At 39.7% G+C, this 288,358-nt stretch overlaps 7 protein-coding genes and 1 pseudogene across 16 annotated transcripts in view; 3 read left to right on the top strand and 5 right to left on the bottom strand.

Annotated features, from left to right (window-relative positions):
* SORD (sorbitol dehydrogenase) overlaps positions 1 to 24,073 on the bottom strand; it is a 98,665-nt gene extending 74,592 nt beyond the window's left edge. Inside the window, exon 1 of the mRNA XM_021009292.2 lies at positions 23,934 to 24,073. The gene's annotated coding sequence lies outside the window, so the exon portion shown is untranslated. The remainder of the gene's footprint in view (positions 1 to 23,933) is intronic.
* A 34,237-nt stretch (positions 24,074 to 58,310) lies between these two features.
* On the bottom strand, positions 58,311 to 77,466 carry TERB2 (telomere repeat binding bouquet formation protein 2). The gene is made up of 7 exons (XM_021009293.2): positions 77,351 to 77,466; positions 77,129 to 77,210; positions 73,453 to 73,592; positions 71,542 to 71,603; positions 66,281 to 66,366; positions 63,769 to 63,857; positions 58,311 to 59,077 (listed from the first exon to the last, which is right to left on the bottom strand). Exons 1-7 carry the CDS (start codon positions 77,412 to 77,414, stop codon positions 58,932 to 58,934), a joined length of 669 nt encoding a protein of 222 aa, XP_020864952.1. The 5' UTR covers positions 77,415 to 77,466; the 3' UTR covers positions 58,311 to 58,931.
* Positions 77,467 to 90,034: 12,568 nt separating this feature from the next.
* Positions 90,035 to 134,903, bottom strand: TRIM69 (tripartite motif containing 69). Of its 3 annotated transcripts, XM_021009349.2 has the most exons (8): positions 130,794 to 134,903; positions 125,786 to 125,975; positions 116,077 to 116,562; positions 115,466 to 115,561; positions 113,005 to 113,238; positions 110,070 to 110,092; positions 109,861 to 109,985; positions 90,035 to 90,651 (listed from the first exon to the last, which is right to left on the bottom strand). In XM_021009349.2, exons 2-8 carry the CDS (start codon positions 125,870 to 125,872, stop codon positions 90,089 to 90,091), a joined length of 1,614 nt encoding a protein of 537 aa, XP_020865008.1. In that variant the 5' UTR covers positions 125,873 to 125,975; positions 130,794 to 134,903; the 3' UTR covers positions 90,035 to 90,088. The 3 variants fall into 3 exon arrangements, with proteins under 3 accessions (XP_020865008.1, XP_078007511.1, XP_020865009.1); XM_078151385.1 differs by lacking the exon at positions 113,005 to 113,238; XM_021009350.2 differs by lacking the exon at positions 125,786 to 125,975.
* On the top strand, positions 119,345 to 124,301 carry LOC144456225 (DNA endonuclease RBBP8 pseudogene; annotated as a pseudogene).
* A 101-nt stretch (positions 134,904 to 135,004) lies between the features above and the next one.
* B2M (beta-2-microglobulin) lies at positions 135,005 to 145,436 on the bottom strand. 2 transcript variants are annotated; one of them, XM_021009225.2, is made up of 4 exons: positions 145,304 to 145,436; positions 138,925 to 139,203; positions 137,909 to 137,968; positions 135,005 to 135,692 (listed from the first exon to the last, which is right to left on the bottom strand). In XM_021009225.2, exons 1-3 carry the CDS (start codon positions 145,371 to 145,373, stop codon positions 137,952 to 137,954), a joined length of 366 nt encoding a protein of 121 aa, XP_020864884.1. In that variant the 5' UTR covers positions 145,374 to 145,436; the 3' UTR covers positions 135,005 to 135,692; positions 137,909 to 137,951. The 2 variants fall into 2 exon arrangements, with proteins under 2 accessions (XP_020864884.1, XP_020864883.1); XM_021009224.2 differs by having other exon boundaries at positions 137,937 to 137,968; positions 145,304 to 145,435.
* On the top strand, positions 144,449 to 163,836 carry PATL2 (PAT1 homolog 2). Of its 3 annotated transcripts, XM_021009221.2 has the most exons (15): positions 144,449 to 144,678; positions 154,810 to 154,985; positions 155,580 to 155,660; positions 156,722 to 156,864; positions 157,643 to 157,735; positions 157,958 to 158,099; positions 159,436 to 159,556; positions 159,657 to 159,754; positions 159,961 to 160,011; positions 160,327 to 160,460; positions 160,990 to 161,149; positions 161,847 to 161,987; positions 162,503 to 162,603; positions 162,973 to 163,122; positions 163,559 to 163,836. In XM_021009221.2, the coding sequence occupies exons 2-15, from the start codon at positions 154,821 to 154,823 to the stop codon at positions 163,659 to 163,661; spliced, it is 1,683 nt and encodes a 560-aa protein (XP_020864880.1). In that variant the 5' UTR covers positions 144,449 to 144,678; positions 154,810 to 154,820; the 3' UTR covers positions 163,662 to 163,836. The 3 variants fall into 3 exon arrangements, with proteins under 3 accessions (XP_020864880.1, XP_078007509.1, XP_078007510.1); XM_078151383.1 differs by lacking the exon at positions 161,847 to 161,987; XM_078151384.1 differs by lacking the exon at positions 162,973 to 163,122.
* A 3,234-nt stretch (positions 163,837 to 167,070) lies between these two features.
* On the top strand, positions 167,071 to 246,106 carry SPG11 (SPG11 vesicle trafficking associated, spatacsin). 5 transcript variants are annotated; one of them, XM_078151380.1, is made up of 40 exons: positions 167,072 to 167,369; positions 169,228 to 169,412; positions 170,872 to 171,099; positions 171,582 to 171,789; positions 176,047 to 176,184; positions 177,711 to 178,159; positions 186,054 to 186,199; positions 188,248 to 188,380; positions 189,241 to 189,396; positions 189,782 to 189,954; positions 190,809 to 190,985; positions 194,403 to 194,474; positions 194,965 to 195,089; positions 195,476 to 195,654; positions 196,228 to 196,441; positions 198,606 to 198,809; positions 201,038 to 201,144; positions 203,217 to 203,362; positions 204,462 to 204,623; positions 205,759 to 205,825; positions 211,376 to 211,541; positions 212,987 to 213,192; positions 215,266 to 215,374; positions 216,544 to 216,703; positions 218,073 to 218,177; positions 218,988 to 219,188; positions 219,703 to 219,810; positions 226,106 to 226,265; positions 231,495 to 231,709; positions 232,473 to 233,244; positions 233,677 to 233,816; positions 234,982 to 235,180; positions 235,861 to 235,998; positions 237,100 to 237,233; positions 240,361 to 240,468; positions 241,976 to 242,144; positions 242,930 to 243,018; positions 243,226 to 243,381; positions 244,840 to 244,991; positions 245,564 to 246,106. In XM_078151380.1, exons 1-40 carry the CDS (start codon positions 167,116 to 167,118, stop codon positions 245,742 to 245,744), a joined length of 7,191 nt encoding a protein of 2,396 aa, XP_078007506.1. In that variant the 5' UTR covers positions 167,072 to 167,115; the 3' UTR covers positions 245,745 to 246,106. The 5 variants fall into 5 exon arrangements, with proteins under 5 accessions (XP_078007507.1, XP_078007506.1, XP_020864875.1 ...); XM_021009216.2 differs by having other exon boundaries at positions 217,902 to 218,177; XM_078151381.1 differs by lacking the exon at positions 245,564 to 246,106 and having other exon boundaries at positions 167,071 to 167,369; positions 217,902 to 218,177; positions 244,877 to 244,991.
* An 891-nt stretch (positions 246,107 to 246,997) lies between these two features.
* Positions 246,998 to 264,334, bottom strand: EIF3J (eukaryotic translation initiation factor 3 subunit J). Its single transcript, XM_021009277.2, has 8 exons — positions 264,043 to 264,334; positions 263,838 to 263,935; positions 253,966 to 254,020; positions 253,472 to 253,563; positions 252,324 to 252,438; positions 249,378 to 249,539; positions 248,702 to 248,775; positions 246,998 to 248,077 (listed from the first exon to the last, which is right to left on the bottom strand). The coding sequence occupies exons 1-8, from the start codon at positions 264,074 to 264,076 to the stop codon at positions 247,946 to 247,948; spliced, it is 762 nt and encodes a 253-aa protein (XP_020864936.2). The 5' UTR covers positions 264,077 to 264,334; the 3' UTR covers positions 246,998 to 247,945.
* Positions 264,335 to 288,358: the final 24,024 nt, after the last annotated feature.

Below are 288,358 nucleotides of genomic sequence, written 5' to 3'. Positions count from 1 at the left end.
CCACCATAAAAAGAGCTGCTATGAATATTTTTGTACATTTGGTCCTTTTCCCATTTGTATGGTCTCTTTGGGATATAGTCCTAGAAGTGCTATTGCTGGGTCAAAAGGTATGCACATTTTTATAGCCCTTTGGGCATAGTTCCAAATTGTTCTCCAAAATGGTTGGATCACTCCACAACTCCACCAACAATGCATTAGTGTTCCAATTTTCCCACATCTCCTCCAACATTTATCATTTTCCTGTTTTGTCATGTTGGCCAATCTGATAGGTGTGATATGGTACCTCAGAGTTGTTTTGATTTGCATTTCTCTAATCAATAATGATTTAGAGCATTTTTTCATATGACTATAGATGGCTTTAATTTCTTCATCTGAGAATTGCCTGTTCATATCCTTTGACCATTTATCAGTTGGGGAATGACTTGTATTCTTATAAATTTGACTTAATTCTCTATATATTTTAGAGATGAGGCCCTTATCAGAGAGACTGGTTGTAAAAATTCTTTCCCAATTTTCTACCTTCCTTCTAATTTTAGTTATATTGGTTTTGTTTGTGCAAAAACCTTTCAATTTAATGTAATCAAAAGTATCCATTTTGCTTTTCATAATGTTCTCTATCTCTTGTTTGGTCATGAATTGTTTTGTTCTCCATAGATCCGATAAGTAAAATATTCCTTGCTCTCCCAGTTTGTTTATAGTATCAGTCTTTATATCTAAATCATGAACCCATTTTGACTTTATTTTAGTATATGGTGTGAGATTTGGGTCTATGCCTAGCTTCTACCATACTCTTTTCCAGTAACTCAAAACTTTTTAAAAAAATGTTAAAAATTGTTTTTGAGGAAAATTGAGTAATTGAGGAAAAAATAAAATGTTATTTAAAAATAAATAAATAAAATGAACCTAATTCTTCCTTTAAAAAAAGAGAGAGAGAGAAAGAGAGAGAGAGAGAGGGCATGTTGTCACCAAGTAGGGATTCCATAAAATCTGAGAATCCCTGACTCCTGATGGGGCAGGGCTTTTTATGCTGTAGACCACCAAGAAACTTTGTCAGTAATTGCAGCCTTAGTGCCCTGGACCAAGTAAGTTTTCAGGGCAGGTTACTTGTGTTTTAGGGGAAAAACAAACCTACCTCACATGGCAGGGATCTCAGTAAGTGTTGCTCTTACTACTGCACTGAAACGAAGTTGGCCCTTCAAGGAAGAGAATGACTTCAACAGACCTAATTGAAGAGGGAGTGAATTCCAGGTACAACAACTGACTTACACAAATAAGTGGAGGAAATACAAGAGAAGACAAAATCAGGCTAGTAGTTCAGTTTGGCTAGAATGAAGAATGGGCAAAGGGGTATATTATGAAATAAGGCTAGAAAGGCAGATTGGAATTTCACTGTAAAGAGCTTTAAATGCCAGAATCACTAAGGAGTTTGTAGTTTATCCTAAGGTAACTACTCAAGGTTTTTGAGGAAAGTAACACGATCAGACATCTGAATGAAGAACATAGTATCTGAAAGCTGCTTTGAGGAAGGTCTCTAGAGGTTGGAGACCTCTCTTTAGGATCTCTTAATTGCCAAATCTTGTGACCTTTCCATAGTCCTCAGAATCTATTGGCCTTTTTGAAGGTCTCGCCCTTGATCTCTCTTCAGCCTTTCACAATGTCAATGACCGCCTTCTTCTTGAAGAAACTCTTCTCCCTAGGTTTTTGTGCCATTGCTCTCTCCAGGTTCTCCCATGTCTATGTATGATCAAGATATGTAGAAGATAAATTGGAGGTCATCTCAGAATGAAGGCGCTACAATTAAGGGGAACTGAGAAAAGCTGCTTCTTTTTTTTTTTGATATATTAGCCACTTTATTTGTATAATTACAAACTGCTTTATGGAATGGTTCTATTAATTCACAGCTCTGCTGATAATCTTAGTGTGCCTGTCTTTTCTTAAAATTAATTTATTTTTAATTATCAACAATCACTTCTATAAACTTTTGAGTTTTAAATTTTCTCCCCTCCCTCCCCATATCCCTCCCTAAGACAGCACAAAATCTGATATAGGCTCTACATATACATTCCTATTAAACATATTTTCACATTATTGATATTGTAAGTAAGAATTAGAACCAATAGGAGGAAAGAGGAAACAAAACACAACAGAAGAAAAAAAAATAGCAAATACTATGCTTCAATCTGCATTCAAAGTCCATAGTTCTTTCTTTGGATGTGGATAGCATGTTCCATCACGAGGCCTTTGGAGATGTCTTAGATCCTTGTATTGCTGAGAAGGGTTAAGTCTATCAATACTAGTCATCTGACAATGTGACTGTTACTGTGTGCAATGTTCTCCTGGTTCTGCTCACTTCACTCAGCATCAGACTATACAACTCTTTCCAAGTTTGAGAAAAGCTTCTTGCAGAAGGTTGTACTTAGCTGATACTTGAAGGAAGCCAGGGAAGCCAGGAGGGAGAGTATTCCAGGCATGGGGGACAGCCAATAAAAGACAAGTGTCTGACCACTTCTTTGTCTCCTTTGCTGGATCTTATCTGTACATCCTTCAATAATGGTGGGGTTTTCCCTAAGGTTCTGTACTGGGCCATCTTCTCTTTTCCCTCTATTTCACTTGGGGATCTCATCAGCTCCCATGGTTTCAATTATCATCTCTATGCAGATATACCAACTACACCAGGGGCAAATAGGTGGTACAATGGATAGAGCACCTGGCCTGTAGTCAGAAAGACCTGAGTTCAAATCTGGCCTCAGACACTTACTAGCTATGTGATCCTTGGCAAGTCACTTAATGCTGTTGGCCTCAGTTTCTTCACCCATAAAATGAGCTGGAGAAGGAAATGGCAAACCACTCCAGTATCTTTGCCAAGAAAACCCCAAACGGGATCACAAAGACTGGAGCACAGCTGAACAACAACATGAAGATGACTCTCAGATCTACTTGTCCAGCCCTATCCTCTTTCATTACCTCCATTCTCATATCTCCAACTGCCATTTAGACATCGAAAATTGAATGTGCCACAGTCATCTTAAATTCAACATGTCCAAAACAGAACTTATTATATTCCCCCCAAACCCTCCCCTCTTCTAGCTTCTAGCATGGTCAAGGGTGTTACCATCATCCCAGTCCCCAAGGCCCACAACCTAGGTGTCCCCTCCAGTCTGATCAGCGGCCAATAACTGTACGTTTTTACCTTTTTAACACTTTTACTATATGACTCCTTCATTCTTCTAACACTGGTGAAGATCCAGGCAGACTGATTGAACTCTACCTCAGGTCTCTCTGCATTCTAATTCATCCTCCAATCGACTGTCAAATTGACTTTTCTAAAATACAGATTTGACCATATCACTCCTCTATTCATTAATCTCCAGTGGGCTCCTATTGCCCCAAGGATCAAATATAAAATCCCCTGTTTGGCTTTCAAATCCTTTTATAACCTGGACTCTTTTTCCCTTTCTAGTCTTGTTATACCTTACCCTACCCTACTATCCCCCATTACTCTTCACCATTCAGTGACCCTGGCCTCCTTGCTGCTCCTAGAATAAGACATTCCATCTCCAGACTCCAGAAATTTTTACTGGCTGTGCCCGGTGCCTGGAATACTCTCCCTCCTGGCTTTCGCTGGCTTCCTTCAAGTATCAGCTAAGTACAACCTTCTGCAGGAAGCTTTTCTCAGTCCTCCTTAATCTAGTGCCTTCATTCTGAGATGACCTTCAATGTATCTTCTTTGTATCTTGATTTGTACGTAGTGATTTGCATGTTGTCTCCCCCATGAGACTGTGAACTCCTTGAGAGCAGGAACTTTTTTTTGCCCCTCTTTGTATCCTTAGCACTTAGCACAGTACCTGGTAGCTACTTATTTGAGTATGACACCAATGTTCTAAAGGACCTTCTATCACTTAAATGGCCTTAGAGGCATTCCTAAACAACCCTTATCCCAGGGACTAAAGAACCTTGGCATAGGCACAATTGGAAGAGAAAAACTAAAACAGAAAGTTAGCAAGAAAGATTACACACAAGATGATGGCTCCTTTCAGAAGTAACAGAAAACTCTAAATTCTAGGCTTTGCTTCCCCAGAAGAAGCCAGGTCAAGGATCTTTTCTTTTTCTTTTTTTTGGTGAGGCAGTTGGGGTTAAGTGACTTGCCCAGGGTCATGTGTCTGAGACTGGATTTTAACTCATATCCTCCTGACTTCAAGGCCAGAGCTCTATCCACTGTGCCACCTAGCTGTCTCCTGGATCTTAATGATCTTTTCCATATAGAAAATTCATGGAATCCATGGAAATCAATTTGATGCCAAATCTTTGCAGTCTATAGTGTGTCTCCAGACATAAAGCAATGAGAATGAGCAGTAGCAGCATCAGGAACACTGTGGTCCCAGTTAGCCTGTCCCAGTGCAGGGCCAATAACAGAATGTAGCCTGGATCACCTCTACTCCAATATTCTTCATTTTTCCAGCCTACTTCTTGACATTGAACTTTATGGTAAAGTTGGGCTCTGCTCACCTGGGAGGGCATGGCATTGTTCCAAGCTTTAGACTTTTTCTTGCTGCTATTTTCACAGCTAGTTCTGGGGATATGTTAGTGGTAGGTGCTTCCAATGTGGTGTGATCTTGTGAGAGGTGTGGTCACTGTTCTCCTGCCTCCTACTCTTGTTCTTACCTTGGAAGGGCTTGTGCATCCCTGTAGCTGAAAACTCTAGCACTCCTCTCAGCCCAGGGACTCTGACCTGGAACTGGGTATGTGCAATGGTATTGCTAAACAGCACCTGGTCCCATACCCAGTGTTAGCACAAGGGTCACTTGTAATCTCTTTCTGACCAGTTGACTAATTCCCTTACTGTCTCTGGTCTGAGAACTCTGAAACGGCTGCTGCTATCTCAGGGATGCACACTAGTGTCATAGATCTTTCCTGCTGACCTCCTCAGTTGTCTTGAGTTAGAAAGATGTCTCATCCTAACCTTTTGTTGGCTCCTACACTCCAGAATTTGATTTGAGGAGGTTTTTTTAAAAAGTTGTTTGGAGGGGAATGTTGGGAGAACTCAGCTGTAGTGCTTCCTGTATCCTGCCATTTTGGCTCTCAATTCAGGTTTTCATCTTCGGTACAAAGACCTCAGTTAGAAAGGATGTCAGAGAATATGATTACAACGATCCTCAGTAGCTACATGGCTCGATGGATAGAATGCTGGTCGTGGAGTCAGAAAGACCTGAGTTCAAATCTGGCCTCCGACTTTTATAAGCTGTGTGACCCTGGGCAAGTCACTTAACCTATGGTTTCCTTTTCCCAGTTTTCCTTCTACCTCTCTTATTTGCCTTTTAAAATCCTTCTTGAGCTCTTCCAAGAAGGCTTTTTGGGCTTGAGACCACTTCATATTCCCTTTTGAGACTTTAGATGTGGGTATATTGACAGTGTTGTCCTCTTCTGAATTTCTGCCTTGATCTTCCCTGTCCCCGTAATAAGAATCTGTGGTCACTGTACGTTTCTTTTTGCTCATGGTGTTTGCATATTTCCTGACTTTAAAAAAAAAAATTGAGCTCCCTGCTGGAGCGCAGGGGGCACTTACCCATGCTTCTTGTGCTGGGAGCCCAGGGCCTGGTCACTGGCTTTGTGTGCTGGGGCCTCAGGTGCTGGCAGTTGGAGGCTGTAGGGTTTTGGCAGATTACTTGGTGTTGGACTGGAATCAGCAGCACTGGAGCTCTAGGGGTAGGGGTAAGGGTATCTCGCCCCTGGGGGATGCCTGCTCACCTGGGCCTTGCACAGGGATGTTTTGATGCTGCAGGGTGTTCCAGGAAAGCCTGGAGCTTTCTCTCTTGGAGTTGTGCTTCCCAGAGTTTTGCTGAGGCATCGGGAGACTTGGCTGCCAGAGTACACCATGGCACCTGGTGGTTTTCAAAGCTAGTTTCCACCAGTTCCCCTGCTCGTACTGAGACACTCAGGGGGTCATGGTGTTGGTGCTTGCCTCCTCCTGGTATGCTGAGGTGGGGCTTTCCCCTAGCTTGCTGGGACGCCTCCTGCTCTGTACAGAGTGAGAGGAGCCTTTCCCATTAATCCCACAAGTTTCTTGGGCTACAAGACTGCTGCACTCCATCTTTCTGCTGGTTCAGCTGCTTCAGGGTTTTTCCTGGGTGACATTTTCTGGGCTTTCAGAGGTCAATAAGGGAAGGGGAGAGAGACTTAACTTCTTACTCCACCATCTTGGCTCCCAGAAGCGAACTTACCTAACATGGTTTCCTTAATCCACTAGAGAAAGAAATGGCAAACCACTCCAGTATTTTTGCCAAGAAAACCCCATGGACAGTATTGGCATGCTATGATCCACATGGTTACGAAGAGTAGTACACAACTGAATGACTGAACAACAACAACAACAGTATTATTCAGCCTTCTGAGAGAAGGACAATGTGGAAGACTTATGGGAAGGTGAGAAGCATGGTGGAAAACACTGAAACAAGCCATCAGAGCCTCTTCCTATACAGACCCACCAACACAGCAGAGGATAAAGGAACAGAAGATTCCTAGTTCCCTTAGGCAGCAAAGTAAGGGCTAAACAATTTTTTCTCTGGAGCACAAAGGAGAGACAGGGTCATCCTGCTGCCCAGGAAGAAGAGGAGGAAGACAGAACTTGGAGAGAGAGGATACTATTAGGAAAACACTGCAGAATAGCAAGATAAATATAGGTTTAACCACCAGATAACACTGCTAGTCACCCACTTGATCCTATTCACTGAGTCTCTGTCTCTGCAAAGTCCCCTTGCTTAGCTTCCTACTTATGAGCTCCTTCCTGATCCAGAAGGAGCTTGGGGAAGTACCAAGGTAATAATTGACAAATCTGCACTTCTATAGGGAGATTCAATAAAAGTTCCAAAGTCTCACCTCCTATAACTTCCCCAGGTAAAAACCCTGTATTAAAGTAAACATCTTAAGTATCTAAACAACTTACTGCCACTGGTCTACATAATTCTCTAGAAACAAACACCTCTCCTGTCTTCTGAGCTTTTTGTTAAGTAAACTCTAGGGTCCTTAATTTGCTTTACTGGTCTTCCAATTTCTATTTGCAATATCCCTAATGTTTCCTAAAACTGCACATGTCCTTTCAATACCCTCTGCTCCCTAAAAAATTTCTCTGAATAAATTTTGTTTAGGCATTGGTAAATATCTGAAAAAGAAAATTTCTTTCTTTGAAAAATTAAGGGGCAGCTAGGTGGCGCAGTGGAAAGAGCACGGGCCCTGAAGTCAGGAGGACCTGAGTTCAAATCCAGCCTAAGACCAAATACTTGACACTAGTTGTGTGACTCTGGGCAAGTCACTTAACCCCAATTGCCTAAAAAAAAAAAAAGTTAAATCAGGGCAGATATTTCATCTTAGAAAATGGGTTGCTGGGGGGGCGGAGCCAAGATGGCAGAGTGAAAGCAGTGACTTGCTTGAGCTCTCCTCCAAACCCCTCCAAATACTCATAAAAAATGGCTCTAAACAAATTTTGAAGCAGCAGAACCCACAAAAAGACAGAGTGAAACAAATTTCCAGCCTAAGACAACGTGGATGATTGATCAGAAAGGTGTGTCGCAGCGCAGCTCAGCGTGGGTGCACAGGCTGCAGCAAACCTGGAGCAGGCCTCAGAGGACTGAATCTCGGGCAGCTGTGGAGGTTTCCAGATTCCTCAATCCACCAATGCCAAAAACAAATTAGAAGGTCAGTGGGAAAAGTCTGCTTCTGTCGGTGACTGAGAAAGGAAGGTGGGGTTTCAGCTCCATTCCTCAAGAGCATGGCCCTGTGGGGGGTGGGGCAGCTGCTTCCCAAGCTTCCGGCCCACAGACCGAGGGGGAATCCAGTGGCTGATCAGAGAGGGATTGCAGGGATCTCTTTGCCAGTGCTGAGGCAGGAATCTCTTCCTTTGCCCATGTTTGGATCTGGGCCACAGTTCTGGGCAGCGGTGCTGGGGTGAGGAGGAGCACTGGCTTGGTGGAGCTTGTAGTGATTGCAGAGAGAAGCCCCTCTTCACAGTCACAGGACAGAAAGGAGTACTTGTAGTCACAGGCCAGGAAAGGAGTAAACACCTTGCCCCTTATCATACCAACTTGGAAGAACTGAAAATTTACAGGTCCCTACAAGTATCTCTGAAAACAGCTGTACAAACCCCGAAGCTTGGGACAGTACATTCTCCACATTGGAAGCAGATTCGTACCTTAACAAAGAGTTTAAAACTCAAGTAATTGGCCGGGATCATGAGCAAGCAGGCAAAAAGAGTCAGACTATATTATCTTACTTTGGTGAAAAAGAAGACCAAAATATACAACCAGAAGAAGACAACAAAGTCAAAGCCCCTACATCCAAAGCCTCCAAGAAAAATATGAATTGGTCCCAGGCCATGGAAGAGCTCAAAAACGATTTTGAGAAGCAAGTAAGAGAAGTAGAGGAAAAACTGAGAGTGATGGTAAAGGAGACCCAAAAAAATACTGAAGAAAATAACACCTTAAAAAATAGCCTAACCCAAATGGCAAAAGAGGTCCAAAAAGCCAATGAGGAGAAAAATGCCCTAAAAAGCAAAATTGGCCAGATGGAAAAGGAAGTCCAAAAGCTTACTGAAGAAAATACTTCCTTAAAAATTAGAATAGAGCAATTGGAAGATAGTGACTTTATGAGAAATCATGACACAGTAGAACAAATCCAAAAGAATGAAAAATTAGAAAACAATGTGAAATATCTCATTGGAAAAACAACTGACCTGGAAAATAGATCCAGGAGAGAGAATTTAAAAATTATTGGACTATCTGAAAGCCATGATCAAAAAAGAGCCTAGACATCATCTTTCAAGAAATTATCAAGGAAAACTGCCCTGATATAGTAGAACCAGAGGGCAAAATAGAAATTGAAAGAATCCACAGATCTCCTCCTGAAAGAGATCCCCAAAGGAAAACTCCTAGGAATATTGTAGCCAAATTCCAGAGTTCCCAGGTCAAGGAGAAAATATTACAAGCTGCCAGAAGGAAACAGTTCAAGTACTGTGGGAACACAATCAGGATAACACAAGATTTAGCAGCTTCTACATTAAAGGACCAGGGCATGGAATATAATATTCCAGAGGGCAAAGGAGATAGGATTACAACCAAGAATCACCTACCCAGCAAAACTGAGTATAATCCTTCAGGGGAAAAAATGGTCATTCAGTGAAATAGAGGACTTTCAAGCATTCTGATGAAAAGACCAGAGCTGAATAGAAAATTTGACTTTCAAATACAGGACTCAAGTGGAACATGAAGAGGTAAACAGGAAAGAGAAATCATAAGAGACTTATTAAGATTGAACTGTTTACATTCCTGCATGGAAAGATGATATTTATAACTCATGAGACCTTTGTCAGTATCAGGGTAGTTGGAGGAAAAAAATTATATGTATGTATATGTAGATAGATAGATAGAGGGCACAGGGTGAGTTGAAGATTAAGGGGTCATATCTGGAGAATAAAATTAAGGGATGAGAGAGGATTATATTTGGAGAAGAAGAAAGGGAGAGGTAGAATGGGGTAAATTATCTCACAAAAAAAAACAGAAAAGTCTCTTACAGTGGAAGGGGAAACAGGGGAAGGTGAGAGGGAATGAGTGAATCTTATTCTCATAGGATTTGGCTTAAGGAGGGAATAACATACACATTCAATTGGGTATGGAAATCTGTCTTACCCTACAGGAAAATAGGGGGGAAAGGGGACAAGAGAGCAGGGGGATGATAGAGAGGAGGGCAGATTGGGAAAGGGGTTAATCAGAAGTAAATACTTCTGAGGAGGGACAGGGTCAAAAGAAAGAATAGAATAAATGGGAGGGCAGGATAGGATTAAGGGAAATAGAGTTAGTTTTTCACAACATGTCTACTATGGACGTGTTTTGCATAACTGCACATGTACAACTTATATTGAGTTGCTTGCCTTTTCAATGAGGGTGGGTGGGGAGGGAGGAAGAGAGAAAATTTGAAACCTAAAGTTTTAAAAACATGTTTAAAAAAATGTTTTCACATGCTACTGGGAAATAAATATAGGAAATGGGGTACAGAAGTCTATCCTGCCCTACAGGAAAATAGAAGGGGAAGGGGATAAGAGAAGGGGAGAGAGATAGAAGAGAGGACAGAGTAGGGGAAGGGATATTCAGAATGCATGACATCTTGGGGTGGGGAGAGGGGGGAGATGGGGTGAAAATTTGGAACTCAAAAACTTGTGGAAGGGAATGTTGAAAACTAAAAATAAATAAATTTATATTAAGGTAAAAAAAAAGAAAAAGAAAATGGGTTGCTAGGAGAGTAGTCATTTTTAATTAAGGCTATATACCCTAGCTTCCATTAAAGTCTACTCTGATACCTCATCATGGCATAGAGGTGACTCTGGAGCCAAAGTGGGTATAGTGGAAATGATCCCAACCCCATCAGAAAGATCTGGAGTCAAAAATCCTAGGTTTTGAGTCCTGGCTCTGGCACTTACTATCTGTGTGAGTTTAGACAAGACAAGACACTTAACTTTCTTGAGTCTCAATACCTTCAACCGTAAAATTACAAAGTTGGTTGAGATAATCTCTAAGGCTTCTTCTGGAGTTTTGGCTCTTGAAGATTATTTCAGCAGAGCACAAGCTCTGGAAATTAAACTCAAGCTGAAAAAAACTAAGATTATGAGATCATAGATTTAGAGTTGGAAGCGACCTTAGAGGTCATTTAGTACCACCTTCCCTCCTGCCCGCTCTCACATTTTAACTATAGCCCTAAAAAGTAAAGTGATTTGCCCAAGAGGGTCTCTCGGGTAATAGGGACAAGAGCTATATTCAAATCCAGCTCTGATTACAAAATCAATGCTGTTTTCCTTGGACCATACTGATATAGGCTGATACAGGCCGCCCGTCCTAAGTTTAGAAAGGCTCATCCCCCAGAAGTTGGCCAGCTGGTAATGAATGTTTTTGACCATAGCAACTCACCAAGACATATTACAGGTTGTGTTCTGAGTCATGGAGTACCCACAATAATAATCTCCCACATCCATTATACGAGGCTACAAACATTTATAGCTCTTTCACTTTACAGTACTGCCTGCCACGAGGGCCTAATTTTGTACAGCTAACAAAATTACCATACTATGAATGATGCGCCAGTCACTACCCTCATAAGCTGCCTTTTTTTTTAAACTCTCTTGATCATACGTGCTTGCTCTCTAGAGAGTTAAATCAGACCTAGCTTTACAATTATTGTCTCATTTGATCCTCACAAGAACCTTTGGAGATTGGTGCTATTATTATTTCCATTTTACAGATGAGGAAATCGAAGCAAATAGAGGTTAAATGATAGTTCATCAGTGTCTTGAGGCAAAATTTGAACTCAATCTTTTGTTGTTCAGTCAGACTCTTCATGACCCCCCCTTGGAGTTTTCTTGGCAAAGATACTGGAATGGTTTGCCATTTCCTTCTCCAGATCATTTTACAGACAAGGAAACTAAGGCAAACAGGGTTAAGTGACTTGCCCAAGGTCACGCAGCTTGTAAGTGGCTGAGGCCAGATTTGAACTCAGGAATATAAATCTTCCTGCCTTTCAGGCCTAGCATTCTGAGCACCATGGCACCACCTAGCTGTGCAGGGCTCTATTTATTTACTTCAACATGTAGCTGCCACTTATGGATCTAATTAATGAGAGAAGGCCTCTTCCTGCAGCACAGACTTCATCAGATGTCACAAATTTCATACTGTACATGAAGATCAGAAAATGGATTGAATTTTTCTTTGAAATCCTAAAGTTTCTCATGGCTCCCCTAAAATATTCCATGGCATTCCTTTGCCATAACTTCTTTAGCCATTCCCCAGTTTATTGGTACTTGTTTTGTCTCAAGATGTTAGCTGGCACAAAAAGTCCTAGTATAAATATTTTATTATCTATTGGACATTCATTTTTATAGAATTTTTTTTTTGGTGAGGCAACTGGGGTTCAGTGACTTGCCCAGGGTCACACAGCTAGTGAGTGTTATGTGTCTGAGGCTGGATTTGAACTCAGGTCCTCCTGACTCCAGGGCTGGTGCTCTATCCACTGTGCCACCTAGCTGCCCTGGACATTCATTTTTGTAATGATGTTTTAGGCTGCTGGGTGGCACAATGGAGAGAGGACTGTCCCTAAGTCCAGAAGACTGCAGTTCAAATTCAGTCTCTGATACTTACTAGCTGTGAAACCCTGGGCAAGTCACTTAACCTATTCCTGCCTTAGTTTCCCCATCTGTAGAATGGAGATAATAATAGCCCCTACCTGCCAGGGTAGATGAGAGGATCAAATGAGACAGTATTTGTTAAGTGCTTTGGAAACACACATTGTATAAGGTGAGCTATCTGTGAGCTCGCTACTGTTATGATTTTCCCCTGGGATCATAAGTCTCATTGTAGTGTCAGTGACCTAAAAGGTATGGATAGCTTAGTCACTTCTTCTTTTTACTCAAACTGACATTAAGAAAAAGATAGGTGGGGGCAGCTAGGTGGTGCAGTGGATAGAGCACCAGCCCTGAAGTCAGGAGGAGCTGAATTCAAATCCAGCCTCAGACCAAACACTTGACACTTACTAGCTGTGTGACCCTGGGCAAGTCACTTAACCCCGATTTCCTCACCAAAAAAAAAAAGAAGAAGATAGGTGAAAGTAGTATGTTGTAAAAGATAGTGAAAAGGGTTTAGAGTTGGGAAGACTTGTCTTCTAATCTTGTCTCAGATGCTCTTTCACTGTGTAACTCTGGTGAGGAACAACCTCTCTGTGCCTCCATTTACTCATCTCTAAAATGGGGAGGTTGAACTCAGTGGCTTCTACGATCCATCCAAATTCTAAATCTTGGTTCTCATGAAAAGTACATTCATATGTGGATAATTTTGATTACATTAAATTGAAAAGTTTTTGCACAAACAAAGCCAATGCAACTAAGATTAGAAGGAAAGTAGAAAGTTGGGAAAGAATTTTTACAACCAGTCTCTCTGATAAAGGCCTCATTTCTAAAATATTAGAGAATTAAGACAAATTTATAAGAACACAAGCCATTCCCCAATTGAAATGGTCAAAGGATATGAACAGCAGTTCTCAGATGAAGAAATTAAAGCCATCTATAGTCATATGAAAAAATGCTCTAAATCATTATTGATTAGAGAAATGCAAATCAAAACAACTCTGAGGTACCACATCACACCTATCAGATTGGCCAACATGACAAAACAGGAAAATGATGATAAATGTTGGAGAGGATGTGGGAAAATTGGAATGCTAATACATTGTTGGTGGAGTTGTGAAATGATCCAACCATTTTGGAGAACAATTTGGAACTATGCCCAAAGGGCTACAAAAATGTGCATACCCTTTGATCCAGCAATAGCACTTCTAGGGCTATATCCCAAAGAGATCAAACAAATGGGAAAAGGACCCACATGTACAAAAATATTCATAGCAGCTCTTTTTGTGGTGGCAAAGAATTGGAAATTGAGAGGATGCCCATCAATTGGGGAATGGCTGAGCAAGTTGTGGTATATGAATGTAATGGAATACTATTGTTCTGTAAGAAATGATGAACAGGCAGACTTCAGAAAAACCTGGAAAGGCTTGTATGGTCTGATGCTGAGTGAAGTGAGCAGAACCAAGAGGACTTTGTATACAATAGCAGCCACGTTATGCAATGACTAAGAATGTTAAACTGAACCCTTCTCAGCATTACAAGGATCTAAGACATCTCCAGAGGCCTCGGATGGAAAATGCTGTCCACATCCAAAGAAAGAACTATGGAAGTCGAATCGCTCTCACTTATTTTTACCTTCAGTTGAGTTTTGTTTCATCTTTCTGATAGTTCCTCCTATTGGTTTTAATTTTTACTTATGTAATAGGTATATAAATGTAAAGCCTATGTCAGATTGTGCGCCATCTTGGGGAGGGTGGGGGGGGAGAAAAAGGGAGAAAAAAATTTTCAACTCAAAAGCATATGGAAAAAAAAATAAAAATAAAAATAAAAAAAAAAAGAGAAGAAAAAAAAAAGTACATTCATATGTCTCTTTCCAAAGCCTCCTCCAGCATTCAGGGAGGAGGCCTAGCAAGACCCAGTCTGATACTATAGTAGAAAGGGGTAGTCACTGAAACTGTCCTGTGCTATTTACAAATAGGGATCTTGTACAAATTAGATGTGTAATATACAAGAGAAAATAACGCTGTGTTCAAGAAATCCCAAGACCTCACCTGTTAGGATTGGATTTACTAACCATTACAAAATACTAGGAAAACTGGCAAGTCTGACAGAAACTAGGAATAAACCAACAGCTGATAGTGTAGACCAGGATTAGCTCCAAATGGATACATGCCTGAGACATGAAGGGTCATGATGAAGATTCATTTTGTAATTATGAAGGGGGGGAAAACTGCATTCCCCAAAGAAGGGATGGAGAAGATCATACAGGATAAGATAAGGGATTTTTATCACATGAAAAAGCTAAAATGTATCTAAAATGTAAAAGGTAAGCAACTAAATGGGGAAATGATTTGTAGCAAGTCACACACACACACAAGAGTAAAGGAACAAGAGGTAGCCATGGCATGGTGGAGAGAAAGCTGACTTCAGAGCCAGGAAGAACTGGGTTTAAATTCTGCCTCTGCTATATACTGGCTATACGACCCTGGTCAGGTCACAACCTTTTAAGTGCTCTAGGCAATTATATAAGACCATGTATAGGGGTTGAGGGTAGGGAAGGAGTCTGGATTCCTTGAGCACCTGCCCTCTTGGCCTATAAAAGCAAGCTAGACACATTCTAGGGAATATCCTAGAACTCTTAAGGAATTTCTCTTTTTGACCATGTAGTTAAAGTTAGGGAAAGAGGATTTCTCACCCTTTTCCCTCCACACCCTGCCCCCAAACCAGGAGCAAAAAATGACAGATTGCCTCAGAATCTCATGGTATGTACAACTCAGTGAAGATGCCAACTTCTCCAGGAAACCTTCCCCAGTCTTCCTTGATTCTAGTTCTCAGGAGTTATTTCAATGAAACTGATGAGGTCTAGAGGTTAGGGGTCCTGGAATCCCAAAATCACAACACGTGGGTCCTTCCCAAAAGAATTCGACCCAAGCCTTCCTTCAGCCAAAAATAAGGTTTATTGAAGATTTCGCCATATTAGCTAGACTCTTAAGGAATCTGAGCATCTGTGGGCTATTGGCTAGATTGTGAAAATCTGTGCAGTGGCTAGATTATAAGAATCAGAGCATCTTAATGGAGACAAGATGGACCTTATATACAGAAAGACTGTGGGAAGGATCTAGGAGAACGGAACCTAGATAGGATTAAGGGTGTGAAGTGGCCAGGGGACATAGGGAGGTCTAGGCTAGGTTAAGGGTAACAGATTGGGCATAGCTACAATGAAAGGCCAGTTGGTGGGATTATAGCCTCAGGGGAATGCCAGAGATTTGGCCATGTGGGAAAATCCAGGGGTTTTTTTTGGGGGGTCTAGATCCCATCCTCATCAAAACCATGGGTCCAACCTCTATCTCTACCCCTAAGTGAAGATCATACAAATAACAGTTCTCAGAGATGGGATTTGAAGTGCCTTGTTTGCTAAATGATTCCCCTGAAACCCTGAAGTCCAAAAGTCATCTGCAGCAGTCTCAAAGTCTACCTTTCTTTTCAGGCTGGTTGATAACTGTTCAGTTACTGAGAACAGGTTGTTTACGAAGAGGGAAAAGAAATGGCCAAGCTTGCTTTCTTACTCACCTGGAGACAACAATCTGATTATTTCTTTCAAAGCCAACACCAACAAATGATGACTCTATAGCCCCAATCTCCTAGTTTGAAACGATATGTTCCAGTTGGGCAGCACCCTGCATTGGCCTCCAGAAGACCTGGGATTTCATCATGCCTCAGCTCCTTACTTAACTACAGGTGGGACATTGGGAAACTCTTTTCACTTCCCTCAGGGGTCAGTTTCCACATCAGCAAAATGGGCAGGATGTCTGCAGCACGAGTTTATATGGCTGTTGTGACAGAATGTGTGTCAAGGGTTGTAAAAATGTCAGTTGTTGGCCTAAAGCACCAGATATTTTCCCATAAACAAATGATCGCATCAGGTTTGGGCACAGGATATTCCTTGACTAGGAACAAGTCTCATTGTCTCTGAAAAACAAATCAATCTACTGAGAAAAAAAAATTCTCTACATTGTTCCCTGAATGAAATACTCTTCTCAGGTAATAGTGAATGGCACTCAACCTGGCGTTCACCATAATTGGTACTGTGGGGAAATGGAGCTATCTATAGGTGGCACAGCTTTCTTCCTACTTTCTGTTCTACTTCCTGATGAGGTCTAGAGGTTTAGGGGTGCTGGAACCCCAAAACCACAACACATGGGTCCTTTCCAAAAGGATTCAACCCAAGCCCTCTTTCAGCCAAAAACAAGATTTATTAAAGATCAGCTATATTAACCTATATTAGGTTCTTAAAAAATCTAAGAGTCTGTGAGGTATTGGCTAGATTGTAAAAATCTGAGCAGTGGCTAGATTATAAGAATCAGAGCATCTTCTTTCTTTCTTTTTTTTTTTTTTGCTGGGCAGTGAGGTTAAGTGACTTGCCCTGGGTCACACAGCTAGTAAGTGTTATGTGCCTGAGGCTGGATTTGAACTCAGGTCCTCCTGACTTCAAGGCTGGGTCACCTAGCTGCCCCAGAATCAGAGCATCTTAATGGAGACAAGATGGGAAACACTTATATACAGAAAGATTGTGTGAGGGATCTAGGAGTAGAGTTTAGCTAGGAATAAGGAAATGGGTAGGGGCCATAGGGAGGTAAAACAATAGAGGGCTAGACTAAATTAAGGGTAACAGAATTTGGAGATTGGGTGTAGCCACAATGAAAGATCAGTTGATGGGATTATAGCCTCAGGCAAAATCCAGAGGTTTTTTCCTTGTGGGAAAGTCTAGGGATTTTCCTTTTTGGGGTCTAGATCCTATCCTCATCACTTCCTACTTTGGAGCTGGATTTTGCAGCCTTGTTCATGGTTTTATACAGATGAGATTAGGTACATTAGTGTGGAACATGTTATAATTAGTTGATGATTACCCAACCCCCAAAGTGCAATGAAAAGAGCACAGGATTTTGAGTTAGAGGTTTTTGTTGTTAAGTCATTTTTCAGTCATATCAGACTCTTTGTGACCTGGGTTCAAATACCAACTTTGTCCCTTATCTCTCTGTGTGACCTTGTGCAATCATTAGATTGTGAGTTCCTTAAGGGCAAGGCCTGTCTTTTAGCCTCTTTTTGTACCCCCAGTTCCTGGCACATAGTAGGTACTTAATAAATGTTTATTGACTTACTGACTTAATTCCTACACACACACACACACACACACACACACACACACACACACACACACACACACACCCCCTTGGCTTCCTTATTTGTAAAAGGAGGAGGTTGCATTCTGTGATCACCAAAAGTGCCTCCTAGATCACGAGTTCTTGACAAGTATGTGATGCAACAGAGTCTGGTGAAACCTATGGACCCCTTGTCAGAATAATGTTTTTAAATGCATAAAATAAAGTACATAGGATTAGAAAGGAAACTAATAATGTTGAAATGGTCTCAGGTATTATTTCTGGGGATGCCACCTTCTTGGTCAGTCAGTCAATAAGCATTTCTTAAATACTTATTATGTCAGACACAGTACTAAGTTCCGGAAATACAAGTACAAGTAAAAAGATAGACAGTCCCTTCCCTCAAGAAACTCACATTCTAATGAGAGGAAACAACGTGTAAAAGAAAGCTATGGGGGGAGGGGACAGGGAGACATAAAATAAAATAAAATGATTACAAAGGAAACCAACTGTATTGAAATAGTTATCAAAAGTTTTTAAATATATATTTTAGGCAATTGGGGTTAAGTGACTTGCCTAGGGTCACAAAGTTAGTGTCAAGTGTCTGAGGCTGAATTTGAACTCAGCTCTTTCTGACTCCAGGGCCAGTGCTCTATCTCCTACACCACCTAGATGCCCCTAAAATTTTTTTTAAAGTAACTGACCTCAATTAAAAACTTCTGATTTAGCTCTACATCCTCAAGATGCTAGTTGCTTAGTTCAGTTGTTTTCGGTTATGTCCAACTCTTCATGCTCCATCTGGGATTATCTTGGCAAGGACAGTAAAGAGGTTTACCATTTCCTTCTCCAGCTCATTCCACAGATGAGGAAACTGAGGCAAACAGGGTCAAGTGATTTGCTCAGGGTCACACAGCTAGTAAGTGTCTAAAGCCAGATTTGAACTCAGGAAGAGAAGTCTTCCTGATTCCAGTATCCATTGAGCCATGCACCCTGCCCATTAGGATTCCAGGCCAGCTTCAAACTTCCACATTCACAAATGGCAACTTCCCTGTAGCTATCTGTCCAGGTGGGGAGTGGCTGTATGGACAAATTAAAGCTGCTTTGCATATCATCTAGGAATCTTCAGAGTGGGGGACCTGAGGTCCAGAAACTTTTTTTCCCACATTTTGATAATGGTATTGCCATATAATTGGTTTCCTTCATAATCCTGAATATTTTATTTTATGCATTTAAAAGCATTAGTTTGAGAAAGGGTCCATAGGTTTTACCAATCTACCAAAGAGGTCTGTGACACAAAAAAAGGTTAGAAGCCCTGCTCTAAAGGATTCAAATCTTAGTTATCTCAGACAAAGACACTCATGGCAGAGATGTTTGGCTAGGCTTTGATTAGGGATAAGACAAGTTGCATTTGGCCAACTTTTCTCTAGGTGGATAGATTTTATTTCAGTGGATAGATTGCTGATTCTGGGTTTTTTTTTTCTTTTTTGGCAAGGCAGTTGGAGTTAAGTGACTTGCCCAGGGTCACACAGCTAGTGAGTATCATGTTAGATTGCTGATTCTGGAGTCAAAAGATCAATCAATTGGTAAACATTTATTAAGCATCCACCATGTGCCAGACACTGTGCTGAGCACTAGAAATACAAAAAAAGAGGTAAAAGATGGTCCCTGCCCTCAGGGAGCTTACCTTCTAATGGAGGAGCCAACATGCAAACAAACATTATACAAAACAAGCTCTATAAAGCACAAATGAGAAATAATTAACAGAGGGAAGGCACTAGAATAAGAGGAGTTTGAGAAGGTTTCCAATAAAAGATGGGGATTTTAGTTGAGACTTAAAGAAAGCCAGGGAAGTCAGTGGTTGGAGTGGAGGAGGAAGAGAATTCCAAGTATGAGAGACAGTTATGGAAAATGCCCAGATCCAAGAGATGGGGTGTCTTGTTCATGGAACAGCCTGGCAGCCCATGTCATAGGATCAAAGATTATGTGGTAGAGAGTATGGTATAACAAGTCTGGAAAGATAGGAAGAGGCTAGATTATGAAAGGCTTTGAAGACCAAACAGAGCATTTTGCATTTAATTCTGGAGGCACTGATGTGCTAGACATGATCAGATCTGCATTTTAGGAAAATCACTTTAGTAGATAACTAGAGAATAGATTGAAATGTGGAGAGACAAGACAGACAGACCCACCAGCAGGCCATTGCTGTAATCAAGGTGATAAAAGCCTGCCTTAGAGTGGTGGCAGTGTCAGAGGAGAAAAGGACGTGGATTTGAAATGAGTTCAAATCTTGCCTCAGACACCTCTAACTGTGTGACACTGGATGAGTCACTTACCCTCTCTCAGACTTAGTTTCCTTCTGTTAGGACCCTTCCAGCTTTAAATTCTCCCCCATTAGATTGTAAACTCCTTGAGAGCAGGGAGTGTCTTTTGACTCCTTTTGTATGCCCAGCACTTAGCACAGTGCCTGGCATATAGTAGGTGCTTAATAAATGTTTATTAAATTGAGTTGAAAAATTGATGGTCCTAGGAGCCTATGCTCTTGTTGTAAGTACATCTGGATGACTCTCAGGAGACCAATAGCGCTTTTCTTCCATTCTCCTGATGTGGTCCAGGCCTAGGGGTAAGAATAAATCCCAAATTAGGCCTAAAGTCCCTTCAAGTTCACAGCAGGCTTGGAAGGTTTGACTTAAGGGGACCTAGATTGAATGACATCCAAGGTTGGGTTGGAACAGCTTATATTTACTTTCTGTGGGTTGAGAGCAGAGCTGAGAAACAATAGAGTGGAAGGGATGAGGAAAACACTACTCACCTGGACTTTGTCCTGCTTTCTCTTAGTCATTCCTGGCTGGGAGATTATGATTTTTGTCCAGATCAGAAATTTTATCAGTGAATTTAGGAAATTCACAGTGAGAGAACTCCCTCTACCACAGTTTTTTAATTTATGTTAGAGAGTTGTCTGGAGGCACTAAGAGATTGTGATTTGTTCAGGGTCTCTTAGTATGTGTAAGATACAGGGATGGAAACTAAGAAAGCTCCTCCATCTACTCATCCCATTCTTTTCATACTGTCTCGTTCCCTCCGGTCTAGTTAGATTAGGCAAGGTCTCAGGCACAAGACCAATCCTGCCTTCCTTCTCCCCCATTTATGGTTCCTTCAAGTTTTTTTCAAAACTTTTCTGAAATGGTTTTCTGAAGGTTTCTGAAATGGCTGCTACATCTCACTAGAGAGGACCCTGGGTTCCATGAAGGCCACAAAACCAGTTTGGTCAGAAAGCCAAAAAGAAGTGGGCTATGTACCGTTCAGACTGAATTTTTGCTATAGGCCCAGGATGCCTCTCACCTTAGTCAGTCGGGCAAAAAACATTTATTAAGACATTACACCTCCATCTCCAGGGAACGTACGACATGATGAGAATGAAGAGAAAGGCAAAAGAGAAGCCCTTGGTCTCAAGTTCAGTCTAAAGGGGGAGATAATGTGTAAGTAACTGTGTGCAAACAAGATATTTATAGGATAAATCTGAAATAGTCAACAGAGGGAAGACACTAGAATTAAGGGGGATGTGCAAAGGCATCCTGTAGAAGGTAGGGATGTTAGCTGTGATCTGCAGGAAGCCAGGGAAGCCAGGAGGTGGAGATAAGGAGGAAAAGCATTCCTGGCTCAGGGGCAGTCAGTGAAAAGACCCAGAGTCAGGGGATGGAGTGTCTTATTTGAGGCACAGCCCAGAGGCAAGTGTCACTGGATGGAAGACTATGTGTGCTGGGGAGGAGAGGTGTAAGAGGGATGGAGGGGGATGGGAGTGGAGCAAATCAAGAAGGGCTTTGAAGGCCAGAAAGAGCATTTTTCGATTTGGTCCTGGATGTGACAGGGAGCCTCTGGAGTCGATTGAGTAGGATGGGAATGACATGGTCAGACTTGCACTTTAGAAAGATCACTTTGACAGCTGAGTGGAGGATAGAGTGGACCAGGGGGAGTTGAGGCAGGAAGACTAACCATCAGACTAGTGCAACAGGGCAGGTGTGAGGTGATGAAGGTCTGCACCAAGCTGGTGTTAGTGTTACAGTGTAAGAGGTGTTACAGAGGTAAAATTGACAGCCCTTGGCAAACAGATTGGATGGGGGGCAGGAGGGAAGAGTAGAGGATGACACCTACGTTGCTGGTGTACTTAACAGTACTATAGAAGTTAAGAAGAACATTGGACTTGGGGGGAAAGTAATGAGTTCAGCTTTGGACATGCTGAATTTAAGAAAAACAGTCTGTGCTGCAGATCCCTTAGAATAAATTGCATTTATATAGCACTTTACAAAGAGCATATAATTTGAGTCTCACAACAACCCCATTAGGTAGGTGGTATTAATTGCATTTTACAGTTGAGGAAACTGAGTCTGAGAGAAGTTAAGTGATTTATGAAGGGTCACATAGCTAGTGTGTATCTGAGGCAGAATGAGAACTCAGGTCTTCTTGACTCTATGTCCAGTGCTCTATCTCCTGAGCCACTGAGTGAGCTCATTTCCTTCTCTAGAGAAGCTAGTCCCAGGCCCAGGTCAGGGGAAAAGTCACTTCTATCCATTTTCATCCTCTCCTTCCTTTTCCTTCTTTGGGGGAAAAAACCACCATGAATCAAGGCCTAGTTTTGTTTCTCTTGCCCCATCCCACTGCTTCTCTTTTCCTTCCCTTTTCTGGCTCTGTCTCATTCTCCCTCTGGGAATTGTAGTGACTTCTCTTTCTTTCCTCTTCCTTCACCTTCTCTTCCTTCACCCTTCAAACAGTCAACCCTTTGCTCAGATTCTGCTGGAAAAGGTCAGATCTTTCCTTTTATTTCAGCTCTTCCTCCTCACCCCCTTTTCTATGGCAAAATTCCTTCTCCCACCATGCTTTTTTCTGTAGGAATGCAGGCTGGTCTGGGTGCCTACTACTCTTACTGATGCGCCCAGGAACAATACCCTTGACCAAGGGTTCTGGAGGAGATTTCTTTTTATTTTCTTTTTGACCAAGAGTTCTTTTCTTTTGTTGTTTGTTTGTTTGTTTTGGTGAGGCAATTGGGGTTAAGTGACTTGCCCAGAGTCCCACAGCTAGGGAGCACTTATGTGTCTGAGGCCATTGACCAAGAGTTCTTAACCTGGAGTCTGGGAAGCTTATTTTTTTTTATGTATTTTGATGATGACCATTCACTGTAATGAGTTTCCTTTATAATTCTGTGTATTTTATTTTATGCATTTAAAAATATGATTCTGAGAAGAGGTCAATCTGATGACTGAGAAGGCAGTTACCAGATTGCCAGGAGGGGTCCGTGACACAGAAAAGGTTAAGAACTGCCACTCTAGACTTATATTTCAAATTGCTGATGGAGAGTTACCTTCCGCAGGGGTTACATTTTATTATGTTTTTGTTTTTTCAAAATACGGTTCTACCTACCTCACCTTGCTAGAGGCTTGATCATTGATTCTCAGGACATGATACTAAAGCCCTCCTTTTAATGAGGTCAGCCCCTGAGGGGTGGCAAGATAACGATGCTCTTTTGACTTTGATGTGCAGTCAATGCGGCAGCTTCTGTTTTCTTATTCTCTGTACCTTGTGCTTTTCAGGGAAGTCAGCTGATCACTCAGTCAACATTTATTTAGCTTCCATTGTGTGCTCAGCATTATATTCCAAGGTACATCTGGAAAGTAGGAGACATAGTCCCTGACCCTAAAGAAATTCCAGTCTTTTGGGGGACATGAGATAAGCACAAATGCCAATAAAACATATTAAACCACATAAACAGCGGATGGAAATCAGCATGACATTTATGTTGACATAACCCCCTCTCTCTAAAACAAATTGGGACATAGCAGAGTCTGAACTAACCTGCCAATTTGTTGTCCTGGGAGACTGTAGGGGTCCCCAGCCCAAGATATAGGGGGTACTCTCATGCTTCTGGAGCCCTTGGGTTCCCTCTCTTTTCATGGGTTTTCTTCAGGTCAGGATGACAGATCAATGTCTGAACTAGCCCATGTTCCTGTGGGGTCTTTCAAGCCTTCCAATTCAGCCCAAGGAGAGAGTTGACTCTCTACAGTGGCTTCAGGTCAGAATGGGTCTGTTGGGTCCAGAGCTCTTAACTAGAGTAGGGTGACTTTGCCTAACAACAACAACAACATTTATATAGCACCTATTATGTGTTAAGCACAGTGCTAAGTGCTTTACTAATATGATCTCATTTGATCCTCACAATAACCCTGGGAGGTAGGTATTATTATCCCCATTTTACAAATGAAAAATTGAGGCAGAGGTTAAGTGACTTGCCCAGGGTTTTACAGCTGGTAGTTGCCTGAGGCTGGATTTGAACTCAGTGCTTCCTGACTCCAGGGCATCTAGCTATGCAAGTGTGCTGAAATTCAGAAGGCACAAGCAGAAGTTTTACTTCATGGTATAGGTATGCAGAGAGGGCCGGTATAGTTACACTCTGTGTTTGCCAGTGCACCAGCAAGTAGAAACAACTGACCTTAGTTAGCCAGAAAAATTAGTTAAATGACCCACTTTCCCCTCCTCCCCCCCATAGTGGGCCAGGTGAGCTCCTCCTTACCAGAAGGAGGCATGGGCCTGGGAGAGGAAGTAACCATCTGATAGCTTCGTATTCTGGTACTCACTTGGTTCTGTCTTGTTCTCTCAACACCAGCAGCCTTCAGAGTGCCTTTGTGAGGCCCAGGGCCTGATTCCAGCTACAGCTGTCTTGTTCCTATGGTCTCTGTCTTCCCTCCATGAGACAAGGTCCCTCAGCTGATGAACTCACCATCTCCTCCCCTCTAGTCTCTTTCTCTCTTTGTCCTGGCTCTACGGTATGTTTCCTGTTACTTTTGTCCTGGTGGTACAAACTGTTAATTCATGTTCTTCCTATTTCTGTCTCTTCCCCCTCACCAACCTGACATCACCTCTGAGATTACATAGGTTGTCTAGGAATGTCCAGTGACCTATATGACCTATGTGCAAAGGCATCCTAAGTCTACCAGGAAAAAAGAATATTTGCCTCATAAACTGGGAGTTTTTGATTTGTGCTCTTCGAACTTTAAAAAAAATCTTGGATAGAGCACCAGCCCTGAAGTTAGAAGGACCTGAGTTCAAATCCAACCTCAGACCAAACACTTGACATTTACTAGCTGTGTGACCCTGGTCAAGTCACTTAACCCCAATTGCCTTAAAAAAACCCAACAAACTTGATAGCTCTGTTTCAATATAATTGGTTCCCTTTGTTTTATTTTTATGCATTTAAAAATACTCTGAGACAGGGTCCCTATTTTTTACCAAGTTGTGGAAGGGGTCCATGACCCAAAGCAGGTTAAGAATTCCTATCCTAACCTGTACTCACCCATTCCAGTGCTCTTATCTTCCCTTCTGGCATCAAAGATCTGTTTCCCCAGTGTCTTACAAGGCTGATAACTGACAACTGTGAGATGTCAAGCTGGGGGACCTTCAGCTTGATCTCTTTGATGTCTCCATACAACCATCCAGTGTATGGGGCATATATGAACAACTTCAAGAAAAAAGGAGTCAGGTACAGAACTGAGCCTCCAAGGGAGACAAACAGTGTAGGCCAAAAAAGGCATGATTTAATGAAAGGACTAATTAGCAAGGAGGAGGTAAAGGAGGGAATGCTTTCCTGAGAGAGTAGTTAATGAGGTGAGAGTGTGAATGCAGTTCTAGTGGGGGCTGTCTGTTTTTGCCTGTCTACCTGTCATAGTGAAAAGGATTTAACTAAACCTGAAATTACACGAGATGAGGCCACTTGTGTGACATACATATCACAGCAGAGGGAAGGGCCAGAGGAATGAGAAACCCCTCTGATCAAGAGAGAGGGAATCTGGTAAAGAATGTAACTCAACAAGATTTAAGCAAAAGTCCAGAGCAACAGAGAAGGGATAGGAAGTGATCGGATAAGGGGAGAAAGAAATCATAGAAGCATACAGGTAGGCAGGTCAGGTGAGGCTGCAAGTCTCTAAACTGCCAGCTAGATTCTTTCTGCAGGTGCCTGAGGTGGCAGAAGCAGTTAGAACAGGAAGTGAAATACCAGCCTGGGAAAACACCCTAAAAGGGTGGGAAGGAGAAAAGAGTGATGATTCTGACAGTGATTGCCTGAGTCAGAATGTAAATTGCAAACATTACTGTTAAGTTCAGAGGCACCAAAGCCAGTACGTGGGCCTACAGGCCCACAACAAGTGTGCAGGTGGTCTCACAGGTAACCATCAAATACAGCTGCCCCACAACAATGAGAAAAATTTCACAAAAGAAATATTTTTTCAAAATTTAATTTTATATTTTAATGAACAAAAATTGATTAATAGATAACATATAGATGATATTTATAAGCTTAGCATAGTGACTGGCATACAGTAGGCACTTAATAAATGCTCTTTTCTTTCCCTCCCTTTTCTTTTTCCCCCTAGGAAGAAAAAGAAAACCCTTATAACAAATATTCAGTCAAGCAAAACAAATTTGTTCATTGGTCATATTCAAAAAGGTATGTCTCAATCTGTACCCTAAATCCATCACCTCTGGAATCTGATCAGTTAGGACTTTAATGGAGGGACGTGTATTTTGGATTTTAAAAAATGTATTATTGAATATCTTTAAATATATCTTTATATAGTGTTTGTTATATATTATGCTGATGTAATGTATATTGTATTTACTATAGATTATATATTTATATAGCATATTATATTTAATGTATATTTTGTGTTATATATCTATGTAGTTCCAATGACAGACATATAATGGCCATTTATGGAATGTAAATGGGGTGGTAAAAGACCTGGTCAGATGAACCAAGATAGAAGCAGCCCTAGCATGGAATGAACTGGGCTCTGTATCTGGGTTAAAAATGTAAGACTCCAAAAAGTGGAAAAGATACAATCCAGGGAGGAAAGCAGTACTTAACAGAACCGTGAACAGGAGCAGGTATCATCCAGCACCACAGACAGAAGTGTGTGAAGGCTGTGACCAAATGTGGTTATGTTTTCCCTATGCTTCTGTTGAGGTCCACATTCTTAACTCTGCTTTTCTTGTAAAAAGAGGAAAAGCACCTCATAGGAACATAGAATCTGAAAGTTGGAGGCAAATTACAGCATTTTACAACCAGAAGGATGAAGGTCACAGATCAGTTGACTTTATGTAAAGAAAGGTGATACACACACACACACACACACACACACACACACACACACATACGTATACATTTAGCCACTTCATGTGACACACTGCACCACTTGTAAAAACTAAAAATGAGCTAAACAAGATGGAGAAAAGCATTAAAAACACCTAATCTTAAATTAAATTAAAAACACCTTTATCTTAAAGATGAAAGACATCAGAATTTATGCACAGGCTGCAACCAACCAGCTGAAAATAAGTCAAAAGGCAGACATAGGAAGACTACCAAATTTTTCTCCAATTTCAGAATGATTCAGAACAATGATTATGCTACTACTCATTCAATTTTCTACAATAAACTTCAGTCCACCTCAGAATAGTATACACATGGATGCTGTATGTACTGGTGGGAGAGGGTAATCTAGGGTTTTGAGTGGAGAGTTATATTTTCATTATTCATCTCCTATCTTATACTGAATAAGTGGTATAATTATTTTTGTTTTTGTCTTACCATTCAACAAAAGCTTCATGTTTAAGAGTCAACGATGTCACTGCAACTGATTTTTTTTTTTATGGGAAACATACCAGTTGATGCTCAGTACCTAGAGTGGTTAAGTAGTAGGCGTATAGTCCCCTCCCTCATCACCTCATCTCCCCGAGTAGCATAGGCAGCGAGGTGGCATGATGGATAAAGCTCTGGGTCCAGAGTCAGCCTCAGTCACTTACTAGTTGTGTGACCCTGGGCAAGTCACTTAACCTCTGTTTGCCTCAGTTTTCTCCCCTGTAAAATGGAGATAACTAAAGCACCTACCCCTCAGGGTTGTTGTGAGGATAAATGAATAATATTTGTAAAAGCACTTAGTACAGTGCCTGGCACATAGCAGATGCTCTATAAATGTTTATTCCCTTCCCGCCCTGCCCCTCCTAACCCCACACTCCAGGGTTGTTTTTAGCACCCTAAAAGACAGTGTGACTATGTGGTTTTTGCCATGGCAGCCCCTCTCCTCCCCCTATCTGGTGAAACTTTCCAGACTTGCCATGATGAGTGTGGTTTGGAGGTCAATGAACTAGCCTAGAGAAAGAAGAGGGGATGGGGTCTCACACAGTGGATTCCAGCCCTAGCTAAGGTCATGGCCACACCTGTGCTACAGATCTCATTGATCTTGAGCTCAGCTGCCTTTCAGTATTGTCTTTAATTATACTGTTGAAGTAATTGCGCAAATTTTTTTCTTGGTTCCATTTCACTTCATCATTCATTCCTGTTTCTCTTAATTCCTCTTATTCATTTGTTTCTTAAAGACAGCTGTAATTGTCAAGTGTTCTCCTCATAGTAAGCTGAAATTTGTCTCTCTGAAACTTCCACTTGCAAATAGTTTTACCCTCTGGGTCTGAAATAAGACTCATCCCTTTCCCCTTGAAATACTAGAAGGCAGCTATCATCCTCTCTGTTCTCCCTTCTTCACTTCAATCAACCTTTTCTCTAGCACAAGCATCTCTAATCCTTTCAAATAATCCTTGCATGGCATGGTTTCTAATCCCCTTATCATCCTAGTCACACTCCTCTAGATGTACTCTAGCTTGTCAGTGTCCTTCCTAAAATCTGTCCCCCAAATGGAAGACAGTACCTTAGATGTATTCTGATAAGAACAGAAGGCTAACAGAAGAACTACTAACAAACAAGTATTTATTGTGTTTACAACGTCTGCCAGAATTTTACTAAGCACTGGGGATATGAAAAAAAAAAAAAGCAAAAACAGTCCCTGTGCTCAAGGAGCACATATTCTAATGGGGGATACAACATTACATAAGCAGGAGAGGAACTGGAGGCATTGAATGTAGATGGCATTTTCCAAGGAGTTTAGCCAGGAAAGGAAAGAAAAATGTAGGAAAAAAAATGTAGGGTGATAACTAGCAAGATGTTAAGATCTCTTGAAGTTTTTTAATGTTGGGGGGGGCGGGAACTATGCATCTTTGTAGGCAGTGGGGAAAGAACAAATAGAGAAAGATAAATTGAAGAAATTATACACATGGATGCATGTATACATAGGCATATATTTGTATATATATACATATATATATATGAGATAATATGGGCAATCTGATGGAGAGGACTGGAGAGGATGGAATTAAAAATCAAGGATACATGTGGGGGGGTGGGCCTTAGTAAGGTGAAGAGTTGTCTCTTCATCAAATTGAGGAGAAGAAACTGGGGGGTTGTGGGGGGTGGGCAAGGCATGTGATGTCAGAAGAATGTGAAATGAAGAAAAGGACAGAAAAGAAAGCTTTGGGCAAATGACTTCAAAACCTTGGGGTGGCACGGTATGAGTCAAGGCCTTCAACTGAGAAGGCTGGGGTGGGGCATTATGGGAGGCTTGAAAAGATAAGAGCGAGTTTGGAATAGCCACAGTGGAGAAAGGGACAGAGAATTGATTGGGGAGGAATAGAAGGATTTTCTGGCTGCAATAACTGGGCAATTGAGATTAGATAACACAAATTGGTAGTGGAACCATTAAGCATAGTTTCATGATTTTTTCTTACCCTGTTCAGGAGCCAATGAGCAAAGGAGGTAAATGTGGGGAGGTAACCCCAGCTTGGAGTTTGGCAAGGTATGACTAGCAGAAGGACAAGGGAACAAAGGATTCAAATGGAGAGGATTGTGTAGAATTGAACTGGTTCACCAAGGGGTTGAGATTGGGAAGTAAGGAGAATGCAGCGATGGTGAGAGTGAGGGCTTAGGAAAATGCTGAAAGAAAGGAGGGAATTTTAAAAAAAAATTTTTTTTAATTTTTAAATTTTAAAAAAAATATTTATTTATTTTTAGTTTTCGACATTCACTTTTATAAGATTTGAATTGGAATAACTATTTATTAAGACCCAACTATGTGCCAAGGCATTGTGCTAAGTGCTTTATAAGTATTATTTCATTTGAGCCTCACACAACAACCCTGGGAGGTAGGTGCTATTATTATCCCTTTTTCACCATTGAGGAAACTGAGGCAAACAGTTAAGTGACTTGCTCAGGGTCACACAGCCAGTAAGTATCTGAGGCTGGGTTTAAACTCAAGTCTTCTTAACCTATGCCTAGTCCTCTATCCATTGTGTCATCTAGCTGTCCTTACTAACGAGTGGAGATGTTGGAGATCCCAGTGAAGACAAAATAGAGGATGAGAGGTAGTAAAGCATAGAGAGAGATAAAATGATAAAAGATTGTGGCTAGATGAAGAAAGACGGTCAAATGTTTGGGATTTCTTGTTGTTCAGTCAGGTCTGACTCTTCGTGACCCCAAATGGCAAAGATATTGGAGTGGTTTTCCCTGGAGTACTCCCCTAGAGACCTTCCTCCAAGCTGACACCAACACATTGACTGCTCTTCTTTGGGTCTGATTGTTCAACTGGTTCCAAACTACCTAATTATTCTAGCAGCTAGACTACATCTGGGGGCTAAAGCCAGCTTAGACTGGCTCTTGGGAGAGCAGGTTGTTAAATTTCCAGTGTGAGCATTTATACCTTAGAAATCAGAAAATGCTATAAATCAGGACTTGAGGTATTGGTTTTTTTGATTGTAAACTTAACAAAGTGATGGAGAAAATGTTAATAGAGCAGATTAAAAAGTGTGACTTGTATCTATTTTTTCCTTGAGAGTCAGTTGTTAAACACTCACCATCATACTTCTGATACATCTCTTTATGTAGTACACAAAAATAGCATACAAGACATTGTCAAGCGCTTTGCTAAAATCCAGGTAACCTATGTTTATGTCACTCTCTTGAATGCTACCAACATAATGCTGAAGACATCCCTTCACTTAAAGCTGATATATTGATCGGGAACACTGAGTGTGAGGTGATGGACAAAGAGAGTGGTTGGAGCTGACAAAACTCATTCTAGCATGGTCTCAGCATATCTGCTCATTTGTGGGTCATTAAGAATAAAAGAGAGGTCAACTCTGATCAACCAGATCTCAATGAAGAAGCCAGAGCCAAGCCAGCTGACAGGTGGAAAAGCGTGCCAACCCATTCCTCGCAAAGAAGAACAAAGGCTGGTCCTCTCTGCATCCTCTCTGCATGAGTGGGTCGTGTGATTTGCCTATGCAGCAAAGTATGCAACAATCTACCTCAATAACGCCAGACCTTTGAGCTAATCAGTCAATCAATGAGCGTTTACTAAGTACGTGCCAGGCAAGGATAATACGAAGGCAAAAAATAAAACAATCCCTACTCTCAAGAGTCTTATATGCCATGTGTATGTTGTCTCCCCCACTAGACTGTGAGCTCCTCGAAGATAGGAACTCTCTGTTGCCTTTCTTTGTATCACCAGTGCTTAGCACAGTGCCTGGCACATAGTAGATGTTTAATAATGTTTACTGATTGACCAACAAAAAGTACATATATAAATACATATGAAATAGGTTCAAGGACTGGACCTGTGATTTAATGAGTAAGGAAAATCCCTTGACTAGTGCAGATCAGCACTTACTCTGAATTTTAGGCTTAGAAAGTTGTCAGGGGCATTAAGTGAGCTGCCTAGCCTCGCACAGCTAGTATGTGTCATAGGTGGAACCTGAACCCAGGTCTTCCTGGCTCTAAGACCAGTTCTCTATCCACATGCCATAATGCTTCTGTTGTTCAAATGTATCCAACTCTTTGTGACCTTGTGGACCACACTGTCCATGGGGTTTTCTTGGCAAAGATACTGGAGTGGTTTACCATTTCCTTCTCCAGTGGATTAAGGCAAACAGAGTTTAAGTGACTTACCCAGGATCACCCAGCTAGTGTCTGAGGCCAGATTTGAACTCAGGTCCTCCTAACTCCAAGCCCAGAGCTCTATCCACTGAGCTGCCCCAGTACAAGGTTTTCAAATTCAAACAGAAACCGATCCCTGTAGGCTTCATATTGATTTAGAAAACCACAAGTTAACATTATTTATTGCTCCCATGCTGCAAGTTTGATACCTCTGGTGTAGTGCTCTGGATTAGGAGTCAGGAAGATCTGGGTTCAAATCTTGCCTCACATACTTAACTAGTTGTGTGACCCTGGATAAATTCCTTAACCTCTCTTGGCTTCAGTTCCTCATCTGTAAAACAAGAGGGTTGGACTCAATAGCACATAAGGTCCTTTCCAGCTCTAAATCCATGAGAGACCACTGACAGGAGAATGACTAGTGTTACAGATTCTCTGTCAAGCATGTCTTTCACATAGAATCTCAGTAAGGAGTGAGTACTGTGATGCTGAAAAGATGCTAAAAAGAAACATGTCCACATCCAAAACATTACAGCAAGGTGAAGAAAAGAAAGTGCAATGACTACCATTAGATATTTGTGAAGCATTATCTCATCATCTCAAAGCACCTCCACAATCCCCTGTTGAAGATTGTTGAGTGTGCTGGTAAATGTTCAAGAACCTTCTCTCCAGAGGGAAAACGTATGAAAGACACTCTTTTAAGCTAAATCTGCATGATTAACACTTTAAGTCTAGAAATCAACAAAACAATAAATCAAACTCTGATTAGTAGTGTTTGCTGATTTTTGAGGGTACAAAAGATCATTCTGAAAATTTAACAATCAGCTCTTTGCAAGGCTTGTGGCCTTGGCTCCAAAACATGCCTGCCTGCAGGCACTCAAGAACTGTAAGCAGTTGGATGAAATGGAACAGTCTGGTCTACATACTCTGACAGTCTTAAGAGAAATGCAAAGAGTCCTTTAGGAATGGCTAGCTGCTTCACAAATACACCTGTGTTGGCTTTTAAAGGTTTAATAAGCAAGCCCTTCCTGTAACACACTGATACCATCTTAGAGAGCTTGGAAATATTTTTATACAAACAGCAGACATAATATATTACAATGACCTGATGCCCACAGAGAAGTTAGTTGGACTTCCTAGAATGTAAGAGGACAGAAGTGGAGAGTTGAAGAAGCAGGCTCTAAGACTACCTTGTGAACTTGGATATCATTAAAGCTTTCTGGGCTTCAGTTTCCTCATTTGTAAAATGGTGGGATTCAACTAGATGACTTGTAAGATCTCTTCCAGCTCCAGATCTATGATTCTATAATCCCTACGTTGTTTACTAAATAGTGGTTTACAAATGCCCGCCACCCAGGTCCCAGCTACCAGTAGTGTATGGACAGTTGGTACCAGATTTGGCCCCAAACTTCCCAGTTCTTCATTCCACTCTATTTTCATGACCTACTCCTCCTCCCAGCCTCAGTTCCCATATAGAGATGGTTGTACCCTTGATCTTGCCGTTACACACATTCTATTTTCATGTTCATGAACTCCCAAATTCTTTTATTTGATCATAATCTTTTAACTTTCTGTCTTTCCCTATGCTTCATGAACCCTAATCATATTCTTTACCTCCACTATGACTGACATCTCTTCCATTCCCTCAGTTCTTTCCCAGACCATAACCTCTGCACTGGCTACATTGACTCTTCCTTCCCTCAATTCAACTCTATCTACACAATTGTTTGTGGTTGAATCCCTTGCCCTTTTGTCCTAATACTAATCACACTTTGCCACCCCCGGCCCTGGATTAAAGTTGGCTTTAAAGTTGGCACCATGCATATCATACATATTATTTTAGCTTCCCAACAACCTTCTTAGGCAGGTATTATGTTTATTTGTTTTTCTATTTTATAGATGAAAAAACTGAGGCCTAAAGAAGTCAAATGTCTTATCCATGTTCATATAACCAGTGTCAGAAGTGGGATCTGAACCTGTCTTCCTGACTCCCAATCCAGTGCTATGCCATAGACTTGATATCCAATCCAATCCAATGTGCATTTATTAAGCATCTATTGTATGTAAAGCACTGTAGTAGACAAACCATAGCCAGTGCTTTTTTAATTCTTGTTGAATTGAATTATTCTTGAATTGAACTTGGATGGAGGTCTCCAAGGGAGTGGCAGTGGATTCTATCTTTGGCCTCATTTTGGTCGACATTTTTCATCAGTGACTGGAAGGAAAGTAGAGATGATACATTCATCAGATATGTGGATTACTTAAAGTTGGAAGACATAGCTAGTATATTAGATTATAGAGTTTGAATCCAAAAAGTTCTCAACAGGCTAACATGGTAGACTGGACTCAACAAATGAAATGTAATAGGGATAAATGAAGGTGTGTGCTGGAGCCAGCTCCTACTTACTCAGGAAAAGTTGTTAAGCGTTCGGTGTGAGCATTTACCCTTCTGAAATCAGCGAACGCTACAAATCAGGCCTTGACTGTTTTGCTGATTGTCTAGACTCAATAAAGTGATGGAGAGAATGTTAAATAAGCAGATTAAACTAACATTCTTATAGGACTGTTTTATTCTTCTGTAATCATCTTCCAATGTTTTCCCTTGCTTACACCTCATATCTTTTAAAAATCTAACTTATTTTCCAAAGTTGCTCAGCAATCACGTATACCAGTTGTAACCTAGGACCAGCAGTAGGGAAAACAAGAAGAGAGCACCTGGTTAACCACCCTTGATGAATTCAAGTGGCTAGGCCTAGACAAAGTTCATTCTCTGGTCAGTGTGTTATTTTTCGTCTCAGGACCCCCTTACACTCTAAACTCTAAATATGATAGAGGCTCTCCCCCCCCCGAAAAGAGTTTTTGTTTACAGGGATTATATCTATCAATATTTTTCTACAGTTATATCAATATTTACGATATTAAAAATGACAATATCTTGGTGTTATCATGAAATTAGTTTTGACCTCATGGACCCCCAAAAGGGTCCCAGATTATGCTTTGAGAACTGCTATTTTAGAACACTAAAAAAAAAGCTGGCACTGGCCTGATTGCAGAGCCATTGACAGTGACCTTTGAGTGATCATGGAGAAAGGGAGTGGTGACACATGACTAGAGAGGAGTGGATGTCACAATGTTCAAAGATGGGAAGGAAGTGGAACCTGAAAACTCTGGCTCAGTAAACTTGACCTTGATTCTTGGGAAAGTCCTAGGACATTATAAAAAGAATAGTCAGAACACCTAAAAAAGGAAGAAGAAAAAAAACCCCTAAGTTGATGGATTATTTCCTTGTTTATATACATCAATGTCTTTAGAGAAATCCCCCTTTTCATCTTCAGCAGAATCCTTTGCATATAGAAGGTTCAAATCTGATTTTTGAGAGCTTCACTTCCCTCTTGCACCAATTTGCCAGAGAGAGCTTTAAACTGTAATTTAATTTATCCTTTTTTTTCTGGATTCTTTGAAAGCTGCTTCCCCACAAATTTAAGATTCTATCAGACTTTCTTTTTTGCCAGCTTTTCTGGCCATGTTTATTGACAACTTTAAGATGTAAAGCGCACTTCTCAATATTCCAATCATAAGATTACAGATTTAGAGCCAGAAGGGATCTTATAAGCCATCCCACCTTTATTGTACAGATGAGGAACTGAGATTCAGGGAGGTTAATTTACTTGTCCAAGGTGGGATTTAAACCCTGTTCTTCCTCTCCTCAAGTACTGGCACTTGATCCACTAGACAGCCAGGTCCTCCTCGGAATCCTATACAAAATGGCAGACTCCTTTGTAAAATTATGGAAAGCTAATAATTTATTCACTTTTTCTGCTTTTGTTCAGAACGAGCGCTCCAGCAAATAGTTGTCATTATTGTAACTCTTTTCCATTGGTGTAGGTTTTTGTTGTTGTTGTTGTTGCTGTTGTTGTTGTTATTGTTCGGTCATTTCAGTTGTGTCTAATTCTTTGTGACCCCATGTGGGGTTTTCTTAGCAAAGATACTGTAGTGGTTTGTCATTTCTTCTCCAGCCCATTTTACAGATGAGGAAACAGAGTTTCTTAACAGGGTTAAGTAACTTGTCCAGGGTCACATAGCTAGAAAGTATCTGAAGCCAGATTTGAACTCAGGAAGATGAGTTATCTTGACTCCAGGCCCAGCAATCTCTCCACTTGCCACCTAGCAGCCCCACTGGTATGGGACTATCTCCTTATTGGTAGAGATGAATACCATGCCCTGCATGATGGGCAAGGTGAACAGTATGTCACCTAGGCAGGTTTGTGATGCTCTCTGACCTTGTTTATTTTTTCCTTACTAGGTGGTAATCTGGGCACCCTGGTGATTTCAGAATCCTTCTATGTGTCAAGGGCACATATTATTGTCAGCCAGTCAGTCAAACAAGCATTTGTTAAAGGCCTACTATGTGCCAGGCACTGTGCTAAGCACTAGAGATACAAAGAATGGGGGGAAAAATGGCAACATGGTGCCAGCCCTCCAGGACTCACAATCTAATGGGAGAGACAACATGCAAACAATTATGTACAAATAAGCTGTGGACAATATAAATGGGAGATAATCAACAGAGAGAAGACACTAGCAACAAGCGGAATGAGAAAAGAGAGGAAAAGCTCTGGACTAGCAACCAGGAGATACAGTTTCTGGCTTTGGTACTAACCAGTTATATAACCACAGAGAAGTCAATAAACCACTCTTCTCATCTTCCTCATCCATAAAAAGAGGCAGCAGAACAAGATGATTGTGAAAGTTCATTCCAACTCTAATGTTCTATGATTTTAAGGCTGACAGTACAAATTCCTCCATGGCTATTATCCATTGCATCCCATTCCTAGACTATGGACTGTTTCTTTTGGCAGATGGAAATCATTTGATTTCTTCCATTGCATTCCATTCCTAGACTATGGACTGTTTCTTTTGGCAGATGGAAATCATCTGATTCCCTCCATTGCATCCTGTTCCTAGACTATGGACTGTTTCTTTTGGCAGATGGAAATCATCTGATTTCTTTTCAACCACCCAATCAACAAATCTTAAGTAAATGCCTATTCTGTACCCCGTTCTTACTTCAGCCTCATCGTATGAGTTAAATGATGATGGCGTAGGCCAGTGGTTTCCAAAAGGATCTGTATTCCTTGCTTTCTTTGGCAATCAGCTAACCCTATCAGTAACCACTGATGGGATGAAATGTCAGACTTCGAGTTCAAGGAAAGTCCACTTACTAGATAATTTAGCATTGAAATGCGGTTTTGATGATTTGTGGGTTGAGGAGGTAACATTCATATAAATGACATCTCTGAATCCTAGTTATTCCACATCATCAGTGAGCTACAGTTCTGCCATCACAGGATTAGGATTAAGAAATAGAAGGGACCTTAGAGATCACTACTAGGGGTATACTTATAAATGTTTAACACTAGCTCTTGGGGGTTGGGGTGAAGAATGTATGTAGGACATACTTTTAAGTTTAACATGCATTATTAACATTTTCTTTATAACTTTCTTAAATTGGACAATCACAAACCACTAAATTGAGCCCTGATTTGCAGCGTTTGCTGATTTCCAAGTTCATGTTGAAAATTTAACAATCGGCTCTCACAAGCTCGTGTGAGCTGAATCCAGCATTCTACTGAAATCCAACCCCTTCACTTTATACATGAGAGAGATGATGCTCAGAGAAGAGAAGTGGACTTGTCCATAGTCACACAAGTAGTAAACAGCAGTACCAGGAGTCAAACTTGGGCTATATCAAACAGTGGATATAGCACTGGGCCCAGAGTCAGGAAGTTCTGAGTTCAAATCCAGTTTCAAATATTTACTGGATATTTGACTTTTGGGCAAGTCACTTCACATCTGTCTGTCTCAGTTTCCTCAATGGTAAAAAGAGGATAATAATTGCATCTACCTCTTAGGGTTGTCATGAGGATCAAATGAACTAAGATTAAAGTGCTTTGCAGACCTAAAAGCATCACATAATACTATTTATTATTATCATCACTATTCAGATTCAGTGCTTTTCTCCATCACACCATACATACTGCTACTTTATCACAAATGGCTAACAGCCAATGCAGGAAACAGCACTGGATTAGGAGGCACTGATTCTCACTTTCAACTCCTGGACGTTCAGAACTCTGCCCTTGCCCCTGTAACTACAACATGCAAATACTCCTAAGAAGTTTCCTCAAATTGTGGATAATCCTGAGTATCCAATAAGTAAGTTTTAATTGCAACTACAGCTCTGGGTTAGGGTTTAACTTCAGTAGAGAAAAATTAAGGGGAGGAGTTGGTACTTGGCAGCAAATTTTATTTGATTTCAAGGGTTTTTTTTTCATTATAAACCGAATAACAATCAACAAAACAATCTAATAAACATATAAAACAGTGAACAATAGTGCTTCAAAGTTTGCAAAGCACTTAACAAATATATTAGTGCCCTTGATCCTAATAACAACACTGTGAGATAAGGACTGTTATTATCCCCATTTTACAGATAAGGAAACTGAGGCTGAGAAAGGTTAAGTGCCTTGCCCACGGTCACCCAGCTTGTAAGTGACTAAGATTTGAGCTCAGGTCTTCGTGTGTGTGTGTTGTGTGTGTGTGTGTGTGTGTGTGTGTGTGTGTGTGTGTGAGAGAGAGAGAGAGAGAGAGAGAGAGAGAAGCATTTATTAAGCATCTACTACATGCCAGGTATTGTATTAAGCTCTTTACAAATCTCTTTTGATCTAAGACCAGCAATCTATCCACTTCTCTGCCAAAACTCATAGAAAAAACCCTTAACATTTTGTACTATCCTTTTAAAAAAGTGGAATCAAAGAAATAAACAAAGGACCAAACAATTTGTTTCCTTAGTGCCCCTTTTTGAAGTTCTGCTACCTTTGATTTTATTCTCTGTCATTCTGTCCAACAAGCTTTTATTTGTTTAGAACGTAATATATACAAGGTAAGATGCTATGTGGTAGGAATTCAAAATGATACATTGAATGGAGCTTTAAAGGAAGCTAAAGATTCTAAGAGGCAGAAGGGAGAAGAGACTATATTTCAGCTATGTACGTAGAACACGTAAGGCATAGACAGTATGTATACTGCTCTGGTGCTGGTGATTTCACATTTCCTTGTATTCGTATTATTTTTTATGGAACCATAACAGGAGTAGGAGGTAGGGATAGGACCTGTGATTTCCTTGGTATAGGGAACTTCTAGATAGGAAACTGTTTTTCACCAAAGCAAATTGTTGCCATCTCTTTCCTTATCGTCTTAGAGCTGCCTAGAGCACCAAGAAGATGAATGACTTGCCCAGGATCATATAGCCAATATGTGTCAGAGGCAAGACTCAAACCCAGATCTTTCTAGCTCCAAGGCTAGCTCTCTATCCACTATACCCACACTGCCTCTCAGAACTAAAATATCCTATTATATTAATATGCATAATTTATTCAAGGGGTGAGTTGTAAGGGAAATAGAGAGATAGGAGAAAAAGAAGACTATTTTATGCATGAAGAATAAATGGTCTGGATCAGGGGTGGGGAACCTGCAGCCTTGAGGCCACATGTGGCCCTCTGGGTCCTCAAGTGTAGCCCTTTGACTGAATCTAAGCTTCACTGAACAAATAAATCCCCTTAATAAAAGGATTTGTTCTATGAAATTTGGATTCCATCAAAGGGTCGTACTTGAGGACCTACAAGGTCACATGTGGCCTCAAGACCATAGATTTCCCCACCTCTGGACTGTGGGCAAAGGTACAAAGTCTATAAAAGGAGTGCTTCTGTGGAATTAAACAGCAGATGAAAACTGGGGTGTACCTTGTGAAATGTTTTGTGCCTCGGTTAAATGTTAACACATAAAACAGTCAAAGGAAGGAGAAAGCAGGGGCCAAAAAAAATAAATAAGTAAACAAGGTACAGGAGAGGCAGCTGAACTAGTAGAGAGAGTGCTGAGCTTGGGAGTCGAATGGGTCCAAGCTCTGTGTGACCCACGGCAAGTCTTCATCCCTCTTTTAGACTCATTTTCCTTATCTAAAAAAGAAGGAAATTGGACTAGATAATCTCCAACATCTTCTCTAGCTCTAGTTCTACATCCAATGAAAATCCCATTACAAAGAATACATTATAAAGAATGGTTTTCTTTAATAGTTATTTTTATGTCATAGTAGATGAGCCAGATCCAGTTCTTTGTGTTACAATCAATCCTTTATAACATAGTGATTAATTCTGTATGACCAAGGAAACATGATTTCCTTCAAAGAAAATACTTGACTATTAATGGTAGGTAGTTTGAGCTCTTCAAATGGTTTTGATTTTTTTCTTATCATTAAACAGCCCTAATCCTCAATTCTTTTTGTTTCCATACTTCAAATAATTCAATTCAACAAGTACTTAACTATGTAGGAGGTACTCTGCTAGGGAAAGAGGACACAAAGACTAAAACCAAAAGTCTCTACCCTCAAGGAATGTAAGTTCTACTGAGAGAACACAATATACATACACAGAAGGAAACTGAAGCAGGACTTGGGACATCATAGGAGTTGACACCTGAGTTGAATCTTGAAGGATTCTCAGAGAGGAGGTGAGAAGGGCATGTATTTCAGGCAAGGCAAAAGGTTAGTGTAAATGCAAGGAGGCAGGAAATAGATGATAATCTCATCATTCAAAGGGTAGAGGAACCAGTGAAGGGAGCTCTCGGATTTAATTCCCATTAACAAGGAGAAATTGGTTATGGAGTTTAAAATGATGGAAACTCTAAGAGAAAGTGACCCCTCCAACTTAGAATTGTTATAGAGGGAGAAGAGAAAAAACAAACAAACAAACACATTCTATCTTTTATCCTAGATCTAGGGAGAGCAAATTTCAAAGTGTTCAGTGAAAGGATAGATAGGATCCCATGACTGTGGAAAATACTACAGGGGAAGTCAGCCCAGTAGAGGGAAGGGGAACTCTCAAGAAAAGAAATTCTGAAGACATGAAGAGAAACAATTCTGACCAACAGAAAACCTACCTAAAGTTTAAAAACCATTTCCCTTGTCTCAATGATCCCCTACTTGCATACTCCTATTCTAACACAGAAAAAAAATCTGTTGGAACTTACAACAGCAAAGGGTTGGGGTGAAGGAACATGCATGGTCTTTCCTTTTCTTACATGTTTTATTAGCTAATTCACTGCATGTGTAGTAGGTATCAGCTCCTGATGATTGGGACTATAATACCTAACTGTCCTCATGACATAACAAGAACTTTTGATAAGTTCTTTTTTACAGTGCTAAGATTTGAGATGAATTAAAATACAATTAAGGAGGATAATACACTGAAAATAATATTATACATTATGCAATATTCAGTGAGTGTATGATATTACCATATTTGCACTGATACTCAACCTCCCAAAAGGCTGTAGATGAGTTCAAGTCATAAGAAGCCTCCTAGTACAGGAAGTTTTGACAAACAACAGGAGAAGCCTGGATTAGACTCAGGGTTGGAAAAATATGAAGGCTAGCAGGGAAGAGACAGGAAGAAACTGGCAGCTGTGTCCTGAACTCTGGGTCCTTTACGCTGCTAGTTACAGATGTATGCCCTTCCTACTGTGTGGAGGAACAGGGAGTGCTTAACTTCCCAGAAGTTAAGGAAAGCATGAGTGCAAACTATTTGTGAATGGGTGCTGAGAGCACTTGATATCTGATTCAGTTCCCCATTACTGCTTTCAAACACACGGTCATCTGGTTGGATATTGTAAAAGGAATATTAGTGTGGCCTTATGAGCTACGGATTTGAATAGATAATACCCCAATAGCACCATGGACATAGATGTAGCTGAGGAGGGTGCTACTATATACACAGTAGAAGAAAGAGGAAGAGAAGAAAAGAAGAAAAGAAAAAAGAAAAAACACTGACATAGTGCTATGTACCACACACTATGCTGTGTTTTACAATTGTTGATTCATCTGAGCTGCTACAGGATAAAGCTAGGAATGGACTTGAGAACCATTTTCTCAAGTAGCCCCTAAGGTGGGACAGGCCAGGGAATAAGCATTTATTAAGCACCATGATGTGCTAGGCACTGTGATAAGTGCTTTACAAATCTCATCTCATTTGATCCTTGCAATAACTCTAGAAGGTGGTGCTATTATTATCTCCATTTTGTAGTTGAGGAAACTAAAGCAGAGTTTAAGTGACTTTCCCAGTCACACAGCCAGTAAGTGTCTGAAGCTGGACTTGAACTCAGGACTTCCTGACTCTGGAGTCAGAGCCCAGGGCTCTGTCCACTGTGCCACTAGCTTCCCTGATTCTGGTTCCTACTCACTGGAAACTCCAGGAAAGCCCCAAACAGACCAAATTATAAGGAAGAGAGAGAAGAGCCAGCCTGACGTGGTAAGGGCCATAAGTGAACAACTTACAAAGAAATTATCCAACAAGCAATACACACACACAAAAAAAATCTATTTACTTTACAAATATACCTTGTCTGTTTATATTCAAGGCTGTGTGTACAAGGGTACAACCTATCCCTGGGATCTCTCCAGTTTGCCATCATACCGATCTAAGAACTTATCAACCTTCATTAGGATGTGAGCTTCTTGAGAATAAGGACTATCTATCCTTTCTATTTGTATCTTCAGCATTCAGAGTAATGCTTTGCATATTAAGCACTTTATACATTTTTTATTCATTCATTTATTCTCTCATTCATTCATTTATTCTCATTTCTTTCTTAAACTATTGCAATCACCTCCCAGCCAGTATCCTGATTTTCAATCAATCTCCAGCCCTTATTCTTCATCCCATTTCCAGAGTTACAGAAGCTCAGAGTTGGAGGCAGCCAAGTGACTCAGTGGATAGACTGCTATGCCTGGAGTCAGGAAGATCTGAGTTCAAAAATGAACTTAGCCATTTATTAGTTGTGTGACCCTGGGCAAATCACTTAACCCCTGTTTGCCTTAATCTACTGGAGAAGAAGGTGGCAAGTCACTCCAATGTCTTTGCCAAGAAAACTCCAAGGTAAACAGTAATGGTGTGCTATGGTCCACAAGGTCATGAAGAGTAGGACATGACTGAACAAGAGTTTAAAGGGGCCTCCAAAGGTAAAATAGCCCTATGAAGAGGTCTAGGGGTTTTGGGGTGCTGGGACCCCAAGATCGCGATACCGGGCCCTGTCTGAAAGAATTCAACTCAAATCTTCTTCAGCCAGAGAAAAAGTTTATTAGTGGTAAAACAGATAGACCAGGTGACACCCATAAGGACGAGTGGGCATGAGAGGTTCTCAGCCTTGTGGGCCTGAGATTCTCAGCTGGGTGATGCCCATAAAGATGAGCGGGCATGAGAGGTTCTCAGACTTTTGAGCGTGAGATTCTCAGCCCCTGAATGAGGGCCAAGGTGGATCTTAAATACTAAAGTAACTTTGGGTGGCCAGAGAAGGGGGTTGGGAAAAGGGTCTAGGTAAGAATTCTAATTGGGGAGGTCAGAGAGATTGAATAGACAATGGGAATAGTTAATGGAGGGAAAAGAAAGGCAGAAGTTTGAAAGGCATCTGCACAAAATCAAGGTGGGGCTAGGACTTTCAAAAGGAGATAAAGGGAAGGCCTTTCTGGGGCCTATAGACAAGAGGGAGCCAGATTCTATTCAGGGCAAGGGTTGAAGGTGCATCTGAATAAGATCTAAAGGTAAGCTAGGGCTTTCAAGGGAGATGAGGGTCTGGGGCCTGTGAGTCAGATGCCCTTTGGGGCAAAGGGCGGAAGATCTTGGCTTGGGCCCCGCCCTCATCACCTACTCATACCAGGGTATTAATCCTCTTTACAATGTCCCCAACAAATAGTCTTTTTTTTTTCAGCCAAAAACAAGGTTTATTGAAGATTCGCCATATTAGTTAGCTAGACTCTTAAGGAATCTGAGCATCTGTGAGCTATTGTCTAGATTGTGAAAATCTGCACAGTGGCTAGATTATAAGAATCCCAACATTTTAATGAAGACAAGATGAACCTTATATACAGAAAGACTATGAGAAGGATCTAGGAGTGGCCAAGTAGTCTATGAGGTAATAAAACTCCAGGGATGGCCAAGGGAGAATGGAACCCAGATAAGATTATAGGATGGGAAGTGGCCTGGGGACATAGGGAGGTCCAGGCTAGGTTAAGGGTAACAGAATTGGGAGATTGGGTGTAGCCACAATGAAAGGCCAGTTGATGGGATTATAGCCTCAGGGGAAATGCCAGAGATTAGGCCTTGTGGGAAAATCTAGGGTTTTTCCTTTTTGGGTTCTAGCTCCCATACTCATCATTCCCCCCTCAAACAAATGGAACCCAAATTCTTCTGGGGTAAAGGAGTGAAGATCTCAGCTTCTGAAACTGCTTCCTGCTGGCAAGGGGTGTATAACTGTCGCTGCCTCGAGGGAGTCCCAAAGAGGAGGTTGACCGGAACCGAGCACAGGCTGCATCTAAGCAACAATGGGAGACATTGGCTGATACCTGCTGTTTGCTATCAACTGTAGGTGAATAGCCGAAGACACAAATCTTCCAGTCCCTGCTGGTGAAAAGCTTGGTATTGGCAGTTTTTCCCAGTGCAGGGAACCATATGATGAGGTCTAAAGGTCAGGGAAGATTCGCCATATTAGCTAGACTCTTAAGGAATCTGAGCATCTGTGGGCTATTGGCTAGACTGTGAAAATCTGCGCAGTGGCTAGATTATAAGAATCTGAGCTCCCAACAAATAGTCTTCCAGCCTCTACTTAAAAATGTTCAGTTATGGGGTTGAGATTTACCTGTGGTCATATATAGTATGTGTCAAAAGGAGGACTTGCACCTCAATCTTCTGACTCCAAGGCTGGCTCTCTATCCATTTGTCATGCTGCCTTTCTTTAAGGTATTTATTAATGCAGTACAAAGTGAGTTCCTTGAGGGCAGTGATGATTTAGTTTTTGTCTTTGTATCCTTGGTACCTCATCACAATGTCTGACCCATAGCAGTCATTTAATAAACTCTCATTGTCAAGGAGGGAGAAAAAGAAGGAGGTGGTGGAGGAGGAGGAAGAGGAAGAAAGCACTGTAGAAAAAAGTTTAAAATACACAGAAGAAAGCAGAAAGGAGTTCAGAAGGAGATAGGCAATGTTGGTGTTATTATGTCCTCTTCCTGTTCCCAAGGTGACCATCAGCCCCATTTTGAGTTTAGTAAATGCCAGATGACCAACAAATGGGAATATTCAAAATACCATTTTGTAAGTATGTTTGCATTGCAGGCTGTGGGGAAAACATAGGATTGAGCAAAAGCTGTCAGTGACCCAGATTTATGAATCTGTGGACCACAAAGTAAAATGAACTATAATTTCAAGTGGATTCTCCTGACATCTAGTGGTGAAACAGGATGAGTTAGGTACCTCATTTGACTATTAGGTTCCTGAAGATTTCAGGGAAGCAATCATCTCTGCCAGATGTTGTACAAAACACACAAGAAACTCATCCTTAGCTGACTCACGAGACACACAAAAATAAAATAAAACACCTTTTTTTTTCTTGCTGACCTGAAAGGAAATCTAGATATAAGTGAGAAGGAGACGCTTATTATAACAGTATTAATAATGGGAAGCAGTATGACAGGTCCTCTAGAATTAGGGGGTCTGTGAACTTGGTTTTCAAATGGTTTGATAATTTTATTTCAGTATCTTTGGTTTCCTTTGTAACCTTATGTATATTATTTTATGCATTTAAAAACATTCTGAGAAGGGGTCCACAGGCTTCACCAGATTGCCAAAGGGGTCCAGGAATACACAAAAAAGGGGTTAAGAATCCCTGGCATAGTAGAGAAAGGCAGAGACAGAGAGCCAGTCTCAAAGCTAGGAAGACCTGGGTTCTAGTCTCTCCTCTGACACATATTGGCTGTGTTATCCTGAGCAAGTCAGTTAACTTTGTAGCATCCCAGGCAATACCCTAAGACTATAAGTTACAGATAATGTGCATTATTGGTAAAGGGAGTTTCTTTACTCAGGAGTTCCTTGTTCCAATGAAATCACAACACCAGCTCCTATCCTTATTATTAATAAAACAAACAGCCCTCAACTTAAGAGTTGTAAAAGTTCTTAGAGAAAAACACTTTTTCAAGATAAACACTTTTCAGTATAAAAAAAAGAAAGAAAAACACTTTTTTCCCCCTTCCTGTATAAAAACAATGCTCCGCAAATATGTCTGAAGCATGGTAGTGTTTTAATAGAGTACTGTTATATCTTAGATAAAGACATAGATAACAACATTTATCAGATTTGCAGATGACAAAAGCTAAATGATACACTGGATGACAGGGCCTTCCAAAATATTGACAGACTACAATAATAAATGCTAACATTTATATAGAGCTTACTATGTGCCACATGCTATGCTAAGCACTTTACAATTATTATCTCATTTGATCCTCGAAAAAACCCTTTGAGGTAGGTACTATCGTTATCCCCATTTTATAGATGAAGAAACTGAGCCAGAGAGAGGTTAAGTCTCTTGTCCAGAGTTGCACAGCTAGGAAATGTCTGACGCTGGATTTGAATTCAAGTCCTTCTGACTCCAGGCCCAGCTGTCTGTCCACTGAGCCACTTAGGTGCCTAGAATGGGCCCAGTGGAGTACATAAACAAATTCTGTTAAAATAAAATTTTATTAAGTTTTTTTGTTTTTATATCATCCAGATTTCCTCCTGTACGTCTCTCCTTCTTCTTTCAGAAAGACATTCTTTATAACAAAGACTTTTTTTTGGTTTGTTTTTGGCTAGGCGATAGGGTTAAGTGACTTGTCCAGGGTCACACAGCTAGTAAGTGTTATGTGTCTGAGGCCAGATTTGAACTCAGGTCCTCCTGAATCCAGGGCTGGTACTCTATCCACTGAGCCACCTAGCTGCCCCAACAAAGACTTTGTTGAAAAACAGGAAGAAGAGGGGGGAAAATTAATCAAACTATTTTCAATGCATTGAAGAAAAGAAAATCTGACTTTATATGCAATGCTCTACCCCTGTGGATCCTTACTTCTACAAAGGAGCTGGGGGAGGTATCTTCTCTTTTTTTTTTTCCAACTTTTTTTTAAAGGCAGTTGGAGGGGCAGCGAGCTGGGAGAGGTATCTTTTTTTCCAACTTTTTTTTTTTAAAGGCAATTGAGGGGGCAGCTAGGTGGCACAGTGGATAGAGCACCAGCCCTGGATTCAGGAGGACCTGAGTTCAAATCTGGCCTCAGACACATAAAACTTACTAGCTGTGTGACCCTAGGCAAGTCACTTAACCCCATTGCCTAACCAAATTTAAAAAAAAAAAGGTGATTGGGGTTAAGTGACTTGCCTAGGGTCACACAGCTAGTAAGTGTCTAAAGTCACATTTGAACCCAGGTCCACCTGACTCCAGGGCTGGTGCTGTATCCACTACAAAGTATCTTCTCATTTATCTTCTTTGGGAATAAGCTTCTGTAAAATTTCCCAACGTTCTAATTCTATTATTTTGTGGCAGTTGTTCTTCCCATTTACATTGTGGTTACTGTGTATATTCTTTTGCTAGTTCTGCTTATTTCCCTTTGTATCAGTTCTTGTAGGTCTTTCCATGATTCTCTGTATTCATCATGCTCATGATGGTCATGCTCATTGTTCCTTACAGCACAACATCCCATTATATTTATATACCACAATTTGATTAGCTGTTAGCTCTTTCCTAACTGATAGGCATCTGCTTTGTTTCCAGTTCTTTGCTACTATAAATAATGCTGCTATAAACACAGTGGTGTACATGGAGCATTTCTTTTTGGCAATGACCTCTTGGAAGTATATGCCTGGCAGCTCCTGGAACTGTCTGTGTAGGGGTATGGCACAGAAGAGAGTCAGGTCTCATACTTAGGTAGGAAAAAAAAATCAACTGCATCATTAGGCTAGATTGAGAGGCTTCATATTCAGGACTAAAGTGATAGTTCTTACAATGTTGGGCACATAGTAGGTGCCTAATAAATGCCAGTTGACTGAATGACTTACTGATTGACTAATATCTAAAGTAATGTATTCTGTTCTGGGTGCTGCATTTTAAAAAGGACATTGATAAATCAGAGATGATGCTGATGAGTATAACCAGGATAGTGAAGGGCTTCAAGATCATGACAAATGGTGCTAGGTTGAGGGAACTGGACTGGGAGGATATGACAGCTGTCTTTCAGTATCTGAAGTGCTGTCACAGGGATGGGGGGAAAGGAATAAGCATGTATTAAGCACCTATGATGTACTAAGCACTTTACAAATATATTATCTCATTTGAAAGCTTAGACTCAGTTGTTTGGTTCCATAAAATAGGAGTAGGAGTACTGGGTAGAACTTGCAAAGAAACAAATTTAGGTTTGACGTAAGGAAAGACTTCCTAATGGTTAGAGTTATCTTAAAGTGGAATGGGCTGCCCTGGGAGATAATGGGCTCATATTCAGGCATGGGTTAAACTAAATGGGCTTTGAAGTCTCTTTCTGTGGTAGGACATATACATATCATTAGGCTCTATGTTATGAACAGTTTCAAGAATAATGTCGTTAAGCTATGGAGTAGGTGGGATTACTAACCATATGAGAATTAGCTCCTGCCATACAGGCAGCTAGACCATGAAGTTTTCTTTGTTTCATCTATAAGGGCGGACTTTGTAGAAGTGACATTGTCCGTAGCATCCCTGTCACCTTATGAAATTAACCCAGCAAGGAGTACTCCTTTTATCCTCAGATCTGGTGGCTTCTCCATTGCCATGTGGACTACATTCGCCACCACTCAAGCACTGCCTCCATGAAGAAAAAGGGAGACAAAGGGGAGGTCAAGGAGCCCAACAGAAACAAAACCAGAATTACGACTATCAACATGTATTCTTTGCCCTGTCTGACAAGCGTATTTTTACAAACTACATAAATCTTTTTTTACATCCCCTTGCCTCCATGTGTCACCTGGTTCTCTCCAATACCTGGGTTTGGGAGAATTGCCAACTATCTGGCAGGGTACTTTCCAACTCTGTGTTCCCCTAACTCTGTGGCTCTCCTTCTCTGTATTAATGCAGCACTACACTATACTGATAATAGTCTAAGTATTTAGAGTTTCCATTTGAAATGCCAGGATCATGTGAGTCTCCTAATTTCTTTCCCTCCTTATACTTAATTTATTTCTCTTTGACCTGTTTTCAGGATCAGCTGTTTTTCATGTCAGCTTCAATTTTCTTTTATTTCTTTTGATTTTGTGTTAATATTTCTTGTCTCATGGACTCTTTGATTTCTGTTTGCTCCCCTCTGATTCTTTTTTTCATCTATGCTAATGTTGAGGGGACCCATGCTGGCACATGAACTGAGCCTGGAAGGTAGATAAAGATTCCAAGAGGCAGGAGCAAGGAGGGAGAGAATTCCAGGCGTGGGGGGAGAGCCTGTACAAAGGCAAGAGATATAACCCTGTGTACAGGGAACAGGAAGAAGGCCACTCAGGCTGGAATGTAGAGCATGGGAGAAGGAATAATGTGAAATCAGTCTGGGCAGAGAGGTCGGAATCCAACGTGAAGGCCTTTAAATGTTAAATAGAAGAGTTCATATTTTCATCCTACAGGCAAATTTAAACAAGTCTATGATACCATCGTGAAGCCATAAAGTTGTCAATGGTAATCAAAAAGGACAAAATTCAAAATTGGCAGGGATATGGAGAAATAAGCACACTATCAGACTGCTGGTGAAGTTAATTTGTGTAATCATTTTGTGAAGCAACATGGCAAACCTGCAATAAGAGTTACTGATCCATTACTTTGATTATACCTTGAGAATTGTTATTAGTAGGTTTAAAAAGAAAAAAAGATCTATCTTTATAAAAAACATTTAGGGGAACATTTTTCATAATAACAAAAAACGGAGGAAAACCCTTTGCCCAACTATTGGGGAATGGCTGAACAAATTGAGGAATATGAATACAATAAAATTATTATTACATCACAAGGTGGCACAGTGCATAGAGTACAGAGCCTGGAGTCAGGAAGATCTAAGTTTAAATCTGGCCTGACAATTATTAGCTGGGTGATGTGGGGCAAGTCATTTAATTTCTGTTTGCCTCAGTTTCCATAACTGTAAAATGAGGATAATAATATCACCTACCTCCCAGAACTGTTATGAGTATCAAATAATATCATAATGGTATAGAACTCAGTACGATGGTACATGTAAGCACTATGTTGTTGTTTAGTCATTTTTCAGTTATGTCCAACTCTTTGTGACCCCCATTAGGGGTTTTCTTGGCAAAGATACTGGAGCGGTTTGCCATTTCCTTCTCCAGCTCATTTTACAAATCAGGAACTGAGGCAGACAGGGTTAAATAAGTGACTTGCCCAGGGTCACACAGTTAGTGAGTGTCTGAGGCTGGATTTGAACTCATGAAGATGAGTCTTCTTGATTACAAGCCCAGTGCTCTATCCACTGCACCACTTAGTTGCCCTAGGCACTACATAAATGTTAATTATTATTATTATTAAATATGGGGAGATATAGGAAACAATGCAAAGAAATAAGAACTAATTGTGTAAATAATAACAATGGAAACAAAAATCTGGAAAATATACAAGAAAAGATGCTCAGAAGAGGAAAAAAACTAAAAGGATGATTTTTTTACTCTTGGGTTAAAGTTAATAGGGATAGTGACTGGGATGAAGGTGGGACCTGTGTCTTTATCAGTGTGGGAAACTCCCAAGTGAGCAAACTTTCTATCAATACAAGGTGACATTTTCTCTGCCGCTTAAAGTCTAAAGAGACTCTAAGCTCTGAGCATTACGAGGTTAGGTGACTTGCCCAGGTTTCCAGAGCCAGCATGTGTCAGAGATGGGTCTTGAACTCAGGTCTTCCTGGCATCAAGGCTAGCTTTACTATACTATGCACTTAAAACAATTTCTAACCACATTTTGAAACAATAGGCATTTATGGTTTTTTTCCACATTTTGTACTTTTCAAAGTGTTTTTCACCCACTTTAATTTGTTTGATCCTCACAATAACATTGGACAGATATTATTTCTATTTCAAAGATGAGAAAACTTAAACAGAGAGTTAAGTTGTTCATGGTCATATAAGTCAAGCCTAGACTAGAAAGATCCTTAGTCTGGTACTTCTTTTGCAAACTACTCTTTGGAAATGCAAATTAAAACAACTCAGAGGCAGCATTTCACACCTATCAGAGTGGCTAATAGGACAAAAAAGGAAAATGTTGGATGTTGAAGGGGATGTGGGAAAACTGGGACACTAATGCACTGTTGGTGGAATTGTGAACTAATCCAACCATTCTGAAGAGCAATTTGGAGCTATGCTCAAAGGGCTATAAAACTGTGCATACCTTTTGATCCAACAATGCCACTGCTAGGTCTATATCCTAAACACATCCAAAAAAAAAAAAAAAGAAAAGGACCTATTTGTACAAAAATATTTATAGCAGCTCTTTTTGTGGCGGCTAAGAATTGGAAATCAAAGGGATGCCTATCAATTGGGGAATGGCTACACAAGCTGTGATATGATTGTAATGGAATACTGTTGTGCTATAAGAAATGACAAGCAGGATTATTTCAGAAAAACCTGGAAAGACTTACGTGAACTGATACATAGTGAAGTGAACAGAACCAGGAGAATGTTGTACATAGTAACATCAATAGTGTTTGATGAAGAACTGGGAATGACTTAGCTATTCTCAGCAATACAATGATCTGAGACAATCCCAAAGGACTAATGATGAAGCAGACTATCCACCTCCAGAGAAAGAACTGATACTGATTGAACACAGACTGAAACATACTATTTTTCACTTTCTTTTTTTTCTTTTATTTAAGTTTTTTTGTACAAAATGACTAATATGGAAATGTTGTACATGTATAACCTATATCAGATTGCTCACTGCCTGGGGGGGTAGGGGTGGGGAAGGTATGAAAAAAGGGAGGGATAAAATTTGGAACTCAAAAACCTTAAATAAAAATGTTAAAATGTTAAAAAAAAAAATAAACAGGAAAAAAAACCCCTACTCTTTGCTGTAATGTACCAGGTATCTTAAAAATCACTTTCTAGCTCATCCACCAAAACTTTACCTTAGTAGAAGTAGGGAGGTATTGACTCTCACTCACTTGAAGCTGAGAATGTAAAAATGCTACAATATCTCACACTTAGGGCAGCTAGGTGGTGCAATAGACAGAGTGCAGGAAGACTCATCTTCCTGATTTCAAATCTGACCTCAGACACTTAAAAGCAGGGTGACCCTGGGCAAGTCATTTCACTCTGTTTGCCTCAGTTTCTTCATCTATAAAATGAGCTGGAGGAAGAAATGGCAAAACCTTTCCAGTAGCCTTGCCAAGAAGAACCCAAATGGGGTCACAAAGCATCAAACACAAGTGAAACAACCGAACAACAATCTCATACTATGTTACAACAACTTCTCTACCCTGAACTTCCCCTCTTAGGCCAGGCTTATTTGTTGGCCAGTCAGTCAACAACCATCTATTAATTACTTACTATGTGCCAGGTACTTGGGGAAATAAAGAAATGCAAAGACATGGTCCCTGTCCTCAAGGAGTTCACATTCTATTTTCATTTTATTTTTGTTTTGGTGAGGCAATTGGGGTTAAGTGACTTGCCCAGAGTCATACAGCTAGTGAGTGTTATGTGTCTGGGGGTGGATTTGAACTCAGGTCCTCCTGACTCTAGGGGCAGTGCTCTATCCACGGCACCACCTAGCTGCCCCAGGAGCTCACATTCTAATGGTGGAGACAACAGGCATCACACACATGCCAGATACAGGCAGTGTTAAAATAAATATTAAAATCATTATAGCTGCTGGCTCACCATTGGCTATTGCATATTCTGCACTGGTTAGCTACTAAACGAAAGAAAAGGGTGAGGACTACTCTGCTCTGTGCTTTCCCTTGGCAAGCTCTCTTATTCGTGAAGACTATCTTTTACCATGAATGGTCAGTGAATGTAAGAGTTACAATATTGTCAAGGTGGCTTTGCACATGGGAAGTGGTATCAAACTGGAGAGATATAATGAAAAGACCTAGGTTCAAATTGTTGTTTTTTGACTCTGTGACCCTGTTGGGCAAGTCATTTAATCTCTCTGACTTTCTGTGTCCTCACAGCAAGAAAGGGATAATGTTTCTTGTATTATCTGCTTATAGGCAGCTAACTGGTACAGCGGATAAAAAGCACTGGCTCTAGAGTCAGGAAGATCTGAGTTCAAATCTAGGCTCAGATATTTATGAGCTGTGTGATCCTGGGCAAGTCATTTATCCAATTAGCAGTTCCTTACCTGTTAAATGAGGATAATCATAAAACGTGCCTCACTAGGTTATTGTGAGGATATCATAGTACTCTCTAAACTTTAAAATGGCATGCAAATGTTAGTTACTATTATTTCAAAGGGCTGTTGTGAAATGAGGCAACATAGTCAAGCTAGGCCCCTTCCCTAGAGAGAGGTGGGGGAATAGATGATCAGAAATGGTTAGCGAGAGGCAAATCTGTGTCACCAATGAGCGCCAAACCCTGTGTGCATCCTTAGAACCTGTTCATGAGTATCCTATCCAAAGCTGACTGGGGCCTGCTCAACCCAGACTGGATCATTTGTAAAGGTGGTCAGGCCCCTTTGTTCCAAACAGAAAAGCTTGTGGGCTCCAATATTCAGAAGCCACCCTGCAGTCCTGGCGGAGTACATCTGCCCTTGGTTGGATGTATCGCGTAGCATAGTTTACATACATCAGGACAAAAGAGAAGCAGGGGCCTATAACACAAACTACCACTCTTCCTTAAGTCCAGGACTAAACCACTGCATGAGGAAAACATTTTGTAAATCTTAAAGTATCATAAAACAATGAGTTCTCCTTACAAATGACATTATCTGTTTGTGGCAGAAAAAGGACGGAGGCCAGTCATGTATCAAGTGTGATAGACTGGGGGGCAGCTAGGTGGTGCAGTGGATAGAGCACCAGCCCTGGAGTCAAGAGGACCTGAGTTCAAATCCAGTCTCAGACCAAACACTTGACACTTTCTAGCTGTCTGACCCTGGGCAGGTCACTTAAACTCAACTGTCTAAAAAAAAAAAATGACAGACCATACAAGAGGAGTATAAGTGTTCCATTGGTATTTTTCTAGGTTTTTTTTTTAAGTGGAAGATCTCCAGTATATTGGATAGTCTAGAAGATATACAGAATGACACATTTTAAAAAATGGAATAAGATGAGATAGGGAAGGGTTTCAGTCTGCACTCGTGAAGAGTACTTAGGCTGGTAAGATCACAGACCTATTGAACAAATAATGGAAATTATTTTCCAAATAATTTTCTGCTACACTTAACTCCTTAGATTATTTTGATTACAAATGTAACAAATGAGATGTCATCAGAGTAACCCATCTAGTAATCAAGTAGGTAAGCCCCTCTCTCAGTTACAGGAGACAGCTTCCAGATATATAAGGGTAATGGGAGTTCAAAGAAGCCAGGGCAAAATACATAAAGGAAGATCTAGCAGTATCAGACCTTAAACTAAACTGTAAGGTGAGAGTATTGTTGAAGTACAAAATGGATAATTTCAATTATTTTAAATTATAATTTTCTTATATAAATAAAACCAATGTAAGCAAGAATAGAAGGAACACAGAAAATTGGGAAGAAACTTTCATAGCTAATCTCTCAGATAGGATGTGATTGTTTTGGAATACTGCTGTGGTGTAGGAAATGATAAGCTGGTTGATTTAGAAAAACTGGGAAAGATTTGGACCAATGAAGGCAGATGCTATCTACCTCTAGAGAAAGAGATGACAAGTAGAAATATGCATAGTAGAGGTTTATATGTATGTATATAAGTGTATATGTATATATTTATAGATATCTATCTAAATATGTGTGTATATATATATCCATATTTAATTGTAGTGTTCTTTGGGAGGGAGAGGAGAAAAAAAGTAAAAAGTACACAGCAGAGAACAAAAGAAAACCTAGAAGGAAGCAAAGAAAGCTGGGTAGCTTTGATAATAATGTGTAGTATTTATTATATAGGTTTTCTTGAAATGGAAATTTATTGTTTTATATTGAATCCTCTCCTACATTCTGCTATGTACATGGAAATGTTCTTTTTTTTTCTTTTCTTGTTTTGTATTTAAGTTTAAAATGAATAAAAAAATTTACAAAAAAAAAAAAGATAATGGGAGGAGATGCCAAACTGAGCACAGAACCTGGAGAGGGGACTGCATAGCCATGTGGCTCTTCCAGGGAACCATGTACATCAATGAGCCAGCACCAGATGGAGGCTGAAACATCAACAGAAATACAGATGGAGAGTGAGGATCTGCCGCCAGAGAAAGGTCAAGCAGGGAGGGAGACCTACAGGCTGCTAAATATGCACAGTCCCCCAGAAAGAGACAGCCTTTAAAAAGAGAAAGAAATAAGGGAGACAAGGATCTTGACAAGAAGCATTACAACAGGGAGTCATGACAGAATGAGAGACTACCACATTAGGAAACTGTTCTGAGGGACAGCTAGCCCTGCTGGCACAGCCAGTCATGTGGCATGTATGTCTAGTGGGGAGACAACATGGAATCTAGTATCTCTGAGCCCTTTCCCACAGAGAAGGTGGAAGAGCCTGCTGGGTTGTCTATGGGCTTGGATACGAGTGCTTGCTGTATTTCTGTAAGTAAGACATTTTGTATATTCAGTGTTTTCTTAGCATGAATGCTTGCAAGGAAGAGCAAGGCTCCTTTTCTAAGAAAGAGGAGCCAATTACTACTATTTCCAGTTTTCTTGGCTGGAAGCATGACACAAGCCTGGTACTGATGTTTCAAGAGTGAGAATATAAGCCAGAGGTACTTCGTGAGGCCACGCTCCCCCTTCCAAAAAAAAAATAATAACCCTTTAATGGCAAAGGCTGGGGTCCAGTTGATGTGTGAGCTAAAACCTACATAATTCCAACGTTACAGATCCGCCTGTGTTTTACATGTATGAAGACTGAGATCTTCGGTTCTCTGTCTCAAAAGTAGGAACCTGTAAAATAAGTTTTGAAGTCTTTTTCTTATTCACAAATCAGCACTGTCTTAAAAAACTCAGCCACAAACAGACAGAAACAGAAACTATTTTCTTATGAAATTAGACCTAGTGAGTGATGCTGAGCAATGTGGGGTGACTACTTGATGCCAAGAACAGAAGACGTGCAAAGGGCAGTAAGAATTTATGAAAGCAATAGACACCCGGAGTTTTACAGGTGTGGAATGTGTTAAGAAAGGGAGAGACACACAATCCATTAGACTCGCTAAAGTAAATAAGAGAGAACTGAACAATAACCGAGAGTCTGGTGTTTTCTGTATCTCATTAAATCAACAAATAGTTATCATCACGAATCATTAGGACTGCCCATTTTGTATCTTTGCTGCCAGTACTCCAAGGGTATGTTGTTTATGACCTTTTTCTATTTACACATTCTGCTGTTTGAGAAACACTTAAGCTTCTTAATCTAAAACACTCAGAAATCTTTCCTGAATGTTGAATACTTGCTAGAAACTCAAAAACACTTTACTTGGGGTTTCGGTTTTGCCTGTAATTTCCAATAGTTTTAATGCCTGAAGGAAGATTTGCTATTCTGTATGGGAAGAGTAATTAGATGTAAATCCTCTAATCCAGTGTGACTAAGACAGAAATGTTTTTAAGGAACCTCCACATAGTGAAATGATCCAAGAAAGTTATTTATTTGCAGTAAGGTACTTTCTATAGATATTCATAAAAATTAGGCAAACTACCAGAGAAAAGCACTCAATGCTTATGCCAAGGGTAGTTTTTCAATTTTCTACTGTTCTAATCTAGTCAAAATTACATAAATTTATCAAAGACATATGTCCAGATCCTGGCAAATGTATTTTTCTTAGATAATTCTACAGGTAATATGACTGTAGTAGGCAGCGGTTCTACCAGTAAGAAGGTAATACAGGAGGCTTGTCCTAAGCCAGAGATTCTTAACCTCAGGTCCATGAATCTTGATGCAAAAAACCACTCTCTATTTTCACTAACCTTTGGTAATCCTTTGCATTTTATTTTATGTATTTAAAAGTGTTATTCTGAGAAAGGATCCATAGGCATTATACCAAAGAAGTGCATGTCACACACAAAAAAAGATTAAGAAACCCTGGCAGAGACATGAATAAATCTGGGGTTTTTACTAACTCTGGACAGATCACAGCAATATTAAAGAACTAACCCTAAAAAGACATGTTTGGGAGGATGGCAGTGCCCTTGATAGTAATAGGGAAATTTGGAAGAAGTGAGGGTTTGGGGGGGAAAGATGATTTCAGTTCAGGCAAGCAAGGGGACTAGAAGATAACTCTACAGCAAAGCCAAGTAAGCAAGTGGAGATTATCTATCTCAGAAACATCAAGATTTTCAATCTTTCCCTGTCCATTTCACCAACTGAAACATGACATATACATATACTAATGAAACCTGTTTTCTCCCTATTACCCTATTTCTCAATACTATTTCAGTGAACTGTTAGGAAAGAATGATACCAGGTTACTTTGTATTTCTGCAGAAATTCTTGGGGCAGCTAGGTGATGCAGCAGATAGAACCCAGCTCTGAAGTCAGTAGGACCTGAGTTCAAGTTCGGCCTCAGACACATTTAAAAAAACCCATCTCACTAGCTGTGTGACTCTGGGCAAGTCACTTAACTCCAACTTCCTCACCAAAAAAAAAAAAATTTTAACAAGTCACAAAGGAACTAATTATCAGTAAGTGACTACTTCTGATGACTTAAGACTTAATGATTCACACTGGAGAATTTGCTTACCATGGGATCAGCCCAATAACTATCATAATGGCCTGTCATTAGGATACTTGAATTTATTGAACAGTGAAAACGTGGGGAAAAGGGGCCTGTGAAAGATGCAGTTCACTAACCTGTAAACCCCAGTATGAGATAAATGAAGAGGACAGGATGGAGAGAAGGATATGCTTCTTCTCCACACTTTCACTGTTACTTACCTTATCAGGGCTCCTATTGTAAAAGCTTCCATTTAAAACAGAATTCAGCACATTAGAAATGGTCACACGCTAACAGCAATTTCCCGGTGACATGTTAGAGTTATTATGGAAACAGTAAAAAGTAATGTGGTATCGTCATCTTCTCAAAGTACCAAAACATGATGGAGAAGCACTTGCCAGTTAGGCTTCCATCTGTTCGCTCTAATATTCACAATACTACAATCAAACTTAGAATAAAAAATCCACTTTCAATCCCTGATTCAATCAAATCTATACAGGATTCTTTTGAAATATGCAGAATTTCCAGATGGCAAAATGCTTCAATATTCAATTTTGTTCTATGCATCTTGTGGTCTAAATAGAAATTCCTGGTGTATGGTTATCTGAGGGGTAGAAAAAGGAGATAGTCTGGCTCTTGGCTAACAGTCATGGCAAGAAGGTTGCCAAATTGATACTGAGGGTAATTATTCTCCATGAGTATTAAGCATTACTAACTTCTATCTGCTGTGGTTTATAATTATGATTAAATTGTTATAATTATGACTATAATCTCTTAGCAAAGGACCAAAATGTTTACCCAATAATATTCTAAAGTTAGGAAAGCTTATCAGTTCTTTCAAGATATGTTGGCATTTTCCTGGCTCCCCTCAGCAATCTATCCAGATAACTGTAATATGCATGCCGTAGCCTATGACTGAACAATGACTGAAAAGACCTGTGAATCAGGAGACTTGAGTATCAGTCCTGGCTTTTATACTAATTAGCTCTATACCCTAGGCAAATCTTCAGCCTCAGTTCCTTATTGCAAAATGAGAGAAATGGGCTTGAGGATCACAAAGGTCTCTTCCAGTTCAATGACTCAGTTAGTTTCAGTTAATACAATTCCAGTTTGCATTAAAACTTTTAATGTCTTTGGTTAATGACAATTTAAAAGAATACCTACAGAGTTCTCTTATAAAGATTTTTTTATTGCTATCATTTGTTTTAACATCATCTTTAATTCTGAATATATCCTTCTCTTTCCTCTACTGGGCAAACCATCTCTTGCCATAAGGAAAAAATAATAATCCAGCTCTGCAAAAATAGTAATACACAAACCAAAGCTGACAATATAAATATAAATACATACACACACACACACACACACACACACACACACACACACACACACACCACACACACACATATATATATAACATTCCACTCCCAGCACCTGTGCAAAGAAGGGAGGGAGGCACATTTTTTCAAACCCTTCTCCTGGCCAAGCTTGGTCATAACTACACAGCATTAAGTTTAATTTTTTTTTACACATCAATTCCTAAACTGTAGCACTATTCAATTTTTAGCAAAGAAAAGTGACTCATTATTCTTTGTTAGTTAAAAATTTACTATAGTATTTCATAATACTTTATGTGAAATTAAATTCTCATCAGAAGTATATTCATGTTTATAACGCTTTAGCGGCATTGAACTTACTATATAGCAGTTTTAAACCAAAAGAAACATTTTGACTGAGAGGGGCAAATATAAGACTTATAATGGAATGGACATTTCCATAACAACTACAACACAAGAAAAAACTATAATTTTACAATTTGTTTTCTTAATGCTACAAATCAGGGCAAAATAACCTGCTACAGATCTTCTATTATCTGACCAAAATGGTTCTAAGTTTTCTAATGAGAAAAAGTTTTAAATTAATGTTGAGACAAAGAACACGTAATTTAAAACAGATTAACATTAAACAATGCATTATTTAACATATTTTATAGAAAACAGATGAGCAGAGGATAACCCAATTTAGCATTTTCTCTTCAATTTATTTTTTGCAGCAGAAAAGACGTTGATTTCTTTTTGAACGTGATACGCCAAGTATCCTGAGCTTCCAGGAATGAAGTCATGTAGCTCACCAAGGAACTTCTTCATTGTATCAACAGAAACATAACCTACAGAGGGAAAACTATATTTGAAGTGTCTGACTTTTTTTTTTCAATCTTTTTGGTCCTTTGAGTTAGGACTAATGAAAAGTTGCACAGAAAAGAAGGTAAGATACTTGTGTTTTTTTTTTCATTTAAAATTTTTTTTAAAGATTCCAGTTATAGCAGTGAAATTGCTCAGATGGGGAATAGTCTAATGGTGGAGAAAGCAGGCAAAACAGGAGTATGTACAAACCAGATATATACAGGATAAATTGGAGATGATCCACAGATGGAAGAAAGGCATTAAGGGGAACCAGGAAAGGACTGTTGCAGGAGATGAGACTTGAAGGAAGCCCAGGGACAGAGATTAGGAAAGAGCAGCATGGGGGACAGCCATCGAAAATGCCCAGAGTAAGAAGATGGCCTGTCTTGTTTAGTGAACGGCAAGGTCAGTGTCACAAGATAGGTGAGTACGTGGTAGAGTGTAAGGTGTAAAAAAACTGGGGGGGCAGCTAGGTGGCGCAGTGGATAGAGCACTGGCCCTGGATTCAAGAGGACCTGAGTTCAAATGCGGCCTCAGACACATAACACTTACTAGCTGTGTGACCCTGAGCAAGTCACTTAACCCCATTGCCTAACCAAAAAAAAAAAGAAAAAAACAAAAAAAACAAAGTTACTAATGATCTGTTATCATATCCAATGGCCTTCTCTCATCCTCATTCTCCTTGACCTCTCTGCAACCTTTGACACTGTTGATGACTCCTCCTTGATACTCTCTCCAGGTTTTTGGGACACCACTCTCTCCTGGTTTTCCTCCTACCTATCTGACCCCTCCTTCTATGTCTCTTTTTCTTGTTCCTCTTCCAGATCATGCCCTCTCTAACCATAGGTGTCCCTCAGGGCTCTGCCCTGGGCCCTCTTCTCTTCTCCCTCTAAACTACTTCACTTGGTGATCTCATCAGCTCCTGTGGATTTAATTACCATCTTTACACTAATGATTCTCAAATCTACCAATCCTTCCCCAATCTCTCTCCTGACCTCCAATCTTGCATCCCCAATTCCTTTTCAGACATCTCAAACTCCAAAAGACATCTTAAACTCATGTTCAAAACAGAACTCTCCTTAACTCTCCCCTCCCCATCTTCCCTGTTACCATAGAAGATGATACCATCTTCCCAGTCCCTCAGGCTCACAAGCTAGAAGTCATCCTGGATTATCCTCACTATCTCTCAACCCCCATAAGCAAACTACTGCCAAGGCCTGACAATTTCACCTTTGCAACATTTCTCTAATACGCCCCCTTCTCTCTGACACTGCCAGCCCTCTAGTGCAGCCTTTCATTACCTCATGGGGAAGCAGGAAAGAGGGAGGGTCTGCCTACCTCAAGTCACTCCCCACACCAATGTATCCTCCATTCAGCCACTAAGGCGATTTTTCTGAAATGCAGGTCTGATCAAGTCACACCCCTTCTTAATAAACTCCAGTGGCTTCCTATTGCCTCCAGGATCAAATGCAAAATCCTTTGTTCAGTATTAAAAAGCCTTCATAACTTAGCCCACTCCTACCTTCCCAGTTTTCTTACCCTTTACTCCCCAGCACAAACTCTTTGATCTCATGACACTGGCCTCCTGGATATTCCACAAACAAGACACTCAGCTCTGGGCATTTTCTCTGGCTCTCCCCCACGTCTGGAATGCCCACCCTCCTCCACTTTGACTACTGAGCTCCCTGGCTTCCTTAAAGTCCCAACTAAAACACCACCTTCTACAGGAAGCCTTCCCTAACCCCCCTTCAACTTCAGTGTCTTCTCTCTGTTAATTATTTCCTGTTTATCCTTTACATGGCTTGCTTTGTATAGATTTGTTTGCATGTTTTCTCCTCCATTCAAATGTAAGCTCCTTGAGGGCAGGGGCCGTCTTTGGTCCTTTTTTGGATGTCCACTGCTTAGCACAGTGCCTGGCACATAGTAGGTGCTCAATGTTTACTGAATTGAAAATTGAATTATTTGAAGATGGAAGGCAGGAAGCAGTGGAGTTGGTGATAGTGTCAAAAGAAAGAAAAGAAAGTTGTTGAAGTATGCTAAAAACACACAGAAGAGAAGAGAACAAAGTCCAGAAGGAAACAAAAACAAGCAAGACAGCTTTAAAAGTCAAATGTTCAGTCACTACATAGATTGTTGTTCTAAGCGGGCTGAATGGTATAGAGATTCACATATAAATGTATTGACATGTATACATATGATGCTTTTTCTATTCTCTGCTTGTTCCCTGTACAGGACAAAAATCTCTGCCCAGGTGACTGTCCCTGATACCCCCCATACCTATCTATAGGGAACTCTCCCCTCACCTTCCCCTCTTGGAATCCTGGTTCCCCTCCTGGCTCTGCTCAAGTGTCACTTTCTACAGGAGGCCCTTCCTGGGCCCCCCAGGGACCAGAGAGCCCTCTCCCTTCTCATTCCTTTGTCTATACCTCACATGTATTTTGTGTTTCCTTGATGTGAAGGTGTCATTTCCCCCAAAAGAATGTGAGTGCCTTCAGGACAGGGACTAGATCTCTTTTTATGTTACTAAAGTGTCTCTAACACGCTGCAGATATCAGTAAACACTTGTTTTTCCACTGATTGATCAAAGAACCATAAGTTGCCATTGAGAATATTAAAAGCTACTAACAAATTACTCTTTGAAAATCCCTTGGGGCAGCTAGGCGGTGCAGTGGATAGAGCACTGACCCTGGAGTCAGGACATAACACTTACTAGCTGTGTGACTCTGGGCAAGTCACTTAACCTCAACTGCCTCACCAAAAAAAAGAAAATCCCTTCCCCACCCCCAAAAATGGATTTTTTAAAAAAAAGTTGAATACAGAAATACAAATGCAGGGGGTGGAGTGAAGAATTATTTATTAATGTATAAATGTATAATTTGTTAATGCATAAATGCATAAAACCCAGAAACCTTATTTTTCCTTCAGACTCATCGATGATAATAATAATAATAATAATAATAATAACAGCTAGCACTGAGTGCTAGGTTTGTAAAGTGCTTTACAAAGATCATCTCATTTGATCCTTACAACAACCCTGGAACATTGGTGTTATTATTACTCCCATTTTACAGATGAGGAAACTGAGGCACTAAGAAGCTGTGACTTGCCGAGGGTCAAACTGTTAGTGTCTGAGGCTGTATTTGAACTCAGGTCTTTCTGATTCCGTATTCAACACTCTATTCACTCTATCACATAGATATCCCAACATAATTTACTGAACCCTGGGCTGAATAAAATAATTTCATTCATGTCTTAGTATGACAGCCAACTAATTTTTAGAAGTATATTTGACTTTTTTTTTGTGGCAGAGGTGGTGATGGTGGTGCGTGGGATGGGGCTGGGGAGGGGGGTAACAGTCCAGCAATGAAGAATGAGATATAGCAGCACTATTACATGTCTAAATCTTCCTTCACGTCTTAATTGAATCATCAATACTAATGTCTTCCATTGATCTTTCTTAGGTGGAATTTATCACTTTTAAATATCCAGGAAGACAAGATCTTCCTAAGCCAACTAATTTCTACTGACAGCATTTTTCTTTTTTAATAAATGCAGTAGTATGGAGGGGCATAGCGCCCATAAGGCTGTGCTAACTGCTAGAAGCAGAAACACGAGAACAATTTACTTGACAACCACAACAATGAAATGTAAAACAATTCTGAAAAACGACAGAACTCTGAGTGGTACAAGGACCAATCACAATTTCAGAAGACTGAAGATGAAGCACGGCACACACTTTTTGGTACAACGATTATAGAGCAGGGGTGCAGAATGAGGCGTACATTTGCAGATATGGACAATGTGTTGAACTGTTTTGCTTGACTATACTTCTTGTAATAAGAGATGGCTTCTATTTGGTGAGAGAGGGACATTTTGGTAGGTAGTGATAGAGATGCAAAAAAGGGAGAGAAAATAGCATCAAGAAAATATTTTAAAAGTGCTTAGAAGAAAAAAGTTCAGAATGGAACACAAAGCAATTTTGTCACTGTGCTAAATTCAAATTTTTTTAAAACTGTACAGAACAAACTCAGTGTCACATACAATCCTCTTTGTTGTTCTTTGTATACTGAAATGTTCATGTTAAATTTGTAATAAAAAATTTTAATCTAAAAAAAATAATTAATGTACACACTTAACCCTATCTGCTCACTATTTTCCCTTTCTCAATGGTATGAGCCCATTAGTTACTATTTTTTGAAGCTGGCTTTGGGAGTTGCTGCCTTTCATTTCTCCCACATTTTGAGTTTCTTGAGAAGTTACATGGAGTCGTGGATAGAGAGCTAGAATAAGGAAGACCTGGGTTCAAGTCTTGTCTCTGATATATGATCTCTCAGGCAACTCTCCAAGACAATGAGTTACAAAACAATTGCAGACCTGCATAGATAGACAGAGGGAACTGTATTTCCTCAGGGGAAATTTCCTACACCAAAGAAATCCTAGGTCTGGACAAAAAAACAAAACAAAAACAAAACCCCAACTATTACTGCCTATTAAGCAGAACATCTAAGTGTGAATTATGCTCCCTTTACCTTCATTTCTGTGAATGACAGATAACGGGCTAGATTTGTCAAGCTATTGAAGTATTATATTTTCATCCTACAACTTAATCACTTGTATCTTCTCTATAAAAATCTGTTTAAATTTTCTTTCTTTCATTCTTTCTTTCTTTTTTTACCTGTTACCATGTTATTCACTGGATAAGTCTGAAGAGGATAATAGAGTTGTTTTCCTGTAACTGGAGTCCTTGAGAAATGCTTTTTTGTGCTGCAAAATGAAATATACAGGGCAAGCCCCATATGTTACAATCTATATTTCTTTTTCTGGATTCTATTTCAGATTAAAAAAAAACAACCTAGAACACTTTGTTTAAATTTAGCATATGGTAGCTTCAATGGCTCATTGTTCTGAATTCAGGTCCTATTGGGTAAAACTGTATTATATGGTGTCTTACTTTTATGTATATTATCTTTTGTGCTCCTTAGCAAGCATGCTTACAAAGTTAAGAGTTAAAGAGAGTACATCTTTGGTTCATTTGAGCCACCTGCTTCATACTTTTCAAAGTATATCTGAATGCCTTGAAATGAGCTAGTTCATTTTTTCATGCCATTTTGCACAAAGGATTAATGGCAAATATTCCAAAAAGAAGACAGAGGCAGTAGATACATTTTTAAATTGTTGCACATTTTATGATAAAAACATAAAGCAGCAAACTATTATTATTCAGCATTCTATTAATGAGCATCTCTATGCATCATTACCTCAGTGATAAAATACCTAATAATCCTCATGACTCTGAATAAGATTTTGAAATGTCTGTTGAACCATTAAACAAATTTACATTATGGTGAGTGTGGTTTTGGTCTTATATATTTAACTTAATTCTAATACTTTCAAAAGCTAAGTAAACTACAAATGCTTATTCTTTATTAACAAGAACACACTCTCTACTATACCAGATAAAATAATTTACTTAGAACAAGGAAGTCCTTCCTCTAGCGGATTTCTCTCCATTGGAAGTTTTGAAAAACAACTCAAGATTCCATGAATCTGACCACAGTAACACAAATATAAAAATTTAATTAAAAAGCTAGTCTTTCCATGATGAAAAATGCTATCCACCTCCAAGGAACTGATGAACTCTGAGTACAGACTGAAGCACCCTTTTAAATGTTTCTTCATTTTTCTTGTTTGTAAATGTGTGGGTTTTTTTTTTTTTTGCAACATGGGTAATATAGAAATGTTCATGACTTCACATGTGTAATTAACTATCATATTGCTTGTTTTCTCAAGGGCTAGGGGAGGAGTAGGAGGAAGGAGGAGAATTTGGAACTCAAATTTTAAAAAATAAATGTTAAAATATTTCACATGTTATTGGAAAATATTTAACAAAATAAATTAAAGCATATTAAAATTTTAAAAAGAAAAAAGGTTAGTCTTCTTAAAATGTATTATTAAGAAATCTAAAATGTCTAAGAATAGGATTCATTTAAACTCCTCTAGGAATGAATAACATTGCTTATAGAAGATGCGAATACAGATTTTTTTTTAAGGCAACTGGGGTTTAGTGACTTGCCCAGGGTCACACAGCTAGTAAGTGTCAAGTGTTTGGTCTGAGGCTGGAATACAGATATTTATATGCTTCTCAACAACTAAAACAGAAGATCTGCAAAAGTGAGTTAAGAATTTGGGAAGGGTGAGCCCTAAAGACCCAATTCAGCTAATTCAAGCAAAATAAATTCCCCTTCTGCCACAATAAAAGTTAGAATTGCCTCTTCACAAATCCTTTCCTCTTCTTCAGTTCTTGCGACCTTAGGCTTTTTGAAAGGGTAACTACAACCTAGATTTTATTTGTGTTACCACTGCACCCTCTGCTGGTCCCACATGGGAAGCTCTATGTAGAGAACTAAAAGAATTTTAGGGAAAACAGAAAAGCCTTGGACTTAAGGGTTGTATAGACATGAACTGAGGGTAGGGTCTCTGTTCCCTTTCTTATTTGGGTTACTGCTCTTTTATCTAATAGTTCCTCTTAAAGTCCTAAAAAATACATTCATTTTCTCTTCTGACTATACCTTAATATTTTTTCTCTACTCTCTACTTTTCCACCTACCAGAATCATCCCTGTCTGTCTCCTACTGACTTCTCCCAAACAGGCTTCAACACCAACAGCCCCCTAACTTTGAAGTTAGTCAAACGGGAAAACAGCATTAATGATCCCAATAAGCAAGAGAACAGTGGGTCAGGGCTGGGCTACGAGTAAGATGGTATTTTGGTAGTGCCTAGGCTTCAAAATATGACAGCTCCATTTAAAAACAAACAACAATTTAATTTATTTCCTAATTCTTATTCTTTTTTTCTTATTTTTTTCCTTTTCTACTTTTTTTTAACTTATTCTATGCTATAAACTTGTATTCTAATAAAACTTTTCAACTCCCTAATACAGAATGCTTGTTGAATAAATGAATCAATGAAGGAATACAGAAAATTGTGGAGTTGGTAACACAAATTAAATTTTATAGTTGTATTATTGGTCTTTCAGTAATTCACCCAGACATTAGAGAAATAAAATATCGTAATTTTTTCTTCCTCTAGTCACCATTCTATTCCCTATAAATTCAAGGATTAAAAGTGAAATCACCGATGTGTATTTTTATAATTATGCTAATAACAAGTAGTCATAAATACAATACCTTACAGATAGATCTTTTCCAGGCTGTGTCAATAATTCAGTATTTTCCTTGAGCTTCTGTATTTCATTTGGCTTTACCTCATCATGCTGTGGATACATAAATAAATTGTATAAAAAGACAGTTCACAGATGACTTAACTACTACGATTTCTTAAACAAAAGTAAAATGTTTTAAATAAAAAAATTTTTTTAACACTCCTAACCCTTTTGGCACGAGGTTACAAGTCAGGGAAGTAAATCAAACTGAAATATGAGAAATGAAAATCTGAAACTCTTTTAAAGTTCCAAATGGAGCATTTAGAGAAGTAACTGAACATGGACTAAGCTTCATTCAAAGATGGATACTACAACTACTTTTATTACTGGTATCCTCATATATTAAATTGAATTCTAAAATTTACAGAATTTTTCCCTGTTACTGTCACCAACTTTAATGCCCAAATGCTTCTATTAAAATATTTTGATGTGACAGCCCCTTGAGAAGAGGATTATTACCAATTAAATAAGCTATTAACTTTGAAACAGTTTCTATAATCACAGTATCTCAGCATGGAAAAACAGCTCAGGAGTCATCCATTATTTGATCAGGAATCCCCTCAGTAGCATCCCCAACCAACGGTCATCTAGCCTCTGCTTGAAGATTTCTAGTGAGTCCCTTCTACATCCTGAAGCAACACATTACATTTTTGAACTCTTTAAATCATTCTTCCCATGCATCAAGCCTAAATCTGCTTCTCTGCAATCCACTGTGTCTGGTTCTGCCTTTTGGGGCAAAGCAAAGCAAGTCTGATTAGAAAACCTTCAAACACATTAAAGCAGCTATCAAGGTTCCTCATACCCCCACCCCACCCCCCCACTGCCAAGGATGTCTTGTCTAATATAAACATTCATGGTTCTTTCAAGGGAGCCTCAGATGATGTGGTTTTGATCCCTTCACCATCTGAAGGAACTTATACTTTCCTAAAATGTGCCTTCCTCTCCCACCTCTTTGAAGAAGTGAGGACACTAAGGATATGGAACATTGCATACATTGTCAGACTTTTTCAACACGTCAGTTAGTTTCACTATTTTCCCCACTTTTTCATTTTTTTGTTAGAAATAATTGTTCTTTGGAAGAGGGAGAGGGGAGGGCACATTGGGAAATGTAGATAACGTAAAACTGAAAAATATCAATTAACAATTTATTTAAAAAAAGAAATAGAAAACAATGTGGTGCCTAGAACAAAACATAACACTCCAGATATGTTCTGACCAGGGCGGACTACAACAAGATCATCCCTCCCTCATGGATACTATTCTTCTCTTAATGAAGCCTAAAAAGGAATTAAATTTTTTTTTGGTTGCCATGTTATATTTTTGACTCATGTGGGGCTTGGTGTCCACTAAGACTGTCAGGTCTTTTATACAAAGACTGTTATTTAGAAATATGTCTACCCCTCCATTCACCAAACCCTGAATTTGTTCAACTGATTTTTAAAATTCATTTATAGGATTTTGCATTTAACTCTTAAATTTCACCATATTAGATTCAGCCTACTCTTTTTAAACTGTTAACATATTTTTGGATCTTCGTTCTGTTCTTGAATGTGTTAACTATCCCTCTCAGCTTTGTGTCACCCACAAATGGGAAAAGCTTGCTCATCTATGCCTTCACTCAGGTCACTGATTATGGTCATTCACTATAGTCCAAACAAGTACAATCTACAAATTTCCTAATTATTGCCAGAGTTCTGGTTCTAGCTTTGTTATCTGTCGTGTCACCTTGACAAATAACTACCTTTTTGGACTTCAGTTTCTTTTCATAGAAAATCAGTGAGTTAGACAACACGATCACTAAGGTGCCTTTCTGTTTAATAATTTTATATACAAAGTCAGTTGTCAAACAACTACACATCCTAGCAAATACAGACTCGAACTTCCATTACTAATCAAAGTTTGAAAACTTCAGGACATAGTTTGATGGACTCTCCTTCCATCATATGAAGTACAAGGGTAATTTGAAATTATTCAAGAAAAATTACTAAACTCTTCATCATCTTTGATATGTAGGGAAAAAAAATCCTACATGTACCAAAATATTCATAGCAGCACTTTCTGTAGCAGCAAATAATTAGAAACAAGGCAGTTGCCCATCAATTGAAGAAAGGCTGAAAAAAGTGCAGCATATGAATGTAATGGAGTATCATTGTGGCCTAAGGAATCATAACTAAGAGGGAATTCAGAGGAACGTGAGAAGATTTGTGTGAACTTATGCAGAGCAAAGAAAACAAAATCAGGAAAATAGTATACATGATGATTACAATAATATAAATGAAAACAAGATTAGTAGACAACAAGTATTAAATATAATGACTAATCCTGGCTCCAGAGGACAAATAATGTAACATACTTTCCTCTTTAGACAGAGAAGTGGTGGACTATGGGCATGCAATGCTACATACACAGTTGCTTCATAGAATCACAAACTCTCACAGCTGGAAAGGGCTCTAATTCATAACTGTATGAGAATGCCCCCTACAACATCCCAGAAAAGTGGTCACCCAGCCTTTAACTGAAAACCTCCAAAGAGGGGCGACCCACCATTCCCTCCGCAGGCAATCCATTCCACTCTGTGTGTCTGAAAGTGTTTCCTTCTGTCAAGCCTAAATTTGCCTCTTTGAACTTTCCACCCATCACTCCTAGTTTCTCCCTCTGAGGCCAGGCAGAACAAATCTAGTCTGTCTTCCACGTGACAACACTTCAAACACTGGACAGCTATCATATCTCCTCTATGACTTTTTCATTCCAGCTTAAACATCCCTCACCCTTTCCTCCTATGGCATGATCGTGAGGCATCATCACCATCCTTATCGCTCTCCTCTAAATGTGCTTCAGTTTACCAATGTCCTTCCTAAAAAGCAATACCTGCCACTGAATATGTAATCTAAACAATCTGACCAGAGCTGAGGACATACAGCAGGGCTGTCATCTCCCTAGTCCTAGACACTCTTACTTCAATTAATTGAAGCCCCAAATTAGATTAGCTTTTTTGGCTATTATCTCATAGTGCTGACTCATGTTGGGCCCACAATCTACAAGAATTTCCAAATCTTTTTCAGATGAATGTCTAGCTGCATCATGTCCATCTTATGAGTCTGATTTTTCTGAACCCAAGTATAAAACTTTACATTTAACCTCATTAAAATTCAAGACTATTGGGAGGAAGGTGTCCTGTTTTTTAATTATGCAATTAAGGGAAGGCAAAATGGGACAGACAAATTATTTTTAAGAAAACAAAAAAGGATATTTATGATACGATGTGCTACAGTAATTTCAATATAATTTATTGCTGTGCATTGATTGGTGTTTCTCTGAATGAAAACTCAGGCACTGCCAAAGAAGAATGATGAAAATATACTATATAACTTGCTACTAAAAACAGTATTTTAGTGCACTGTCTTAATGGGGTAGGATTGCTATGGATATTATTGTTATTGAGAATGGATGGGGAGCACTTATTGGGAAAAAAAAGTGTTGAGAGTACAGGATTTAAATTGGACCCCATTTGTATTTATAAATCACTGCAACACTAAGACACATATACTGTATAATAATTTAAAAAAAGATTTAAGCCTGCCAAGATATTTCTGTATCCTAACTCTCTTATTCAGTACATCAGCTCTTCTACTCAGCTTTGTTAATGTGCAAATATGATAAGCATATCATTTTATACCTTATTCAAGTCATTGACAAGAATTTTCAGCATTAAGAACCAGGCACAGATCCATGGGGCACTCAACTTGAGGTCTCCTTTCAATCTGATGTTGAACAATTAATGTTTACTCTTTGGGTCCAGTCATTCAACCCAATCTGAACCCACCTAGCTTGTATTATCATCTGAAACATATCTCTCCATTTCCCCCAAATGAATAGCATTAAAGATTTTTTCAAACACATTGCTAAAATCTAGGCAAACTATATCTACAGAATCCTCTTGACCTACCAGCCTAATTAAAAAAGGATGTAAAATTAGTTTGTTATATCTGGTTCTTAATCAATCCATGCTGGTTCTCTGTGATCATAACTTCCTCATCTAGGCATTCACTAATCATCTCTTTGTTAATAATTCCTAGAAATTTGCTTGGAATCAAAGGTAAGCAGTGCCAATTGGTTTTGCTGGGAGAGGGATGAATTAGCAAGTAACTAAGATTAAAAAAAATTAAGCGTCAGTAAAACATTAAAAAATTCTAGTTTAATTTTTCTAAAGGCAAAGGCAACAATTTTAAAGAACTAAACAGTATTTCTTCAGGGTCTTTATTTTTTTTTAAATATACACAAATAAATAAAACTATGTAAGCATTACCAAATGAAAAACAATGGGGGGGACACCAAAAAATAAAAATAAGAAAAGTGCAAAAAATGTAAAATTATCCCAATATAATTAGAAGTGTTAAGTCAATTTGAAGCTGGTAGAAAATGTAGCTAATTTTCACTTTTTGCACAGAAAAAAAGCCATCCATCTAGTAGGTACAATTTTCGAGGTAGAGTTACAAAGATTATATTAACAGAGTTACTGGGATTATATAGGCATTCCTTACTTAATGGAATAAATGTGGTCATATTCTAGATTCTCTTATGTTAATTTTACATTTATATAAATCTACATGCAATAATAACAAGCACTTTTAATTTTGTTTAGCCCAATGTTTGCAACAGCTCACATATTTAATTATATTGTTCTGTTTTGCTGAATTACTTCTTTCTTTCTTTTTTAATCTTTATTATAAGGAACATATCTCTGGGTAGGGGAGTGAGGATGAATATACTTGAAAAATGAAAGCTACATAAAAACAATCTGGGCAGCTAAGTGACCCAGTGGATATAGCTCTGGGCCTGGAGTCAGCAAGCCCTGAGTTCAAATCTAACCTCAGACACTTACCAGCTATATGACTGAGCAAGTCACTTAACCTCTGTTTTCCTCAGTTTCCTCAACTTAAAATGTTGATAATAATGGCACCTACCTCTCAGGGCTGTGAGGATCAAATGAGATAATATCTGTAAAGCACTTAGCACAGTGCCAGGGCCATAGTAGGTATTATATAAACACTAGCTGTTACTATTATTATTGCCATCATCATCATCATCAAGATGATGATAATAATAATAATACATGAAATAATTCAATAAGATTGGTTTTTCAAATAAATAAATCACCACATTACTCTCTTCCCAAAACGCAGAAAGGTGTACATTTAAATAAAAATAACATTCATTTACTCTTACCTTCTCTGTCATTACATGATTGTTCTGCTCCCAAATAAAACTACCGATTTTTTTTCTTATTTCTGTAGTACAGAAAAATAAATCCTCTTCAAAAAAAACACGTTTTTAATTTGACATTACAGCATTTTCTAGAACTTTGCTTGAAACTTTCAATGTAGGGAATCTGCAGGGTAATTCTATTAAACACATATTTGAATATGTAGGATCATCAGGATTACAAATGTTTAAATTTTATATTTGCTTCTAAAGACTGCACGTCCTCCCAGACTGTATGAAGATTTTAGGGATAGGTTCTGGGATTACTTTAATTCTCAACAAATGTTTGAGTAAAAAACACGGTTGTTATTATGCTATTTTAATGTAATTGTGACTAAGAATAATGAATGATATGATAGAATATTCTTTTACAGTTTTGAGGTAGTTTGATCAGATTTGGCCAGGTAGGGAAGTAGAGGGGAATCGTAGGCAGAAATTGCCAGAGTGAGTGATTATTCCATAGATATGACACCAAAAGAACTGTTTAAACCTGTGTAGGTATCTTCATCTGCTCTACTCATGACAAATTCCTGAGGTTTGCTCACTCTAAATTTGTTAAGGGCGCCAACTCCTTTTTTTTTTTAAATGACTACTAAGTATAAAATAATACAATTCCTTGTATTCAGGTGCTACTTATGGTCAGTCTAAAGTTCTAGAAGAGCTGGCCAGCAGCTCCTGTTGGACTTCATATATGCCATGGTACATCCAAGTCAGGACAAAAGGGAGCTAGGTGGCTATGTCATTGATAGGCACAGATCCTCAACGTATACTTTGTTTTTTTACAATAAATCATAACTAGCTAAGTTTTCTCTGACCATTGGTTTCCTCAAATCCATTATTCAATTGGTACAAGTTTTTAGAAGCAGTAGTAACTGAAAAAAAAAAATATATATATATATATATATATATACATACACATATATCCCTTAGAAGAGAAAGTGTTAAACCTTACTCAAGAAATGGACTCTCTGAAAACAAGAATAGACCAAATAAAAGTCAGTCACTCTGTGAGAAAGCAAGAAATAGTAGAACAAAGCAACTGAAAAAATGTAAAAAAGTATAAGTATCAGATATCAACAACAAATGACCTGGAAAACAGGTCAAAAAGAGTTAATTTAAGAGATTCCCTGTAAACTATGATTTTTTTTAAAGCTTGGGCATTCTATTTCAAGAATTATGTGAACTAATACAAAGTGAAATGAGCAAAACCAGAATACTATACACAGTAACAGCAATATTGTATGATGATCAACTGTGAATGACTTAGCTGTTCTCAGCAATACAATGATCCAAACAATTCCAAAGAACTTATGATGAAAAATGCTATCTACCTCCAGAGAAAAAACTGATAAGAGTCTGAATGCAGATTGAAGTATACTTTTCTTTTTAGCTTTCTTTGTTATTCTTGGGGGTTTTTGGTTTGTGTTTTCTTTTGCAACATGGCTAATATGGAAATGCAGAACATTTCCATGCATGACTATATATGTATAATCTATATCAAATTGCTTGCCTTATTATGGAGGGGTGCAGGCAGGGAAGAAAATATGGAACTCATAAGTTTTTTTTTTAAATTAATGTTAAAATTTTTTTGTTTACATGTAATAGAGAAAAAATAAAATTAGAATTAAATGTAAAATTAGAAAAATAAACAGTATCATGAATGCCTTGTGTATAAGGAAGAACTTTCTTGCAATAAGATAGGAGAATAAAATTTAATTAAGAAAGATCTCAAACTAGGAGAAAACAGTATAAAAGAAGGAGATTTAGAAAAGTTGTGATTTAGAACACATTAGTAGTTAAGAAATTGGTTTTGGGTGAGTAATTAAACTTGTTGAAATGTTTCAATACCTCTACAAACTTTTTATTTTTCCTAACCTTTTTGCAGGCAGGCAGGTGGAAGGACATAGTGACCCAAAAGCACCGTGTTTTTCATATCAGCATTAGCTATTGCTGAGAGATAATAAGCATGAAATACTGTAGCATTATCTTCCATGTAATCAAAGCTTTGATATATTCTAGGAGAAAAAAAAAAGGAAGTATTTTAATTTGCAAAATGAACATTAAAACACTCAGTACCTTAGTAAACCTGAGCACAGATTTAGTGAATGGAAGAGAAAAGTGAAATGATTTGTTTAAACTCAAACTTCAAATCTCTAACAGGTAAAGAGGGTAAACTTTAGGGGAAGGGGAAAGAAGTAAGCTACTGAGTCCACACAGAGAATTTAATCAGCTCCAATAAACATTAGCCTGTTCAATATTTTGTATGATTTTTCTCCCCACAGATAAAAGAAAGTCTAGGTGGCCTGCTACACTTAAAATCTTTGTAACTTAGTCAGCTTTCAATTTTAAAGCCTGAGGTGACAGCAAATTCTCATATCTGCCCAGGATCTCAGCCCTCCTAAACCCATTCTCTGTCTTTTCAGATCATTAGGCCTGTTCTTGCCTCACTTTTTCTACGTTCTATCAACCCTTTAGATAACCAATTCGATTTTGTACTGCCTTTGACCTTTGCATCCATCATAGACAAGGTCACGGAGCTAACACTAGAAAGGACTCAGAATCCATTTAGCCTGGATCCCTAATTCTACAGAAGAGGTAACTGAAGCCTTACCCAAAATCATACACACAATAGGCATCAGAGGCTATAGGCTGTTACTTCTCATCCCTTTACAAACCTTGGATTATTTTAATCCTCTATCTTCTTTATTCTGACTCACTGCTTCTGGTTCAAAGTCGATCATAACTTAGCCTTTAAAGTCTTCTTATACCTTACTCCCCTACACACACTCGTGGATCCAGTGACATTGGCCTCCTGGTGGTTCCATGAATAAGATACTCCAACAGAACACACTTCTGGGGCATTTTCTCTGGCTGTTCCCTATTTCCGGAATGCTTTCCCTCCTCTACTCTGACTACTGACCTCCCTGGCTTTCTTTAAGTTTCAACTAAAATCCCACCTTCTACAGGATGCCTTTCCCAGCCCCTCTTAATTCTAGTGCCTTCCCTGTCTTAATTATCTTCTATTTATCCTGTATATAGCTTGTTTGTTGTCTCACTCATTAGATTGTGAGCTCCTTGAGGGCAAGGACTGTATCCCCAGCGCTTAGCATAATGCTTGGCACATAGTAGGTGTTCAATAAATGTTTATAGATTAACTGCTCATATGCTGCTGAGGGCCACTGAAGGAACTCACAACTGTGCCAACTGGGTCCATTATAAATTTATGTTCTCCAGTCACAAGGAGGCCTCTACCACTTCATGCCTTTTCCTTAATTTTTCATGACTTTTCCTTAATTGACTCTACCATATTCCTCACAGTGGCTATTACAAACCTTCTGTTTTCAAGCCACCTCCACCACCTCAATATTCCTCCCACTTATTGAGAACCTTGCCTTATTCTCTAAAAAACTGAGGCTCCTTCTCTTCCCCAACTCCACATTTAAATCATCTCATCATCCCACATCCTCTCCTCCTTTGCTGTCTTGGAAGATAAGATGGCTCTTCTCCTTGATAAGGCCAACCCCTCTAAATGTGCGTTTTACCTCCCGTTGTCTCCCTCAGTAGATGGCCACCCTGTCCTGGATAATTTTCTTCCCTGGATTTTTATGGTTCTCCCACCTGTGTGACAGATGCTTCTCAGTCCCCTTTTCAGGATCATCATCGGTGTTTCTTCCCCTATTGATGACTGTACCCCAGCTCTGTCCCAGGCCCCTTCACCTTTTCTCCCTAGAATCCCTCTCAATGATAGCATCAGTTTTCATGAATTCAACTGTCACCTCTAAGCAGATCAATTATTTCTGAATGTCCTCTCAGTAATAGCAAGTCTTATCCGACTCATTATCTTTTCCCTTATTACCCTTAAACTCAGCCCTCCTCTAACTTACCTCTTTCTATTAAAGACCCCAACATTCTTTCAGCAGCCCAGGTTCATCACCTAGGAACCACACTTCCCCATATTCAATCCAACACCAGGTCTCATCAATTCAACCTCCTCTGTAACTCTCATATCCAACTCCTTATCTCTAGTCACACTACAACTACCATAATGTAGACCTTAATCACTTCTCACCAGGCTTCCCAACTGGATTCCCTGCATATTGCCTCTCCCCTCTCTAATCTAGCTTTGACATTGCTGAGGTCCAACCAAGTAACTCCCTAGACTCAAGGACTTCCAATTGCCTCAAGCATAAAGTGCAAACTCCCTCATTCTGCTTAAAGATCTTAACAGTTTGGCTCCAGGCTAGCCTCCCCTTAGATGAAGCTCTACTCTAAATTCCAGCCAAATCAGTTCACATTCAATCCTTCAAACCTACATCTTAGAAATCTTTCTCAACTAGAGACTTAGAGTCCCTAGCTTTCTTCAGGGCTCAGACCATACCACTTCTTTCTTGATTTCCTCCAGTTGTTAACAGTGATATCTTTCTCTTCTTCCTTCTCCCCATAACTGTGCATTTATTTTTGCTCATGCCCTGTATTTATTTATGAGTGTATACGTTGCATCCTCCAGTACCGTGTAAGTGATGGGGTCGGTAGGACCTGGACTGCAAAAAAGCCCTAAGATCATGTCTCTGGAAGTTTCCCAATCTCTCAGTAGGCCCTTGTCCTGTGAGATCCTTTATCCCTTGTTGCAGAACACATTCTCTTATCAGAACAGACACAGGGGTGCCTGGCTCAAGGATTTTTGTCCCTGGCAGGCCCAAGAACTCTATTGTTGTCAGATTCCTCAAGGTCCATGCCTCCCACAACTAAACAAAAACCTCTTTCTCCCTCAATGTCTGGTATCAATGAAATTATCTCTGCAAAATTCCCTACATTTTCCTATCCATAGACTGATCACTGACACCTGCTGCCAAGACAACTGGACCCTTTGTATTACCTAATTATTCCTTTCCCTGCCCCTTTTCTATATAAGTTTTAGATTCACCCCCTACTAAGTTCCCCAACAGAACTTCATCTGCTATTTTGGCATTACAATAAACTGTCACTTGACTGAAAGATGGTTTGAGTCTGTGAACTTATAAGCTACTCTGTCTTGGCATTCTCTGGGTCCCAGCACCCCAAACCTCCACCCCTAACCTCTTCATAAGCTCCCTGAGGGCAGGAACTCTCACTTTCGCATTTGGGTCCCCAAATCCTACCTGGCATTTAGTAAATGCTTAATAAATCTACATGCACTGATGAAATGCCAGCTATGGTCTGCCATGGCATTCTCTGTATACCTCAAACCTCCACCCCTAATCTCTCCATAAGCTCCCTGAGGGCAGGAACTCTCACTTTTGCATTTGGGTCCCCAAACTAACAGGATTCCTGGAATTTAGTAAATGCTTAATAAATGTATACGCATTGATGAAATGTCAGGTACGGTCTGCCACGGCACTCTCTGTCTACTTCGTGGCCCTGAGCCTCGGATTCCTCATCTGTAAGGTGAGCAGACAAGTACTACGCTGCTTTGCCAGCCCAGCGCGGTGGGCCGGCTGAGTCCGTGAGCACGAGGTGGCAGGAGAGAGGACAGCTGGGGGCCACGTGCCGGGCTGCCGACGCGCGAGGATACCTCACAGTGTCCGGGTGCGAGGCGTTACAGCTGAACAGAAAGTCCGCCTCTCGAGCGCTGCAGATCACTCCGCCTCGGGCCACTGTAGAGAGACGGGGTTCCAACGTGAGCGGGGGAGGCTGAGGGCTGCAGCGCCCTCACCCGTCCCTTCCTGAGACCCAGGCGCCCCGCGGGGGTGGGACGAAAGGCCTAGCGAGACCCCCGAGGCCGCGCGCCCCCTACCCCAGAGCTCCTGCAGATCCTGGCCCACGCTTCGGCAGAACCAGGCTCGCTGGCCCCTGAACATATCGCCTTCGCCGCTGCCGCCACCTTTCCCCCGGCTCTGCGCGCGAGCACCCTCCGAGCTCGCTGATTGGTCCCCGCAAGGCGGTGGGCGGGAGGGACGCGGGGCTCCGCCACGGGGGGCGGGACCCTGGCTTTGGTTAACCTACACGTGATCATTAAGAAGTCACGTCCGCCTTCTCTGAACGGAACCGCGTCTGGACCTTGGCGTCACCTGGGCCACCCTCCTAGGATGACAGATGAAGAAATTTGGTCCCTTGCTTTCAATAGCATTACAGTAAATTTGGGAGGCCACCAACACGAAGGGAACCATTACAAAGTAATTAACTTAAAATCAGTTGACAGGTGGTAGAAGTGCATTAGGATTTCAGAGAATGAGATTCAGAATAATCTAGGAAGCCAGTAGTTGCTCTGTCTGGCCCTTTTGATTATTCCGGCATGCGTTAAGGTTATTTATTTACGTGTTCTTCGTCTGCTAGCAAATTTTTTTCTTTTGGGCTAGGCAGTGGGGTTAAGTGACTTGCCCAGGGTTACGCAGCTGGTAAGTGTTATGTGTCTGAACCTGGATTTGAACTCAGGTTCTCCTGAATCCAGGGCAGGTGCTCTATCTACTGCACCACCTAGCTGCTCCAACTTTCAATCTTAATGTATCTCAACACCTAGTATATTCAGTCAACAAGCATCCACTCTATAGGTGCCAGGCACTCAATGTTTGTTGAATTGATGGAAGATTTGGGACTTGAGATGCATCATGGGAAAAAGAAGTAGAAGGTGTATGTTGAAATTAGCATAGAGATTAGGTATGAGGTTACTGGCTTGGCTGGAGCAAAGGATTGATGTTGGGCAGTAATCATAGCTCACATTCCTATAGCATTGGAAAGCTTTGCAAGGGGAGGATTGACATATTGGCCTAATTAGATCCCTACAACAACCCAGTGAAGTAAGTCTTGATATTATTTCCATTTTACAGATAAGAGGCAGAACCTTGGGAGTATGGAGTCCTGTAGCTAGGAAGTGTCTGAAGTGTTTGAACACTAGGCAGTATTCACACAGAGGTCTTCCTGATTCCCAAATTACCTTCCTAGCTGTTATACCACGATATAATGGGATAATAGCAACCTGGAAGAGGAATTTAGATTGGATGGAATAGGCCATAGCAAGGTATTTTAGATTCGTGGTAGAGGTATGATCAGATCTCTCCTTTAGGATGATCATTCCAGTGACAGTATATTTTGGAGGGGAAAAAGACGAGTGCCCAACACACTATGTTTGAAGGCTCTTAAGTGGTCCAGGTGTGAGAGCCTGGACTAGGATGGTGGCAGTGGAATGAAGAAAAAGATTTCGTCTTAGAAATATTTTAAAGGAAGCTTGGATAAAGAGGGAGGAGTCAGAGATAATCCTATGACTCCAAATTCCTAGTCTAGGGACTAGGATAAAAGTAATGCTATTGACAGTGAAAGAGTCAGTTTGGTGTTGAGGGTAGAGAGAAAGATGGCTTTGATTATGAATGTGTTGAGTTTCATTGAAGCTGTAGAAGGACATATTGCAAAAAATCTTCTAGACCAGTGGTGTCAAATACAAAGGGATCCCTGCAACCCATCTACTGACTTTAAAAAAAATCTCACAAATTAACATTATCTATGTTATATTTTTATTTGTTTTGTTAAACATTTCCCAGGTAACTTTTTAATCTGGTTCCAGCCACACTTAGGAGTTTTGGAGGCAGCAAATTTGTCACTTCTGTTCTAGACAGTTGGTAATAGAGCACATTTAAGCAGTCATATATGGAGTTACTGATGTAGGAATTACTTCAACCAACATTAAATATTCTTTTAGGAAGGACATTGATATGTTGGAGGGTGACCAGGATCAGATAGAAGAGCTGGTACTATTTAGTTTGGAGAAGAGATGAAGTGAAGTACACATGATAGCTAGTTTGAGATAGTCTGTTGAGGAAGATTAAAAGTAGCAAAAAGGTGGGTTTTTTTTAAGCTATTGCAGAAATTAGGATAATGGAAGGGATAGGATTGATGAACCAGGCAGTGATAACCAACAAAGCAGAAAAAGCACAACTGCTCAGTCTTTATTTTCCTTCTGTTCTCTCTCAAAAAAAAAAAAAAAGATGACTTATAGGAAAGTGATACCCAAAATAAATTGAAAGTTGGTAAAAGAGCATCCAGTTGTCCTCTATGAAGTTCAGTGCCCTTTATGAATTCAAGTTGCTAGGCCCAAGTGAACAACAAAATTGTGCAAATTAAATGGGGCAAAATAAATTTATTGATTTATACAATAAACCTTAAAGCTTTTTAACATCTTAAAAAAAGTTTTAACATGCACTACAGTCTGTTTTTGCTGTAGTCACTTGCTTTACACAATTTGGTGTTGAGTTCACAAGATTTGACATATATTTTTTAATACATCATGGAACCTTTTGTCACATTGGATATTAATAATCCCTTTGGTGAATAGTTCATTGACCCAAAGTTTTTAATAGAATTTAAATCAGGAAAGCTCCTAATTTATTGAAGCATGTTTAGTTACATCTTACAAATTTCCTCTCTTTTTATAATGTGTGGCATGATATGTTGCAGAATTCCATTTGGGAATGGCTGTAATTCTGGGACAGTTCTGCTTCTCAGTGTATCAGTATCTTAATCAGAGTTCATCATTACCTCAATGGGGCAAGGCTTTTGGCCCACTAGAAGTAAAAAATTTCCCCAAACATTTTTTCTGGCAAATTTTTTAATTTTATAAAGATGCCCAGACCTAACCGGCTCACCTGTACTACTGAGAATTGGTATAGGCTTGAAAGAAAAATGAGTTTCATCAGCAAAATCACTTTTTTCCAGTCTTTTAACAATAATGTCTGTGTATTTACTAATAACAAGGTTTTACCCTTCATAGCAGTGGTGAGCAGCTGTTTTGTTATTTTTTTTTACTGGTCTTCTAGCTGCTTTTCCAGCTTCAAGAAGTCTACCCCATACTGTAGAGGAATCTGTAACAACCCCTCTGGGTGCCAGATCCATTTGAAGGGCTTGGATTGTTTTTCCAATTAAGTTATTTTGCAACAATTGTTTATCAGTTCTTAATGGTGCACATTGCTTTAGGCTTGAATGCATCTGATCCTTTTTTGTTGTGTACTTGAATGATTTTAGAAACAGTTAACTTTTCCAATACTGTAATATCTATTGATAAGTCATTAAGCACACTCTTTAAGATGTATAATTTTTGTACATTTCATTGGAGTAATATTGATATGTTAGTTTAATTTTTAAAAATTCTGAATAATGAACACCAAAAGATATTTTCCATATGTAAAGTAGAACAGAAAAAGAATTATATGTAAAACTGTGAATTTCTATTAAATAAGTACAGCTTGGATTTTTTTAAAGTACATAATCAATTCAGTGTGTCATTTACAAAGCTGCTGGGCCTGTTATTCTTTCTGGACTTCCTTTTCTCTCTGTACATTTTAATAAATGCTTAATCTTCTTTTCTTTCCTCTTTGCAAAGACTTTCCTCCTCTAACTCCCTTCACTCTCCCGTCATGTTGTTGTTACTGTATAAGTTGTTCTTTTGGTTCTACTCACTACACTATGCATCAATTCATATAAGTCTTCTCAGGTTTCTCTAAAACCTTGTCATCTGTTATAGCTCAATAATACTCCATTACATTTATATACTATACTTTGTTCATTCATTCTCCAGTTTATGGGCACCCTCTTAGTTTCCATTTCTTTGCTATAAAAAAAACTGATAAATTTTTGTACATGTTGGTCCTTTCCCTCTTTCTTAGAGTATGGCTCATATAGTGGTGTCAGTGGTTCAAAGGGTATGCACAGTTGAGTGACTTCTGTTCTCCAGAATAATTGAACCATTCATAGGTCCATCAACAGTGCATTAGGAGGCCTGTCTTCCTGTTCCTCTCCAACTATTATCATTTTCCTTTTTTCTAATCTTTGCCCATCTAAGATAGAATATTAGAATTGCTTTAATTTCTCTAATAGAATATTTTTTAAAATATGGCTGTTGATCACTTGTATTTCTTCAAGAACTGCCTATTCCATTTATCTTAACCATGGTGTAGACCCTTATCACCTCATTCCTAGACTATTGATTGCAATAGCCTCTGGTTGGCCTCCCTGCCTCAGGTTTCTCTCCACTCCAATCCATCTGTCAAAGTTATTTTTTTAACATGCAGCTCCATGTCACCTCCCTATTTAAGAAACTACAATTGTTCCCTGTTACCTCCAGAATCAAATATAAAATTCTGTTTTGCGTTTAAAGCCCTTCATAACCTGGCCACTTCCCTACCTTTCATATTTTATTCTCCTCCACATACTCTGCTATCAAGTGACACTAACCTTGTAGCCTCACTTCCTTGCTGTCTGTGGAACAAGGCACTTGTTCTTCTGACTCTATGTATGTTTATTAGCTATCCCTCCATGCCTGGAATTCTTTCCCTCCTCATTTAGCTCCTAGCTTCCCTGGCTTCCTTCAAGTCTTAGCTAAATCCCACCTTTTACAGTAAAAAGCCATTCTTTGCATCCCCAGTAGCTTAGCACAGTGCTTGGCACATACTAGGCTTGCTAACTTGGAGAATAGCCGTTATTCTTAGATATTCGAATCTGCTTCTTACATATCTTAGAGACTTTTATTAGAGAAACTTGCTGCAAAGATTTTTTTCCCTCATTCACTGGGAATAGTGAGTTCTTGCCATAGTAATTGTTGTCTTTGGGTTTATTGATTGATTGATTGATTGATTGATTATGGATAAGCCAGTGGAGTTAAGTGACTTGCCCAGGGTCACACAGCTAGCGTGTGTTATGTGTCTGAGGCCAGATTTGAACTCAGGTCCTCCTGACTCCAGGGTGGATGCTCTATCCACTGCGCCACCTAGCTGCCCTTCTTTGGATTTATTGAACAATATGTTATCATGTTTGCATCTTCTGTATACTGTGAACCTAATCTGTTTCATGGATGGAATTTTCTAATTTTTTAGCCAGTACCAAATAGTTGTGTTGATTATTCCTTTATAGTACGGTTTGTGATCTGGTACTGCCAGGTTCCCTCTCTTCATTTTCCCCCCTCCCTTCATTTTCTTTCTAATTTAAACACATTTAGAATTTTGTTTGATTAAATCTTCTCAGTTTTACATAACCAGAATTGTCCATTTTATCTTCTGTGGTCTGCTCTATTCTTTTGTCTGGTTTTGAACTCTTCCTTTCTCCATAGTTGTGAAAAGTATTTTCTTCCTTACTCCTTTGTCTGTAATGTGACCTTGTATGTCTAGATATATTTGGATCTCATTTTTGCTACATGTGGTGTGAAATCTTGGTTTATAAATCTGATTTCTGCCAGGCTACTTTCCAGTTTTCCCATTAGTTTTCAATAAATAGTGAGTTCTTGCCACAGTAATTGCTGTCTTTGGGTTTATTGAACATTATGTTTCTATATTTGCATCTTCTGTATATTGTATACCTACTCTGTTTTACGAATGGAATTTTCTATTTTTTTTAAGCCAGTACCAAAATAGTTGTGATATTATTCCTTCATAGTATAATTTTCAATCTTCCAGGCCCCTTCCCTTCACATTTTTTTTTCATTATTTCCCTTAAGATTCTTAGTTTACTGTTCCTTCAAATTAACTGTTGCATAGAATGATGACCTCTCCCTTCTGAATTTTTAAGACATATTGCCCAGTCTTCTAGGTCTTAGGTAGAATTGATCTATGTTGTATGATTTAGACTGGGAAGACCCCTTCTCTCAAGAATACTACACTAAAAGAAATTCCTGCATTAGATATTTGATCCTTTTTTTATTTAACAAGTATTAACATAAGTCAGTTAACATTTACCTTAATTAAATTTAGACTTATCAGAGTACCTTTCAAGATGGAACTAAAGAGGCTTCTGGGAGCCAAGATGGCAGAGTAAGAAGTAAGTTGCTCTCACCTTCCCTCATTGACCTCTGAAAGCCCAAAAAATATCAACCCAGGAAAAACCCTGAGCCTGCAAAAAGACAAGGCACAGGAGTCTTGTACCACAGGAAGCTTGGGGGATTAACGGGGAAGGCTCCTCTCACTCCGTACAGCACAGGAGGCATCCCAGCAAGCCAGGGGCAAGCCCCACCTCGGCATACCGGGGGAAGATCCTGAGACCCAGGTTGGTGAGTGGGCAAGTGCCGACATCTGGACACCCAAGAGCCTCAGTACAGTCAGGGGAACTGGTAGACGCCAGCTTGGAAAACCATCATGGGCAACAGCATTCTCCAGCGGCAAAATCACCCAGTGCCTCAACACAGCTGTGAGAAGCACAACTCCAGAAGGCAAAGCTCCAGGCTGACAGACATCCACCAGCAGCAAAACATCCCTGTGCAAGGCCCAGGTGAACTGGGCCCAAACATTCAAGTGCAAGGCCTGGGTGAACTGGAAAAGAAGGTTGGGTAAGTGCCCCCCCTTCACTCCAGCAGGAGAACTCAACATTTTTTTTTTAAAGTCAGGAAATAGGCAAACACCATAAACAAAAAGCAGAAAACGGAAAATGACTATACATTCTTATTTTGGAGAAAGGGAAGATCAAGGCACAAATTCAGAAGAGGACAGCATTGTCCGTATATCCACATCTGAAGTCTCAAAGGGGAATATGAACTGTTCTCAAGCCCAAAAAGCCTTCTTAGAAGAGCCCAAGAAGGATTTTTGTTTTGTTTTGTTTTGTTTCAAGAAGGATTTTAAAAGTCAGATAAGAAAAATAGAAGAAAAATTGGGAAAAGAAACGAGAAGTTTGCAAGACAGAGTCAATAGCTTGGAAAAGGAAGGACAAAAATTAACTGTAGAAAACAAGTCCTTAAAAAGTAGAATTGGCCAAATGGAAAAGGAAGCACAAAAACTAACTGAAGAGAAGAACTTAAAAAGTAAAATGGGCCAAATGGAAAAGGAAGTTCAAAATCTAATAGAAGAAAACAACTCCTTAAAAATCAGAACAGGGCAAGTAGAAGCTAATGACTCTACAAGAGAGCAAGAATCAGTCAAACAGAAACAAAATAATGAAAAAAATATAAGAAAACATAAAAATACCTCATTGGTAAAACAACTGACCTGGAAAATAGATCCAGGAAAGACAAATTAAAAATTATTGGTCTTCCTGAAAACCATGATGAAAAAAAGAGATGATTTCAGAAAATCATCAAAGAAAACTGCTCTGAGATCCTAGAACCATAAGGTAAATTAGTCATCAAAAGAATCAGCCAGTCATCTCCTGAAAGAGATCCCAAATTAAAAATGCCAAGGAATATTGTAGCCAAATTCCAAAATTATCAGATCAAAGAGAAAATACTACAAGCAGCCAGAAAGAAACTATTTAAATATCATGCCACCACACTCAGGATTATGCAGGACCTTGCAGCTTCTACATTAAAAGATTGGAGGGCATGGAATATAATATTCCATAAGGCAAAGGAGCTTGGATTACAACCACGGATCAACTTTACCCAGCAAAACTGAGCATAATCTTTCAGGGGAGGAGATGGACATTCAAGGAAATAGGGGACTTCCAAACCTTCCAGATGAAAAGCAGAGCTCAACAGAAAATCTTACAAGACTCAAGAGAGGCATAAAAAGGTAAACAGGAAAGAAAAAAAAATTTTATTAATAAGGGCAAATTATTTACATCCTGACAAGGGAAGATGACACTTGTATCTCTTGAGAACCATAATTTTATCATGACATTTAAAAGGGGGTATACTTAGACAAAGGGCATGAGTATAAGTTGACTTTGATGTGAATTACATCACATGAAAAGGCACAAAAGCCTAATACAGTAAAGGGAAAGAAGGGCGGGAGATGAGCATTGTTTGAACCTTACTCTTATCACTTTTGGTTCAAAGAGAAAATAACATAATCAGTTAGGTATAGAAATCTAACCTACCATATAGGAAATAGGAGGGGAAAGGGAAGAGAAAAGGAAGGGGTGAGTAGAAGGGAGGGAAGAAATAGAAAGAGTAGAGGAAGAAAAGGGCAGGGGCTAATAGAAGGGAGGGCAGACTAAGGGAGGTGATGGTCAAAAGCAAAACTACTGAGGAGGGAAAGAAAGAGAAAAGCATAAATGGGGGGGAGAATAGGATGGAGAGGAAGACACTGATAATAATCATAACTGTGAATGTGAATGGGATGAACTCTCCCATAAAATGGAAACGAATAGCAGAGTGGATAAGGACCATAATATGTTGTTTACAAGAAACTCATTTGAAGCAGAGGGATACACACATAGTAAAGGTAAAAGGCTGAACCAGAATATATTATGCTTCAGCTGAAGTAAAAAAAGCAATCCTGATCTCAGACAAAACAAAAGCAAAAACAGATCTAATTAAAAGAGATAAGGAAGGAACTACATCCTGCTAAAAGGTACCATAGATAATGAAGTAATATCATTACAAAACACTATGTACCAAGTGGTATAGCAGCCATATTCTTAAAGGAGAAGTTAAGGGAGCTACAGGAAGAAATACACAGCAAAACTATACTAGTGGGGGACCTCAGCCTCCCCTCTCAGAACTAGATAAATCTAACCACAAAATAAACAAGAAAGAAGTTAAGGAGATCAATAGAATCTTAGAAAATTTAAATATGGTAGACCTCTGGAGCAAACTGAATGGTGACAGAAAGGAGTATACCTTTTTGTCAGCGATATGTGGCACCTACGTAAAAATTGACCATGTACTAGGGCATAAATACCTTACAATCCGGTGCAGAAAGGCAGAAATATTAAATGCATCCTTTTCAAATCATGATGCAATAAAAATTACATGTAATGTAGGGCCATGGAAAGATAGACTAAAATGTAATTAAAAACTAAATAATCTAATCCTAAAGAATGAGTGGATCAAACAACAAATCATAGAAATAATAACTTCATTCAAGAGAATGACAATAATGAGACAACATACCAAAACTTATGAGATGCAGCAAAAGCAATCCTTAGGGGAAGTTTTATATCTGTGAATGCTTACCTGAATAAAATAGAGAAAGAAGAGATCAAGGAATTGGGCATGCAACTAAAAAAGCTAGAAAAAGAACAAATTGAAAATTCCCAATTAAATACCAAAGTAGAAATTCTGAAAGCCAAAGAAGAGATTAATAAAATTGAAATTAAGAAAACTATTGAAACTAATAAATAAAACTAAGCTAGTTTTATGGGAAAAAACCAACAATAAAATGGATATAAACCTTTGGTTAATTTGATTTTTAAAAAGAAAGAAGAAAACCAAATTACCAGCATCAAAAATGAAAAGGGTGAATTCATCACCAATGAAGAGATCAAAACAATAGTTAGGAGCTATTTTGCCCAACTGTATGCCACTAAATTTTAACAATCTTAGTGAAGTGGTTGAATATTTACAAAAATATAAATTGCCCAGATTAACAGAAGAAGAAATAAAATAAATAACCTCATTTCAGAAAAAGAAATTGAACCAGTCATCAATGAACTCCCTAGAAAAAAAAGTCTCCACGGCCAGATGGATTTACAAGTGAATTCTATCAAACATTTAAAAACTAATTCTATCAAACAACAAAACTGACAGAAATCATATGATTATCTCAATAGATGCAGAAAAGGCGTTTGACAAAATACAGTATCCATTCCTATTAAAAACATTAGAAAGCATAGGAATAAATGGAGTCTTCCTTAAAATGATAGATAGCATCTATCAAAAACCATCAGCAAGCATTATATGCAATGGGGATAACCTAGAAACATTTCCAGTAAGATCGGAGGTGAAACCATTATCACAAATGTTATTCAATATTGTCTAGAAATGTTAGCTGTAGCAATTAGAGAAGAAAAAGAAATTGAAGGAATTAGAATAAGCAAAGAAGAAACAAAGCTATCGCTCTTTACAGATGATATGATGATATATTTAGAGAATCCTAGAGAATCGAGTGAAAAATTACTTGAAATAATAAATTTATCAGGATATAAAATAAACCACACAAATCATCGGCATTTCTGTATATTACTAACAAAGCCCAGCAGCAAGAGATAGAGAAATTCCACTTTAAATTACTATAGACACTATAAAATATTTCGGAGTCGATCTGCCAAAACAAAACCAGGAACTCTATGAACACAATTACAAAACACTTTTCACACAAATGAAGTCAGACCTAAATAATTGGAAAAATAGCAGTTGCTCAGGGGTAGGCCAAGCTAATAAAAATGACAATTCTACCTAAATTAATACCAAACTACCAAAAAATTGTTTTATAGAGCTAGAAAAAACAGTAACAGAATTCATCTGGAAGAACAAAAAGTCCAGAATGTCAAAGGAAGTAATGAAAAGAAATGCAAAGGAAGATGGCTTAGCCATACCTGATCTTAAATTGTATTATAAAGCAGCAATCATCAAAACTATGGCTAAGAAATAGAGTAGTGGATCAGTGGAATAGGTTAGGTATACAAGACACAACAGTCTGACTATACTAATCTACTATTTGATAAATCCAAAGACTCCATCTTCTGGGGTAAGAAATCACTATTTAGCAAAAACTGCTGGGAAAACTGGGAAAATGTATGGCAGAAACTGGGCATAGACCAACATCTTACACTCTATACCAAGATAAAGTCAAAATGGGTACATGATTTAGATATAAAGATTGGTATTATAGGCAAATTAGAAGAGCAAGGAATAGTTTACCTTTCAGATCTATGGAGAAGGGAAGAATGTATGACCAAACAAGAGATAGAGAACATTATGAAATGCAAAATGGACTATTTTGATTACATTAAATTGAAAAGGTTTTTTTGTTGTTGTTTTTGTTTTTGTTTTTTAGGCAATTGGGGTTAAGTGACTTGCCCAGGGTCACACAGCTAATGAGTGTCATGTTTGGTCTGAGGCCACATTTCAACTCAAGTCCTCCTGACTTCAGGGCTGGTTCTCTATCCAGTGTGCCACCTAGCTGCCCCAAATTGAAAAGTTTTTGCACAAATAAAGCCAATGCCTCCAAGATTAGGAGGGAAGCAGAAAACTGGGAAAGAATTTTTACAACCAGTGTCTCTGACAAAGGCCTCATTTCTAAAATATATAGAGAACTGAGTCAAATTTATAATAATACAAGTCATTCCCCAATTGATAAATAGTCAAAGGATATGAACAGGCAGTTCTCAGAGGAAGAAACTAAAGCTATCTATAGTCATATGAAAAAATGTTCTAAATCATTATTGGTTAGAGAAATGCAAATCAAAATTACTCTGAGGTACCACGTCACACCTATCCGATTGGCTAACATGACAAAACAGGATAATGATAAATGTTGGAGAAGATGTGGGAAAATTGGAACATTAATACATTGTTGCTGGAGTTGTGAAATGATCCAGCCATTTTGGAGAGCAATTTGGAGCTATGCCCAAAGGGCTATAAAATTGTGCATACCCTTTGACCCAGCAATACCACTTGTAGGGCTACATCCCAAAGAGATCATACAAATGGGAAAAGGACTCACATGTACAAAAATATTTATAGCAGCTCTTTTTGTGGTGGCAAAGAATTGGAAATTGAGGGAATATCCATCAATTGGGGAATGGCTGGACAAGTTGTAGTATATGAATGTAATGGAATACTATTGTGCTATAAGAAATGATGAGCAGGTGGACTTCAGAAAAACCTGAAAAGACTTAATATGAAGTGATGCCGAGTGCCACATTATGGGATGACTGACTTTGGAAAGCCTTGGCTCTTCACAGCCACACAATATTCAAAGACAACTCCAAAAGATTCATGATGGAAATTGCTCTCCACACACAGAGAAAGAAATATGGAGTCTGAATGTAAATGGAAGCATACTATTTGCTCTCCTTTTCCTTTGTTGTTTTATTTTATTGCTTCATTCTTTTGGCTCCTCCCATTAATTCTAATTGTTTTTTACGTTATGACTAATGGGAAATTATGCTTAACATAAATGTATATGTAGAGCCTATGTCAGATTATATGCCATATGAAAGGGGGAGACAATTTTAAACTCAAAATCTTATGGAAGTGAATGCTGAAAGCTAAAAATAAATAAATTTAAAAAATTTTTTTAAAAGATGGAACTAAAGAGCTTGAAGTGTTTTCACGTGGGGGATTTTGTTGTTGTTGTTTCAGTGAAAGGTAAGGTCAGGGAGGGTCCAGTGGAGAATGGAAAGATAATTTGGACAAAGGAGGCATTGCCCTGGGAGAAACCAGGCCCAGATAGTGTGTTATATATAGTGTGTGGGGAGGTGATGGGGGGGGGGTATCTTGCCAGAAGGTGTTGAGTGCTTGGGGATATGTGAAAAGTGGAGGTGGGAAAGTGCTCTAAAATTAAATATGTCATAAAGATCTTCAAGTCAGAGCTGAATGACCATTTTTCTGGGGGGGTTTTATGCAGTAGGAATTTACGTTAATGAATAGATTGGACTATTGGACTACTTCATGACCTGAAGTCCCTTCTAGCTTGGTATTTTATGATTATATAATACAATTGTCAAGTAAAGTGTAAACAGTGAAACTAGAACCCACTTTGTCATGTTTCTCATACAGTTATTGACTGCAGTTCCAATCAAGCGGGGAGACAGAGACAGAAGGCTGAAGTAAGAAATAAGTCATGAATCCAAGAAACTGCATCAGTTACCTTTAATAAAGCTCTGAACCAACAAAGCAGCATTACTGCTTGTCTGAGCATGTGCCAAAGGGGTGAATGATGCTCAGTGGCTCTAGGTTATCTCCAGAATCATTCAGGCAGGGGCAGAAGTAGGGGAATAGTTGTTCAGTAAAGGTACTGCTGAAGGTGTAAATGTGAGACATGTCTTCAGCATTATAAAAGGACACCTGTCCTCCCTCATAATCCAAATATATTCCCACCTTGCTGAGGCTGCATTTCAGCACCATACTGAAGGAGGGCACATCTAGAGCCTTTAGTTCAAGACTGTTCCTTAGCCGGAGGAGCCAGAACCCATCTGTAGGAGTCAGAGGACAACAGCCCTTCCGACTGATTGACTCTCTGACCACTCCCAATGTCCATTTTGTTTTCTTGGCTACTTCTACCTCCCAGTACCATTTTCCTTTGTTAAAGGCATCTAAACCAAGCACAGCCACACTTGAGTCAAACCGCTCTGGATTGTCAGGAATCATCTTCTTAACATCACCATGCCACACACTGGTTCGATCTTCAGATATCACCAAATTTGGGTGTGCTGTTTTGGGGTCCAGAGTTATCAGAGAAAGGCCTACGGAAATAAAATAAAGACAATTCAGGGCAAGAAGAAGGCTGGCTTGAAATGAATGTAACCAGCCTTGCTAGTAAAATGGCATATCCCTCCTAGTATGGCATATACATCTAGACATAGCGTCAGGCAAGTTAGTCTCATTTTTTTGATTTATGAACAGGAGAAGAATTAATAAATAAACAAGTGATAGAGAGCATTATGATATATAAAATGGATAGTTTTGATTACCTTAAATTAAAAAGATTTTGTACAAATAAAACCAATGTACCCAAGATTAAAAGGAAAGCAGAAAATTGGGGGGGAAAGTTTTATAGAAAGTTTCTCAGATAAAGGTCTCATATCTCAAATATATGGAGAACTTTGTCAAATTTATAAGAATATGAGTCATTTTCTAATTGATAAATGGCCAAAGGATATGAATAGGCAGTTTTTTAATGAAGAAATCAAGGCTATATATAGTCATATGAAAAAATGCTCTAAATCATCATTGATTAGAGAAATGAAAATTTAAACAACTTTGAGATATCTTCTCACACCTATTAGATTGGCTAAAATAAGAGAAGGGGAAAATGACAAATGTTGCAGGGAATGTGGAAAAACTGAAATACTAAAACATTGTTGGCTGAATTGTGAACTGACCCAACCATTTTGGAGAACAATATGGAATTCTAAATGCCCAGAGTTATAAAACTGTATATATACTTTGATCCAGCATTACCACTTGGGAATATTTCCTAAGTAACTGGGGAGAAAGTAAAAGAACCTAAAAATTTATAGCAGCTCTCTTTGTGGTGGCAAAAATTGGACATTGAGGGGATGCCCATCAATTGGGGTATGGCTAAACAAGTTAGGGTATAGGATTGTGGTGGAATACTATTGTGCTACTGTAAGAAATGATGAGCAGGTTGATTTTTTAAAATTTTATTAGCTTATTTAGATTTATCAATAATCACTTCCATATGCTTTTGAGTTTAAAATTTTTATCCCCCTTCCTCCCCACCACCAAGATGGTACACAATCTGATACAGGCTATACATTTACATTCCTATTAAACATATTTTCACATTAGTGGTGTTGTAAGTAAAAATTAAAACCAATAGGAGGGACCATCAGAAAGAGGAAAAAAAACTCAACAGAAGAGAAAAAAATAGCAATTCAACTTTCATAGTTCTTTCTTTAGATGTGGATAGCATTTTCCATCACAAGGCCTCTGGAGATGTCTTAGATCCTTGTATTGCTGAGAAGGGTTAAGTTTATCAATATTAGTCATTGTACAGCATGGCTGTTATTGTGTACAATGTTCTCTTGGTTCGAGCAGGTTGACTTTGAGAAAAACATGGAGCAACTTGCATAGAGAGCTGATAAATAGAAGTATACATAACGTGGTATGTGGGTGGGTGTGTGCGAGGAGATGGGGAGGTGTATCTTTATCAAATGGTGGCCTTATCTACTGCAGGGTGGAGAAGGAGGGAGGAAGACAGTTCAGAACTTAAAATGTAACAAAAAAATTTTAATTTTAAAAAATGTGTGTGTGTGTGTGTGTGTGTGTGTGTGTGTGTTTAGTATCCATAGTACCATAATAGGAATTTGGGAATTCTTTGTAAGTATTAGGCATACTCTTGACCCTCAAGGAATTTATGATTTAATAAAGAAAATAATACTGTCAGCAAAAATGAGTGCTAACCTAGAAAGCAATTTGTCAGAAATTAGGTGTAGTCTGTCTTATACCATATGCCAAGAAAAGCTCTAAACTGATACATGACTTAGAAATAAAGGGTAATATCATAAATTAGGAGAGCAAGGAAGAAATTACCATTCAGAGCTATGGAAGGAGGGAAAGAGTTTGTGATTAAAGAAGGGAAAGAAAGGATTAAAGAAGATAAATGGACAATTTTGATTATGTACACTTTAAAATGTTTTTGCATAAAGCCAATGCAGCTAAAATTAGAAGAGAAATGGATAACTGGGGGAAAAAATCTTTAAAGCAGATTTTTCTGATAAAGATCTTATTTCCAAAATATGCAAGGAACTGATTCAAATTTATAAGAATAAGAGCCATTTCCTAACTTATAAATGGTCAAATAATATGAACAGGCAGTTTTCTAAGGAAGAAATCCAAATAATAACTAAATGGAAAAAAGCTCCAAATCACTAATAATTAGAGAAATGCCAATTAAAGCAGTTCTGAGACTCTACCTTATATCCATCAGATTGACAAAGTTGACAAAAAAGGAAAGTGACAAATGTTGGAAGGATTGAAGGAAAACAAACACTTCAGTGCGTTGTTGAGGGAGTTGTGAATTAGTTGATCCCTGTTGGGAAGCAAATTGAAACTTTGCCCATAAAGTTTCTTGCTAAGCTATGCATATTCTGACCCAGTAATAGCACAACTCCCAAAGAAATCAAAGAAAGAAGAAAAGGACCCATATGTACAAATATTTGTAACGTTGACTACCCTGGCCCTCACTACCTGAAAGGCCAGATAGATTGCTTTTCACTCCTCCCTCAAGGTTCTCTGGTATCTTTAAGAGAGTTTAGGGTGTCAAGGCTCTCTGCCATTGGTTCCACCCCCACCAAGGGTTTTCCCTTCAAATGTGGGGGAGGCCTCTGTACCCCAATTCCATTTAGCAACTCTTTCATAAAGGAATATTTACTTCAAAGATATATTAGCAAATATAAGACATACTCCTCCAACAAGTGGAACTTAATCCCCTCCCCCTTTTTACCTTCTCAGTCTTTGAGGAGGGGTAGGGGATTAGGTTCACAGCTTAGCTTGGTTCCTTAAGAGTACAGGTCCAAACACTAATACATTGTTGGTGGAGTCGTGAAATGATCCAGCCATTTTGGAGAACAATTTGGGACTATGCCCAAAGGGCTACAAAAATGTGCATACCCTTTGATCCAGCAATAGCACTTCTACGGCTATATCCCAAAGAGATCAAACAAATGAGAAAAGGACCCACATGTACAAAAATATTTATAGCAGCTCTTTTTGTGGTGTCAAAGAATTGGAAATTGAGAGCATGCCCATCAATTGGGGAATGGCTGAGCAAGTTGTGGTATATGAATGTAATGAATAGTGTTGTGCTATAAGAAATGATGAGCAGACAGATTTCAGAAAAACTGGAAAGATTTAATATGAACTGATGCTGAGTGAAGTGAGCAGAACCAGGAGAATGTGTACACAGTAACAGCCACATTATTGGATTGCTAACTTTGATAGGCGTATCTCTTCTTAGCAGTGCAAGGATCTAAGACAACTCCAAAACACTCACGATGGAAAATGCTGTCCGCATTCAGAAAAAGAACTACGGAGTTCAAAGCATATTATTTGCTCTCTCTCTTTTTTTGGTTTCTTCTTTACAACATGAATAATGTGAAAATAGGTTTAATATGAATGTATATGTTGAGCCTATATCAATGTACATACTGTCTTGGGGCAGAGGAAGAGAGAGATGAGAAAATTTGGAACTCAAAATCTTATGGAAGTAAATGTTGAAAACTAAAAATAAATAAATAAATTTATAGAAAAAATTGGAGAGTGACTGGACAAAGTATAGTACATAAATGTAATGAAATATTATTATCTGTGAAAAGGAGGATTTCAGAGAAACCTGGAAAGATTTGTGTGAACCGTTGCACAGCAAAATAAGCAGAACCAGGAAAACCATTCATACAATAAAAAACATTGTGAAGACATACAACTTCGTTTTTGTTTTTTTTTTTTAGGCATTTGAGATTAAGTGACTTGCCCAGAGTCATACAGCTAGGAAGTGTCAAATATTTGGTCTGAGGCTCCTGCTTCAGGGCCAGTGCTCTATCCACTGTGCCACCTAGCTGCCCCAACATGCAACTTTGAAAGACTTAACTCTCATCAACACAATGACCAACCATAATTCTAGAAGACGGATGATGAAGCACGCTAATCACCTCCTCACAGAGAGAAGTGATGGACTCAGTGCAAATTGAGACTTTTTTTCTTGACATGGACAATCTGGGAATTTATTTTGCTTTACCATGATATTTATTGGAGGCAGTTTGGTGAGTTAGTGGATAGAGCACTGTGTTTGGAGTCAGGAAGACCTGAGTTAAAATCCAACCTCAGACACTCACTAGCTGTGTGATCCTGGGCAAGTTACTTAATTTGTGTTTGTTTTAATCTACTGGAGAAGGAAATAGCTTTCTAGTATCTTTGCCAAGAAAACTTCATTTTTCTTAAATGGTATTTTATTTTTTCCAATTATATGTAAAGATAGTTTTTGATATTCAATTTTTATAAAATTTTGAGGGGAGGATTCTGGGAAGATGGTGGGAATAGGTTAGAAAATTCCAAGCTCTCAAGATTTTCCCCCACAAAAGAGGCAAAGTAGCACCTTAGGGAGAACTAAATGCAGGTAAAAAATAAATATGAATAGGGTCATAACAGGGGTCTTCCTGAGACAATTCCAGAAGATTAGAAGAAAAATCTCAGACTAAGTTTGGTCCCAGTGAAGAGTAAATGCCTCCAGGCTAGGGGCCCGAGTTGACAACAAGCTGCAAGCCCTGGGGTTAGCAGGTTTGGGAGGCTACCTCTGCCCCAGCTACAGGAACTTTTACCCCCGAGATAGTGAATGGAGTTGGGCATTGGAGCCCAGGAATATCGAAGGAACCTCTGCTGACAAGGAACGCCAGACCCAGCTGTGTTCCGAGAGTGGAGATTGATGGGGGCAAGAAGGAACCAGCAGGTGAGTGCAGAAGCAGTGGGGTAGAAGACCCCTGGCTGTGGGCACTTACCCGAGGCTAGAGCTTTGGTTTTGGTTCCAGGCTAGAGGGGAGAACTGAAGATCTGAGGCAAGAGGCACCCAGGGCTAGAGGTGATTACAAAAATTAAGCTATTACTACCAAAAATGCAAATGCAAAAGAGAAAGAATCCAACCATAGAAAGCTATTATGAAGACCCGAGTTTGTCCTCAGAAGAGGATATTGTAGCAAAGGAACCCCCTTCTACCCCAAAGAGTAATGTCAAATGGTCACCTGCTAAAAAAGAATTCACAGAAGAACTTTTAAAAGACTTTAAAAATCAAATGAGATGGAGAAAAAAAAAATCAAGCAAAAAAAAAAATAAGAATAAGCCAAGAAAAACAAGAGGACTATAAAAGGAAAGTGAACCAATCAGAAAAGGAGATCCAAAATCTTGTGGAAGAAATTACACCTTGAAAATTAGAATTGGGCGAGGCAAAGCCAGCAAAATTATAAGACATCAAGAAATAATTAAACAAAATATAATGAAAAAATAGAAGAGAAAGTGAAATATAAGAAAAACAACAGATCTAGAGAATAGATCAAGAAGAGAAAACATAAAGATAATTGGAAAGCTATGATCAAAAAAAAAATCTTGATATAATAATACAAAAAAATAATTAAAGAAAATTGTCCTGAAGCATTGGAACAAGAAGGGAAAGTAGAAATAGAAAAAATCCATTGATCACCACTTAAAAGAGATCCTATGAGGAAAACTCATAGGAATATTATAGTCAAATTCCAAAACCCCCAGCTCAAGGATAAAATATTAAAAGCAATAAGAAAAAAAATAAAAAACACACTTTAAATATGATGGTACCGTAATTAGAATCACACAAGACCTAGCAATGGAGACATTAAAGGACCACAGGTCTTGGAACACTATATATTGAAGAGCAAAAGAACTGAGGCTCAGACCAAAATATCATACCCAGAAAAGTTAAGCATAATCCTGAATGAAAAAAAAAATGAACATTTGATCAACTGTCAGACTTTCAAGATGGCACGTGTTCTACATACCCCTTCCCCTAATCTGCCCTCCCTTCTATCATTCCCCCCCCCTTTTATCCCTTTTCCCTTCTGTTTTCCTGTAGGGCAGGATAGATTTCTATACCCCATTGCCTGTATATCTTATTTCCCAGTTGCATGTAAAAACAATTTTTAACCTTTGTTTTTAAAACTTTGTGTTCCAAATTCTCTCCCTTCCTCCCTCCTCATCCACCCTCATTGAAAAGGCAAGCAACTCGATACAGGGTATACATGGTATAGTCATGCAAAACACTTCCATGATAGTTATATTGTGAAAAATATCCCTTCATCCTATCCCACCCCCCATTTATTCTATTCTCTCCTTTGACCCTGTCCCTCCTCAAAAGTGTTTGCTTCTGATTGCCCCTTCCCCCAATCTGCCATCCCTTCTATCATCCACCTGTCTCTTATCCCCTTCCCCCCTATTTTCCTGAAGGGTAAGATAGATTTCCATACCCATCCAATGAGATTAAGATTCACTCATTCTTTCTCACCTAGTCACACTTTCCCTGCATTGTAAAAACTTTTTCTTGTCTGTTTTATATGAAATAATTTATCCCATTCAACCTCTCCCTTTCTCCTCTCTCATCCCTTAATTTTGTTTTTTAGATATCATCCCTTCATCTTCAATTTACCCTATGTCCTCTGTATGTATATATATATTTTTTTCCTTCCAATTACCCTAATACTGAGAAAGGTCTCATGAGTTACAAATATCATCTTTCCATGTAGGAATATAAACAGTTCACCTTTAATAAGTCACTTATGATTTCTCTTTCCTGTTTACCTCTTCATGTTTGTCTTGAGTCTTGTATTTGAAAGTCAAATTTTCTGTTCAGCTCTGATCTTTTCATGAAGAATGCTTTAAAGTCCTCTATTTCACTGAATATCCATTTTTTCCCCTGAAGGATTATACTCAGTTTTGCTGGGTAGGTGACTTTTGGTTTTAATCCTAGCTCCTTTGACCTCCAGAACATCATATTCCAAGCCCTCTGGTCCCTTAATGTAGAAGCTGCTAAATCTTATGCTATCCTGATTGTGTTTCCACAATACTTGAATTGTTTCTTTCTAGCTGCTTACAATATTTTCTCTTTGACCTGGGAACTCCAGAATTTGGTTATAATGTTCCTGGGACTTTTCCTTTGGGGATCTCTTTCAGAAGGTGATTGGTAGATTCTTTCCATTTCTATTTCACCCTCTGGTTCTAAACTATGAGGACAATTTTCCTTGATAATTTCTTGATAGATGATGTCTTGGCTCTTTTTCTGATCATGGTTTTCAGATGGTCCAATAATTATTAAATTGTCTCTCCTGGATCTATTTTCCAGGTGAGTTGTTTTTCCAATCAGATATTTCACATTGTCTCTATTTTTTCATTCTTTTGGTTTTGTTTTATAATTTCTTGATTTCTCATAAAGTCATTAAATTCCATTTACTCCATTCTAATTTTTAAGGAAATATTTTCTTCAGTGAGCTTCTGGACTTCTTTTTCCATTTGGCCAATTCTGCTTTTTAAGGCATTCTTCTCTTCGTTGGCTTTTTGGATCTCTTTTGCCATATGGGTTACTCTATTTTTTAAAGTGTTATTTACTTCAGTATTTTTTGGATCTCCTTTAGCAAGCTGTTGACTTGTTTTTCATGATTTTCTTGCATCACTCTCATTTCTCCTCCCAGTTTTTCTTCTACTTCTCTTACTTGTTTCTCAGAATCCTTTTTGAACTCTTCCATGGCCTGGGACTGATTCATATTTTTCTTGGAGGCTTTGAATGTAAGAGCTTTGACTTTGCTGTCTTCTTCTGGTTGTATGTTTTGATCTTCTTTGTAAGATTCTATAGTCTGAGGGGTTTTTTCCACTGTTGTGCTCATGTTCCCAGCCAATTACTTGACTTTTAAACTCTTTGTTAAGGTAGGGGTCTGCTTCCAGTGTGGAGGATGTACCATCCCAAGCTTCAGGGGTTTTGTGCAGCTGTTTTTAGAGATACTTCTAGGAACCTGTAAATTTTCAGTTCTTCCAAGGTGGTATGATTAGGGGCGAGGTATTTACTCCTTTCCTGGCCTGTGCTCTGGTCTTTGAGTGACCACAATCACTCTTTTCTGCCTTGGAACTGTGAGAAGGATTCTGTCTCCAGTGCTGCCACAAGCTCTACCATGCCAGTGGTCCTCCTCGCCCCAGAACTGCCACCCAGGACTGCAACCCAAGTCCAAGCATAGGCAAGGCAAGAGAATCCTGCCTCAGCACCAGCAAAGAGATCCTTGCAATCCCTCTCTGATCAGCTGTTCAATCTCCCCACTTTCTGTGGGCCGAGAGCTCTGGAAGCAGCTGCTACCCCAAGGCTGTGCCAGGACTGGGGCTAGACCAAACTTCTCTTTCACCCAGGTGTGATAGACCTTTCCTACTGACCTTCTATGTTGTCTTTGGCATTTGTGGGTTGAGAAGTCTGGAAACTGCCACAGCTCCCCTTGATTCAGTTCCCTGAGGCCTGCTCCAGGTTTCCTGAGGCCCTGTCTTTGCCTGCATGGCTCACACTGAACTATGCTCCTCTCCCAGCCCAGTGCAACAGACCTTTCCCATCAACCATCCAGGTTGTCTTGGGCTGGAAATTTGTTTCACTCTGTCTTTTTGTGGGTTCTGCTGCTCTAGAATTTGTGTAGAGCTGTTTTTACAGGCATTTGGAGGCGTTTGGGGGAGACTTCAAGCAAGTTACTGCTTTTACTCCGCCATCTTGGCTCCACCCCCCATACAAGCTTTCTTGAAATGAAAATTTATCATTACATATTTTGAATCCTCTGCTATGTTCTGCTATGCACATGACATGCTTTTTTTCCTTACTTTGTAATTAAGTTCCACTATTCAAGTTTATGATATGTTTTTTCTTTTTCTTTTCTCTATTCTGTATTTGTGTTCTGGTGTTTTAGTTTAAAATAAAATTCAATTGAAATAAAATAAAATAAAATTTTGAGTTCCATATTTTTTCTCCTTCCTTCCCTTCCCCCCTCCCCAAGATGACAAGCAACCTGATATAGGTTTTATATATGCAATCCTGTAAACATATTTCCACATTAGTCATGTTATGAAAGAAGAAACAGAAACAAAAGGGAAAAGCCATGAAAAACAAAAAACAAAAAAAGTGAAAATAGCATGCTTCAATCTGCATTCAGACTCTATAGTTCTTTCTCTGGATGTGGATAGCATTTTCCTTCATATGTCTTTTGGAATTGCCTTGAATCATTGTATTGCTGAGAAGAAGTAAGTCAGTTATAGTTGATCATAGCACAATGTTGATGTTTTGGTGTACAATGTTCTCCTGGTTCTGCTCACTTCATCCTACAAGTCTTTCCAGGTTTTTCTGAAATCAGCCTGCCCATTATTTCTTATAGCACAATAATATTTCATTACATTCATATACCACAACTTGTTCAGCCACTCCCCAGCTGATGGGCATCTCCTTAATTTCCAATTCTTTGCCACCACAGAAAGAGCGACTGTAAATATTTTTTGTATATATGGGTCCTTTCCCCTTTTTTATGATCTCTTTGGGATACAGCCCTAAAAGTAGTATTGGTGGATCAAAGAGTATGCATAGTTTGATTGCCCTTTGTGCATACTTCTGAATTGCTCTCCAGAATGGTTAGATCAGTTCAGAACTCCACCGACAATACATTGTCTCCCAATTTCCCCACATCTTCTCCCAACAATTATTATTTTCCTTTTCTGTCATGGTAGCCAATCTGGTAGGTGTGATATGATACCTCAGAGTTGTTTTAATTTGTATTTCTCTAAACAATAGTGATTTAGAGCATTTTTTCATATGACTATGGATAGCTTTAATTTCTTCATCTGAAAATTGCCTGTTCATATTCTTTGACCATTTATCAATTGGGGAATGACTTGTATTCTTATAAATTTGACTCAGTTCTCAACATAGTTGAGAAATGAGGCCTTTATCAGAAACACTTGCTGTAAAAATTATTTTCCATCTTTCTGCTTTCCTTCTAATCTTGGTTGTGTTGGTTTTGTTTGTGCAAAAACTTTATAATTTAATATAATCAAAATTATCCATTTTGTATTTCATAATGTTCTCTATCTTTTCTTTGTTTATAAATTCTTCCCTTCTCCATAAATCTGACAGGTAAACTATTCCTTGCTCTCTTAATTTGCTTATGGTGTCACCCTTTATGTCTAAATCATGTACTTATTTTGACCTTATTGTGATATATGTGAGATGTGGGTCTATGCCTAGTTTCTGCCGTACTATTTTCCAGTTTTCCCAGCAGTTTTTATCAAATAGTGAGTTCTTATCCCGGAAGCTGGAGTCTTTGGGATTATCAAACAGTGGATTACTATATTAGTTTACAATTGTCTCGTTTACCTAATCTACTCCCCCGATCCACCACTCTGTTTCTTAGCCAGTACCAAATAGTTTTGATGATTGTTACTTTCTATTTATTTATTTAGGCAACTGGGCTAAGTGACTTGTCCAGGGTCACATAGCTAGTAAGTGTCAAGTGTTTGGTCTGAGGCTAGTTTTGAACACAGGTTCTCCTGACTTCAGGGCTGATGCTCTGGCCACTGCTCCACCTAGCTGCCCTTAATACTTTGTAATTTTAGATCTGGTACAGACAGGCCACATTCCTTTCCATTTTTTTCATTAATTCCCTTGATATTCTTGACCTTTTGTTCTTCTAGATGAATTTTGTTGTTATTATTTTTTTTAGCTCTATAAAATAATTTTTGACAGCTTGATTGGTATGGCACTGAGTAAGTAAATTAATTTAGGTAGAATTGTCATTTTTATTATATTAGCTTGGCCTGCCCATGAGCAACTGATATTTTTCCAATTATTTAGATTAACTTTATTTGGTGAAAAGTATTTTGTAATTGTGTTCATATAATTCCTAGATTTGTCTTGGCAAGTGGACTCCCAAATATTTTATATTGTTTACAGTTATTTTTAATGGAATTTCTCTTTCTATCTCCTGCTGCTTGTCTTTGTCGGTAATATATAGAAATGCTGATGATTTATGTGGGTTTATTTTATATCCTGCTACTTTGCTAAAGTTGTTAATTATTTCAAGCAGTTTTTTAGTTGATTCTCTAGGATTCTTTAAGTATACCATCATATCCTCTACAAAGAGTGATAGTCTTGTTTCCTCATTGTCTATTCTAATTCCTTCAATTTCTTTTTCTTCTCTTCTTGCTAACGCTAACATTTCTAGTATTGAATGATAGTGGTGATAATGGGCATCCTTGTTTCACCCCAATCTCATTGGGAAAGCTTCTAGCTTATCCCCATTACAGATAATGCTTGCTGATGGTTTTAGACAGATATTATTTATCATTTTAAGGAAAGCTCCATTTATTCCTTTGCTTTCTAATGTTTTTAATAGGAATGGATGCTTTCTTTGGTCGAAAGTTTTTTCTGCATCTATTGAGATAATCATATTTTTCTGTTTGTTTTGTTATTGATGCATGGTCAATTATACTAATAAATTTCCTAATTTTGAACCAGATCTGCATTCCTGGTATAAATCCCACCTGGTCATAGTATATTTTCTTGGTGATAAATGCTGTAATCTTTTTGATAATTTATTTAAAATTTTTGCATCAATATTCATTAGGGAAATTGAACTATAACTTTCTTTCTCTGTTTGGGCTCTTCTTGATTTAGGTGTCAGAACCTTATTTGTGTTATAATAGGAATGTGGTAAGACTTCTTCACCTATTTTTCCAAATAGTTTATATAGTATTAGAATTAATTCTTTAAATGTTTGGTAGAATTTACTTGTTAATCCAATTGGCCTGGCAATTTTTTTCTTAGGGAGTTCTTGATGGCTTGCTCAATTTCTTTTTCTAAAATGGGGTTATTTAATTATTTTATTTCCTCTTCTGTTAATGTGGGTAATTTATAATTTTGTAAATATTCATCCAGTTCACTTAGATTTTCAGTTTTATTGGCATATAGTTGGGCAAACTAGCTCCTAACAGTTGTTTTAATTTCCTCTTCATTGGTGGTGAATTCACCCTTTTCATTTTTGATACTGGTAATGTGGTTTTATTTCTTTTTTTTTAATCAAATTAACTAAAAAGATTTATTGTTTTATTGATTTTTTTTCACAAAACCAGCTCTTAGTTTTATTTAGTAGTTCAATAGTTTTCTTACTTTCAATTTTATTAATCCTTTGCTTTTCAGAATTTCTAATTTGGTGTTCAGTTGGGGATTTTTAATTTGTTCTTTTTCTAGCTTTTTAAATTGAATGCCCAATTCATTAATCTGCTTTTTCTATATTTTATTCATATAAAATATTAAATTTCCCCTAAGTACTGCTTTGTCTGTATCCCAGAAATTTTGGTATGTTGTCTCATTATTGTCATTCTCTTTGATGAAATTATTATTTCTGTGATTTGTTGTTTGACCCACTCATTCTTTAGGATTAGATTATTTAGTTTCCAATTAATTTTTAATCTATCTTTCCATGGCCCTTTATTACATGTAATTTTTATTGCATCACGATCTGAAAAGGATGCATCTAATACTTCTACCTTTCTGCATTTGATTGTGAGGTTTTTGTGCTCTAATACATGGTCAGTTTTTGTGTAGGTGCCACATACCACTGAGAAAAGGGTATATTCCTTTCTATCCCCATCTACTTTTCTCCAGAGGTCTATCATATCTAACTTTTCTAAAATTCTGTTCATCTCCTTAACTTCTTTCTTGTTTATTTTGTGGTTAGATTTATTTAGTTCTGAGAGAGTTCTAGTTCTAGGAGGCTGAAGTCCCCCATTAGTGTAGTTTTTTTGTAATTCACTTAACTTCTTTAAGAACTTGGATGCTATACACTTGGTGCATATATGTTTAGTTTCATTGACTATGCTACCTTTTAGTAAGATGTAGTTTCCTTCCTTGCCTCTTTTAATTAAATCTATTTTTGCTTTTTCTTTATGTGAGATCAAGATTATTACCCCTGCTTTTTTACATCAGCTGAAACACAATAGATTCTAATCCAACCTTTACCTTTACTCTGTGTATCTCTCTGCTTCAAATGTGTTTCTTGTAAACAATATATTGTAGGATTCTGGTTTTTAATCCACTCTGCTATCCACTTCCATTTTATGGGTGAGCTCATCCCATTCACATTCACAGTGGTGATTACTGTGTATTCCCCTCCATCCTATTTTTCCCCTTTTTATACTTTTCTCTCTCTCCTTTCACCATCCCTCCTCATCAGTGTTTTAATTCTGACCACCACCTCCCTTAATCTACTCTCCCTTCCACCACCCCACCCCTTTTCTTTTCCCTTTCCTCTCCTATTTTTCTATAGGGTAAGATAGATTTTCTTTACTGAGCTGAGTGTGTATGTTATTCTCTCTTTAAGCCAAAACTAGTGAAAGTAAGGTTCAAACAATGCTCACCTCCTCCCTTCTTTCCCTCTACTGTAATAGGTCTTTCATGTCTCTTCATGTGATATAATTTATCCCATTCTGCCTCCCCCTTTGCTCTTCTCCCAGTATGATCCTTTTTTCACCCCTTAATTTTTTTTTTATTATCACATCAAAGTCAACTTATACCCACACCCTCTATTTAAGTATACTCCTTCTAACTGCCCTAATAGAGATACAGTTCTTAAGGGTTATAAGTATCATCTTCCTATGTTAGGGACATAAACAGTTTAACCTTATTGAATACTGTGGTTTTTTTTCTTTCCTGTTTACCTTTTTATGCTTCTCTTGAGTCCTGTATTTGAAGATCAAATTTTTTGTTCAGCTCTGGTCATTTCATCAGGAAAGTTTCAAAGTCCACTATTTCATTGAATGTCCCTTTTGCCCTGGAAGATTATGCTTAGTTTTGCTGGGTAGTTGATTCTTGGTTGTAATCCAAGCTCCTTTGCCTTCCAGAATATCATATTCCAAGCCCTTTAATGTAGAAACTGCTAAGTCCTATGTAATCCTGAGTGTGGCTTCTTGATAGTTTAAATTGTTTCTTTCTGGCAACTTGCCATATTTTCTCCTTGACCTGATAGTTCTGGAATTTGGCTACAGTATTCCTTGGAGTTTTCATTTTGGGATTTCTTTCAGGAAGTGATTGGTAGATTCTTTCAATGACTATTTTACCCTCTGGTTCTAGGATATCAGAGCAGTTTTCCTTGATAATTTCTGAAAGATGCTGTCTAAGCTCTTTTTTTTAATCATGGCTTTCAGGTAGTCCAATAATTCTTAAATTATCTCTCCTCAATCTATTTTCCAAGTCAGTTGTTTTTCCAGTGAGGTATTTTATATTTTTGTCTATTTTTTCATTCTTTTGATTCTGTTTGACTGATTCTTGATGTCTCATAGAGTCATTAGCTTCTACTTGCCAATTCTAATTTTTAAGGAATTATTTTCTTCAATTAGCTTTTGTGTCTCCTTTTCTACTTGGCCAATTCCGCTTTTAAGGAGTTGTTTTCTTCAGTGGATTTGACCAATTCTGTTTTTTCCATTTGACCAGTTCTATTTTTTAAGGCATTGTTTCCTGCAGTCACTTTTTGTGCTTTCATTTCCAGGTCATTGACACTTCCCCGCCCCCCCCCCCGTAATTCTCTTGCATAGCTCTCATTTCTTTTCCTAATTTTTCTTCTACTTCTCTTACTTGATTTTAAAAATCCTTTTTGAGCTTTTCCAGGAGGACTTTTTGGGCTTGAGACCAATCCATATTGCCCTTTGAGGCTTTGCACTTAGACATTTTAACATTGTTCTCTTCTGGTTTCATGTTTGGATCTTCCCTGTTGCCCTAGTATCTTTGTATAGTCAGGGCTCTTTTTCGTTTTTTGCTCATTTTTAAAAGTTGAACTCTGCTCCTGTGGTATAAGGGACACTGTCCCAAGCTTCTTGCACTGGGGGCCAAGCTCCTGTGCTGAGGCGTCTGGGGCTGGCAGCTTGCCCACTGTGCTAGAGTGGCCTGCCCTAGTTGCATCTGTTGTGCCCTGCTACACTGGGGCTGGAGGCTTCATACATGGCCTGCTATACGGCTGACCTTCTAAGCCAGGACTGCGGGGCCTCAGATGCTGATCTGTGCTGTGGCTAAGAGCCTCTCACCTGCTTACCCAGATACCGCCCGAGCTGGGCTCTGTTCCCTTTTTACCCAAGTCAGATAGACCTTTCTTGAAGTCCTTCTAAGTTGTGTTGGGCTAGAAAATTGTTTCACTCTTGTCTTTTTGTGGATTCTGTTGCTCCAGAATTCTTTTAGGGGTTTGATTTAATGTTTCCAAGGGAAAATGGGGAGAACTCAAGCAACTTTCTGGCTTCTCTCTACCATCTTGGTTCTCCATGGACAGTATTGGTGTGCTATTGGTCACAAAGAGTAGGACACAACTGAATGACAACAACAACAATGCTATTTAGTAGAAGGGTTTTTAATTTTTTAATGAAGTGGGAGAGAAAATAATTTTTTAAATTAAAAATTAATATTAAAATTTTAAAGTTGGTATTGATAAATGGAGCAATTAAAAATATGTTTTGAGGGGGATGTTTGGATTAGTGATAGAACTAACTGTTTGGAGATAAGAAGATACTTCTTGAGGGCCAGAGACTATTTTGCTTTTGTCTTTGTGCCCCGATGCCTGGCACTTTGTTTTTCTTTTTGGTCCAGACTTGTGATTTCATCTTTGTAGGAATTTCTAGATAAGGAACTTCTTTTACCAGTTCTGATCGGTAGTTTCTCTGCAATTTGTAGTCTTCAGTTGCCTGGGGCACTGGGATGTTGAGGGTTGCACAGTCAGTATGTGTGAGGGGCAAGAGTTGAGCCTAAATCTTCCATATCTGGCACCAGCGCTCACTATTCACCGCATTGAACTACTTTACAACTGTGGCCTTAATAAACTCTTGTCGACTGCTCAGTTGAGACAAGGAAACCTGAAAAGACCCTTCCTTGTGAAGTGATTATAAAATGAGAACAGTGTTATACATTACATTATATACTCTATTATGTATGTACTGACTGTAACCATATGTGAGTTTGGAGGAGGGGCTTGCCGAGGTCGTCTAAGATGGAGACACTCTGCATCCCCTACCTCATGGGTGATGGTCACCTTGTTAAATTGGCTGTATAACTAGAAATACCGTGTTTTTTAAACTGGCCAGACTGAGACGGCGTGCTGTTTTCTGGCTTGGATTCTTGCTTGCTGCATCCAGAGGTTGAAGATTCATTTCATCCACAGAGTAAAGGCTGTGAACTGAATGAGGGAGAAGTGAAGGACTGATTTCCTCTGCTCCCTCATTTACCCCAGCTTCAAGAAATGGGCTTGTAGGTGATGCAGTGGCTAGAGCACCGGCCCTGGAATCAGGAGGACCTGAGTTCAAATCTGGCCTCAGACACTTGACACTTACTAGTGTGTGACCCTGGGCAAGTCACTTAACCCCATTGCCTACCAAAAAAAAAATTGGGCCTGGAAGTTTTTATTTCTGTTAAATTTCATTGTTCAGTTTCTCAGTTTTAGATTATCCAGTTGGACCCACCAGACCTGAGAGTTCAAACCATGGTGATCTTGGAGCCAGTATTTCAGTCAGTATAGTTCGGCCAGCCAGCATGGCAAGAAAGACCAGAAAAGCCAGGGTCCCTCAGACTTAAGTCCTGGGTGGGCTCGGGGTGGAGAGATGGACTTGGAACTGGGACTTTGTTTTATAGGAACCAAGCTAAACGATGAACCTACTCTCCCTCCCCCCATAGACTGAGGTGTGGCAAAGGGGGAGGAAGTTGTTGCTGTTCAGTTTTTTTAGTCATGTCCAATTTTTTGTGACCCCATTTGGGGTTTTCTTGGAAGAGATACTGGAATGATTTTCCTTTTCCTCCCCTAGCTCATTTCACAGATGAGGAACTGAGGCAAACAGGGTTAAGTGACTTGCCCAGGGTCACACAGCCAGTGAGTGTCTGAGGCCAGATTTGAACTCAGGAATCCTGACTCCAAGCCAGGCACTAACCAGTGCACTACCTAGCTGCCCTAGGGGAGGAAGATTAAGCCCCAAGTGTTGGGGGCATAAGTTTGTATATTTGCGATTAGATCTTTTAAAGTAGATACTCCTTCTTAACCACTGTTAAGTGGTTAAATGGAAGTGAGATGCAGGCGACCACCCGTAAACTAGGAAACACTATTGATTAGAGAAATTCAAATGAAAACAACTCTGAGGTATCACCTCACACCTATAAGATTGGTGAATATGATACAAAAGGAAAACGTTGGATGTTGGAGAGGATGTGGGAAAATTGGGACACTAATGCATTGCTAGTGGAGTTTGTGAACTGATCCAACCATTCCGGAGAGCAATTTGGAACTATCCCCAAAGGGCTATAAAACTGTGCATGCCTTTGGATTTAGCAATACCACTATTAGAGCTGTATCCCAAAGAGATTTTTTTTCTTTCTTTCTTTTTTTTTAGTGAGGCAGTTGGGGTTAAGTGACTTGCCGAAGGTCACACAGCTAGTACGGGTCAAGTGTTTGGTCTGAGACCGGATTTGAACTCAGGTCCTCCTGACTTCAGATCCGGTGCTCTATCCACTGTGCCACCTAGCTGCCCCCCAAAGAGATTTTTTTAAAAAAAGGAAAGGGACCTATATGTATAAAAATATTTATAGCAGCTCTTTTAGTGGTGGCAAGGAACTGGAAATTGAGGATTCATGTGTACTACTACTAGCACTTTTTTGTGGTACCAAAGAACTGAAAGCTAGGAGGGTGCCCATCACTTGGGAAACAGTTGAACAAGTTATGATACATGAATATATCAGAATTATGGAATATTTTTGCAGTATAAGAAATAATAAAGGATAGATTCAGAGAAACCTGGGATGATTTATGTGAACTGATGCAGAATAAAGTGAGCAGAACCAGGGAAATTATACAATGACTATAACATGTTAAAGAAAAACAACTTGGAATCAAACATAATTGAATTTAATACCAGTAAATATAAATGAGAATATTGTATAGCCCCTGCAGAAAAAACAATAGCCTACAACTTTCTTTAAAAATTCAAGCTACCTCTTTCATAGGTATGATCCTAACAAATGAGTAGTCAGACCAAATCATTAAAAAAAATTAAAAAAATAATAACTAGAGGTACTATGCACAGCTGTGGCTATGGAGAGAATTTTTAACCAAGGGATAATGGTGATCCATAGAAGAAAAAATGGACAATTTCAATTTGTGGTAGGAAAGCAGTTTCCTGATGTAGCTTCCTAGTTTGGGGGCATAACAGGTCCCAGCCTCATATAGTCTCTGCCTCTCAAGACTCAAGTCACTATATCCTAGTGACTGACCAGATATGTTTCCAGATGGAGACAAGGGAAGAGCCACATCCAGAGAAGTTAAGTGAATATCCTTGCTGTGTTAGGGGAAAATAAAATTCTTTTTTTGTTAAATATTCAGTGCCATTTTGTCTCATCAAAAAACCTAAACAAAAAGGGCACTGGCTTTGGAGCTGAGCCTACAACATTCATGGTTAACAGGATCAGATGGTAGGATACTGCCTGACTCCTTGTCAGCGCCCTGCTGAACATGTATGGGGAGTCCTCTCTTTCTGGGACTGGCAATAGGTTCCCACCGTTAATTCAGTGGGTTCTGAAGAAAGCTGCCCAGGAGTGTAAAGAAAGCACTACTGACCGTGCTGCATAGAGTGAACTGCTTTCAGACTGAAAGTAAACTAAGCCGGTACTTATAGTCAGTAAGCACAAGGGCCGTCAGATGAAGACCTCTTTCCTGATGAGGGTGGGGAAGGAAGGTCCCTAGCTAGGAGCCCAACCTAGAGTCGGGCTTTGGTTTCCTGCTGAGATAGGACCCATGAGCCTGGAGACATGGAGCAGACTTAAGGCAGCAACTACACAAATATATGTGAACAAGAGCCATTTCCCAATAGATTATCCAAGGATATGAACAGGCAGCTTTGAAAAAAGGAACTGCAGCTCTCAATAACTTCATGAAAGAGTACTTCAGATCAATAATAGAGAAATACAAATTAAATCACCTCAGAGGCTAGCCTCAAACCAGTCAGCTTTGTAAAAGGCAAATCGGTAAGCTTTGGAGGGGTTGTGAGAAGACAAATACACTAAGGCATCAGTAAGGAAGTTGTGAATTGGTCCAACCATTCAGGAACAGCAGAAAATCACGAAACTGTACGTACCATTTGATCCAGTAATACCACCACCAGGCATCTACCCTAAGAAGGCCAAAGACAAGAAAAGCTCCAAATATAGATACATAATACATATGGGTGTGTGTATGTTTATAGCAGCTTTTTTTGTAGTAACAAGGAACTGAAAACAGCAGGTGCCTATCCATTGGAGAATGGCTATACAAATTGTAGGAGCATTCAGAATATGCCAGGTAGATAAGGGATTAATAGCCCCAGAAAAAAAAAATTGCCACTTTCCCTGGTACCTGGACAAAGGATGGATTCCATTTCTTTCCATGTCATGTACTGGATAGGGCCCTTGAACTTGCCCAGGCTCAGTTCCCTGGAAATGAAGTCTTTGGGGGTTAATACTTCCATTCCTTTTTCCAAGCTGCAAGGGAACACAAACCACCTCTTGACTTAGTCATCAAAGGCCCAGGTAAGGACAATGAAAACACTAAAAAGTAATACTTACCTCTCTAAGAAGGCTGTAATGTCCTAGGAGAGGAGAAGAGAGACAAACATCAGCTGCAGTTCTGTTGGTGATGTTGGCCACCACCAGAATTTGGTCAGGTCTAAAGAAACAAAAATGGCCACCCCATTCCCATTTATGCTGCTTATCATAAATTCATAAGCTTTTACTGTTCCAGAAACATCTGTTATTTTCCAGTCTGGCCTAGAAGTTTAACCTGTTTCCTGAGAATCCCCCACTATACAGAGCAAATGGGACAACAACTCATTAGTTTCCCTTTGAAGGCTCCCTCAGTTAGCAGTGTACTCAAGGAAGTAATTCAAAGCTCAGACGCCCTCTGTCACCAGCAGCCAGTCTCATCCTTCTTGACCTATCTGCTACATTTGATGCTATTGACCACTCTCTCTTCCTGGATATTCTCTCCTCTGGGTTTTTATGACACTACTCTCTCCTGGTTCTCCTGCCTGTTTGACCTACTCCTTCTCAGTCTTCTTTGCTATCTCATCATTGATATCCAATCCTCCAACTATGGGTATTTCCTAAGGCACTGTGTTGGTCCCCTTTATCTATCTATATTCTCTCTCTCTCTTTCTCCCTCTAACCTGGTGACCTCATCAGCTTCCATGGGTTTATCATCACTTTGCCAATGACTTAGAGATCTGTGTATCCAAATCCCGAGTTCCTTCTCTTTACCACTTCACCAACAACCTACTAGATGTTGCAAACATTCTGTCCTGGAGACCTCTCAAAGTCAACTTGTCTGAAACAGAACTTATCATTCCCCCTCTCAACCCTGCCTCTCTTCCATATTTCCTTATTTTTTTCTTTCAAAGGCACTGCCATTCTTCTGGTTACCCAAATCTGTAGCCTTAGTATTACCCTTGACTCCTCATTCTCCTTTACCCCACATATCCAGTGCTGCCAAATCTTGACATTTCTGTCTCAACAACTCTCACATTCAAACCCTTCTCTCTGCTCACCCAGCCATTGCCTAAGTTCAGGGCCCTTGTCACCTCTCAGCTTCCTGTCCACTCTCCTTTCCCTCAAGTATCTCGGCACTCCAGTCCATTCTCTATGCTGCTCTCAAAAATGATTTTCCTTAAGCATAAATCTGACCATGCCACTCCTCTACTCAATCAAATTCAATGGCTCCCTATTGCCTCTAGGATAAAATATAAACAGCTTAGCTTTCAAAACCTTTCACGATCTGATACCAACCTATCTTTCCAGCCTTTTTGTAGATTTCTCCCTGTCCTCTACAGTCCAGCCAAACCGGCTTTCCCGGTGTCTGACATGTATTCCATTCTCATTTCTATGTCATAGAATCCCCTTTCCACATGAAACCTTTCCTGATCCCCCAACTGTTAGCTTCCTCTCTCTCTCTAACTACTTTGTATTTAACTATTTGTGTTTATTTGTATTTTTCCTCTTCCTGTCTATTGTGTATGTACATATTATAGGTATTTGTTGTCTTCTGATTAAAATATAAGCCACTTGACAGTAGAGATTGTTTTGTTCATTGTATTTGTATCACCAGCATCTTGGATTGTGCCTGGCACGTAAAGGCACTTAATAAAAACTTATTGATTGATTGATTGGTTGGTGAGTGAGAACCATTACACAGACACTAGCCAAGGGATAATAACTCTTATAGATAGGAATATGACTAGCATTGGCTGACTGAAGGGTTCAAAGGGCATTCATTTTGAGTCATTCTCCATTATTCTCCTTCAAGGGATGGAGAATGAGTAGGAGCCAGGAAGTTCAATTTGGTGCATCCTGATTTGTGAAGGTATTAGGAACAAGCATGTAAAATTCCTTTAAACAAAAATAACAATGAAAATTATAAATCAATACATTTAAAATTATTATTAATGAATTTGGGTTTCCTATCTTCATAACTAGGAAGATGTTACCAAAGCACTGGCTTAGGTACAAAGGAGAAAGCAGTGACCTGATTTTATTCTAGAAAATTACACAGCTACTGCTGTGGTTATTTTAGTGAATTAGAGGAGGCATGATCCTTTTTTGGAGTGTCTATGATTCTGTGACTTTTTACCTAAAGCCTGCCCTAGATCATTCGATATTTTCCCTTTGAAGAAAAGAGCAAGGACTTTAATTATACCTCACCTGTGACTATGTAGAGACTTTGATTGGCCTAGGATTTGCCACTGAGATAAAACTTGCCAATTAAATAAATAACGGAATGATGTATTAGTTTTACTAAACTACATTTTTCCCCCAGTTAGGTGATGTAGTGGATAGAGCTCTGGGCCTGAAGTCAGGGAGACCTGAATTCAAATCTAGCCTCAGATGCTTACTAGCTGTGTGATTCTGGGCAAGTCACAGTTGTTTAACCTCTGTTTGCTTCAGTTTCCTCATTGGTAACATGACAGTATTAATAGCACCTACGTCCCAGGGTTGTGAGGATTATATGAGATGATGATTCTAAAGCACTTAGCACAGTGTCTGGCATATAGTAAGTGTTACCATCATCATCATCAACAACAATCACCATAACAATGGTCTCAACATGCCTCAGATCACAAATGCTTTTGGGGTTACACAACTAACGTGTACCACACTCTCTTATAGAAGCCCTCTATCATTGCTCCGGTAAGCACTGACTCTGTCCCCTGTATATAGTTACACTGGTCATCCCTGGCCACATATTCAAACTAGTTGAGTCTCCCTTATGCAAAGGAAGAATCAGGTTGTTGGATTTATTTACTATATCACATGACATGTACATCACATCAGAAAACACCATTTAGGTGCTTTCGTTCCAAGAGGAACAAGGCAGAGATAAACAGTCACAGACTCGTCAATGCTCACCAGTGTATGAGTCTCAGCCACCCTCATCAGGCTTGTTTTGTCTCCCTCAATTTGGCAACCCCCTCAGTCTCTCCCTTTTTGCTGCTTAGCTAGTGAGTCTTACTGCAAGGAAGTCGAAAGGATTATGCTGTTCCATTTGCACTTGGATGTCCACCAACATTTCCTTAGCGAGGACACATTGCTCCTGTAGCTGGTTCAGGCTCCTTTCCATCTCATCATCCAGTTTTTTCCCTGTCTCCTGAAGCTCATCCAAAAGTTCCTTCTCTTTGTTGTGCAGGAACTGGTGCAGCTTTAGAAACTCCAGGGAGATGTTTTGCTGCAGATGTAGCTTGTTTTCCTGGAAACCTCCATCACAGACATGGTCATTACTGAGACTAGTGTGTGGGGATGGGGCCCCCTATGCCCAACACTCAGATAACTCAGGGAACACAGAATAAAGAGATGTATATATGACTGACTTGCTGAGTTTCTGTACCTACCCATGTATATAGGTACTTTGATAGAAAAATTCCTTCCTGCCCCTAACAGAGTATATCATTCCGTGACCTGAGGTACCAGTTTTATTTGGACATTCAGAAGCTGCAAAACTGTCCCTAAAAAGGTAGCAGTGCCATGTGGAATAATTATATACCAAAAGGAGCAACAGTTCAGCAATCACAGGTGTGGATAATTATTGCTACTGCTGTGGCTGTATAACCTTGGGAAATTCTGGACCTTCGTTTCCTCATCTGCAAAGTGAGAATACTGGACTAACCAACTTCTGAGGTTCCTTCCAGTTCCCATGGTCCATCTTTTGGTGTGACTGAAAGACATAGGCCTCTACCAGGAAGATGATACGTTATCCCAGAGGCCAGCCATCTGGCCCAATCTCCTCATTTTATAGGTTAGGAAGCTGAGCCTCGAGGATATTCAGTGACTTGTCTAAGGTCACACAGGTGGTATCAAAGTCACAAATAGAACCCAGGTCCTCTTGACACCAGAGTCAACATACTTTCTGCTACATGTTGCCTCCAGGCTCCTGCCTGGTCATATAATTGCAACTTTGGGGTCGTGAGAAAACTTTAGGAATTCCTGCTATTCCCAACTCAGTAATCCTAAAATAACTATCCTAATTGAGGGGTGCCACTTCTCTTCCAGTTGCAGAAGACGGTGGAGATCAGAAGTCACAGGAGTGGCCTACAAAGGTGACTACAATTGCTGAACTGGGAGATGGTATAGAAAATTCTCTAGTTGCTCTCTAGGGTCTGATTGTTGCTATCTATTGTTTCTCTTTTCTACCTATCACCATATTCCTTTTTTGAGATACTAAGAACTAAAGATGACTCTATGTCCTAAAATGTTTAGTGAAGAAACAGTTTCTCTTTCATATTCCCCTAATGTTGTGGGGTGAACAGTTAGCATACACTGCCAACTTCCTACCAATTAAATGTCAGTGGTGACATCTAATTCATTGTCTAGGAACCTCGACTGAGAACAAGAGGTCTTGGAAGCAGGGCTTGAGAGTGTAGCAGAGGCAACAGCATTGTCCCGCTTTGGAGAAGCTCACAGATACAAAGAGAAGAGGGAAAAGCCAGCAAGTCCAGCACTTTGTACCTCTCCTAAAGCTCTTATCACATTCTACTTTCTAGTCTAGTGGTTGGTGCATTTGTATTAGCAGTAGAGAATAATATAGAAGGGGCAGCCTGGAGTCTTCCTGAGTTCAGATCTGGCCTCAAGACATTTTACTAGCTGTGTGACCCTGGACAAGCCACTTAACCAGGTTTGCCTCAGTTTTCTCATCTGTAAAATGAACTGGAGAAGGAAATGGCAAGTCACTCCACTATCTTTGCTAAGAAACCCCAAATGGGGTCACGAAGAGTAGGACATGACTGAAACAACTGAACAACAACAACAATAATGTGGAATGGGATAATACATATAGTATCTCTCAGATTGTGGTAAGAAAAGTGCTTTGTAAACTATAAAGTATATATTACTAGATTGTAAGCTCCTTGAAGATACCATCTCTTATTCATCTTCATTCTCTTTATAGGACATGGCATCTATCTGCTCATAATAAGTCCTAAGTAAAATGTTGTTGAATTGATGGATGAAAGAAGAGATCACAGAGGCCTCAGATGATCCACAGAGGGAAGGAAGGTAACTGCCCCAGAGGGAAGGAAGGAATTTTTCACTGAAAATAAAAGAATCTTTAGGGAATTTCCTTCTGGGTCCCTGATAGTTGACATCTTATAGGTAAGGAGAGAGAGACCAGATGGAGAATATTTCCAATATATCCACATATCCAAATAATCATAGCAGTAAGCACATCAAGAGAAAGGCACAACTGTTCCAAGTTATTGACAAGCTGTCAGAGACCTCACTCTAACCTCAGTCCAAGGCTCTTGACCCACTCCTTAGTATACATTCCATCTCAATTTCCCAATCTTCTAGCCTAGCCCTTGGGATGATCTAAGTGGAGGGAAGGTACACAATACCTCAACTTTCCCACTAACATAAACACTATCCCATGGATTCTAAGAGATTATGTCCAGATTTTGTCCCATAACTACACAGTGCCTTACCTTATGAGCACAGATTGCCTCCTCTTGCTGGCATTTTAACCTCTGCAATTCTTTTAGGCTCGCTTCCACCCGAGCTTGGTTGATGGTCATCTTCCCCTGGGAGCATTGGATGAGGTTATCCTCCAACAAGTTTGAGAGGAAAGGGGACTAACAGAAGAATATCGCCTCAATGCCCAATATAGTGTATAAGAAAATTACTAACCATAGACTTTTCATGAAACTGGGAATAAGTGAAAAAAGGAGCAATAGAGGGGAGTTTTGGGGTGTGATAGCTTCTCATTGCATCCCTACTCCCATCCTCACAATAGATCTTACTCCTCCCTTAAATTCTGAGCCAATAAAGCACATAGTAACAAATAAATACCTGCTTATAGACAAGGGGAATGTACCAGAGCTACTTCATTGACATGAGTAGATCCAAGAAGGGGAACTTTCATGATGATTTGTATTTTTTGAGCATTTTGCTTGCAAAAGCACTTTAGTACTTGTTTATGTTATTCCTCTAAAACTCAAGGTCAGGGGAAGAGGGGAAGGAAATATGTCAGAGTCCTATATACAGCATATTTCATGGTTTTTCCCTAGGGATGGTTCATGATGCGGGGCTTACTTACCGCGTAGATACGAATAGCTTCGGGTATCTGCATAAATTCCTGTGAATGTCGAACATCCTTACACTGGAAGCAAGCCAACTTCCCTTCCTGCTTACTGAATAGCTTCAAGTTCTCACCATGCTCCTGGCACTGAGGTGGACGTTGGGTTAGAGGCAGATCCTTGATTCTCAGCACCAGTTTCTCTAGCACCATATTGGGAATAAAGCTCTTGTTTTGACATGGTATGAGGCACTCGGGGCATTCTGGTTTCTGGCGGTGCCTCCATGACTTCTCAATGCATAGTTTACAAAAGTTGTGGCTACAGCTCAGCATCACAGGCCTATGAAACCAGTCATGACATAGTTGACAGTGCAGCTCCTTAGTGATGTCCTCCATATTTGCTATAGTGGTTGGAGTGGAGAAAGTGATAATCTTGCCCATTTCTTTGACATTGACATTCAGTAAAGCCTTGGGACAACTGTTGACAGATTGGTCAGATTTCTTTTTCTGTTGGGAAGGGAATAGCTGTAATAAGTTCTTTTTTCTTAACTCTCTATAAGAAGTGCCGAAGACATAACAGAAAATCTAGATTACAGGGGACAGATATGCATTTCTAGCCAACTAACTGTGAGACCTAGGAATAAAGAACTGGAAGCCAAGAATAAGGCTGGAAGAGCTAAACTGCTTAGCCATTCTAGCCCCCCAAACACCATTGAAAAGGAAACACACATAACCACTGAGGTGAGCTCCATTTGGTTCTTCATATACTGTCTCTGATAACACTTGTGTAGGAAACTATGGTCACCACTACCATCTGCTTCCAAAGGAAGCAGTGAGCAATGGTGATGGGAGATAGGCAGTGGAGAATAGATAGTGGCAATTTTTACATTCTAAAGGAAAAATCTGTGAAGGAGGGAATTGAAAGGAACACATTTCAAATGGTAGAATTTCAGGTACCAGTAGGGAAAATTCAATTTAATAAACATTTATTAAGTGCCTAATATACCAAAGGAACTTTGCTAGATGCTTGGAATACAGTGCTAGAAATGACAGCCATTTGGAGGAGTGATGAATTTCTGGAACCAGTAAAATCATATTACTTAAGTGCTTGTATACAGTGAATAGTCTCAATGGGACTAGGGTTCAAAAATCAAAAGTGAAAGAAGAAAAGAAGAGGAAGAAGGATAGAAAGAGACCTTCCGCACACCCAGGCTGGGAAACAGATTCTGTGTGTCCATCCTCTTACCCTCTGTTTCCCATCTGCAGCTCTGCTTGGTTTCTACTCCTTGGAATGAGATACCCACCATCCTCTCAACTGAGAGCCTCATCTTATACCATACTGAAAAAATGGAAACCATTCAACAAGAGCTCTTCCCTCCTCACCTTCCCTCATCTTCTGTGTCCCACTCATATACTCATACACTCATCTTCCTCCATTATCTTTTCTTTTTGCTACTACACCATCCCACTCTACCCCCTCCCCAAGGCAGACTCCTCAGAGTGCATCTGTAATCCTGTTACATCTTCAGCAGATTGCCTCATCTATCATCCCCAGTCCCTCTTTACTATTCAGTCTCTCCCATCTGACCATCCCTGTTGCCTACAAACATACTTGTCTTTTATCCTTAAAAAACAACCCTCATTTCTTCCTATCACTCCTGCTAGCTAACATCTTCTGTTTCTAATCCCCCTTTCAGGTAAATTCCATTTCTTTTTCTCTCACTCAGTTCTAAACTCTGTAATCTGACTTCCTGTCTCATCATTCTGCTAAAAATCTCTCTCCAAAGTCTCTAGTGATTTCTTACTTGAAAAATATGGCTTTTTCTAGTTGGTGTGGGGAGCCATGATGTTACTTTGTCCTGCGGCCACCCAGAACAACTGGCCTCCAGAACAACTAGCCTTTTGTGAGTAAACTCTTTTAAGCAACCCAGCTGGGGGGGAAGGTAGGTGTTGTAGTGGATAGAGCACTAGCCCTGGAGTCAGGAGGACCTGAATTCAAATGTGGCCTCAGACACTTACTAGCTAGCTGTGTGACCCTGGGCAAGTCACTTAACCCCCATTGCCTCCAAAATTTTAAAAAAATTAACCTAATTAACCTAATAAAATCTATTAGTAACCAAGCTGGTATGTGCCCCTTTTCTTTGGTATCTCAGCATTCTCTGAGGGTATGCCACTCTACAGTTGGCATAATTAGGGCAAAACAGGCCTGTCCCCTATCATTTGACATAGTGGGCTGGGTAGTCTGCCCTCTTACACCCACTCATCTAAAAAGGAGAATCTCTTAAGTTTAGAGTTGAAAAAGTGGGTAACTCTAAATTGCAGAACTGTTTGAAAATGTGATAGCTAGTACAAGAGGTTATCTTGGGTACACCAATACTTCTATGTAATTCATATCTCCAATTGCTTTCTCCATCAGCTGTTGAAAAGTGGCAGGTGGCCCTGAGAAGATTAAAGCTCTCTTCTTGCCGTAGGAATTAGACAATATTTATTTATTTATTTATTTGGTTTTTTTTTTTTTGCTTTTAGGTAATTGGGGTTAAATGACTTGCCCAAGGTCACACAGCTAGTAAGTGTCAAGTGTTGGGTCTGAGGCCAGATTTGAACTCAGGTCCTCCTGACTTCAGGGCTGGTGCTCTATCCACTGCGCCACCTAGCTGCCCCCTGAATTAGACAATATTTATTGCATAAATGCAACACTGAAAATCATAGGCTGACTGACAGATAATCCAGGGCATCTTTAATTCTTGTTATGGGGTACTAGTTCAGGTTAATTCCTTTGGCAGAATTCTGGTTGTCTGTATACATTTGTGTTTTCTTTTTTTTTGTACCACCATCACTGGACTCTGTAATAATACCATTGACCAACAGTTCTTTCATTTGGTTTCTGAGGTTTTCCATCACAAGTCACATGACCTAGAACCAATCTCTTTCAGTAAAAGCATTAAATGTTCCTTAGACACTTTAAATTCAGGTTGTTTTTCTTTTTTTTGGAATATAAGTTCTTAAAGGCATCCTTTTCCTGAATAAGTCTCTTTCAAACACATTAAAATTTGTTTATTAGTATATTTGTCTCCTTTAATTATTTTCTCCAAATATCAGGATATTTAGGGGAAGGAGCTAAGATGACAAAAAAAAGGCAGAGACTTGCTTGAGCTCTTCAAAATTCCCCTCCAAACAACGCTAAATAATGGTTCAAAAAATATTCTGGAGAGGCAAAACCCATGAGAAGACAAGGTGACACAATTTTCTAGCTCAAGACAAGTAAGAAGGTTGGCAGAAAAATGCCAAGATGAAAGTGGAGCACAGTCCTGCACAGGCTGCATCAGTGCAAGCTTCACTCCAGCAAACCAGCAGCAGGCCTTGGGCACAACTGAGTCAGCTATGGCAGCATGGCTTCCAGAGTTTTCAGAACACAAGGAAGGGGGTGGTTAGACAGCTGGTCAGAAGATGATTACAGGGGTCCCTTTGCTGGCATGAGTACAGGATTCTTTTGCATAATGTGAATCTAGGTCTCAGTCCAAGATAGATGAAGCACTAGCACACCAGAGGTTGTGGCTGAAGGGGAATGGAGATAATGGCCAATGGTCCAAAGCAGAGAAGAATGCTTGTGGTTGCTCACAGACCAGAGTACAGTCCAGGAGAATAGTAAACACACCTTTCCCTAGATCATATCACCATGGAAGAAGTGAAAACTTACAGACCCTCAAAACTAGGTCTGAAAACAGCTGCAAAAAAAACCACAAAAAATCTAAAGCTTGGGATAGTGTCCCCTTTATCCCAAGAGCAGAGCCCAAATTCAACATAAGTTAAAAGTCAAGAAATAATCTAAAAAATGAGCAAACAACAAAAAAAGAACCTGAGCATGGAAAGTTACTGAGTGTAGAAAGTGACAGGGAAGAGTGAAACACAAACTCAGAAAAAGACAGTAAAGTCCAAACAAAGCCAATGCAACCAAGATTAGGAGAGCAGCAGAAAACTGGGAAAGAATTTTTACAACCAGTGTCTCTGATAAAGGCCTCATTTCTAAAATATATAGAGAACTAAGTCAAATTTATAAGAATACAAATAATTCCCCAATTGATAAATAAATGGTCAAAGGATATGAACAGGCAGTTTTCAGATGAAGAAATTAAAGCTATCTATAGTCATGAAAAAATGCTCTAAATCATTATTGATTAGAGAAATGCAGATGACTCTGAGGTACCACATCACACCTATCAGATTGACTAACATGACAAAACAGGAAAATGATAAATGCTGGAGAAGTGGGGAAATTGGAACACTAATTCATTGTTGGTGGAGTTGTGAACTGATCCTACAATTTTGAAGAGCAATTTGGAAGTATGCACAAAGGACTACAAAAATATGCATACCCTTTGACCCAACAATACCACTTGTAGGGCTGTCTCCCAAAGAGATCATACAAATGGGAAAAGGACCCATATGTACAAAAATATTTATAGCAGCTCTTTCTGTGATGGCTAAGAATTGGAAATTGAGGGGATGCCCATCAGTTGGGGAATGGCTGAACAACTTGTGGTATGTGAATGTAATGGAATACTATTCTGCTATAAGAAATGATGAGCAAGGGGGAGAGGGCGGAACCTAGATGGCGGAGTAAAAGCAGTGACTTGCTTGAGCTCTCCCCCAAACTCCTCCAAATACCTGTAAAAATTGGCTCTAAACAAATTCTAGAGCAGCAGAACCCACAAAAAGAGTGAAACAAATTTCCAGTCCAAGACAACCTGGAGAGTTGATTAGAAAGGTTTATTGTGCCGGGCTGGAAGAGAAACACAGCTCAGCTTGGGCACACAGGCAAAGACAGGGCCTCAGGAAATCTGGAACAGGCCTCAGGGAACTAATTAACTGGAAGCTGTAGTGGTTTCCAGACTTCTTAACCCACAAAATGCCAAAGACAACATCGAAAGTCAGTAGGAAAGGTCTGTCAGACCTGGGTGAGAGAGGAGCATGGTCTGGCCCCAGTCCTGGCACAGCTCCCAGGCAGTGTCTGCTTCCAGAGCTCTCAGCCCACAGACAGTGGAGGGGATCAAGTGGCTGATCAGAAGGGGATTTCAGGGATCTCTTTGCTGGTGCTGAAGCAGGATTCTCCTGCTTTGTTTGTGCTTGAATCTGGGTTGCAGTCCTGAGTGGTGGTCCCGGGACAAGGAAGAGCACTGGCGTGGTGGACCTTGTGGCAGCAGTAGAGATGGAATCCTCCTCACAGTTCCAAGGCAGAAAAGAGTGCTTATGGTCACTCATAGACCAGAGCACAGGCCAGGAAAGGAGTAAACACCTCACCTTTGATGATACCACCTTGGAGGAACTGAAAATTTACAGGTCCCTAGAAGTATCTCTGAAAACAGCTGCATAAAACCCCTGAAGCCTGAGACAGTACACCCCCCACATTGGAAGCAAAGAGTTTTAAAACTCAAGTAATTTGATGGGAATATGATCAAACAGCACAAAAAAACTCAGACTATAGAATCTTACTTTAGTGACAAAGAAGATCAAAACATACAACCAGAAGAGGACAACAAAGTCAAAGCTCCTATATCCAAAGCCTCCAAGAAAAATATGAATCAGTCCCAGGCCATGGAAGAGGTTAAAAAGGATTTTGAGAAGCAAGTAAGAAAAGTAGAGGAAAAACTGGGAAGAGAAATGGATTGATGCAAGAAAATCATGAAAAACAAGTCAACAACTTGCTAAAGGAGATCAAAATACTGAAGAAAATAACACCTTAAAAAATAGACAAACCCAAATGGCAAAAGAGTTCCAAAAAGCCAACAAGGAGAATTGGCCTGATGGAAAAGGAAGTCCAGAAGCTCACTGAAGAAAATAATCCCTTAAAAATTAGAATGGAGCAAATGGAAGCTAATGACTCTATGAGAAATCAAGGCATTGTAAAACAAAACCAAAAGAATGAAAAAAATAGAAGATAATGTGAAATACCTCACTGGAAAAACAACTGACCTGGAAAATAGATCCAAGAGAGATAATTTAAAAATTATTGGACTACCTGAAAGCCATGATCAAAAAAAATTAAAAAAAAGAACCTAGACATCATCTTTCAAGAAATTATCAAGGAAAATTGCCCTAATATTCTAGAACCAGAGGGTGAAATAGAAATGGAAAGAATCCACCAATCACCTCCTGAAAGAGATCCCCAAAGGAAAACTCCCAGGAATGTTATAGCCAAATTCCAGAGTTCCCAGGTCAAGGAGAAAATATTGAAAGCATCCAGAAAGAAACTATTCAAGTATTGTGGAAACACAATCAGGGTAACACAAGATTTAGCAGCTTCTACATTAAGGGACCAGAGGGCTTGGAATATGATATTCTGGAGGTCAAAGAAGTTAGGATTAAAACCAAGAATCACCTACCCAGCAAAACTGAGTATAATTCTTCAGGGGAGAAAATGGATATTCAATGAAATAGAGGACTTTCAAGCATTCTTGATGAAAAGACCAGAGCTGAATAGAAAATTTGACTTTCAAATACAAGACTCGAGAAGCCTGAAAAGTAACAGGAAAGAGAAATCATAAGTGACTTATTAAAGTTGAACTGTTTACATTCCTACATGGAAGATGAAACCTTTCTCAGTATTAGGGTAGTTGGAGGGAAATATATATATATGTATATATATATGTAAAAAAAAATTGAAGAACTGCACCATCAACAGGAAGCAGAGCCAAAGAAATAACTCTTTCAGGAATCCACAAAAAATAATGAAGATGGTTTGAGATTTTCAGATTCCTCTCCAAGGACTCCACCAGAAGTTGACTGGGTTGATCTGGCATCGTCTCCTGTTTTGGGGACTGCTTCTAATATGAAAAATGGCTTGGACTTGACTACAAGCTTAGCTTGTCTCCTCTTTCAGTGGATGGGAAAAAGTCCCATCTCAAAACAAATTCCCTCAGCAGTACTTCTAATTCTAGACCACAGAAACCTAGACCAAAATCTGAAGACACCAGCCTTGTTACATGCTTTTATCTGGCTTTTGAAGTAAGCACTGTTATTGATCATTCTTCTTCCATTGAGCAAATGCTTGTGAGAAAAAATATCAATCAATCAGTAATTATGCCAAAAGATGAAGCTACTCCAAAAAAATTGACCTTTTTTTGCCATTGAAAGCACTGGGAGGCAGAGGAGTCAAAAGGAAGGAGACTGAAGAAGAAAGTGAACATTGCCCCCAAACCTCTTTTGATAAAGAAAGTGCTTTTCCTTTCCAAGGGGATATTCATCCTTCCATCAATGGAGACTCTATAATAGATAAGCCCCTGGATCTATCTGATTGATTTTCATCTATCCACTGTCAAGAAAAAAACCAAGGAAATGAGGTTATTGGTGGTTATGAGCCAATAAAAATGAAAGGCAAGATGGGACATGGAGATGTTGAACTTGCCTCAGTTCTTCAGTTAAATCCATGTAGAGTAACTAAAGCACAAGTTGTACAAGATCATCCTTAGAAAATATCCAGTGGAGTATAGACCCAGCAGCAGATCTTTCTCAATATAAAATGGATATTACTGCAATAGGTACAAAGGATGGTGGTCAATCAAGACTAGGAGGCGAGACTACGGACATGGACTGTGCCTTGATTAGTGAAACCGTGCTCTTAAAAATCCAGAAGCAGGAGCAGAAGGGCGAGAAAAGTCCAAAGCAAGAAAGAAAAGTGAAGATAGCTTATAAGAATCACTGGATCAGACAACACGTGAAGAATACGAATCCTATTTGGCAGACAGTTCTCCGCCGTGTGAGCCACGAGAAAATCTCCAAGTAGAAGATAAAGAAGAATTATCAGTTGCTGAAAAGAAACTAAACAGTCGTGAAGATATACTTGATAAAGTCAAACAAAGAGCATTTGTGGAGCCTTATTTTAAAGATGACAAAAGAAAGACCACATTGCAAAATTTCCCTCACATTGAGGTGGTAGGGAAAAAAGAAGACAGGAGGAAATTGCTCAGACGTACATGTAAAGAATGTGAAATTTATTATGCAGATATTCCAAAAAAAAGAAAGAAAAGAAACTAGGCTCCTGTTCAAGACACCGTTTCTGCTGTATTCCTCCTAACACCCTCGAAAATTTCTGGGAAGTTGGGTTTCCTTCAACTCAAACTTGTGTGGAGAGAGGGTGCATTAAGTAAGATCTTGATCCTCGTCCACATCTCAAAAGGCATCAGCCTTATAATGCAATGTTTTCTCCAAAAGGCAAAGAACAGAAGGCACAGATATTGAGGAAATGGTAAAAGATGCCAGAACAAAATTCCTTGTTTATTTATAGTTAAAGTTGAAATGAAAAATTGATTTCTTCCCCTCTCAAATCTGCTATAACCTGATTTATATATCATTTAAATACAATATGTCAGGAAATAAAAAAAAGAATCAGTGGATGCCACGACAACTTTGATTTTTGAAAAGCCTAAAAGATCTTATTTCAAGAAATCATACCAGCCTAGATCTATTAGAACCAGAAGGCAAAAATAGAAAGAATCCACTGATCATCTCCTGAAAGGAACCTCAAAATGAAAAGTCCCAACCAAATCCAGAGCTCCCAAATCAATGGGAAAATATTGCAAGCGTCCAGAAGGAAGGAAGTCAAATACCAAAGTACCACAGTCAGTATCACACAAGACCTGACGGTTTCTAAAAACAAGAGCTCTTCAAATACAATTTTCCAAAAGGCAAAAGAGAATGTGCTTATAATCAAGAATAACTTACTCTGAAAAGCTAATTTTGATCCCACAGGACAAAAAAATAATGAACCTTTAATAGAAGACTTTCAAGCATTTCTGAAGAAAATAAAGATGAGTAGGAACTTTGAAATATAAATGATTCAAGAGAAACCTAGAAAGGAAATTACACGGAAGATAATTTCAGAGAATCCCGAGGAGTATGAACTGATATAGAGTGAAGTGAGCTGAAAAAGGAGAACGATTTATAAGAGGACAGCAACACTGTTTAAAAAAAAAAATCTAAAAAATCTAGAGACAACATCTTGGACCGATGCAGTTCCCAACCATGTCTCCAGAGGACCTATGAGGAACGTTACCACTTCCTGACAGAGAGGCAATGGATTCAAGGTGCAAAAGAGACCCACATTTTTGAAGCTAGCCACTGTATGGATTCATTTTGCTTGATTATACTTATTATTACAAAGAGTTTTTATTTCTCTTTTTCATTGTTTTCAATTTGGTGATAGAGAATCTTGGGGGTGGTAGACTTGTCAATAATGATGCAAAAGAAAAAAAAGTCCATTGGAACATTTTTTATGCATAGAAGAAAAAAGATGTTCAGAAGGAAGCACAGACAAGGAGGATAGTTTTGAAATCAGTATGTAGAATTTGCTATATGCTTTTAAAAAGTGGTCAAATGATTCACAGTTTGATATAGAATCTTTTTGTGTTCTGCTGTATATATGGGAATGTATAGGAGAGATTTTGGTGTTTAAGTTCAAAATTTTAATACACAAAAGAGAGAAGAAGGAAATTCATTAGAGGGCACAAGAAAAGTTTTTATTCTGTTTTAAATTTAACATGCACTTAAAAAACTAAAACTATACAGTTTTTAGTGTTCTTTGCATATTGAAATGTTCATATTTGTCAAGTTCATAATGAAAAAGAAAATAAAAAAATAAAAGAGTAGGCTATCAAGGTGATCACCCTTCATGCTGAATGAATACACTTAGCAAGTGCCATCCTAGCATTTGGCCAGGCCCATAGTACAACTCTACCTTTTTCAGACTCTCCTGCGTGATTACAGAGTTTTCTTTTCTCAGAGACGAGATACATTCAAAATCAAGTCTTCTGATATAGTGCATTGAAATACTATCACACGCCTAGAGTCCATGGTGCTTGTTCTGAAAAGATTCCTAGTTTGGTCCTGATGCTGTTGTAACGTAGGAAAACAGTACTCTGTACTACCTATGAATGAAATATCTTTTCTTAATATAAACATTCCTTTCATTTTTTTCCCCTTGAAAGCCTCCAGTTTTAAATTTACTTATCACAGACACCACTCTAATTTAAGCTCTCACCACTTATCTGGATTATGGGAATGGCCTTCTAATTGGTCTACCATGACTCTTCTCTCTCCACTCTAACCTAACTTCCACATAGCTCACCTCCCTAGTAAATAAACCCCACTGGTTTCCTGTTACATTCAGGATTAAATATAAGATCTTTTGGCATAAAGCTCTCCACTTTCCTACCTTTCCAGCTTTCTTACATTTTATTCTCCCTCCACACAGTCTACTATTGAAATTTGTGTACTGAGTGACCCCGTTGTTTCCAGCCCTGCATTTTTGTTTTGTTTTGTAATAAACTCCTATTGATTTTCTCTACCTAAGTTTGCTTCATTATTGAGGGCAGAGGCCTGAGCAAAGATTTTCTTTTACTACTACAATCCAGCCTTACAAGCTTACTTTCTGTTCAGTAAGCATCATTTCCCATCTCAGTCCTTTTATCTCCCATACCTGGAATTCTCTAAAAGCATAGAAAGCTGAACAAATAATAAAACAAAAGATCTTCAAATAATCAGCTCTCAGATTATGAGACTATTAGGATTTTTTGGTTGCAAAGATTGCATCTCATGAGTTTTCTCTGCTTTTTTCTTTAGATTTATGAAAAACTAGTCCTTTATTGAGTTGGCACTGAAGGGAATTAAGTCTAATTAAGTCTTTGTCCCTAGGGTCAGGTCTCTTTCTCTCCCCACCCCTTCTTCCAGATGGTCTGAGGGGAGCATGAAAATGAAGACTTTAGGTAAGTGTTCAGCAAGCACCTTGATCTCACCAATGACTTAATAGCTAGTGTTTCTATTTAAGTTTTGCGGAGTGCTTTGCATGTTATGTTATTTGATCCTCCCACAACCCTGGGAATTGGGTGCTGTTTTATCCCCATTATATGGGAGAGGAAATTGAGGTTAAGGGAGCTGAAGTGACTTGCCAAGAATCAGGTAGCTAATGTGTCTGAGGCAGAATGTAAACTCAGGTCTTCCTGACTCCAGGTCCAACAAATCTAACCACTGCACCACCTAGTGGCCTCAGCAGGGACCAATCTTACTCCAATGCATGCCCGAGTTTACCCATTTTTTTTTTTGAGAAGCAATCAGGGTTAAGACTTGCCCAGGGTCACACAGCTAGCTAGTAAGTGTCAAGTATCTGAAGCCAAATTTGAACTCAGGCCCTCCTGACTCTAGGGTCGGTGCTTTCCACTGCACCACCTAGCTGTCCCTGAGTTCACCCATTCTTAATCTGTTACTGTCTTACATGATTCTCCTCATTTTCTTCCTCCTCCTCTTCTGATTTCTTTCTCTCTGATTGTCTCTGTGCCTGTCTTTCCCTCTCCTCCCACCACCTAAGGCCATGGAAAACAACAACAACCACCTCTAAATGGAATTGTCCTTGGAAGAAGTCCTTCCAAGGTCAAAGAAACCAAAGTGTACTGAGAAATGTATGCCTACACATATTACCTAGCTTTACTTGAGCATTTATGATTCTTTACCCTGGCTTCCAGGAGGCCTTGGACAGTAAGGTGACAGTGGTTACCGAAGAATAAGCCTTGATAATGACCAGAATTAGGCAGGGCTTCAGAGATGAAAATCAGGATGCATAGGAAATGATCGCCAAAAATTAGGGTTAGGTGTCTGATGGAGAGGCCCAAGCCCCTCGACCAGAAAAGTGAATTCAAAGAAAAGACAAATGAGCCTGCTAAATGTCTCTGCTCTTTGTTCTAAAGGGTTTGGTACCCAGAATCTAATCTACTAGAGAGGAAAGTTAAGATTCTGTGGTGAAGGGGCAGCTACCTGGTGCAGCAGATAGAGCACTGGCCCTGAAGTCAGGAAGACCTGAGTTCAAATCTGCCCTCAGACCAAATACTTGACACTTGTTAGCTGTGTGACTTTGGGCAAGTCACTTAACCCCAATTGCCTAAAAAAAGGGGAGGGGGAAGATTCTGTGGTGAAGGAGACAGGAAAAAAAGATGGAGTTTGTTTTTTCTGCCCTAGGGCTGTTTCTGGTCCTATGGCTGTTGGAGGTTGTTTTTCCATATTTTCTAAAGCTACTGACTTTTGAAATGATAAAAAAAAAGTTATCTCAGATTATGAGACCATTAGGATTTTTTAGTTGCAAAGATTGCATCTAATGAGTTTTCTCTGCTTTTTTCTTTACATTTATGAAAAACTAGTCCTTTATTGAGTTGGCACTGAAGGAAATTAAGCCTAAAAAACATAATAGCTTTGTTTTCTTATGATATTGATGATTTCTTTTATTCACAAGTCTTAACTTCCTTTTTAAGCTATTTCCTTAAAATAAAGCATGTAGCTTATTTGTAACAAAAATTAAAATTGAAAATTTGAAAATAAATTCACTTAGCAAATTTATTATTGTCTTTATGAGATGCAATCATTTAATGTCAACCGAATTACACGTATTCATTATTTAGACTAATAGAGATTTTATATATCTATATATGTATGCATATCATCAAATGAATCTGTGATCTCATCTATTTAGATGATCTGTCTAATGATGTAGATCACAATCCATACATGTTTGCCTGTTCTGTAAAACTGCTGTCCATATCCTTCCATAAATTTGCCAGAAATGGTCCATCCAATGGGCTGAAAGCCTTCCTTCATTTCTTCTAATATTGTGAGGATAACAATGGACCACTGGGTCTGTCCACCTGTTATTCATTACCCTTGCCTGGTAACCAGCTCATCTTTTTTTTTGTTTGTTTTCTTTTCCTATCATAAATTTCCCTGGTGACATCTTTTATTCCTCTTCTCCTTTGAAGTTGCTCATTGGTTGTATGTTGCAACTTTCTTACACCTTCCTTGCACCTCTCCATTATCCCCTGAGGGATATTCATTTTTACCTCTTTGGAGACTATTTATGATATTCACTATCTCAAAGGTATTTTGTTGTTGTTCAGTTGTTTTTCAGTCATGCCTAACTCTTTGTGATCCCATTGGGGTTTTCTTAGCAAAAATAATAATGGTTTGCCACTTCCTTCTCCAGCTCATTTTACAGATGAGGAAACTGAGGCAAGTGGGTTAAGTGACTTGTCCAGGGTCACATAGCTACTGAGTATCTGAGGCCACATTTAAACTCCTGTCTCCAGGCCTAGTCCTCTATGTACTGTGCCACCTAGCTGTCCTCAAAGCTATACAATAGAATAGAATGTTGTTATTAAAACAATGGACCTTTTTTTTTCAGTAAGAATCTTGGGCTTATTAAAGTAGCTTTGTAATCTCCTGAAGGCAATCCAACCAAGTTTCCTTCTGTTTAATTCTGCCCCATTTGTGCTGTCTGTCCTGTATAGACATACTGATAGACAAGTGCTATAGGTTGTCCATTCGACTGAATTTCATAATCTGAGCAATAGAAAATTTTCATCTACTTGGTCTTTCCTCTTTAGATAGACAAAACTCTTTTGAGATAGTTAAAGATTAGTGATATATGACACAAAAGTATACACATTCCCACTTTCCGCCCCCCCCCAAAACAAAATTTGTTGTGGGGTTTTTTCTCACTATAGCTTAGAAGTGTTGAGAAATTTTACATCTCTAGGAAGCAACCATGCTAACCAACTAACCATTCCTGGACTGAGATGAGCTAGAAGCCAATGTCAACTATTTCCCATCTATGAAGACCAGCCTCCTCTCTGTGGAACCTACCATCTGTTAAAAGAAGGGAATGTAAACTTGAGGATAGGGACTGTTTTTCACTTTGTATCCCCATTCCTTTCCCATAATAAGCACTCAACAAATGCTTGTTGAATTGAACTAATAAATGTCTCCAGGAAAGAAGCACCATCTATGTACGCACAGTGTGACTAAGGCTGCTTTTACCTTTCTCATTCTTACCTCTGTTTCTCCCTCTATGATGTCCCCCTTGCCTGACATTCACCCCTATACTGCTTTTACTTTTCTCATGTTTCTCCCTTGCCTAACATTCTTTCCCACCTCTTTTTTTGCCAATTCAAATCTTACACTTTCTTTAAGGCCTGACTTGAGTCTCACTTCTTCCAAGAAACCTCAAATTAACCCCACCTTGAAGTGGCCATATTTTGAATCCCAACAGTATTTATCTACATTTTCTATCACAGTATGGGGATTTGTATAATTTGGAATTATTTTCAGATGAATGTTTGTACTCCCTAGCTAGAGAATGCATATTCCTTAGCCACAATCATCTTTTATTTCCTCTGAATTACCCAATAGCACTTATATAGGGCCATATTCTAGGAAATATTTAATAAATAACTATTACATTGAATTAAAGCTGGTTTTCCTACTCTTCTCACTTTGACACTAAATTGAAAGATCCCTATGGGTATCACATGGGTACTTATTACCTCCACCTACACAGGTTGCACGCCTTCCCTGTTGAATTTCTTGCCTGATAAATTCGTCCCCTGGTGGCCAACCTTGTAATGATGATCTTCTCTTGACTCTTAGATAGGTTGGTTCTTGGAGGAGACCCACTACATAGTTCCTCAAAGCCTTTCCAGCTTGCCAAGACCCAGGCTTACATCCCACTGATATAACCTTTGAAAAGTTGGAGTCACTAGCTAGATTTTCATATACTTCCCCTTCAAACCTTCCCAGCTCAGTAAATACTTCAAAATGTTACAGATTAAATCTCACCAAATTTCTTATAACATCATATACCAAGATGTTTACCCACAAAGACAAATGAATTAGGAAAATGTAATCACCCATCCCAGAGGGGCCCTCACCTCCATGAAGATTTTTTTGAGTTGCCCTCCACTCGAAGAAGCATGAGCTTATATCTTTGACCCAGACGGGGCTGCAAAACAAGAGGCTGGAGACTTGGTGGTTCACTAGAGAATGAGAACTGGAAAGACTAAGTAGGTGGGGATTTTGCAAGTTCCGTGGCAGTTAGTCAGTTGATGTGACCGTAGCTTGCTCCACAGAAGGTGGTACTAGTTGAAGTGCATTTTTGTACATATTACCCATTTTTACATATGGTAGCACATGGTATTATTGTTAACAGATCTCATACCCCTGAACCTCTACTGTTCTATGGTGGAAGAAGCCTAGTTGAGAAGCCTGGCTGACCCACCATTTTCCCAAAATCATAACATAGAAGGCATTAGAGAGACCAGCTAAATGGTGTTAACAGAGTTGCTGTATTTCAACATAACACCCCATTTTTCTCCTTTACAGATCCTTTAGTCTAGGGAAGACACCAGAAGCAGAAACAGTATGTCTCGGGAATAGAGGAAATTAGGATAATGAAAGTCTGAATTCACCTAACACAGTGACTTTATTCAGCAAATTAGGGAATGGAAGCCTGAGCTACTGAGGAGTTTGATGCTTAAGTAAACTAACTTATCTGTATGTCTGCTAACTATTTACCAAAACTTAAACTCTTGGTAGTTTTGGTAAATGTTAGTGTCTACACATTACTCTTTTTAGCAGAGGAGAAAAGGGATGTCTCTACTTGTGATTTCATTACGGTAGGGAATTCCCTGCATTGAAACTCCACCAATGTAGATCAGCAGTTATTCTGAAACTTTTAAAAGACTTCAAGAGTTGCCTGGAGCCCGACAGGGGAAGTGAATTATCCAGTCCCACACCTGTTTCAGGCAGGTCTTTTTTTTTTAAGGCAATTGGGGTTAAGTGACTTGCCCAGGGTCACACAGCTAGTAAGCATCAAGTGTTTGGTCTAAGGTCAGATTTGAACTCAGGTTCTCCTGACTTCAGGAGATGCTCTATACACTGCGCCACCTAACTGCCCCTCAGGCAAGTCTTGAGCAAGTCTTCTGACTCCCAGGCCAGTATACTATTCCACACTGCCAGTCTTAAATCTTGATATGACAAATATATGTTTGCTGTGTTTCTCCCATAAAGTGTAAGCTTCTTGTTGTAAATCCAAGAATATTTCCTGATGTGTTTTGGGATTCGTTTATCGTTTGAGGAAGTATGTGTCTTATGTATGTTTCTGTTGACTTCTTATCTGTTGTTTTCAATAATAACTAATCATTTTGTGTTAGCTTTTGAAAGTGTAAATAAAGGCCATGTAAAAATATTTTTTTCTTGAAACATGTGATTTCATTGTTTAACATGGTTGCACACATATAACCTATATCAGAATGTTTGCCATCTTGGAGAGGAGAGAGAGGAAGGAGGGAGGGAGAAAAATTTGGAACTAAAAATCTTTTTTGGGGGGCAGCTAGGTGGCACAGTAGATAGAGCTCCAGCCTTGTAGTCAAGAGGGCCTGAGTTCAAATCCAGCCTCAGACACTTGACACTAACTAGCTGTGTGACCCTGGGTAAGTCACTTAACCCCATTGCCTAACCATAAAAAAAAGATAAAAATCTTTTTTATTTTTAATTTATTAGTTTATTTTTAGTTTTCAACATTCACTTCCATAACATTTGAATTTTAAATTTTCTCACCTTCCCTCCCCTCTCCCCAAGATGGCATGCAATCTGATAGAGGCTCTACATATACATTCATATTAAACATATATTCACATTAGTCATTAGAAGCGATGGGAGAAAACACGAGAAAGAAGAAACAAAACAAAAGAAAAAAGAGATCAAAAAGTATGCTTCAATCTTCATTCAGACTCCATAGTTCTTTCTCTGGATGTGGATAGCATTTTCCATCACAAGTCTCTTGGAATTGTCTTAGCTCCTTGCATTGCTGAGAAGAGCCAAGTCTATGAAAGTTAGTCATCACAAGGGGCAGCTAGGTGGCGAAGTGGATAAAGCACTGGCTCTGGTCTTAGGAGGACCTGAGTTTGGGTCTGGCCTCAGATACGTGATACTTACTACCTGTATGACCCTAGGCAAGTCACTTAACTCTGATTGCCTCACCAAAAAAAATTAATCATCGTACAATGTGGCTATTACTGTTTACAACGTTCTGGTTCTGCTCACTTCACTCAGCATCAGTTCACATAAGTCTTTCCAAGTTTTTCTGAAGTCCACCTGTTCATCATTTCTTATAGCACAATAGTATTCCATTACATTCATATACCACAACTTGTTCAGCTACTCCCAGACTGATGGGCATCCCCTTAATTTCCAATTCTTTGCCACTACAAAAAGAGCTGCTATAAATATTTTTGTACATGTGAGTCCTTTTCCCATTTGCATGGTCTATTTGGGACACAGCCCTAAAAGTGCTATTGCTGGGTCAAAGGGTATGCACAGTTTTATAGCCTTTTGAGCACAATTTCAAATTGCTCCCCACAATGGTTGGATCAGTTCACAATTCCAACAATACATTAGTATTCCAATTTTCCAACATCTCCAACAATTATTATTTTCCTGTTTTGTCATGTTGGCCAATCTGATAGGTGTGATGTGGTACCTCAGAGTTGCTTTGACTTGCGTTTCTCTAATCAGTAGTGATTTAGCACTTTTTCATATGATTATAGATAGCTTTTTTTAAAGGTTTTTCTTTATTTTGGGGGGGAGGGAAGCAATTGGGGTTAAGTGACTTGCCCAGGGTCACACAGCTAGTAAGTATCTGAGGCCACATTTGAACTCAGGTTCTCCTGACTCCAGGGCCAGTTCTCTATCCACTGTGCCACCTAGCTGCCCCCTCATCCCCTTTTATTTTTTTTTTTACTAGAGATAGCTTTAATTTTTCATCTGAAAACTTCCTGTTCATACCCTTTGACCATTTATCAATTGGGGAATGACTTGTATTCTTATAAATTTGACTCAGTTCTCTATATATTTTAGAAATGAGGCCTTTGTCAGAAACATTGGCTGTAAAAATTATTTCCCAGCTTTCTGCTTCTCTTCTAATCTTGGTTACATTGGCTTTGTTTGTACAAAAATATTTCAATTTAATGTAATCAAAATCATCTATTTTGTATTTCATAATGTAGAACTCAAAATCTTATAAAAGTCAATGTTGAAAACGGTCTTTATGTGTAATTGGAAAAAATAAAATACTTTTAAAAAAAAAGAAATATGTGATTTCATCAGTACAGGGAACTCCCAGTGAGTTTAGCCCCCAGGCAATTCAAATCAGCAATTATTTTAAAACATAATCTTAGAATTGCCTGAGGCAGTTTATAGGTTCAGCTATGGCCCCAGAGCACCCTCACTATAGCTCTAGTTAACAGTACCTACAGCTTCTATCCCACAGTGTTGTGGTGAGAATCAAATGAGATAAAGCCCTTTGTAAAGTATAAACCTGAAGGCACGATACAATGTCAAAATACCGATCTAATGATTTGATACTACAAAAAAAAAAATCTCTTGGGCTAAAGGCAAAAGCTTCTAACCATTTCCTAAAGATATCTTCCTGTTCCTGTGTATTCTCTCACCACATGGATTTGGCTCTTCCATTTTGACAGTAAGTCCAAAGAACAGAGCTGTCATCAAATTCACATTCTGGGAAATACCTAACTTCTCTGACCAGTAAATGTCTTAAATCCATAAATGCACTGAGAGACTCGCTGATATGAGAACTACCAGAAACAGAGGTCTGGACTTCTAGCTCAGGAGAAAGCACTGTAAGTCCATTCTCCAGTGAGGAGCAGTTAGGGACATCAGTGGCTTACCTTGCCCTTGAGTGTTGGCTTTGCATGTAGGATTGGTTGTAGAGAAGTGCATCCTTGGTGGCCACTACGACCTCTTTATCTTAAACTACAGTTGTTCAATCATTTTTTCGTCTTCAAGACCCCATTTGGTGTTTTCTTAGCAAAGATATTAGAGTGGTTCTCCAACTCATTTTACAGATGAGGAAACTGAGGCAAACTGGGTTAAGCGACTTGCCCAGGGTCAGATAGCTACTAAGTGTCTGAGGCCAGATTTGAACTCAGGAAGATGAGTCTCCCTAACTCCAGGTCTGGTGTTCTACCCATTCGCCACCTAGCTGCCCCAAACTACAGTACTGTATCATAATCCCATAGTAAAGCAGCCTGTCAGTTTGACTTAGGTAAGAAACTTACACACCTAGTTTCACAATTGTTTTATTAATTGAAATATGCAAATTTTAGGTAAGCAGATTTTAGGGGTTTCCTTTTCAGATGCTATTAACAGCTAATACAAAAATTGCTGCCAGTGTGCTTTTTCTTTCCTGACTTTTTGACAGAGGCAAGGTTCAGGACTCCCAGAGGGATGTTCACATACTGAGTGTTCTGGCCATTTCAGAACTCTGGTCCTTAGTCAATACTTGTTAGGTTATTGATTGAGCTGAGATCTGGCAGTTACACTAGGAGTGAAGGTTGTACTCTGTTATTGGTTAAAAAGCCTCCAGTGATACTGATAACATTATATTCAAATTATCCTATAAAATTCTAAACACAGAAGCAGTCAAGAGTTTGAGATTCTGAGTATCAATGAGTTTATCAGCCAGTTTCAGATGTTTATAGAATATAATATAGTTAATCATTCTGCATGAAGTAACTGAATAATTCAGGACTGACAAAGGGAACAAATACTGAATCTCCCAAGATTTGCCTACATGATACATGCATAGAAGGTAAACAAAGTGAAACTTTAAAGAAAAGAAGACTGTTAGCATTTCTATACCTACTCAAATTAAATTTAGCTAAACTAAAGCCAAATCCTATTTAAATGAAATTTCAGGAAAATAAAGGCATATTTAAAATCCTTCCATTTCAGGCCAAATTTCTTGAAGCCTAAGGAAGAAGGAAAAAAAATCAATTATTTCATCAGATAAGCACTTATAAAGCACCTACTATATGCTGGGCACTTTGCTAGGTACTAGGGATATAACTCCAAAGCAGAACTGCCTACTTGTAAGGAGTTTATATATACTGTAATGGGAGAGGATATGTAAATATATATGCATACATAAATACATTTCTATTTATTCACTATATTTGTGGTACATATGTGTACATAATAATAGTACTTCCTTTTTTTTCTTTACCCATTATGATTTCTTCTCTACAATACTTCATTAGAGGATGGAGTTCAATTACTTATACTCAGAAGCTAGGACGCAACCAAGTATAATCAAAGAATTAGTTTGACATCTCCACACTCAAGATCATACGAAGTCTTTTGCTTTAGAGAAATGAACAAAAAAATTTAGCCAAAAAGTTCTAGAAAACCACAGAAAGACAATTGTTCATGAAAATTATTGTTGTTAATATGTCATGAAAAATAACTGATCCAAGTGAAAGTTAAATAAGCAGGATTTTTTATACAATTTTTCTTATAAACAATAAAATATTCATAACATTTTTCAAATTGAAAGGGCCTCTACTGACAATGTACATATATGTGCATATATGTATATGCACCACAAACAAAGGGAATAAATGCAAAAAAATAAAAAGTAATTAAATACATGGTAGGTTGGAAGGGTCAATACTAACAGATGAGGGATCAGGAAAGGCTTCATGGAGAACAAGAATTTTTAACCTTTTTTGTGTCATGGACCCCTTTGGCAGTTTAATGAAGTCTACTGACTCCTTCTCAGAATAAGGTTTTTATTTTATTTTATTTTATTTTTTTAGGCAGTCGAGGTTAAGTGACTTGCCCAGGGTCACACAGCTAGTAAGTGTCAAGTGGTTGGTCTGAGGCCGGATTTGAACTCAGGTCCTCCTGACTCCAGGGCTGGTGCTCTATCCACTGTGTCACCTAGATGCCCCAGAATAAGGTTTTTAAATGCATAAAATAAAATACATAAGATTTCAAAGGAAACTGAAATAGGATGTATCTTTTTTTCCTACCCAAGTTTGAAGACCCTTGTGAAATCTATTCCCCTTTTGGAGAAGATGGTGGTTGAGATGCGTCTTGAAGAGGGACCTCCTCACTGAGCTGGGAGTAAGAAGGGCATGCTTTTCAGGCACATAGCACAGCCAGTGCAAAGGCCAAGAGATGGGAAACGGAGGAAGGGACAGAAAAGAAGGCCAACTTGGCTAGACCAAAGAACATGCAACAGGGAGTAATGTTCAGTGAGGTGGATATTTTAAGAGTTTTAAATGCTGAAAAGAGGTGTTTCTCTTGTATCCTAGAATCAACAGGACACTAATAGAGTCAAGCAGGCAAGTCTCATGGACTACAGAACATGGCTGCCTTCCCGGTCCTAATTCCAGAGTTGTCCAGCCTCAGCTTCTACTTCAAGTTAGTTACCATTTGTAAAAGAGCCAGCTTATCAGAGCTACAGTTAGCATTCAATGATGAGGATAGCCAGCAATTAATTAGCATTTGTAAAGTCCTTAACAAATATTTTCTCATTTGGTCCTCAACCTGGAGAGGTAGGTGCAGTTATTATCTCAACTTACATAGGAGGAAACTGAGGCAATCAAAGGTGAGGCAGGATTTGAACCCAGGTCTTTTGACTCCAGGCCCAGCATAACATCCACTGTGCCACCTAGCTGCCTCACATAAAGTCACTCTCTGGATATTGTGGGTTTTGTTTGTTTGTTTGTTTATTGTTTTTTTTTAGTCAATTGGGGCTAAGTGACTTCCCCAGGGTCACACAACTAGTGTCAAGCGTTTGGTCTGAGGCCCCATCTGAATTCAGGTCCTCCTGACTTTAGGGCTGGTGCTCTACCCACTGTGCCACCTAGCTGCCCCTGGATATTGTGTTTGATGACAAGGTATCATTGGACCGTAACTAGCCTGGGATCCTAATGAGAACTTTAGATATACCAGCAAATGGTATTCCCCATCTCCGTGCCTTTGCACTGGCTGTCCCACACGATTGGCCTGTATGCCCTCCTTTCACTTCACAGAGGCCCTCTGTTCCGTTAAGATCCAACTCACCCACCGTCTTCTCCAAAATGGGTGTTTAACCTGAGGTCTGTGGATAGATTTTAGAAGAGTCCGCGAACGTGTGTGGCAAAAAAAGATACTGAAATGAGAGGGAAAAAAAGCAAACCTCCAAATGTACAACGTGAACAGCTCACCCTTCATTATGGACGTTAGTTGCTTTCTGGGTCTATAAAAGAGAAGAGAAAAAAATCCGTTAAGCTTCAATTTGAAGAAATCAAAGACGACCATCATAGGCAGTACTGGGGGAACTATCGTGGGATTCACTTGCGGTGGGGGTGGAGGATGTGGGAAAAAATGCAGAGGCAGGCTTTTGGTAAGGTTCCCACTAAATCAGACCAAAAAATTCATATACACAGGAATATCAAAGCTCCAGGAGAGACGCAGACCTCTCTGACAGTCTGTGCTGTGAGTGAAATTGTCAAAACTGTGTAGCATTGCCCTTTTTCATTCATTCATTCATTCATTCATTCATGGAAGCCTACATATACATATATATTTATGTATATATTTTATACCATATACTATGTCGCACTAAAAATATGGCAAAACCCTTTCATAATTATCCCCCTAAAAGAGAATAAAGAATAGCTACAGAAGTTGTACTTCAAAGGAAAACAGGCCTATAGCCAAAATAAAAGGCTAACAGCAAATAAGAATTTTAATTTAAATTTAAAATGTAATATGTAACATAGATACTGCATTTTTTTTGCTTGTTTGGTTGGTTTTTTTGGAGGATTAGGTGACTTGCCCAGGGTCACACAGCTAGTGTCTGAGGCTGTATTTGAACTCAGGTCTTTCTGATTCCAGGGCTGGTGCTCTATCCACTGTGACAACTAGCTGCCTCGCTGTTGCATTTCTTAAAGCTTACCATTTGTGAGTGCTGCTGCCCTGTGTTCTCCTGGTTCCCCTCTCCTCCGATGACAGACTCACAAGGCCAATAAATACACTGGGGCATTAGAGCAGCTCAGCCGAGATCACTAACACATACTGAACCCATGTGATGTCACCGTGCAGGGTTTTAATGATCAGATTCTTTGTGCTTGTTAAAGTTTTCTGATATGAACCTATTTCAGAGGCAGCGGGACCCACCTAAAATTGGGGAAGGAAGAACCCATAACTTACCCCATTTAACCACTTTAGGTGCTTCGAGGGTTGAATGGGAAACTTTACAGGCATAGTCATGTTCAGACTTTGGATCGAAAGGAGCAGAGACAAGGCGATGGAAAGTCCAGTCGTTGCTGAAGGACAGGTCGGACATCTCCACTTTTTCAATCTTTTGCCCATTTTTTAACAGGTCAATGCTGATCTGGGGAGGGTGGAATCCTGACACAAAGCAGTTCACGTAGTTATCTTTGTCACTGTCCGGTGGGTGGCGGGAATAAACCTGAACTTTGGGAGAACCTGAGGAACACGAGAAAGAGGAAAATGAAAAATAGATTATTTGACCTGCTATGGTTGAGCTTGAGCCCCAAATAGATAAAAGCTTTGGTCATTCTTCTATCACCCTCACCTCCAGTTTGGGGAGGCATACACTTTCGGGTCTGTTGGATAGGGACAAGCATGTCCTGAAGTCAGCTCTAGCTATTGTGAGAGCTGATAGTTAAATTTTCAGGGTGAGTACTGCCACCTTAGAAATCAGCAAACTATATACATCAGGGCTTGATTTATTGTTTTGCTGATTTCTAGACTTAAGAAAGTAATGGAGAAAGTATGGTTATGCAGATTAAACTTAAGAGCATACTGTGGGGCAGCTAGGTGGTGCGTGATAGTGCCTGCCCTGGAGTCAGACTCATCTACCAGAGTTCAAATCTGGCCTCAGACACTTACTAGCTGTGTCACTCTGGACAAGTCACTTAACCCTGTTTGCCTCAGTTTCCTCATCTGTAAAATGAGCAGCAGAAAATTGCAAACCACTCCAGTATCTTTGCCAAGGAAAACCCCAAATAGGGCTTGGAAGAGTCAGACACGACTGAAATAATCACACAACAAAATCGCATTAAGAGTACTATGTAATCTAAGCACCGTATATAATAATGTTTCCATAGGAAAATATTTTCAGAGTTCCAGGTTGGGACAGTAGGAATACATCACCACTTCCTTCTACTACGAAGAATCAAGAGTCCCCCAAGCTATAAGCCACTGGTAATGGCTACAGTTTGGGTAGAGGCTGAAAGGAACTAGCTAAGAGGGAAAATTGGGGTGGGATAAGGAGATGTGGATCTCATGGAATTAGTTAAAGAGTTGGGGGAGGTGGGGGGTTGTAACTTCCTGCAGTTAGGAGCCCTTAGGACAGGACTTTTAAAAATGAAATAGAGGCAGCTAGGTGGCTCAGTGGATAGAGCACCAGCCACGGAGTCAGGAGGACCTGAGTTCAAATCAGGCCTCAGACCAAACACTTGACGCTTACTAGCTTCTCTTGCTTCCATGTCTTTGCACTGATAGTCCCCATGGTTGGAATAAACTCCCTCCTTATTTTTGCCTCCCAGAATACTTAACTTCCTTCAAGGCTCAACTCTGGTGCCACTCCCTGCAGGAAGCCTTTTCCTGTCTTGCTAATTACTGCTTCCTCTCTCCTCAAATTATCTTGTACTTATTTATGTATAAATGTAATATCACCTCAGTAGAATGTTACTTTAAGGCAGAGTCTTTGTATCCCCTTTGTACCCCTTACACATAGTAGGTGCCTAATAAAGGCTTGTTGAATTAAATAGAATTGAATCATTTCTTATAGTGACCATGGCAGCATAAGTAGACTCTCTCTCATATGAGTGGGATACACATCATAGAAAGACCCAAGAGAATGAAACTGATATTATGAAGTTTGGCTTGATAGAAGGGAAAACTTCATAACAATTAGACCTGTTCAAAAGTAGAATAAGCTCCCTGGGTAGGATGTGAGTTTCCTATCACAGCAGGTCTTCAAGCAGAGACTGGAAAGAGTTTGTCTAGTAGGTCATAGGATGATGAGATTATAGTTTTCAAGCTAGAAGAAACCTTAGACCACTGAGTCCAACCTTCTCATTTTAAAGCTGAGGAAACTAATTTTTCTTTTGGTCCGTGTTTTCTTTCACAATATGACTAATATGGAAATATGGTTTTTTTGGATTGCGCATGTATAACCTATGTCAAAAATTGCTTACCGTCTCAGGGAAGAGGAAAGGTAGGGAGGGAGAGAATTCGGAAGTCAAAATTTTTTTTAAAAATGAATGTTAAAAATTATTTTTACATGTAATTGTGGAAAAATAAATAAAAATAAAAGACTATTGAAAAGAAAAAAGAAAAGATGAGGAAACAGAGAAGTTATGTGACTAACCTGGTCACACAGCTAATAATGGGCATTATTTGAATTCAGGTCTTCCTGACTCCAAGTGCAGAATTCTACCTATTGGTCAGATTGTAGAGAGGAATCCTATTCAGGCATAACTTGTTTTATATTAACTCTGAGATCCCTTCCAATTCTAAGATTCTGATAACTTTAGTTGCACAAGTTTTGTGATTCTCAATGACATATATGAAGAATTCAGTGAAATATGACATAATGATAAAAAAAGCAAAAGTAAGCAGAACATGAACACACTGGAAATATAACCCAAAAAAGCCACAAAATCTAAAAAATAGATGAAGAAACTTCAGAAGGAACACAAAAGCAAACTGGGCATTTTTTTCCTTTTAAAGTCAGTACCCACATTTTGGAATAAAATATAAGTAACAGTTTACAATTTCATATATAATTTTGTATGTGTTTATAAATTTGAATGTTTTTGTTGAGAGGTGCTAAGTTTAAATTTTAAAAAGACAAGAAAAAGAGAAAGAAAGAAAAAGAGAGAAAGAAAGAAAGACTATCTGACCTAGTTAAACAATATAAAGTTTGGGTCCTAAAGTACAAAGTTTTTTTCTAAATGCCAAAGATACTGGTTGGACACAGAAGGGAATTGGCTGGTTTTTTCTAACAGTGACTCTCAAACCAAAATAAGTACATAATTACATTCCAACCAAAATAAAACATTTAAAAAATCATTATTTTTACTGTTTAATTTAAGAATGGCATGAGTTCTTTTTTATTTTTAATTGAACTGAAAATAATTTTCACAGCATGCCTTTTATACGTATTTCACATCTATCTTGATGTAGCACTTTCAGTATATGGCTACATATATTTTTTTCTTTCAAAGAAATCTTATTCTCAGGAAGTCGGCTATATTAGGACTAGTCTAGATAAAGTTTTAAATGTTTACTTTAAAAACTTTCTTTGTTTAAATGAAGAGGAAAAAAAAATAGTTCACCAACGTACAAATTTATTTCCCAACTTTAAAAAGTTCTACACTATTTCTATTTTTCTATAACTCTTTTTCTTCCTTTTTGAGAAGAGTAATGAGTAGGAGAGATCTGGACCTAGGATTTAATAGATCCAAGGACTTCCCAGTATGGAAAACTCCTCCACAGATCCAGCAAAGGCAACTCTGAAACCAACGTACCTCTCTATCCAATAACTCTGGGCCTCTCACTGACTTCTACTAAGATACTGATATCTGTTGGGAGCCTTTTCCATTGGCTCATTTCCTCCCACTAACAAAAAAAGGAGGAGGCTTCAGGAGCTGTTCCATAAAAGACAAGTTTAGTTTTTAATTTCCCCCAGACCGAATGGGGTTTAGAAAACTTGAAAAACAACTACAGTCCTAGTAAACACCCACCGAATGGGGGGGTGGCTAAACAAATTGTGGTAAATGAATGTAATAGAATATTACTGTGCTCAAAGAAATGACGGATATGATAAATATAGACAGAGAAGCTTGGAAAGATATGAACTGATGCAAAGTGATGTAGAGCCAAGAAAACAATAAACACAACTACAGCAATCTAATGAAAGAAAAGAACAAAGACAAAACAATTGAAAATGAAACCCCAGAGTTCAGCAGAAGGCAGTAAAGCCCAGCCAAGCCCCATTTCTAAGTTCACAAGTAAAATATCACCAATCACCTTAATTGCTGCTAAGCTACAAATATCCCTCGTTGTTTATTCCACAACATATCCGTACAAGCATTTCCAAGCCCATGGTTGCAAAACTTCCCTCAGGTTTCTATATGCTTTACCATGAAGCTGGCTCAGTATGGTGGATGAGCTGGAGAAATAAGCATGAGCTTTTCAAAAGCAGTCAACCAACATACTTTCTCCTTCTAGGTCTATGGGTGAACTTGAGTGAACTTGACCAATGGTGAACCTCCACTGAAAGAAGCTTAGGAAATAAAAGACAGCTAAGTTTAACTAAGGATTAGAGGATGCTACTATCTGATTTCTGGAGGGCAGGAGGTAGGCCAACACTAGCCACAAGTGAAATCTTGCTCTTAGCCAAAAGGCAGAGAGAGAAATAAGCTCCTTCTTTTCATGATAAACTTCCACACCTATAAATCTAAATTTTTGCCTGCACTTCTTCACCATCTTAACCCATTTCCAAGATCCAGCTCAGATGCCATATCCTCCAGGAAGTTTTTATTCTCATTTTATTTTTATTTTTTAAAATCTCAGAGGCAATTTGGAGCCTTTGGAGTTTACTGAGCAGGAAGGAAGGGGAGGGGTGTCACATGATCAGACTTTAAGAAAATCCCTTTAAGGGTGTGGTGAGGATGGATTTCAATGGGGAGAAGCTGAAGGCAGGGAAACAAATTAGGAGGTTATTGAAGCCTTCAAATGAGAAGTGAGAAGTGCCTAAATTAGGGTAGTGGCTATGTGGGTGGAGAGGAGGAGATATTCTAGAGATTTTGTGGAGATAGAAGTGATAAAAATTTGACAACTGATTTAATACATAGGCTGGGTGAGAATGAGGAGTTGAGGATGACAGCAAGATGGCAAACATAGGTGACTGGAAGGATAGTGGTAATAGAGTAATTTGAAAGAGGACTACATTATGGAGAGATGACAAATGCATAGCGTTTGACGTGCTGAGTTTGAGATGTCTGAGGGACATCCAAATGGAAATACCCAGCAGGCAGTTGTTGATGAGGGACTGGAGCTCCCGATAGAGACTAGGGCTGGATGGTCTAGGAATCATGTGTAGTAAGATGGTAATCAAAACCAATGGGAGTTGAGGGTCACACCAAATGAGAAAGTGTAAACAGAAAAAAAGGACCAAGGCTGGCGGTACACCCACAGTTAGTGATCCTGACATGAGCAATGACAAGTAGGAAGAACCTTCTTCTCTAACAGTAAGAGAAATCCAGAAAGGAGAAAGTATCCAGGAGGTCAGCAATGTCGAATGCTGCAGAGAGGCCAGTGAGAATGAGGATTAAGAAGAGGCAGTAAAATTTGGTAATTAGGAGATTAGTCATTTTGGAGAGAGCAGGTCGGCAACCAGATTTTAGGAAATTAAAAAGGAGATATTGAGATTGAGATTGAGATTAGATACATGAGATGAGATGACATGAGATGAAATGAGATGAAGTGGAGTTTTCTAAGTGAAGCTTTTCCTATGAATTTGGTTGAGAAATAGAGGAGAGGGAGAGGACAATAGTGAGGATGGAAGGATCTGAGTAGGGTTTGGGGTTTTGTTTGTTTGTTTGTTTTATAGAGTGGGAAAACACTTGAATGTGTTTGTAGGCAACAGGTAAGGAATTAGGAGATAAAGATTGAATATAGGCTGATAATGGGAACAATCTGCTGAAGAGGGGAGGAGATGGCATCAGGGGGCGGGGCTTGGGCGAAGACGGTATATATACATACATACATACATACATACACGGGATTTACACACACACACACAAACAATCCCCCCACGAGATAGTTTAGATCTGAAGGTGGGGAAGGTTAGGAGCTGCCCTGGACTTCAGGAGGATGCAGAGACCGAGATCGAGATCCTATCTTGAAGCAGAAGGTTAAATTCTGGTGAGTTCCATTTACAAAGTGGTGTTTCCATCAAACCTCAGGGCCACCCATCTCTCCCTTGTTCTCACTCCCCAACTCCCCCACCCCCTTGGCCGTGCGATTGCCACTCTTCTACACTTTCACTTTTTTGCCTGCCAGTGCTCAGAGACGCAAAGTAGGAGGGAGACACCGACCTGCCTTACTCGGGGATTAGAGACAACGGAAGCCTCCCCTAGTCACAAAGCCGGAAAAGTTAAAGGAAAGCATCCAGTGAACCAACCTTTCCTAGGCTGACTTGGATCCTGAAACCCCAACTCCCCATTGCCCCTTTCCAGCCTTTCCTTTCCCCCTCACCCTCCGAACCTTTTCCCACACCCTCGCCCACATCCGAAGTGGCTCCCAGCTAGTTCTAAGCATGTACTGCCAGGAAGGGAAGGAAGCCAACAGCTCTGGCTCCCGGCACAGCACATCCTAAAGGGTCCAGCTCTCCTGGACCCCAATCTGCAAGACCTCTTCTATCCTGGGAGGAGGGATGGGGCGGAGTGGGGTGGGAAGATAAGCTAAATCCAGGCGAGTTCCAGGCTGAGGGACCCATTCTGGGGTTAAGTTGGGGACAAGAAAAAAAGAGAACCAGATTGGCACTTACTTGTGATAGCATCCAAGTAGGGAAGGAAGCACAATTGCCCCAGGAGGGCAAGAAGGAAGATGCGAGCCATCGTCGGAAGACAGTCCCTGCACTCCCTTGCAACTCCTCTAGCAAAATGAGCGAGAGTTCTCCTTAGGCTTTTTATATAGTGCCTGGCTTTGCCAATAAACAGAGAGAATGACAGCAGCGCGTCACTGGTCTCCGGGCAAAAAGCTCTGCTCTAGGTTAGAAAAGGGTTTTTCCAATACTTTCATTTTCGTTTGCTTAGAAACTACCAAGCCTCATGTGATGCTTCTGGGAAGCTAGATTGGGCTGGACTTTTTTTTTGTAAATTATTGCATTGTTGAAAATATTGTCCCTTCACACGGTTAGACACAATTCCCCCTCCAAATCGCTGCCAAAGGTCTCTGAAGTTTGTCAATTTGATCACTAGGGCAGAATTTGGGGTGTGATTTCTCTGTAGGCTTTAACAAGGATTCTTAACCTTTTTGGTGTCCTGGGCTCCATTGGCAGTCTGGGGAAGCCTATGGACCTCTTCTCTTCTCTTTTTCTCTTTCTTAAAATTGCATAAAATACGTAGGATTGTAAAGGAAGCTAATTACATTGAAATACAGTTGTCAAAATATGGGTTGGTTTTTTTTTTCAACCTAGTTCAGGGACCCAAGGTCAAGAACCCCAGCTCTATACATTATTCCCACTGCAAAAAAGAAAAAAATTTAAAGGACTCCCTGCCTCAATCTTAGCTGAAGATGACCATCCAGATTTAGCTTCAGATGGACTTCAGGTGGAATAATGGGCCTGTGATGTGACAGGAACTGTATTTGGTGACGGAAGACTCGGATTTGAATCCCCTGTGCCACTTACCACCACTACTACTACTACCACCACCACCACTACTACTACTACTACTACCACTACTACCATCACTACCATCACCACCACCACCTTTACCACTACCACTTTTCATAGCTAGCATATTAGTACTCTAATATTTTCAAAGTGCCTTACATATGACATTATTTGACCCTCCACGAGGTAGGGCTATGACTATCTCTATTTTTCAGATGACTAAAGTTAAGGGACTTGACTAAGTTTCTACGGCTACTAAGTGTGAGTGAGGATTTGAACTCGGGTCTTTTTACATACATGATCTTGGACAAGTTCCTTCACATCTCTAGGTTCCTGTTTTCTCATTGTAAACTAAGGGTATTGGGTCAGTCTCCTAAACTTCCTTTCATCTCTCACAAACATCCCATGATTTTCTACAATAAAGATTTCTTCTTCCTCAAAATCCCCCAAGAAGAGGACAACCCAGGTTAAACAGCCATTTGGACAAAAGGAGAAATTAAATGAGGAGTTCGGGAAACAAATAATCAACCCAAAAAGAGAATACTATTGTAGCAATGGCAGAGAAATTTGTTAGTGACCATAATGATAATTTCATTCTCCAAAAAGTGAAAGAAATAACAAGAAGTTGACTGCTGAAGTAGAAATCTCAGAGTTCAGAAAAAAGACGGGCAGGATCCAGTGACTTAGTACTTTGTGGGGGAAGTAGGCCCAAGAGGGATGGTAAACTTTCAATAATTAAATTCTAAACGCATAAGTAGAAATTGTTCTGATAAGAGGAAAAATGGGGAACTGCCTAAAGAAGTCATTAACAACTTTGGATTATAGATATTTAAACATGACATAATAAGCAAGGGAAAATAACTGAGATGGTCTTTTTAAAAAAATTATTTTATTTTTCCCCCAATTACATATAAAAACAATTTTAACATTCCTTTTTTTCAAATTTTTAGTTCCAAATTCTCACCTCCCTTCCTCCTCTGCCCCCCCCACTGAGAAGGCAGGCAATTTAACCTAGGTTATACACGTGTGTAGTCATGCAAAGCACATTTCCATTTAAGTCAGGTAGCATAGTCTTCTAAGAATTCTTCTAAGAATGCTAAATTAAGAATAGGTTGGTGATGAATGCCACAAGCAACAAAAAGAACTTTTTAAAAAAGCCATATTGGGGACAAGAAAAGAATCAAAGAAGAAATAGGACTGAAGCTCATCATGGATGAGAATGATGATAACAGTGAAAGGGAAGAAGTACTAGGTGCTTTTGTTTGTTTTATTTTCTAAGGAGAATGGCCTTTGACCTGAGAAACACAGAACAAAAATGGTTAGCAAAGGGGTAGAAACCCAAGACAAGGTAACTGATGACACAATGTAAGTCACCAGACTCCCAAGAACTACCTGTTAGGGGACTGAAAAACAACTGGCAGATGTTATTATTGAGCTCCTATCCATGATCTTGGAAAGATCTTAAAGAATTGGAGAAGTTCTTCAGGACTGTACAAAGGCAAATGTCCCAATTTTCAAAAGAGAAAGTAGAGCCTACAAATTAGCAAACTTTACTTCTATTCCACACAAAATTCTAAAATACATTAATAAAAGAGGACAGTTTGTGAGGACTTAGGGAAGGGGAAATAACTAAAAGCCAGCCAGATTTCCTCATGGAAGGTCTTCAAGCGGAAGCTAGCCGTCCACTGGTCGGGAATGTTATAGAAGGGATTCTTAATCAACTGTAGGTTGGACTAGATGGCTTCTGAGCTCTTGTGTAACACTGAAGTTCTGATTTTCTGATTATCACTGTTGTGAAGACCGGAGTTAAAGCATACAGGAAAGATAAACCAAAATCATTTTGTTGTTGAATCATGTCCAACTCTTCATGACCTCATTTGGGGTTTTCTCAGCAAAGATATTGGAATGGTTTGCCATTTCCTTTTCTAGCTCATTTTCCAGATGAGGAACTAAGGCAAAGAGGGTGAAGTGACTTGCCAAGGATCACATAGCTAGTAAGTGTCTGAGGCCAGATACAGCATTATTTTTGGCAAGTAAGGCCCTCGCTATTATGTCATGGAAAAAAATATATATGCTTAAATGTAGTGGAAATAGTTCCATACAATGGTTTAGGAAACCTGGGTTTTGGTCCATAGAGTAGTTGGAGACAGAATAAGAGTCCTAGCTTTTATAATTAATTAGCTATGTGACTGAATAGGTCATGTAACCTCTACTGTCCTTATCTATAAGGAATGACTTTGACTATCTGACCTCTAAGATCCCTTCTAGTTCTTTTTATGGTTTTATAGTTCAGACTTTGTTCTCTTTAGAAATTTATGCATCACAGAAGACACATAAGAAGCAATCATACACAAACATAATGAAATGTTTAGACCAACTCCAGAAAAAAGGTTTTATAATTTGTTTTCGTTTTTAACTCATACTTTGATTTCCAGTCATGTAGTAGGTAAGTGGCTATGGTAAAGAGATGACATGAAAATGGTTTAAGACATTACATATGGTTATTATTTTATCAGGTTAAAAATAGAAGGAGGGCAAAAAGATTAGGAAGAAAGGGAAAAGAAACCAAAGTGAGAAAACAGCATGAGAAAGATTAATGCGCAATTGAGGTTGACTGTAGTTCAGTGGAGCCCAACCAATTTTTTTCCAGAGAAGGCCATTCCAACTCACAGAGAAAACAGGAAGTTTGGGAAAAAAGTACAATGACTTCAGAGGGCTTTTGTGGGAACCTAAGGTATACGTACTCGGACATTTTTTGGTAATAGCCATGTCACAGCTGCAAGTTTTGAGGGAGGTGACTTGGACTGGTAAATTCTGAAGGCTAAAAAGGTCAAGTGTCACGGGATGGAAAGCATGGGGATAACTAGGTGCCTAATGTGATAGATGTGACAAAATGGACCCAGATCACTCATTTAATAGAAAGTTCCTTGATAATCTACCACTTGGTAACTTTTTGCTGCAACTGCCTAAGAGAATAGGGAAAGGTTCCCTTCCAAATACCCTGAGACTATGGTAGTTCCCTCTTTAGAAAGAGATAACAAACCCTTCTAAGTGCCTACTGTGCATTGTGCTATACTCTGGAGATATAAAAACAAAAATATAACAGTCTTTGCCCTCAAAAAGCTTTTTTTTTTTCCTGGGGGTGGAGGAGAGGGAGAATGACCCAAAGGAATTGTGGTGGGATGGGCAGTACTTAGGATCAGAATAGACCTCAAGTCACAAGTTGCTGCTTCCCACTTTGGAGCTTCTAGCTTCCTAGTGCCTGGACTAGTTATGGAGCCTGGTTATGGAACATTTAGTGGCACAGACATCATGAGTCTTCTTCCGGCCTACCTCCCACTCCATGCCTTCCCATTTCTTTCCAATGCTCCCCAACTTTTCATCAGTCTTATGAGTAACATCAGCATATCATGACAATGTCATAAGGAGACAATCTATGATGACTTCCAAGTCCTTTTCACCCATTTGTTTGTGGATGAATTCATATTTGTAGTCAACAGGACCCAAGCAGGAACAGTCTTGTCAATTCCTCTTAGTAATATCAAGTTCCAATTCGACCCTCACCATTTCTCTTACAAAATCTTGAGCACAAGCCCACTATAATATAGCATATGTCCATACCACAAAGGAGTAACAGGTCACCCTTCCATAACTTAGATAGCTTAAATTGTGACACACTAGCTCCTAGACAACCCAGAATAAAGGAAAGTGTCAGTGGTCCTTGAGGCAAGAAAAACCTAGGTTTGAATCCTGCTTCTGAAATACAAGTTATATAATCATGATCCATTCATTTAGCTTTCCTGAGTTTTCATTTTCTCACCTATAAAATGGGAGTAACAATACCTGAAGTACTTACCTGACAAGGGTTGCTAGGTGACAAAGTAGATAGATTGCCAGGTCTGAAGTCAGGAAGACTCATCTTCCTGAGTTCAAATGTGACTTCAGACACTTACTAGCTGTGTGACCCTGGGCAAGTCACTTAATCCTGTTTACCTCCATCCCTCATCTGTAAAATGACCTGGAGAAGGAAATGGCAAATCATTCCAATATCTTTGCCAAGAAAACCCCAAATAGGATCACAAAGAGTTGGACATAACTGAACAACTTACCTGATGAGGGTGTTGTGAGGATCAATGAGATGATGTACATAAAGTGCTTTGTGAACATTAAAGCTATATGTATGTGATTTTTTATTACTAGGTTCAGGCCACATTTTCTTTATAAAATAGAGCTACCCTAACGTAGGGATGTTTCAGAAAGGAGTAAGAAGGAGAAAGCTCTTCAAGTCTCATGCGGTATAATTAAATAACATTCATAAGTATACCAAGATCATCATATTACTGTTATGAGTTAACAATTCTGACTCCTTTAATGCATTCCAGTGACTCTCATAATGACTAATAATTAGCTTAATCTAGGCAAGTGAGAGCACCTGCAGTTTCACTTTCTGTATTCTTAGCACAGTACTTTGCACCTAGCAGACATTTAATAAATACTTAGGATCAGAGATTTAGACCCAGAAGGGACCTTAGAAGTTACAGTCCAACCACCTCATTTTACAGATAAGCTATCAGAGTGAAGTGACTTGCTCAGGGTTATACAGCAAATACAAGTTAGAGACAGCACTCAAACCCAGGTCTTCCTACCCCATGCTACTTTGTTGAATGAATGAACATACATTAATACAGAAGCCTTCAAAAGAGATCTGGCCAGATTTTGGGGTAAGGTTAGGGTTAGAGAGAGATTAAATTGATGAATATAATAAACGTCTGTTTTGGGCTAATGGTATTGATCTAGCCTTTACTTCAACTCAAGGCACATTGAAATAACCTCAATGTTATTTGCCTAACATAAATGTTACTATAGGTTTAGACTGCCTCTTCCTTAGTAACAAGCTCTGATCTGTATAATACTTTAAGGTTTAAGTAGCCCTAACACTTCATGGACAGAAAACTAGGTGAAGCAGTAAACAGAGCATCAGACTTGGAGTCCTGAAGACACACTGTTCAAATCCTTTCTCAGACACTTACAAACTCTTTGAATCTGGCCAATTCACTTACACTTTCTTAGCTTTTGTTTCCCTATCTGTAAAATGGGGATAATAATAGCACCTACCTCCCAAGGTTGAGGTGAGGATCAAATAAAATAACAGGTACAGTGTTTTGCAAACCTTAAAGCACTAGCTGTTATCTTAAATAATCTTCACCACAATTCTGTGAGCCAGGCAATAATAAAAACATACAATTATTTTACTTTATATTCCTTTAAAGTTTGTAAAGTCCTTTACATATGTTATCTCATTTTTTCAGATGAGGAAGCTGAGGCTCAGGGACTTAATTTGTCCATGTTCACCCAGTCAGTAAATGTCAGAGCCAAGATTGGAACCCAGGCCTTCCTGTCTCCAGTGAAAGAGGTCTATCTATTATTCCATGATACTGGTCATCTTGAGATGCCTCCTCCTCTTTTCCTTCTGAGGATCTGAATGGAAAAGGCTTTGGATTTATTTTCCACCCATAGGGAAATCAATCCAAAACCTGGATACATAGATATTATTTTGAAGGAGGTTACTATATCCAAATAGCTCTTTCTTACCCACCAAAGTATATTCTTGCCATAGAAGGCAAGTCCAGTCCTCTACAGGTCTCCTTCTGTTATTTTCTTTCCCAGATGAGACTGTATTCATAGCTGTGACAAACCCACTTGGTTAAACTATAACAGAGAAGGAAAGCACTAGCCAAGCCTTGAGGCAAAATGATAAGCTTCGGGGAGGGCCTGAGCCCGAAACTGCCACACACCTGGGGCTGGGGAGTTGTTTTCACACATACCACAGGACAGCAGTTAATTAACTGCTCTGTGGTTTCTCAAAGCTTCTGCCTGTAGAGGAAGCTCCATCAGCATGTTGCTTCCTCATAGCAACTACAGAAAAGCCTTGTTTATAAAGCAGCTTATCAACTCACTTCCAGAACTCTGAAATTCATCATTTGGCCCTTTTCTCAATAATGCCAAAGTAAGTTATTTATTAGCACCTGAGAAAACCAGCTGAAAAGCAATTAGCTGAAGGTATTTAATCAATCATGATTTCTAAGAGAATGTACTTCCCATCTACTTGAATTCTTTTCTCCTAGTTCAGATTTCTGGCTCCCAGTGAATATAATGGTGACACCATCTAGGGCACATGAAAAGTTCTAGCCTGCATCTTAATGTGGAAAAAAAAAATTCTCATTATACTTTATTTCCTGTCATAGAACAAATAATGATGTGTGAAGTTTCAGCAAAGTGCGAAGGTTGTGGTCACAAGACAAGGCCGTTTAAAAAAGTAGATTGTCTTCAGGTGGTCCTTTGGGTTTGATTATTCCCTAGCTCTGTACATTTCTCTCTCTTGTACTTGTAGACATCTTCCTAAATTCAAATCTGGCCTTAGACACTAGCTTTGTGACTCTGGGCAAGTTACTTAACCCTGTTTGCCTCAGTTTCCTTATCTGTAAAATGAGCTGGAAAAGGAAATGGCAAACCATTCCAGTGTCTTTGCCAAAAAATTCCAAATAGGGTCATGAAGAATTAGATGTTATTGAAACAACTGAATGACAACTTCTAGATCAGGACTCTTGCTATTTTTAAAAAAGCACATTACATGGATAATTCATGCAAAAGCTTTTTTTTTTTAAAGTAAGGTGATAAGGCTTCTAGACCCCATTCTAGTAGTAGAGGGCCCTAGTTAGAGATAGTCAGTGGATTGGAAAGCACCCTGTGCCAGAGTAATCAAAATTAACCAGTTCTCTATAGACGCCTATTCTGCACTGATGGTTCCACCATTGCTAGAGTCAGGAGCAGCTCCCCCTCACAGTTCTACTGGCTGAATTGTCTCAGTGCATTCAGAACCATTTTTCATGGAAAAATGGCTACCATTCTCAGAGTTACCAAGGATGATAGAGAGAACTACAGTTTCCTCCTTCCTACCTTTGGTGCCAAAAAAAGCATAGACACAAAGTAAGCTGTGGTGTACAGCTTCTGATGTGCTGGAAAGAATGTGGGATTTAGAGTCAAAAGACCTGGGTTCAAATGTCTGCTTTGCCACTCACCACCCCAAGTCACTTAACCTCTTTAAGGATATTAGACTAGATAATCTCCAAGATTCCTTCTAACTCTAAATCCTATGATCCCATAGATTCTGGAGACCTTTTATTCTCAGCATACCCCATTTTCAATCATGCAAGCTCTGCACTTCTTTCCAGTTGCAAAGATTTCATTATCCCCTAATTATGCACCCACACTCCTACCAAAATCTCATGACCAGGGAGTGCTGTCCCTTTAAAGAGAGAACAGTGTGTGGGATTGGGAACCTTTAAATAGCTGGGAACCAAGTGGGCTCTGGCCCCAGAACAGGTGTTGCCATGGCTCGATGTAGCCAAAATCTCATTGACAGCCAGGCTGTAAGTGCTAAGGGAAGAATAAAGTCACTCTAGATTTCTAATGTAAAATCTGTCTTAATTTCTTCTTGCTCATCATGGTTTCACCACCTCTTCTTGTACTAGTAGAGAAGTGCCAGTGGCTTCAGCACTACCTTTTCTTTCCTCTAATAACTTCTCGGTATACCTTGGGCTGGTGAGGGGTGTAGTGGACAGAGAGGGGCCCTCAGAGCCAGGAAGACCTGGGTTCAAGTTCTGCTTCTGACAAATACTGGTTGAATGACCCTGAGCAAATCACCTAACTTTTTAGTGCTCTAGGGCACTCTCACTTTCTAAGACTAAAATAAGTTGCAGAAAAGGTGCTGACCTATATTGGTAGAGAGAGTAGAGAACTTAAATTCAGTCAGTGGTCCATTTCCTGTGGCAACTTTGAGTTGGAGAGTTGGAGTGTAAAGCTTCTTCCAGTCTCCCTTTCCCCTCCCGGATTTGAACTTGGGTCCTCCTGACTCCAGGGCCAATGTAGCTCTTTCTTTTCCTTCTTCCCTGGGGTATAGTTAGTAGTCAATAAATACTAAGTTATTACTGTCCTTCTGGAGGAGTTAGTCAACTGCTTCCTCTCAGTCTGGCCTTGGGGATGGGACCTGCGTCTTTTCTGCCTCGGTAAGGGTTTAGTTTAACCCTCTCTTGTGGAAGAAGGATGTCTTTAAGGGCCTGCCCTGTCACAGGTCTTAGAGGATTACTTTTTGGAAAATGAGAGTCTGCCTATGGAAGAGATGGCAGTTGGGGCAGTCAACCCACTTGGCAAAATGGATTGTATCGAAGGTATGCTGGAGAGAGACATAATGTCAAGATGAAAAGCTGGGGGTCAAGGAAGTGCAGGAACTCACTGGCAGGAAAAGGACTGTTGGGGCAGCTGGAACTGATACCCAATTAAAATGGCAATAGAAAGGGTTTTTAGGTGTGGGGAAGAGAAGACTGAGGGGTCCTTATTTAGGAGGAAGACAACAAAGATGTTTGGAACCAGTCCGGTTTAATATATTTTAAGAAAGTGTAACATGGGCCTGTTTATACACATGGGATGTTCAGAGGAAGTGGTGGTCTCCATAATGCAAAGTATTTTGTGTATAGGGGATATTGAGGATAGTTTAGAGTCAGAGGGCAAGCTGAGGAGGAGATAGCTGGGAAGCCCTTTCTTTAGCCTAGGACATAACGAGCTTCCTAAATTTGGGTTTTGGGCTGCCCTTTCTCTAGACTTAAACTTAATGGAGCAAGGACCTGGCGAACCCTGTGGTCACCAGATCCCTGAGAAGGCGAGCAGAATCCACGAGGAAGAAGATGCCAAGGAAGAGGGGGAAGAAGAAGAAGAAGAAAAGGAAGAGAATGAGTTGGGAGATCCAGCAGTGCTCAGTGCCATTCACGGTGCCCAGGTGCTATAGGGGAAAGGATCTTGTGCTCTCCCCACATTCCCATTACTCCATATCTCTCACTCCCTCTTATTTCCTTGTTAATTTTCCCCTATCATCCTCAAAGAGTGTCCTGATTTCAAGTAATCATATTGTGCTTAGGGCTTAAGAAGCTATTTCCACCTAATTTTGATCTTCACACTACCCTTCCCCCAATCTGTTTTTGTTGCTTGTTTTGCTTCCTGTGGTTTATAAAAATGAAAAGCATAGGGGGAGGAAAGATGGTACAGATTTCCCAAAAAGGAAATAAGGCTCTCCTGACCCTCTGGAAATTCCCTAAACCTCTTTCAGCCTGTTTCTGCATTGCCCATCTTGCTTCCTGCTTAGGATAAAACCTAGATCAATCTGAAGAGTTTTTATTCAAGGGAACTACCCAAATAGTCCTCTTAAAGGAGGAAGTATGATTCCTTTGAAATGGACTTAACATGATTAAGACTACTGGGAGCAATGAGTGGCCAGCTAGCCTCTCAGCCCCTTCCCACACTGAGGAGGTGGGACAGCCTTTGCAGAAGATAACATAAAGGACCCAAATAAGTCTAAGTTTTATCCTTACTCTAGAGAGGAGACAAGGGCTCTCCAAGACTCAAGGCCCCCAGTGGGCTGGGGATGTCTCCAGTATCCTTGCACTTTCTGTGTCAGGTAAGTCAGCTACATTCTCAACCTCATGGAAGAGTTGGTTGAGTCCTGGAAAGAATGAAAACCCAAAACATGTTCAACTGTTCCCTATTTCTGTACAGCTGAGTCTCCTCTGATCCCTGCTCTGGAGAATAATAGTTAAATTGGGTGACATACCAATGGGTGTACAGGAATGGATGTCCCTCTGTCCTATTCCCTGTTGTTTGTGACTACAATGAGCTGAGTTAGTTTGCAGTGAAGTGTGTCTACTGAAATTAGTGGAAGAGAGTCCTGGTTCTAATCTCATTTCTATGTCTCCTCCATTCCCATGCTGGATTTAATGTCCAAAAGGCGGAACCCTTGGATTTAATAGCATTGAATTTAATAGTAGAAAGAAGAACCCCTTCAATTAGGGTGATGGAATAATATCCTAGGGATATTATCATCTAGGAGGATGAGGACCTGGTAGAAATAGTTGGAGAACAGTAAAGGAAAGAGGCCAGGGAAAGAGTAGCATGTCGGGCTATGCTGAACAAACGATAAAGCAGACAGTAGGGAAAGAAAGGAAGTGAAAGAAGCTAGCCCCCTCTTGTTGGATAAGGAGGAGGAAGAAAAAAGGATCTTGAAACTGGGAAGTGAAGTAGACAAGGGTTGACTCAGTGAGGTTGGGAAGAAGAAGAAAAGGTAACAATAGTATGAATGGAAGATCTTATGCTGGTGGATTTGCTATATTAGTGTTAGGAATGTTTATCTAGAAATGACCATCAAAATCCTACTTCATCCACAAAAAAGAGAAGTAGAATAGGATGAGGAATACCTTCCTGCTATTGATTTTTTTTGTCCTAATTACCTTGAGCCTTAAAAAATGGCGCATAAATTCCCAGGAGGGAATGCTGTTTGAAATGTAAAGTGTTGGGTAACACTACCCAGGGAAAAAGAAGTCCATGAGGTAGGTCTGCAAGTTGAAAAAAAAATACAAAGCTACTTAAGAGATGAAGTAAATAGGAGAAAGGTTGGGAGACTGGGGTTGGAGGTATTTGATCAAATGACACCCTTCTTCCTAAGTCTTTTGATTCCTTCCTCAGACAATGGACTATTTGTCTCCAATCTCTTTCCGGTCTACATATCCAAGTGCCAGTTCTCCAGCACGGCACTTTGGACCTCAGCTGCCCTCACCAGACCCATCTCTCTTCTACAGTCCACCAGCATCATGGCCCCCAAGGTTCAGGTACTTTAGATTTTAGAGACTGCCAGAACTTTGGATATGTCCTTCCCATGACTAATTCTTAGGAGTATTAGCTGTAGAAGGCTAAGACCACTGAATCCTTTGAAAAAAGAATCAGACTTAAAACTAAAAAGGGGCCTTGGGATCTTCTCCAAACCCCTTACTTCATGAGGCCTAGAGAAACTGTGGTTTGTCTAAGTTTACATGGCTAATAAATTGTTGGAAGAAACTTGAGTTTCCTGAATCCCAATCTAGTGTTTTGGGGTTTTTTTTTCCTTTTTAACAACTATAGTACTGCCTCCCTAGGAAGAGCCATAAGGGCTATATCTTGAAGGACTGAGTCCCACTGAATTAAGATTGGGATGGGTCCATGTAGGAAGGTAGGAATGGGAAGTTGTGTCAGAATTCTTGATCTTTTCTGGAAGTTCTTAAAATTCTATTTTAAAAACTGTCTCTTTACAGAGATCCTTTTAAAGCCAGGGGGTGCTTAACCTTATTTGCGTCATAGACCCCTGTAGCAGTCTGGTAAAGCCTATGGACCCTTTCTCAGAATAATGTTTTTAAGTACAAAAATACAGAGGATTACAAAGGAAATTACATTGAAATACAGTTTTTGTCAAAATATTAAATTTTTAAAAACCCAAGTTCACAGACCCTATGTTAAGATCTCTTATCTTAAAGGAAATTCTGTTAAAAATACCAAACAGTCAAATTAGATGGATAAATCTCAGGAGTGGGGGGCTAAGAACTTGCTTGCTACCTTGTCTGAGTTTTTTTGTAGTCTCCCCAGTCACCAGACCCAACTGCATCCCCAGCACCAACGGATCTTGCAGAAGCAGCGGCAGGAACAACAGAGTAGTCATAAACACCAGAGGTAACACTGGGCAGAATGCAGGAGTAAAAGATCTGTTTGGATGTGGGCTATTCCCCCGGGGAGGGAGAATATGGACCCAGAACGTCTGCATGAATTGGGATCTCCCACCTTTGTCATCCCTGTCCTTGCCCCCCCATCCTTCCATTCCCAGCCTCTCTTTTGGGAGAGTGAAGGGGATAAGAGAGGCCCAGACATCAAAAGAATGTTCTTCCTCACTTAAAGTCCCCGTGTTGGGAAACTGTGGTCCCAGAAGCCAGATCCCTATGCTGGTCTCATGAATCAAAGGGAGAAAGACTGGGTGATCAAGGTACAGATGGTTCAGCTGCAAAGTGAGAACCCTGAGCTGGATGACTACTACTACCAGGTAAGCTCCCTCATTCTATGGTAGCACAGTGGCAAGAATGTTAGATTTGTAGATGGAGGAGACCCAGGTTCATGTCTTGGCTTTTCCATTATCTGTTCGACTTTAGGCAAATCACAAGGCCCCTCTCTGGGTTTAGTTTCCCTATATATAAAATTAAGGGATTGGCCTAGATCACCTTCTAAAGTTCCTTCTGGCTCTAAATGTACGATCCTCTGAGGCAATGACTAAACAGGTGTAGCCCAGTCCTCATGGTACCGTCTTGGATATGACCTCTTTGTTTCCTTATAGCAGAAGTTCCTGGGATCCACAGACCCCAAAGATTTCAGGGGGTCTGTAAACTTGGATGGGGAAAAAATTACATTTTTATTTTCACTAACCTCTCGCTACCTGAAGTTTAGCATTTTCTTCTACCATGAGGGTATGCAATAAGCCACAGTCATACTAGTAGTACCTATGACTTTATATCGGCAATAGAAATCGGAGGTCTTTTCACATATTACAGTTCTTACAGATGTCTTGAAATGTCTTCTGCTCATTACTATTTTCAAATTACCATAGTTGTTAAGACTGCCATGAGAACATGTTATCACAGTCTTCATTTCTATAGACTATATTTCAATATATAATTGGTTTCCTTTGTAATCCTAATTTATTTTTTTCATTTAAAAACATTATTCTGAGAAGGCATCCATAGGTTTCACCAGACTGTCAAAGGAGTTCATGATGCCAAAAAAAGGTTGAGAACTGCTTTATAACACCTAATTGACACATTTTTGATTGACAATCCTTTAGTCCACTGCACATCAACCTAGCAGGACCCTTCTCCCCAAATTGACTGAGTTTGTAAATGAGTGAAAGTCAGGAGGTGTCAAATCAAAATTCCCAAAGCAAAAATCTTGCAATGTGGTTTCTACCTTTGCTCTAACCTCTCCGGGTTGATTAAGCAAGAATCTCTATTTACAAAATTAAATCACTTTCTGGTACTCTGTGAACTGCTTAGGCGGTGGCAAATAATGGTACCCCTCCCCTTTTCTCCCTGTTACTCCAGCCATCTTTTTGCCCAAAATTACTAAATTGTCTCCTCGTTTTCCTAACCTCAAAACCAAGGCCTCTGTCTTTTCCCCCATTCCTATTCACTCTGAGTTCTTCCTTTCTTTGTCTTGATTTACGTCTCTCTTCTCATTTGCATTTTTCATGCTAAAAGGAATCCTGCCTCTTTGGGGTATAAGGAAATGTTTTGACCCACTTGCTTCCCAGTCAGACACGGACCGTAGCCCTGTGCCTGTTTTCCTTGTCAACCTTCTGCATGTCCTTCCTGCATTCCCTTTGCTCTCAGGAATATTACCAAAAGCTAGAGAGAAAGCAGGCAGATGAGGAGCTGTTTGGGCGAAGGGGTAGGCTGGAATCACCTAAGCTGGTGACCCCTTACATTCAGAAGACAGAGGACTATGAATCAGGTAGGAGTGAAAACTCGCCGAACTGGGTAGGGTGTACTTGTGAATAAACTGAGTGAGAGGGGGCAGTGGTTAGGCCTCACCCTGCTGGTTTTTTTCCCAGTGGTTCGAATCGAAGGTTCCCTAGGCCAGGTGGCGGTATCTACCTGTTTTGGTCCCCGCCGGGCCATTGATGCAGTGTCGCATGGTTCACAGGAGCAGGTAGGCTCGTTATTCACTTAGAGCTTCTCCTTTTATCTCTTTTATTTTAACATTAGGCAAGTTCTAGTGTTACTCAGTCCCTTAAACTGAGTTCAAAAGTCAGGCTAAACCCCAAAACTGAGTTTTCTGCTCAGACTTTACTTAAGGTCCTGGGCCTTTTCCATTTCTGGACGTTGGATCAGTAGCCAGTACCCTTTTCTTCCTAGGATTCAGCAATATATAATCAGAAGCTTCAAGTACTGTATCGGATTGAGAAGGTAAGACTCCTCAGTTAGCCCTTTACCAGCTTAACCTTCTCACCTCCTGAGGGATGAATCTACCAGCTTCACCCAAATTCTCCATCAGATATTTCTAAATCAAAGAACAGCATCTGCCTTTTCACTGATTTCACGTCCTGGCCTACCTCAACCTAAAATTTTCCCTTCTTAACAAAGTCCAGAGGTTCATCTATGACTTCCTCCAGTAGTTGTTATAGCTCTACTTCTGCTGGTGCTTATGGAAAATTTGGGGGAGAGAAGGTTGCCTGGAGGATGGCAGGTGTTCAGCAGATTTATGCTTCTCTTTCCTTCCAGATGTTCCTTCAGCTGTTGAAATTGGAGGAAAATCAGAAGGGTATGCTAGCAAAGTCCTATTTCTATGAGCTGCAGAGAAAACAGCTAGAGAAGATCTACCAGGAATTGAGGACTGGTGATCAGGACAATTCAGAGTGAGTACCTTTGACCCTCCTCATTCCCCCTAGGACTTATGGGACAGTTAGAGTAGATGTGAGTTCCATTCTAAGAGAAACTATACTTGTCTTGTTTCTCTAGAATAGGGGTAGGGAACCTGCAGCCTCGAGGACACATGTGGCCCTCTAGGTCTTCAAGTGCAGCCCTTTTTTAAGCAAAGGGCCACACTTGATGACCTTGGAGGCCACAGGTCCCTCACCCCAGGGGGACTGTTCTGTTAAGTCTGGATTCAGTTAAAGGGCCACACTGGAGGACCCATAGGGTCACATTGGACTCAAGGTCACAGGTTCCCCATCCCTGTGCTTAGAACATCCTTCTTGACATAATCACTTCTACAAATTTGAGGTGTTTGGCTCTGAATCCTCACTCTGCTACTTATGAACTGTGTGATCTTGGGCAAGTCACTTAAAAGCTCCATTTTCTTCATCTGTCAAATTAAGAAGGTGGACTAGATGACCATTAATGTCCCATCTAACTCTCAATTCTGTGATCCAATCTCACTTGCAGGGAAGCAGCAAATGGATTCCTACAAGTACTATCAGTGAGGAAAGGAAAGGTCCTTGTGGCCCGGCTACTACTACTGCTTCCACGGGATCAGGCAGTCCACCTTGTCCTATCAATCACCAGTCACTTGCCCTTCCTAATTCGAAGGGATACAGCTGATCAGGTACGCTTGGGGTTGGGCAGAGTGCCTAACCTCTATCAGAGATTGGTGATGATATTAATCTTTTGTGAGGCTCTTCCAGAGAGAGACTTCCATGGATGTTTTTCCACGGTATAGACCATAGCCCATTCATGCCTTTTTATGCTGTACAATTTTTGTCTATATCATCCCATTAGTTCTCTACAGAGGGCCCACCTCGTGTGCTAAGGGCTTTCATCCAGACCTTATGGAAAGGACAGCAGTAATTTATTCACTTGTGCTTTTTAGTTCCTTTCAGGAATCAAGGAGTTAGGAAATATGTAGCATATGCTATATCATCTAGATAAAAACACAAATTCGGATATGATGGACCTAGCCAAGACACACAGTGATAGTGCAGTGATGTCTACACATATGTAATTGTAGGCCTTGGGTAGGGGAATCATGCTTGTAGCTAGTAAGCACCAAGTCTTCTTTCCTTTAAGGCATTATGGAAGAAATGGGCTTGGCAGGGGTGAGTAGAGGGCCGTGTTAGGGCTGGAGGAACATGAATGATAACAGAATTGAATTGAATGATATCAGGAATGGTAGCCTGCAAAACCTGACCATAAAGAGCCAATAGGAAGGATATAAAGGAGTAAAATGGAGGACAAGTTAGAATGAGCTTATTTATTAAACAATTCCTTTTGAAATAGTATCTGGCCTTTTCCCTTACCTATAGGCCCTACATATGCTGTTCAAGCCCATGGGAAAGTGCATCAATCTCTTGGCCTTTAGTGAGCTTCTCCAAGGGCTTCAGGGACTGATGGTGCTACAACCTGGATCCCAAGAGCGGCCAATCACTGTAGTTCTTCAGAACCAGGTATTGTGGCCTATAAGGCCAAAGAGACTTGCTTGAACATAGGTCACTTCTAATTTTGGTGACTAGATCTCATTTAAGTGAATACCTTAGTGTCCCAAGCAGTGTGGTCGCAAATGGTATACTTATAATAGAAAGGCATGTCCTCTAGGTCCTTTCCACAAACCTCTGCATTCCAGCCACACTTACTAGCAGTGTGACCTTGGGCAAGGCATTCTGTTTGAATTTCCTCATCTGCAAAATAGGAACAATAATAGCACCTGCCTCCCAGGGTGGTTGTGAGGATAAAATGAGATATTTATAAAGTACTTTGCAAACCTTAAGGCACTATATAAATGCTAGCTATTATTATCTGGCCCTCTTGGAGGAAAAGATCAGAATTTCTTCAGTCCATGGAAAATCCTGACTATTCCCATAGAGGTTAAATTAACTTCCCTTGAGTTAGGTGATGGAAGCAAGGCCTTGGGAGCCACTGAATACCCAATGTTATTTCTTGCCCTTTGCTCCATTTTTTGTAGTTTGGGATCTCCTTGCTCTATACCCTTCTGAGCCACGGGGAGCAGCTGGTGTCCTTGAATTGTTCCCTGACACAACACAGCAGCAGCGATCTTGCAGCTTGGTGAGAAAGCATTCAGATAGACCTGCTTCTTTAGCATCACTATGCTATCTTTGTGCTGGGTTGGATAAGATTTTTCCTGCTTGCATTCTCACTAGTCTGGGTAAAGAAGGGAAGAGGTTCGAGTGAGCTCAAGGTAGTTTATCTTTAGTACCTCATGGATATTAACAGCTGGTGGTCCCTTCTACTCAGTAAGGTCTGTTTTGTTGCAGCTGACTAAGATACTAAGAGGAGATAGGGGTTTTAAGGTATCTGTTGGCACCTGAGAACTTGGAATTTTCTTTGATGGTACAGGCTTGTCCCCTTCTTGTTCTCCAAATATACCAGGCTCTGGTTATCCCTGCCTTACTCTGAGCTTTCTTTCCTCTGTAGGACAGACATGGTGGTTCTAATTGCCTGGGAGATATCCCACATGTCCACCGCTTCTCTGGCAGAGCCACTTGTTGTCCCCAGCAACCTCCCCTCCCTGTTCTGCCGTTATGTGGACAAACAAATAGTACAGCAATTAGAAGCCAGAATGGAGTAAGTGGGCAATGAAGAGACATAACCACCATCGTTTAAGCCTCATCCCAGTTAATATTCCATTTCCCTCCATACTCTCATTGCTCCATTTAATAGGAGCCGGGGACACTTGGCTTTGGGGTATCTCAGTTCTTCTACCTCTGTCCTATTCTGTTTCCATTGTCCTCCAAACTAAGACACGACAGTCGGAAAAGATACTTAAATCACAAGCACCACTCTTCCTGAGTGGTTTCTTGAGTTGGCAGGCATTTTATTTGGTTCTGGCAGGGATCCCAGACACTTAGTATATGTGTTAAAGATCTAACTTTCGCCTCCCAGAAATTTAATCTTATAAGAAGTTTATATAAACTGTATTTAGGGTTCTTATGGGTGTTCCAGAATTTAAGTTCATAGACCAAAGACTGTTTACAGTTGGTTTTGTTTTTGTTTTTTGCAGCTATGCCCCTGTGGCTACCGACCTGACTTATTTGGGAAAATTATCCTGCCCACCTACATACCAGTCTGTTAGGGCTGAAGTTGAAGAAGGGAAAATTCACTGAAGGAGCTGTGCCCTTAACACACATGAAGAATTTTTTGATTTTCCTCAGTAATTGCAATGGGGACCCCAGGTTTCTTTACTGTTCTTCTAATGAGTGCAGAAACCTAGAACCTTCGGGAAGGGAGTGCTGGGCAGTGCATGATTTAAATTAAAGTGCTCATATAAAACTGGAACAAGTGGGTGTTGAACTATTGCTTTGATAAAGGTCACATTTTGCCTTCCCATTTCCAAAAATAGCTTCTTCCCTTTCCTTTCTGCTAAACATCTTTACTAGGGACAAATGAAGTAAATGTTTTTGCCAAATAAATGGGAATGTAATAATAGTAAATTAGTAAATAGTAATAGTAAAAAATACTAAAGGGGTATCTCTCAATACAGCAGGAATGCTATGTGTTCTGACAGATAAGAAAATGAAGTATTTTTCTCAGTAATCATCTAATAGCTCTAATTAGGAGCCTTCTCTCATTCATAGAGAGGTCATTTCCCTCACAACCGTAAAATGGGTAAAATGATTGGATAAATAATATAGATCCTAGGATTCTGAAGTGTTTTTTTTAAATAAGTGATGGGATTGAAGAATTTCTCCCTGCCTTCTACCAAACATCTTTTATTAATAACAAGAGCTAATATTTACATAGTGCTTTAAGGTTTGCAAAACACTTTTGTCACAACTGCTAATCGCTACTCCTAGGAGTAGGTACTATTTCCTTTTTATAGATGAGGAAACTGAGGCAGGAGGTTAAATTCAGTGTCTAAGGCCAGATTTGAAGACTGGAGTATACCACCTAACTACCTCCATTTATTTAAACGGCCTTCCTTCCCTCTTTACTCTGATAATTCTGGTTTCATTAAGTATGAGTATTTCAACTCATTTATATCTCATCTTGCATAATTCTGTCCATAAAGTCTTCCAAAGAGTCTTTACCCAGCAGTCTCAAGGCCTTCCTTTCATATTTTCTAATGTAAAGCACTTAGCTGTCCATCCATTTTATCCTTTGTTACAGAACTGATTCCCCTACCACCACCATTTCTCAAAAATATCTTTCCTAAATACCTTTTATATGACATCTGCTCGAGTTATTGTTTGTAGTACTCTGAAGCCCGATTTCTGCTGTGCATCTCTTTGTTATCTTCGGGGTCACCTATAACTTTAATTCTTCAGGGATTATGGTAGTGAATAAAGTTACAATCTCTACACTATACTGCCCTTTTCAACTCCCTGGGAGAAAAACTTAATTCATATTGAATGTAATGGGAGTCTTTCTCATCCAGACCCCCATAGCTTACCTGGCTGAAGTAACCTTCACATGGAAGATGCTCTGGAGAATGTAATGGTGGACAGTCTGCAAATGCACTCGATATCCCAATACATTGCTAATGTTCTCTCAGGAGGGACTGGATGTTAGGACACAGGCTGGTGTATTTATACCAATCCTATTTAACCTAACTAGTGAAGCCCATTGTAGAATGAATGATATGCCACATATATACATATATGTATATGTCTGTATACATACATATATTTTTAAAAAACACCTGGAAACTAAAATGGAAATTGAGGGAAAAGTGTTCTGTTTCTTTCCTGTTCTCATCTTTGCTAATTTGAACACCTACATTACCCAACTAATACCCTTTGACCTAGTTTATCATCCTTGTAACCTTTGTCTTTATTCTGTTTGTCTACTTTGCCTGTTTTTCTTTCTCCTCACATTTGCTGACAAACCTCTTCAAAGATTTTATCCTATTTCCACTTTAAATTTGACATTTGTAGTCATGTTTAACATACTTTTTAAGGGCCATCTATCCTTGAACTATTTACAATCTTATATCTACCCATGTTACTTAACAGTAAACATTCATCTGTCACCAATGATTTGGCAGAAAATAGCCTGCGTTGGAGACCAGAAACTGAGTTGGGTGGTGGGGGTGACGGAAAAGTCAGTCCAATGTGGTCCCTCCTCTCATGGAGCTTACCATTAGGTAAAAGTACTATAACATACATACACAGGGAGCAAGATCAAGTGTGTAGCAAAGATTCAAAGTAATTCATCTGAGCAAATTTTTACTATTTTCTTTTTCCATCACAGAGTTTGGAGCTGAAAGTAATCTTAGAAGCCTCTTTTAAAAAAATGGTCAAAGTACTTGAGCTCAGCCCATTCCCAGGTGACTTTCTCAAAGTTGTACAAGTAGTAGATGCCAGGTCCTCTGACTCCATATTTTAATAGAAAAAAATACAAGATTTGGAATTGGAGGACCTGAACTCAAATTTCTGCTACTACTCCCCAAATAAACTTCGGAAATCACAGCTGCAAGGGCTCTGCCATTTCCACTGCCTTCTTGCAACACTTCTGGGTTGATCTTGGATTATGGTTATTTGTATAACCTGTTTTCTCACCTGGACCAGGGCTTCACTGGAGAATCCACAGATAGATTTCAGGGAGTGAGGGGTGGGGGTCCAGGTGTGTGTCTATGAACTTGTGTTTTATTTTGTGTTTTTAAAAACATTATGAAAAGGGGTCTTTAGGCTTCACCAGACTGTTAAGCAGTCCATCATACTAAAAAGGTTAAAGAACTCCTGTTCTGTCTAAATTATAAGATTGGCTCTCCTTCCCCCAATCTATTTTAGCTATCTTTTGCATCACTTCTGCTCTGGCACTGTGCTCTCCTGAACACATAGAGCAATCCCTTTTTAAGCAGTGTTGTCTTCAGCTAAGAAGAAGAATAAAGGTTTACAAAGTGCTTCACATGTTATCTAAGGGTAGTTAGGTGGTGCTGGGGATAGTGTTGGAGTCAGGAAGACTCATCTTCATTAAGTTCAAATTCGGCCTCAGACCTTACTAGCTGGGTGACTCTGTCACCTAACCCTGTTTGCCTCAGTTTCCTCACCTGTAAAATGAGCTGGATAAGGAGATGGCAAATTACTCTAGTATCTGCTGAAAAAACCCCAAATGCGGTCACAAAGAGACACGACTGAAAATCTGAAAAAAAATGTATCACGTTATCTGATTTGATCCAATTACCAGCAGGAGGGCTAGGGGCTCTTATTATCCCCATTCTTCAAACAAGCTCGGAGACTTAAGTGAGTTGCTGAGTTGCCCAGCGTCACACAGTTGGTCGGAGACAGGATCTGAATCCGGGTCTTTCCAGGCCACCTGCTCTAGACCCCGTCACCGTAACTTGTGACCAGCGGGCTGGTCACCTGACACCCTCGGTTTACCAAGCCCGGGACGCTAGATTCCAATGGAAGCGGCCCGGAGCTAAAGGCGGTGTCTCTTTAGAGGACTCAGCCCGAGTTCCCGGAAAAGCGCCCGTTTAAAAAAAAAAAAAGTGGGTGGGCCTAAAATGGAGCCTGTCTTGCTACTGCGCATGCTCACCTCGCCGAAGCTGGCGAGCGAGTTTCCAGGCTGGCACGCGGAACTCAGCTGACTAGAAGGGAAGGGAGTTACTTTAGCAAGATGGCGGCTCAAGAGGGGGCCGGAAGTGGATGCGACGGTGGCGCTCCCTCGACCGGGGCTATGGAGAGGGTGCTGCCTATGTTGTTGGTGCCGGTTCCCGCCGAGGCCAGAGCGAGGCTGGGGCCCCGGGCCCGGCTACACCGGGAGCAAGAGGCGCTGGGCAGCCTCACGGCCTCAGGCAGCCTCCAGCTTCTGTCGCTAGCACCAGGCGGCCGCGGCGGGAATGGCTGCAGCCTCGCGGGCCCCTTCCGGCAGTAAGTTGGGGACCTCAGGCCCGTCTCGCTGCCTCCCTCTAGACCCCCGGCCCTGAGGCCCTTCCTGAAACCTCCGGGGTGCCTTGGCTCGAGACTTCCACCTGGCTAGATAGAATGGAAGCTCTTTGAGGGCAGGGATTGCTACACACTAGGCGCCAAATAAATGCTTGTTGCTAGATTCGGTGCCAGGAAGAGGTGCTGAGTGCTGTAGGCGTCCTGGGACACTCCCCCCACACCCCCAACACACACTTTGGCCTCCACTGACCCACATCTTCGACCGTTTTACTCTTCTGGGGGGAGTGGGGCTCGAGTGGAACCTTTTTTTTTCTGGTGGTTTCCGGAGTTCTTGTTCTTCCTACTCCTTGTGAAACATATTGCAAGAAGCCCTAAAGAAATAACCCCCGGAAGCACAGATTTAATTCTGCTGCGAAGCGTTGATTAAATACGTATTCGACTTAAGTACTACTAAAGTACTCAAGATACAAATAGGAAAATAGCTCCTGCCCTCATGAAGTTTACGTTCTAATGGGGCACCTTGGTTCTCTTACTTCAGAACCAGGGCTCTTTCCACTGTCCTGTAGTGAAATACGTACAGAGAATGAAGTTTTAAATGTATAAGAAGTAATTTTTAACTATGTTAAACGATCTACGTTTGCTTTCTCTTTCTTTCCCCTCCCCCATATTAGCCAGTTTCCATTTTTAAATGCCAAAATGTGTTATCTTTAATGATCATCTTGTCCCTTTTAACACGTAACTACTTGTCAGTTCATTCATAAAGAGGTATAGAGTTGTGCAGAGTCATGAAGACCCAGGCTTCAAATCTCACCTTTGAAATTGTTTTGTTATTGGGCAGCTCACTTATTTACTTGTTCCCAATTCTGCAGAGGGGAATCTGGTTTATGGTCCAAATTTCTTTTATTCATTCCTTAAACAAGAATTTATTTTTTTGTACCCAATACTCTGTGCTTTGAAGGATACCAAGGAAACTGAAGACACAATGCTTAACCATTTCGAGGCTTATAATTAACTGAAAGGGAAATAATTATAGAGCTAGGCATCTTATATAAATATAGCACCAAAGCAGAAAATGCTTTCTCAGAATAGGAGAAGGGCTAGGGAAGACCTATAAGAATGGAATTATGAACAAGACTTTATAATAATGAACCATTCATCCAACTGTAGCAACAAATATTTCACAGGTCTGTCATTATTCCTTTCATCCACACAGATTTAGCCAGTATTACTTCCACACACCTAAAGTGTGACTCATCTATATTTTAAATAAACAATCAATATGGGTTCTTGTAGGCAAAAAAAATTCATCACCAGGTGATTAATCCAAGATCTATAAGCTTCAGAGATTTTCTCACAGGATTATTCTTTAAGTCTTTCTAACTTTGTAGGACCTGCTAGATAAAACTTGTGAGCTCGGAGAGGAGAACTTTAGTGGAGATAACAGTCACATAAAAATGTGTATACCTAAAAAAACCTCTTAATGGAGAAGCAACAAATGAAAAATCTAAAAGTCTGAATCCAGTCTTAACATTCATGCCGTGTTCTGGGTAATGTGCTATCTGGCAAATGAAGATGAGATTTATCAGTATGCTAGATTCATCATTTTGTTGTTTTCAAATGTTAGAATTTTTTATTAGTATGGATTTATTTTTAATGGCGGTATCATTGCTGGGTACCAAATGTTTCATTATCTTGATCTCTCAAAGATGGGTAGTAGAATTAAAGTTTAGGAGGCTGTTCTCTGTGATCCATAGCCCTTCTTCCTCTTTCCCCTACCCCTCACCTTAACAACTGTTGTTAACAGGTTCAGTAAGTAAACTCAGTTTGCTATGGTTTTCTTTAGCTTTGTTTGGGAGAATTCCCAAACCAGTGACCCACCAACAGACAAGCCTAAACTTCTGACCCTCAGTGATAATCATGAATTGTGTGTCCATGAGTTCAAGATGAAGGATGGAAAATGTGATGTCACCACATTATGGAGCTGCAGTGGGGAGATGTTAAAAAAGCTAATTGAAGACAAAAATATTAGTAAGTGTGTACTGGCTCTGTGTCAGTGCATATGTAAATTTGTGACATTTTATACTTTATAGTTATGAGTGTGCTCCGTGCTATCAGCAAGTGGGAGTAGGACCAATGGGAGAGGCTCTTCTGAGATTAGTTGTGGAGTTGTTAGCCTTGGTCCAGATAGGTTGCTGCCTAGAGCAGACACTAGTGCACTGAGGACAGGCATTTTTGATGTAATAGCAAAAGTGCTAAGTTTTGTTGAATGAGACCTGGGTTCAAGTCATAGCACTGACACTAGTTATTTTGTGTCTCTGAGGCTCGTTTTCCTCACCTGTAAAATGGGAGTTAATGATGTTTATACTACCCACTACCTAGAGTTTTTGTGAGAAAAGCATTTTGTAAATTTTAAAGCATTCTTGTTACAACTTACGGAGCACAAGGAGCATTTGAACCTACATCCTCTTACTCCAAATACTCTTTCCATTGCACCATGTTGCAACATCTTAACTCCTCTACTTATTGCCTGTGTGACCTTGGGCAAGTCACTTATTTTTTTCTGGGTCTCTGTTTCCTCATATGTAAGACTTCATCTGATGTTTAAATTTGTGATCTGTAGAGAAATTGAGACCTCTTATAAGCAGAAAGACTAATAAATGAAGACAATGAGCAGATAAGTGTTTAAAGGTAATGATAACATTTACTTTCCTAATCTCTAAAATTCTTTCGAACTCAAACAGATTCTATGATTACTTCTGGGTTGCTATAGGAGCAGATAGCCCTTGCTGCCATGCTGTTAGATCATAGTCCTAAGTAAGGGTGAAGAGTGCTTTGTCACTCCCCGTTGTCTTCTCCAAATTCATGACCACTGAGTGACAGTAATAATAACGATAGTAGGTGGTGAAGTGGATAGAGCACAGGCCGTGAAGTCAGAACTTGAGTTCAAATCTGTTCTCAGACACATGACACTAGCTGTGTGACCCTGGGCAAGTCATTTAATCCCATTGCCTTAAAAAAAAAGTAATAATGATAGTGGCCAAATGCATGAACACTGATATAATAATGATAGTGAGTATTTAATATGGCACTTTTAAATTTTACAAAGCACTTTACATATCTCATTTGATCCTCACAACAGCTCAGTGAGTTAAGTACTATTACTATTACCCTTATTTTACAGATGAGGAAACTGAACCTGAGGGAGGTTAAATGACTTACCCAGGGTCACATAGCTAGCAAATGTCTGAGGAGGGTTCAAATTCAGAGGTTCCTGAGTGAAGTCCAATACTCAGTCCTCTCTGCCAAATTGACATGATGAACATAGATATTTAATTTGTCTCAAATCAGTGAGATCTGAATCAAACTTATGGTCTAAGTAGAGTTGTCATGAAACTTGTTTTGTTTTTGTCTTTTTTTCCCCCCTACAAAATCAGACTGTCACTAAACTTAGAAATTGAGTTTGAATCGATAACTTTCTGTTTTTCAGGAATTTCTTCTTTATCACGCCTGAGAATTCTGTCATTTCAAAACAACTCATCGGTGCTGCTCATCAACAGATGTATTGTCCTACACATTGTATTTCCTGAGAGAGATGCTGAGGTCAAAACTCTCAGCTGCTTCACTCTGGCTTTACCTGCACAGGCTTTGGAAAGGATAACTGATTCACAGCTTTGCAGAGGATTTCTTTTTGTTTTGGATAGTTCTGGCTGGATCTGTATCCTTGTTAATGGAAACAGCCTTTGAATAGCAAGGAGCGAGAATATTCTGAAAGATGGTTCATTTTCTTAAGCTTTTGAGATAATTGCATGGTAGTGCTCTCTGCAGCAGATCCATAGGCTATTAGCAAAACTATGTTGAACTCTCATAAAAATGGTATTCTTTCTGCCTGCATAAATTTGTGATTGATTTTCTGAATTCTGGAAATTGTTTTTATGTTTTAGTTACACTTGTTTGTATCCAAACTGATTTTTCTTCTTCTTATTATTATTAGGTAGTTGAATATTAATGGAGAATGTCACCAGTATATCAGATTTCTTAATAACTCCTATCTCCATGTCATTGTTCTGATGTCTGTCTCAGTTTACACTTCTTTTTCTGCTGTCATGAATGAATGTCATTGTATAGCTTCGTTGTGCCTTGTGTTTTGGATGGTTAATTAGGTTTAAAGCGGGTATTTTCTTTAACTGGGGCCCAAAGACATTTTTGATGCTGTAGATGGCACATATCTTGCTCGTGTGGATCTAACCCTTCACCAGGACCAGGCTGATACATGTGAGGAGGAGCAACAGCAGCCAGCTGACACGCCTTCATTTACTGCCTTGAAGGTGTCTTGGGAGCTGGATGTGGTTGTGGTTATCAGCTGCTCTAGTACTGCAGTTGCTGTTGACTTAAATGTCTATTTCAGGTGGGTGAATTAAGATTTCCTAGACTGTTTTGAGGCACTTTGCAGTCTGAGATGCTGTAAGGTCAGCGAAGATTGATTTGATTTAATTTAGCTTCTGCATCTCAGTGTGTCTGGGCTCTTCCACATGGGCACTTCTGCTAGTGCACATCACAAACTCTCGGTAACTTTTTATCCTTTATGACTTTTAACCCATGCCTTTCTGTAAATCTTTAGTAAAAGATCCTCTCACTATGATAGATGCCTTCTTCAGAGTCTCTCAATATTTTGTAGGCACCAGGGCTTCTCTTGATATGTGGCTGGACCATCTCCTTTTCTGGTCATAAATGCAAAAAGTGCAGGCCTGTACATTGCTCAGATTTCCCAGTCTCTTTTGAAGTCAAGTAATTGCAGCCATGGATTAATTCAGTTGAGAAAGCAAAGACTGATTTAAGTTCGACTTTTTTTTTGAACAATTTACCTATTTCATTGAGTCAGTTCATGTACTGGTTACTGTAGTGTAGAATTGTGTTTGTGATGTGTGAAACAGGAAATCTGATTACCACCTGTTTATTTTTTCAGTGTAAATCAAGGTTTTGACTCTCATGTCTGTTTTTATTAATGTAGAGGGTTGTTTTTTTAAACTGTGCCACACACCTCTACCCCCACCCCTGCCTGTCCAGCCTTTCACAAAGGTGAAAGAGAGAGAAAAAAGTGAGGGAATGACAGGTTTTGCCAGTTATTGCTGTTTACAGTTATTACTGGCCACCCCCACCACCCCTCCCTCCCCCAGTGCAGTGATGAAACCCTACTTAGCTGACCCAGTTAGTTCTGCAATGATCTGGCCAGAGCATAAGTGCTTATTTGCATATCTGATTACATGGTTTTAGGGTGTCTCCACCAGAGATAACTTTTCTATCATGACACATTTGTGAGAGCTACACTTAGAGGTAGCTCTTATTGATGGTTACCACCCCCCCTCAAAAAATAAAATATATATATATATATATGTTTTGTTTTGTTTTTGGTGAAGCAGTCGGAGTTAAGTGACTTGCCCAGGGTCACACAGCTAGTAAAGTGTAAAAATATGTTTTTTGAAAGGCCCAAATTTATGGCAAGCTGAAAGAGTGAGCAAATTCTTAGGCCGTTAGTTGTGATCTTCCTTTTCTCCTTTTCTTTTCATCTCCCACCTCCCTTCCTTTTACCCCTGACATCATCTCTCACTGCCCCCTTTCACATCCTTGATGAAGAGGCCCTCTACATGTGCCATTGATCCCTTCCCCTCCAATCAAAGATTGCTTGTTTGTCATCCCTTCTCTACTGTTCCTTTTCTGCTTCCCACAGGCATACCTACATCTATCCCATTCTTGAAAAAACCTTATTAGATCCTACCATCCCCACTATTTATCAGTCAGATGAGATGACTTCTGTGTAGAGCTTTGCAAACCTTAAAGTTCTATATAAATCCTGGCTCTTATTACTAGATATTTTCATCTTTTGTCTTCACCTTCTCCTTGAAAAAAGCCATCTACACCTGACGCCTCTACTTCCTCTCCTTTCAATTTCTTCTAAAGTCTCTGCAGTCTGGCTTCAGATGTTATTTAGCTGAAACTGCTCTCTCCAAAGTTATTAATGACTTGTTCATTACAAAGTCTAATGGCCCCTCCTCAGTCCTCATCCTTCTTGACCCTCTTCAGCATTTGGCAGTCTTGAGCACCTTCTCCTCCTAAATAACTTTGTCTTCAGTGTGTTTTTATGGTACTTCTCTCTCTCTCTCTCAGTCTCACTCTCTCACTCACTCACTCTCAGTTCTCCTCTTCCTCCTCCCTGTTCTCGGTCTCCTTTGCTGGATCTTCATCTATGTCCCGTCACTGACCCTGCGTGTCTTCCCAGGCTCTGTCCTATGCCCCCTTCTCTTCTTTCTCTGTAATCTCTTTTGGAGACCTTATCACCTCCCATGGGCTCAGATATTGTCTCTATCCAGAAGACCCCTTGGTTTAGATAGCCAGCCCTAGATTCTCTGTGAGCCCCAGTCCCACATCTCCAGTTGTGTATTGGAGATTTTGGAAACAGTATGTCTGCAGGTATTTCAGATTGACCAAGTCTGAGGTAGAACTTTTGAATGTAAGCTCCTTGCTGCCAGGGACTGTCTCACTTTTGTGTTTATCCCCAGCACCTAGTATGGTGCTTGGTACATAGTAGGTGCTTAATACATGCTTGCTGATTGGTTAAGGAAACTATCTTCTAAGACACAGAGGAGTTATGGCATGTGAGAGGGAGGGTCCAAACTGTTGAGCTCACTGATCGTGTGTGTGTGTGTGTGTGTGTGTGTGTGTGTGTGTGTGTGTGTGTGTGTGTCCGTCCATATGCAGAAACATTAGATTAGGAGGTTAAACTTTTAGGACAGTCAAGCATTTAAAGTATGATCAGTTCTTCTTTAAGGTGACCCAGTTAAGAACTAGTTTCTTTGCCTTTGTAACTTATTCTTGAAGCCTGAGCGTCTTTTTTGTGATTATCATAAATTCAAAGAAATTCATTTTCATATGGCTATTAGAACTTTTAAAATCATTGACATTTCCATTGACTTTAAATGGATTTTAATGTTCTGCATCTGGGCAGGGTTGATGAGCACATTTGTAAGTCATACACCTCTCTAGAGAGGCGGATTTCTGATCCGGGCTGGAACATACACACTCGATGTACTTAGTCAAGCCTGAGTCAGCCTTGGGAAGCAAACCATGTTGGTGGCGAGGGCAGATACACTGAATTCTGTTGTTCCAACCCTATAACTGCTTTAGCAAATGGATTGAAAAAGACTTACACAGGGACACGAGGATGTTTTATTTGTTCTTTTTTGTTTCATCTTCACATGGTTAAAGGCCGAATGGGACCTTAACGATCTCATCCAAACCCCCTATTTATAAATGACAACACCAAAGCTTAGAGAAGTCCAGTGACTCAGCAGAAGTCACCAGACTGTTGCAGAGGCTGGACGAGACCCCAGGTATCCTGATTCCTAGTCTAATGCTCTTTCCTTTAGACCATGCTGCCTCAATCTCAAGTTATTTGCAAAATGCTGCCTCTTCGCAGATGTGTATGACTAGGAGTTAACTAGCACATTGGTTTGTGGTTTTTTTAAGATGCACAGAAGTCTGAATACGTAATGTAAAACTATGTTAAATCAGATACTGATATGAAACTTCAAGTAGTATTTACAGTTTCCACTTCTGGGTTTTTGCTCATGTTTCCTTTGCCTGTTATACTCTATTATGGCTACTTTGCCGGCCCAGATCCTACTTCTCCTTCTAACCCAGCTCACTTTCCATTTGCTAAAGCCTTCCCTGAATCTCAGGTCTCTTTCAGCTCAAAAATTCCAAAATCATTCCATGGAATCTTATTGTATAGTGAAAACCATAAGCTCAGCATTTAATCATTTAGGGGTCTCCTGTTCTCTCATTTTTTTGTCATGTGCTTTGGACTGATCTCATCTAGTCCCTTGAGATCATGTTTTACAGAGCCAGGACTAAGCATAGGCAAAGTAAACAGCTACCAAGGACATAACATGCAGGGGTCCATTGAGAGACACTTTTAAATATGGCTTTTTTATATACTTATACATTTTTGATGCCAGAAGACCCTGTCTGTAACATGTTGGTCTTTGTTTTGTGTGTTGCATGTGTTTAGCATAAGCTCAAAGCCTCTGGTAGATGCACAAGAGATGTAATTTTAAAACCTTGCTTAGCTGGGCCGAATTCATCTTTTGCTACTTTCACTACTGTATTACCAACAGCACTTCTAGTAATGTAGAATAAATTGTAATGCTCAGTAGGTATTTTCTCATTCATTGATCTCAACTGACCTGACTCATGGTTTTTAAGGACTTTAGCTTTGAATTTTAGCTTTGAATACCGGTAATAATGGGCCTTTATGCATTTGGACTGAATTGTCCACACAGTTATAGCCTCATTGCCACTGGTACACATTTGTGAAATGAAACTATTGGTTGGTGATGTTAGGGTTCAATTTGTTGACATGAAACCATGTTTTTCTAAGAAATCAAACTTATAACCTTGACTTTCTTAGTATTATACTATAGCTACAGGATTCAGTAGGCTCATCTAAGGAAAATTAGTCATCATGGCATTCCCTATGATTTACCACTTTTATGGAAATAACAGTGGCATGGCTTTGTGGAAAACACATGGAAGGATATTTATCATGACATTCGATGTAAGCATTATCACTTTTACACAATGACTATTGCTATATTTTAAAATGTAGGCAACATCCAGAACATATACTGTGTGAGAGAAAGCTAGAAAATCTTCCCATCAGAGGACTTGAAGGAGTGGATGAAGATGACCCTGCCAGCTCAGTCTACAGCATGAAACTGACCAGGTTTTCATTCCAGGTGGATAGGTATGTAGGGAAACTACTTTTTTTAATTCATATTTTGTTTTGACATAGCCTAAATTTCCTGTTGTATCCTTCCCTCTTCCCTTCCCAGAGAACCACCTCAGATAACAGAGGATTTTTTAAAAGAAAAAATAAAAATGAAGAAGAAAAATAAAATCACCAAACCAATCAGTGCATTAGCCTGGAGAAGAAAAGACTTAGAGAATATGTGATATGTCTTCAGATTTTCAAAAGGCTGCCATGTGAAAGAAGGATTGTTTTTCTTGGCCTTCCAGGACAGTAGCCTAGGACTAATGAGTAGAAGTTACAGATCAATCAACAAGTATTTATTAAGTGCTTACTACGTGCCATATGCTCTTCTAGGCCCTGTGGATACGAGCGCAAAGTATGACAAGCACAAGGATGAACTTCCTGATAACTAGAGCTGTGCACAAGTGAGATAGGAACTTTCCTATCTCTGATGAGAGTCTTGGAATAAATCCTTCAGTGGCAGCTTGTCAGCATCTCATAGAGCCAGTTACTGCCTCAGGCAGGAGTTGGACTAGGTGACGTTGGAGGTCTGTTCCAGGTGTGAGATCCCATGATTTGTTTGACTGATGGAGTGCCTTTTCTCTGAAGGACTATCTCAGAACAAGGGTTTTTAACTTCAGAAGATCCATGATTTTGTTGGTGTGGTCACACACACCCCTCACCCCACTGTGCAGGGGGTGCCTTCTTCATGTCTTAATAGTTAGTTTTTAAGTTGCTATAATCCAAAAAGTTCATCCTTTGCTGGCCAACTTTCTAGTGATGAATCTTTCTCACCTTAGCTAGCCTCATCTCTCCTATTTTATCTTTCTATCCATCCCCAGGCCCGTGTTCAGATGAGGTCTTTCCAGCTTGGCGCAGGACTTGCCAGCACTCATGCTTCACTGGCATCACCTGCAGGAACACAGGGTCTCCTTCATGCCACAGGGAGGCATTCAGTGAAAGGCAATCCCTATTCCTACCATGTTCATTTCTACATTAGAGAAGAGCTGCACTGGAGGAGAGATTTAGTGGAAGAAGAAAAAGGTCTTTTGTGGACTAGCGACTGGATCTGGGATTTTTTTTTTTGGCAGTTGGGGTTAAGTGTCTTGCCCAAGGTCACACAGCTAGTAAGTGTCAGTTGTTTGGTCTGAGGCCGAATTTGAACTCAGGTCCTCCTGACTTCAGGGCCAGTGCTCTATCCACTGTGTCACCTAGCTGCCCCAACTGGATCTGGGATTTCACTAGTATAGGAAGCTCCTGGGTAAGGAAATTCCTTAGCACCTTCTCTGCAACTTAAAGGCTTAGTGAGTTGCCTTGGACATTGAGAGGTGAAACAACCCATCCATGGTCACATAGCTAGTATATAAGCAACAGGACTGGAATGCAGACCTTCCTGACTCCAAGGCTGGCTAAAACGGTCCACTGTCCCATGCTACCTCTTTTTAAAGAAAGAAAAGTTGATTGTTTTGCTCAGTGATTCTTACTGTAATAGAAAAGAGTTTCTTCCTTTCTTTTCCCAGATCCTGGAAAACTCAGCTGTCAGAATTGTACAACTCAACAATGAAGCCCAGATTAGAAGTTGTGAATTATGTACCCTGGTTCCAGAGTCTTCTTCATTTTGACCCCTCTGAATCTAGTAGCCACCCTGCACTGGAAGAGACTTGGACCTTCATTCCACAAGGCCTAACTCGTGTCCAGTGCAGCCACCCGTGGAAGGATCCTATTAGGTCAGATGATTTAAAGAAGTTATGGAAGGTAATGCCCATTGAAGAACAAGAGGGGACAGCAAAGCTCAAATGTGTGTCTGTGACAGGATTCACTGTACTTTTTACATGGTTAGTAGAAAGTACAGGCTGGACAGTTGTCCTGTGGGACTTGGAGACACAGAATGTGCATCGAGTTTTCCTTGGCAAAAAATGCATTCCTGTGGACAGCAGTGGAAGCCAGCAATTGTGCCTTGTTCTGACAGGTAAGATCAAACGGTCAAGTTGCTGAAGTTTTTGCATTCCTTGCACTGCTATGGATAGGTTTGTGTCATTCAGTCATTCAGTCAGTAAACATTTATTAAGCGGCCACTGTGTTCCAGGCATTATGCTCAGTGCTGCTGATACAAAGAATGGTTCTTTAGGAGCTCACCGTCTAATGAGGGAGACAACATGTAAACAGCTATGTACAAACAAACCATATAAAGATAAGGATAAATGGAAATAGTCAATGGAGGGAAGGAACTAGAATTAAAGGGGAATTGGGGAATCCATCCTGTAGAAAGTGGGATTTAGCTGAGACTCAGAAGAAGCTAGGGGGCAGAGATGAGGAGGGAGAGCATTCCAGGGTCCAGGAGGGACATCCAGAGAAAATTCCTGCAGTTACGATAGGAAGTCACTGGAGTCTATGGAGTGGGGGTAGGGTGACATGGTCAGACTTCTAGAAAGATCACCTTGACAGCTGTGGCTAGGATAAACTGGAGTAAGGATCTAACTTGTGTGCAGTACAGCCAGCATCCTTCCAGGCCTTCCCTCTCCAAACTGTCCTTCATAGAGGTGCCAAATTAATATTTCTAAGCTAAAGATCTGCCTATATCATAACTTTGCTGTTCTAAAATTTTCATTGGCTCCTTATTGCCTCTAGGATAAGAAGCAGAGTCCATAGCCTGGCATTTAAAACGTTTTATCATCTGACTTCAATCTACCTTTCCAGTCTTAAATCATATTGCTTTTGTACATTTTACCTTCCAGCCAAATTGGCCTAGATTTATTTTCATTTTGGCATTCTGTCACCTATCTTTATACCTTTGCACAGTTCTGGTATGCTATCCTACCTCACCTCAGTCTTTTAAAAACTTCATCTTCCTTCAAGATTCAGTTCACTGGCAGCTAGGTGGCACAGTGGATAGAGCACTGGCCCTAGAGTCAGGAGGACCTGAATTCAAATCTTATCACTAGCTGTGTAACCCTAGGCAAGTCACTTAACCCCAATTGCCTCACCCCCCCCCCAAAAAAAAAAGATTCCTTTCAGGTGCCACCTTCCTGATTCTCCCAGTGTTTTGTTTTCTCTCTCAGATTGTCAACTTTTTATTCATCTTTGTACATGTTATATTCTCTCTTTCTCCCCCTGTCCCCTGTAGAAGGTAAGCTTTTTTTTTTGGTGAGGTGATAGGGGTTAAGTGACTTGCCCAGGGTCACACAGCTAGTAAGTGTTAAGTGTCTGAGTCTGGATTTGAACTCAGGTCTTCCTGACTCCAAGGCCAGAGCTCTATGCACTACACCACCTAGCTGCCCTGGAGAAGGTAAGCTCTTTGGAGGGTGAGGAATGTTCCACTGTCTTGCACATAGTAGGCACTTAAATGATGAGTTGAGTTGGAAAGACAGAAAAGATAAGATGATGATAGATCATGGAGGACCTTGAATTCCAGGCAAAGGAGTTCAAACTTTTTTTGCTAGGCAGTAGGAAGCCATTGAAGGATTTTTGTCAGACAAATACATTATCAGATGAGAAAGAGACATCTTGCAGCTATCAGGAAAACCTGTTAGGCGACTGTTTCCCCAAATCAGGTAGGTGGGACTGAGGACCTGTGCTAGGGTGGTGACTGTGGGAATAGAGAGGCAAGAATAACTGCAAGATAAATAACAGAGATGGAGTTGGAGGACTTGGTCGCTGGATTATGAGAAACTATGCTCCCAGTCTGTGAGGAAGTTAATCTACTCAGCTTTGGAATTTCTGCTCTGGGGCTGAACTAGCTTGAATGGTAAGTGCAAAGTCACCTAGCCCTCCATATCTAACTGGGCAGGCTGGACCATGCTTCGTTTCTCATCCAGCAGTTCACCTGGGCCATCTGTCCTACCACCATACCTGGCATTGGGACAGTGTCATCTGCAAAGGTGAACATTTGGAAAATCATTCTTTTATTTGAACCTTACGCAGAGCATCTTCTAGGACATTTGGGAATACTTTTGGCTAACATACATCTTGTTTAACATCCTTTGTAATGTTAGTACTCAGTGGATTGTTAAACAAGTGATCTCAGTACCAGCTGTCAGTGGAATCTTGTGTGTCTTTGATGTGAAAGATGCCTTTTTGGAGCAAGGTGTTTAAGGTTGCATGTTATTCTACCAAGTCAAATCTTTTCAAAAATCGATGAACAATAAATGTAATAGGACCTCATTCTTTATTTTCAGCCATGTGTACAATTTAAAAATGTGATCCATTATAGAAAATTACCTCTTAATAACCTGCCTGCCCTCTTCTTATATTTAATTGAGAATGTCTTAGACCATTCTCATAAAGATTTTTTATACTTCAGTGCCTCATTGTGTCATGGAGATAACCCAAGATTCTCAAAGGTTCTGCCAGTGGGTTAGCTCTGACAGATTCTGCTATGTTGGAAAGGCTTCAGGTATGGCCCTGGTAACATAGTGAATCTGTTTTCTGAGCCCCAGCCTAGCTAATTACAAAGAGGCACATCATTAGTGCTTGTCTCCTGGTGCTGAAACTATTTGGCTATGGCAACTCTTGAAACAAAAAAGGTGACATCATTCTGCTTCCGTAGTGACAGTGGCAGAGTGATGGCAAAGGGGGGCAGAAAATACAAGGAATCAAACAGTTTTTAGGCCCTCAGGAAACTTCAGTTGGAATGTTGGTACTATAAAAGTAAGATCTTTGTCAGGTGGCCAGTGAGTGGCCATGTTTCTGGAGGAGCTGAATCGTAACAATCTTGACCTTGTTACAAAGGAAACCAGAAGAAAGAAGTTGCTGCTGAGCAGAAGGATAACTCACCAGGTACTCCTTGGAGAATCAAAGAAAGGACTTGGTGGAGTGGTTTTATTTTATACCCAGAGACAACAAGAAACATTTCATGAGATATTTGGTCATCACATCTTATGATATTAATGACAAGTGTTCGCAAAAAGATTACCATGAATATAATCCAGCTAATGCACCAACATCTGCTGCTGAGAATGAAGTGGTAGATAAATTATATGAAGAATTTTGTAAGAATCACAACAAATCAACATGTACTGTAATACTTGGTGACTTCAGTACAAAGGTGGGAAAAGTTGAAGGTGGAGAAAATTGTATGGGAAATTTCAGGAAAAAGAAATGAGAGAAGGCAGAAACTTTTCGATTAAATAGAAATCTTACACCTCTATATCATGAACACTTTGTTTAAAAAAAAAATTTGTGGGTACGGTGGACATGGTGAGCACCAAATGTCATCATGAAGAATGAAATAGATTTTATTTTAATAGAGAGTAAAGGGCTTATTGAAATGGAATTTAACCCTCAGCTGTTTGTGTCCAGTCAGACCATCAGCTTGTTAGAGCTAAGGTCAGAATTTGTTTAAAAAAAAAAAAAGAAGAATGAATAATAATGGGAGTACAGTTAAAATGATTGAATCCTTAAATATTTAAATAGGTATTTTAAAGTAATGAGTAGGCAAAAGAAATTTTATTGATACAGATAATAACAATTTTATCCAGAAGTTTAACCAATGTTTATTAATTGCTACAGCAAAGAGAGCAATAGAGTCCAGAAAGCTCCTTAGCAAAATTTGACTTACTTGCCAGAGATAGATGACTTCCAGTGGCATTCCCAGGTTTATATATAAACCTTTATATATCTTTATTTACTTTAAAATCTTAAGAAGGAGCAGTAGTGTCTCATAAAACAGAGAGAAACGGTGAAGGGAAAAGCCAGTTTAAAGAAAGCATGGCGAGATATCCAGTTAAGCAGAATTATCCCAAGGGCATTCAAGAGTGAAAACTGAGAGGACTATAAACAAAAGGAAAAAGGAGGGGAAATTGCAGATGCTGTTTTAGCAAACTAATTTCTGCATCCAGGATAGTGGAACCACCACACTTGGACCTTGATGTCACAGTTCCTGAGATGCTTATAGAGAAAATCAAAATGGCATTAAGAGAATAGAGTTTATGGGAGAAGGAGTTGAATTGGACCAAGATAGAGAAGATCCATGCCAGGGGTAACACAGTTGTGAAAGTGTTAAGGGAGAAATACAAGTTATCTAAAGGAAGTGAAGATACCAAAGATGCAGAAAAAGCAAACAAACCAAAAAAACCTTAGACCTTGTTAATACTGAAAAAAAGCAAATGAAAGACTTCAGTAACTACAGCCTGTATGCCTGCTATCCCATCTATACAGAAATCTTTATGAGAATCAAAAGGACCATATCTTTACCATCTTACAATGAACTGGTAAATGAAGAGATTATCAGATTGCCTTCTGCTTATTGTTTGTTGTTTGTTGGGGAGTGGGAGGGGGACATAGGATTTGATCCAGTAAAACATCTTCTATCCATACATCAAGATCACTCAGAATTCTTTGGAAGATGTAACAGCAGAAATAACCTTGTTCAGCAGCTCTCTGGTAATCGAAATAAGCAAGAAATAAAACAAGGAGTATGCTTTATTAATTAGAAGAGGCATTCACTTCTGTGATGGAGGACATTTAGTGCAGAGTCCAGGTTGAAGAGCTTGACATCTTCCAAATGGTCCTGTTTGTGGATGAGATTGTACTGATTGCATCTAGCCCCAGAACATTGCAGAGCCTCTTGAAAGAGACCTGTAATCACTCGGGAATTTGACTTGTCCGTCCACACAGGAAAGGACAAATGGACAAAGGAGTATCTTTTTGCTAAGATTTCAACATACATTTGAATGGGCACACCTTACAAAATTCACCTAATAATATGTATTACCTGGGACAAACAGTATTTATGTGGACAGTGAGCTGTGTCCAGAGTTGAAAAGGCGGAGAGCTGGCTGGATTGCTTTCAGGAAATTGCAAAGCTCTTTTACAAATCCTAAGCTTCCCATGAAAAGCAAAAGCAGCCTTTAATTTCAGTAGAATCACTTTACAGGTGTTGCAGCTAGGTGTGGATTCCCATAGCCTCTGAAGAATTAAATATGACAAGAGCAGTGGAAAGGTGCATGGTGGGTATAAGCAGTTTGCAACACAGGAGTACAGGACGTGAGCAAGTTGTGGGGCAGAAAGAAAAGATGGCTGGTCACAAGATAAGAGTAAGGGGTGATAGGTGGACAGCCAGAATGCCTCACAGGCACCGTTTTGATGTTGGGAGAAAGAGAGGAAGGCCTCCAGAACATTGAATGGGTACCCTGTGACAAACCTGGGAGAACATGGTCAGGAATGCCCCAGAATGAGCAGGCATTGGTGGATTGTGATAGTAAGTCATTGAAGGGAATTCCTGGTCACAGACCCATCTGAGTATAAAAAATAATAATTGCTAGCATTTATATAGTGCTTTAGGTTTGCAAAGCACTTTACAAATATGATCTCACAGTGAGAAAGCAGGTGTAACAATCATATTCTCTGTTGGGCCCAAGGGCTGGGGTATATAAGGAGCCAGAAGAGATCCATCCAGAAGTCACAGTTAAGTGGATAGATGATTTGCTGGTTCTCTCTAGAGAGATATATAAAGGAATCGGCAGTGTTGGCTACGTCGATGTATGCTCAGAAGTAACAAGCAACATCCTTTTATGGGACACTTAGCATCATGCTTTGTAATGCTCACAATGAACGTAAATGAACAGCAGACCACTATGGTGAAAATTGGAGTGTTTGTGTCAGCATACATTATGTAGAAGAAAGAAAACTTGATATTCTCCTAAGTAAGACATTGGATACCTTGATATTCAGTTGCCTGCACACAAAAGATGAGCATAAAATAAGATGATGAAAAATGGTTTGGGTTCAAGTAATGAAAAAGCCCAAAAGCTAAACAGTTGCCCAGGAAACCTTGTGACTTCATATTGTAAGTGCTCTGAGAAAAACGTTAGTAGGCACCAGACCTTGGTGAGCACCAAAGGACATAAAACACAAAATTGACTCTACCAGACGAAAGTTACTAAAAAAAGTGGTCACAAGCTTTGTTGTCATTTTGGAACCATCTATTCAGTCTATGTATGGGCAGTTTGTCTGGCTGGTTAAAGTAAAGGTCAGGCATGTTAATCAGTATTCACAGGGTGCCAAGTGTACTGTCACTGGTATCAGGTTGTTTGCATGTGCTGGTCATATGCATGATAATTCCTGTGGTTTTTAAAATGATGTTAGTAAGATGATTTCTCACATAAGTACATGAGCTTCACTTTGATGTATTTTTCTAGAATCTGAGATCAGAAACCTAATACACTGTTAGCATTTACTATCAAGTCAGGTCTTATCCAGTCAGCGAGCATTTAAGTGCCTGCTATGTACCAGGCGCTGTCTAAATGTCAGGGAAACAGAGACAGGCAAAAATTATCCTCTGCTACCAAGGAGCTCACGGTCTAATGGGGAGCAACATGCAAACAGCTGTATACAAACAAGATGTACATGGAATGAACTGGAGGTGATCAAAACCCAGATTAATCCTTGATTGAATGTCCTGTTCTAAGTAGTGATTTGCCTACAGTAGGTGTAATTGTATCCCTCTTGAGTTCCTTCTTGAGTTTACTTATGCACTGGGGCGAATAGAGTATAATTATTGCTACATATTACTAATAGTAGAAGTATGACAACTTGATTTTAAGCTAGCTTTGGAAATAAGTTAAAATTTTTGCTAACTCATCAATATTTTCCCCATTTAAACTTAGTTGGTGCAGGGAATGAAATCATGATTCTTTACTTATGTGGATTTTAGATGGACTGTTAATGGGCTATTAATGAAAATGTTTTAAAATACTGTTTTATTGGGGCAGCTAGATGGCACAGTGGGTAGAGCACTGGCCCTGAAGGCAGGAGGACTTGAGTTCAAATCCAGCCTGAGACCAACCACTTAACACTTACTAGCTGTGTGACCCTGGGCCAGTCACTTAACCCCAATTGCCTTTAAAAAAAAATACTGTTTTATCTGAGACATTTGTAATTATCTTATCTGAATTTAGAAATAATAAAATGGTTGTGTTTTTTTGTGTTCTCAGAAAGAAGTCCTGATAAGCAAGTGACATATGTTTGATTTTCTTACTAAGATGGTTTCTGCTCAGCTAAAAGCTAAGACACAAAATCTGATAAAATTAATAGTAATAAAGAAGATGGGGGTGGATCCCCGGCTGGGCTTTGTGATTTTTTTATTTTGATTTCAGTCTGTATCTATCTTTATGCAGTAGCTACTAACACTAGGATTAGGGTTATGAAATGTAGTCAGCGCGTCTAAGACCATAGCAGGAGACTGTTAGTACTTTTAAATTCTGCTGTCCTTGGTATGTGGTGTTTTGGGATAAGACAAATTGGATGTGTTCTATTGAATGACCAAACTTCCGTTGGATACAAAGGCAGCCAGTTTTCAGATCATGTCTAGAGTACAAATATGCCACCAAATGTTTTCATTGTATTGTCGTGGTCTCCCTCCCGTGTACCTATATTTGGAAAATACAAATTCCTATGGATTAGAATTATACAATACAACAAACATTTATAAATGCCTGCCATATAGAGAGCATTGTAGCGGGTGATGGGGATATATGATCATGCCAATAAGTGTTTAAGTGTTTTTCTTTCAGTAAACTTAGAAATCCAGTATTTGTATAAATGTCTTAATATCTTAGTCATTCATTCTGGAAGATAATATAAAGTAGATATATGAAAAGTTATGCAGTTTAATAAGATACATTTGTGATGACAAGAACTCATCTCTTGGTCATGTTCTTTTTATGGTATGATTTAAGAATAATTTTCTTTCAAAAGTGTTGTAAATCAGATTGATGAGTGACTTAAATTCATTAGTGTTTAACACTGTCTTATATGTAGCAGTTTCAGTGTTGATTATTATTGAAATATCTGTTGATTAGAAACCTTGCTTAAGTCCTAATCAGCCTATTAATGCTAATGTGTCTATGTTTTATTTTTAATAGAAAATGGACTCTCTCTGATTTTGTTTGGTTTGACTCAAGAAGAATTCTTGAATAGGCTAATGATCCATGGAAGTGCCAGCACTGTTGATACTCTCTGTCATCTTAATGCTTGGGGGAGGTGCTCAATCCCTATACGTGCATTAGAGGTAACCTTGGCTGAGTCATAGCAGAGCCTTTATGTCAGACCTTTGTAGAACTTGCTTGTTTGGGCTCTGTCAGATATTCAGTTCACGTGAGTATGTGGGGCGTTCATCAAACATAAGCAGCTGAAAGGACTATAATTTTGACCTATATCCATTTAATTCCTGCCTGCTGCCAGTGAAGTAGATGATAAAAAAGCAAAGGAAGTGGAAACAGGGAAGGACAGGGCACATTCACTGCTCCCTTCTTTCTCTTCATTACCTTTCTGTTCCAGCCCACTAAGGACCACATAGGTGGTCACCTGCTTTTAGTTGGTAGATAATTTGTTACTTCTTGATAAATATGGCTATTGTAAGTTGTTTAAAAGGATGGAGACTAGATAGAAACTGGATCTCAGGCTTTTTGGGTATGGGGAACTCCCAGGTGAGGAAATTAGCTCCATCAATGCAGATGTCTGCAAATTATAGTCTTAGAGAGTTTAGTAAAGCAATGAGAGGTTAAGTGACTTGCCCAGGGTCATACAGCCAGTTTGTATCCAATGCAGGGCTTGAAGCTTCCTGGCTTCTTGACTCTTTATCCTCTATGCCACACCACCTCTCAAGTAGTTTACAATTTCATTTTTTTTTCCCCAGACTTGTGATTTCATTGGTGTAGAAATTGCCTCCACCAATGCATATGGGCAACTCTTCTCTAACTTACAGTCTTAGAGAGTTGTTTTGGGCACTGAAAGATTGAGTGCCTTGGCCATGGTCGCATAGTTTGTTGTAAACTTGAACCCAGGTCTTCCTGACTCCGAGATCAGCCTTCTATCCACTATACTATGTGCCCTATCTTTAGTATTAGTATGCTACATAGAATTTTTCCTTCCTAATAAAGAGTATACTTGGCCATTCAGCAATTTGGTTTCAGTTTTATAAGAATACCTTAAAGCTAATAATTTTGATGTTTCATTGCTGGTTTATTTAAAACTAGTATTATAGTTATTTGGTTTTGTGTTACAGTATTCATACAAGATTATAAGCTATTTGCATTTGCAGACCTTTAAGAGTGGGCTTTAACAATTCTGCCACCACTGATTTTTCAGAATCTTTCTAAGTTGCTTTATGTGTACTTAGATGCATTGAATTTTAATGCAAAAAGAGATCTTAGAAATAATCTAGTCCAGCTCCACATTTTTTCAGATACAGAAACAGGCCCAATGAAGTGTAATGGCTTACAGAAGGCTTTTCAGTATATGAGGTGTCAAAATTTTTAGAGTGAAAACCATCCGTTGTCTTAGACAAGAAAAGGCTTTTGCAGTGGAGGGGAAGTGGGGGAAGATGAGAGGGAATGAGTGAATCTTATTCTCATCAGATTTGGCTTAAGGAGGGAATAACATACACACTCAGTTGGGTATGGAAATCTATCTTACCCTACAGGAAAATAGTGGGGGAAGGGGACAAGCGAGCAGGGGAAGGATAGAGGGGAGGGTAGATGGGGGAGGGGGTAATCAGAAGCAAACACTTCTAAGGAGGGACAGGGTCAAAAGAGAGACTAGAATAAATGGGGGGTAGGATAGGATTATGGGAAATATACTTAGTTTTTCACAACATGACTACTATGGAAGTGTTTTGCATGGCTACACATGTATAACCTATATCAAGTTGCTTCCCTTCTCAATGAGGATGGGTGAGGAGGGAGGAAGGGAGAGAATTTGGAACCCAAAGTTTTAAAAACATGTTAAAAAAATTGTTTTCACATGCAACTGGAAAATAAGACATATGGGAAATGGGGTATAGAAATCTGTCCCGCCCTACAGGAAAATTGAAGGGGAAGGGGATAAGAGAAGGAGGGGAGAGACAGAAGGGAGGTCAGATTAGGGGAAAGGGTATTCAGAATGCATGCCATCTTGGAGTGGGGGAAGGGGGAGAAAATTTGGAACTCAAAATCATGTGGAGGTGAATGTTGAAAATTAAAAATAATTAATTTAAAAAAACTATCCCTTGTTTTGACTTAGTGATCCCTTCCTTTGATCATTATTAGTTCTGTAAAACTTATTGCCTTTTTTGTTCAGGCTGGGTTAGAGAACCGTCAACTGGATACAGTAGACTTCTTTTTGAAGAGCAAGGAGAATCTTTTCAATCCCTCTTCCACCTCTTCTGTGCCTGACCAGCCTGCCAGGCTTCCATCTCACATGTATTTGAAAAGTGAGTAGAATCATCCTGATTTTCACCTTTGCCATTTGCCATTTACCATTTGTTCTTTTTCATAATTTTAAAGTGCTTTGTCTCAACATCCTGGGATATTCAGCACTTTGGATTGCTGTGTGAAGGACCTGAGAAAAAATGTACGTGTCAGTATTTTAAGTAAGATTTTTATTTTCTTTGTTGGCTATGTATTCCATCTGCGTGGTTAGGATATATAATCTTTCAAAGTGACCAGGTGAGCAAAGTCAAGTAAAAGAATAGCTTGAGAGCTCCTGAGGTATGTGTTGACCCTATAAAAGGAGTATGCCTACTAAGCCATGATTTGGGACTTAACATATGAATTTTGGGCTTGATTGTCTTGTTTGCTTGCTATATGGCTTAGACGCCCTTCCCTAAGGCTTTGGCTTCCTTTTCCTGACAAGGGGAGAGAATCACACATACCTACTTTGTAAGAATTTCTAGTAGAAAGGACCACAGTGACCAACGGAGAAGGGGTTTAAGCTCTTTGAATAAAAGTGCACACAAGTCCAATGTGGCAGTAGGAGTATTCTAGTTTAAATAATATTGCCAGACAGTGGTGATAAATATGCTTAACTCCTTTGGGTTAAGTAGCATCAGGTCCCTACCTCTCTGGGATGTTTGGAGGGCGGCTCTCCTGTTTGGGAACATTTGGGCCCCAGCTAGAAGTTGTCTGTTTCCTCTCTTCCTTTTCCTTCTCTTCCCTGATTACTTATGATAGCATATTTTTTGTGCCCAGTAGCAATTTCTAGAACACATAAGCATAAAAATGAGTATTAAATTACTTCATATGCCCCTGGTCTACATCCTTCGTCTTAAACTGTTTATCTGGCTTCTTCTAGGTGTGAAGGAACTGATACAAGCTTTGGATTTACTTTGTTCAGCTATACGAGAGAATGATTCTGAAACTCAGAGCAAACATTTTTCAGAGCAGCTGCTGAAGCTCACATTATCTTTCCTCAACAAACAAATCAGGGAGATCTTTGCTCACACTGAAGGTAAATGTTACAAGTATTGTTCCTATTTGCATCAGTTCTATGTTAGGCTAAGGGGTTCAGATTCAGAAATCTTGTGGGCATGACAGTGAGAAAAAGCATAACCCAAAAGGTATTGGGTCATAGTTGGGCAAAAGTTCATGTATTGTAGGTAGATTATTATTTAAGTGAATAAGAAAGGTCTGGCATTGAGATTAACAGCGGAATGGACATAGGACCAACCTTTACCTAAAGGGAAAATAAAGTTAAAGTGCAGAACTGGTAAAAGATGACAGAAAGAGAAGTTTTGGTATTTCTGTCTCTAAGATTTTGCGTAACTGGTAAGTCAGATCGTATCTACTCGTCTGCCTTTGCTTTCATTAAATTAGTTTGTTGATGATTTCCATAGAGTTAGATGAACACCTGCAGAATGGTGTGGATATTTTAACCAACTACATTATTGAACTTCGAACCTTCATGATAAAATTTCCTCGGAAACCAGCTGATGCTGTAAATGCATGTGTTGGTGAAGATGTCCCCAGAATAAGTGAGAGTGAAATGTGGAGAAAACTCAGCCCTGAGGTAAATACATACTTTTGGCCTTCACTTTTTCCCCATAGTTCACAGTGTTGGGGAAAATGATGGAAAAGTAGGAGTTAAAAATATGCGTACCCATTATAGTGATGCTTAGCCAGTAAACTCCCGGTAACATTGTACAGGATAGCCCTGAACTAAGGCTAGGACTTTAATACTTATGGTTACCAGCTCTCTCCTAGGAACTGCAAAATTAATAACACACACTAGCCATGGTTTAGCAGCTTGTCAGCACTTCCTTTTGAATTAAAGCATAACATACTTCCATGCCAGCAAGGCTCCACTTATCCCACTCTCCCCAGTGACCCATAGTTCCCTTTGGTTATTCGGAATGGTTGCCATAGACTGGACTGTAAGGCTGCTATTTGAACCCTACCCCAGGTGCTAATCACTTCACTTCTTTCCTTCCCTTACATCCCTTGCCTTTGTTTCCTAAATGTAGTTAGGACAGCCAGACACATTGTTGTCAACTTAACTTGGAATGAGAGTGACCTGAAAAGGGAATAGAGGTCATGGTGATGGGGAATGGTTCCTTTGATGCTTTCCACCTGGAAGCATTAGGAAGATTGCTGTCAGAGTAGCTCAGCTAAGCTGCTGGGTATCCAAAAGAGGTATATATAGAGTGGTTGTATTTAAGAGCAGCTCTGACAACGGGAGTGATGGTCTAAAGAATAGCTTGGATGGAGAAATGATGGGGCACATGACCATTTCATGCTTTGTACAGGTACATACCTTTTGGATATCCCGAATCCATACCAAAGCATTTAGATTTAAGAAATTAACTGTTCTGGCCAAAAGTAGTGACTAAAAAAAAATACCCAAATGTTTTCTTGTTCTTTCAGCAAGTTATCTCCAATGCCATTTTAAATAACAAAATACCAGAGGCTCAGAGCTTTTTCAGGATCACCAACCATGCTGCTCAAAACCTTGGAGAACTGATTCGAATAGGATTAGATCTAGTCTTTGACAGGCTGCTAAAGAACAATATCAGAGAAGCTTCCGAACTCTTAAAGAATATGGTGAGTGTTGTACCAGCCTGTCTGGTTCTGAAGGCAGCAGATCTACAAGGAGCGCGGGATTTACTTCCCACCATTTCTTAGATATACAGGTTGGTTAGTCTTGGTCCCATTGGACTCTTTCCTGGTCAGCCACATCTTGAGTATTGTGCTTGTATTCTGTGTGCCGTACCGTAGGAAGGGCGTTGACAAATAAGAACAGTTCATAAGAGGTCTGAAGAAAATGCCCAGTGAGGTTCAGGTGAAGGAACTGGGGGTGTTTACCCTGGAGAAGAGAGTACTTAGAGGGAACAACTTTAAGTCAAGTCATGACTGGCGTGTGGAAGAGGGAGGATACTTCTTCTGCCTGGCCCAAGAGGCCAGACATGGGAACAAGGAGTAGAAGTTGTGGAGGGGCAGATTTCTAGTTGATGTAAAGAAAAACTTCTTAACAGAGGAGTCCGGAAGTGGAACAGTCTGTCTCAGAGGGGACTAGGTGCCATATTACTGAAAGTCTTCAGGCAGAGGCTACTGAGTGTAATACAAAGAAGGGATACCTATTCATCTATGGTTTGGACTAGATAACCTTTGAGGTCCTTCCTACTTCTGAGATTTCTGTAACTCTCTTCATTTCTCCTACTTTTATAGCAGATTTATTTGAAATACGTAAGTCAAGATAATTTGTACAACATGTTCTCAGGACTGCTGTTTTGGAGAAAACACATTTTTGTAAAATGAGTTTTCCTGGGGCAGTGGATAGAGCACCGGCCCTGGAGTCAGGAGGACCTGAGTTCAAATCCGACCTCCAACCGAACACTTTACACTTACTAGCTTTGTGACCCTGGGCAAGTCACTTAACCCCAATTGCCTAAAAAAACAAAACAAAAACATGAAATGAGTTTTCCTGAATAAACCTGCTAGACTGATAGTGTTATCATCTTCTGCCCATTTTCTGGGAGTGAGGAGATTAGGATTCTAGTCTTGATTCTACCACTAATTAGTTATGAATTTAGGCAAGCCGTGAGTTTCTTCATTTATAAAATGAAGGGGTTGGTTTAGGTGGCGTCTGAGGCAGACATGTGCTGGCAAGTGAGTAACAACTGACTTCCTAGGGAAAAAAAAGCCATGTGCTTGACACACTTTGAAGTTTAATCTGTGTTATTAATGTTTTTTCTGTCACTTTCTTAAATCTAGACATTGAACAATTTATTTGTGAAGCATGCCTAGATATCTGAGGTGTAAATACACTGAGAATTTAACAACCATTGCCTTCTCAGCAGGTAGGGGAGGGGAAAGAGGAGGAGAAACAATTTGGAACTGAAAATGAAATTGAATTAAAAATGAGAAAAGTTGATTTAACATTTGGCTGTTGCTAGACGCTGTAGATGCTGTCTCTGTCATGCTCCTGCTTTTAGCCCTAGTGCTTTGATCATATGAAGCATCTCTGTAGTTTACAAGCTTTTAACCTTTCTCTCTCTCTCCCAACTCTCTTTTTCTCTCCCCTCCTTTCTTTCTCTTTCTCTCCCCTCTTCTCTCTCTCTCCTTTTTTCTCTCTCTTCTCTTTCCCCACCCCCAGTCTCCCTTCCATCTCTCTTCCATGAACCATATTTTCAAATTTTTTCGCCCTTTTCCTGTTTGCCTTACTTTACATTGAAGTCAACAATTATCAGAGTATATAGTAATAAAGTTTGAAGGGTCTAATGAATTCTTTGTAGCATTTCTCTACCTTCTCATCTTCAATAGATGTTGGAGCATAAACATCAGTTTTTTTTTAAAAAAAAATTATTAACCAGCATTTATTTTCTCTCTCTCCCCTTTCCCACTTTAAAAACAAGGAAAAACAAAACCTGCGTAACAAATAAGCATAGGCAAGCAAAACACATTCCTGTTGTCTGTGTTTAAAAATTTAATGCCTCATTCTGCATCCTGAATCTGTCATTCTGTCAGGAAGCAATTGTTTTAACTTTTGCAAATACTTTGAGCACAAAATCATTGTTTCATAGGCCATTTAGTCAGCTTGTGGCCTTCAGCTATGCAATTAAAAGCAGCTCTGCCAACTCCTTTATTTGCCTTTTCAAAAAAAGTCTGTTTAAGTCCTCCTTCCATTTAGCTGCAACATATTTTGTCTTTTGGGTTCATTCCTAGTGAGAATGTCAAGATTACTATAATTTAATTTCTTTAGCAGACCTCATATTTAAAATATCAACAGTTAAGCTAATATTTATAGGTGATCTAAAATCTGTGTGATTCTTAGTCCCCCCTGCCTCCTTTGACACCACTCTGCTTCTTTTATCATAAAAGCACTAACTGGGGGAGCAGGAACATTTGTAGAGGAGGCAGCCCCTGAGCTAAAACTTGGAGGAAGCCAGTGATTTTAAAAGGTGAAGCTCAGGAGGGAGTAGATCTCAGGTGGGCGTGGAGATGAGAGATGGAGTGTCTGGAGAACATTAGGTGTGTGAAGGAAGACAGTATGAAATAAGTCCAGAAGGGTAGGAGTTAACATTGTGGAGGGCTGAGATAGTATTTTTTCCTAGAGGTAGTTTTTGAGAAGGGGAGGGACATAGTTTAACTTATACCTTAGGTGTAGTGTTTTGGCAACTGTGTAGGCTAGATTGGGGAGGGAGGAGAATGGAAGAAGAGAGATCAGTTAGGAGACTGTTAAAATAGTGCAGCCAAGACATAACGAGACCTTGGATTAAGATATTTGTGGTGTGAGGAGAGAAACAGGGATGAATGAAAGAGATACTGTTGAGATGAATTTGACAAGTGATTGGGTATGTGGGATGGATGAGAGTGAAGGCTTGAGGATGCCTCCTAGGTTAGGAACCTAGGTATGTTGGTGCCCTTGACACCAAGATAGGAGAAGGGGGATGGGTGTTAGGGGAAATGCAGCGAGTTCTTTTTTGGTTTTGGAGGGGAGTGTTGAGTTTGAACTACTGATGGTGCGTCCACATGAAGATGTTCAGCAAGTGGTTGGAAGAGAAAACTCTGGAGGCTGTGGAGTAGTAAACTTGTGGCTGAATAGGCCTAGGGTTGGGATCCACATTTCACTGAATCTTTTGTGTTGCAGCCTTTAGTATGGTGACTGGAGCTGCAGGAGGGCCAGGCCTAGAATGTGTCTGTGATCCTGAGTGAATCATATTAGCCCGGTTCTACTTGAGCATAATAGAAAGTCATCTTCCTTTGAATTGTCACAGGCTTTTGATAAAATGCTTAGGAATCATAGTGATAGATAAGTGTTTATATGTGTAATGTGTAAGAGAATGAATTCTTAGAAGGTACCGAGCTTTGTGATGAGATCTTTTTTATTTCTGTCAAGACATCTCTATATGCCTTGATACCTGGCTATAGTAGAATGTTCCTGTATCCAGCCTACAGAAGTTCAAGGAACTCCCATTATAGATTGTAAAAAGAACCTTTTGTTATGTGTCTGTATTGCAGGGCTTCAATGTAAAGGACCAGTTGCACAAAATATGTTTCTATACAGCTGAGAAAAATGTACGGGACTTTCTGGTAAGTGAAGATATCAAGAACCTAGTTAATAAGTCTTACACTGAATGGTACTGTTAAAAAAAATCATCATTGTGTTATGTAGTTAATGTAAAATATGTTCCGTTTATTTTCATTCACGTTACTGCTTATATGCTTATAAGGCATGCATGCACGCACGCGCACACACACACGTGCACACACACACATACACACACACCCCCTCTTGAATTTTAGCTTACATATTCAGTGTGAAGTTTGTCTTATTTTAGGCAATTGGGATTAAGTGATTTGCCCAGGGTTACACAGCTAGTAAGTGTCAAGTGTTTGGTCTGAGGCCTGATTTGAACTCAAGTCCTCCTGACTTCAGGTCCGGTGCTCTATCCACTGTGCCACCTAGCTGCCCCCAGTGTGCATTTCTTATTTGGCATATATGAACCTCACTGTAAGATATCTTGGAAATGTTCTTGATTTTTTAGCATCTGTTAATTAATTTGGATATATTTGATTCAAGGTTGGCATTTTGAAAGAGGAAAATTATTTTTCTGAAGAAGAGAAGAGAATTATAGACTATGTACATGAGATTGAAAAATTATATTCAAGACCTTTCAAAGAAAACACAGAGACCCAGCCTCTCAGGTAATTTTTTCACTATTCTCACATTGTTAATGTAGATGATCACTATTATTGTGTTTTAGGAAATTAGGTTTTGTCCAGCGTATGTGATCTCCAGTTATCAACACCCAGGATTTTTTGTAGTCAGTGATTTTAAGTTTGTATTCCCCTTGAACATATAGAACATGCCCCAAAAGGGTGTTCATCACTGGAGGAGTTCTAGAGTATTTTTTCATCTTGATGTTTTTATAGTCATTCACTCATTTAGTCAACAAATACTTGAGTACTTTATGTAAGATGCTTTAAGTAAATAGATATTGAATTGAATATGCTGAATTGGATGTTTTTTATAAATGTTCTTAAGCTAAAGAGAACAAATTTACTTCTCATAAATCCAAAATCATTGTTAGTTTCAGGAGCTGGAGAAGGGAAGATGATTTTTCCAAACACAGATCTGTTTTAGACTTCTTGAAATTCAATGAGAAAGATGAAATTTTTAAGCATGATCATGGAATTATACTAAGCTGGGCTCAGTGGTGGGATTGTCCAACCCGAGAAAACATCCTTCTTCCCAGGAGATCTACAGAAGGTAAATGTCACGTGGCTTGCAGTATGGGAAATAAGGTGTGCTAAATGAGTTACTGTTTGTAGAAAGGATGGTGTATTTATTTATTTATAAGACCATAATGTGTTTTCACACTTATAATAGGACATCTTAATTTTGCTTTTTGAGAAAGCAATTTTCAAATTGTTTTCAAGCACAAATCATCTTGTTATCAAATAACCCAGTTAACCCATCAGCAAACATTTATTAAACACCTATTATGTGCGAGGCTTTATGCTAGGTACCTAAGGAATTAATATTCTGTTGGAAGAGACAATGTATATGTATATGTTGAAAATAAATGTAAGATAGTTTTTTGTGAGGGGGGCCTCTAGCAGCTGGGGATCAGTTAATAAGTTAAAGAGACATCCCATGTCTAAACTCTTATTAGGGCAGTTCTGGCAGCAAAAAGTAAGCAAAGGAAGAGGAAAAAAGTGAAATGGTGTGGTGAATAATATTTGAATCAGATAAGCAGTCATTGAATGATTGAGTTTAGTAGCAGTAATAGTTCATTGGTACACTAAGAATCATAATGATTTTGGTTTCTTTTGTATGTAGAATTCAAGTCTTGTTCTCCTCAAGTTCTCTGGAGACATATCACAGCTCGCCATGACTGGTTAAGCATTTTCTCGTGGATCGAAGAATTACAGACCCCAGATGGTTGTGTTTCACTTCAGCAGGCTAAATGGCCCCATCTGACAGTAGATATTATTGACCAGAATACGTGCTGCAGTAGCTACTTGAGGAACGAAATACTGGATAAACTGGCCAGGTATTGTTACTGGCAAAGGAATCTCCAGTTAAGAGACAGAACTAAAGTTTGGGGTGTCAGAGAAATGCTTGATTTTTTTCTTTTGATAGTGTTAATTCAGTAATGCTGTATGTCCTATTGTCAGTTATCATAGAACAAAATGCATTAAAAATTACAATTTAATTACATTAAAAATTAAAAATTACCCTGTCATAAAACTAAGGTTTTACTTGTAGTAAAAAAAAAAAAGCATTATGTGAGTCCAGTTCATGATATATTTGTAATAATGTTGTAATTGATATCCTCTCAAAGTTTGGATGTAGTTTTTTTCTGAGAGGATTCTACAAGATTTCATAGAGAGATGTTCCTGGACTGTGTGGTTAAGTTGAGGTCAAGATTCCTGATTTTACTCCCCTGTATTGTGAACTCAAATTTCTTTCATTCTTTTCTATATTATTGGTATACTGTGTAACTAAAATGAAATAAAAACAGAGTTGGTGTATAAAATAACAGAAGTGAGGAATTTGGTAAAGCTGAATAGTTTAGTTAGCGTGTGCCTCCTAGGTCATTTGGAGTACCCTGTGTCATTACTGGGAGAATGTTTTGTTTAAAAAAAATAGACCTTCGTTTGAGGAAGAAGCTCAGAATTCTTTAGAAGCGCTGTAGTTCCCCAAAGTGATCTAGTCTGCCCACTTTGTGATGTCAGCTCTAAGCAGGGAACATTGACACTTGACTCTGAAATCCAGAAGTACTGAAAAAAAACAAGCCAATAAAATTGTGGATTAAAATATAAAATGTAAAATTTTTCTTTCATTGTAAAGCAGATAAATTGTGTGATACAGTGGAAAGAATATAGGATTTGGAGTTCAAGCATCTGGATTTGAATCCAGGACGCCAGTGATTTATCAGTGTGACTGTGGCTCAGTCACTTCACAGGCTCTCTGGGCCTCGGCTTCATTATCTGTACATCGAAGGGGTTAGACTAGATGACTTCTAAGGTGCTTCCAGCTGTTAATCTTCAGTCCTCTGGTCCTAAGGGAATTTGTTTAACTTTTTCAAAGCAGTTTCACATGTATATGTTGTAGAATGGTAGTATACTTTATCCCTATATTATGTAGTAGGTGTAGGGGAGGTGCCATCCTCATACTTCACTCTGTATCAGTTCATTTAAGGAAAAGGAAACCGAGGTCTAAAGAAGCTGTAGCTCAGCCAGGGTCCCACAGCAGGTTAGTGTCTGAGTGCTCAATAGAACCCAGGCATGCTCTTGTCTTCTGCTTCTCTTTCATTGCCCTACCTGCCTTTCCATCCTCTTTACTAAATGTTGAAGGATCATCTGAATTGAATGTGGATGCATTTCTTCATGAAATTCTTCTAAACAAGTGTACCCGATGTTCTGAGACCCTTCTCTGGATCTCTTAACATTGGTAAAAATACTAGTGGAGGGGCAGCTAGGTGGCACAATGGATAGAGCTCTAGCCTTGGAGTCAGGAGGACCTGAGTTCAAATCCTACCTCAGACACTTGACGCTTACTAACTGTGTGACCCTGGGCAAGTCACTAAATCCTGATTGCCTCACAAAAAGAAAAAGAAGAAGAAGAAAAAAATACTGGTGGAACATATGGGCTATCTTCATCAGTGATTCCTCCCTCTTGACATGTAACCACTTCATCCTTTTTGTTCATCTTTCTGATGATATCCCCTTGTCCACTTCTGCAAAATTTTCCATTGGTGCCTATTATGTGCTTCACCATGGGTCCTTTTAATTTTTGGGTATCTGTGATATCTCATGACCCAAAACCATATAACATCACTGAGAGAATATTGCTGTTAAAAAGATAAGCCTTTGTGGGAGAAGCTTAGGATTGTTAAAAGTACTGCACAGTTTCCCTGAGGCGATCTGGTCCTCTTTCTTCCTTCTCTGCAGCTCTGCAAGCCCAATTCACTATCCATTTTCAGTGACTATCCAAGATCCATGTACTGATGGGTCAGCTGTGGGGGCTCTCCATCCAGCTCCATATCAGAGTCTGGCTACTTAGAAATTGCTTAGACTGTACATACAGTAGTACTGCTTATTGGCAGCTTTTGTTTCTTAATACCTGTTTTTAAATGCTTTAAACTTGTTCAGTGTGATATGGTCTAAACACTTTTTAATTTGTCATCATATTGATCCTCTTTCGCTTTGTAGAAATGGAATTTTCCTAACATCTGAACTAGAAGACTTTGAACTCTTGCTCCTAAGACTAAGCCGTATTGGGGGCGTAATGCAAGATCCACTTCCTGTTCAAAACTATGCATCTCGAGATGGTTTGGATTTCCATGCATGCTTTCTTTTATACTGTTTAGAGCACAGTCTGCAGCATCTGCTCTATGTCTACCTTGATTATTACAAGTGAGTACTAGTAATTGGTCTGTCCTGCAGCATTTCTTAATGCTTCCTTCGGCATCAACTGACTTTCTGGAAATGTTAACTCTTCATTTAGGAGATGTTGATATTCTTAAAGTGGTTTTCCATTTATTTCTACTACATTTAGCATAGTGCCACGCACAGATAAGCTTAACAGACAGTTTTTGCTAGTACTGATTTTGTAAGAAATATTTCTGTTAACCCCTTAAAGAAAAGTTAGAACTAAAAATTAAAGAAAGTATCTAAAAAATTAGATTTTTTTTAAAAGGAGAGAGAGGGGCAGCTAGGTGGCACAGTGGATAGAGCACTGGCCCTGGATTCAGGAGGACCTGAGGTGAAATCCGGCCTCAGACACATAACACTCATTAGCTGTGTGACTCTGGGCAAGTCACTTAAACCAGATTGCCTCACCCAAAAAAAAAAAGAGAGAGGAAGACTTTTTAAAAAAAATTTATTAATTTATTTTGATTTGTCAACAATTACTTCTATATGCTTTTGAGTTTAAAAATTTTCTCCCCCTTCCTCCCCACCCCCCTCCCCAAGACGGCACACAATCTCATATAGGCTATATATTTACATTCCTATTAAACGTATTTTCACATTAGTGAAGTTGTAAGTAAAAATTAAAACCAATAGGAGGAACCATTAGAAAGAGGAACCAAAACTCAATAGAAGAGAAAAAAAATGATAGCAATTCAACTTCCATAGTTCTTTCTTTGGATGTGGATAGCATTTTCCACCACAAGGCCTCTGGGGATGTCTTAGATCCTTGTATTGCTGAGAAGGGTTAAGTTTATCAATATTAGTCATTGCACAGTGTGTCTGTTATTGTGTACGACATTCTGTTGGTTCTGCTCATTTCACTCAGCATCAGACCATAGAAGTCTTTCCAGGTTTTTCTGAAGACAGCCTGTTCATCATTTCTTATAGCACAATAGTATTCCATTATGTTCATGTACCACAACTTGCTCAGCCATTCCCCAACTGATGGGCATCCTCTCAATTTCCAATTCTTTGCCACCACAAAAAGAGCTGCTATGAATATTTTTGTACATGTGGGTCCTTTTCCCGTTTGTATGATCTCTTTGGGATATAGCCCTAGAAGTGCTATTGCTGGATCAAAGGGCATGCACATTTTTTTAGCCCTTTGGGCATAGTTCCAAATTGTTCTCCAAAACGGTTGGATCATTTCACAATTCCATCAACAATGCATTAGTGTTCCAATTTTCCCACATCTCCAGCATTGAGAGGAAGACTTCTAAAGGCTAAGCTGAATTCCAGTACTTTCTGCTCTTTTAAGTAAATAAACGTTAAACAGGTCCTAGGAGATGTATTGTGTTAGCTTTGCCAGGAATTTTATTTTATACTTCTATAAATTCCTATTAGTATAAAGGTTTCATTTGCAGAGAGCCATGTATCCATGGTGAGCAAAGATTGATATCGAACCAATAGAGCATACCCACTTATTTTATTGTTTTAACTCTTTGTATAGTGTTGTCCTAATGTTAGAGCAGTCTAGTATATTTGTGGTACATAGCAGTAAGGCTTACTTAGAGGACTTTTTCTTAATTGCTGGTAAGAAAACCGAAATGTGATTTTTTTTCAGGAGTCAGTCCTGGTCTTGGACTCTTCAGTCTTCTTTTAAAAATTGAGAAAGGAGGGGCAGCTAGGTGGCGCAGTGGATAGAGCACCAGCTCTGAAGTCAGGAGGACCTGAGTTCAAATCTGCCCTCAGACCAAACACTTGACCCTTACTAGCTGTGTGACCCTGGGCAAGTCACTTAACCCTAATTGCTTAAAAAAAAAGAAAAATTGAGAAAGGACACTGAAAGGGTTTCTTATTAATTATGTCAATCAAATTTTGAACTTATGAGTTTTGGTTTTTTGCTATGAGACCAGTGAAGCCTAAGGTGTTTTTGAGTGTAGAGTGTCATTTTTTCAGTGATAAAATTTCCTTTTTGATTTGGGGTGACTATATAATATTTTGAATTCCCTAAGACTCCTGATATTTCTCCATTCTTCTCATTTGTATGTCTTGGGGATTATCTAGCTGTTGATTTTGAATATTTATAGAGTATGAGGTATGTGTAAAACACAGTTGAATACAGTGGAGGTAATATGTAGAGTTCCTTTTCCAACATATTATCTGAGCATATGTCTCTGTAATACATCACACATGTACATCATGCTAATCATTGTCATTTTTATTTTTAGCCTTAATCCTTTGAATTGTCCCCTTTTGGAGAAAAAAGAATTGCATGAAACTTATCCTTGGTTCGAATTTTTGGTTCGGTGTCGACAAGTTTCCAGTAATCTGGCAGGTAGGAGTCTGTTAAACAGGAAGACTTTGGAGATCCTTTGCTTTAAAAATATTTATCTTATTTGTGTTGATACCTTTGTTTTTTCATCACCTTCATTTCCACATATATTTGTCTTCCTTCTCTCCCCAAGAGCCATCCCTTTTAACAAAATTTTTTAAGGAGATTATTTTCCTTTCTTTTCTCTTCTCTTCCCCTCCTGTTTCTTCTTTTCTCTCTGAATATGGAAGAGGAGAGAGACATACAGAAACTAAGGTGTTTGAAAACAACAGATATCAATGGATTTTTTTTAAAGGAAAAAAAAAAGCACTTGTACAAAATTAACATATTGACCTTGTCTGACAGTGTGTGTAATATTCCATATCTGTAATCCTCTACTACAAACCTCTGCAGTGATTTCCTTTACTATTGAGCTCATTTGACTAAAGGCAAACTCATCAGCCTTCAGGGCTCAGCCTTGTGTAGGATGCAGGTTGTTTCTGTTTAGAAGACCAAAAAGTGTTCATCTATTCGCTAGCAGAAAGAAACTCGGCTATTGTGCAGCAGAGTTGGTGTTTTTTCTGTCTCTAAAGTAACCTGTTCTCTCTGTACTCTTCTTATTCTTCCTCTTTTTTTTTTAATTATAAAACCTATGAGGCATCAGTTATTTTTGAGTGTAGAGTGTCTTTACTCAAAAAAGAGGAGCCATCTCTTCTTTCCTCTGCTTCAGCACATAATACCTCTGATCCATATAAAGGATGATCTAGTCAGCGTTTGGAGGGATTCAACTATTTGTGATCATTTTGGGGACTTAAGTTGTGGCAGGAAGAAATCCATAGTGTTTATAACCTAGGTAACCTTAGGCTTTGTAATTGTACTGATGACAAAGAACATGTTTATCTGGTGTCATTCCAAAGATTCAGCAAAGGGAATGGTCTGGGAGGCCATATGCCCAGAAGAAATCTGCAGTAAACTTTCTTTTTCAATAGAGTTCTCTGTGCTGATGTATAAACCTGTTAAGAAGGAGAGGTTGTTTTTTTTTTAATCATTTTGCTTTTTAAAAAAATTATTTTCACCTATTTCCTAGTTTAGGATCGTTTCTTTTTTATTTCTTTTTTGATGGTTTCTTATTTAAGAAAATAATTTTTAGTGACATTTGTTTTTAAATCCAAGCGACTTAAAAACAAAAGGTAGCTATACATTTTTTTTTTCAAAGAAGAAACTATTCCAAATTAGAATTTAGGAGAAAATACAAAGTGAAATGTAGCCCTTCTCTTCCCCTCTCCTGAAGAGCCACATAACAAAGAATATTTTACAAAGAAATAGAGAAAGAAAAAGGAAAAAACCATTTTGTATTGATTTAATACAGTGGTAGTGGTACTTGGTGTTTTCTCTATTTTTTTAATCCCAAAGTTGCAAAACATTCTGATTACAACATACTGAATGAGTGCATTATGAAGCAGTATTTCACATCTCTCAACCTGTCACCTTTGCAAAAGAGGTGACTTTTCATGTCTCTTCTTTGGGGGCCACACTGACTTATTCTTTGTAACTTTGCAGCCCTCACTTTTGCTTATTTTGTAGTTGTAGCTCTATTTACATTGTTTGCATGTATACAGATATACACATTCATAGCTCAGCTTACTTCTCTCGGCATCAGTTCATTTAAATCTTTCTATAGTCTTCATATATGTTTTTTTCTTACAGCACAATACCATTCCATTATATTCATATACCACAATTTGTTTAGCTATTCCCTATGCAATGGGCCATCTGCTTGGTTTCTAGTTCTTTGCTACAGAAAAAGTGCTGCTAAAAGTGTATAGAGGGACTTTGTTTTTTATCAGTGATTTCCTGGGAATATATATCTAGTAGTAGCATCTCTGGGTCAAAGGGTATGGACCTTTTAGTCACTTTATTTGCATAATTCTAAATTGCTTTCCAAAGTGGTTGTACTAATTCATAGTTCTACCAACAATCCACAACACTAGTGTGCCTATCTTCCCACAACCCCTTCAGCATTGGCTGTTAGCATCTTTTGTCATTGTTGCCAGGATAGTTACTTCTTAAAGGGAAAAACATGTTCTTTCTTCCAGATCCGAAACTGATTTTCCACGCCAGTCTCGCTAATGCTCAGATACTGATTCCCAGTAACCAAGCCAGCGTGAGCAGTATGCTGTTGGAAGGACATACCCTCTTGGCACTTGCTACAACAGTGTATGCTTCTGGAGGCCTCAGCCAGGTAATTGGATATTATTGTCACCAGTGCATATTGAGAACAAGCTTAGGTCTAATAAAAATATCTTGGCTTCTCTGGTCCCCAGTAGAATGGGAAAACTCAAATACACAGACTTTTAAGTATCTTTGTAGGTTATATAGCACAAAATTTGATAAATTTGTTTTCTAATTTCATTTTCTAGGTTGAAAGAGATAATGTGTGTTATTTGGTGATTTTTCTTTTCCTTTATTTTGTTTTCTGATAATCTTTTTAAGCTTTGTGGTTTGAGAGTTAACTGGTACTTTTTCTGTGGCATTAACTCCTTACCCCAGGCTTAGATAGTTTATGTGTGGGGTATGGGGAACCACAGTTACTGTTGCTTTTGGAAACTCTTGTTAATGACCAAAGGGGATTTACCCAGTCTGCTTTGGGGAAATGGTGAATAGCTAGAGAAAACTTTTACAGTGTTAAAACATATCACTTCAAAAATTCTGAATTTTGCCTAAATTTTACATGGGTTATTTGGTTATTTAGCTACAGGGTCTTGTTTGTTTGTTTGTTTCCCCACAGGTACAGATTGATAACTCATCTGTACTTTAAAATCTGAGAGCTGCTTGGACCACCAAGAGTTAAGTGCCTTGCTCAGGGTCACACAGTTAGTTTGTGTGTGAGATAGAACTTGAACCTGGGCCTTTCTGATTCCAGTGCTGGCTCTCTGTCCCCAGGGCCAGACTGCCTTTCTGTATCATCAGTTGCTAACTTATTTTTTAATTTTTGGCTCTACCACCTGCCAGAAATTAAAGTCATAGTAAAGAATCGTAGAACTTAAAGATGATCGGCATGTCCTCATTTTGTAGGTGAGGTAACTAACACCCAGAAAGAGGTTACATGACTTGCCCAAGGCCACACAGCTAGTTAATGGCAGATCTTGGTTCAGAACCATATCTCCTGACTGCAGTCCAATGCTATTTTCACCATGTTGTATTGCCTCCATAGCATACTCTAATGTTTGTTTCTAAACTAATATTGTTTCACAAGAATTCTGAAAGATATTTGAACATTTTAAGAAGGGAAGGAAGGGGTGGTAATGCAAGTACCATTATTTGTTTTCATTTATACTCAGGTTGTTCAGAAAGAAGAAGGGGAAACCTCTTTGGGGAAGGTGGATCCCCAGCTACTAAAGATGGCCTTAACTCCTTACCCCAAGCTCAGAGCTACGCTCTTTCCACAGTACGTTGTCCGTAGTATGCTGCCCCATGATGTTACCCTGTACCACCTTATTCAGGTATGTAATTAGAATAGCCTGTCTTCTCATGGCCATTGGCAAACCCAGCTTAATTAAGATACTCCCCATCATTCTGCCACTGGTTGTTTTCTGTGGTTCTTCTTTAAGGAAGTGGGCCTTTCCCTTCTTTTGATCAGATTCTTGGGACCACGACCTTTCCCCTCTATTTTTCTGTGATACTCCTTGTTTCACTGTGTCTGCAACTGTCCATATGCCCTTTTAGCTGGTTAGGGAACAAAAATTGATTTTTGCTACAGTGTGAGAAATCTAGGAAACTATACAGGTTGGGTAAGTGATTAGTGTCGAATCTCCCTGCTTAAAATAGGTTGATTTGTTTTAATATATAGGCTTTCACAGGCAGTGTCCCTGTTTCATTCTCCCCTTTGCTGGCTTGCTCCCTTCACCCAGGTCCACACTTTGGTTTCAGATCAAAGTTATTCTTTCTGTAGCCTCAGAGAGTCGTTCTTTGCTCCCCTGGTTTCTTTTTCAAGTTCCCCTTCTATAGGTCAGTCTTTTCATTCTTCCTGGACAAATTTCCCTCAGAAGCTGCATCTTACTCTCACACATTTTCTAGATTGGTTGCCCTTAATTAGCTATTGTTTCACTTTCTTATTGCACCATCTTGCCTTGGCCACATTTCTCTACATTTGGTCATATTTCTTAGTATTTTGGGAAGGGAAATTTTCATCACTTGGTTATGAAAACAAAATAAAAATGTGCTTAATGCTGTTTTTTGAACTACATTCCTTTAGGAAATCATGATAATTCGATTACTTTTTCTGAGAATTAGATGCCTCTTGCCTTAGTGTTTCAACGTCTAAATTAATTCCCTTGAATTCAATTCCACAGGCATTAAATACCTGGTTTGTATAAGGCACTGAGCATTCATAGACAGAAAAAATAGTTGCTGCTCCTTGAAGAGTTTATGTGCTATTGAATGAAATAGTATTGAAAAGTAAAGTACTGGTAATGGCTAAAAAACTCTTGAAGTACTCATAGAGAAGAGTTTTAAATTACTCTAGTATTAGGGAAGCAGCTTGTGCCTGAAGTTCTTTTGTAAAATGTTGTGTTTGTATTGTTTTGGAATTTGTTTCTTTTTAATTTTCTCTCATTTGTCCATTTGTCTCCATTTCAGTCCTTGTCTCCCTTTGATCCCACCAGACTGTTTGGCTGGCAGGCCACTAATACTCTTGCCATTGCAGGTAAGTTGATACAGGCAGCAGACATATTCTGATGTGATTAATTCTAGCATGACTTTCTGTAAAGGCCATCCTGATTTCCCATGAATTTTTTTTTCCCAAGAAGAAATTCAGTCGTATAGAAAAAAATACCCTGCAGTTGACTGAGTTGTGAAAACGTTTTGTAAGTTCAGTTCAGCAAATATTTATTTAGTACTACTATCTGCAAGCCCTTATGTTCTAGGTCTTGGGGATACAGGATGAAAAGCAGCACAGGGCTATTCTCAGGAAACTCAAATGGAGATAAAGAATGTAAATAACTACATATGATATAAAGTAGAAGAATTTGATGGGTAAATGAGCAGTTTAGTTAGGGGACACTAGGAAAACTCGAGAAGAAAAAGGTCACTTTCGTCTGTGGAGATCAGGGGAAGTAGAGAGTGTAAGTTCCGTTAGGCCATAAAAACTTCTCCTTTTCCTGGGGATTCCCTGAACTCTACTCTTCTCTTCCTGCTTTTCTTCTGTTATCTTTTCCATTTCTCCCATTGGTAGTAAGTTCCATTTTTAAATACAGAATCATAGTCTGTTAGTGCTAGAATATACTTTAGAGACCTCTAGTCTCACCCCCTCATGCTGTCTAGATAAGGACACTGAGGCCCAGTTCAACAAGTTCAGCGAATGTTTATTAAACACCTATTTCATGTGAAGCACTAGAGATCTAAAGGCAAAAATAAAATTGTCCATGCTCCCAAAGCTTAACAGAGGTTAAGTGATTTGCTCAAAGTCATGCACTGTGTTATTGGCAGAGATAAGCCAGGAGTATAGGATTCCTGTCTCCCAGACCAAAGTCAAAAGGCTGCTTACAAATTGAGAGTGGACTCTCTTCCCCACCTTGCACCCCTCACCCCCAGCCTAAATATTTAATGATCCACCTGTCAGACCCCTAAAATCAGGTTCTTCCAGAAGATCATGGCAGTGTGTCTTGTAGGCCCACAAGTATTAGGGAAATAGAATCTGGAATGAGGTGGTAGACTCTGCTCCAATCTTCCATCTTCCAGGCCTCTTGGTTACTTTAATTTATCAGATATTAATTGAGTGTCTGCTGTGTTTAAAACCCTTGTTAGATGCTGAGAGGTACGAAAATAAGTAAGATGTGGCTTTTGCCCTCAAGAAACTTACAGTCTCACATTAGATTCAGTCTTAGTTTGAGATGATGGAGCTCATCTGACATCTTGACAGCAAAAAGGCAGTCCCACCTCTGTCCGCTGTGGGAAGTGTAGGACATATACAAAATCCTGTGCACCAGACGAGATTCGGCATTGTTGCTAAGATCCCATTTGTGCCAGGCCAGCTCCTTGCTGGTCCTAGTTTTGGCTCACGTGGGTTTTTCTTGCTTTCCCTCTAGCTTTCTTGTTACAAAAGAAAACATTGAGGCTTTGAGGATTTAAGTGACTTGCCCAAAACTACCCAGCTGATGAATAGCAGAGCCAAGATTAGAACCTTGGACTCTTGATTCCCCTGTCCAGTACTTTTTCCACTGCATCACCCATGTATTACCTAATATTTGAGGCTGCAAGTTAATCCTTAGCTAGGCTGCTGTCAGTGCATATGTACAAACTGAATACGGTAACCAGTCGGTTATCAGACAGCATGGAGGACGAGGATGGGAACTGGACCTGTGATTTCACTGGTGCAGAAAACTCCCTGTCCCAGTGCAGGTCAGCACCTTCTCTGTATTTGCATTTGTAGGGAGTTGACTGGTACACCTGGAAGTTAAATGACCGGCCGAGAGTTGATGAAGTCAGTCTGTGTTTGAGGGGGACCTTGTATTCAAGTATTCTTAACTCCAAGGCCAGCTCCTGGTCCAGTAGCCTATGCAACCTCTCAGTCTCCAGGAGTGAAATTCAAAGAACTGGGTTTTCTACGTGACTGAAATGCTGAGTTTATTGAATCATATTTTGATGAAAATCTGTAACATTATTATGAGATTTCTTACCTCACTAAACAAAATTTGTATCAGTATTGCAAAATACAAGTGGTTTCATTAAGTTGTGTACTCCTTTCCCTGATGCACATTAAGTGCCTCTGTGCCAGAGTAGATGATCTTCATGAATTGCTGTGACCAGAAAAATAATTCATCCCCTGGGACTTACCTTCTGATGCACTTTCTTGAAGTTAGCTAGCCCAGATTTTAGATGGTGGGTATGCAGTTCATCATCAGACTTGTCTTTTGAAGGCTTCCATCTCAGTAGGACACCCAAGGCTTGTGTGTCCACTTAGCACAGCCTTCTCGAGCATGGAATCACTTCCATGCCCTGTGGAGGAATAATAGAGTATACTGATCATTACTTAGCTTGGTCTGTTCCTGATTACTTTTGTTTCTTGGTATAAACATTAGTCATTATACTGAGCTGTGTGTATATCACTATAGTTGTAGATGCATATGGTGTTGGATCAGAGAGTTAAAAGGCCTAGGAGATACCTTGGAACTTTTTTAAAGTTCCTGGTGTGTTCCTTGGTCGTGGGAGCCAGATTTAGAGCTGGAGGGGCTTTTAGAGCTCATCTAAGTGTCGTAAGTGGTAGAGCCAGCGGCCTTGAATTCAGGAAGATCTGAGTTGGAATCCTGACTTAGACTCTTACTAGCTGTGTGTGACCCATGGACAAATCATTTCACCTCTCCCAGCCTCTGTAAACTGTAAAATGGAGAGAATAGATAAGAATGGCATCTCCCTGCCAGCGTTGTTGTGAGGATCAAATAAGATAACATGTCGGGTGCTTCATAAACTTTAAGGCACTGTCTAGCTCATCTTTCATCATTATGAAGAGGATTCCTCTCATTTGACAGATGAGGAAATCATTTATATGTTTCTAATAAAGGCAAAGTATATGCATAGCTGCACAAATGATTTCCAAGGCAATGAATGTAGCATAACTTTGATTAATCAAACATTGTCTTTCCTCAGAATTATTGCAGAAGCTCCACTACTTACTGGCTTTGTAATCATGGGCAAGTCACTTCTTCCTTTAGAGCTTCAGGTTCTTCATCTATAAAATTAAGCTAGATTATCTCCCAGGTCCCATTTCTAAAATTCTTTGATCCTACAATATGCAGTGTATTGTGCTGGATACACCTATCAGAAAGTACATATGGCTTAGTCAGATACCTTTGATTACAAAAATCTTTTGCCTTTCAGGGAACATTGAGTTAGAGATATGCAAACCTGTCCTGTTTCTTAGAGAAAGTTTGGGATCCCTATTTCATGGTGGTTCCTATCATATAACTAGTTCTGTTTTGAAACTGTATGCTAATATGCGTACTGTGTCACTCAGTGGTGTTAAGACTTAGGTGTTTTCTCCCCCTTCTCCATTTAACTTCCCAAACAAGAGTGATGAACTCTCTTTATTTGACATGCCTCTACTGTGTGATGCGGCTTGACCTGGAGACTGTGTCATTCTAGGAATCTGTGGCCCCCAGGCTCCAAAGCCATGGTTCTCTGGTTGGCCTGGTATCAGTCTCTGGAGCTTCTGATATTTCTACCATTGAACAGATATGCTGCAGGAAGAGGAGTCTTTGCTTATGAGGTCACAGCAGTCTTGTTTTTGTCTGTCTCCTTGTCAGTGGCTGTTCTCTGCCCAGTCATGCTCTCAGCTGCTTCTTCTGTTCTCTCCCTTTGGTGATGGCTGGACTCTTTCTACTCCACTTTCCGCTTTTTCTTTCTTCTCCCTTTGTTCCCTGTTTTTCTCTTTCATACTTCTCATACTGCCTTTCCATACTTCTTCAGCCTTCTCACACAGAATTCTGATCATTTACATGGCACCGTGCATAGTCTTTATCTTGGTGCTGCTTCAGGGCTGTTTTCATTGTTGTTTGTTCCCTGAAAAGTCTTTCTCCTCTGCCTAGAGATGTATGTGTGTGGGCGCGCACACACATACATACTTATATACATATATTTCTCGCTTTGATATTTTAGGTTACTCAGCTATGATAACTGAGACGTTACACTAGCATATGGCCTGGATATGATGTCACAGTATGAGTACAGAAATTTGAACTCCCTCTGTTAGCTCTTTCTTTGTAATCTTCTCATTCATATTTATACCCCAGGACAAGTCAATTAACTTCTCTCACCCTTAGTATCTTCATCTGTAAAATGGGGATAATAGTATTTGGACCACTAAACTCAGTAATGTTTTGTGAGGAAAGCATTTTGTACAATTTAAATTGTTATAGAAATGTAAATTATTATTTACATATGCAAATATTTATTATTTGAATCTATCTTTTTTTTCCCCAAAGTCATTTAATCACATATAGTGAAATAAGTTACAAGAAATATTATCCCCTCCCATATATGCAAGGGATACACTCTGCAGCAAGTTATCAGCTCCCTGGTGAGGGGGAAGATACATGCAGGGACACTTGCGATCAGAGAACGTTCCTGGAGGGGTACATGTGTAGGGAACATAGGTGACCAGGGAGCATATATAGGGGACACAAACATAAGGAGCACGTGCGAATTCACATCCAGCTACTTGCAGCAACTCGTGCTTCTGCTGTTGTAGAGCCACTGAGGACCTCCAAGTATGTCTTTGGGAGGGACACTTTCTCTGCTAAACCGAGATCCTCTGTTGCTCTGTTCTCTCTGCTCCACTTTTCTTTGCTGTTTGTCCACAATGAGCTGTTCTCTGCTGCTCTCTTCTACTCCCTCCTAGTGTTTGAAGCTATTCTTGATGCCTGTCTGGCAGCATCCTTATTATGGTCTTCTTGACATTTGTTGTGATTGCCTATACATTTCTGAGTACAGATCAAGGTGCTGGATTTGGCCAGTTTAGGACATAGTTACTGTGGAGTTAAATGACCTCTTTATAAGATACCATTCTACAACTGACTTCAGCTGGTGCACACCTAGTTACAGGGAATAGGCTTAGGCTTTGGGAAGTGGCTTCTTTGGAGCTTTTTATTTGTGCTGAACCGCCACAGTCCCATCTTATTGACGACTTTAAAACATGAATCAGAGCTGTTCTTCCTAGGCCATGAGTCTTCATAAAAAATAGAATGTTGTAGTTAAGTTGATATTTTAAAAACCAATTTAAAATTTTAGTTGCGGTTTGAAGAGTACTATATCTATCTATCTATCTATCTATCTATCTATCTATCTATTTTGGTGGGGGGGAGGTGAGACAATTGGGGTTAAGTGACTTGCCCAGAGTCACACTTCTAGTGAGTGTTATGTGTCTGAGGCCGGATTTGAACTCAGATTCTTCTGACTCCAGGGCTGGTGCTCTATCCACTGCACCACCTAGTTGCCCTAAGAGGACTATGTTTTGAGGTCCTGTAACAGAGCTTATCGTACTGTGAAAAAAATACCACCCCAAGATCCTAGAATAGAATCCTAGCTAAGAAAAGTTGTTTGTGAGATGCTTATTCCTAATAGACTGAGATCTGAGTCAGTAGTTTAAATATTTGACAAAGCACAGGAAAAATATGAGATATTAACATTCTTTTCCTCTAAGACAATTGCTCCTTTCAAGTGAGGATTTATTAACTTTAGTATTTCTTCTCATCTTTTTCAGATTCCTCAAGTGATCTTCCTCATTTCTCTAGCCCTGAGCTTGTAAACAAATATGCTATAATGGAACGTCTGAATTTTGCTTATTATTTACATCATGGACGACCATCATTTGCATTTGGTACTTTTCTTGTTCAGGAATTAGTCAAGAGCAAGTCTCCAAAGCAACTGTGAGTATTTGTAAAGCAATAGGAAGTGAGCTTGTTAAATATCAAAAGAGTTATTTAAGGGGATTGCAGTGGAACATAAAGATTATAGATTTTGAGGTTCATATCTGTGGAGCGTAGAATTGGGAGTATTACTTGGAGATAATTATGGGACACCATAGAAAATGACTTTTGAAATAAACTGCCGGGCCAGCTAGGTGGCGCAGTGGATAGAGCACCGGCTCTGGAGTCAGGACGACCTGAGTTCAAATCTGGTCTCAGACCAGAGACTTGACACGTACTAGCTGTGTGACCCTGGGCAAGTCACTTAACCCCATTGCCAAGGAAGGAAGGAAGGAAAGAAAGAAACTTCCTAATAGATTTCAGTATCAGTCTTTTTTTTTTGCTAGGCAGCTAAGTGCCTTGCCCAGGGTCACATGGCTAGTGAGTGTTAAGTGTGTGAGTTTGCATTTGAACTCAAGTCGTCCTGACTCAGGGCTGGTGCTCTATCCACTGCGCCACCTCGCTGCCCCGACATCAGTCTTCTTTATGGCTTTAACATACAAACGTGATCTTGGACCAAGGATCAGCAGTTTTTCAGTCGTCGAATATAAGGGTGCTGACTCTTGTTTCTCCTGTTGTTGAAGGAAGAGATGACAGGCTATTGGGTTTAGAGGAACTCCTTAAGACATTCAGAAGACAGTTGCAAGCAAATGAAGTGGGCAAAATGCTAAAGACCAGCTATTCTTACTGGTACTATGGCTGGCAGCTGCTGGTTGGTGAAGTGGATAGAGTGCTGGGCCTGGAGTCAGAAAGACACAACTTTGTGAGTTCAGACACTTACTAGCTGTGTGACCCTGGGCAAGTCATTTAACTCTGTTTGTCTCAGTTCCTTATTTGTAAAATGAGCTGGAGAAGGAAATGGCACACCATTCTAGCGTCTTTGCCATGGGAAACAAAAATGAGATCACAAAGAGTCAGACACGACTGAAAGACAACTGAAGGATATCAGTGATGGCCTAGGATTGGCAGCCACAGGAGTGTGCATTTAGGGCTGGAAAGGACCTCGTTTAGCCTAGTCCTGCCACGCTTCTGATTTTATAGATAAATGAACTGAGGCCCGGTGAGTTAAATGACTTTCCTAGGTCATGAAGTGGCAGGCCTGGGATTTGAACCCCAGTCATTTGACTCTGAAGCCAGTCTTCTTTCCATTGTACCATACTGCCTTCCATCTTAGACGCCACTGAGAACCCTCTGTGTGCTTACATTAGATCAGTAGATTTCAAAAGGTGTGCTGTGAATTGTATGGAACTTACCCTTGCATTCACATGTGGATGGATGAGTCTTCTGACTCATACTTTGCAGAGCATCGTAATGTGCCATGAGCAGAAATATTGGAGAACCAGTGTCCTCAGTGGTCGTGATTGCTGGTGTGCTGTTCTGATTTTGACTCCTGTTCTCTGTTTCAGGATCCAGCAAGTAGGAAACGAAGCCTACATGTTGGCACTTTCCCTCTTTCATATGCCTTCAGTAGCGGCTGCTTGTGTGTGTTTCTTGGAATTGCTTGGTATAGACAGCCTCAAGCTTAGAATTGATATGAAAGTGGCCAACATCATTTTGAGCTATAAGTGTAGAAATGAAGAGGCTCAGTACAGCTGCATCAGAGAATCCCTAGGTAAGCGTCCTTTCTGTATTTAGACTGCTTTGTGCAGTTGGAAAGGTACTTATTTGAGTTATTGAATCAGGAACTTTTCATGGAGGGGTGCAGATGAGTTGCTGCTTTACCTCATTTTCTAGGATTCTTCATTAACTTGAGTTCATGAGTGGTTTTGAAACATATTGTAAATAGAAATTTATGTTCTCCTGAGGAAATCTCTGTTTTGTCCATTTATTTATTTAAAAATAAATTTTTGTTACTATCTTTTGTTTTTCCGTCACCTAGATTTTTCCCAGTATTTCTCTCCCTTTCCCCTCTCAGAGAGCCAACCTATATAATACGACATTTTTTAAAGAAAACAAGAAAGAGGAAAAAAAATGAGTAAAACCAGTCAGTACATTGAAGAAATATGAACATATCCAGTGTTACACATCTGTGCACCTCCTACCTTTACAAAGGAGGTGGAAGAGGTGTCTTCTCATATTTCTTTTGGGGGGCCATATGTGTTTTTGGTAATTTTGCAACATTAATTTTTAATTATTTTACAGTAGTAGTTCTTTCTATTCATATTATTGTAGTTATTATACATATTGTTTTCTTGGCTCTGCTTCCTTCTCTGTCCATCACTTTATCTAAGTCTTTCCCTGTATACATTGTATTCGTTGTCTTAAAGCACAGTGATATTCCATTACATTCACTTTAGTCATTCCCTAATTGATGGGTGGCTACTTTGTGTCCATTTCAGGGGCTGTTATAAATTTTTTGGTGTGGCTAGGTTCTTCTTGTCAATGACTTTCTTGGAGCGTATAACCGGTAATTGCTTCTCTGATTTCCACAATGGTTGCACCGATTCTTAGTTCTACCAGCAATGCAGTTGTGTGCCTGTCTTCCCGTGACACCTCCAACGTGGCCTGTTTCCCGTCTTTTGTCTTCTTTTCCAGTTTGCAGCGTGTGAAGTGAAACAGCTGTTTTGATTTGCCTTTCTCTTATTATTGGTGATTTAGAACGTTTTTTTCATATGGTTGTTAATGGTTTGTACTTCTTTGTAGAACTGTTTGTTCATATTCTTTGATCTGTTCAGGGTTATGTTATGTGTGTGTATGTGTATACACACGTAGACAAATATACAGGTACACATACTCAAATATATAAATGCATATGTAATATATATTAGTGTATGTTAGATACCAAACCAAGAGAAATTTGATACAAAGAATTTTTTCTATCCAACCATATCACTTCTTATCCTAAATGTATTAATTTTGTTTCTGCAGAAGCTTTTGAATTTCACGTAATCAAAATTATCTTTTTTTCTTTGTAATTGTCTGTTCTTTTGTTTTGTTAAGAATACATCTCCTAGGGGTAGCTAGATGGTGCAGTGGATAACACTGGCCCTGGAGTCAGGAGGACCTGAGTTTAAGTGTCAGACACTTGACACTTACTAGCTGTGTGACCCTGGGCAAGTCACTTAACCCCCCAATTGCCTTGCCAAAAAAAAAAAATAGGAAAACTTAGAAGAGAGGAAGGTTTTTAATGGGACAGCTAGGTAGTGCAGTGGACAGAGCACCCTCTGGAGCTAGGAGAACCTCAGTTCAAATCTGGCCTCAGACATTTGACACTTACTAGTTGTGTGACCCTGGGCAAGTCACTTAACCCCATTGCCAAGCAAACTGAAAAAAAAAAAGAATACATCTCCTGCCCACAGTTATGAAAGGTATATGATATGCTTCTTATTTTCTCATGGAATTATCCTTAACATTAAGTCATAAATCCATTTTGAATTTATTGTGGGTGAAATATGATGTAAGATTTTGGTCTAAGCCTACTTTCTGCCAGACAGCTTACAAGTTTTCCCAGAAGTTCTTCTCTTATTGGAAGTTCTTTCCTAACTAATTTATGGTTTTGGATTTATTGACCACTAGGTTATTGAGTTCCATTGTTTCTGATTCTCCCTTGTTTGTTCTGATGCACTGATCTACTTCTCTATTTTTTAGCCAATTCCAAATTTATGACTGCTGCCTTGAGATTCGAAAGTACTCTTTCCTGGGAGGATCTCTATACTATGCTATGTTTCAATTGTATTTTTTACAGCTGAAAAGCTGGTTAAACTGGCTAATGGCAGAAAAGCAGCAACTGAAGAATTGCTTAGTCTTTTAGAAGAAGGCATATGGGATAGTATTCAACAACAAGGAATATCGAGGTTTGTCTGTTGTGTTTCAGTGCCTTTTTTTTAAGCAGTCATTGTGCTGATTTGTGTTTATCAAGCTTTTTTTCTAACTATTTCAGACCACCTCAGGTGTTCTCATTAATTCTCACACCACCCTTGTGATAAAGGATAGCAAGGTCGGCTCTTGCCGCTTCCTAGATGGAATAATCCAAACTGAATGAATGTTTTTTAAGTGTGTCACACTGAATCCTTTAAGTGGGCTGAAAAGGGTATCCAATTGGCTATTAAGTTGATTTCTTTGAGCCCTGCTGTGATTCTGCCTGTTAGATTACAGTTAAATCATTCTGAGAGCCTGAGCTAGTGAGCCCTTTCCTTTCCCCAACCTCTTAAATTCAGGTGCTTGCAGTATGACCCCACTGAGTCTGATTCTTCCATAGTTAGACCTGCTCACCTTCTCTCTTCCTAACCCTTTCCAAACACAGGAAAATGTGTCTCCTCTGGGGATGAGCAGCATCTCAGAGCAAGGACAAGGAAACCAGCTTGCCAATTATAACCCATTGAGCTCCTCTGGGCACTAGTAATTTATCCTGCTTATGCTATTAACATTCTTTTCATGCATGCACATGGAGAAAGTCTGTTTTTTTCTGTGTGTGTCTAGGAGTGTGTTTGATGATGTAGCAAGAGTACCATCCAGCTCTTGCTCTTGGGAGAGGATCATCTTCCCTGTGAAGCACCAGACACTAGCAGCCTTCCTTTAGGAAGCCCAGGTGTCCCATATCATAGCCCCCTGGCTCTCCCTACTTAGCATCCAAGAAGCTTTGACTTCCAGCTTTTGATTGTTAAAGCCCACTTTTCTTGCTTGGCACTAGTGTTCCAGTTCTGTGCCTCTGTGGTGCATATGTATACCTAATACAGTACATACTATAACAGCATGTAGTAGGCACTTAGTAAGTGCTTGTTTGCACTATGTAGTGGGGGAGGCCAGTGGCAACAAAAAATTATAGACTTGTACTTGCTATTTATCCACAAGGCTTGTTAGTGGTTGAGCAGCAGCCTGGATTCCCTCTTACTGAGTAAGTTTCTCAGTCCTTTGGGCTGAACATGTCATTACAGGCCCTTGGAGTTTGTAAGTTTTTATTAATTTGTCAGTTTCAGACTATAGTGATCTTCTAAGTTTTTATTTTTTCTGTTTTTAATGTCAGGACCTCCAGCGAATCAGGCCGCCAGTGGTCATTGGTGGTGCACTTCTGCAGGCTTCATAACGTGCGGCTGAGCACAGCTTACCTCAGGGAGTGTTCTAGAGCCAATGACTGGCTACAGTTCATTGTGTACAGCCAGCTCCACAGTTACCCCCTGGAGGAAGTGAGTAAGCTACTGAGCATCCTCAGATTTTTTACATTGGAAAATGGGTTCAGAGGGGTCATTTGTTTTGTGTAGATTATTAAACTTTTGTTTGAGGTAATGTCATTCCCTAGATTGTATTGGATTGACCGGGCCAGCTAGGGAGGTGAGAGACCTGGTCAGATGACATCTGCAGGAGCGTGTTCCTTTTTTCTAGGCCCTACAGTTTAGGAAGGACATTAGTGATCTGGAGGATCTCCAGAGGAGAGTAGCTTGGGTGGAAGGGCCTCAGAATCCTGCAGTGTGCATGGTGACCAGTTGAAGGAAGTCAGCATGGTTAGCTGAGAAAAGAGAAGACTGGGGGGTGAGCGGAATTAATAACTGTCTTTTAAGTATTTTAAGGACTGTGAAATGGAAGAGGAATTGTACTTGTTCTTCTTGGCTAGTAAGAGCTAGGAACAGAGGGTGGGAGTTGTGAGGTGACAAATATCAGCAAAGAGCTGTCTAAAAATAGTTTCTTCCTTGTTGAAGGTCTTCAAACAAAGAGTGAGTGATCTTTCTTGGGGTATGTTATAGAAGGGCTTCTTTCTTCAGATGGGATTGGTCTGCGTGGTCCCTGAGGACCTAATCTACTCTGAGTTTCTATGGTAAATAGTGATGTATACAATGTAAATGAAAAAATCCATTAAAGAAGACTGATCCAAGCATTTGAAAACCAGTGGTGGTCCAGGAGAACAAAGATCAAACCTGTCTCCCTTATCTTGGCAGAGAGACAGGGAGCTATGATAGTGGAACTTTGCACACATTATCAGATATGAGCATTTCACTGATTTTTTTTCTTCATAATGAGTTTTCTTTGGTTACCAGGTTCAGTTTTTGCAGTGGTGGTGGAGATTGGTCCAAAAATGTCTATGATATAAAAACAAAAGGCATCATAAAACTTTTTAAAAATTCAGTGAGTGGGATTAAGAGAAGGGACTAGTTTTTAGAGCTAAGGAGTATTTATGGCTTAAAATAAGTCATTGAAATATTGGGGCACATACATCTGAAAGCCCAAAACTGGCAAACTGCAGAATTATGTGATCTCCCCTAACACAGGTTAGTGTGAAAGAGAATCATTTAGTGCATGTTTTGGGGGTTTTTTCCCCTTTTCTTAGCTTTTCTCTGTTTTGGAGCTGGAAGTTATATTTGCCTAAATCAGTTAATTTATGTTTTCTAGGTCAGGTCCCTCCTCCGCTACTTCAGCCCAGTCCTGCAGGACCACTTGCAGCTGGCCTTTGAGAACTTGCCTTCATTTCCAAACTCCAAAGCACACGATAGACAGGCTTGTGACAGACCCCTGTGGGAGGCTCAGAGGAGACAAGAGGGGACATCCACTGATTTATTTCAGATTCTGCTTCAGTGTCCTGAGGAACCAGATTCCTGGCGTTACCTTCTGGCTGAAGCCGTGAGACAACGGGCTCCCATCCTGAGCATCCTGGCCTCTTGTTTCAAGGTCAGTAGGACGCACAGTCTCAGCAAAATGGAAGACAGGTGATGATACTAAGAGCGATTTTCTTTTAAAAAAAACAAAAGGGGGGGTGGGCAGCTAGGTGGCGCAGTGGATAGAGCACTGGCCCTGAAGTCAGGAGTACCGTGAGTTCAAATCCGGCCTCAGACCAAACACTTGATACTTACTAGCTGTGTGACCTCGGGCAAGTCACTTAACCCTAACTGCCCAATTGGAAAAAAAAAAAAGGAATACAATTCCCTTTGCTTTCTCAGGGCACTCTCAGCCTTGTTTTAGCAGGAAAAGTCTCGTTGGCTTCAGTGGCTTTGTGGTCTGTCCTCTGTATTCACTGGGCCACAGTCATTTGAAGGCATAATAGCCAGTCCTGCTCAACTTTTGATTCTGGTGCAGGGCTGTCTGCTCTTGTCCTGCCCCTTTAGAACCCCCACCCTTTGTAAGCTTCCCTGACCCACCTGTGAGCTAGGCACTTCATCAGTGATGGCCGTGCTGAATGGGCCCTGAGAAGGAGAGAGTAATCCACTGGCATCACCCTTGCTGCTTCTCTTCTCTTATGTCCCCAGTTTTCTTGTCTCATTGTACCCTGCTTTCGTCCAGCTTGTGATACCCGAACCTGCCTTGTCTTTAAAGACTTTTCATATCGTTTAGTAAGTTTGAGTCCATTCTACACAGCATGAGCTAGAAACTTTGGTCGTCATGGTGTCAGATGTAAGATTTTCTTTGAGCCTTTATCTAGATCTGTTAGGTAATCTAGGCACAAACTGGCTTTATTTTAAAACTGTTCTTGTCCAATGACAGAATGCAGATATTGTTTCTTGTCTGAGTGTTTGGATCATCACTTCTGTGGACGATCGTGTTGCTGCTGAAGCAACAAGTCACATTCAGGGTTCTGTAGAAGACCACGAATGGGCTCTGGAGGACCTTTCACTTATATGGAGAATGTTGGTAACAAGAAAAAAGAGCAGAACTCTTACCAGAAGCTTCCAGCTTTTTCTGAAGGTGCTGACTGTCAGTTTGGTATATTCGGGCTTCAGAAGAGCACCTGCCTGGCACTGCCCTGGACAGGCTTTGGGGACCCTGTTTTCCCATTACTCCTATCCCAGGCTCATGATCTGATTTTCCTTGAACTAACAAATGAGACAGCTCTACAAGAAGTGAGAGGAAAATACAGATTCATGCAGCTAACAGTATGTAGATCTTTCGATAGACACAGGTTATCAGGGAATGGAAAAAATGTTTCCTAGAGGTGGTCATGGCAGATGTGACTGCCTTGTGGAATATTCCAGACCCTACTTTGTGGGCCATGGACCACACATAAAACAGATAGAAAATTGAGAGTTGAATGTGTGGGAGTTCTAGTTCCAAATTTCTGTTTTCCCAAAGGAAAATGAAACGTGACGTTAAAAATGACATTTATTCTTTTTTAGCATTATTCATGGGGGGGGAAGGGTGTGTGTGAAAGATAGATCTTTTTAGCCTCAATATTATTCTCTTTTAACTCTCTTCTTCAAAGGATTCCACTTTGCTGTTGATGATGGAGATGTATGAACTGTGTATGCTCTGCAAGAACTACCAGGCGGCCAAGGTCAAACTGCTAGAACTCCAGAAGAATCTTGAAACCGTAAGCTAGACCACACCTCTCCTAGACTTTGGTGGGTTGGCCTGCTAGCTGCTGAGTGGGGGGAGGTGACGGCAGCCAAGTCAGGCACTGTGGGACCCAGGTCCGAGCTCTTCTGGAGGTAGAGGGGCAGAAGCGGGGGTCGGGGGAGGGGTGGGGTGCAGTTCGGAGGACCAAATCGTGAACAAAGCTGCAGTGGCATTGAACACAGACTGGGGCTTTAGGGCTTGCTTTTTTTTTTTAATGATCTTGGAGATTACAGTTTTGATCAATTATAATATCAGACAAATATGGCCTTTTTCATCAGTGTACCTGGTGGTAATTTCTCTAAGCCATGGGGCACCAGCATTGCCCATTTAATGAGTTCAGGTCCTTGGTTCACAGCACAGAGCCTCTTGGCCACAGGGTGCTTGGCCTGACTTTACCAGAAGCTGTGTGATAAAAGTCGGAATAAGGTGTACAGGGACAGGACTGTAGACCTGTGATTTCATTGGTACAGGGAATTCTCAGGTAGAGGGACTTGTCCTGGGTCATACAAATGGTGACTGTCAGAGACAGGACTGGAACCCATTTTCTGGCCTCAAGGCTGGCTGTCTGCTGCTCCACGTTGCTTCTCAGTTTGTCACACAGACACATACACACACACTATCCTTAGAACAAGTTACAGATCACTGCCACGTTACCACCTTGTTATTGCAGCTGGCTGTTGTTATACTATTTAGCCATTTTAAAATTTTATTAAACAGTTTGCTGTTTTCAAATGCCAAGTTAGTCATATCAGTCTGACCAGGGTACCTGAGTCAGAGATGGCAAGTGGGTTTCCTCTCTCTGTTTTCTACATTTGAGCGACCTTAAGCTATTCCTATTCTGGGGCTATACCAGGCCCCTCATTGCTGCAGCCTCTTGTGGAGAGAGCAGAATCTCAGCCTGTTGCCATAACTTCTGTTGCTGCTTCTTCAGCCTTCAGCTTCTCACTTCTGCATATCCCAGTATAGTTTCATTGAGGAATAAACCTGAGCAAGTAAGTTAAGTATTTTGTGTTTTTCATCATAGAATTGCCTTAAAGCTGAAAGTTAAAACTGTTCTCTGGATCCATGAGTTAATTATTTTAACTCTTTTTTTCCCCACATTTTGTAGGCCATCAACAAAAACAGTTGAATAAACATACAAAACAAAGAACAAAATCTTACCCCAGACCCTTAAATTTTAACACTGCAGGCCCAAATGAATTAATAAATAATAGTCATGTTAATAAAATGCTTGGACTGATTTAGATGAGGGCATCCTATGGAGGAAAAAAATAATAATAGATAACATTTACATAGTGTTTTAAGATTTCACAATGTGCTTTACACATGTTATTTTATTTGATCTTCACAATAACCCTAGGAGGTATGTAGTATTATTACTCCCGTTTTACAGATGAAGAAACTGTGAGGTCAAGTCACTTGCCCTGGGTCACATGGCTAATAATGTCAGTCAAAATATGAACTCATGGAACAGCTAGGTGGTGCAGTGGCTAGAGCAATGGCCCTGGAGTCAGGAGGACCTGAGTTCAAATCAGCCTCAGACCAAACACTTGACACTTAGGCAAGTCACTTAACCCCAATTGCCTAAAAATTTTTTAAAAAATTTAAAATATGAACTCATGTCCTCCTTATTCCAGATTAAGTGCTCAAGTGTATGTACTGTACCTCCAAGCTGCCTGTAAACTAACTTTTTCTTATAGGAATGTGTCACTATTAAAACAGAAGCCTGCAAAAGTTGACTAATTCAAACATTCAGTGGACAGAACAATAAGTTAAATAGTCTGAAGATTCTTTGCTTACTGGACTTAAAATCCACTTCGGCAGAGAGGAAGCTTTAAAAAAAAGTGTGGTTAGGACCATATCCAAGCCAGAACGGGTGAAGAACAGAGAACTGATTTTAGGGGTATTGATAGTTTTCTTATTCCTATGACATTGTTTTCAGAGATGGAGGAACCCAGAAAGCAAATTGGGCTTTGTTAAATATGATGGATATTATGATGGTCTGGGTGAGAAAAGAGAGAAAGAGATGGCAGGAGGAAAATAAAGGCACCGAAGAGGGGGAAAAGGTTGGGGGGAAAGGAAATGGTGCTTTAAGAGAGGAGAGTAACATGACAGCCTGCCTTTGGTAAGTTCTGCAAAGCACAGATCTCAGGGCTTTCAGGAAGATTTGCTCCTTTGGGAAAAGCATTTTAGCCAAATGGCTTTTGGTACACTTTATCTCACCTGGTAGATGGTCAGAAATAAAGTATCAAGGGCTAGGGATCAGAACAAGCCCCTAACATGGCACTGAGCAGAGAAGGGATACTCAGGAAATACTTGTTAACTAATATTCCATACATCCTTGTTGAAATACAGGCTGATTCAAGGATCATGAAGCCATCAAATTCACTTTGCTTCCTTGTTGAGCAGAGTGGCATAAATCCAGGCCTCTTCTCTGCGACATTATAGATGGGGAGGAAATAACCTGAGTACGTATTCCAGCAGGGAAGCAAACAGAAGAAGCAGAGCTGTCATAATCTTTGTTCTAATCAGCCTATGCATGGTGGGGAGCAGAAGGAGTATGTTGGTGACATGTAGGCAGTTGCTAAGCATCTGTGTGCTTTCAAGGACCTATGTGTGTGCTACTTTAGAACCCAAACTCAGTATGCACTAGAATGGGTGAGATGAGCGATAACCGAGCTATATCACAAATGCTCCATATATTAGTTGATTTCACCTGCCCTCCCCTGTCCTGAGAGAAACTGTACCAGGAACTTAATAATCTGGATTCCCAAACCCTGTCTGTGGTACAAACTGCAGGCAGAAACACCTAGAGCTCAGCACTGAGGAGTAAATAGTCTTCTGAAGAATTCCTCACTTGTGAATTTAAAATCTACTTTGGAAAAAGAAGAGGCTGTAAGAAAAGTGGTGTCAAACTCAAGTAGAAACCACTACATATTGACTTAGAAAACCACAAATTAACATTATGTTGTGTTGTATTTTTATTTATTTTGTTAAACATTTCTCAGTTACATTTTAATCTGGTTCAGTTTTGCAGAGGAGATTGGACATTAATTAATGGCTAGAGAAGGCAAGGCTACTCATTATTTTTTTTGCTTCTGTTTTATTTGCCAAAGAGAATTATCTTTGGCTTGAAAAGACTAGAACAAAGATAGCCAAGTGGGAATTGATACCCAAGATAAGTAAGGAGATAAAAAGAGCACTTGGATGCCTTTAATTATCTCAAGGCATCCAGCCCAGATGAGCTAAGTCAACCCCTACAGAAAGGAATCTCTACTATAACATATTCAGCAAGTATCCATCCAACACCCAAAAGGAGGCACCTTCCATCTCTCAAGGCTGCACGTGCCACTTTTGGACAGCTTTATTTTTTGGAAAGTTTTTCCTAGTGTCAAACCTAAATTTGCCTCTTTGCAGCTCCCACCCGTTGCCTCTGGTTCTGCTGTCTGGGTACAAACAAAATAAGTCTGAGTTTTCCTTGACATGGATGCTCTTCAGATAGTTGAGGATAGCTCTCATGTCCCCACTCTTCTCTTCAGGCTCAACACGTGCAGTTCCTTAGGTGGATTTTTAAGCTTTTCGGATGGATTGTCCCTTGAGGACAGGGACTACTTTTACCACTTTTTGTATCCCCAGTGTTTAGCACAGTGCCTGGCACATAGTAGACGCTTAATAAATGCTTATTGATTGGAGGATGGCTGGATTTGTAACTGGTTGAATCACCGGATCCATAGAGTAATGGCTTAAGGTCAACTTGAAAAGAACTCCGTAGTGGAGTGCTCCAAGAATCTGTGCTTTGACCTGTGTATGTTAACATTTTTGTCAAGCAGAAATCATTGTCTTTCCTGCATGTCCACTGTTGTTGTGCATTTCCATGTTTCTTGTCAATAGCCTCACCATCCCTCTGGTCCCCTGGGTTCGCAGCCTCAGATTCATCCTGTCTTCACTCTCCCTCACTCCCATCTCCAGTCAGTTGCCAAGTCTTGCTGATTCTACCTCCACAATATCCCTCTATCTCTGTTCATACCACAACCACCTTAATTCAGGTGCTCATCACTTCTCACCTGTATTATTGCAGTAGCTTCTGGATTGTCCTCCTCGCCTCAAGTTGTTCCCTTCTCCGATCAGTTCCCCATACAGCTGTCCAAGTGACAGTGCTAAAGTAGAATCAAAACCATGTCTTCCCCTGCTCAAGAACCTCTGCTGGCTTCCTGTCGCCTCTCAGATAAAGAGCTTCCTAGGTTAGTTCCAGCCTACCTTTTTAAAGGCTTATTTCATTTTACTTGCCTTCCGGAACTCAGCAATCTACCCAGACTTGCCTACGGGCTATTCCTTGTGCCTGATATCATTTCCTATCTTCCTGCCTTTGCACAGGCTGTCTGGCTGTCCCCAATGTCTGACACGTACTTCCTCCGCATCTCCATCTCCTAAGAATCCGCAGCTTCCTTCAAAGTTTTAACTCAAGGGCTACCTCCTACAAGAAGCTTTTCTTGATCTTCCCACTCTCCATGAAATTTCCTCTAGTAGAATCTAAGCTTCTTAAGGGCAGGGACTGTTTTGCTTTTATCTTTGTATCTCCAACTCCTAGTACCAATCCTGACATATAATCAGTGCGTAATAAATGCTTGTTGATTGAAGACCTTGATAAAGGCATAGATGGCCCATGTAACACATATGCAGATGGCATAAAACTGAAAGGGTAGCTTGGCACACTGAATGCCAAAGTCAGCGTCTAAAAAGACTTTGGTGGGTCAGGTCTCATAAGGTAAAATTTAATTAGGATATGTGTAGTCTCATGCTTGGGTTCAAGAAATCAACTTCCCAGGAACATAATGAGAGAGATGTAGCTGGGTAGTAGGTTCTCTTGCAAAGATCCTGGGAGTTTAGAGGTGTGCAAGCTGATTATGAACCTAGTGACATAATGGGGCAATCAGAAAAGGCCAAGGATGTGACCGTTCTATTCTGGTCAGATCACATTGGGAGGGGGCAGCTAGGTGGAACAGTGGATAGAGCACTGGCCTTGAAGTCAGGAGGACCTGAGTTCAAATGCAGCCTGAAGACACTTGACACTCACTAGCCGTGTGGCCCTGGGTAAGTCACTTAACCCCATTGCCTAGCAAAACAGAAACAAAAAACACATTGGGAGGCTTGTGTTAAGTTCTGGGTGTCACATGATAGGAAGGACACTGGTGAGCAGGAGAGTGGCCAGAGGAGTGTGGTCCGTATAGGGAAAGGCCTCAAGAGCACACCAAAGGAAGATCCTAGGAAGAATACTGGGGGTAAGAAGAGAGGACCCAGGAAGAAAACAAGATCACTGTCTTCAAGTATTAGAAGGGCTGTTATAAGGAGAAAGCCTGTTCTGCTTGGGCCAGCCAGGCAGAGTTAGTGAGCAGCTGCAAAGAAACAGACAGGAAATATTGATTAAGTACCTAGAGTGTGCCAGGCGCAGTGCTTAGAGACACATTTAGGCTTGATGTCAGGAGAAACTTACAATTAGAGCTATCCAGAAGTGTAATGAGGTGCCTAGTTGTGAATGGCCTGTCATTGGAGCTCTTCCAACAAAGGCTGGGTGACCACTTGTCAGACTTTTTATAAGGGGGATTTTTGTTCCAGTGTGGTTTAGACTCCATGCCTTCTGAAGTCCCTTTCAACCCCAAGACTCTATTTAATACAGATCTTGTATTATACAGCCCTGGAATCCACTGGAAAAAAAAAAAGGGTGCTAAGCACAGTTGGCTTAGATTTATAATCAACACTGATGGTATTTATTTAGCATTGCTGAATTCTGTGTACATGCTCATGTCAGTTTGCGTGCACTCCTTTTCACAGAAGAGTGTGTGTGTGTGTGTGTGTGTGTGTGTGTGTGTGTGTGTGTGTGTGTGTGTGTGTGTGTGTGTGTGTGTGTGTGTGTTAGAGTTCCCTACATTTGGACTTCCCAGAGAGGGCATCAAGGGCAGCAGCTAGATTGTCACTGTTCTTCCTCCTGCCGGTTTTGCCCCCTTCTCTTCCTTCTTCTGCCTTCATTTGAGGAGTAATACAGGCACTTAAACAAAGATTACTAGACGTTATTCCATTCAGCAAATAATTATTTGGCATAACAGAGCATTGGGCTATGGGAAGATAATCCCTAACAGATAAAAAGTTTAGGTAAGGTACAGTCATGGGATGAAATTTAGGGGTTCCTCAGTTCCCTTAAGCCCAAGCTGGTGTTTTTTGGTTGGCTCTTTGAGCAGAACCACTCTCCATAACCCTCTTCTCTTTTTGTTCAGATTGAAACAGCAGATAATACAGCCCCTCTTGCCATTCCTGTGCCGTGGCTAAAATGTCAGGTCAGCTTGCTTTGGAAGCTTATGTTGCAGCAGTGCGAAACCCAGTATGAGCTACGAAAACTGTTGCAGCTGTTTTCTGAAATAGACCATCTTTCTGACGGTAATACCATTTCTGATAGCTGAGTTGTTCTTTTGCTTTTTCATCTTTGTGTCACTAACACATAACAGTGCTTTGCGCATGGTAGTTGCTTAATAAATGTTAGTTGAGTTGAATTAAATTGGATTATAAGAGAATTGAATGGTTTTCTTAAGCCATTTAAAAATCAGATCTTTTTGACTCCTCAATAAATAAGATACCAGAAAATGTAGACATAAAGCAATTTTGTTTTACTGTCCTTAATTTTAAGTTTTGTTTATATTGTGGCACTACATTTTTTTCAATTTTCGTGTACATTCTTTTTGTGTATGTTATGTATCTATCTGTAGATAGCATGTGTATGTGAAAGCTTCCAACAGCAAATGGAGAGAGAAAAAGAAAACTTCCCATATGACAGTATCAAGCTAGATTCTTATTGTAGGGCAGCTATTCTATAAGAAGAGAAACAATGGTAGAAACACTCAGTAATATACAGGAGACAAAATACACATGCCTGTCTCCAGGTAGTCAAAGCAGGGGTGACAAGCAAGGTGAACTAGAGATCCTAAGGCAAAGAGGCAAATTTGAGTTCCTAAGTAGCACTGGAACTTGCTAGGATGCAGCCATGACTAGAATATCACTCTGGAAATGTAGGCTTTATTTTAAAGTAGCAATAAATAAAAGCAAGGGAGGGGTAGAGCAGAATAGTATTATTATTATATATTAAGAAGATCAGTTCCTATGTGGAAATTTAGGGGATTTCCTGGGGGAAATCTGTTGGATGACGCTTGGGTGAGAATAGTGGAAGGAGAAATAGAAGCAAGATTATAATTGGAATATATTGCAAAGAAAAAAGAAAGAAAAAAATGGATGAGGAGTTTAAGAACTAGATCGCAAGACCGCATTGCAGACATGATGGTAATGACACGTCTTCAACTGTCTAAATTTCTGCTCGAGCTCACTTTCTCTGCCAAAAGCAGAGCACTTAATAATTTCTTGATTTACTTTTGTTGATTCCTTCAAAAGGTGCAGGAAGCAATGAAGGAAACTGCTATTCTGGGTATGAATCTGACCAAGTATATGGAGCTAATTGCTGAAGTACAAACCTTGGAAACCTTGAAAGAAGTGACCCCAGAGAAGTCTTTGAATTTTTGATAAAGGAAAAGAAAGTCATAGTCTGACATGCACTATAGCTCTTGGGAGAGCAGATCTTGAAAAGTTCAGAGAAAATTAGAATCTCATGTCCTAAAATTTGACCACAGTTATGTCAGTCTAAGATGGAGAGGAAGTTCACAAGAAGACAAAAAGAAAGAATTTCAATGAGAGAGAAGGGAAAGGTGTTAGAAGAGCCTTGTGTGATTGTCCAGGGAACTTCCTGACCAGCTGAGTTTTTAGAAGAAGATCGCTACAAGGGCACATAACTAAGGGTGAATGCAGAAGCATGGTTTTGTCCTGTAAGAATAATGCTGAGAGTGCCACATGTCAAAGTGAGCTAAAGGCAAGGAATTCTAAAGACAAGAAAGGTTGGTTTAGCTATGTGAAAAAAAGAAGGGCAAAGAAGAGGCCACATCCCCACCCAGTGAGATACAGGGATGGTAACGTGATGGAAAGGGAGAAGGGCTCAGTTCTTATTTTGCATCTGTTTTCTCTGTCAAGGAGAATGACCTTTGGACCAGAAAGAACAGAACAAAAGGGGCTAATTGGAGCACAGAAACCCGAGATAAAAAAAACTAGTATCTTCCTTCCCTTGCTGAATTCAAGTTAATGAAATGAAATCTACAAATCAAAGTCTAATAGACTTGAATTTGATTCCTGACAAAATTCTAGAATGTATTACTAATTAAAGGCCTAGTTTGTGAACATTTAGAAAGGGAAATGGTGATCTCTAAAAGCTAGAGCAATTCATGCCAGACTAACCTCATTTCCTTTTTTGACAGGGTTACTAGGCTGGAGATCAAGGGAATACTGTAAATATATTTTACCTGAATTTCAGCCAAGCATCTGAAAAATTGTCTCATGTTATTCTTGTGGATGAAATGGGAAGATGTGAGCTAGATGATAGAACAGTTAGGTGTGTTCAGAAAAAGTTGAATGACCAGACTCAAAGAGAAGTCATTAGTGTCTGATTATCTGTCAACTTAGAAAGAGGTTTCCAATGGAGTGTCCCAAAGACATGCTTTGGAACATCATAAAGAGTGCTGAGCCTGAATTCATACATGGCTGTTGTCACTTACTAGCTGTGTAACCCTAGGCAAACTACTTAACTTTTATCTGCCTCAGTTTTCTCAGTTGTGAAATGGAGATAAAAGTGGCACCCACCTCACAGGGTTGTTCTGAGGATCAAATGAGATATTTTTAAAGCACGTGGCATAGTACTTAGTAGCGCATTGTAGTCACTTAATAAATGCTTATTTCCTACCCTACACCTCAATCCCTTGCCATGTCCAGTTAATATTTTCATCAGTGACTTGGATAAAAGCACATATTATATGCTTTTCCAGTTTACAAATGATGCAGTGTTGGGAGAGAAAGCTGGCATGTCAGAGGACAGTCAGAATCAATAAAGATCTGAAGAGCCTGGAACAATAAACTAAACAATGTCTCCTAAAATGAAGTTAAATAAAGATAAATGTAAATCCCAACACTTGAATTCAAAACATCAGCCTCACAATTTTAGGGCAAAGAAGATAGTTGTCAGCAAAAGATTCCAGTGTTTTATGGAGCGCAGGCTGACTGAGTCAGTAGTGTAACATGGCAGCCAAAAATTTAATTCAGTCTTAGACTTCATTAATTCCAGAATGTTGGAGGGGATTATCCACCTAGCTCTGCCCTGCTTAGACCTGGGCACCATGATAAGAGGGATAGTAATAAGCTGGAGAGCAGCTGTAAAAGGGATCTCATTGTGGCTGAGGCAGCGCTGACAAGAAGGATCAATGGAGGGTCTGGAGTTATTAATTTTGGAAAGGGGAAGACTTAGGGAGATGACAGCCAGCATCAAGTATTTGGAGGACTTCTGTGGGCTAGATTTGTTCTTCTTAGGTGCTTGTGTCAGGAGCAGCTGGCTGAAGTTGGAGAGGCAGATCTGGGTTTAGTACATTGAGGAGAGTCCACAGCTACTAGAGCCGTTCTTCCCTAGGAGTCTTCAAGCAAAGGCTGGTTGAGTACTGGGTGGGGATGTCATAGAGGGATTCTTATTCATGTAGGAGTCCGACCAGGTGACTTCTGTTCCATCCATCTCGATGCTTCAGGGATTTTATATGACAGCAGCAAGAAAGCCAATGTCTCCTTTTTGGCACATTTCACATGCATTTTGCTAGTATACTGTCTGTCTGTTCACCCACATTGAGCCCAGCTGTATAGTCCCTCCTGTAGCCATCATTGGAAGGAGTTCTAAGGGAGGATTTTCATCCCTGTCTCCTGTTTCAACTGTAGTTCTCTGAAATGGCATACTTCCAAAGATTTGTGGATTTCGTGTCCTTACTTTTCCGCCTCATGGTGTTGTGTGCAAAGACTGTAAATCTTAAAGTGGTATATAGCAATAATAATAGTAATAATAACAATATTTACATAGCACTTACTATGTACCAGGCTGTATTAATTAGGCTTTTTTCAATTATTATCTTGTTTGATCCTCACATCAACCCTATTATTATCCCCATTTTGCAGATGACAAAACTGAGGCAGACATAGGTTAAGTGACTTGTCCAGGGTCACACAGCAAGTATCTGAAGTTGGATTTGAACTCAGGTCTTCCTGACTATAAGTCTAGTGCTCTGTACTCTGTACTACCGAGATAAATGTGAGCTCCTATTTCTAATACATTTCCTGTCTCCCTAAGTAAGAAATGAAGGCTTTTGAAAAAGATAATAAAATATGTCTAGTTGTAACATTATTACCTTTTTCAGTTTGTTCATGGAACTTCCTAAATTGTGAGAGTTAAGGCCACCTTGGGTTGATTTACATGGCTTCATCAAAATGTATTAGTTAAGAATTTCTACAAGGGGACAGCTAGATGGCACAGTACATAGAGCACCAGCCTGGAGTCAGGAAGACCTGAGTTCAAATGTGACCTCAGACACTTGGTAGCTGTGTGACCCTGGGCAAGTCACTTAACCCCAATTGCCTGAGGGGGCAGAGGAAGAATTTCTACAGGAAGGACAAGATTCCCCCAGGGATTAAAGATGGAAAACTTAGCTAGGTGGTTGTTCAGTCATTTCAGTTGTGTCTGACTTTCCATGACCCCGTTTGGGGTTTTCTTGGCAAAAATACTGGAGTGGTTCGCCATTTCCTTCTCCAGCTCATTTTACAGATGAGGGAACTGAGGCAAACAGGGTTAAGTGACTTTCCCAGGATAAGTGTCTGAGTCTGGATTTGAACTCATGAAGAATATTCCGGATTCCAAGCCCAGTGTTCTGTCCTCTGCTCCACCTAGCTGCCCCTTAGTTGGGTTACTCAGGACAAGACAACAGCTATAGTGGGTTGAAGTAACATGACATTCTGACTTCTATACCTGGTTACTTGTCATGGCTTTAAGTAATCTTGTAATGGAATTAACTACACAGTCAGTGGTGGCTGCTTGAATATATCAGGTCAGATCCAAATCCAGAGAAAGAACTTTGGAGTCTGAATGCAGATGCAAGCATACTCTTTGCTCTTTTTTCTTTGTTGTTATTTTGTTTTGTTTCTTCTTTGGCATGGTTCCTCCCATTTGTTCTAATTCTTCTTTACAACATGATTAATGTGAAAATATGTTTAATATGAATGTATATGTAGAGTCTATATCAGATTGCATGCCATCTTAGGGAGGGGAAAAATAAATTAATTTTAAAATTTTAAAAAATATTAAAATAACTATTTCATATTAAAAAAAAAAAGAATATATCAGGTCAGAGTGGAAGCAGTGCTGGAAAAATGGTAAGGCCCCAGAGCTTGGTTGCTTTTCTGTTGTAAACGAGGGTATAGACTGAATGCATCTATTTATCTCTGTTAAAATTTAATGTTAGGCAGTTGAGTTCAGCCCAGCATTGCTATGGCCATTTTGGACGGTTCTAATATTTTGAAATTGTGAGACTCCCGCTTTCTTTGTTTTTTCTGCTTGGTCTCATTCCTGGGTGATTAACAATGTGGCAAGTTCTGTCTTCAAATCCCACCTTGCTGTATTCAATATAATATTCCTACCCCTTGACCCCAGATACTCCTCAGATGCCACAGTAGTATCCTTAATTCTCTTCTCTTTGTTTCTCTTTGTTAAAGGTCCAGATGTGAAGAAGCTGTGTGTGCTCAGCCAGATTTTGAAGGACACATCCATATCTATTAATCATTCTATCATAACCAGTTACAGCACTGAGAACTTTGAGCAGGAATGCAGATCCATTGTGGAAAGGCTGCAGACAGAAAGACAGTTTGCCCTGGCTAGGAAGGTAGCAGAATTAGCTGAATTACCTGTGGACAGCTTGGTTATTGAAGAGGTAAAGTTAAGTTGCTTAATTGTGTAAAATCTTGTGTTTTTAGACCAATATTGAACAGAGCAGCACTTTTCTTTAGAGTAGAATTAAGTCTGTAAAACGGGATCATTCTGAACCCCATCCAACAGGTGAAATGGAAACATGGCTAAGAACTTTGAAAAGCACTTTAGAGGAATTAGCCCATGGGATGAATCTTAAGGGCATTGCCCATAGAAGGGTCCTGTGATTCTTGACACAGATTCATCAAGAATTTCATTTCGTGCTTATGAATTTATTATAATAGACTGTAAAGTAAAACTTTAGACATAAAGAAAAACTTTTTGGATTTTAGTTGAGAGAATTTTGAAACCAAGAGTAATAATTGAAAAGCAATGTGGAACTTCTTCCTAATTATTCTTTTAAAATAGATCAAGTGCCCATTTTTCTGGGATGTCAGAGAATGAATGGATTAGATGACCTTTTCTGACAGGGTCCTTCTAATCTCTATGATTCTGTTTTCCTTTTATTTTGAATATTGTTCATCCTATTATTTTTTGGTGGGGGGGGTGGGCACTTATAGTTAAGTGACTTTCCTAGGGTCACACAGCCAATAAGCATCTGAGGCTGGATTTGAACACAGGTCCTTCTGACTCTAAGCCTGGTGCTCTATCTCCTGTGCCACCTAGCTGCCTCCCTTTTCATCCTATTCTTAAGCATTAGTGTGACCAAAGATCCTTTTTAAAAAAATATAGTAAAACCTAAAATAGCATTTGTATGTATTTTACAGATAACTCAGGAGATGCAGACCCTAAAACATATTGGTCAGTGGTACCTGAAACAAGCAAGAATTGAATTCTGGAAAAAATGTCATGAGAATTTTAAGAAGAACTCCATTTTAAAAAGAATAGCATCTGACTTTTTTTTAGTCCAGGCCACTGTGACATCTGAGTCCTCAGCTGACGAGAAATGGTGCAACATTATGGAAAGGCATTTGCTGCTTACCCTGGCAGGCCATTGGCTTGCCCAGGAGGACCCTGTGCCCTTAGAAAAGCTGGAAGAGCTGGAGAAGCAGATCTGGCATTGTCGTGTCACCAAGCAGATCCACTGTAGTGACCAAGAGGTGGTTGAATCAAGGCTTTCTCGACAGATTTCAACCAGCGGCGACCTTTCCTTTGATAGCTTAGCCGCTGAATTTTCCTTCTCCAAACTAGCTGCCCTGAATGCCTCAGAATACTTAGAGATTAATGCCTTTCCCCCTAGAGAAGCCTCTGAGAGTAGACTGGATAAAACTGAGGCAGAGTCACTAAACTTTCTGATTGGGCATCTGTTAGATGATGGCTCTGTGCATGAAGCAAGCAGAGTTTGCCACTATTTTCAGTTCTATAATCAAGATGTTTTCTTGGTGTTACACTGTAGAGCATTAGCCTCAGGAGAAGCTAGTGTAGATGATTTGCACCCAGAAATCCAAGCTATGCTTCGAAGTGCTGAGCTGCCGGAAGAGAAGGAGGAGGAGAAGGAAGAGGAAGAAGCTGGAGCTCCAATTAGGAGGTTTCAGAGCAGTACGTAACTTGAACGCAGTGGCTCATAAGCCCTAATATCAGGCACCGAGGGCTCCCCTAACCACTGCCAGGGAGGTGTAAGGGAGAAAAAGAGAGAGAGGGAGTGTCTGATCTCCCTGTTGTGTGGGGTAAATGTGTTGTCATTTAGTATGAGAAGGGTATCAGTATTGCCTTGTGACTACCTCATATCAAAATGAGAATTGCTCTGTTTCCAGTGGATTTATAGTCTTAAGTAGAAAACGTGATGGCTTCTTAGAGAGAGGATTTGAAAGATATGTGGAAGGGAACTTGTTTGAAGTGACTCTAATTTTTAACTGGGTGTCTTTTGGAAGTATATGAAGGAAAAATGGGAGATGGTAACAGAAAGGGCAGAGCTCTCAGGTCACCAGAGACAGCCTGTTTGCTTCCCTCATGCCTATCAATTGCTTCTAGCCTCAAGCCTGGATACGCAGTCTTTTGTCATGGTGACACATGGTGATGAGATTGCAGCCCATCTGGACACTTTGAGAAGCAGGTGCCTTCATGGGAAGAGCTACTGCCGGCAAGTCCTTTGTCTGTATGAACTTGCCAAGGTATGTTCCCATAGTGTTCCTTAGGCCTGGGGAATGGGGCACGGAGCAGAGGGAGAGAAGTAGAAGTGGGCTTAGCTGCCTATCCCTCGGAAACTCTAGATCACAGACAGCAGAGCTCAAATGAAACCCTTTGACTTTGTCAAGGTGCAAATGTTGTTTTCACATGGAAACTCCCTGTACATGTAACGGTACCTACAAGAAACCACCTGGGAGCGTAACCACTAAAACTCATGTAAGAGGCCTCAAGGCCTTGTGGATAGAGAACTGGCGTCAGGGTCAAAACCCCTTGGGGTCAGGTTCTGCCTCTAACATATGACACTGACCACACCACCCCGAGCAATTGCTTAACCTCCCGGGGTTCCTATAAACCCATCAAGACTCTAAATTAAGGATTGTGCTACTACTTCATGAGTAAAGAGAGTTTCTGCACTAAGGGAGCTCCTTACACTGAGAATCACAGATCTTCCCTCTTTGCAAGTTCCCCCACCCCCACCCCAAAAACAAAACAAAAAACAAAAACATAAATAAAGCAGAAGGTAGTGAGGACAGACTGGGGGGTTGTGTGTGTGTGTGTGTGTGTGTGTGTGTGTGTGTGTGTGTGTGTGTGTCTGTCTGTCTGTCTGTCTGTCTGTGTCTGTATGTGTGTGTGTCAGTGTAAGAAACACCCAGAACCCTAGAGTCCAGTGCTTGCAAGTTCAGGTCTTCTACTATTCCAGTTGTCAGAATTTGTGAAAGGACATAAGTAAGGGAAGAGAAAATGGGACAAGGAAAATAAGATAGAAAAAGAGTAAGGATTGACAGAAGAGAACAGAAGAGAGTGCTTGGGAAAAGTGTAGCTGGCCTGGGAAGAGTTTCCAATTTTAAAATTTTAAAAACTTAGTTATCTGAAAGAAATTATAAGCAGCCTGGGACACCTGCCCCTTTCCAAATGAAAGCCTTTTTTTGTCTGTGTTCATTTGACTTGGGTTTGGGTCCCTTAGTGAAATAGTAGAGAGGAAAAGCAGTAATTAATCCTTTTCACTCAGTCTTCCGAAGATTCCTGCTTATCCCAGTGGCCTGGGCTTGGCAACCCTCAGTTGGCTTTCATGGAGAACTGTTTTGGCTATTGTTTGCCTGGCATCCGTGTCTCAACCTCAGGTTTCACTGTGCTCTCCTCCCCTCTCAGGAGCTGGGCTGCACTTACCAGGAGATCTCCGCTCAGGACAGTACGGCTGTGCTCCAAGCCATCCTGTCCTCACAGCAGCCAGACCGCTGTAAGCGAGCGCAGGCTTTCATTACTACCCAAGGTCTGAAGGCAGACAAGGTGGCCGACCTTGTGGCTGAAGAGGTGATGCAGGAGCTGTTGGCCGCCTCAGCAGGAAAAGGTGATAGATGTGTCTTGTTGCCTCTAGTGAGGTGATGACATCAGGGGTGCACACTTATGGGGGGATGTAAGCGTGTTTTTGAAACTCGTGTCTTGTGATTATTCCTCAAAAGTTATTCTCTAGAATCTCAATGAAAGATGGCAGTGACTCTGGGCTCTTAAAGTGTGGACCAGTAGGACATCAGCTTTAGCAGGTCCTAACAAGCAGGGGATTTTTGAGTGTCCCCCCCACAATTGCCTGTTGTGAAGACGAGCCTAGCCAAGTGTAGAGAGGCTCATCACCAGACCAGCCTCTTATGAAATGGTTTAATAAGGTGTGAAGGGGTTGTGATCTGCACTGGTGGAGTTCGTGCACTGAGGAAGTCACAGATGTTTTGAAGTATTTAAACTTCCAGTTGAAAAATTCATGCTGCCTTTGCAGGAAGATGACTACCCTAGCTAAATTTTTGTATTTGACATTGAGAGTGATGCTGAGACTGAATGTTCTTGGTAGCTCCTAGTACTGACTCTTGTTATCAGATGCTTTTTCCCCATGCAAAAAAGCCCTATCAAAGGTCATCTCTTCCTCCCCACCTAGCCACCCATAGACAGGTGTCATCCTGTTAGCCATACTTAGCTGGGGCTTTCTGCATTTTCATCTCATATTTACGAACAGTAACTGTCTTTTCCTCTGTCTAACAGGACAGAAGCAAGCATCCAGTCCAGCAGAGGAGGGCCTAATGTTCTTCCAGCTGACTGCTCTGTGCCAGGATCGAACACTGGTTGGCATGAAGCTGCTAGACAAGATTTCCTCAGTTCCCCCTGGGGAACTGTCCTGTAGTAAGTCAGTGCTGGGTAGTTCTTGATGGCTCGGATGCACGTAGCCTCATGTTTATTTGCTTCTGAGGGGTCTGTCTGGAGACATTCCAGCATCATAACCAGAACCTTTCTGGTCTTTCCTGACTTACTATGCAGAATAAGTGGAGGAGCTGCATCCCAGGAAGTTCTGGACACCCAGGCCCATTTCTGTTGCCTGGCTCCTGCGTTTCTGCCCTCTTGTTTCCAATTGTAGTCCATGGGGCTTGGGTAGAAAGATAATTGTGCTAGCGAATAGCAAGTCACATTTGGCTAAGCCCTGGGTATGGGGACAGAGACTGTTGGGATTAGTTAATCTTCCTTCTTTGCACTCTATTTCCAGAGGTTGGGTTTAGAACTATAAAAGACAGTGTGAGTGCTGACTCAGGTCACCTGGGTTTTTAATGTTGGCTCTCCTTTACCTGTGTGACCTTGAGCAAGTTATTTTACTTTTTAGATCTCAGTTTCCTCCTCAGTAAAATGAGAGGGTAGATCAGAGTTCTAAGATCTCTTCCAGCTCTAAATCTTGTGAATCTATGCAAAGAAATAGACTTTCTAAGTTCCCATCTGGTGAATAGGTTCTACCCAGCATTTAAGACCCTTTGTGGAACCATTCTGGCCAAGAGGGTACTCAAGCAGTCTTTTAGAAGAATTAATTCCCCTTCTTAAGTCACTCAGATGTGAACTTTAGGCATTTAATGGTAGATCTGACCCCATCTGACTGTCCCATTTGTAGAGCCAGTGACATCAGGAAGTTCATTGAGGTACCTAAGAGATCACTAGAGTAAAATCCCTGTGTCCAGCACCCTTATCCTTTTATTTCCATATTAGTCATGTTGTGGTAGAAAACACAAAAAAGAGGGGGAAAGTAAAAAATAGTATTCTTTGATCTGAATTCAGACTCTATCAGGTCTTTTTCTGGAGGCGGTGTTTTTTTTGGAGGCATTTTTTCATCAGAAGTCTCTCAGATCATTGTATTGCTGAGAATAGCTAAACACACTTATCCTTTTCACTGAAGTATGACCAAGGAAACATTAGCATCGATCCCTGACTGTCTCAGCAGCCTCTCCGCTCTTCCGTCCACAGCCACGGAGTTACTGATCCTGGCCCATCAGTGTTTCACTCTGACGTGTCACATGGAAGGCATTATCAGGGTCTTGCAGGCGGCTCGGCTGCTCACTGATAACCACTTAGCCCCCAACGATGAGTACGGACTGGTGGTAAGTAACTCTCTCACAGCCACACTCAACATAGCCCCAGGAGAACAGAAGTTCCGTGGAGTAAGGTCTCTGTCCTATATAACTTTGTTTCCCTAAATAACCAGCAGAATATCTTCCATATAGCAGGTGCTTATTAATAAATTGTTTTTGCACAGAATTTTTGAACTTATGTTAGGATAGTCAGACATGACACAGGAAAAGGAAACGAGCCTCTAGTTAGGGCCAGTCATGGTTTAGGGAAGCTCTAGGGTCATCTTCATTCAGCTGATGGGACTCTAGGGGCCATTTGAGTAGAACATAAGAAGGCGGAACATCGGTAACATGAGCTTTGCTCTCTTGAAGGCATGTTTCTACAGGGGTTCAGGGTAGGTTGCTGTGAAGGAGAAAAGAAACAAGGAATCTCTCTGAACCCTCAGTACTGCAGTTGTCTGTTTTAGGGGCTGCACCTTCATTAGCTGGATTGCTAGACCCCCTTTAAAGTGCATTTTCGTGCCTTCTGAAAATAGTGATAGTTTTGTCTCTTCTGCTGATGTTAATACTTTTGATTTTGTTCTTTTTTTGTTGCTACAGCTAGCATTTCTATTTTTATTTATTTATTTGGCTAGGCAATGGGGTTAGGTGACTTGCCCAGGGTCACACAGCTAGTTAAGTGTCTGAGGCCAGATTTGAGCTCAGGTCCTCCTGACTCCAGGGCCGGTGTTCTATGCACTGCGCCACCTAGCTGCCTCCACAGCTTAGCATTTCTACACCTGTGTCAAATGGGGGTGATGAGGGGGAAGGTAGGGAAAGACAACTTTATTTTACCCCGGTTTGTAATGGTTAAAATTGTTTCCCCAGTTCTTGATTCTGATTATATTAAAGACTGTTCCATGCCTATTTGTTTTAATGTCAGTGCTGTATTTTGTCACATTTTTTTTTTGCATCTGTTGAAAGAATGGTGAGGTGTTTTTTTTAAACTTTCATTTTGTGATTAAGTATGCTAATTTTATTAATGTGGACCCATGCTTGCATCCCTGGTATCAAAACAAATTTGATCATGATGAATTATTTTAGGAGTATATTTCTGTAGTCTCTTTCCATTGGTTTTATTTTTAATTTTGCATTAGTATTCGTGAGTAAGATTGCTGTATAATTCTCTTTTTTCTACTTTGTTTCTTCTGGAGAGCATTAGGACTGTATGTGTATGTTACGAAAGAACTTTGGTGGAGCGCTTGCTATTTTTAAAATAATTTTTGTAGCACAGATACTAATTTTTGTAAGTAAACATCAGTTTCCTTTTAATTCTCTATGGGGCAGCTAGGTGGCGCAGTGGATAAAAGCTCCGGCCTTGGAGTCAGGAGGACCTGAGTTCAAATTTGCCCTCAGACACATGACACTGGTAGCTGTGTGACCCTGAGCAAGTCACTTAACCCCAATTGCTTCACCAAAAAAAAAAAATTGTTTCATCTTTTAATTCTCTATTTGAATCCTCTGTATGCTTATGTATACTAGTTTCTGATAATTCTTTTTATTTATTCGGAATTCACCTTATTCATTTTTTGTTTTGGTAATTTGATTTTCCTCCCTTGATCAGTTTGTATAAGGATTTTTTTTATTAATTTATTTTGATTTATCAGCAATCACTTCCATAAGCTTTTGAGTTTTAAATTTTTCTTTCCCTCCCCAAGACGGCTCACAATCTGATATAGGCTATACATATACATTCCTATTAAACATGTTTTCACATTAGTGATGTTGTAAGGAAGAATTAGAACCAATAGGAGGAGCCACCAGAAAGAGGAAACAAAACACAACGGAAGAAAAAAAATGCAAATAGTGTGAATCAGTTTGGATAATAATGATGAATCTCTTCTGTTAGTTTCTTCAAAAAAGCAGCTGTTAGTTTTGCCTGTCAGTTTTATGATCCTTTTTAAGTTCCTTTTGTCCTCTAATTTTCAAGATTTCTTTTTTTGTTTTGATTTTAGGGTTGCTAGCTGGTTTAATTTATAGTCTTTTCAGTTCATTCTTCCTCTGATGCATTACATCATCTACCTGCTGTCCAGTAAGAGTGGGTGTTTCTAAAAGCTCTGTCTGTCCTGTCTTTGCTGACTTTCTTCATTCTATTGTGGTGATTTCACCTGTCCCTGTGGGTTCAACTATTATCCCCATGCAGATGATTCCAGATTTATACATTTAGCCCTGATCTCTCTCCCCTGAATTCTAGTCATTCTGATATTTTAAACTTAGCACGCCCAAAACAGAATAGATCATCTTCTTTCCTAAACTTTCCCCTTCTCTAAACCTCCTTGTTAAGGTAGAGAACATCCCCATCCTCCTGGTAACCCAGGTTTGTAACCTTGGTATCATCCCTCATTCTCCTTTCTCCCCCCACCCAGTCAGTTGCCACATCTTGTCAATTCTCCCTCCACAATGTATGTGACATCTGTCCCTTTCACTTCATTTACACAGTTGGTTCAGACCCTCATCACCTCTTGTCTGCACGATTGTAATGGCTTCCTAATTAGTCTGGGCAGTTTTTCTTCTCTCTAATCCATCTTCCTCACAGCTACCAGAAAATGTTTCCCAAGGCACAGTTCTGATCATGCCACTCTCTTCCTCAAAAACTTTCATTAACTCCCTATTTATTGTTACTTTTAGAGTAAAATCCCAACTCCTCAGCCAGACGCTTTAGGCCCTCCACAGTCTGGCTCCCAGCCTTTTCTCATATTCCTATGTTCCTGTGAAATGGGACTACAGTAGTGATGGTATGGTCTTTGTGGCCCTGTGCCATCCCACAGATCTCGACCTCCCTTCCTCATCTTCCAGGCTCAGCTCAGGTGCCACTGTCTCCATGAAGCACTTCCCTGATACACTCAGTTGCTGATTCAGTCTCCATCCTCACAGGACCTTGTATTTCTTTACTTGCCGAAGCAAACTCTGCATGCTTCTCCCCTCTGCTGCCCCTAGTAGAATGCAAGCTTTTTGAAGAAAGGACCGTTTGGGGTGGTTATTTCTGTCCTCCCAGCACCTTGACCAGAGTGGGTGTTTCATTAGTAAGCGGTGAACCGAATTGGTGTGTTGGCAAGTCTATCCAGTGTACAAGGCCTACAGAACAAGCAGTTCTGATGCAGTTTGCCCCCTTTCTCAGGTACGCCTTCTGACGGGCATTGGAAGATACAATGAGATGACCTACATATTTGATTTGCTGCACAGAAAACACTACTTTGAAGTGTTAATGAGGAAAAAGCTGGACCCGGTAAGTGCAGGGTGACTGAATTACATGTTTAACACATTCAATTGACATCAGAATTCTGGGGAAGAGGGTGGTTTCCAAGGCCTCAAGCAAAGAACAGAGTAAAAGGAGGCAAAGGAGAATCTGGGTTATGGCCTGTGTGTGTCAGGCGTGGGAGCAGCTGGCAAGTACGCCTAAAGGTATTCTGGGGAGTGGGACTGGACCTGAGATTTCAGTAGTAGAGGGAACTCTCTGGATGAAGAAACTCCCTCTGTTGCAGATCCACCCGTTCTCTGCAGTTGACAGAATGGAGTTACTAGGCAGAGCCCTGAGAGGTTAAATAACACTAGCCCAGGGCCACATAGTCGTGTGTATCAGAGGCAAGGGTCCAGGTCTTCATGGTTCTGAGGCTGGCTCCCTGTCCACTATACCACACTGAAAATAAGTGCATTGTCATCCTGAGCTCCTCCATCTGTTTCTTTTGGTGAGATTCTTGACTTGGCTGAATGGTGTGAGCAATTCTGTTATCTCCCCAAGAGGCACCACACTTGATTAGATTAGAATCCACTTGTATATCTGGTTCTCCAGTGGTTTATCCTTGACCCTGAGAGCACTGCTAGAGTAATGGGTTTGTCTGAGCTTCTCCTTAGGAAAGGTTTCCTGCTGAGGGCATCCTGTTACCTCTGAGATCCCTAGGCTGCATGAACCAACCACTAGGACAAGAAGGCAGGATTCTGTGATCAGGTGCACACCTCCTTCCTCTGGACTGAAGATGCTTGCCTGAAGTAGGTAGCATCTGGCCCTTGAGATAAGGGCGGCTTTCCTTTGCTGGGGGCAGGGGCTTTGTTCTGCATGGCAGACAAAGTGATGGAGATTACTTCTAACAAAGAAATTTCTACAGATGATTTGGGACTTTGAAAACAGCTGTGTGGCCAAGAGCTGAATATGGCTTGGTGTCAGCTCAGCTGCATAGCCATTTACAAAAATAGTAGGTAAAAGGGCTCAGAAACAACCATGAGGATTGACTTGGGCTAGTAGAGGTTGGTGTCCTGTATCACTTTTTTCTCTGACCCTCTGCTTATAGGTGCCACGTGACTATAATTTAGCTCAGGTTCAGCTCAAAGGGCTGAGTTCAGTAAGAGAAGTATAATTCCATTTCTGTGAGCTATGGGCGGGAGTTTGAGTCCAAGAAGAAAGCCCTGTCTTTCATTATTCCCCAGTTGGTTCAAAAGCAAGCCGGCCCAGCTCTTACCCCGCATAGACTTGTGTGTGGAGTATTCCTGTAGTGCTTTTTCATCATATTTCAGAGGAGGGTGATTAGCACTGATTTAGAGGAACGAGGTGGGGCAGTGGCCTTGTGGGAGAGGAGTTGCTGACGCCAACGGGAAAGTCCTCAGTAGCATCTCACCACAATGAACTTGAGATTCCCCCGAAAGCTTTTTGATTGAGGAACTCTAAAAAAATGAAACAACTCCATGCCGTTCTCCCTATGCTGCTTGGTCCCTGAATTTCCCCTTTCTTTCCCTGGCAGAGTGGGACCCTAAAGACGGCCCTCCTGGACTACATCAAGCGCTGCCGTCCAGGAGACAGTGAGAAGCACAACATGATCGCTCTCTGCTTCAGCATGTGCCGGGAGATTGGGGAGAACCATGAGGCAGCTGCCCACATCCAGCTGAAGCTGATTGAATCTCAGTCCTGGGGTGAGGAGAGCCGAGGGCAGCCCCCACACAGGGGGGCAGTCTGGAGGGCTCTAAGAGCTTCAGACATTAGTTGTTGACCAAGGCCCAGGCTGTTATACATGCTCAAAAACACAAAGGGGATCCTACACTGGACTGCATCGGAAATGGGAGTGGGGCTTGGAAATCCCCTTAAATTCCTCCAGGGAAGCTGTAACCTGTCTTCACAGGACACTTTCCGCCTACGTGTGCTATGGTATGAGAACCATCCTTGGTGCACCAGCAAGGGAAGAAGAGAACTCTTAACTTACTGGTTGGGAAGCTGAGTCATAACCACAAAATAAAGTTTGGGATTCCCAGCCTTTCTGTGTTTATGGCCAAAGAGCCTTTCTTAAAGCATCCTTCAGTCAATCCAGTGGATGAGGGGTAGGGCACGAGTATACCCAAGGCTACGTGGGGTACCCTTCAAATCTTTTTTTTTTAAATTTTATTCATTTATTTGTGGTGAGGTAATCGGGGTTAAGTGACTTGCCCAGAGTCACACAGTTAAGTGTCAAATGTCTGAGACAGATTTGAACTCAGGTCCTCCTGACTCCAAGGCTGAAGTTCTATCCAGTGCGCCACCTAGCTGCCCCTCAAATCTTTTCTAATGCTGCCCAGAGGAGGTAGATTAGTTCAGCATTAAGTCAGATAGAAATGAGCCCATAGAGGAATAGTTTGTGGGCAAGTTCAGATGAGTTCAAGTGCAGAGGTTTCAGGAAAACCCTGGGAGCAAAGGCAAATGGTAATTCACCCTTTTCTTTGTCCAGAGGAATGTATCAAGGATGGGCCCCAGCTGAAACAGCTGCTGCTAAAAGCCCTGACTCTGATGTTGGATGCAGCGGAGAGTTATGCTAAGGTAACCATGCAGGGCCTGTCCCAGGCAAGTCCAGCCCAGGATGGCCAGGAACCAAAGCCAGGGAAAGAAAGGATTGGCCGTTGATGGCACCAGAAAAGGGCATGGAAGAGAATACCGTCCTTTCAAGCCAAATGTCCATAAAAAAAAATATTCATTACCTTATTATCTTTCTCTCCCCCCCCACCCCCACCCCGATCCGACCTCCAGGATTCCTGCGTTCGTCAGGCTCTGCACTGTCAGCGGCTTACAAAGCTGATAACGCTACAGATTCATTTTCTAAATACTGGCCAGAACACGATGCTCATCAATCTTAACAGGCAGAATCTGACAGACTGCATCATGGCTTTGCCTCGGTTCTATCAGGTAAAACAGGGAGAAGGCTGGGGGAAGGGTGGGGGAGGATTTGAGAGAAAGAAGCCCCTGAGACCTTCAGCGCCTTCACTGTCATGCTTGTTACTGCTTAGTATCCAGAGGCCATGGCCAAGATGGTCGTTTTCGCAGGGCTGAAACTTGTAATGAGTAGGACAGACAACTTGTTTGCTCTGAGCAAAACACAAGTTCAGTTGAGGTTACTAGATATTGGTTAGGCAAGAATACTCTTAAGGCTAGACCTAGTTTTAGTTTTAGACAGCTTCTATCTAGCACCACAAGCAGTATTGGTAGAACTTTGTCCCTCCAAAGACTTTTGCACCTTGTTTTGTCTTCCTCTTGCTCAACACTTCCTTTCTCCCTGTACCTTGGTTTGCCTCTCTATCCAACATGCACACACCATCCACCCCTCTCCCCATATATCATTTAGCCTTTGGGGACACAGAAGTTCCCTGGTGTCTGTCCTAAAATAAGGTGAAGGACAATTCCAGTCATCATTGGCCTCCTCCTGCAGTTATAAACCTGAAAGATGGAACATGTTCAGAGCTGGTTCTGGTCTAGAAGGGAATAGGAAAAATCCAGGCCTGACGTTGAGACCTTAGAACCACCGATCTCTTATAGAACTCTCTCCAGGTGCACTAGGGATATTCCCTCTAATTACTCAGCATTTTATCCATCCCCAGAACTTCATTCATCCCACTCTCATGTAGAGAAGTTACCTTTTCACATGAGAATATTTCTGTTGTGAGGATAGTTTGAGTATTTGCAGAGGTTAAACTGGGGGATTTCATGCCCTGTATAAGGTGAGCTTGTCTGCTCTCAGTACTCTAGAACTAATCCAGTCTCCCTTAGGATCTGTCCTTCTATTTCAGAGTCTGTGATCTTGCACTTTGTAGTGTAAACATTTCATTCAGAATTTATTCTCGGTGGCAATCATAACTGTTATCCAGGAACCAGAAAGCATGGATTATACAGATCTTTGTTCCTTTCTTTCCTGGTATTGATGTCTATATTTCCCTGCAAAGGAGACGATGAGATGAATTTTGCTTCTTGGCAGTTGGAATAATAACTGAATAGGGAAGACAGAAAAGCCTGTTAGGTCATGTGAAGCTGTGGATTCTCTTGATTAAAACTTTCCCTTTGGGGATCAGAAGTACATAACCTTAAGAAACTAGAAGGAATACTGGAGATCTAGTCCAGCCTTCTTGTTTTGCATATGAAGAAAATGAATTGACACATAATTAAGATTTTTACTTTAAATAAAAGCATTTTTGCTAAATGGAAAAGCAGAAGAGGGAAATCCAGTTACAGCTTATAGAAGTTTTAAAAATAACCATTTACTATTTTAATATCAAAATAATTAAAGATATTTGGCATTAATTTATATTGAATAAAAACCTCAAACTGATTAAATATCTTTAGTTCTAAACTTTCTGGTCATTTTTTTTTAAGGCCTCTATTGTAGCTGAAGCCTATGACTTTGTTCCAGATTGGGCTGAAATTCTTTATCAACAAGTGATTCTAAAAGGTGACTTCAATTACCTGGAAGAATTTAAGCATCAAAGGTTATTAAAAACCAGTGTATTTGAAGAGATTTCCAAAAAGTAAGTGTTACAAAGCAGGCTGCTTTGTCAATCGCAAAATAAGTAAACAAACTGCTTAAAAATTACTCCTTTTGGTGACGTTCCCTTCAGGTGAAGGACAAAAAGAAATTTGCTAAAAGAGCTCTGACCTAAACCGCCTCAGATACATAACAGATACATATCTTGTGACTGTACAAATGACTAAATAGCATTTTGTACTTAAAAAAGGCAGCTTGTTGGAAAAGACGAACTATTGCTGAATTATATTAGTAATGTATATTTTACCAAATAAATTTTAAAAATTTTAATGAAAATAAACCCATTTTCTAATTGAGATACATTTTAAATATTGATGGCATTGTCACTAATTTTTAAATGAAGTCCAAGAGTGACTTCCCTGGTAGCTAATATAGCTAGCTGGCATTTTCATTCAGCTCTTATCTGTGAAAACGCATTCTCTCTCTCTCCACACACACACACACACACACACACACACACACACACACACACACACACACACACACACACACACGTGTCTGTGTATATATGTATGGATATGTGTATACACACACTCATGTTAATGTTTCTTTTAGATTTAAACAGCACCAGCCAACTGAAACAGTTACAAAGAACATGAAAAAGTTACTGTCATACTGTGAAGATGTCTACCTGCATTATAAGCTGGCATATGAGCACAAGTTCTATGATGTTGTAAATAAGCTTCTCAAGGAGCCTCAGACCGGATGTTGTCTGAATGACATGTTAGCAAATTAGAGCAAGGCCAAGAAGAAATGACTTGTCTACCAGCATGTCTTGCAGTGGGCCATGCCCTGTAGTGCACTTACCTGGAACTGCCCTGGTATGTTAACACAGAACAGTTTCTGTTATCCATTACATATCACCCACAAGACAGATACTTCTAATAATGAAGATTTTATTCAAAGGTATACTATTCAGGTTGGGTAGGTATGCATCTTTCTGTCACCCTCTAGAAGAAACTGCTTCCAAGAGCCAGAGAATGGTTTTATAAAGTGAAAGTAGATCTAATGCCCTTCTAAGACCCACAGACCATGTCAAAGAGTAGAATACTTACTAAAAATTATACTTGTGAATAAATTTTATATAGCTGAAAACCATTTGTACCTTGTGTTGGAAATTATGGTTTTGCCACAAGACTGGAACGCCTTCCCATTACATATTTTCACCCAGTGTCTTACAGAAGCATGGGCAGTGGTTTCCTTCACATTGCATGCAGTTAAGAGAAAGCGATTCCATTTTGCCATTTTGTCCCTGCCTCAGCTAGTTTTAAGGAATTCATAACCAAGATTATTTAACAACTATTTCAAGTTTCCTTTGCAGATATTTAAAAATGTTCTGAGAAAACCATAGGTTTCACCAGACTGCCAAAGGGTTCCACGACAAAAACAGTTATGAACCCTTGCCTATATAGGCTAGGCTGTTGTGGTCTTTTCCTAGCACATTTTGAAACAGGCCACGTAGGAAATGTCCCTGTGACATTAAAAAACCTAGAAAAGGCAGAACTTTTGTGTTCTACCTCTCTTTGTTACAAAGACCTAAGAATCTATGACAGCAAAACTCAATTCAATACCCACTTTGCTTCAGAGGCCATAGAAAAAAAATGTGAAAATTATACTTCTGTCATAAATGTTCATAGGCATTTATACACATATATCATCCCTGTAAAGCTGCCGAGAGCTTAAAATTTAAGGGCTCAGTGAAAAAAATGCTTCTTAAAAATAGTAGAGATTAGCATTTAAGCATTTAAATTCTCCAAAGTATCAGAGTAGGAATAAGTACTCCTTACTTTAGAGTTTCAATATCACATTAATGGCTTGAGTCCTTATAAAGCAGCAACAAACAAATCTTTGTTGGGCTTCTGTAACTAAAGAAGGGAAATCCGTTCCACCCTCTCCACTTGATATACTTTTCTTCAAAGGTAAACTTAGGTTGAAAAATCAAGTCAGCATCAGGACAGTTAAGTGTTTCCTGGGAGCTCATACACAAAATGAAGTCCTCACAATAGTGATTTTTATTAAATTAGTTGCTTTATAAAACATTGCAGATGTCATAATTGTTAACATAACAATTTACCAAACTGTAGTAACTGTTGCAGTTTGCTAAGCATGTTTGTAAAGGAAAGGAAATGCCAAAACCCTGTGAAAGTTGTTGTTTCAGCCTAGGAGAACAAAGAAAGTTTTGTTTCTCAGATATTTTCAATCAGGCAAATAAAACAGGTCAAGAATTTCCCTCCTCTTAAGAGCTGCATCAGTAGAAATATTCCGGTAAATATAAACTAGACTGTTTATACACTCGAAATACCACAAGTTGGATTTTGTCAAATGCGATAATGGAGACATTACCTCTGCGGCTTCAAGGTTGGTGGTTTTTGGTCATTTAATTTTTTAAAATGTCGAACAAGTAGCCATTTGAGGCACAGTATCCTTACTCTGAAATAAGCAGTCTTCTTTGCAATGTATTTTTAAAATCCTCACGCTCTACCTTAAGACAAAGCCATTTTAATACTAGGTGCACACCCACATGCCCTTGTTGCAAACTGCTTTTGTTGACAAGATATGAAGTAGTTCGAGGAGGTATGGTTAAGGCTGTATTATTGAATGGTGCTGGTAAATACTACTTTTTTTTGTCACATTGCAACTATTGTTTCCAATTTAGTGACTCTGCTGCCTGGAACCAGATAGCAACAATGACAACATTATTAGGATTTCTTTTACTGTGATTTAGTAGCAACTGAGTTTTCCCGATTTTAACCCCTTGGCAACAAGAACTAAGTTCCCCATTGCATTAGCACCTAAGTGTCAAGGGGTTAAGTAACCAGCACAAAGATACTGCACTTTTGATTGTAGCATTTGGCAGAACTGAAAGGAAAGGAAGTTGTGCTACATGTTCAAGGGACTGTGGGCAACAGAAGAAGACAATGGGGAGAAGATGAAATGTCACATGAAGTCTTCAAAGTCTTGCACATATCCTCCATCATAGCCACCATAGTCTGCAAGATCATCTTTCATTGTAGCCTTTAATCCCCCTCCAGGAACCACACCTTTCTTCTTCTTTTTGGCTTTGCTTTGCTGAAGATGAGAGAGAATTCAATTAACTCAGTATTTGTTTTATAAGAATCCACTCTGAGGCAGCTTCTATCCGCCTATGCCTCAGGTGTCAGAGGAATCTTACTTTGAGCCACTACCCACATAATTACCTCTCTAACAAAATGCACTTAGGTACCTCAAATCCTGTTAACTACTCCAGCTCACAGAAAAATGCCAGCTGCCAGACTTCAAATTAGGACAATCTCTATTAACTAAGACCCTGAAATGTGCACAATTTATACTGGAATGGAGGCATTTAGTGAGATGGCAGGTCTAAGTACTCCACATTACGTGTTGATGCTTGGAGGTAGAGTTCTGTTAAAGCAGGACACCATCAGGGTATTTGAACATACTGACAAGAAAGTTCTGGCCAGGTGCAGTGTTAAGCCACACCTGTAAACTATTTTCTGCCAACTTCTGTGTAGGTGAGATTTCATACCACTGTAATAAACTGAGAGAGTTAACTTCTTTTCAGTTTAGGATTTCCTTCTTGAAAGTGGATCAGATACCTATCTTTGACTCAGTTTTTTAAAAAAATCTTTAAGCATGTAAGAACTCAGAAATGCTACAGTTCATGCAAGAAAACACAGCTATCTTTTTACTTACCTTTTCTTGTTTCTGTTTTTCACTGCATAGCACTGTCAATGAATTGGTGATCTTTTTCAAGTCATCAATTTCCACTTTAAAAAAAAAAGAAACTTTAGTTTGCAAAGCATTTTGGGGGAAGTGATAAAAGGTTTGAACATGAAACATCAAGATAAACAGAATGAGACATGTTTTTGGATATGGCCAATTTGAGAATTTGCTTTCCTTTAATTTTGAACGTTAAAGGCATTTTCTTTTACCGTTGTTCAAGGGAGGAAAAAAAATGCTGAATTATCAAGATCAAACGGGACACAATGGCTAATATGACCCAGAAACCAGCGTCTCAGTCTGATGTATCCAAAAGTTTGTTTCCAAAACACTGACCCTTATTATCACCCTCCTTTCTTCTCAGAAGTCAACATAAGAGATACAATTATATTAAAAAACAACACGCATAATGTTTTATTAGCTACTACGACACCAAGATTTCTTTTCAGGAAGCCACTGTAAAACATAATTAACAAGCTGACTTCAGCAACATGCCACAAGCACAGCCACCTGTTGCTCCTGGCTGTGTTTGTACAGGACTCCTAAAATAAACCCTAACCGAGTCAGATTTACGTCATCAAAATCACTTCTATATTCTCATGCTATTGTTTGATTAAAATCATTCTAAAGAGCCAAAGATGTTACTTACGTGAAATACACACATCTCGAACTAATGCTTCCAAGAAACTGGCATAATATAGAGATTTTTCATACTGTGTAATTTTATCTTTTAGTAACTTGCCAAACTCTGTGAAGTCATCTCTTGAAGAGGGGTTCATGGCATCTATACCACAGATTGTGTTATTAACACCTGTAAGAGAAAATAACAGTAAAAATGCTAGTTAAGGAACAAACTTACCAGTTGCACAAACACCAAATTAGAGGGATACGTTTATTCACATTGACTGTGAGTACATATAGCCCAAGGTAAACAGAGGAGTTAAAAAAAAAAACCAGTAAAGCAGAGAATAGTTTTCCAAAAAAAAAAAAAGTAAAGGTCTTTGTTCTCTGAAAACAGAAATCTAACTCTACAGGTTAAAAATGGATGAGTGGGGGTGTGGGGGGATGGATGAGTGGGTGTATGTGGGAAAAAGAAAATGCCATGGTTTTTAATTTAAAATTAAGAATGTATGAAATAACACAGATTATAATTTGTAATTATGATAGTAAGCTACAATTTACAAAGCTTTCACAAAAACAGTGAAATTTTAAGTGAAATAACATAAGGGTAAATGGTAAAACCACTTCTGACTGATGTACTAAGTGTTTCTTTCCACTATACCTACTTTGCCTCCCTAAAACATTGTACTTAGTGTGGGATTTTTTCTGCCTTTTACCTGTACATTTCCCCCAAAAAAATCCTATCAGCAATTACTTTAAACCATGAAAATGAAGTATTCCTTAAGATTCTGTGTAAAATAATGTTGTTTGCCTGTAATTAGATGGTGATTTAAAGCTACCAACCTACACTATGGTTACAGCAGAGGTGTCAAATAGGGTCTTACACTCCCCTAAAGTGTCCTGAACCAGATAAAAATGTATTGGGAAATCTCTTAACAAAATAAAAATAAAATTAAACAGATAATGTGTAGTTTTATGAGTCAACATTCAGCCCACAAGGATCTTTATGTATGGTTTAGTGGCCATTTCTATTTGAGTTTGACACCACTAGTTTACAAGAATGTCCACGATAATTTAGTGGAATTATCAGAGTTCACAATTACCTAAAGCATTTTCCATGGAAAAGAGAGTAGTGACTGACTCATCAGCCCCCTCTGCATCATTCATGGTGTTATGGGATTCAAGAGTTGGAAGGGAACACTTACAGATCATTTATTCCATCCTCCTCGTTTTACAAATGAAAAAAATTGAGGCCATGAGAGAGAGGTAAAGTCACTTCAATACTAGAGTCAGAGAACTTATCAAAACTTGGATTTGACCTCAACTTTTCTGACTCAAAATCTAGTGCTATCCTTGAGCTAACCAATCTGAAGAACAGATAGAACAGCAGGGGAAAAATAATAAGAGTAACAAGAATGCTAACAATGTACCTAAAAGACACCTCATCCCATACTCAAGGTGTGGAATTTCAAATTAACTCAGCTAGTCAATTCAGCAACCATTTATTAATAAGTATCATCTAGAGAGACAAAGATGAACAAGAATTCTGTTTTCAAGACTCTTATAATTTAGTTAAGATATAAATACAAATTACCATAAAACAAATGTGATAAGATTTCATAATGATGAAAATAAATTAAATTCATCATAAAAAGATGAATTCATAAAGAATTCATAAAAATGAATGTGATAAAGAGAGGTTCTGAGAGGAACACTCAATGTCTCCTAGTGTTATCAAGAAAGGTTTCATGAAGTGGCCCTTCAAGTAAAGTATTAAAGTTTCAATAAGGAGACATTAGGAAGGGATGTGTTCTAGGCATGAAAGATCAGGATATTAGGTTAGAAATATAGTATGGATGAAAATGTTTGAAGAATGATATAAAATAAGAATGTAAGTAAATTCAGAATCAAATAATATGAAATAAGAAGGGAAAAGAAAATTCAGAATCAGATTATAAAAAAACAGTGACATTATAAAAGAAAACAGGTTAGATTTTACATCGTCTGAGATGAAAGTTTGAACTGAGACTCGTGGCAAAATAAATGGAAAGTAATACACCAATGAGAGACATTGTAGTAGAATTTGGAAATTAGATATGGAAGGTGAAAGAGGAAGGACTAAAGAAAGGTTTTTTTATTTGGGGCCATGGTGACTAGTAGGATCATCAGCAGAAACTACAAAGTTTGGAGGAAGGGCAGCTTTCAAGAGGTAAATGACTTCAGTTCTAGAATGTTAAGTCTGAAGAGATGATATATTCTCACAGAACCAATTGAGACTGCTTAAATCAAGCACGGAAGTGGCAAAAATGTGCTAACTTTTGTGAGAAATGAGGGCAATAGCTCATTCTGTAGCTGCTAGTCTTGTTCTACCTGTACCTCAATTTCCCTTACAGTTTCTGGTATAGCAAAGGAACATGGGGAGCGATCCTTCTACAGGCTCCTGGATTATGGCTACAGTCACATCTACGCCATGTAGATTTGAACATTTCTTCCCCTACCAAATGCATGGTGGCAAAAGGAGGAAGCAGACTTAGTAGCAGGGAGAGACAAGAGAGGGAAATCCCCTGAACTAATCGACTTTCATGCATCTTTTGTAGCAAAGACAACAGAATAGATAGACAGGCTTGTTGCCAGCTAAGCTTTTTTAAAGCAACACACCTTCCATTCATGCACCTGCAACTTTTAAACAATTACACACAAATGTGACCACAGCACACAGGTTCCTGCATTTCAATCCAATGATCCTTTTTACTTAATGTTCTTTCATTTGGTGCCCAAAGCATAGTTAATTTGAAACTAGATTATTCATCTAAAGTACTAAATCTAAGAGATCTCAAAGTAGGCCAAAACTTTGGCTAATATTTAAATAAACTAGACTCAGATCTCCAGCGAAAGGAATGCTCCCCTAATATCACTGTGTAAATGATCAGACAGATTTGGTCTGATAACAGACAGGTGTGTGCTATCAGCTTACCAAAGGTTTCTTTTGCTAATTCCAGGTCTGCCTCTTCCTGTAATTTCTTCAGCCGTAGTTTATCTGCTAATTGTTCTTCTGGTGTAAGCTCTTTAGATTCTTCAGGCTCTTCCAACTATAATGCAGATAGGTATGAATATTTTGTTTAAGAGAAAAGAGTTCATGTCTTTCATGATATCTATACATCTGTGGTTTACAACACTTCAATTCAGAAAAATGCCCTAGAAGTACAACTGCAACATTTTGTTACTATTGGAGAAAACAAGCCACGGGCAACTAAAATAAATTAGAAAACCTGAATATTTAATAATTCAATGATATCTATAGCTTTGGCACCAAGTGGGCCTTTATACTGTCTAGCTGAATGGAATGTAAAAGATATCCATGTAGACATAGGTCTATGATAGATATGCTATATATATGTAGCATCCAGAAAGAAAGAGGGACAATCATGACTCCACAACACTCTTGGATTCTGAACTACTTTTTATAATTACCCATCACCAGAAGTGAGAGTATTTGAATTTAAGAGACTTAGTACAATAAGATTAAAGTTCCTTCAGCATGTACTGTGATTGAGACAACAAATACAATGTCAAAATATCACAAATTTATTCTGATCTCAATGATGAGAGAAGAAAGGGTCAAGGCACCAGGAATGCTTTACATTATACCTTTAATTACATGATTCTACTCCCTGGGATGTTATAATTTTATTCATAATTACATTTACAGATATAAATTGTCCAAAAGCATTTCTGAAATATTTCTAACACTATCTCCAATGACCAAAGAATAAAGATACATCAATGAGTGTATTTATGTACATATATGTATGTATGTATGTGTATATATCAATCACAGAATAGGTGCCTTTCACATTCCACTCAGCAAGCACAATGCAGATAATGAACCATAAATGCCAGAACTGCAGACAATGGCAGACTACTGAATAGCTAGTCATGACTGTTCCAGAAGGTCTGTGAAAATGTTGAATTCTGTGTTTTTCCAGAACTGAAAACTAAGTTCAAGCAAATCTACTTCCGAAAGGATCAACTTGAAATGAAGGGCTGTTTTTTCCACAACCCACTAGACAATATCTGAACTGGTGATATGAAAGTTTTTGCTCTCGAATACCAAGTACTTACCCTTTTCTTAATTTCTTCTTGTCTTTTCTTCTGTTGCCGTTCTTTCTCTTTGATTTTCTCTGCTATTTTCTTCTTTTCTGAAACTTTTGTTTCTAAAAACAATAGAGAACCTTTACAATCAGACAACTCTTTTGTTTTATAAATGCATACCACAGCATCATAATCCTACAGTTTTTCATCTTATGAAATAAGGGTAGAACCCACACTGGACACCATACAAGATCAAGAGCCTAAAATCCTCTCCAGGTCTGTAAGGATGACTTTGTACTAAATGGGAACATGGAAAAACTTATTTTCCTGAAAAGGTCAAACATCAAGCATTTGGAGAAAATGAGATTATAAGCAAGAAAGTATGTTGGGGGAGGGAGGGGCGCCCAAGATGATTTCTAAATTTTAAGATTTACAATTGGGTACTTTTACTACAAGCCAGTAAATAACTCTGGAAGGTCACCAAGACACCTCACCAAGAATGGAAGGGAGCCCCAATGGCTCACCTGGTTTTACCTCTGTCTCCTCTTTTTTTTCTTCATCATCATCATCCCAGTTTTCCTAAAGAGAAAAACCTGCATTAGCTGAATTATTAAGCTAAGACAATCAAGCCAAAGTTAACAGCCTGTCTCTTGAACTGATTCATAATATGTCTTGAATCTTAAGAATCTGGACAACCTAGCTATGGCCTAAATATTTTGAACCTTCTCATTTAAAGAAAACATTTGACATTTATATAGCAGAACAGGTCAAATTCCATCATACAAACCCACCCCCCACACACACCCCTAAAGAAAAGTTATTTCCAAATCCTAGACAATTGTCATTTACTCAAAATATTTTATAGGCCCGAAATGTTTGTAGTCCAGCTTAGCTAAGCTCAGAGAAACTCATCACCAAGTTGGTCAGTTGGTGGTAACATTTTTAGCTACAGCAATTCTCAGGGTGAGACATTTTATATAACACAATTTGATGCAAAGTGCTTTGCAAGCCACTGTAATTATTTAACCTATTTAAAAATGAATACTTAAGTTGAGCATGTGGTAATACTTAAGGTCACAATTATAATGCCAAAAGCTATTCATTATCAAAAATCACTCCTAAACCTGGATAGGATATTGGAAGGTCTCCTTGAATTTGTCACTTCCAGTCCTGGCATAGTCACTAAGCAATCCTAGAACTAAAAATAGCATTGTTATCTGGCACAATTAAAAGGAGAGCAAAGCTGTAACTACTGGTGAGAGACTAGTATATATCATCTGCTTGTTTCCCATCACTGAGCTGGACTTCTCTGACTCCTCCAACTTGCCCCCAGCAATCTCATCATTGAGAAAAAACATCATCCAAGAATCTAATCAGCCTTAGTACTCACACTTCATCAGTAGCCACTGATTGAAGAGCAGCAGCCATGTACTCCTCAATCTCCACTTAGAGGTGGCCCAACATAGACAGGGCAGCTAGGCACCAGAGGATAGGAAACCTAGAGCACCAGGCCTGGAAGTTGTTGTTCAGTTATTTTTCAGTTGTATCTGGCCCTCTGTTGATCTCATTTGGTGTTTTCTTTGCAGAGATTCTGGAGTGGTTTGCCATTTCCTTCTACAGTTTATTTTACAGAAGAGGAACTGAAGCAAACCATGTTAAGTGACTTGCCCAGGGTCACACAGCTAGTAGATCTGAACTCAGGAAGACGTCTTCCTGACTCCAGAACATAACAAAAATAACTGAACAACAATATAGACATCTCTTTATCTCCCACCTAGCTACTCTCCTTTTGAACTTCTTTGACCATGTGCCCAGAAATCTTATCACTGGGAAACAGCATTATCCTGATAGAATGAAATCAGCCTTGGTATTAACATAACATCATCAGTACTCTGCCCCTAGCTACTCCCTCTGGACTTCTTTGATTTTTCTATCCTACCCTCCCTCACTTTTTTACTTTCTTTTATCTTCCCCCATTAGACTGTATGTTCCTCGAGGACAGAGATTTTCTTTTTTCCATTTGTATCTCCAGCTGCCTTAACAAATATTTATTCACTAACTATGAAGCAGGGAGGCAAGTCTGTAAATGGCCAACCTTCAAGTTGGGCAAACAGTGATAAATCTAATAAAGTTAAGGTGAAAGACAAGGAATGAAAGGTGTAATTAGTTAATTGCTGGTAAAGGCCTGAACAAGTAATATGCTGTAACATTGACATTAAGCTCGTTTTATAAGACAACTAAAAATCTAAATGCATTCTAGGAAAACAAGCCAAACAAGAGGGACTGCTTTTTCAATTCTCACTAAAACCTATAGTTAGATGATCAAATAGTCTGATTATGAGGTGATGCCACTTAGTTGTGGTATGCTCAGTTTAGAACTCTACTTTTACACCTTGTGACCAAAAAAAAAAAGTCATAGTTTTAAACAGATTCCAGGCAAACTAGCTGATCATTATTTTAACTATTCACAACACTCAACCTTTACATCACCCACCTCTCTCAAATACTCAGGTTTTCAAAGGCCTAAATCAAAACAACCCAGCTAGGCAAATTAAGTTATGGATTTCGGCAATATGAGTATGAAAAAGCTGCAAGTATATTACAGGCCTATGATGTCCATTTTGAGGCTTAACTGGGGTTCCCTGGCTTCACTATGAGCTCTCTAGAATCTAGACAAAGGTTGAAGAAAAGTAAAAGGTTTTGTTCCAACTCCTCTGGCCCTTGCAGTGTTTTTAGTCTTACAAACTTTCAGGGCTCGCCTGAAAGTTCATAACATAGAGCTCACGAATAAGAAATCCTCTTTCATAGCTGTGCCAAGCTCAGTCACATCTCTGCTCCCTTTATTTAATGTTAATTCAGCAGTCTCTATTTTCCACTAATTTTTAAGATTTAGTTCAATTTCCCTTGGTATCTTGCAACAATTTGCAAGTACTCACTGAATAGCACAGACAGTGCAGATAGTATTCTCCTCTCCTTCAGGTACCTTGTAAATCAGTCCTTCAATGTCCTCACAATTGTTACTGCCTCTAGCTTGGATCTCCATATTCTTTGGTCGAATCAGGTTACTTTCCCCATCTTTGTTCTCCATTTCTATCTCCTCTATAAGCACTTGAAGTACTATATAATATAAGGGGCCTAGAGAGGTGTTTACACTATCCTTGATGGAGAAAAATTTAGAGAAATGGTTTTTACAAATCTTTTCCATTTTCTTCTGTTTGTAGTCCTTGTTTATCCTTGAAAGTTCGTGGGATTTCTTTGCTTAGTTGGATATCCTGCCACATGTTATTAAGCTGGTTTTATTCTCCATGCTTGTTTTGAAAAATGATAATGCTATAACTGATCATCGTTCACAAGATTTTGCAGATGAGTTTATATTCTAATCTAATTTGCTTTTGATAACCATCACTTTTTGATCGGCAAATGTAAGATGTTTGCTGACTAAAGCACTTTCTTGACTTCTAATCTCCTTGTTGTAGTAATTAACTTAATAATGGTTTAACTTCTTGATGAAATTATTATAGGTCAGTATTGTTGATATTTCTGTTGTCCGTTTTTCATTTTCAACAATTAGTTGGTCTTTTCTTTCGTTGCTGTTTCTATAAATGCTGATCTTCGGTCTAACAACTCAATGGTTTTGCTGTACACACAACATCAAAAATAAGTCTTTTCCTGTCTGTTAAAAAGCATGCTGTCTTCCATCCATTATCATTATCATTCAAGACTCCTTCAGAAGACCTTTTACTAACAGAAATAACCCTGTTTAATGACCCTCTGATACTAAACATTACACAAGGCATAAAAGAGGTAATTGCCTGCTCCCTAAACCTGTTTGTCACTGGGATGGAGGAAATCCATTGGAGGAAGAATTCTCTATTGATAAGGTCCTCCAGATATTTCTATTTGAGGATGAGATTATAAAGATCATGTCAAGCCCTAGAATACTGCAGTCTTCTGAAAGAGAACAGTAAAAGCATTTGGTCTGTCCAACCACACAAGACTAATTGTACAACATTTGCCTACTGTCCAGATTCCAATATGTGTCTGAAGAGACGCTTTAAAGAACTTGGGCTTGAGTGCTTTCAGGAAACTGCAAAGTTCTTCTTACTGACCTCAAGCTTCCCATGAAAGCAAAGGCCCATACTAACGTTTTTACCGGTGGCACTGCTATATAAGGGATACATGGAATACCACTGCCGATCTTAAGAACGTCATACAGAAGATATTGAAGAGGCCCAAGGGGGGTGTAAGCAGGCCAGAAATATAACTATTGAAAAGTTCCAAAGAAAAGTAGTAAAGGACCTCATCAAGCAAATGTATGAAAAGAAGAGATAATGAGGGTAGTCATGTGACAAGAGCAAAGGATGATAGGTGGACAGTCAGTGGTCCAACCTGTGTGATACTGGAAGTGAGGAAGTCTCCCTCACACTGAGTGGATCCTTTATGGCAAACTTTTGGTAGAAAAAAGACAACAGTCACAAGGGATGGGCATGCATGAATGGGGTGCAATCTGTACTGCTGGAGCAAACACCCCAATGGATGAGATCACAGATCTATTTGTTGTATGAGTTTTATATGAGTGTAAGTAACTACAAGGCCAGTTTGGCTGCACTGTGCACAGAGTATATATACTCTGTGAGTGCGAGAAAGAGAGTAATATGTATACAGATTCTAGAAAGGTAGATTGACATCAGGTTGTCTACTGCTTTAAATGCCAGAAATTTATATTTTATTGCAGAGGTAAAGAGGGAGCTGATGGAGTGTCCATGGTAGGAAGAAGAATAAATGTGTGACAAGTCAGACCTGCACTTTGGCAGGTATGTAGAGAACTGGTGTGGATAGAGACTCTTGAGTTAGGGAGACCAATTAGGAAGCCACTGAAACAGTACAGCTATAATGGGATAGTGCTGTTTAATTGGAAAAAAGAGGACAGATGTCAGATGTTGTGCAACAAGAAACAACAAGAAACGGAAGATAATACTGAGGGCTGCAAACTTGGGTAACTAGAAGAATAGCAGTGTCTTAGAAATAAGAGTGGGGAGGGTTTTGGAGAAAGATAACAATGAGATCTTTGATAACGGATTGAAACCCATCCATGAGTGCTCATCCTGTGCGATTCACTGTTCCACCAGACCTGCTTCTATATTTTCTGTTCCAACCACGATTCCTTTTAAATGCTTAGTTTGGTGGTATGTCCAAAATTTGCTACTGAGGTCACAATATCATCCACCATGGATAAGCATGGCTGCCACTCCCAGCCTATGAGGGTTTGGCCTGAAGTCTTCAAGAACTAAGGGAACAGAGTGATGATGGTCAAAGGGCAAGTTGACCCTCCAATTCTGAACAAACAAAAGGGTCAATCACTCTTCCTATCTTAGTTAAGTCAGAAGTACCTGAAAGGATTTTTAGAAATTGAGACACATGAAAGCAGATAAACAAATGTTCTTTCTTGCTCCTACTTGGATAATAGTCATTTCTTTACTTGCTGTCCTCTTTTCTCTTGGGCTCTAAGGTGAACCCAAACCTCTGAAAAGCACCAAAAAACTTTTCCAGGATACCGCAGGTATTCCAAAAGGGACAGTTCAGGATAAGCCTGGAGCTCACTAGCAGCTCCATTTCCCCCCACCCCCTTAAAAAAAATTTTGTATTTCAATGAACAAGTATTTATTTTCTTTCCCTCCCATTTCAGCCCTCCAATTGAAAAAATACAAAACAAATATGCATAGTAAAGCAATACAAATTTCCATTTTGTCCATGTCCAAAAATCTATCTCTTTCGGCCTCTTGAATCCATCATCTCTCAGAAAGGTGCAACATGCTTTCCCATTAGTCCTCTGAAATCATGGTTGGTAACTGAATTCAGCAGAGACCTTAAGTCCATCAAAGTTGTTTGTTTTTGCAATATCATATTGTATAAATTGTTCTCCTGGTTCTGCTCGCTTCATTCTGCATCAGAATTCATGCAACTCCCCCCAGGTTTCTCTGAAATCGTCCCCTTTTTAATTCCTAGTATTCCATTATGTTTATATGCCATTATCTGTTCAGCCATTCCAACTGATGGGCACCCCTTTAGTTTCCAGTTCTTTCTCAAATATTTTTTGTACATACGGGCCCTTTTCCTCTTTCTATGATCTCTTTGAGGGTGATATACTCTGAGTAGACATATCACTGGGTCAAAGGATATGCAGTTTAGTTACTTTTTGAGCCCAGTTCCAAATCAGCATCTTTGTTTCAAAACAAATTCCAGATGCTTTCCCTATTGTAAACTTATATTTTCAGGATTAATTATAACTATGTTGAACACAAGGGGCAAAGGGGCATTTTCCTTAATAAATTCTACTCTTGTATATTTCAACAAACACATATGGAACTTCTCTTACAAGTAAAATGCTTTTTGACTCTAGGACTCCATAGTGTTCCACGATGGCCAACGCCTTTATTTCTCACATTGGCTAAATAGTATCAAAAATCAAGTCTATGAACATTAAAATAAGTGAATTATTTATATATGCCAGAACTAAAAATATGATAAGCAAATAGTAGTCTACAAAAATTTAATTTGGAATTGGCTAGAAGTATACACTGAAATTCCTCTTGGCAGAATGCCCACCTCCCTAGCATTTCCAGGTAATCTCACATTTCTCTGAAACACCCCCCCCCTTTCTTTAGAAGACTGCTTTAGAACCTTGAAGAAGTTTCTAATTCTGGTAACTTTAAAATTACAGACTAATTAGAGCAAGGTTCTTGCTTTGCAAAAGCAAGGAAAAGAGTTCAAGATGGAGAAGCAGAAAGAATCTCTTATCAGTTCTTCAGGATGACTTTAAATCTCAAGGAAAAAAAAGCGCCGTGCTTGAGATGGTTCTATGCACTTTAGATAAGTTTCCCCAAATTAATGGTGGGAAACCAAATTTCTTGGGAAAAATCTACTTCTCAATAGGCAACGGATTTGTCGATTAAGAAGATGGAACAAACTAGCCCCAGAAATGTTGATATCTCAATGGCATATGCTAACCTAAGAATTCCACCTGCATTTTTCTCCCTTGCTATCAGAAGATGGAATATGTACCTTTCTTCCTAGCCAGCAAAGCCCAGAGCAAGCATCAATGCACCAAAAATTTAGCATAAATGCTTTTACTTATGAAGGACCACAAGCTTTCCCTCTGACAGAGAATTCCACATAAGTCTACAAGCAGTCAGCTGCAGAACAGGTTTTAGAAGACAAGAATATCTGATATAATTTAATGTCTGCTGTGAAAGCTGAGAGTATAGTACCACCTACAAATCCCCCAGCTACCTTTCTCAGGATGTTACAAAGTGACATTTAAAATCCAACATAAATCTATACGTTTAAACCCTAGTTCATGAAGAAATGGTTCCAGTTTTACTACAGATTTTGGTTTAGAGGCCCATTTTACTAGAAATTCAGGCTTTGCATCTTCTAAGGATAATTTTCTATTACACCAAGTTAGCATCCATACATTGGTCAAAGGCTAACATTATACTTCAGAAACTTGGTGCCAGCAGGACCAATTAGCTGACAATCTACGACTCTAGTTTGGTATTATCAATAACCCTTATGTTTTTTAGCATGTAAATAATTTTCTAAGAGTTCAATACAAATGACAACCTATAATACATTTCAGTTAGAACATAAAATCTGCACTTAATAGGAACTATGATCAGATCAATATTGTATCCTACAAAAGTCCTAGAAGTTCTCAATGAGAGCTTGACAATTTCTGTGATGAGGCTGTCAAAAACATCTAACACTTTGGGTCAACCACAAACAATCAAACTACAAAATCTCCAAACTCCCCTCATGTACCTTTTTATATTTTACCATTGTAATAACTTGAAAAGTAGTCCACATCACTGGATAATTCAGCTCAGAGAGCAGTAGAGAGCAACACGGAGGTTCTTTGGGATTCTCAATCACTACTATACCATAAAACTTCTTAGTTTGGGGTCCAATTCCCAGTACACATTTGAAGGAGAGGTAGGTGGGGAAGACTGCATATCTGACAGTCTTTAGGATCCCAAGAATCTTTAGATGTGACAAATTCCTTCTTTAACTGTTTTCAGAGGATCCATTAAGACCCTTTTATATAATCCCAGTAATCCTAATTTGAGACTATGCTCTAAAGCCTAATGGCAACATGTTGCCTCTATACCCCTCCCCTTTTTTGTTCTTTGAAAGATGACAAATTCATCTGGCTCCGACATTTTTGGAATGGCTCCAAAATCAAAGCAAATGTGCTAAGTAAGTCCTGCTTTAGAGAACTAAAGTACATTACATTAACTAGAAACAAATAATTGCTGGCTAAATGAAACACTTGTTCTATATGGGTGCACAACTTCACCCAATCTAGGCTTTTTGTTTTGAGGCTGAAACTGAATTAAGATAAATGAGGAGACAACTAATCCAAAGTACTCCACGGAAGACATTAAAGGAATCTTGCTAATGCAGTAGAATCAATAGTATTCTTGTTTTAAGAATACACACCAGAATATAAAAACATTTCTATAAAGGTTAACAAAACCCAAATGTCATTTCAACATTGCATCAAGGGCCTATGATTTCTTCAGTATGTGTGGGGAACTCCCTCTACCAACGCAACAATTCTGTAATTTATAGTCTTAAGAAGATGACTTGCCCTGATCAGGAGGGCTTTGAACCCTGGTCTAACTAAAAAGTCCAATACTATCACTGCTTTTCAATGACAGTCATATGGGCTATAAAACAAATCCTACATCAACTCTCTGGTCACTTTAAAAAACCTTTATTTTTACTTAAGTAGGTTTAATAACTGTGGGGGGGGATGGGAGGAAATAGAAGCTAGTTCAAGTATACAGCCTCATTTTGTTTACTTCCAGTTCTTTCAGTTTATTTTAACCTTTACTTTTCTTCCCATCCCATCATTCTTAAAATTCTCTTAACTTTTCCTCTAACTTTTCCTTTTGCTAACCTTACCTCACTTCCACTGCTAAAAATTTTTCTAAATTGCAACAGACATTGTGCAGAGCTAAAGAACAGTAAAAAAAAAATACTCATTTTATACAGTATCTTAAAGGGTGCTTGGCCATTTGGGGGGGACGGGCCTTGAAGCAGACCCAAACATTCAGGAGGAAAGAAAAGCCTGAGGGTTCTCTTAAGTGCACACTATTATTATTATGTTTCATTTTTTAAGATCTATTGAACAGGTAGTGAGCCAAGGATAAGAGGGAAATGCTCAACTTTCAACTTCATACATATAAACATCTGCTGAAACATTTCAAGAACTCCACTACTTTATTAAACTTTAAACCCTTGCCACTCTGGACATAAGACTTAAGGGCTACTTAATAAAATATTTGGGACAGTTTCCTAAAACCTCATGACTGACCCCATGATTAAAATGGCACACTTTTCAGAAATATACAACAAAGCTGAATCAATTCAGGTGGGAAGAGATGAAATAAACTCATTTAGCTTCATCACTTAGAAAGGAGTCCTCACTGCCCTTTCACCACTCCAATATCCAAATATTAAATGTTTTCATTCTATCTGGTTTTTTGTGTTTTTCATGTGTACTGATAAATAAGCCCTCCTGCCAACTCTACATTTCTCATGTTGCTTGTGTGAATTACTCAGGGCATTTATTATTTCTTCCAGCTGCTTGTATATGTCATTGCTTAATTCCTTCACCAGAAGAGAGAAGCTGTATCACTTTTTAATGTTTCTAAACGCTCTGGTAAATGGTTTGACAAGAAAGAGACTGAAGCTAATCTCTCAAAATGTCTCCACATATGTAAATTCATCGATCCTATCAGCTGTTCATTAGAATCATATACACCAACAGGAGTGGAAACTTTGGGGCCCCTAAAGTGAGTGACTACTGACCGCAACAGTGGAGAAGGCCAGGTGAAGACTCTTCCCCAGGATTCCCAGATGGAACATGCCCTGGGCCTCAACCCTCCAACCAACTCCCTTTCCAGAAAGTCATCCGGGAGCAGACCTGCGAGCCGGACTGACCGGGTGGTCCGTCACCTCCGCTAGCTACTCGGCGGGCGATGGACCCCCAGGACTGGTATGAAGGGCACTCAGCAAAATGGGGTCGGGCCGCCGCAGTCCCAGACCAGGGAGCTGATCAGAGCAGGCCTCGGCCGCGTGTCTCTGGCCCGGGTGGCCCGGGGTGTGAGGGGGAAGGACGGACGGGACGGCGCGACCCGAGCCGGAGTGGGGGCCTGGGGAGGCAAGGGCGCCACTATCCGAAAACGACGGCCCGCCCTGCCTGCAGGCCGGGATCGGGACCCCACGGCCCAGAGGGATTGGGCTCCCCCGCGCCCCCGGCCCCGGGCGCCATGGCACACTTCCCCCTCCCCCGCTCACCGGGCCAGACCCGGCCCGGTCTCGCGCCCACCTTGACGTCGTCATCCTCATCCTCGCCCTCCCAGCGGTCCCCGCCGGCCGCGCCCCCCGCCTTCCGCACCGGCTCCTCCACCGAGAACGTGTCCGCGTCTACGGAAGAGAGGGAGGGAGAGCCACGTTAGGCACTGGTCGCGTACGGTCAAGACACAGAGCCACCCCTCCCCCCACTCCACTCCATCCCCGGCACGTCTCCTTACCCCAGGAGTCCGAGTCCCCCGCCGCCGCCGCCATCTCGGGCCGGGTGTGTGTGAGTGCGAGAGGGAGAGGAGGGGGAAGGAGAGTGCGAGAGGGCGGCTGGTGAGTCACCGAATAGCTTCTCGCTGGCCAACGCGGGGCACGCCGGGACGGCGGCGGAGCGTCAGGCCCAGGCCCGAGGCCCCGCCCCTTACAAGCCGCGGGAATGAGGCGCGCCGAGGGGACTGAGCTCCGTCTCCCTCCTGACGCGACGGGGAGAGGGCGGGACCAGGCCGTACGGAAGAGGAGGGCGGAGGAGGCGGGGCTTCAGGTGGGCCAGGTGGACTAACCGACTGATTGATGGGCTGCTGGGAGAGGGGCCAGGGAGGAGGAGGGGCAAAGACACTACACCTACACACACACCTACACACACACACACACACACACACACACACACACACACACACACACACACGCACACGCACACACGTGCACTACGTCAGTGGGAACGCCCCTTTCTAGACTGCACACGCACAAATCCTAGCTTGACGAACGCCTCTTGCACACGTATAGTCACAAGGAATGGCCCTTAGACCACATGCATCCTCTACACGAGAAGCACCGTTTTCTTACACACCCCCTGGTCTCTCACATACATTCAAACACACAAACACACATCCTTGTCAAGGAGGAAATACACACTCCCCCCATACACATGTCCCTTGCACATGCGCCCTCTTCAGAAGAAACACCTCTTTCCTACACACGTGCTCCCTCATCTGGAGGAAAACCACCTCAGGCCCCACCCCCACCCCTTCTATATATATATATATATATATATATATATATATATATATATATATATATATATATATACATATACATATATACATATATATATATACATATATATATACATACACACACACACACACACACACACAGAGCTATGTCAAAGAGGACCGACAGACATCCCTTTCACACATCCCCTCATCACGGGGCAGCCCGTCACCCCATATATATAAACTTCCAAGGAATGTCCATACCCCACAGCCCCCTACCTAACTAGGGCGCGCTCTCAGTCTCTGTTTCTGTCTCTTCTCTCTCTGTCTCTCCCTCTTTCCCTCTCTCTCGTTCCCTCCCTTTCGTGATTCGTGTGTGACAAGCGTACGTGTGTGTGTATGAAAAGAGAGTGTGCTGTGTTTGTGGGGGAGGGGGCAAGGAGTTTGCTAGTGACACTTCTACAAGTTTGAAAAAAGGGTGTATGGGTGTGTGCGTGTGTGGACAAGGGGTTCCTTGGTGACGCGTATGCTACAACTCTCTCCCACTCCCTTCTTCTTCTACAAGTACGCCTCAAAGGGTGCGCTTCTTGCACACACTATCTTTGGAAACGCGCACTTTTCTCTCTCGCACATTCCCTCTTCTGGGGAAACTCCTTTCTAACACATGTCAGGGAGAGGTCCCTAGCACACACAGTCACGATGACCGCGCTCTCCCCCCACACACCTTTCCCACATTCTTCCTCTTCACGAGAAATGCACTTTCTCGGTCCCTCATGCACACGCTCTCTTTTGACACACTTTTTCTCGAACCCAGCTCACAAGGGAACTCCTCGTCCCTCCAAACACCGTTTTACACACACACTTGTCTCACAGACGTCACCAAGGAACTCCTTGTCCTTACACACACACACACACCCATACACCCTTTTTTCAAATTTGTAGAACGAGTGTCGCTAGCGAACTCCTTGCCCGCACACACAAATACAACCCACCCTCTTTTCATACACACACACACACACACACACACACGCTTCTCGCACAGGAATCACTAGGGACTTCCTTGCTCTTAGACACACACTTCTTGCACACGCGTCACAAGGGCACGCTTCGAGAGTCCGAGGCAGTCCGAGGGGCTGGAGGTGGGAATGTCCAGAGCCCCAGGACTGCCCTCCCACCCCCTAGTCATTCCCTAACGAGAGAGAGACAGACAGACAGACAGACAGACAGACAGAGACACAGAGAGAGAGAGAGCGCCTGTTTTTGCTCAGAGGTAAATCAAGGCAAAGAAAGGGTGGCAGGAACACCGGGTGCGCTTGGGCCAGGCCCCCGTGCTGCTCTCCGGCGAAGGCGCTGGTCCTGGCTCTGGCCGACAAGTCCCCAGGGGGGGCCCGCGCGAGGTCACAATGGGGACCCGCACAGGGCCATGAATCCTCAGAGCGCGCTGCCCAGCCCCTTCACGTTTTACAGAAGAGGAAACTGAGGCCCGGAGAGATTATTCCTAAGTCTTACAGCTAGGGTTGGGGAAAGAGGGACCGGATGGGGGGCGGGGGAAGGTGTAGAAAACCCAGGTCTTCTGACTCGAAGTCGTAAGATGATCGCAGGGATAGAGAGCCTGTTTCCACCTTCAAGATGTTTAAGTTTCCAGACATGAAATCGGGAACCAACAGTTGTTCATTTTCTTTTATTTATACAATGATTTTAAAAGTGCCTGCCCTTCCTGAAGTCAGCTTGTGAATACTATGTATCCTTGGCTGGATCACAAGTTTCGTGAAGGTGCCAATGCTTGTCTTCCACTCTTATCCTTTGTTGGGTATTTGCAATGGTTGGATACATAATCATCCCTATCCAACACACCTTTGACACATACTCTTTCTTTAATTAATATGTATCCCATTAAGTAGATCAAACATTAAGTGAACAAATATCCCAAAATTAATGTCATCATTTTTTCCCTTATAGACAAAGCAATGTTTGTGGCAGTTTGCTACTGGGAGAGGACTGAACAGTATTTGTAAATTTTGTTCATTGATTTCTAACGATGAGTTACACAAACATTTACTAAACTAAAAGCAAGGACTTGGGATTTTTCCTAAAGCACTTTAAAATTATTTGTGACTGTTTTGGAATAACATAATCCAGAAAATTTAACTTGTTCCTTTACCGTTTGGGATAACTTATTACTTGTAGTTTATGTTACAGAAATCAGTGCAAGCACTCTGGCATGATGGATATTGGCAGCGGAACCTTTGGCCTGGAGGCCACATGTGGCCCTCTCGGTTCTCAAATTCAGCCCTTTGACTGAACCCAAACTTCACAGAACAAATATCTTTAATAAAAGGATTTGTTCTGTAAAACTTGGACTTGGGGCTGAAGGGAGAGCCAGATGGTGAAGGACTTTAAATGCTAAACATATGAATGCGTATTTTATCCTAAAGGTAATAAATAAGGAGCCCACTGAGCTTCTTGACAAGGTAATGTCATGGTTATACCTGTGCTTTAGGAATATTACTTTAGCAGCTGTGTGAAGGCTAGATTGAAGAGATGAGAGACCTGAAGCAGAAGAATTAGCACCTGGCTGTTGCAATAGTTCAGGTGAGAGCTGATGTTGACCTGAACTAGGGTGGTGTCTGAGATCAGAGAGAAAGGGATGGATGAGAGAGATGTGAAAATAGATTGAATTAAGAGTTGGCAATTAATTAATTATGGGGTAAAGAAAAGTTAAGAGTTGAGAATGATTATATAGTTGTGAAACTCAGTGACCGGAAGAATCATTGGTGGTACCCTCAGCAGAAACAGAGATGGGACTTTTGGGGAAAGATAATGAATTCTGTTTTGGATATGTTGATTTTGAGATGCCTATGGAAATCCAGTTAGACGTGTCTAGTAGGTAGTTAGAGATGCAGGACTAACACTCAGAAGAGAGATCAAGAAGAGACTAAAGACTCCCAGAAAGAAATTTAGTAGTCATCCGCATAGAGATGGTAATTGAATTAACATGTCAAAAACTTATTAGTTGCTGTGCTTCAGGCAAAGAGCTCCAACAGATGCTTGGATAAAAAAAAAACATCAAGAATTTTTGGGCTTAGAAAGTAGCTCGGTGGCCATCTAGTCCAATTCCACACGTGAATGGAATACCAGTATAACCTACCTGGTAAATGGTCATCCAGCCCCTTCTAATAAGGGGAATTCATTTCCATGACAATTCACTCCACTTTTGGATAGCTCTAATTGTGAGGAGGTTTTTCCCGACATCAAGTCCAAATTTGTCTTTCAACCAGTGTTCATGGTTCTTTCCTCTCAGGCCAAGTAGATCACGTGTAATCCCTGCTTCCCATGAAGGATTTTAAGTCCCCCTTCACGTATTTGAACATGACTGTCATATTTTCCTTCAATGCCAAACATTCTCCATTCTTAAAATTCATAGGGTTTAGACTGAAGACCCTTCCATCCTCTTTACCCTACTCTATATATCACTCTCTTTATCCTGCCCTATGTAGTGTTTCTGGACAGCCAGGTGGCATAATGGATAGAGCCTGGAATCAGGAAGACCTAAGTTAGAATATGGCCTCAGATACTTACCAGTTTATGATCCTGGGCAAGTCACTTAACCCTTTTGCCTCAGTTTCCTTATCTGTAAAATGAGCTGGAGAAGGAAATGGCAAACTACTCCAATATCTTTGCCAAGAAAACCCCAGATGGAATCATAGAGAGTTGGACACAACTGAAACAACTGAACAACAACAATATATTCTCCAAATTATCAATGTCCTTATTAAACGGCAGCATTCTGAATGAAACAGTCATCTAGACGTAGTATGGCTAGGGCAGTGTGGAGAAATTATTGCCTCCTTCTCCTCCTGAAAGAGAGGTTAAGCTACTCAGTGCAGCCCAAGATTTCATTAGCTTCTTTGGCTGCCACATCACTCTGCTGATTAATTACAAATTTGGAATACTTGAAAACTCTTCTTTTCCTGACAAAGTGCTGCCTAACTAAGCCTCTCTGTCCTGTTGATTTTTTTTTTGGACTCGTGTACATTAACCCTTACTAAATTTCTTTTTTTTTTAAATTTTGTTTCTTTTTTTGTTGCTTTTTAAGCTCTGAACTGTCTTCCTCCCTCCACTCCTCACTCTGCATTAGAGAAGGCCACTATTTGACATAGATCAACAGATATAGATACACATATTTATGTGTGTTGTGTGTGTGTAAAATCATGCTATGTAGTTGATTTGAATACTTATAATACTCAGAATAACTTAGTCATTCACAGTTCTTTGAACAATATTGCTGTTACTATATACAGTGTTCTCTTGGTTCTGCTCATTTTCTTCATTACTTCATGCAAGTCTTTCCATGTTTTTCTAAAATCAACCCGTTCATTATTTCTTATAGCATAGTAGCATTCCATCACAATAATATACCATAACTTGTTTAGTCATTCCTCAATTGATGGGCAGCCCCTCAATGTCAAGTTCTTTGCCACTACAAAGAGAGTTGCTATAAATATTTTAGAAAATAAAGGTTCTTTTCCTTTTTCACTGATCACCTTGAAAAACAGATGTAATTGTGGTATTGTTGGGTCAAACGATTGTATGGTTTTATAACTCTTTGTACATCACTCCATCTCCAAAATGTTTGGATCAGTTCACAGTTCCACCAACAGTGTATTAGTGTCCCAATTTTTCCACATCCGCTCCACATCTGTCATTTTCCCCTTCTATCATTTTAGCCAATCTGATAGTTGTAAGATGATGTCTTGAAGTTGTTTTAATTTACATTTCTCTAATCAATAATGATTTACAGCATTTTTGTATGAGTATATATAGTTTTTATTTTTTCATCATAAAATTGCTTGTTCATATCTTTTGACTTGATATAAAAATCCTGATGATTTATGCGGGTTTGCTTTATATTCTGCTTTGCTAAAATTATTGTTTCAACTAAATTTTTATTTGAATCTCTAGAATTTTCCAAGTAGATCATCATATCATCTGGAAAAAGATTGCCCATTCTGATTCCTTCAATTTCTTTTTCTTCTTTTATTGCTATAGCTATTATTTCTAATATAATATTGAATAATATTGGTGTAATTGGGCATCCTTGTTTTACTCCTGATCTTATTGGAAAGGCTTCTAACTTATTCTCATTATAAATAATGCTTACTAATATTTTAGGTAGACGCTTTTTATCATTTTAAGGGGGGAAATCCATTTATACCTAGGCTTTCAAATGTTTTTTTTTTAAGCAGGAATGAATACTGTGTTCTGTCAAAAGCTTTTTCTGTATCTATTGATATAATCATTATCTTTGTTATTGATATAATCAATTATGTTGATAGTTTTCCTTATGTTAAACCATCCCTGCATTCCTGATATAAATCCCACTTGATCACAATCTTTGTGATATAATTGTTGTAGGTCTCCTAGCTAGTATTTTATTTAGGATTTTTGCACCCATATTCGTTAATGAAACTGGTCTATAATTTTCTTTCTCTGTTTTTGGTCTTCCTGGTTTAGGTATCAGGACCATATTTGTTTCATAAAATGAGTATAGTAAGACTACCCCTTTGCCTATTATTCCAGATAATTTATTTAATATTGGAATTAGTTGATCTTTAAATGTCTGGTACAATTTGCTTGTAAATGCATCTGGTCCTGATGCTTTTTTCTTAGAAAGCTCATTTATATGGCCTGTTGAATTTCTTTTTCTAAAATACATTATTTAGATATTCTATTTCCTCTTCTGTTAATCTAGGCAGTTTATATTTTTGTAAATATTCTTCTATTTCACTTAAATTGTTAAATTTACTGGTATATAATTGGGCAAAATAACTCCTAATAATTGCTTTGATTTCATCTTCATTAGTGGTATATTCACTCTTCATTTTTGATACTAGTGATTTGATTTTCTTCTCTATCCTTTTTAAATCATATTAACCAATAGTTTATCTCTTTTATTAGTTAAATTTCATTTAATTAGATTCACTCATTGCTTTGATCTGTTGAGATATTTTTGGATCTCAATTCTGTCATCCAGTATGAAGGCTATCCCTTCAATCTATATTATCCACAAATTTAATGAGTATCCCAGCTCTGTTTTTTACCCAAGTCATTGACAAAAATGTTAAACAGCCTGGGGCAAGCACACATCACTGTAAAACTTCTCTGGAGATTTGCCAAGATGTTGAAACGTTAACAACTACTTAGTAACCAGTTTCAAATCCATTTAATTGTATTATACTCTATTTTACATTTCTCCATATTTTCTATAAGAATAATATGAAATACTTTATCAAATGCTTTGCTAAAATAGAGAGAAATTAGATCTATAGCATTCTCCTGACTTACCAGTCTAGTATGCCTAGAAAACAACAAGGACATAAGGTTAATCTGACATGACCTGTTCTTCAGGAAGCTCTGCTGGCTCTCTGTGATCACGACTTTCTTTTCTGGATGTTCATTATATTTTTAATGAACTTTTCTACAATTTTTCCAGAAGTGAAAATCAAGCTTACTGATCTAGAGTTGTCAAACTTGGTTCTCTTCTCTTTTTGGAAATTTGGGACATCATTTGCTCTTCCCTAATCCTATGGCACCTCTCCCATTTCCCACAATCTTTCTTTGAAAATGTTGTTTTTTTAAATCATTATTTATTTTAAATATTCTTTTTAAAAAATTTGAGTTCCAAATTCTTACCCTCCCTCCAGCCCCTCCCCCATCCATTGAGAAGGCAAATAATATGATATCAATTATACATGTGAAGTTTTTATTTATATCAAATCCAAATTTGCCTCTTTACAAGTTTCATTATTTCTTCTGGTTTTGCATTGTGGGGCCAAGCAGAACAAGTCTAGTCCCTTTTCCACATGAAAGCCCTTCAGATAATACTTGAAGACGATTTTCATGTCCTCACTAAAACTTTTCTCCTTCAGATCAAACGTCTTTCAGCCTGTCCTCATATGGCATGATCTTAAGTCCTGTCACCATCTTGGTTATCCGCCCTAGATGCTTTCTAGATTATTAATGTCCTTCTTAAAATGTAGCATCCAGAACTGAATATTATACACAGATATACTCTGATCAAGGGACAACAAGACCTTTACCTCAACCTGGGTCTTTGACACCAGGCTTCTCAGTACAGCCCAAAATTATATATCTATGGGTGTACCTACATAGGTGCGTGTATGTGTATATGTGTATATATACACATACATATCTATATAGATTATATATGCCTATATACATATATAATACGTATATATATGTGTGTATTAGATTGTATGTATGTATATACACACACACACACATACTATTTGCCTAGTGTCCTAGTTGGCCAAGAACTTTTTGGATTCTGACTCTTATCTGGTGTGTTAGCTATCTGTCCCAGATGTGTTATCTACAAATTTGAAAAGCGCATCTATGGCTCTATTGAAGTCACTGGTAAAAATATTAAATGGCACAGAGCCAAAAAGAGATCCTTGAGGCATTCCACTAGACGCCTCCTTCCAAGTTGATATCAAACCAACTCTGAACTCACCTAACTATTTTATCATCTAGCTCACAGCTCTTCATCTTATCCACAAGAATGGCACAAGAGACTGTCAAATGTTTTGTTACAACTTGCTTATATTTTTTATTAAAAATAAGTTTTTATTGATGTCTTTTGTTTTTTACATCACCATAATTTTCCTCAGTATCTCTCCTCCTCCAAGACAGCCATTCTATATAAACAAATAATACTTTAAAGACCCTCCCAAAAATAGATGGGAGAAATTGGCAAAATGGATGAATGTATCAAAAAAGTCTGAAAATATGTGCAAAAATGTTCACTCATGGACCTCCCACCTCTTCAAGGATGTTTTCTCATATTTCTTCTTTCACGCCATACTTGTTCTTTAGTTCCATGAAGAACACAGTCATTTTTGGATTTATACATAGAATTTTGCAACATTCATTTTTAATTTTTTTATGGTTCTTTATATTTACATTGCTTTAATTATTGTGTATACTGTTTTCTTGGCTCTGTTTATTTCACTCTGAATCAGTTCATATAGTTCTTTACATGCATCTTTGTTTTTGGTATGTTCATCTTTTCTTATAATAATATTTCATTATATTCATACACCATAATTTGGTTAGCCATCCTCTCATTTATGGACATTTACTTTGTTTCCAATTATTTGCTTTCACGAAAAGTGATATTATGAAATTTTGGTATATATGAGCATTTTCTCACTTCAGGAGCAAGCTTGGTCTTTATAATCAGTGTTCAATTTCAATCTTTTTTTGTTTGTTTTTTTGTGTATGTTGTTTTTTCTGGTGGTTCTTGTGACACCAGTCTTCCATACTTCTCTCTATTCGTCATGTTAGTTTCTTTTTCAGCAAGGGAATACGCCATTATATTTATGTACCACAGTTCATTTAGCCATTCTCCAGTTAACAGACTTCTATTTTTAAAATAAAAATAAATTGTAGCATATCAGCACCTCTGAAAAATTCAAGTTATTCACTACAAGGGCAATAGGGAGCTATAGGATGGGCTTGAGCAGATTGCAACGAATTTCAAATGAAGATTTAAGCATGAGAATCATATAAAGGATGTTGTCAGATATGATTGGGGTGGGGTTGGGGGTGTGGGGGAGGACTAGTTACATATTGAGAGTGTTATCAACAACAGGCAAGGCTGGGGAGTTAGCAGGGGACAAGCTGCCATTGCCCAGTGCTTTGCCAGTTGCAAGCCAGCCAAGAGTCACAGAATACACCTCGGTAGAATTGGGTACACTCCCTCCCAAGAAGGAAGCACATTGAGCACAGAAGTGAGAGCAAGCTTTATACTGTTAGTCTGGTTCCCCTTACCCCTCCTTCCAAGACTCAGATTGGTCCAAGTTACAATCAAGTTTCACAATTGGTTAGGTTCACCATTCCATATTCTAATTAGAGAAACCACAATCCAGGGTTACAATTGGTGGAAAATCGTGATCCTTTAGTTAGCATATGCATGAGGTTCACTGAGCCTGAGTAGTAGTAGATGCTCCCACGTTGACCCCCAGTCAGCTTGGATTGGTTTGGGCCTTGGGCTGTAAAGATGAACCCTGCTGTCTTAACTGGCCTGAGGAATGTCACTCTCCCCTTAGTTAGCCATTTAGCACCTTTCCTGGCCTTTTTTGAAACTTATGTGGGAACCTAATAATTCAATATTTCTCACAGGAACATTTTGTAATTGAATCTATATAGGTATTTTGTATGCATTGATAGATTAGTCCTGAAATATTTTATGCATTTTGTTATTGGGAATGAGATTTTAGTTTCTATTACTGCCTCTTGAATTTTGTTATTATATATCACATATATATAGATATCTATCTTTTCAATGAATCAGCTGTTAGTTTTAATGATCATTTCTCTAACGTTTTTGGTTTCTAGTTTATCTATTTCTTTCAATTTTTGTCTTCTCTTTTATGCTTATTTTGTTTATTTGATTATAAGTAACTGAACTTATTATTATGTTATAGTCTATAAAGAATGTGTAATATGTCTCCCTTTTAACATTTGTTTGTAATATCTGTTTCCCAATACATGGTCAGTTTTGTAAAAATCTCATCAGTGCTAAGAAATCCATTTATTCTTTAGCAGTCTTATTTCCAAGAAGCCATATGTCTTTTAATTAAAGTTTCTTCAGTAATTTGTTCTATATTTTCCCTTTTGTTTATCTTCATGTTTTGTCCAAAACTGAGAGAGACATTAAAAATGTCTTGCCACTGTTGTATTGATGCAGTTTAGAGGTTCAGGGGTGCTAGGACCCCAAAATCACAACACACAGGTCCTGCTTGAAAGAATTTGACCCAAGCCTTCTTTCAGCCAAAGACAAGGTTTATTATAACATCCATCATATTGGGCAGACTCTTAAGGAGTTTGAACATTAGTAAGATATTGGCTAGATTTTAAGAATCTGGACAGTGGCTAGATTATAAGAATCCCAGTATCTTAATGGAGACAAGATGGACCTTATATATAGAAAGACTGTGGGAGTGGCCAAGTAGTTTGGGGTGAGGGAGGAGGGGCATAAGGAGATCTAGATGGGAGGGGCAATGGCCAGGGGTCAAAGGGAGGTAAGACAATGGAGGAGAGATTGGGCCACAATGAAAGGCCAGTTGATAGGATTATAGCCTCAGGCAAACTCAGAAATTTGGCCATGTAGGAAAGACCAGGGTTTTTCCTTTCTAGGGTCTAGATCCCATCCTCATCAGCATTACTATCTATGTCTTCTTGTAATTCAATTATTTTTTCCTTTATGAATTTAGATAATAAGGCATTTGGCACACATAAGCTTAATAATGAAATTACTTTGTTGTCTATGGTTCCTTTTAGCATAATGTACTTTTCTTATTTATCTCTTTTCATATTGTAAATTTTTGGTTTTGCATTGTCTGAAAGCATGATCATAACTCCAGCTTTTGGAATTCACCTGATGCATAGTAATTGTACCAACTTCTTTTTTATCCTGTATGTCTCTGGTTTTTAGGTATATTTCTTATAAGTAACACATTATAATGTTTTGTTTTCTTATCCAGTTTGTCACTCCTTTACATTTTATTAGATAATTTAATCCATTCATATTTAAAACTATGAGTTAGGGTTATGTTTTCTTTCTTCCATTATTTCTAATTTTTTTCTGAATTAGGAGTTCCTCTCTCTTACTTTGTAAAGATAGTACTTTGTATTTTCAGTTATTTTAACTTAATTACTTTAAGGCAACTCTATTCCCACAATCTTTTTTCTCTTCTCCCAAAAGCTACCTCCTTCCTACTTGTTACCCCTTTCCATAGTTTTAAAGTTTAGTTTAACTTATTAATTCCTTTTTCTTTCTACCTTTTATCTAGTTATCTGATTTTTAACCTCTTTTTTCCTCTCACTTAAGTAGTTAAGTAATATCCTTTCATCTTCAGCTTATGTTTTTTTTGTTAATGTTATTTCATTTTCTGTGCCTTTTTTAGCTGTAAGATCTTATTCCTAGCTTTTTAAAAATTTAATTTTATTTTATTTTCAGTTCTAATTTCTCTCCCTCCTTTCTCTCCTTCCCCCACTTATTAAGAAGGCAAGAAATACAAAATTTGTTACAAATATAAAGTCATGCAAAACAAATTTCAACCTTAGCCATGTTCCAGAACCAAAAAAAAAGGGAGAAAAAAAAGAAGAGAAAAAATGTGCTTCGATTTGTACCCTAAGTTCATCAGATCTCTATCTGAAGGCGGGTAACATCATTCATCATGAGTCCTTTGGAATTGTGGTGGTGTTGAGTTTTAGGGGTTTAGGGATGCTGGGATCCTGAAATCACAATATACAGGTCCTGCCCAAATGAATTCGATCCAAGCCTTCTTTCAGCCAAAGACAAGGTTTATTAGAACATCCATCATATTGGGCAGACTCTTAAGGAATCTGAACATTACTGGAGGGGTCTCTGGAAAATCTGGAAGAAGCTGGGGTGAACAGAATGCCTGGGACCTGGAGTACTGTGGCCAAGGGAGAATGGAGTCTAGATAAAATTAAGGATGGGAAGTGGCCTGGGGCCATCTGGAGGTAGATTGGGCTAGGAAATAATGAAAGGCCAGTTGATAGGATTATAGCCTTAGGGGAACACCAGAGATTTTACCATGTGGGAAAGTCCAAGGTTTTTCTTTTTTGGGGTCCAGATTCCATCTCATCAGTGAGTAAATGTGTTGATCAGTTACTAAGTCTTCCACGGTTCATTATCTTTACAATGGGGGCCATCTCTAGTCTTCTTGATTTATATCTTTCTGAAGAGGTCTAGAGGTTTGGGGTGGTGGGATCACAGTACTGGGCCCTACCTGAAAGAATTCAACTCAAATCTTCTTCCAGCCAGAGGAAAGGTTTATTAGTGATAAATCACATAGGCCAGGTAACACCCGTAAGGACGAGCAGGCATGAGAAAGTCTCAGCCTTGTGGGCATGAGATTCTCAGCCCTGAATGAGGGCCTGGGTAGATCTTATATACTAAAGTGACTTTGGGTGACCAGGGGAGGGTCTGGGAAAAGGGTGTGGGTGAGAATTCTGATTGGAAGGTCTGAGAGATTGAATAGACAATGGTAATAGATGATGAGATCAAAAAGGTAGGGCTAGGGCTTTCAAAGGGAGATAAGGGCTAGGGCCTGTAGACAAATAGGAATCAGATTCCCTTTGGGACAAGGGGTGAAGACCTCGGCTTGGGCCACACCCCATCATTTCCGCTGGACCCAGATGGCTCAGGAGGAGAAAGTGAGCCTGGTGACCTTGCACAGCCCTCCCTCATCTAAATCCACTTGCAAGTCCTGGAATTATCTTCCTGATGTCATGGTTCCCTTGGAGAATGAAGGACAAACAACAATCTGTGAATAGTCTGAGCTGCCCCACTGGCTCCTTTCTCTTTTTCTCTCCCTTCCCTCTGAATGGGATGTCCCAGTGAAGATTCCTCAGTGTAATTATGGTTTGGGATAAGGCTGAGTGGGATAAGGGGTCCCGTGAAGACTTCTCAGAAGAATAAATAGAAATTGTATTAGACTCAAGGCAGGTGTAGCAGCCTGACAGGCCTAAGTTTTGTTTTACTAGAAATCGCCTGAGTTATAGGAGTCCAAACCCAAGTACCCCCATTTTATGCCATTGTTATATCAGTAGTTAAAGTTTGCCGAGCCTGAAACTCCTGAAGCCCCCCCCCCCCGCCCCATATCTTGTTGTACCTGTTGCTATATTCCAGTCATGGTGACCTGGCTATACAGTACAGTGTATCTCAGTAGTTAAAGTTTGAAACCCCCCCTTTGTATCATGTTGTTACACCTGTTGCTATATTCTGGTTACGGTGGTAACCTTGCCACAACAGCACAGTATCTAGCTTGACTGCACATTTTTAATTGTTTCTTTGGCAACACTTCAGTAAACTAAGGGGCTAAATACAGATATGTATATAGTTTCTATGTTATGCTTTCTGTTTCTATAGATTGTGAACCAAACATTGGACAGTTGGTGGGAGGGGGGCTCTACCCATTAAGGGCTATTTAAATCTGGTTCTTTGTTTCTGTCTCTTGTCTCCCCTCATCAGAGTATACTGGTGGAGGGACACCCTATTCTCGAGAATAGCAAATAAATTAACTTTCTGTTTCTCCTTGAAAAACCTCTAAGCATGTTTTTTAATTTGAGTGGCATCCCACACACCTCCTTCCTCTTCTTCCTCTCCTCTCCCTCAGTCTACATGAGATATCATGCCTTCCCCTATGGGTGCTCTGCCCAAAGGAATGTAAATGTTGATGGCTGAAACCTAGCAAGATATCTTGGGGTTGACTGGCTAGATTTCTTTCTTAAAGACCATGTCTTAAACCCAATTCACTTTGGCTCTCATAGATTGGCCAATAGGTACCAGCCCAAGCACCACTTAGTGATCATTGTTTGGGCCCTGATGGCTCAGAGTGAATGTAAATAGTAATTGTTTCTGTTTTGTCCAGAAACCTTGAGGGTCTTCCCTCCCAGATTGATTTTTTTTTTATTAGATAAAAGAGCCTATTCCTTGGGTCATTTCTTAACCAGCCTTAATCACTGAATGGGACTTGCCTTAGTCAAAGTGAGAACTCAGAAAGACCTTAGCTTAAAAAGGCCAACTCCTCCCACTCCATCCAAGGCCATCTCCAGTCATCCTGATCCATATCTTGCCCTGGACCCAGAAGGCTCAAGAGGAAAAAGTGAGGCTGATAACCTAGCACAGCCCTCCCTCACTTAAATCCAATCCACTTGCAAGTCCTGGCATCATCTTCCTGATGTTATGGTAATGAGGATGGGATCTAGACCCTGGAAAGGAAAAACCTTGGACTTTCCCACATGGCCAAATCTCTGGTGTGGCCTGAAGCCATAATCCCACCAAGTGGCCTTTCATTGTGGCTACACCCAATCTCCCCTCCATTGTCTTGCCTCCCTATGGCCCCAGGCCACTTCCCACCCTTGGTAATTCTATTCACTCATGGACTACTTGGCCACTCCTAGATCCCTCCCACAGCCTTTCTGTATATAAGGTCCATCTTGCCTCCATTAAGATGCTGGGATTCTTATAATCTAGCCACTGCTCTGATTTTTATAATCTAACCAATAGTTTACTAATGTTTAGACTCCTTAAGAATCTGCCCAATATGATCAATGTTCTAATAAACCTTGTCTTTGGCTGAAAGAAGGCTTGGGTGGAATTCTTTCAGACAGGACCTGTGTGTTGTGATTTTGGGGTCCCAGGACCTGAACCCCTAAGCCACATAAATGGTCCTCCTGGAGAATGAAGGACAGGGGCAGCAAGGTGGCACAGTGGATAGGGCACCAGTCCTGAAGTCAGGAGGATTTGAGTTCAAATCTGGCCTCAGACCAAACACTTGACACTTACTAGCTGTGTGACCCTGGGCAAGGCACTTAACCCCAATTGCCTAAAAATGAAAAAAATTAAAAATTAAAAAAAAGAGAGAATGAAGGACAAACAACAACAACATCTTTACGATATTGTTGTTACTATAAGGGAGGGATTGTGGTGGGGGTAGGTTAAGTAATAGAAGGGCAAGGTAACAGGTAGAAAAGTAGTTAGGATGGATAGGATATAAGGGATAAGCACAAATATAAAATAGAGATCAGGAGTAGAATTTGTTAGGGAAAAAGGAGCAGGGGTGGTAATTATGATCTCAGACAAAGTTAAGGCTAAAGTAGATTTAATCAAAAGAGAAAAACAGGGAAACTATATTATGTGTCAGTCATATTCATCAACAAGTTGATGGACTTGGAATATGGAAATATGGAAAGACTTGGACTTCTGAAGGAAGAGGTTATTCCCCCCTCAGAGAAACAGGATAAATAAGTATAGTACGGTCCTAACACAGATGCATATGAATGTATATGGCTATATATGAGTATGATTATATGATTATAAGAATATGTATGTGTAAATAAGTATATGTATGTAAGGGTATGTGTATATATATTTTATGTATATGTATATATGCATGCATGTTAGATATGTATGTGTATGTGTGTATCCATGCTTCATTGTACCCTTCTGGGGTGGGGGGAAGGGGGAAAAAAAGAACAAAGTAAAAAGTACACAGCAGAGAACAAAAGAAAACTTCAAGGAAGCAAAGAAAAGATGGACAGCTCTCAATATAATGTGTAGTATTTATCATATAAGCTTTCTTGAAATGGAAATTTATTGTTGTATATTTTAAATCCTCTCTTTCTGCTGTGTACTTGGCAATGCTTTTTTTCTTTTATTACTTTGTATTTCAGTTTCAATATTTAAATTTATATGTTTCTTTTTCTTTTCTTATTGAGTATTTAAGTTTTAGTATTTAAGTCTAAAATAATTTTTAAAAAACCCAATACTGTTACTGTGTAAATTGTTCTCCTGGTTCTGCTCACTTCACTTTGCATCAGTTCATATGTCTTCCCAGGTTTTTCTGAAACCATCATCTTAATCATTTCTTAGAGCACAATAGTATTCGATCATATTTATATATCATAAATTCTCCAGCCATTCCCCAATTAATGGGGATTCCTGATTCTTTCCCACTACAGAAAGTTCTTTCTATACACTGGGCCCTTTCCCTCTTTCTTTGATCTCTTTGGGGGTATAGGTGGGAGGTAAAATAACATATTAAAAAATTAATAAGGAATAACATGTAATAATTCACATTTACGTAGCCCATTAACATTTATAAAGCACTCTCCCCACACTGATCCTGTGAATTAGGTGGCATAAAAATATTATCTCTTATCTTACAAATAAGAAAACTAAGATTTGGTGAAGTTAAGTGACCTGGCTACAGTTACAGCTTTGTATCTGGGATTTGAATCCAGGTCCTCTGATTCCATACCCAAGACTCTTTCCCCTACATACAATTTTGGTGAAAATTTGGGATGATTCTAATTGGCTCAAAGGCAAAGTTTGAATATATGCTTTTGAGGAGGGGGGAGCTAACATAACTTTCTAACCATTTTCCTCTGAAACTGTCTTGTTCTGTTAGTCCACTACAAAATAATTCTTTTCAAAATGTGTTTTTTTTTCCAAATGTAGCATTATGGGGCAGCTAGGTGGTGCAGTGCATAGAGTACTGACCCTGGAGTCAGGAGGACCTGAGTTCAAATCTAGCCTCAGACTCTTGATACTTCCTAGTATCCGGGGCAAGTCACTTAACCACGGTTGCCTCACCAAAAAAGCAAAAAAAAAAATGTAGCATTATGTCAGATTTATATGTAGATAGAGCCTCTTGCATTTTACAATTTTCCCTACATGTTAAAGATGACTGATGAAAAACTGATTTAGTCAAACCTTGGTCTGAAGTTTTATTCCTGAGGAAGCATACTGCTTCAACATTATAAAGAAAAAGAACTTGGATGACTCCAGAGGATTTATAATGAACCATGCTACCCACCTCCTTTCAGAAGGGGGAGGACCCAAGGTGCAGAGTGTCATGTATTTTCTGACATGGCAAATGTATTGGTTTTGCTTTATTATTGCTTATTTGTTATAAGGATTGTGGTTTTCCTTCTTTGTTTAGGGGAAGGGGATGGGAGAACAAGAAGTAGGAACTAGAGATAGTGTGGCCAAAAAAAAAAGTAAAAGAGGCTCATTGAAGCTTCTTAAAAATGAACAGAAGGGAAAAGATGGCAGTTCAAAGGAAAATACAGACAGGCAAGACAGCTTTGAAAGTAATGTTTAAAGATATACTTTAAAAAAGCAAACCATATGTAATAGAAATTTGTGGGTTCACATATCATCTTTATGTTCTACTTTGTATGTAGCAATATTCTTTCGGGGAGGTTCATTGAATTCAAAATTTAAAAATTAAAAACAAAAAATACAGTTTCAATATATAATATTAACTGGCATGTATATTTTTTCAATTAAAAAAAGATAACTCATTTAGACTAAACATCCAAATATGGATTAAGGAAGACCCTAGACCTATAGATATTATATTTTGGGCATTTTGGATAATATTCCATTTCATCTCATACTTGAAATTTGCCCAACATGGATTTGAGAAACTTAGTACCAGAGATCCACCTAGGTGGTTTCAGGCTTAGCACCCTCTAGTGTTCAGTGGAGATAAGATACTGTATCTGTTCTGAATGGGTCAAAAAGGAACTGAGTGAGGTGGCTACTGGTCTGGTGGCTCAAGGAAAACACCACCTGGTGGGTACCCAGACATGGCACCACTTTGCTGAATAACAAATATAGTGACACACTGCCATTTGGTAGGCTTAAGCTAGGCAGCATATAAGCTGATTTGAACTGCTTACATTGTAGACTGCCCTTACTGGAGTGTCCTAGGTGTTATATGCACAGCACACAGGTGTCATATCAATATTAATATTTTATTATAATTTAGCATGTCTATTTTATTAAAATGCTAAAATGGAGGAAGGAGAAGAAAAGGAAGTATGACTGTGATGTAATTGGCAGAAAAACCCTATCTGTTCAGCATATTTATAAAATTAAAATGACTGAATATGTAGTTTTTAAAAAATGCGCATTAATAAAAGTAAATGATCAGGATTAAAATGTGTTCATTTATATCAGAGAGCCTACTTATACCCCTCCTCTATGTAGCACTGTAACATAATATCTAAAATAGGGTGCACAGGGGTATGAAAAATGATCCATGGGTCATTGAGCAGACCACCAATTCCTCTGTTCCACCCCACTTCTTTCCAAGTGCTGGGTAGTGACAGTGGCAGCAAGGACAAATGCAGGCTAAGCCAAGGACCCAGGACAACTGGCCTGACCCAGAAATATAAACCTCAGATTCTGCAAACTATATTGAGTACTCCTGTACTCAACTGTGAGATAATGATGGAGGCAGAGGTGGCAGAAGAAGCTGAGGAGGGTGGGGCAGCTATGGGAGCTGTAGGAGTCCTGCCAATTCTTTTCTTCCCACTCACCTCTTTCTATAGGGCTAGCAGATGTTGGAGACTGATATAGGTTGAACCAGGGGCCTGAAACAGCTGGAGACCCACAGGTCAGAAACCAAGGTCTGGAGCGGCAGCTTTGAGAGGTAGAAGTAGCAAGAGCAGCGGGGTAGCACATACATGGGAGCACTAGGCTCAACTTGTTGATGGAAGATGACAGTGTTGCAAAAATCTATCACGAAGAGAGCAATGATTAGGGAAATTATTCCAAAAGATTGCCTCAGGCACACTAGTGCCTATTGGTCTAATCATTCTGGAAAACAATTGGAATTATACCCCACCCCCACCCCTGCCACCGCAGACAAATCACTAAACTACTTGTGACCCAATGATACTACTATTAGGCATGTATCCCAGGAAATCAGGACAGAGTGGAAAGTGTATTCGATAGATAGATAGATAGATAGATAGATAGATAGATAGATAGATAGATAGATAGATAGATAGATAGACAGATAGATACAGACATAGATATATAGATATATTACAAATCTTTATAACGGTACTTTTTGCCATAACAAAGAACTGGAAGCAAAATAGGTGTTCATCAGGTGGGGAATGATTGATTAAATTGAGGTATATGAATGTGATAGAATTTTATTTATTGCATCATAGGAAATGAGGAATATGACATATTCAGAGAAAAATGGAGAGATTTGTATGAATAGATGCAGAGAATGGAACCAGCAGAACATTATGTGATAACCAGAATGTGAACACAACTCTAAAAGACCTCAGAACTCTGACCAAAATCTTGACCAATCTTGGATTCTAAAGACTGATCATGAAACATACCTTCCACCACTTATGGGCAGAAAGAAGGGTTGAAAGGCAGGAGGTATAGGACCAGACATACACAATGAGATAAGGGCAATATATTGATTTGTTTCACTTTGTTATAAGGAAGGGCTTGTGTGTGGAGGTGTGGAGGGTGGTGACAGGCATGAAAAACACAGAGGGAAGGGAAGGGAGGTGCAGGAGAATTGATTAGAGAACTTTGTTAGTGCTTGCTTCAACTTATATATTTTTAAAAAAACACCATGAAGAAGTTCATGGTTTCTGACACAATCCTCTTCCCTTTTCTTCATGTCTTGAAATGTTTGTGATTGTTGAATTCATAATAAAAAAAGAAAGATTGGCTCCGAGATTGACATTAAGATATTTACTGAGACAAAAAACAACCACAAAAAATTAAAGTGGAGGATGGGGGTGGGGGAGAGGTCAGATTTCAGTGCCCTACTTTGGTCTGGTGGTGATTTCCTCCTGGCTTTGCTTTGCTGTCTTCTAATCAGGTCTTGGACTTCTACATGGGAGTCATTCATTGGTTGGAGCCCTCAGAGAAGGTCCTCTAACCCTCTGGCTAATTGTGGCTGCTGAGCTAGTTCATGCTGCCGCTCTGTTAAAGCTCCCATAATGAATCCAAGGAAAATGGAAGATCGCAAGGGTCTGGTATGCAGAAGAGATGGCCCTCGGGGCCAGTTTCCACTGTGATCTCAGACATCTCCAGGCATCCAATATTCACATGTGAAGATACTCAGGCCAGGTTCTTTGGAGACTTGTCAGAAAATTGTTCCCCCACTGCAGTCAGCTGTGGACCATTTGGGTAAAGAACTAAATATTCTAAATGTAGAAATCCCATAAAGATAATCCTTAGTGGTTAAGATTCTGAATTGTTTTCTCAGTCACAAAGAGTTTTGCAGGGACACTTTCCTCTTCCCCTTCCCATCATTTTAAAATTTTGAATCCTGAGCTCTCTGAGTGGTTAGGGTTCTCTATAAAGTGTTACAGATAAAAAGCTTAAGGATGGGCTGGCCAGTATGTTTCTAAAGAAGAAAGTGCCTAAAGAATTGTTTGCCTTGTTACATGGATGGATGAAGGAAGAGTCATTTATGAACATCCCCAAATCAATGTTCTACCCGGAATAATGCAACATGTCTACTTCTGTATTTTGGATGACAGTTGATGTAATAAATTACAGACTTCTAGTCAATCATTCTTTCGGGCCTAGAAAGTGGCGGAATGCTACCCAGCTGGCATCTTTAACAAATGGAATGCTGTCTCTCATAATTTATGCTCCCCATCAGCCCAATAGCGAGATCCAGGCTCCACTCATTCCCCTTTGTTCACAGCAAATCAGGCATTGCTGATGACAAAGGTGTGATGAGTAAAACATATGAATGTGATGAGGCAGCATGGAATAAGTAGATTGAGCACTGAGTTTGAAATTGAGAAGACATGGGCCCAAGTCCTTCCTTGGACACTTAATTAGCTGTTTTATCTTGGGCAAGTCACTTCACCTCTCTGTGCCTCAGTTTCCTCATCTGTAAAATGAGGAGGTTGGACTCAATGAATTCTAAGGCCCCTTCTAGCCTAAATCTATGATCCTATGATTGGTGGTGCTTATACACATTTGAGAAAAATGATAAATTCTGGTTTAAAACAATTAAAATAAAAAATTAAACTTCACTAATATTTAATATACATTAAAATAGCACCTTATATATTATGAAATGATAATGTACAATCTTTTGAATCAAATAACTAATCAGTTTTCCTTGAATAGAAGGCAATCAGTTTTAAGGAAAGACTGTGATTCTCAGAAACTCAGGAAATATCTTAGTGTAAATACCTTTGTTTAATTCCATGTAGATAGTAATCTTTTTCATCATCTTTAACCAGTTTAAGAGAAGTTAAAAAAAGGAGTGTTTGATTTCAATATTTTCTTCAAGGTATTAACTTCATTACTGTTCCATTTGATATATTTAAGAAAAAACCCTAAACTTCCTGTTCTATGCTATGGAATTTTGATTTTGTTTTAGGACTACTGTAACAGTGTAGTGAAAATTGATTTAGCATGGGAAACTTTTTCAGATGGGCACCCTTTCTTTTATTCCCCTTAATAACAAACTTATTTATTTTTAGTTTTCAACATTCACTTCCACAAGATTTTGAGTTCCAAATTTTCTCCCCATCTCTTTCTTCCCCCCACCCCAAGATGGCATGTAAATTGATATAGGCTTAACATATACATTCTTATTAAACCCATTTTCACAATAGTCATGTTGTAAACAAGAATTAGAACCAATGGGAGAAACCACAAGAAAGAAGTACCAAAAAAGAGAGAGACAGAGAGAGCGCAAATAATATGCTTCAATCTGCATTCAGACTCCATGGTTCTTTTTCTGGATGTGGACAGCATTTTCCATCATGAGACTTTTGGAGTTATCTTAGATCCTTGCATTGCTGAGAATAGGTAAGTCTATCAAAGTCAGACATCACACAATGTTGCTGTTACTGTGTACAATGTTCTCCTGGTTCTGCTCACTTCATTCAGCATCAGTTCATGTAAGTCTTTCCAGATTTTTCTGAAATCCACCTGCTCATCATTTCTTTCTTTTTTTATATACTTTATTAATTTATTTTGATTTATCAACAATCACTTCCATAAACTTTTGAGTTTAAAATTTTTCTCCCCCTCCCTCCCCAAGATGGTGCACAATCTGATATAGGCTATATATATACATTCCTATTAAACATATTTTCACATTAGTGATGTTGTAAGTAAGAATTAGAACCAATAGGAGGAACCACTGGAAAGAGGAAACAAAACACAACAGAAGAAAAAAATAACAAATAGTATGCTTCGATCTGCATTCAAACTCCATAGTTCTTTCTTTGGATGTGGGTAGCATTTTCCTCATGAGGCCTTTGGAAATGTCTTAGATCCTTGCATTGCTGAGAAGGGTTAAGTCCATCAACTTTAGTCACTGCACAACGTGGATGTTACTGTATACAACATTCTCCTGGTTCTACTCACTTCACTCAGCATCAGACCATACAAATCTTTCCAGGTTTTTCTGAAATCTGCCTGCTCATCATTTCTTATAGCACAATAGTATTCCATTACATTCATATACCATAACTTGTTCAGCCATTCCCCAACTGGTGGGCACGTCCTCAATTTCCAATTCTTTGCCACCACAAAAAGAGCTGCTATAAATATTTTTGTACATGTGGGTCCTTTTCCTATTTGCATGATCTCTTTGGGATATGCACCTAGAAGTGGTATTCCTGTGGGCACCCTTTCTTGTTTATTCACTTTCACAACATGCATATTGTTGTTTACCCCTGATTAAATGGATTTATAGATATTAACTAGTTTTAACTAAACTAAGCCTGTCAAAAGGGATAGATGACTTAAAAATGCTTCCTGCAAACAAAACTCAGATTGAAGAGAATACTAATAATGGGAGGACAAGTGAATAAGAAAATGACAGAGCTGATGGAAAAACAATAGCTTAATTAGATCTGACAAGAAATTGGCCCAAAATGCAAAAAATTAAGATTGGTTAAAATATAGGTTTACAACCACTATTGTTATTCATGAACTTTACCCTAAGTATAATACTATTAAAAAATGCTTGTTGACTAAGTATATATTGTGCCAAGAGACCGTTATTTAATCTGGCAGTGCTGGTGGTGTGGTGTGCTTCTAATGATAGTTAGCATTTATAAAGCAATTAAGGTTTGCAAGAGCATTTTGTTGTCTCATTTTGATTCTAGCAGTGTGTGTGGGCTGAGGACTAATTATTCCCTGCTAGCTGGCCCCCACTCTTGGGTGTGTGGGTGTTAATTCTTCCTTAGGGCCATAATTCTTTTGTCAATACCTAACCTGCTCCCCCACTCCTTTAATTTCTCTTGATCTGAATTTCCCATTAAACCTACAGTTGGATATAGAAAGATGCAAAAGGTTAAATTGTGCTTGGTCCTGTTTTGATTCCCTTAGGATCTTTAGATCCCTAGATCTAGAGGCACTTAGGTGGCACAGTAGATAGAGCATTGGGTCTGCAGTCAGGAAGATCTGAGTTCAAATCTAGTCTTGGAAACTTACTAGTTGTGTGAATCTGGACAAGTCACCTCTGTTTACCTCAGCTTCCTCAACTGCAAATTGGGAATAACAACACCTACTTCCCAGACTTATTTTGAGGAAGGAGGAGGAATGAGATCTCATTGGACCATATAATAGTTGTGAAGCTCTAAGGATACTGCTTGGGCACTTTATAAATGGGTAGCTAATGATGTGTAATTCCAAGATCTCACTGACAGCTCAGGCTGTAGACCTGCAAGATTTCAGCTCACTGAAAGTAGTCTGATCTAGGGTGAAGTCCTGAGCTCTGTAATTTCAAGCTCTGGGTTTGAGTGTGGGCAACATAACTGTGGGCTTGACCCTACCTGAAGATTCAGTAGACTGCTGTTAAGACTCAGCCGCAGTCAACCAGTTGGAAATCTCTCTGCAGGCTTCAGAATGGGCTAGATTGGGGCAGCTAGGTAGCACAATGGATAGAGCACCAGCCCTGGATTCAGGAGGACCTGAGTTCAAATTCGGCCTCAGACACATAACACTTACTAGCTGTGTGACCCTGGGCAAGTCACTTAACCCCATTGCCTAACCAAAAACAAAACAAAAAACACCAACCAAAAAACAGAATGCTCTAGATCTAAGATCCCACTCTGCTCCCAGGCTCAATCACATACTTACCTGCTTCTGGACTTGCTTCTTGCTCAGCACAAGCCTTAAGAC

This window comes from Phascolarctos cinereus, unplaced genomic scaffold (genome assembly GCF_003287225.1).
Source record: "Phascolarctos cinereus isolate Bilbo 61053 unplaced genomic scaffold, phaCin_HiC Scaffold_3;HRSCAF=262, whole genome shotgun sequence".
NCBI lineage: Eukaryota > Metazoa > Chordata > Mammalia > Diprotodontia > Phascolarctidae > Phascolarctos > Phascolarctos cinereus.
The sequence above is the reverse complement of the archived record's forward strand: the minus strand, read 5'-3'. Positions and strand labels throughout refer to the sequence as shown.

Bases quoted from the DNA above. Each gene is read 5' to 3' on its own strand.
- TRIM69 (XM_021009349.2), bottom strand. From the start codon at position 125,872: ATGCACTATATCAGAAGACTTGATTTTGAATGTATCTCGTCTCTGAGA. The intron at 113,239-115,465 runs GTAAGGCACTGT...GGAGGTTTCCAG, and splicing joins AGGCAATCTGTGCTCATAAG to GAAAACAAGCTACATCTGCA. The intron at 90,652-109,860 runs GTACCAGGGAAA...TTATTTCCGTAG, and splicing joins GGAATCCATCCTTTGTCCAG to GCCTTTCTCTGATAACTCTG.
- PATL2 (XM_021009221.2), top strand. From the start codon at position 154,821: ATGGAGCAAGGACCTGGCGAACCCTGTGGTCACCAGATCCCTGAGAAG. The intron at 160,012-160,326 runs GTAAGACTCCTC...CTTTCCTTCCAG, and splicing joins TACTGTATCGGATTGAGAAG to ATGTTCCTTCAGCTGTTGAA. The intron at 161,988-162,502 runs GTATTGTGGCCT...CATTTTTTGTAG, and splicing joins CTGTAGTTCTTCAGAACCAG to TTTGGGATCTCCTTGCTCTA.
- TERB2 (XM_021009293.2), bottom strand. From the start codon at position 77,414: ATGTTCAGGGGCCAGCGAGCCTGGTTCTGCCGAAGCGTGGGCCAGGAT. The intron at 63,858-66,280 runs GTATTGTATTTA...TTCATTTTGCAG, and splicing joins GGAAAAGATCTATCTGTAAG to CACAAAAAAGCATTTCTCAA. The intron at 59,078-63,768 runs GTAAAAAAAGAA...TTCCCTCTGTAG, and splicing joins AGTGAATAACATGGTAACAG to GTTATGTTTCTGTTGATACA.
- EIF3J (XM_021009277.2), bottom strand. From the start codon at position 264,076: ATGGCGGCGGCGGCGGGGGACTCGGACTCCTGGG. The intron at 254,021-263,837 runs GTGGGCGCGAGA...TTTTCTCTTTAG, and splicing joins ATGAGGATGACGACGTCAAG to GAAAACTGGGATGATGATGA. The intron at 248,078-248,701 runs GTAAGTAAAAAG...TCTCATCTTCAG, and splicing joins AAAAACAGAAACAAGAAAAG to CAAAGCAAAGCCAAAAAGAA.
- B2M (XM_021009225.2), bottom strand. From the start codon at position 145,373: ATGGCTCGCATCTTCCTTCTTGCCCTCCTGGGGCAATTGTGCTTCCTT. The intron at 139,204-145,303 runs GTAAGTGCCAAT...CGTGTTCCTCAG, and splicing joins CTACTTGGATGCTATCACAA to GTTCTCCCAAAGTTCAGGTT.
- SPG11 (XM_021009216.2), top strand. From the start codon at position 167,116: ATGGCGGCTCAAGAGGGGGCCGGAAGTGGATGCGACGGTGGCGCTCCC. The intron at 190,986-194,402 runs GTGAGTGTTGTA...TCTGTATTGCAG, and splicing joins CCGAACTCTTAAAGAATATG to GGCTTCAATGTAAAGGACCA. The intron at 233,245-233,676 runs GTACGTAACTTG...AATTGCTTCTAG, and splicing joins AATTAGGAGGTTTCAGAGCA to CCTCAAGCCTGGATACGCAG.